The following is a 288358-nucleotide window of genomic DNA, read 5'->3' as shown; positions in this document are numbered from 1 at the left end:
TTGACTTCAATGGGGCTCGTTATTCGAGACGAGCACTCGAGCATCGGGAAAAGTTCGTCTCGAATAACGAGTACCTGAGCATTTTAGTGCTCGCTCATCTCTATTCACGATCCTATCCTGGATGAAGGTGAGTGCAAGCTCCGCGACACAATTTCCTTTTTTAAATGCGACGGTTTTTCCGAATCCGCCAGGTTTTCGTTCGGCCACGCCCCCCGATTTCCATCACGTGCATGCCGGTGCCGATGCGCCACAATCCGATCGCGTGCGCCAAAATCCCGGGGCAATTCAGGTACAATCGGCGCAAATCGGAAATATTCGGGTAACACGTCGGGAAATCGGGCCCTTAGTAAATGACCCCCAATGCTCGATTCGGACCCTTAGTGAATGATCCCCATTGATTGATTTGATATTGAGGTCCTATCCTAAGGAAAGGACTTCAGTATTGAATTCCTGGTCCAACCATAATGGATGTGATGCAGAATAATAGCAGAACCCTGACCGTGTTGTGTAAAGGGCACGCTCTGTTGTGTCTGAACACTCGTTTATGAGTCGAGTTATTTAAAATTCTCATATTTTCCACTTCTAAATTGTGACCTTTTTCAGCAGAGTTTCAGAAGAATGTGCAATTTCACCGCCTTCCGTTTTCCTGTTACTTTGTAATTTCAAGGTCACAGAAGTAATAATGTCTGAGGATTCCTCGCCAGGTTCCTGACACGTTCCTCTTGGTGTATTATAATATACATTATTATTGCATATGTGAGCATGTGGCTGCCAACTGGAGTCAGCGGGGAGGTGGAGAGAATGGAGAAGGAGCGGCAGCTTTATGGATCTATATTAAAATTCTCTGCCCTATTATAATTCTCATAAATCTGTCACAATGGATGGGGGGGGAGGGGTCTGTCCTAGGGCGCAAGTAAAAACATACATTGTGATATGTAATTGTCACATTGATTTTATAAGGTATGGAATCCGAGACCTCGAGGGTATAATGTACAGGTGGAGCGGGATTCATTGAATATTCATTGGTTGCTCAAAAATACTTCTTCAATCATTTAAAGGAAACCTTACCATTTGATTTCCTGCATTGTGAAGCAAACACACCTTAAGAAGGCTGCAGCTACACTAATAATAATAATTCTTTATTTATATGGCGCACACAGATTACGCAGCGCTGCAAAGAGCTTTCCAAATCAGTCCCTGTCCCCAATGGGGCTCAAAATCTAATCAACCTACCAGTATGATTTAGAGTGTGGGAGGAAACCGGAGGACCCGGAAAAGAAACCCATGCAAACACAGAGAGAACATACAAACTCATTGCAGATGTTGACCCTGGGACTTGAACCCAGATCCCGAGCACTGCAAGGCTGTAATGCTAACCACTAAGCCACTGTGTTGCAGAAACATATCTTGTTTGATCCATGAACCGAGTGGTTTTGCTCAAAAGACAATTATAAAATTCAGCAGCTTGGGAAAGCTGGGTGCAGGCTGGCTGCCATACATAAAATTGCTTCCTGAACTGTCCAGACAGGACTAATCAACCTGAGCTGGATGACTCATACACAGCAGCTGGGAGATGGTGCAGCGATTACTTCTGCCTGTTGGGGACAACACAGTGATGAGGTTTATTTACTAAGGGTCCGAACGCCGCACTTTCGTCAGGTTTCCCGAATATTTTTCGATTTGTGCCGAATTGCCCCGGGATTTTGGCGCACGCGATCGGATTGTGGCCCATCAACGCCGGCTTTCACAGGACAGAAGTCGGACCACCCAACGGAATCGGAAAAGCTGCAGGATTCAAATAGGGATTTGTGTCGCAAGATCAGCATTTACATGCAGCGCGAAGAAGAAAGTGAACTCCGGCGGACCTCGGCGCAGCAGCGACACCTGCTGGATATCGGACGCACGATCTTAGTGAATGCCGGCAGACCCGAAACCTCTTCGGAAAACGCACCGCGGGATCGCGCCTGGACCGAGTAAGTAAATGTACCCCATTCTCTTCTTATGCTGGGCAGGATAAGGCTGGAGCAGGGTATAGAGGGTAAGAGGAGAAGCTCCGGAGCAGCCACAGGAGTGACCGAGCCTCATTATCATAATTTTATAATTGCTTTTTTCAGCAAAACCACTCAGTTCAGGGATTAAACAAGATATGTTTCTGCATCAGTGTCGCTACAGCATTATCAAGGTATGTTTGCTTCATAATGCATCAAATCAAATGGTAGATTTTCTTTAAAGGGGTTTCCAGGGCACATACTATCAATGACCTATCAACAGAATAGGTACTTAAAGGGGTATTCCCAAGATTCCCTCCAAGATGATAATAGCTGCATGTGGGCACTTTATGCTTCCGTGAATTCCATGGAGGTAAAGTATACATATAGCCTGACACATTGGGGGGAATTCATCATTACAGTTTGTCTGTGACTTGGTTGTCTATGTTCAATTCCATTTTCGTTTTATCTGAATTCATCAAGTGAGTAGAATGTATGTTGTTGTATTTGTTTTCTGTCTCATAATATTGTTTGTTTCTGCATTTGTCGAAAAATGTTCTTTTTTTGGCGCACTTGTCCCTCTCAGGAGCATAGTATACGCATTTAGTATAGTATATGCATTGTATATAGCATAAGGAGATAGTAACTAGAGATGAGCAGACCTAAAATTAACGTTCTGCGATCGGGTCACTCTGCCTAGCCCAGACATAAGGCTGGGAGATTTACACCCCTAGCAACCAGGCATGGCTGTGATTGGCTTGATGTGTCCACCTGGTGTCTATCTGGCCAATTAAAGCCATGCCTTATTGCTACTGGCATAAAGCTGTCTTATTGTCAGCCAATTAAGTAACATGTCCCGGTTACGTGGAACGTGACACTAATCTTGACTCATCTCAAATGGGGTGAGAGGAGTCATATTTGCTTGGCTTTGATAGGATAGGTAACACTGCATGGAGTCTGTATGTTCTCCTATTAAGCACACGCAAAGAAATGAATCCCAAAATGGGCAAATCCTATAATTTTTCTCTTGAACTTGCCTAACCCTTTAAGCAGGTGCTTTAAAGGAGACCTCTAAATCATCTCTCCCTAAATGGGTAGCATTATCCTGCTGCATTACATTGTATATAAAATAGCCATACAGGTTTATTTCATGTTTAAAAGATCTCACCGCAGAGCGTTGCGCCTATAGGAGATGGAGCGCGAGTACTGCGTACTACGACGCGTCCTGACACCAGGCATCCGAGGATGGAGGAAATCGGATACAAGTTTGCAGGATGTAATGTAAGAGTCAGGCTGCGTAGCCTCACAGTTCAATGCGCTCATTAGAATTCAGCGGACGGAATCCTCGCTCGGAATCGCGAATATCAATGTGTGTGTATGATAAGCGGAACATAGACTGCGCCGTCTCATTTAGATGTGGAAGGGGTCACACGTCCCCTCCCCGCTCGCCTCCCACCGCCTCATTTTAATTCTTTAACTCACTTGTTCTGCAAAGCTCCCCAATTCTCAAGGGGCAGAGAGCATCGGCACAGAATAACCAAATTGTATCCATTAATATTTCCTACATCCCGAAGCCTCGCAGGGAAAAAAAGAAAACGCCACACGATAAAAATCACGTATCGCACTTCCCGTCCTAATCAGACTTTAAAAACCCGGGTTTAGTGTCCAGATCGTAAAAAATAATAATATCTCTTGTTGACATTTTTACAGACTAGTTTTTTCTTTTTCCGAGGTGACATCATTCGCCGGCACCAGTGTATATATTTCAGAGGATGTTGTTAAATTTTAATGAGTTGACTGCTGGTGTCGTCTGCGAGGAAGATAGAAGAAGACGGAGGGGGGGCCGGGGATGAGGCTGAGAAAACGAAGAAACTATTACATTTTTTTTTTTAATTTTTAGAAAAAAAAATATTTAATTTATTTTCGGATTTTTTTTTTTTTTTTTGTTCGGTCTTTGAAATTCTAATTATGTCATCTTCAGCATTAGAGAGCGTTACAGGCAGGGAAGTGGAAATCGTGTTTCTTAATTTGTTGGCTTTCGATAACTCTATAAATCCTAATGTTGTATTTCATTTGCAGGCCATTATGATGCCGGGAGAGCGCTCCAAAAAAAAAAAAAATTAAAAAATTGCGAAGCTGGAAATCTATGTAGAGAGAGAGGTAATTTGCAGTGTTGTAGAGGATTCGTGTCACTTCGGCTGCTCAAGTCTTTGTAATGATTGTTTTTTTTTTTTGGTAAATCGGCTTTCGGGTGTTCAATTTCGAAATTTTTGGGAGGGAAAGAAGTTACCGTCTCAGACTAAAACGCTTCAGTCGTTTTGATTTAATTCACTTCTTGCAAAGTAATTTTAACAAACAAAATCCAGCATTTAATATGGCTCCACAACGCCAAAAATCCAAACTTTGTTCCCAAATTCCCATCAAAAGTTGTGAATTGGATAAACTGCACTGGGAAATAAAAAACATGTTCTGATTTTTATATGTTAAAGAAGATCAACTCCAAGAAGCGTCTTCCTGTAAAAGGTACAACTCCATAGATTCCGACGCGCTTGGAATTTTATTTGTAGCCCGCACCGTTCCTGAGCAATCAACGCTTTGATTTGTCAGATGGGTGGATCCAGATTGTCTACTCCAACCTTCTGGTAGTAGAATTCTTACTTAGAAAACTTATTGGCATCGATTACTTTTGAACTGATGATTGGAAAAATTTCCAGCTGTGTCGGAATCATTGCTGGTGGAAGTGGCGAAAGGTCATCTTTAAACTTCATACCATAGTTGTGGCCATTATCCTGCTACACTGGATAACGGCCTCAAAAGAGGTTGTTCCCGGTGTGGTAGACACACCCTGAATCATGGACCCGTGAGCTGGATGAGTGGACGTGCAACACCCCTGCCAACGCAGTGCAAACCTAGTGTTGTGAATTCAACATCCCTCGCCATTCAATAGGGTTTTCTCTATGGTCTGATCAATGTCCTGAGATACATCCTGTGTCTGGAAATGGTATCTGCCTGAGGAGGAAGCTGTAATTGTGTGACCAATCAGATGCACTGTTATTGTAAAGAGAGTGCTGGTTGGTTAAGAAGCTTGCCACCTCACAAGAGGAGTTTATAAAACTAGGTTCCAGGTAAGAGTCAGCAGTTCAGTCGGTCTTGGAGGTCTTCTTCTCCTGAGCTTCATAGAAGAAAATGTATCTGTGGCACATTGCCCTCACACACTTGGCCTGTGTGGAGACCAGGCCCCAAGCAGACATACACCTTCAGAAGTCTGCCTCATCCTGCTGCTGAAGCAGCCAACTATCCTCTCCAGCCTGAAGCTACCTTTACCAGGCTGGGGAGCACCTCCTGTGGAACTATATCAAACCAGCCATCTAGACCCAGTTGATGTTACTCCTGTTGTGGCCACTGCCGAGTTCCAAATTTTTACATTCCCTGCCTCCAAGTGATCCATGTTTAAGGCTGTCACCAGCAAGGGCACCCCATTCCCATTCACTTCCACCAGGGATCCCTACATTTACACCAGGGTTTCCCGAGGAAGGAACCTTGTACACTGCAGATGAGTGCTGGACCACGCTCCGCCAGCCACTCAGGTACCCAGGGATCAAGCTGCCTTTAAGCCACAAATAGGCTAGTCCACGGTGGGGAATGTTGAAGAGGTACCGCAAAAGATCCCTTGGAGAGGAGAGTGGTGATGAGCGCTCACCCCTGCCTCTTCTGCACCCGGCCACCCCTTTTAAGAAAGAAAGCCAGGAGCATAAACATGAGTCCTCAGATGAGAAATACAGCTGAAGTGCAAGAACATGGACACAAAGCTAGGAGTGGAACATGGTCTAGGTTAGGAGAGGTGTTCAGGAACCAGAAGATGTAACCAAGGATAAAGGCAGCATCCTAGTTGGAAAATGTCAAATGTGCTGCAAAAAACTGAGACAACAACTTGGAAAGACTCCAAACTGACTTACAACAAGTTGGAAGGACTTCAGGATATCATTGACTGGGAACTTCTTTGTGAACCCATGATGGGTATATATAGAATATCTTGATGAACGCTTCCGAAATAGCTAGATATCAGCAAACTACCAGAATCAAATGACATCCTACCACTAGGGGTAAGATGAGCAGCAGATATTCTTAAGATAGAAGAGACACCTAAACTCATGGAAAACTCTACTATGGATATGTGTCCCATTTAATATTGATATAATCAATACAGAATTTATAGGTCAATCCATGGTCCTAAAGTTTTTTTCCCAAAAAAGAGAAGTTACTCAATTATCAGTGAATCAGTCCAGAAATTGAACTGAAAGTATCAGTTGGAACAGAAAGAACACAACAGAATTAATTGAGGGATCCAATAAAAAACGCTCTTTTTGTGGTCTTAAGATGGATCATTGAGGTCAACCTTGAAGTCCTCAAAGCATATGGTCAAAAAAGTTACTTTACAGGAATTTGTGATGAACCGAACAATACACTTCAAGTGATACTTTCCATTGTGGTTCTACCTAAAAATATTTCCCCTTTGATCCATGATACAGAACAAAAGGAAGAAGAGGAAATGAAAGGTAACCCCCTGACCCCTATAGACTCGCATTGTGGAGAGTGCCACCGTTAGGAAATTTTGCCGACAAGGGATCGGAGATGGCAGATTGCTGAGGACATCGAAAGGAAATAGGTAATGAAGTTCACCTCCTGTCAGGATTCTTCAAAGAAAGTTGAGAACTGCGAAGGACTGACAACAAAAAATTACAGATACTCAAAAATGTATGACCACAGATTATACCGAACCTTTAAGTTTTGTAATTGCTCAATTTTCATAAAGGACACAAGGTTACACTAATGTTAATAGCTCACTTTAGTAAAAAAAAAAAAAGGAGTTGCAGCACTGGAGTATAATACAGGATGTAACTCAGGATAAGTACAGGATAAGTAATGTCATGTATGTACACAGTGACTGCAGCACCAGCAGAATAGTGAGTGCAGCACTGGAGTATAATACAGGATGTAACTCGGGATCAGTACAGGATAAGTAATGTCATGTATGTACACAGTGACTGCACCAGCAGCAGAATAGTGAGTGCAGCTCTGGAGTATAATACAGGATGTAACTCAGGATCAGTACAGGATAAGTAATGTCATGTATGTACACAGTGACTGCACCAGCAGCAGAATAGTGAGTGCAGTGCTGGGGTATAATACAGGATGTAACTCAGGATCAGTACAGGATAAGTAATGTCATGTATGTACACAGTGACTGCAGCACCAGCAGAATAGTGAGTGCAGCACTGGAGTATAATACAGGATGTAACTCGGGATCAGTACAGGATAAGTAATGTCATGTATGTACACAGTGACTGCACCAGCAGCAGAATAGTGAGTGCAGCTCTGGAGTATAATACAGGATGTAACTCAGGATTAGTACAGGATAAGTAATGTCATGTATGTACACAGTGACTGCACCAGCAGCAGAATAGTGAGTGCAGCTCTGTGGTATAATACAGGATGTAACTCAGGATCAGTACAGGATAAGTAATGTCACGTATGTACACAGTGACTGCACCACCAGCAGAATAGTGAGTGCAGCTCTGGAGTATAATACAGGATGTAACTCAGGATCAGTACAGGATAAGTAATGTCATGTATGTACAGTGACTGTACCAGCAGCAGATAGTGAGTGCATCTCTGGTGTTGCTCGTCAGCTCGTTAGCTGTCTGTTGCTGTGAGAGGCTGTGTGCTGCTGCTGCTCCTGAGCTCCAGGGAAAACCACCTCCACCTGGGGCCTGCTCTCTCCTCTCCCAGGGAGGGAGTGGGTTTTCAGGCATGAGCCAGGGCAGCAAGTCCCAGGCTCCTGCTTCCCGGTCTAGGCCGGCGGGAGGCAGGGGTAGCCAGGAACCGGCCAGCGCTGCGGAAGCCTTGGGGGTAAGAAGATCTGCAAGGAACAGCAGCAATGCTGCTCCAAGTACCCCCAGGCCAGCTAAGGCTTCAAAAAGCAGCAAGACCTCAGAAAAGATGAATACCTCGGGAAAGCTGGATACCTCGGGAAAGCTGGATACCTCGGGAAAGCTGGGTACTTCGGAAAAGCTGGATACCGCAGGAAAGCTGAGTGCTCAGAGAGGTGAGGCTGACCTCAGTGAAGAGGGCTGGGGAATGCTGAGGACCCGGGAGTCTATTTCCAGCTATGCCTCCCGGGCTCTGGGCCACCTCTCTGAGTACGAAGAAGCCAGCAAGACGGTGAGGAGACTGCGGGAGGAGCTCAGGTGCGCCCATGCCAGGGAAGCTCTGCCCCAAAGAGGAAGAAGGAGCAGATTATGGCAGAGATATCCAGGCTCCAGACTGACATCCAGGCCTTGGAAGAGAGGAAGGCTTACCTGCTGGAGAGGAGCGGGCCGTTTAAAGAAAAGATCCTTAATGATGAGAGATTCCGGGAGATGGAGGAGGAAAAGCAGAGGCGGCTGATGGGGCTTCAGCCTGAGAGTCAGATGGAGGAGGAAAGTTCGGTACCGTGCAGTGGGCCCCCTGCAGGACAAGCGGCTATGTCATCTGGCTGCGGTTCTGCCGGCCCGGGTGAGGATAGTGACAGCCACCAGGGAGGGGCGCTGATGGAGGAGATCCGACGGCTCGAGTCCCCTGTGCACCTCCAGGACTTTACTTTTGGAGACGATCTGCCGGAGGATGCACCGGGGGGCAGCAAACCGCGAAAGAAGAAGACCAAATCCGTGGAAGTGGTGAGTCTAGTCTACAGCCCCCTCCCCGTAAAACCCGAGTCGGCCGCAGGGTCAGCTCACTGTGCGAGCCCCGTTACCCAGCCCAGCACGGGTCCTGCAGTGGACTCAGTGCCAGGGAGCGGGGAGATTACAGGTGTGACATCTGATGTGGCGATGGGCTCCGTCTCTGTTTGTGGTAACAGTGGGGGAGCAGGGGAGGCATCGGCCGCGAGGCCGGACAGTAAGGGCGGCTCGGCAGTGGCGATACCATCGAAATCCAGTGCTGTGGTGCGTCCCCCAGTGGGAGGGGGGGATAGCCCGGCACTGGTGGCAGCTTCCGGTGCCTCGGCACCTCTTCATGCTGTTGCCGCTGATCACTTGGTTATGGAGCGGCGGCAGCGTGGAGGGGTCGCTGAGGCTGAGGGCTCCGGACCTCCCAAACCTAAAGTCCTATTTTGTGTTGGTGTTGGAGACAGTCTGCAGAGGAGTGCTGAGGAAGGTGGGGATCAGCGGTGCCACATACCAGCCAAAGATCAGCGGCGACTCCTACCTTCCTCTAAGAAAAGTAAAATAACATCTGCTACCGATGATGTGGAGGGCACAAGTGTGACACAAGTTGGGGTTCCCTCTGGGCGATGCGCTGCGGGGGGACCCCCGTCCCTTGTGCCTGAAGATGCGGAGGTGGTCTTGTCTGCTAATGTTGTTGCTGGTCCAGCCAGTGTGAGTGGAGTCAGTGATGTTGTGGTGGATAATGTGAATGGTGTGAGTGGTGGAGAATCTTTTCCAGCTTTGGGGGTGGGTGATGGAGGGACTGGTGGTGTGAGTGGCGCGGCTGAGTGTAACATGCAGGTGGGTAGTGTTAATGTGGTGGGTGCAGGGGTTGGTCCGGTTGCTCCCCCAGTGGCGGCCCCTATTAAGAGCTATGCCAGTGTCGCTGCTGGGGGACGTAGGGTTCCATCATCCTCGTCTCTGGGCTCTGGGGACGGCTTTTTGCAACGGCGCCTCCTGCAGGCCTTACAGAAGGGAGAAAGGACGATCAATGTAGCGGGGCAGGAGGTTGATTTGTCATTTTGGATAGAGAGGCACGGCCTGTCTGCCTTCCGAGAGCAAAGAGGCAGGGAGACATCATGGTCGCTCCCGACAACCGGGCCGGGTGCTAACCGTAGGAATGTGGTCCGTCTTCGGTGGCGTGGCAGTGATGTGTGTCCCCCTCGGGCACGGGTAGTTGAGCTGCTGCTGAAGATGGACTTCAAGGCGGCTGACATCTTTGCCTTGATCCATCCCTATGGTACATCTGAGTTTGATGTCAGCTTTGTTCGGCCGGAGGGGCTTGAGCTCTTCTGGTCCAACTATGAGCTGAGATACAACGAGCCCGAGTGGCGGGACTTTGCTGTGCAAGCAGTGTCCCGCCAGAGCGAACTCAAGAAAGTGACCGTTCTTACCCGTAACGAATCACTATCTTGCTTTGACATCATGACCTGGATGAATCGTTATGGAGAGGTACTGGGAGTACCCGAGAAAAATCGTGACGAGTATGGTATCTGGTCAGGGGCCTGGACCTTCATGGTGAAGTTGAGGCGTTCAGGTAACTCAGTCGCCCACATCCCTTCATCAGCCTTCCTGGGGAGGGATCGGATCCTGATCTTCTACCGGGGGCAGCCTAAGCTGTGTCACAGGTGCGGTGACCCCACACATTTCAGCGCAAACTGCACCGTGCAGAAGTGTGCGTTGTGTGGGGGTGTCGGCCATCTCGCTGCATCCTGTACAGGGCAGATTAGGTGTAACCTGTGTGGTGATCTCGGTCACCCGTACAGTCGTTGTCCTCTTTCCTTCGCTAATGCGGGCTCAGCCTCAGCGGATGAAAGCCATGAGGCTGAATCTGCTGGGGAGGGGACTAGCAGAGGTGGAGGAATGGAGGGGCCAGGGAAGAAAGACAGGAAAAAGACGCCTGCCCAGCTAAGGCGTCTAGAGAAGCGTCAACAGGAGAGAGAGCGGGGGGAGTCTCGGGCTGCTGGGACAACCTCTGGCGCTCTCCTAGAGACCACACCTGTCGCTGAGGCCCCAGGGGAGGATGTACTGGATGAGGAGGTCAGGAGGATCGAGAGAGAGGAAGGTGCCACGTCCTCAGACTCCTCCCATTATGAGAGTATGGACGAGGATAATAGGGCGTGGCTAGAGGAAAAGCGTAAGCGTGGCGCCAAAAAGAAGAAAAAGGGTAAAAAGAAGGGAGGTGTAAGATCTTCTCCCTCCCTGACTAAGGTACCCAAGGAAGGTGCAACCGACCCCCCGCTGGTCGAACTTTCAAATCGATTCCTGGCCCTGGATGGAGCGCCTCCTGCCGATGGAGGGGCTGAGGGTGAAGGGCCAGAGGTGGCGGAGCCTGCAGGAGGTGCCGAGTCTCCCCCTGGGGAGTCAGGGTCCTCAGGAGGGGAGACTGGCCCAGAGTCTGGAGACGAGGATGAGGGGGCAGGTCCTGGATCTGCCCCTGAAGCATCAGAGGTGCGGGAGATGGACACCACAATATGTCTAAAAAGGGGGTGTTCATTTCCCGAGGGTGGTGGTAAGATGGGTAAAAAGAAAGCCGTCTAACTCAATCACTCATGATGGCGGCACCCACTCCGTTGACGCTGGCGTCCATTAATGTCGCCAGCATTAAGTCTGATGCGGCTAGATTTGCGGCCTTTGATTTTCTCGGCCGTGTTGAAGCCGACATTTTATTTTTGCAGGAGACCAGGCTGCCAGATTTGGCGGCCGTGTTTAAAGCTAAGAGGGAATGGAGACACGGGCCTTCCTATTGGTCTCTTGCGGCCGAGCCGTATAGCGGAGTGACGGTCCTTTTTACCGCACCGGTAGAATGCCGACGAGTTATTGAGTTAGAAATGGGGAGGTGCCTGATCCTGGATGTCCTCATGAAGGGACAAGAACTTCGTCTTATTAACATCTATGGTCCCCAGTCCAAGTGGGACAGGAAGTGTCTCTTTATGAGGATCAAGCCCTACCTTTTTACAAGTCGGCAGGTGGTCTTTGGAGGGGACTTCAATGCTGTCACGAGGTCCCAGGATAGGGGAGGTTCCAGAGACAAGCTGACTTATGATAGCGTCGCTCTTAATAGCATAGCTAGTGAGGCTCGCCTGGTGGATGTCCACATCCGGCACACCCCAGGCCACGCGGGGTTCACCTATTATAGGGGTAGCTGCAGGTCTAGAATAGACAGGTTTTATTTAAAGGAGGAAGCCATCTCTTCAGCAGTGTCCGTTGTTGAGGTGGAGTTCTCCAACCACTGTTTAATTTTGTTTTCTCTGAATGTTACAGAGACCCCCCGGATGGGAAGAGGCTACTGGAAGCTCAATTCGTCTCTCCTGGAGGAAGCGGAGATAAGACAATCCTTTGAGGACTTTCTTCAGAGCCAGGTACCATTGCTGGGCCTTTGTAGCAGTAAGTCAGAGTGGTGGGAGATGCTCAAGAAAAGGGTGGCGAGATTCTTCCGCCAGCTCTCGAGCCTCAGGAGCCTGGACAGGTACCGCCTGTATCAGGGCCTGAGGAGGAAACTCGAGCATCTCGTCTCGACTGGAGGTAGTCGTGAGGACATCTCCAGAGTGAAATCCTTGCTGAAGAGGTGTCAGTACGATAGACACGCATCTTTGGTTTTTGAGAGGGATTACGGGAAATACCGCTCGCCCGACCCTTACAGAAACTGCAAGATGTCAGTGAATGGTAAAGTTGTCACGGGACTGGTTGACAGTACGGGATCCCTGAAAAGGTCCAGATCAGGGATCCTGGAGGTCGTCAGATCCTTCTACTCGCACTTCTTGGGCAGGAAGGATCTAGATCGGGATGTGATGTCGGGTTTCCTGGCTGAAACTGTCCCTGAGCCAGGAGTAGACCCCTCTCTTGATGTTTTGACAGAGATGATCAGGGAAGAGGAAGTCAGCCGGGCGATTGAAGGGCTCGCCCTCAAGAAATCGCCAGGCCCGGATGGCTTAACATCTGAGTTTTATAAGACCTTTAAGGACGCCTTGGTTCCCCTCTTGACTGAGGTATTCAATGAGTGTCTTTCCTCGGGCGCTCTGCCGAAGTCAATGAGGAGGTCTGCCCTGATCATCCTGTCAAAGGGTAAGGACCGATCTCGTATTGAGAACTGGCGTCCCATAGCGCTTCTCAATACGGACAGAAAGGTTTTGGCAAAGGTGCTGTTTAATCGGCTGGTGCAGTTTGCGCCCCGGCTCCTTTCGGGGACCCAGCACTGCTCTGTTCCAGGCCGCAGTACATTTAGTGCTGTGCTTTGTGTTCGGGAGGCAGTGGAGCAGGGCAGGGCTGGTAACTGGAAGGGGTACTTGCTGTCCTTGGATCAGGCAAAAGCGTTTGATCGGGTTAACCACGAGTACCTCTGGTCTGTCCTTCTGAGGTATGGCCTGCCGGGTGGGTTTGTCAATTGGCTAAAGGTTTTGTACGCAGGGGCAGAGAGTTTCCCGCTTGTGAACGGTTGGATTGGCCGCTCTTTTGAGGTCGGGTCTGGTGTTCGCCAGGGTTGTCCTCTGAGCCCACTTTTATACGTGTTCGCGATTGACCCATTCCTTAGGAGGGTTGATCGTGGGCCGTTGGTGGGAGTCGGGATGGATCGGGCAGCACCGGAAGCCACTCTAAGGGTGGTAGCGTATGCCGATGATGTCACCGTTTTCGTGTCCTCGGGAGGGGAGGCGCAATGGGTGATGTCAGAGGTTGACCGCTACTCAGAGGTTTCTGGGTCCAAGATCAACCGGGATAAGTGTGAGAGTCTCTGGCTGGGAGAGGGGGATCCAGGCTTTGATCTCCCGGACACTCTTCCAGGGCCCCAGGACTCCGCCAAAGTTCTCGGCATCGAATTCGGCCAGGGGGATTACCCCATGCAAAACTGGGATGGCAGGCTTAAGATCGCCGCTCAGAAGGTGGACCAGTGGAAGGGTTGGTCTTTGACCCTCAGAGAAAGGGTTAATCTGATCAAAACTTACCTGCTCCCGTTACTGATTTATCTGGGCAGTGTGTGCATGTTGCCAGAACCCCTCTGGACTCAGGTCTACAGTCTGTTCTTCCAGCTTTTATGGGGGAATAGGCTGAACCTTATCAAGAGGGAGGTTACTTACCGCACGAGGAGACAAGGAGGGTTGTGTATGGTCAACCCTGTGGTGTTCCTAGTGAATACCTTTCTTAAGATCAATGTAGCAAACCTCTGGAAAGAGAGGGCTCCTCCGTGGGTATACTCCTGCAGGGGATGGTTTCGGCCTTTCTTCCAGGAATGGGAGACAGGAGGGCAAGTGAAGGATCTTCGCACACCACATGGGCATCTTCCGGCTTACGCTACCCCGGTTCTGAAGGTGATTCGCCGGTGGGGTCTGGGAATGTGGGAGATCAGGACCTTGTCGAGGAAAGTCCTTGACAAGAGGGTTCTGTTGACCCATTTCCAGAAGCCTCTGGCCCTCAGGGATTGCCCAAGTCGGGATCTGGGGGTGGGTTTGAGTTTATTGAATTCCATCAGGATCCCCTTGAAGTTTTGGGACGTGACTTGGCGCTGCTTCCATGGAAAGCTGTGTGTGAGGGACAATCTGAAGTGTAGGAGCTCTGAGGAAAGGGGTTGTCCCCGGGAGGAGTGCGGTGGCCTGCTGGAGAGCATGGACCACTTCCTGCTTCAGTGCCCCTTTAACACAGAGGTGTACAACAGGGTGGGTGCTTCCATCCATTGGCCCGGGTTGGCCGGTCTCTCCTATGCGGAGTGGGCCTATGGAGCATTCAGAGGCCTGGGTGGCCGGGACCGATGCACGTTATTCCTAGTTAGCCTAGTGGTCAGGTACCACACGTGGAACGCACGGTGTTTAGTATCGACGCAGCGTAAAATCCTCCCGGTGGATGAGGTGGTTAGGAACATTCTGGGTGACCTGGTGAAGGTGCGCTCTCTGGAGTATGAGAGGCTGGGCACGGGGAGGGCCTCTCTCCTTTGGAGGGGGTTCTCCTTTAGTGTCCCTTAGTCTGTCATCTCCTCCCCTGGTGTTGGGCTGAAGCTGACACAGTAGATTTTTGTTTTGTATCTGAGCGTGTAGTGATGTGGGGCTTGCAGGCGCCGAACCTGGGCTTCATGTGGTTTGTATTTATGTTGTTTAGACTTTATTTGTATTCTGTTTTCTTTGTTATGTTGTAAATACTGTATATAGTGTATATATTGTATATAGTGGGGTTTGGGACATAGTGTTAGGTTGGGAGGGGGGTGATGGTGGTGGGACTTATGAACTGACCTTGGGCACTGGTCTGGACTACTTAACGCAAACTTTGGACGTTAGACCAGTGTCTGGGGGGAAGGGGAGGGTGCGGGCGAGGGATCTAGTTTAGTGTAGTGTTGTGTGTATTATGTGTTTGTTGTTATATATTTATAAAAAAAAAAAAAAAAAATGGGTGTGGGGTGGTTTGTTATTAGAGGGTGTGGGGTGGGTTTATGTATATTTATAGTCATTTATGTTTATTTGTGGGTGTGGCTTGTCTTATTGTTTATTGGTTTTGTTGAGGGTGTGACAATCGGTTGGGTGGGGGTTGTAGTATTTGGTGTTTATACATTTTGGTGTATTTTAAATTATTATTTTTGCTAGGAGTGAATGTGGCTGGACCAGCAGGTAAGATATTGTATATATTTTGTATATATTATGTTTGGTTTGTATTGTTATGTTTTTTATTTTTATATAAAATAAAAGATCTACAGGATGTAACTCAGGATCAGTACAGGATAAGTAATGTCATGTATGTACACAGTGACTGCACCAGCAGCAGAATAGTGAGTGCAGCTCTGTGGTATAATACAGGATGTAACTCAGGATCAGTACAGGATAAGTAATGTCACGTATGTACACAGTGACTGCACCACCAGCAGAATAGTGAGTGCAGCTCTGGAGTATAATACAGGATGTAACTCAGGATCAGTACAGGATAAGTAATGTCATGTATGTACAGTGACTGCACCAGCAGCAGAATAGTGAGTACAGCTCTGGAGTATAATACAGGATGTAACTCAGGATTAGTACAGGATAAGTAATGTCATGTATGTACAGTGACTGCACCAGCAGCAGAATAGTGAGTGCAGCTCTGGGGTATAATACAGGATGTAACTCAGGATCAGTACAGGATAAGTAATGTCATGTATGTACAGTGACTGCACCAGCAGCAGATAGTGAGTGCATCTCTGGTGTGCCTCGTTACCTCGTTAGCTGTCTGTTGCTGTGAGAGGCTGTGTGCTGCTGCTGCTCCTGAGCTCCAGGGAAAACCACCTCCACCTGGGGCCTGCTCTCTCCTCTCCCGGGGAGGGAGTGGGTTTCCAGGCATGAGCCAGGGCAGCAAGTCCCAGGCTCCTGCTTCCCGGTCTAGGCCGGCGGGAGGCAGGGGTAGCCAGGAACCGACCAGCGCTGCGGAAGCCTTGGGGGTAAGAAGATCTGCAAGGAACAGCAGCAATGCTGCTCCAAGTACCCCCAGGCCAGCTAAGGCATCAAAAAGCACCAAAACCCTAGGAAAGCTGGATACCTCGGGAAAGCTGGGTACCAAGGAAAAGCTGGATACTGCGGGAAAGCTGAGTGCTCAGGGAGGTGAGGCTGACCTCAGTGAAGAGGGCTGGGGAATACTGAGGACCCGGGAGTCTATTTCCAGCTATGCCTCCCGGGCTCTGGGCCACCTCTCTGAGTACGAAGAAGCCAGCAAGACGGTGAGGAGGCTGCGGGAGGAGCTCAGGTGCGCCCATGCCAGGGCAAGCTCTGCCCAGAAGAGGAGGAAGGAGCAGATTCTGGCAGAGATTTCCAGGCTCCAGACTGACATCCAGGCCTTGGAGGAGAGGAAGGCTTACCTGCTAGAGAGGAGCGGTCCGTTTAAAGAAAAAATTCTTAATGATGAGCGGTTCCGGGAGATGGAGGAGGAGAAGCAGAGGCGGCTGATGGGGCTTCAGCCTGAGAGTCAGACGGAGGAGGAAAGCCCGGTGCCGTACAGTGGGCCCCCTGCAGGACAAGCGGCTATGTCATCTGGCTGCGGTTCTGCCGGCCCGGGTGAGGATAGTGACAGCCACCAGGGAGGGGCGCTGATGGAGGAGATCAGACGGCTCGAGTCCCCTGTGCACCTCGAGGACTTTACTTTTGGAGACGATCTGCCGGAGGATGCACCGGGGGGCAGCAAACCACGAAAGAAGAAGACCAAAGTGCTGAGTCTAGTCTACAGCCCCCTCCCCGTAAAACCCGAGTCGGCCGCAGGGTCAGCTCACTGTGCGAGCCCCGTTACCCAGCCCAGCACGGGTCCTGCAGTGGACTCAGTGCCAGGGAGCGGGGAGATTACAGGTGTGACATCTGATGTGGCGATGGGCTCCGTCTCTGTTTGTGGTAACAGTGGGGGAGCAGGGGAGGCATCGGCCGCAAGGCCGGACAGTAAGGGCGGCTCGGCAGTGGCGATACCATCCAAATCCAGTGCTGTGGTGCGTCCCCCGGTGGGAGGGGGGGGATAGCCCGGCACTGGTGGCAGCTACCGGTGCCTCGGCGCCTCTTCATGCTGTTGCCGCTGATCACTTGGTTATGGGGCGGCGGCAGCGTGGAGGGGTCGCTGAGGCTGAGGGCTCCGAACCTCCCAAACCTAAACCTAAAGTCCTGTTTTGTGTCGGTGTTGGAGATAGTCTGCAGACGAGTGCTGAGGAAGGTGGGGATCAGCGGCGCCTCACACCGGCCAAAGATCAGCGGCGACTCTTACCTTCCCCTAAGAAAAGTAAAATAACATCTGCTACCGATGATGCGGAGGGCACAAGTGTGACACAAGTCGGGGTCCCCTCTGGGCGATGCTCTGCGAGGGGACCCCCGTACCTTGTGCCTGAAGATGCGGAGGTGGTCATGTCCCCTAATGTTGTTGCTGGTCCAGCCAGTGTGAGTGGAGTCAGTAATGTTGTGGTGGATAATGTGAATGGTGTGAGTGGTGCTGAATCTTTTCCAGCTTTGGGTGTGAGTGATGGAGTGACTGGGGGTGTGAGTGGCGCGGCTGAGTGTAACATGCAGGTGGGTAGTGTTAATGTGGTGGGTGCAGGGGTTGGTCCAGTTGCTCCCCCAGTGGCGGCCCCTAATAAGAGCTATGCCAGTGTCGCTGCTGGGGGAAGTAGGGTTCCATCATCCTCGTCTCTGGGCTCTGGGGACGACTTTTTGCAACGGCGCCTCCTGCAGGCCTTACAGAAGGGTGAAAGGATGATCAATGTAGCTGGGCAGGAGGTTGATTTGTCGTTTTGGATAGAGAGGCACGGCCTGTCTGCCTTCCGAGAGCAAAGAGGCAGGGAGACATCATGGTCGCTCCCGACAACCGGGCCGGGTGCTAACCGTAGGAATGTGGTCCGTCTTCGGTGGCGTGGCAGTGATGTGTGTCCCCCTCGGGCACGGGTAGTTGAGTTGCTGCTGAAGATGGACTTCAAGGCGGCTGACATCTTTGCCTTGATCCATCCCTATGGTACATCTGAGTTTGATATCAGCTTTGTTCGGCCGGAGGGGCTTGAGCTCTTCTGGTCCAACTATGAGCTGAGATACAACGAGCCCGAGTGGCGGGACTTTGCTGTGCAAGCAGTGTCCCGCCAGAGCGAACTCAAGAAAGTGACCGTTCTTACCCGTAACGAATCATTATCTTGCTTTGACATCATGACCTGGATGAATCGTTATGGAGAGGTACTGGGAGTACCCGAGAAAAATCGAGACGAGTTTGGTATCTGGTCAGGGGCCTGGACCTTCATGGTAAAGTTGAGGCGTTCAGGTAACTCAGTCGCCCACATCCCTTCATCAGCCTTCCTGGGGAGGGATCGGATCCTGATCTTCTACCGGGGGCAGCCTAAGCTTTGTCACAGGTGTGGCGACCCCACACATTTCAGCGCAAACTACACCGTGCAGAAGTGTGCGTTGTGTGGGGGTGTCGGCCATCTCGCTGCATCCTGTACAGGGCAGATTAGGTGTAACCTGTGTGGTGATCTCGGTCACCCGTACAGTCGTTGTCCTCTTTCCTTCGCTAATGCGGGCTCAACCTCAGCGGATGAAAGCCATGAGGCTGAATCTGCTGGGGAGGGGACTAGCAGAGGCAGAGGAATGGAGGGGCCAGGGAAGAAAGACAGGAAAAAGACGCCTGCCCAGCTAAGGCGTCTAGAGAAGCGTCAACAGGAGAGAGAGCGAGGGGAGTCTCGGGCTGCTGGGACAACCTCTGGCGCTGTCCTGGAGACCACACCTGTCGCTGAGGCCCCAGGGGATGATGTACTGGATGAGGAGGTCAGGAGGATCGAGAGAGAGGAAGGTGCCACGTCCTCAGACTCCTCCCATTATGAGAGTATGGACGAGGATAATAGGGCGTGGCTAGAGGAAAAGCGTAAGCGTGGCACCAAAAAGAAGAAAAAGGGTAAAAAAAAGGGAGGTGTAAGATCTTCTCCCTCCCTGACTAAGGTACCCAAGGAAGGTGCAACCGCCCCCCCGCTGGTCGAAATTTCAAATCGATTCCTGGCCCTGGATGGAGCCTCTCCTGCCGATGGAGGGGCTGAGGGTGAAGGGCCAGAGGTGGCGGAGCCTGCAGGGGGTGCCGAGTCTCCCCCTGGGGAGTCAGGGTCCTCAGGAGGGGAGACTGGCCCAGAGTCTGGAGACGAGGATGAGGGGGCAGGTCCTGGATCTGCCCCTGAAGCATCAGAGGTGCGGGAGATGGACACCACAATATGTCTAAAAAGGGGGTGTTCATTTCCCGAGGGTGGTGGTAAGATGGGTAAAAAGAAAGCCGTCTAACTCAATCACTCATGATGGCGGCACCCACTCCGTTGACGCTGGCGTCCATTAATGTCGCCAGCATTAAGTCTGATGCGGCTAGATTTGCGGCCTTTGATTTTCTTGGCCGTGTTGAAGCCGACATTTTATTTTTGCAGGAGACCAGGCTGCCAGATTTGGCAGCCGTGTTTAAAGCTAAGAGGGAATGGAGACACGGGCCTTCCTATTGGTCTCTTGCGGCCGAGCCGTATAGCGGAGTGACGGTCCTTTTTACCGCACCGGTAGAATGCCGACGAGTTATTGAGTTAGAAATGGGGAGGTGCCTGATCCTGGATGTCCTCATGAAGGGACAAGAACTTCGCCTAATTAACATCTATGGTCCCCAGTCCAAGTGGGACAGGAAGTGTCTCTTTATGAGGATCAAGCCCTACCTTTTTACAAGTCGGCAGGTGGTCTTTGGAGGGGACTTCAATGCTGTCACGAGGTCCCAGGATAGGGGAGGTTCCAGAGACAAGCTGACTTATGATAGCGTCGCTCTTAATAGCATAGCTAGTGAGGCTCGCCTGGTGGATGTCCACATCCGGCAGACCCCAGGCCACGCGGGGTTCACCTATTGTAGGGGTAGCTGCAGGTCTAGAATAGACAGGTTTTATTTAAAGGAGGAAGCCATCTCTTCAGCAGTGTCCGTTGTTGAGGTGGAGTTCTCCGACCACTGTTTAATTTTGTTTTCTCTGAATGTTACAGAGACCCCCCCGGATGGGAAGAGGCTACTGGAAGCTGAATTTGTCTCTCCTGGAAGAAGCAGAGATCAGACAATCCTTTGAGGACTTTCTTCAAAGCCAGGTACCATTGCTGGGCCTTTGTAGCAGTAAGTCAGAGTGGTGGGAGATGCTCAAGAAAAGGGTGGCGAGATTCTTCCGCCAGCTCTCGAGCCTCAGGAGCCTGGACAGGTACCGCCTGTATCAGGGCCTGAGGAGGAAACTCGAGCATCTCGTCTTGACTGGGGGTAGTCGTGAGGACATCTCCAGAGTGAAATCCTTGCTGAAGAGGTGTCAGTACGATAGACACGCATCTTTGGTTTTTGAGAGGGATTACGGGAAATACCGCTCGCCCGACCCTTACAGAAACTGCAAGATGTCAGTGAATGGTAAAGTTGTCACGGGACTGGTTGACAGTACGGGATCCCTGAAAAGGTCCAGATCAGGGATCCTGGAGGTCGTCAGATCCTTCTACTCGCACCTCTTGGGCAGGAAGGATCTAGATCGGGATGTGATGTCGGGTTTCCTGGCTGAAACTGTCCCTGAGCCAGGAGTAGACCCCTCTCTTGATGTTTTGACAGAGATGATCAGGGAAGAGGAAGTCAGCCGGGCAATTGAAGGGCTCACCCTCAAGAAATCGCCAGGCCCGGATGGCTTAACATCTGAGTTTTATAAGACCTTTAAGGACGCCTTGGTTCCCCTCTTGACTGAGGTATTCAATGAGTGTCTTTCCTCGGGCGCTCTGCCGAAGTCAATGAGGAGGTCTGCCCTGATCATCCTGTCAAAGGGTAAGGACCGATCTCGTATTGAGAACTGGCGTCCCATAGCGCTTCTCAATATGGACAGAAAGGTTTTGGCAAAGGTGCTGTTTAATCGGCTGGTGCAGTTTGCGCCCCGGCTCCTTTCGGGGACCCAGCACTGCTCTGTTCCAGGCCGCAGTACATTTAGTGCTGTGCTTTGTGTCCGGGAGGCAGTGGAGCAGGGCCGGGCTGGTAACTGGAAGGGGTACTTGCTGTCCTTGGATCAGGCAAAAGCGTTTGATCGGGTTAACCACGAGTACCTCTGGTCTGTCCTTCTGAGGTATGGCCTGCCGGGGGAGTTTGTCAATTGGCTGAAAGTTTTGTATGCAGGGGCAGAGAGTTTCCCGCTTGTGAACGGTTGGATTGGCCGCTCTTTTGAGGTCGGGTCTGGTGTTCGCCAGGGTTGTCCTCTGAGCCCACTTTTATACGTGTTCGCGATTGACCCATTCCTTAGGAGGGTTGATCGTGGGCCGTTGGTGGGAGTCGGGATGGATCGGGCAGCACCGGAAGCCACTCTAAGGGTGGTAGCGTATGCTGATGATGTCACCGTTTTCGTGTCCTCGGGAGGGGAGGCGCAATGGGTGATGTCAGAGGTTGACCGCTACTCAGAGGTTTCTGGGTCCAAGATCAACCGGGATAAGTGTGAGAGTCTCTGGCTGGGAGAGGGGGATCCAGGCTTTGATCTCCCGGACACTCTTCCAGGGCCCCAGGACTCCGCCAAAGTTCTCGGCATCGAATTCGGCCAGGGGGATTACCCCATGCAAAACTGGGACGGCAGGCTTAAGATCGCCGCTCAGAAGCTGTACCAGTGGAAGGGTTGGTCTTTGACCCTCAGAGAAAGGGTTAATCTGATCAAAACTTACCTGCTCCCGTTACTGATTTATCTGGGCAGTGTGTGCATGTTGCCGGAACCCCTCTGGACTCGGGTCTACAGTCTGTTCTTCCAGCTGTTATGGGGGAATAGGCTGAACCTTATCAAGAGGGAGGTTACTTACCGCACGAGGAGACAAGGAGGGTTGTGTATGGTCAACCCTGTGGTGTTCCTAGTGAATACCTTTCTTAAGATCAATATCGCAAACCTCTGGAAAGAGAGGGCTCCTCCGTGGGTATACTCCTGTAGGGGATGGTTTCGGCCTTTCTTCCAGGAATGGGAGACAGGAGGGCAAGTGAAGGATCTTCGCACACCACATGGGCATCTTCTGGCTTACGCTACCCCGGTTCTGAAGGTGATTCGCCGGTGGGGTCTGGGAATGTGGGAGATCAGGACCTTGTCGAGGAAAATCCTTGACAAAAGGGTTCTGTTGACCCATTTCCAGAAGCCTCTGGCCCTCAGGGATTGCCCAAGTCGGGATCTGAGGATGGGTTTGAGTTTATTGAATTCCATCCGGATCCCCTTGAAGTTTTGGGACGTGACTTGGCGCTGCTTCCATGGAAAGCTGTGTGTGAGGGACAATCTGAAGTGTAGGAGCTCTGAGGAAAGGGGTTGTCCCCGGGAGGAGTGCGGTGGCCTGCTGGAGAGCATGGACCACTTCCTGCTTCAGTGCCCCTTTAACACAGAGGTGTACAACAGGGTGGGTGCTTCCATCCATTGGCCCGGGTTGGCCGGTCTCTCCTATGCGGAGTGGGCCTATGGAGCATTCAGAGGCCTGGGTGGCCGGGACCGATGCACGTTATTCCTAGTTAGCCTAGTGGTCAGGTACCACACGTGGAACGCACGGTGTTTAGTATCGACGCAGCGTAAAATCCTCCCGGTGGATGAGGTGGTTAGGAACATTCTGGGTGACCTGGTGAAGGTGCGCTCTCTGGAGTATGAGAGGCTGGGCACGGGGAGGGCCTCTCTCCTTTGGAGGGGGTTCTCCTTTAGTGTCCCTTAGTCTGTCATCTCCTCCCCTGGTGTTGGGCTGAAGCTGACACAGTAGATTTTTGTTTTGTATCTGAGCGTGTAGTGATGTGGGGCTTGCAGGCGCCGAACCTGGGCTTCATGTGGTTTGTATTTATGTTGTTTAGACTTTATTTGTATTCTGTTTTCTTTGTTATGTTGTAAATACTGTATATAGTGTATATATTGTATATAGTGGGGTTTGGGACATAGTGTTAGGTTGGGAGGGGGGTGATGGTGGTGGGACTTATGAACTGACCTTGGGCACTGGTCTGGACTACTTAACGCAAACTTTGGACGTTAGACCAGTGTCTGGGGGGAAGGGGAGGGTGCGGGCGAGGGATCTAGTTTAGTGTAGTGTTGTGTGTATTATGTGTTTGTTGTTATATATTTATAAAAAAAAAAAAAAAAAAATGGGTGTGGGGTGGTTTGTTATTAGAGGGTGTGGGGTGGGTTTATGTATATTTATAGTCATTTATGTTTATTTGTGGGTGTGGCTTGTCTTATTGTTTATTGGTTTTGTTGAGGGTGTGACAATCGGTTGGGTGGGGGTTGTAGTATTTGGTGTTTATACATTTTGGTGTATTTTAAATTATTATTTTTGCTAGGAGTGAATGTGGCTGGACCAGCAGGTAAGATATTGTATATATTTTGTATATATTATGTTTGGTTTGTATTGTTATGTTTTTTATTTTTATATAAAATAAAAGATCTACAGGATGTAACTCAGGATCAGTACAGGATAAGTAATGTCATGTATGTACACAGTGACTGCACCAGCAGCAGAATAGTGAGTGCAGCTCTGTGGTATAATACAGGATGTAACTCAGGATCAGTACAGGATAAGTAATGTCACGTATGTACACAGTGACTGCACCACCAGCAGAATAGTGAGTGCAGCTCTGGAGTATAATACAGGATGTAACTCAGGATCAGTACAGGATAAGTAATGTCATGTATGTACAGTGACTGCACCAGCAGCAGAATAGTGAGTACAGCTCTGGAGTATAATACAGGATGTAACTCAGGATTAGTACAGGATAAGTAATGTCATGTATGTACAGTGACTGCACCAGCAGCAGAATAGTGAGTGCAGCTCTGGGGTATAATACAGGATGTAACTCAGGATCAGTACAGGATAAGTAATGTCATGTATGTACAGTGACTGCACCAGCAGCAGATAGTGAGTGCATCTCTGGTGTGCCTCGTTACCTCGTTAGCTGTCTGTTGCTGTGAGAGGCTGTGTGCTGCTGCTGCTCCTGAGCTCCAGGGAAAACCACCTCCACCTGGGGCCTGCTCTCTCCTCTCCCGGGGAGGGAGTGGGTTTCCAGGCATGAGCCAGGGCAGCAAGTCCCAGGCTCCTGCTTCCCGGTCTAGGCCGGCGGGAGGCAGGGGTAGCCAGGAACCGACCAGCGCTGCGGAAGCCTTGGGGGTAAGAAGATCTGCAAGGAACAGCAGCAATGCTGCTCCAAGTACCCCCAGGCCAGCTAAGGCATCAAAAAGCACCAAAACCCTAGGAAAGCTGGATACCTCGGGAAAGCTGGGTACCAAGGAAAAGCTGGATACTGCGGGAAAGCTGAGTGCTCAGGGAGGTGAGGCTGACCTCAGTGAAGAGGGCTGGGGAATACTGAGGACCCGGGAGTCTATTTCCAGCTATGCCTCCCGGGCTCTGGGCCACCTCTCTGAGTACGAAGAAGCCAGCAAGACGGTGAGGAGGCTGCGGGAGGAGCTCAGGTGCGCCCATGCCAGGGCAAGCTCTGCCCAGAAGAGGAGGAAGGAGCAGATTCTGGCAGAGATTTCCAGGCTCCAGACTGACATCCAGGCCTTGGAGGAGAGGAAGGCTTACCTGCTAGAGAGGAGCGGTCCGTTTAAAGAAAAAATTCTTAATGATGAGCGGTTCCGGGAGATGGAGGAGGAGAAGCAGAGGCGGCTGATGGGGCTTCAGCCTGAGAGTCAGACGGAGGAGGAAAGCCCGGTGCCGTACAGTGGGCCCCCTGCAGGACAAGCGGCTATGTCATCTGGCTGCGGTTCTGCCGGCCCGGGTGAGGATAGTGACAGCCACCAGGGAGGGGCGCTGATGGAGGAGATCAGACGGCTCGAGTCCCCTGTGCACCTCGAGGACTTTACTTTTGGAGACGATCTGCCGGAGGATGCACCGGGGGGCAGCAAACCACGAAAGAAGAAGACCAAAGTGCTGAGTCTAGTCTACAGCCCCCTCCCCGTAAAACCCGAGTCGGCCGCAGGGTCAGCTCACTGTGCGAGCCCCGTTACCCAGCCCAGCACGGGTCCTGCAGTGGACTCAGTGCCAGGGAGCGGGGAGATTACAGGTGTGACATCTGATGTGGCGATGGGCTCCGTCTCTGTTTGTGGTAACAGTGGGGGAGCAGGGGAGGCATCGGCCGCAAGGCCGGACAGTAAGGGCGGCTCGGCAGTGGCGATACCATCCAAATCCAGTGCTGTGGTGCGTCCCCCGGTGGGAGGGGGGGGATAGCCCGGCACTGGTGGCAGCTACCGGTGCCTCGGCGCCTCTTCATGCTGTTGCCGCTGATCACTTGGTTATGGGGCGGCGGCAGCGTGGAGGGGTCGCTGAGGCTGAGGGCTCCGAACCTCCCAAACCTAAACCTAAAGTCCTGTTTTGTGTCGGTGTTGGAGATAGTCTGCAGACGAGTGCTGAGGAAGGTGGGGATCAGCGGCGCCTCACACCGGCCAAAGATCAGCGGCGACTCTTACCTTCCCCTAAGAAAAGTAAAATAACATCTGCTACCGATGATGCGGAGGGCACAAGTGTGACACAAGTCGGGGTCCCCTCTGGGCGATGCTCTGCGAGGGGACCCCCGTACCTTGTGCCTGAAGATGCGGAGGTGGTCATGTCCCCTAATGTTGTTGCTGGTCCAGCCAGTGTGAGTGGAGTCAGTAATGTTGTGGTGGATAATGTGAATGGTGTGAGTGGTGCTGAATCTTTTCCAGCTTTGGGTGTGAGTGATGGAGTGACTGGGGGTGTGAGTGGCGCGGCTGAGTGTAACATGCAGGTGGGTAGTGTTAATGTGGTGGGTGCAGGGGTTGGTCCAGTTGCTCCCCCAGTGGCGGCCCCTAATAAGAGCTATGCCAGTGTCGCTGCTGGGGGAAGTAGGGTTCCATCATCCTCGTCTCTGGGCTCTGGGGACGACTTTTTGCAACGGCGCCTCCTGCAGGCCTTACAGAAGGGTGAAAGGATGATCAATGTAGCTGGGCAGGAGGTTGATTTGTCGTTTTGGATAGAGAGGCACGGCCTGTCTGCCTTCCGAGAGCAAAGAGGCAGGGAGACATCATGGTCGCTCCCGACAACCGGGCCGGGTGCTAACCGTAGGAATGTGGTCCGTCTTCGGTGGCGTGGCAGTGATGTGTGTCCCCCTCGGGCACGGGTAGTTGAGTTGCTGCTGAAGATGGACTTCAAGGCGGCTGACATCTTTGCCTTGATCCATCCCTATGGTACATCTGAGTTTGATATCAGCTTTGTTCGGCCGGAGGGGCTTGAGCTCTTCTGGTCCAACTATGAGCTGAGATACAACGAGCCCGAGTGGCGGGACTTTGCTGTGCAAGCAGTGTCCCGCCAGAGCGAACTCAAGAAAGTGACCGTTCTTACCCGTAACGAATCATTATCTTGCTTTGACATCATGACCTGGATGAATCGTTATGGAGAGGTACTGGGAGTACCCGAGAAAAATCGAGACGAGTTTGGTATCTGGTCAGGGGCCTGGACCTTCATGGTAAAGTTGAGGCGTTCAGGTAACTCAGTCGCCCACATCCCTTCATCAGCCTTCCTGGGGAGGGATCGGATCCTGATCTTCTACCGGGGGCAGCCTAAGCTTTGTCACAGGTGTGGCGACCCCACACATTTCAGCGCAAACTACACCGTGCAGAAGTGTGCGTTGTGTGGGGGTGTCGGCCATCTCGCTGCATCCTGTACAGGGCAGATTAGGTGTAACCTGTGTGGTGATCTCGGTCACCCGTACAGTCGTTGTCCTCTTTCCTTCGCTAATGCGGGCTCAACCTCAGCGGATGAAAGCCATGAGGCTGAATCTGCTGGGGAGGGGACTAGCAGAGGCAGAGGAATGGAGGGGCCAGGGAAGAAAGACAGGAAAAAGACGCCTGCCCAGCTAAGGCGTCTAGAGAAGCGTCAACAGGAGAGAGAGCGAGGGGAGTCTCGGGCTGCTGGGACAACCTCTGGCGCTGTCCTGGAGACCACACCTGTCGCTGAGGCCCCAGGGGATGATGTACTGGATGAGGAGGTCAGGAGGATCGAGAGAGAGGAAGGTGCCACGTCCTCAGACTCCTCCCATTATGAGAGTATGGACGAGGATAATAGGGCGTGGCTAGAGGAAAAGCGTAAGCGTGGCACCAAAAAGAAGAAAAAGGGTAAAAAAAAGGGAGGTGTAAGATCTTCTCCCTCCCTGACTAAGGTACCCAAGGAAGGTGCAACCGCCCCCCCGCTGGTCGAAATTTCAAATCGATTCCTGGCCCTGGATGGAGCCTCTCCTGCCGATGGAGGGGCTGAGGGTGAAGGGCCAGAGGTGGCGGAGCCTGCAGGGGGTGCCGAGTCTCCCCCTGGGGAGTCAGGGTCCTCAGGAGGGGAGACTGGCCCAGAGTCTGGAGACGAGGATGAGGGGGCAGGTCCTGGATCTGCCCCTGAAGCATCAGAGGTGCGGGAGATGGACACCACAATATGTCTAAAAAGGGGGTGTTCATTTCCCGAGGGTGGTGGTAAGATGGGTAAAAAGAAAGCCGTCTAACTCAATCACTCATGATGGCGGCACCCACTCCGTTGACGCTGGCGTCCATTAATGTCGCCAGCATTAAGTCTGATGCGGCTAGATTTGCGGCCTTTGATTTTCTTGGCCGTGTTGAAGCCGACATTTTATTTTTGCAGGAGACCAGGCTGCCAGATTTGGCAGCCGTGTTTAAAGCTAAGAGGGAATGGAGACACGGGCCTTCCTATTGGTCTCTTGCGGCCGAGCCGTATAGCGGAGTGACGGTCCTTTTTACCGCACCGGTAGAATGCCGACGAGTTATTGAGTTAGAAATGGGGAGGTGCCTGATCCTGGATGTCCTCATGAAGGGACAAGAACTTCGCCTAATTAACATCTATGGTCCCCAGTCCAAGTGGGACAGGAAGTGTCTCTTTATGAGGATCAAGCCCTACCTTTTTACAAGTCGGCAGGTGGTCTTTGGAGGGGACTTCAATGCTGTCACGAGGTCCCAGGATAGGGGAGGTTCCAGAGACAAGCTGACTTATGATAGCGTCGCTCTTAATAGCATAGCTAGTGAGGCTCGCCTGGTGGATGTCCACATCCGGCAGACCCCAGGCCACGCGGGGTTCACCTATTGTAGGGGTAGCTGCAGGTCTAGAATAGACAGGTTTTATTTAAAGGAGGAAGCCATCTCTTCAGCAGTGTCCGTTGTTGAGGTGGAGTTCTCCGACCACTGTTTAATTTTGTTTTCTCTGAATGTTACAGAGACCCCCCCGGATGGGAAGAGGCTACTGGAAGCTGAATTTGTCTCTCCTGGAAGAAGCAGAGATCAGACAATCCTTTGAGGACTTTCTTCAAAGCCAGGTACCATTGCTGGGCCTTTGTAGCAGTAAGTCAGAGTGGTGGGAGATGCTCAAGAAAAGGGTGGCGAGATTCTTCCGCCAGCTCTCGAGCCTCAGGAGCCTGGACAGGTACCGCCTGTATCAGGGCCTGAGGAGGAAACTCGAGCATCTCGTCTTGACTGGGGGTAGTCGTGAGGACATCTCCAGAGTGAAATCCTTGCTGAAGAGGTGTCAGTACGATAGACACGCATCTTTGGTTTTTGAGAGGGATTACGGGAAATACCGCTCGCCCGACCCTTACAGAAACTGCAAGATGTCAGTGAATGGTAAAGTTGTCACGGGACTGGTTGACAGTACGGGATCCCTGAAAAGGTCCAGATCAGGGATCCTGGAGGTCGTCAGATCCTTCTACTCGCACCTCTTGGGCAGGAAGGATCTAGATCGGGATGTGATGTCGGGTTTCCTGGCTGAAACTGTCCCTGAGCCAGGAGTAGACCCCTCTCTTGATGTTTTGACAGAGATGATCAGGGAAGAGGAAGTCAGCCGGGCAATTGAAGGGCTCACCCTCAAGAAATCGCCAGGCCCGGATGGCTTAACATCTGAGTTTTATAAGACCTTTAAGGACGCCTTGGTTCCCCTCTTGACTGAGGTATTCAATGAGTGTCTTTCCTCGGGCGCTCTGCCGAAGTCAATGAGGAGGTCTGCCCTGATCATCCTGTCAAAGGGTAAGGACCGATCTCGTATTGAGAACTGGCGTCCCATAGCGCTTCTCAATATGGACAGAAAGGTTTTGGCAAAGGTGCTGTTTAATCGGCTGGTGCAGTTTGCGCCCCGGCTCCTTTCGGGGACCCAGCACTGCTCTGTTCCAGGCCGCAGTACATTTAGTGCTGTGCTTTGTGTCCGGGAGGCAGTGGAGCAGGGCCGGGCTGGTAACTGGAAGGGGTACTTGCTGTCCTTGGATCAGGCAAAAGCGTTTGATCGGGTTAACCACGAGTACCTCTGGTCTGTCCTTCTGAGGTATGGCCTGCCGGGGGAGTTTGTCAATTGGCTGAAAGTTTTGTATGCAGGGGCAGAGAGTTTCCCGCTTGTGAACGGTTGGATTGGCCGCTCTTTTGAGGTCGGGTCTGGTGTTCGCCAGGGTTGTCCTCTGAGCCCACTTTTATACGTGTTCGCGATTGACCCATTCCTTAGGAGGGTTGATCGTGGGCCGTTGGTGGGAGTCGGGATGGATCGGGCAGCACCGGAAGCCACTCTAAGGGTGGTAGCGTATGCTGATGATGTCACCGTTTTCGTGTCCTCGGGAGGGGAGGCGCAATGGGTGATGTCAGAGGTTGACCGCTACTCAGAGGTTTCTGGGTCCAAGATCAACCGGGATAAGTGTGAGAGTCTCTGGCTGGGAGAGGGGGATCCAGGCTTTGATCTCCCGGACACTCTTCCAGGGCCCCAGGACTCCGCCAAAGTTCTCGGCATCGAATTCGGCCAGGGGGATTACCCCATGCAAAACTGGGACGGCAGGCTTAAGATCGCCGCTCAGAAGCTGTACCAGTGGAAGGGTTGGTCTTTGACCCTCAGAGAAAGGGTTAATCTGATCAAAACTTACCTGCTCCCGTTACTGATTTATCTGGGCAGTGTGTGCATGTTGCCGGAACCCCTCTGGACTCGGGTCTACAGTCTGTTCTTCCAGCTGTTATGGGGGAATAGGCTGAACCTTATCAAGAGGGAGGTTACTTACCGCACGAGGAGACAAGGAGGGTTGTGTATGGTCAACCCTGTGGTGTTCCTAGTGAATACCTTTCTTAAGATCAATATCGCAAACCTCTGGAAAGAGAGGGCTCCTCCGTGGGTATACTCCTGTAGGGGATGGTTTCGGCCTTTCTTCCAGGAATGGGAGACAGGAGGGCAAGTGAAGGATCTTCGCACACCACATGGGCATCTTCTGGCTTACGCTACCCCGGTTCTGAAGGTGATTCGCCGGTGGGGTCTGGGAATGTGGGAGATCAGGACCTTGTCGAGGAAAATCCTTGACAAAAGGGTTCTGTTGACCCATTTCCAGAAGCCTCTGGCCCTCAGGGATTGCCCAAGTCGGGATCTGAGGATGGGTTTGAGTTTATTGAATTCCATCCGGATCCCCTTGAAGTTTTGGGACGTGACTTGGCGCTGCTTCCATGGAAAGCTGTGTGTGAGGGACAATCTGAAGTGTAGGAGCTCTGAGGAAAGGGGTTGTCCCCGGGAGGAGTGCGGTGGCCTGCTGGAGAGCATGGACCACTTCCTGCTTCAGTGCCCCTTTAACACAGAGGTGTACAACCGGGTGGGCGCTTCCATCCATTGGCCCGGGTTGGCCGGTCTCTCCTATGCGGAGTGGGCCTATGGAGCATTCAGAGGCCTGGGTGGCCGGGACCGCTGCACGTTATTCCTAGTTAGTCTACTGGTCAGGTACCACACGTGGAACGCACGGTGTTTAGTATCGACGCAGCGTAAAATCCTCCCGGTGGATGAGGTGGTTAGGAACATTTTCGGTGACCTGGTGAAGGTGCGCTCTCTGGAGTATGAGAGGCTGGGCACGGGGAGGGCCTCTCTCCTTTGGAGGGGGTTCTCCTTTAGTGTCCCTTAGTCTGTCATCTCCTCTCCTGGTGTTGGGCTGATGCTGACACTGTAGATTTTTGTTTTGTGTTCTGAGGTTATAGTGATGTAGGGGCTTGCAGGCGCCGAACCTGGGCTTTATGTGGTTTTGATTGATGTTGTTGAGATTTTATTTGTATTCTATTTTCTTTATGTTATGTTGTAATCAGTGTATATATTGTATATAGTGGGGTTTGGGACATAGTGTTAGGTTGGGAGGGGGGTGATGGTGGTGGGACTTATGAACTGACCCTGGGCACTGGTCTGGACTACTTAACGCAAACTTTGGACGTTAGACCAGTGTCTGGGGGGAAGGGGAGGGTGCGGGCGAGGGATTTAGTTTAGTGTAGTGTTGCGTGTATTTGTTATTATATATATATATATAAATAAAAAAAAGTTTGTGGGGTGGTTTGTTATTAGAGGGTGTGGGGTGGGTTTATGTATATTTATGGTCATTTATGTTTATTTGTGGGTGTGGCTTGTCATTGTTTATTGGTTTGGTTTAGGTTGTGATAATCGGTTGGGTGGGGGTTGTGGTATTTGGTGTTTAATCATTTCGGTGTATTTTAAGTTATTGTTTTTTGCTAGGTGTGAATGGGGCTGGACCAGCAGGTAAGATATAGTATGTATTGTATATTATGTTTTGTTTGTATTGTTATGTTTTTTACTTTTATATAGTAAAAGTATAGTGATGGGGCTTCAGCCTGAGAGTCAGACGGAGGAGGAAAGCCCGGTGCCGTACAGTGGGCCCCCTGCAGGACAAGCGGCTATGTCATCTGGCTGCGGTTCTGCCGGCCCGGGTGAGGATAGTGACAGCCACCAGGGAGGGGCGCTGATGGAGGAGATCAGACGGCTCGAGTCCCCTGTGCACCTCGAGGACTTTACTTTTGGAGACGATCTGCCGAAGGATGCACCGGGGGGCAGCAAACCACGAAAGAAGAAGACCAAATCCGTGGAAGTGGTGAGTCTAGTCTACAGCCCCCTCCCCGTAAAACCCGAGTCGGCCGCAGGGTCAGCTCACTGTGCGAGCCCCGTTACCCAGCCCAGCACGGGTCCTGCAGTGGACTCAGTGCCAGGGAGCGGGGAGATTACAGGTGTGACATCTGATGTGGCGATGGGCTCCGTCTCTGTTTGTGGTAACAGTGGGGGAGCAGGGGAGGCATCGGCCGCAAGGCCGGACAGTAAGGGCGGCTCGGCAGTGGCGATACCATCCAAATCCAGTGCTGTGGTGCGTCCCCCGGTGGGAGGGGGGATAGCCCGGCACTGGTGGCAGCTACCGGTGCCTCGGCGCCTCTTCATGCTGTTGCCGCTGATCACTTGGTTATGGAGCGGCGGCAGCGTGGAGGGGTCGCTGAGGCTGAGGGCTCCGAACCTCCCAAACCTAAACCTAAAGTCCTGTTTTGTGTCGGTGTTGGAGATAGTCTGCAGACGAGTGCTGAGGAAGGTGGGGATCAGCGGCGCCTCACACCGGCCAAAGATCAGCGGCGACTCTTACCTTCCCCTAAGAAAAGTAAAATAACATCTGCTACCGATGATGCGGAGGGCACAAGTGTGACACAAGTCGGGGTCCCCTCTGGGCGATGCTCTGCGAGGGGACCCCCGTCCCTTGTGCCTGAAGATGCGGAGGTGGTCATGTCCCCTAATGTTGTTGCTGGTCCAGCCAGTGTGAGTGGAGTCAGTAATGTTGTGGTGGATAATGTGAATGGTGTGAGTGGTGCTGAATCTTTTCCAGCTTTGGGGGTGATGGAGTGACTGGGGGTGTGAGTGGCGCGGCTGAGTGTAACATGCAGGTGGGTAGTGTTAATGTGGTGGGTGCAGGGGTTGGTCCGGTTGCTCCCCCAGTGGCGGCCCCTATTAAGAGCTATGCCAGTGTCGCTGCTGGGGGAAGTAGGGTTCCATCATCCTCGTCTCTGGGCTCTGGGGACGGCTTTTTGCAACGGCGCCTCCTGCAGGCCTTACAGAAGGGTGAAAGGACGATCAATGTAGCTGGGCAGGAGGTTGATTTGTCGTTTTGGATAGAGAGGCACGGCCTGTCTGCCTTCCGAGAGCAAAGAGGCAGGGAGACATCATGGTCGCTCCCGACAACCGGGCCGGGTGCTAACCGTAGGAATGTGGTCCGTCTTCGGTGGCGTGGCAGTGATGTGTGTCCCCCTCGGGCACGGGTAGTTGAGCTGCTGCTGAAGATGGACTTCAAGGCGGCTGACATCTTTGCCTTGATCCATCCCTATGGTACATCTGAGTTTGATATCAGCTTTGTTCGGCCGGAGGGGCTTGAGCTCTTCTGGTCCAACTATGAGCTGAGATACAACGAGCCCGAGTGGCGGGACTTTGCTGTGCAAGCAGTGTCCCGCCAGAGCGAACTCAAGAAAGTGACCGTTCTTACCCGTAACGAATCATTATCTTGCTTTGACATCATGACCTGGATGAATCGTTATGGAGAGGTACTGGGAGTACCCGAGAAAAATCGAGACGAGTTTGGTATCTGGTCAGGGGCCTGGACCTTCATGGTAAAGTTGAGGCGTTCAGGTAACTCAGTCGACCACATCCCTTCATCAGCCTTCCTGGGGAGGGATCGGATCCTGATCTTCTACCGGGGGCAGCCTTAGCTGTGTCACAGGTGCGGTGACCCCACACATTTCAGCGCAAACTGCACCGTGCAGAAGTGTGCGTTGTGTGGGGGTGTCGGCCATCTCGCTGCATCCTGTACAGGGCAGATTAGGTGTAACCTGTGTGGTGATCTCGGTCACCCGTACAGTCGTTGTCCTCTTTCCTTCGCTAATGCGGGCTCAACCTCAGCGGATGAAAGCCATGAGGCTGAATCTGCTGGGGAGGGGACTAGCAGAGGCAGAGGAATGGAGGGGCCAGGGAAGAAAGACAGGAAAAAGACGCCTGCCCAGCTAAGGCGTCTAGAGAAGCGTCAACAGGAGAGAGAGCGGGGGGAGTCTCGGGCTGCTGGGACAACCTCTGGCGCTGTCCTGGAGACCACACCTGTCGCTGAGGCCCCAGGGGATGATGTACTGGATGAGGAGGTCAGGAGGATCGAGAGAGAGGAAGGTGCCACGTCCTCAGACTCCTCCCATTATGAGAGTATGGACGAGGATAATAGGGCGTGGCTAGAGGAAAAGCGTAAGAGTCTGGCCCAGAGTCTGGAGACGAGGATGAGTGGGCAGGTCCTGGATCTGCCCCTGAAGCATCAGAAGTGCGGGAGATGGACACCACAATATGTCTAAAAAGGGGGTGTTCATTTCCCGAGGGTGGTGGTAAGATGGGTAAAAAGAAAGCCGTCTAACTCAATCACTCATGATGGCGACACCCACTCCGTTGACACTGGCGTCCATTAATGTCGCCAGCATTAAGTCTGATGCGGCTAGATTTGCGGCCTTTGATTTTCTTGGCCGTGTTGAAGCCGACATTTTATTTTTGCAGGAGACCAGGCTGCCAGATTTGGCAGCCGTGTTTAAAGCTAAGAGGGAATGGAGACACGGGCCTTCCTATTGGTCTCTTGCGGCCGAGCCGTATAGCGGAGTGACGGTCCTTTTTACCGCACCGGTAGAATGCCGACGAGTTATTGAGTTAGAAATGGGGAGGTGCCTGATCCAGGATGTCCTCATGAAGGGACAAGAACTTCGCCTAATTAACATCTATGGTCCCCAGTCCAAGTGGGACAGGAAGTGTCTCTTTATGAGGATCAAGCCCTACCTTTTTACAAGTCGGCAGGTGGTCTTTGGAGGGGACTTCAATGCTGTCACGAGGTCCCAGGATAGGGGAGGTTCCAGAGACAAGCTGACTTATGATAGCGTCGCTCTTAATAGCATAGCTAGTGAGGCTCGCCTGGTGGATGTCCACATCCGGCAGACCCCAGGCCACGCGGGGTTCACCTATTATAGGGGTAGCTGCAGGTCTAGAATAGACAGGTTTTATTTAAAGGAGGAAGCCATCTCTTCAGCAGTGTCCGTTGTTGAGGTGGAGTTCTCCGACCACTGTTTAATTTTGTTTTCTCTGAATGTTACTGGAAGCTCAAGGCTTCTCTGAGGCTACTGGAAGCTCAATTCGTCTCTCCTGGAAGAAGCAGAGATCAGACAATCCTTTGAGGACTTTCTTCAGAGCCAGGTACCATTGCTGGGCCTTTGTAGCAGTAAGTCAGAGTGGTGGGAGATGCTCAAGAAAAGGGTGGCGAGATTCTTCTGCCAGCTCTCGAGCCTCAGGAGCCTGGACAGGTACCGCCTGTATCAGGGCCTGAGGAGGAAACTCGAGCATCTCGTCTTGACTGGGGGTAGTCGTGAGGACATCTCCAGAGTGAAATCCTTGCTGAAGAGGTGTCAGTACGATAGACACGCATCTTTGGTTTTTGAGAGGGATTACGGGAAATACCGCTCGCCCGACCCTTACAGAAACTGCAAGATGTCAGTGAATGGTAAAGTTGTCACGGGACTGGTTGACAGTACGGGATCCCTGAAAAGGTCCAGATCAGGGATCCTGGAGGTCGTCAGATCCTTCTACTCGCACCTCTTGGGCAGGAAGGATCTAGATCGGGATGTGATGTCGGCTTTCCTGGCTGAAACTGTCCCTGAGCCAGGAGTAGACCCCTCTCTTGATGTTTTGACAGAGATGATCAGGGAAGAGGAAGTCAGCCGGGCGATTGAAGGGCTCGCCCTCAAGAAATCGCCAGGTCCGGATGGCTTAACATCCGAGTTTTATAAGACCTTTAAGGACGCCTTGGTTCCCCTCTTGACTGAGGTATTCAATGAGTGTCTTTCCTCGGGCGCTCTGCCGAAGTCAATGAGGAGGTCTGCCCTGATCATCCTGTCAAAGGGTAAGGACCGATCTCGTATTGAGAACTGGCGTCCCATAGCGCTTCTCAATGCGGACAGAAAGGTTTTGGCAAAGGTGCTGTTTAATCGGCTGGTGCAGTTTGCGCCACGGCTCCTTTCGGGGACCCAGCACTGCTCTGTTCCAGGCCGCAGTACATTTAGTGCTGTGCTTTGTGTCCGGGAGGCAGTGGAACAGGGCAGGGCTGGTAACTGGAAGGGGTACTTGCTGTCCTTGGACCAGGCAAAAGCGTTTGATCGGGTTAACCACGAGTACCTCTGGTCTGTCCTTCTGAGGTATGGCCTGCCGGGGGAGTTTGTCAATTGGCTGAAAGTTTTGTACGCAGGGGCAGAGAGTTTCCCGCTTGTGAACGGTTGGATTGGCCGCTCTTTTGAGGTTGGGTCTGGTGTTCGCCAGGGTTGTCCTCTGAGCCCACTTTTATACGTGTTCGCGATTGACCCATTCCTTAGGAGGGTTGATCGGGGGCCGTTAGTGGGAGTCGGGATGGACCGGGCAGCACCGGAAGCCACTCTAAGGGTGGTAGCGTACGCCGATGACGTCACCGTTTTTGTGTCCTCGAGAGGGGAGGCGCAATGGGTGATGTCAGAGGTTGACCGCTACTCAGAGGCTTCTGGGTCCAAGATCAACCGGGATAAGTGTGAGAGTCTCTGGCTGGGAGAGGGGGATCTAGGCTTTGATCTCCCGGACACTCTTCCAGGGCCCCAAGACTCTGCCAAAGTTCTCGGCATCGAATTCGGCCAGGGGGATTACCCCATGCAAAACTGGGACGGCAGGCTTAAGATCGCCGCTCAGAAGGTGGACCAGTGGAAGGGTTGGTCTTTGACCCTCAGAGAAAGGGTAAATCTGATCAAAACCTACCTGCTCCCGTTGCTGATATATCTGGGCAGTGTATGCATGTTGCCAGAACCCCTCTGGACTCGGGTCTACAGTCTGTTCTTCCAGCTGTTATGGGGGAATAGGCTGAACCTAATCAAGAGGGAGGTTACTTACCGCACGAGGAGACAAGGAGGGTTGTGTATGGTCAACCCTGTGGTATTCCTAGTGAATACCTTTCTTAAGATCAATATCGCCAACCTCTGGAAAGAGAGGGCTCCTCCGTGGGTATACTCCTGCAGGGGATGGTTTCGGCCTTTCTTCCAGGAATGGGAGACAGGAGGGCAAGTGAAGGATCTTCGCACACCGCATGGGCATCTTCCGGCTTACGCTACCCCGGTTCTGAAGGTGATTCGCCGGTGGGGTCTGGGAATGTGGGAGATCAGGACCATGTCGAGGAAACTCCTTGACAAAAGGGTTCTGTTGACCCATTTCCAGAAGCCTCTGGCCCTCAGGGATTGCCCAAGTCGGGATCTTGGGGTGGGTTTGAGTTTATTGAATTCCATCAGGATCCCCTTGAAGTTTTGGGACGTGACTTGGCGCTGCTTCCATGGAAAGCTGTGTGTGAGGGACAATCTGAAGTGTAGGAGCTCTGAGGAAAGGGGTTGTCCCCGGGAGGAGTGCGGTGGCCTGCTGGAGAGCATGGACCACTTCCTGCTTCAGTGCCCCTTTAACACAGAGGTGTACAACCGGGTGGGCGCTTCCATCCATTGGCCCGGGTTGGCTGGTCTCTCCTATGCGGAGTGGGCCTATGGAGCATTCAGAGGCCTGGGTGGCCGGGACCGCTGCACGTTATTCCTAGTTAGCCTAGTGGTCAGGTACCACACGTGGAACGCACGGTGTTTAGTATCGACGCAGCGTAAAATCCTCCCGGTGGATGAGGTGGTTAGGAACATTGTGGGTGACCTGGTGAAGGTGCGCTCTCTGGAGTATGAGAGGCTGGGCACGGGGAGGGCCTCTCTCCTTTGGAGGGGGTTCTCCTTTAGTGTCCCTTAGTCTGTCATCTCCTCTCCTGGTGTTGGGCTGAAGCTGACACTGTAGATTTTTGTTTTGTATCTGAGGTTATAGTGATGTAGGGGCTTGCAGGCGCCGAACCTGGGCTTTATGTGGTTTTGATATATGTTGATATGTTTAATGTGTTTGTATCTTGTGTACAGTGTGATATAGTTATATGTAGTTATAGTTAATGTGTATATAGGTTGGTTGGTTTTGGGGTGTTGGTGTTAGGGTGTTAGGTTGGGAGGGGGGTGGACGGGACTTGGACTGTACGATCCTGGGCACTGGTCTGGACTATATAACGCGAACTTTGGACGTTAGACCAGTGTCTGGGGGGGGAGGGTGATGGGCGTGGGATTTAGTTAGTTATATTTTAGGTTATTTAATGTTATTAATGTTATTTCCGTTATATTCATTGTTATTTCTGTGTTTATTTATTGTTTATTTATTTATGTGTATTTTGATATATAAAAAAAAAAAAAAAAAAAATAATAATTTAGGTGGTGGGACTGGGTGAAGGTTTTGTTTATTCTTATGCTGAGTGTGTGGTGTGTGTGTGTGGCTGGGCCAGGAGGTTTTGTAAGTTTATTTTCGTTTATATTTGTTCTTTTGTAATTCTTTTGCCAGAAGTTATGGCTTTATTTATGTTTATTATTGTTATGTTTTTCACTTTTATATAAAATAAAAGATTTACAGGATGTAACTCAGGATCAGTACAGGATAAGTAATGTCATGTATGTACACAGTGACTGCACCAGCAGCAGAATAGTGAGCGCAGCTCTGGAGTATAATACAGGATGTAACTCAGGATCAGTACAGGATAAGTAATGTCATGTATGTACACAGTGACTGCACCACCAGCAGAATAGTGAGTGCAGCTCTGGAGTATAATACAGGATGTAACTCAGGATCAGTACAGGATAAGTAATGTCATGTATGTACACAGTGACTGCACCACCAGCAGAATAGTGAGTGCAGCTCTGGGGTATAATACAGGATGTAACTCAGGATCAGTACAAGATAAGTAATGTCATGTGTGTACACAGTGACTGCACCAGCAGAATAGTGAGTGCAGCTCTGGAGTATAATACAGGATGTAACTCAGGATCAGTACAGGATAAGTAATGTCATGTATGTACACAGTGACTGCACCAGCAGCAGAATAGTGAGTGCAGCTCTGGAGTATAATACAGGATGTAACTCAGGATCAGTACAGGATAAGTAATGTCATGTATGTACACAGTGACTGCACCAGCAGCAGAATAGTTCGTGCTGGATCATCCTGCTGTGAACTGCTGACGGGTGTGGTTGTCTGTGACTGAGCTCCTGCACCACCTGGTGGAAGACCAATCCACCCAGGCCTGCTCTCTCCTCCCCAGGGAGGGAGTAGGTTTCTGGGATGAGTGAGCCAGGAAAATCCCAGGCTTCTGCCTCCCGGACCAGGCCGGCGGGGGGCAGGAGAAGCCAGTTGCCGGCCAAAGCGGAGGGGGTAAGAAGATCTGCCCGGAGCCAAGGACGCAGCGATGTGACCTCGGCTGCCACCCCCAAGACCCAGGGAAGCCGCAAGGTCAACGGTTCATAGAAGATCAAGGCAAGTAACATCAGCCTGAGTGCTCCTCCTGGAAAGCTGAGTGACTGTGCGGGAAAGCTGGGTGGTTCAGCTGAAAAGCTGGGTGCTCACGGAGGTGTGCAAAAGGCATGGGGTGATCTTAAGGCCCGGGAGTCTGCTACCATCTATGGCTCCCGGATTGCTGAGCACCTCCGTGAGTACGAGGAAGCCGGAAAAGCGCTGAGGAGGCTCCAGGAGGAGATAAGGGAGACCTTGGCCCTAGCGGGGGTGGTCACTAAGAAGAAAAAGTCTGATCTTCTTACCACCATAGACAGACTAAAAGCCGAGGTCACCGCTCTGCAGGAGAAGCGACATCTAATCCGCGAGCACAGCGGTCCGTTCCGCGAAAAGTTGGAAAACGACGACCGGTTTGAGGAAATGCGCCAGGAGCAGTTAAGAAAGCAAAAGGGGCTTGAGATCCAGGCGGATGATGGCGATGATGAGGAGGATGAGGAAGACCTGCCGTGTCCGTCTGGTGGCCTGCACCAACACCAGCAGGCCTCGCACGACAGGCTGCCTGCAGAGCAAGCGCCATTACCATCAGGCTGCGGCTCTGCCAACCTGGAGGAGGAAAGTGATGACAGCGGCCAGGGGGGGGCGCTAGTGGCTCAGATCCGTCAGCTCGAGTCCCCAGTTCACCTCCAGAACTTTTCCTTCGGCGATGATATGCCAGATGACGACCTAAAGAGAAAGAAGAGAGCCAGGAAGACCAAGGCGTCTCAGGAGCTGAATCTGGTGTTTCGTCCCCTCCCTGTTTCCTCCGGGCGGGCAGCAGTGCCAGCCTGTCGTGTAGGCCCCGTTACCCAGCCCAGCACGAATCCTGCAGTGGACTCGGTGCCAGGGTGCGGGGAGATTGCAAAGCCACGTTCTATCATGGCGCAGAGCACCAGCCTTGTTTGTAGTAGCAAGGATGGTGCAGGGAAGGCATCGGCCGAAAGGCCGGACAGTGAGGGCGATCCGGCAGGTCCTGGTACTGTGCGCTGCCCCCCAGTGGGAGGGGGGGGTGGCCCGGTGCCAGGGGCAGTGGCGGTGGCTCCTGTAGTCCCTAGCACTGTGGCTGCTGCTAGGTCCGGTGAGCAGCGGCAGTGTGATGGGGCTGCTGGGGCTTGTGGTGCGGCGCCTCCCAAGCGTCCTGTGCAGCCTGCGGGAAAGGGCGCAGGAAAGGTTTTATTTTGTATTGGCTCATCTGACCCTGGAGATGGCACAAAGAGACTGTCCGGAGTAAATAAAGACAGGAGGCCTCTTTCATCCAGCGAGCAGCGATGCTCCAACCTTATAAAAACTGCGGGACAACAAGGGGTTAATGCCAATGAGGCAGAGGGCACAAGTAAGATCGGGGTTGGAGCTGCCTCTTCTCAGGCTGAATCAGCTATGGAGGTGGCTCTACCCCCAGTGCCCAGTGACGCTGAGGCAACCCCAGGTCCTCCTGGCCCAGCTGGTGTGAGTGATGCAAGGAAGCGAGGGAAGCGAGACAGTAATGTACATAGTGTGGTGAGTGTGGGAGTGGTGGATGGTGCTGAGGGGGTTAATCATGTGGTTTGTGCTGATCCATCTGCACCCCCAGTGGTGGCCGCTCCCATAAGGAGCTATGCGAGTGTCACCGCTGGGGCAAGTGGGGTTAACTCCTTGTCTCCTGGCTCTGGGAACAGCGTTTTGCAAAGGCGTCTTCTGGAGGCTCTCAGGAGAGGGGAAAAGTCAATCAATGTAGAGGGAAGAGAGGTTGATCTGTCCTTCTGGACAGACAGGCATGGCCTGGCAGCCTTCCAAGAGAAAAGGGGGGGAGAGACTGTATGGTCTTTACCCACAACCGGGCCCGGAGCTGCCCGTAGGAATGTGGTTCGTCTTCGCTGGAGGGGCAGTGACGCATGCCCACCCAGGTCAAGGGTGGTGGAGCTCCTCCTGAAGATGAACTTCAGGGCTAGTGACATCTTTGCCCTGATACATCCTTATGGTACTCCGGAGTTCGATGTCAGCTTTGTCCGGCCGGAGGGCTTAGAGCTCTTCTGGTCGAATTATGAGCTGGCAAAGAACGAGCCCGCATGGCGAGACTTTGCTGTGCAAGCAGTGTCTCGCCAAAACGCAGTCAAGAAAGTGACCGTTTTGACCCGTAACGAGTCACTTTCTTGCATGGACATCATGACTTGGCTAAGTCGTTATGGTGAGGTTGTACAGGTACCGCAGAAAAACCGCAATGAATTTGGCATTTGGTCTGGGGCCTGGACCTTCATGATGAAGTTGAAGTGTTCAGGCGGCACAGTCGCCCACATTCCCTCTTCAGCCTTTCTTGGGCGGGACAGAATCCTGATTTTCTACCAGGGGCAGCCGAAGGTCTGTCACAGGTGCGGTGAACCCACACACTTTAGCGCCAGCTGCCAAGTGCAGAAGTGCGCTTTGTGTGGTGGGCTAGGTCATCTCGCTGCATCCTGTAAGGACATTAGGTGTAACCTGTGTGGTGAGCTCGGTCACCCTTTCAGCCGTTGTCCTCGCTCCTTTGCCAATGCGGTTGTGACCCCAGTGGAGGAGAGCCATGAGGTTGCTTCTGCTGGGGAAGGTACCAGCAGAGGTGGAGGAGCTGAGGGGCCTGTGAAGAAAAGTAAGAATAAGTCACCTTCTCAGTTGAGGCGGCTTGAAGCCAGACAAAAAGGGAGAGAACTGGGGAAGTCTCAGGTTGCTGGGGTGACCCTTGGTCCTTCCTCAGAGGCTGGTCATGCTACTGAGGCCCTGAGGGATGATGAGTTGGATGAGGAGGTCAGGAGGATGGAGCGCGAGAAAGGTGCCATGTCCTCCACGTCCTCCCATTATGAGAGTATGGATGAGGATAACAGGATTTGGCTAGAAAATAAGCGCAAGCAGAAAAAGAAAAAACGCGGCGTATCTAAGGTACCTAAGGAAGGGAAAACTTCCTCCCCTCTGGTTGAGCTTTCCAACCGGTTCCTCACCCTCGATGAGATCGCCTCCTCGGAAGGAGAGGCTGAGGGTGGGGTTCTGGAGGTGGCGGCGGAGCAGCCTGCAGGGGGCGCCGAGTCTCTATCCTCTGGGGAAGCCGGGTCCTCAGAGTGGGAGACTGACTCAGAGTCAGGAGACAAGGACGAAGGAGAGGGTGGTCCGGGTGGGTCCTTGGGGGCCAGTAATAACATGGACACCTCAATTTCGTTAAAAAGAAGTTGCCCCAATTCTGAAGGGAAAAGGGAAAAGGCATCATCTTCAGAGGAGAGTCGGGGGAAGGGAAATAGTAAGAAAAAAGCCGTCTAACTTAATCACTCATGATGGCGGCACCCACTCCGTTGACACTGGCGTCCATTAATGTCGCCAGCATTAAGTCTGATGCGGCTAGATTTGCGGCCTTTGATTTTCTCGGCCGTGTTGAAGCCGACATTTTATTTTTGCAGGAGACCAGGCTGCCAGATTTGGCAGCCGTGTTTAAAGCTAAGAGGGAATGGAGACACGGGCCTTCCTATTGGTCTCTTGCGGCCGAGCCGCATAGCGGAGTGGCGGTCCTTTTTACCGCGCCGGTAGAATGCCGACGAGTTATTGAGTTAGAAATGGGGAGGTGCCTGATCCTGGATGTCCTCATGAAGGGACAAGAACTTCGCCTAATTAACATCTATGGTCCCCAGTCCAAGTGGGACAGGAAGTGTCTCTTTATGAGGATCAAGCCCTACCTTTTTACAAGTCGGCAGGTGGTCTTTGGAGGGGACTTCAATGCTGTCACGAGGTCCCAGGATAGGGGAGGTTCCAGAGACAAGCTGACTTATGATTGCGTCGCTCTTAATAGCATAGCTAGTGAGGCTCGCCTGGTGGATGTCCACATCCGGCACACCCCAGGCCACGCAGGGTTCACCTATTATAGGGGTAGCTGCAGGTCTAGAATAGACAGGTTTTATTTAAAGGAGGAAGCCATTTCTTCAGCAGTGTCCGTTGTTGAGGTGGAGTTCTCCGACCACTGTCTAATTTTGTTTTCTCTGAATGTTACAGAGACCCCCCGGATGGGAAGAGGCTACTGGAAGCTCAATTCGTCTCTCCTGGAAGAAGCGGAGATCAGACAATCCTTTGAGGACTTTCTTCAGAGCCAGGTACCATTGCTGGGCCTTTGTAGCAGTAAGTCAGAGTGGTGGGAGATGCTCAAGAAAAGGGTGGCGAGATTCTTCCGCCAGCTCTCGAGCCTCAGGAGCCTGGACAGGTACCGCCTGTATCAGGGCCTGAGGAGGAAACTCGAGCATCTCGTCTCGACTGGAGGTAGTCGTGAGGACATCTCCAGAGTGAAATCCTTGCTGAAGAGGTGTCAGTACGATAGACACGCATCTTTGGTTTTTGAGAGGGATTACGGGAAATACCGCTCGCCCGACCCTTACAGAAACTGCAAGATGTCAGTGAATGGTAAAGTTGTCACGGGACTGGTTGACAGTACGGGATCCCTGAAAAGGTCCAGATCAGGGATTCTGGAGGTCGTCAGATCCTTCTACTCGCACCTCTTGGGCAGGAAGGATCTAGATCGGGATGTGATGTCGGCTTTCCTGGCAGAAACTATCCCTGAGCCAGGAGTAGACCCTTCTCTTGATGTTTTGACAGAGATGATCAGGGAAGAGGAAGTCAGCCTGGCGATTGAAGGGCTCGCCCTCAAGAAATCGCCAGGTCCGAATGGCTTAACATCTGAGTTCTATAAGACCTTTAAGGACGCCTTGGTTCCCCTCTTGACTGAGGTATTCAATGAGTGTCTTTCCTCGGGCGCTCTGCCGAAGTCAATGAGGAGGTCAGCCCTGATCATTCTGTCAAAGGGTAAGGACCGATCTCGTATTGAGAACTGGCGTCCCATAGTGCTTCTCAATACGGACAGAAAGGTTTTGGCAAAGGTGCTGTTTAATCGGCTGGTGCAGTTTGCGCCCCGGCTCCTTTTGGGGACCCAGCACTGCTCTGTTCCAGGCCGCAGTACATTTAGTGCTGTGCTTTGTGTTCGGGAGGCAGTGGAGCAGGGCAGGGCTGGTAACTGGAAGGGGTACTTGCTGTCCTTGGATCAGGCAAAAGCGTTTGATCGGGTTAACCACGAGTACCTCTGGTCTGTCCTTCTGAGGTATGGCCTGCCGGGGGAGTTTGTCAATTGGCTGAAAGTTTTGTATGCAGGGGCAGAGAGTTTCGCGCTTGTGAACGGTTGGATTGGCCGCTCTTTTGAGGTCGGGTCTGGTGTTCGCCAGGGTTGTCCTCTGAGCCCACTCTTATACATGTTCGCGATTGACCCATTCCTTAGGAGGGTTGATCGTGGGCCGTTGGTGGGAGTCGGGATGGACCAGGCGGCACCGGAAGCCACTCTAAGGGTGGTAGCGTACGCCGATGATGTCACCGTTTTTGTGTCCTCGAGAGGGGAGGCGCAATGGGTGATGTCAGAGGTTGACCGCTACTCAGAGGCTTCTGGGTCCAAGATCAACCGGGATAAGTGTGAGAGTCTCTGGCTGGGAGAGGGGGATCCAGGCTTTGATCTCCCGGACACTCTTCCAGGGCCCCAAGACTCTGCCAAAGTTCATCGAATTTGGCCAGGGGGATTACCCCATGCAAAACTGGGATGGCAGGCTTAAGATTGCCGCTCAGAGGGTGGACCAGTGGAAGGGTTGGTCTTTGACCCTCAGGGAAAGGGTGAACTTGATTAAAACTTACCTGCTCCCATTGCTGATATATCTGGGCAGTGTGTGCATGTTGCCAGAACCCCTCTGGACTCGGGTGTACAGTCTGTTCTTCCAGCTGTTATGGGGGAATAGGCTGAACTTAATCAAGAGGGAGGTTACTTACCGCACGAGGAGACAAGGAGGGTTGTGTATGGTCAACCCTGTGGTGTTCCTAGTGAATACCTTTCTTAAGATCAATGTAGCAAACCTCTGGAAAGAGAGGGCTCCTCCGTGGGTATACTCCTGCAGGGGATGGTTTCGGCCTTTCTTCCAGGAATGGGAGACAGGAGGACGAGTGAAGGATCTCCGTACACCACATGGGCATCTTCCGGCTTACGCTACCCCGGTTCTGAAGGTGATTCGCCGGTGGGGTCTGGGAATGTGGGAGATCAGGACCATGTCGAGGAAACTCCTTGACAAAAGGGTTCTGTTGACCCATTTCCAGAAGCCTCTGGCCCTCAGGGATTGCCCAAGTCGGGATCTGGGGGTGGGTTTAGGTCTTTTGAATTCCATCAGGATCCCCCTGAAGTTTTGGGACTTGACTTGGCGCTGCTTCCATGGAAAGCTGTGTGTGAGGGACAATCTGAAGTGTAGGAGCTCTGAGGAAAGGGGTTGTCCCCGGGAGGAGTGCGGTGGTCTGCTGGAGAGCATGGACCACTTCCTGCTTCAGTGCCCCTTTAACACAGAGGTGTACAACTGGGTGGGTGCTTCCATCCATTGGCCCGGGTTGGCCGGTCTCTCCTATGCGGAGTGGGCCTATGGAGCATTCAGAGGCCTGGGTGGCCGGGACCGCTGCACGTTATTCCTAGTCAGTCTAGTGGTCAGGTTCCACACGTGGAACGCACGGTGCTTAGTATCGACGCAGCGTAAAATCCTCCCGGTGGATGAGGTGGTTAGGAACATTCTGGGTGACCTGGTGAAGGTGCGCTCTCTGGAGTATGAGAGGCTGGGCACGGGGAGGGCCTCTCTCCTTTGGAGGGGGTTCTCCTTTAGTGTCCCTTAGTCTGTCATCTCCGCTCCTGGTGTTGGGCTGAAGCTGACACTGTAGATTTTTGTTTTGTATCTGAGGTTATAGTGATGTTGGGCTTGCACGCGCCGAACCTGGGCTTTATGTGGTTGGTTTGTTATGTTGATATGTTTAATGTGTTTGTATTTTGTGTACAGTGTGTATTTATGTAGTTATAGTTAATGTGTATATAGCTTGGTTGGTTTTGGGGTGTTGGTGTTAGGGTGTTAGGTTGGGAGGGGGGTGGACGGGACTTGGACTGTACGATCCTGGGCACTGGTCTGGACTATATAGCGCGAACTTTGGACGTTAGACCAGTGTCTGGGTGGGAGGGTGATGGGCGTGGGATTTAGTTTAGTTATATTTAATGTTTTTATTTCCTGTTTGTCTTTTTTTTTTTTTTGCTGTGTATTCTTTAGTTATTTATGGGGGAAAAAAAAAAAAAAAAAAATTGTATTAAAAAAAAAAAAAATTAGGTGGTGGGATTGGGTGAAGGTTTTGTTTTATAATGCTGATTGTGTGGTGTGTGTGTGGCTGGGCCAGGAGATTTTCGTAAGTCTCTTTTAGTTTGTATTATTGTTTTGTTTTGCCAGAAGTTATGGCTTTATTTATGTTTATTGTTGTAATGTTTTTCATTTTTATATATAAAATAAAAGATTTACAGGATGTAACTCAGGATCAGTACAGGATAAGTAATGTCATGTATGTACACAGTGACACATTCAAAAATACCATTGTGTAGTGGGGTCCTAGTACATCATGTGCTTTGGGGCTGGTGATGTTGCTCTTTTGCTTTATGCTGTAGTGTAAAATCATACATCCCCCCCCATCATGTATCCTGCACATCCGCAGTCTCCGCTATTCCCCATGTTCCAGCAGTGGATCTTTTTAATGCATAAACCTCACACTGTGTTAAACTATCTGTTGTCAGCTTTGATTCCCCGAGTCGTGATGTACCGTTACACGGGAAACGCATCCACCTGGAACAGACACTAAAATTGGAAGTTAAGAACAATTAGCCACAAGTAATAAGGTGTTAAGGGAGAAGCGTTAGTCTGATTAAAGGCAATGTATCACCATGGAGACAAGAACAGTCGATACTTTTTGCTGTGGATTAAACTTTCCTTCCAGATTATCTACAAAGCCAAACAATAAGGAGTTAAAAGTGCGACTACAGCACCGAGGGCTCCGAATTTTCGAATCCGAATCTTCCCTGTAATCTGGATAAGGGACTTGGAGCTGTGCGTCAGAGAGACTAAGGCCTCTTGCACACTAGCGTTGCGTTTCACGTGCGGGTGCAATGCGTGAAAAACTGACGTTTTTGCTGCGTTTTTGTTCCATTTTTCCTTGGAGTAATTTGCGTTTTTGCGTTTTTCACGCGCGTGTTGTTAGCGTTGTTTTTGCGTTTTCGGCGCATTTTTGACGCGCGTTTCAATGGGAGACTCGAGCAGTTTTCAAAGGGACCATGGTTTGGGATTAAAATGTGTTATTTAATTGAAAAATAATGTCTTCTGATAATTTGCAAACATCTGCGATCTATTCTTCACTGTTCCGCGCGTATATTATCTCCCGACAATTTAGCAGATGTGAAGAACAGTGAAGAATAGAATAAAATCATTGTACACAGTGAACACAGTGACCACAGGATCATTTAAGATAAAAACACAGTGCAGAACACAGTGCAGAATAGATTACAGATGTTCGGCACATCTGCTTACTTGTCGGGAGATACGCGCGGAACGCCGCGAACAAAATAGCATGTGAAGAACAATATATATGTGTGTGAAGAACACATTGCAGATGTTTAAATACATCTGCAATGTGTTCTACACACATATATATTGTTCTTCACATGCTATTTTGCTCGCGCCGTTCCGCGCGTATCTCCCGACAAGTAAGCAGATGTGCCGAACATCTGTAATCTATTCTGCACTGTGTTCTGCACTGTGTTTTTATCTTAAATGATCCTGTGGTCACTGTGTTCACTGTGTACAATGATTTTATTCTATTCTTCACTGTTCTTCACTGTGTTTTATTAATTAAATGATCGTTCGCGAGCAGGGGAAATAATGTTATTCTGGTCACCTAGCAACCCTTACGTTTAAAACGCATTGCACTCGCATTGCACTTGCAATGATTGCGAGTGCAATGCGTTCTTGATGCATCTCCATAGACTTGAATGGGGCGTGAAAAACGTGCGTGACCCGCAAAAATAGAGCATGCTGCGATTTTGACGCGCGTGCAAACGAACGCAAGCACGCGCGTTGAAAACCACGCAAATGGAGAAAGACCCATTGAATACAATGGGACAGAGTGCAATGCGAGTTCTGCGCGTCAAATGCACGCGCAGAACTCGCGCGTGAAAAACGCCAGTGTAGAAGGGGCCTTAGTTGTGTTTCCAATAAATTGAGTAAATTGTGGAACTAAGAACCGCTTGATGTTTATAGCTGAATCCGAGAAAACCCATCCAGTTATTATAGAAGAAATCTACAGAAATGCAAGTTTTGGGACATGGATCGTGTCTGTAAGAATTCCCTGCTAGGAGACGAGTTGTCAGACAGGTTTCTCTTTGAAGAATTTTGTGATATTTTTAAAATGAGAGACATGGAACTTTTTAATAAAGTAAAGGTTAGGGGATTCGTCCTTGTACCGTAACGAAAAGCTCTTTGATTTTTGTCGCTGACACAAAGATTGTGCTCCAAGCTTCCAGGATCCACCACGTGTCCCAGGGATCAGTCACAACATAAAGAGATATAACAAGTCATAAATAATCATCATAATTGATACATTGTATTATATTACAGTTCATTATCCAAATAGATTGGTAACTATTTAGTAAACACCCAGATAACCTGATGTACAGTCATGTAGAGAGCCCTGGACTTACACAATGACCCCCATATATGAGATCATAATGAGCAGTATGTGCCACATCATGTAATAATGTCACAGGTTCTTATTTGCACTGTTTTTAGGAGGTGACAAAGTTGCACCTGTTTTTTCTTAGTGCATTTTGCTTCATGCTGTTTCAACATAAATATCGCAGTAATAAAGACAACACAAACATGACCCTTTAGGCGCACATTTTTCAAAAGTGTCAGACAAAATGCAACCGCAACAATAAATATGGTAAATGTGCAAAATCAAAGGTAATGTTTTTTTAAGTGAAAACAAAATACTGGCACAGGCACAATAATATAGCTCTGCCAATATGTATATAAGTACTATAATACTGCCCCCTATGTACAAGAATATATCTACTATAATACTGCCCCCTATGTACAAGAATATAACTACTATAATACTGCCCCCTATGTACAAGAATATAACTACTATAATACTGCCCCCTATGTACAAGATTATAACTACTATAATACTGCCCCTATGTACAAGAATATAACTACTATAATACTGCCCCCTATGTATAAGAATATAACTACTATAATACTGCCCCCTATGTACAAGAATATATCTACTATAATACTGCCCCCTATGTACAAGAATATAACTACTATAATACTGCCCCCTATGTACAAGAATATAACTACTATAATACTGCCCCCTATGTACAAGATTATAACTACTATAATACTGCCCCTATGTACAAGAATATAACTACTATAATACTGCCCCCTATGTACAAGAATATAACTACTATAATACTGCCCCTATGTACAAGAATATAACTACTATAATACTGCCCCTATGTACAAGAATATAACTACTATAATACTGCCCCCTATGTACAAGAATATAACTACTATAATACTGCCCCTATGTACAGGGATATAACTACTATAATACTGCCGCCTATGTACAAGAATATAACTACTATAATACTATCCCCTATGTACAAGAATATAACTACTATAATACTGCCCCCTATGTACAAGAATATAACTACTATAATACTGCCCCTATGTACAAGAATATAACTACTATAATACTGCCCCCTATGTACAGGAATATAACTACTATAATACTGCCCCCTATGTACAGGAATATAACTACTATAATACTGCCCCCTAAGTACAAGAATATAACTACTATAATACTGCCCCTATGTACAAGAATATAACTACTATAATACTGCCCCCTATGTACAAGAATATAACTACTATAATACTGCCCCTATGTACAAGAATATATCTACTATAATACTGCCCCCTATGTACAAGAATATAACTACTATAATACTGCCTCCTATGTACAAGAATATAACTACTATAATACTGCCCCCTATGTACAAGAATATAACTACTATAATACTGCCCCCTATGTACAGGAATATAACTACTATAATACTGCCCCCTATGTACAGGAATATAACTACTATAATACTGCTCCCTATGTACAGGAATATAACTACTATAATCCTGCTCCCTATGTACAGGAATATAACTACTATAATACTGCTCCCTATGTACAGGAATATAACTACTATAATACTGCCCCCTACGTACAAGAATATAACTACTATAATACTGCCCCCTATGTACAAGAATATAAGTACTATAATACTGCCCCCTATGTACAAGAATATAACTACTATAATACTGCCTCCTATGTACAGGAATATAACTACTATAATACTGCCTCCTATGTACAAGAATATAACTACTATAATACTGCCCCCTATGTACAAGAATATAACTACTATAATACTGCCCCCTATGTACAGGAATATAACTACTATAATACTGCCTCCTATGTAGAAGAATATAACTACTATAATACTGCCCCCTATGTACAGTAGCCCCAGAGTGTTGTTTGAGAACTGTACAATGTGAATCTTGGGATGTGATTTTAGGTTTCTGACATTTAATGTATAATAAAGGGATAATAAAGCTGGATGGTGATGATAACATCTAGTTAGATGTATGTTCCCTCTGCAGTGAGATATTTCCCCTCTGGATATTCGGGTTCCTGTATCTGTGATTATGGTGATTCTCTTGTCCTGGGCTCTGATGGCTTTAGTCTTGCAGTTGCTGATAAGCTTATTCTTCCCCATCAATATTCATAGTGCGGGACCTGCCATTGTTTTCCACATGAATACAGAACCGTCCTTCTGGGAGATTGCGGCAAAATTTTGCCCCTTAGATAATTGTCATTCCGGTGCAGATGAATTTCACAAAATGTGGAATATGTGCACAACGTGCAAAGTTGTCTAATGAGAAGTTGAGTTTTGGGTTTTTGAAAATATCTATAAACAGTGGGAATGGGTTCAGCCTAGAAATTTCATCCCCTTCTGTCTCCCCACAGTGTTGACCTAGAGCAGTGGTGGCGAACCTATGGCACGGTTGCCAGAGGTGGCACTCAGAGCCCTTTCTGTGGGCACTCAAGCAATCACCCAAGGACAGAGTTCACCAAACAGGACAAAATCCACAGATTCTTCGTTCCTCCCAGGCAAATTAAGAAATGCTCCCATCAGCGCGATTTTAAAGCAACACTTCATTGACTGCGTGGAACTGCAGGAAAAATGAGAAGGTTTTGACAGAAAAACCTTGAAGGTCCTCCTGCTGGACCCACAATTCTTCCTGTACTGAGAGACCCTGGAAAGAAGCTACAATGAGGGCTGAATTTGCCCACTTTCTTTAAACTGTATTGGTGGCCTTAGGGGGCTGATACGATTGAAAGATGTTGAAGTTACTGCCAGAATGCCATGTTGGCACTTCATGGTAAATAAGTGGATTTCGGTTGTCGTTTGGGCACTCGGTCTCCAAAAGGTTCGCCATCACTGACCTAGAGGATGGAAAATAAAGCCCCTTACGGCTGATTCCAACTGGCCCAGAGTAGAGAGTAAATGACCGGATCATCCGAATAATCTTCCTCCTTGTCCGGTTGTTGCAGGTTTGAGCTGCCTGTGCAGCATCCACTGAGCTTCTGAATACCAACAGAGGTCGTTGGAGACTGGTGGATCTACCTGGACGAGTGCTACCACCTGGAGCCAGAAATTGTTCGTGATCAAGCAGGAAACATGGTTCCAGATCAGGCAGGATGAAGGGTCAAATACAGGCTCCAGTTCAGACTGGGGTTCAGGATACTGGTTCCGGGTGAATGCAGGCTTGGGAACAAGTTCAGGGTTCCTGATCAGGCAAGATACAGGGTTCCAGGCCAGGCTGAATACAGGCTCAGGTTTGGGGTTCCTGATTAGGCAGGATACAGGGTCAGATACAGGTTCCAGAAATTTAAAACAGTCAGAATTATTACAAGTCCCAAGAGAAAGCTGCCTTTATAGCTGACTGGCTCGTCCGTCCATCAATCAACCCACAGCTGAGACTAGCACTGAGCACCAAAACGAACCATCCAAAAAACAAATGCTTCAAGGCAGCTGCAAGTTTGTCTCACAAGCTCAGAAACCTGCAACAAGCACCCATTCAGAGACAATGGTATTGATGTAGCACTTTGGAGAATTCCATCTCCCATTGTTAATTGTATCAGTTAATTGTATTAGTTTTCCGCCCATGGTGGTGCAGTCTTGCCGATTCCATGTGGGTTCCCATCCTGTTATATATTAGGGAAGTCTCCAAGCCCCTCGTATGTCATCTACGACTCCCAATGTCACTGTGATATTTCCTCGGCTGCTCAGTATTCTACGGATTTTCGCCCCTTAGTTACTATGCGGCAGGATTGTTGTAAACTGGGCATGTTGACATTTCCTGATCATATCTACTTGGCGTCCCCATGGAGGTGGCCTCTAAAGTACTCCGAGTAATTATTATGATTAATTACAGCGGCATCGCTGGCCCAGGCGGCTTTGTTAAGCGACTTCATCACCGGCATTAGCATATACTTTATAGCGCGGGTAATAACACCAGGCAGGCATTAGCACAAACCTTAGAAGGATATGAGGGCAACCACAAGATGAATGGTCCCTTCTCTCCGTCACTGAAGGTCAGAGTGTTGTTCTGACATCAATAATGTTTGCGTTTTCACCAAACAACAGAAATCTGCATAAAACGAACTCAGCAAAGTTTTAGAAAAAGGTCATGGATTTATCCCTACAGGACCCATATTCCTGTACTGATCCATGTCCTTCTCAGAGTACACGATCCTCCAAAGACCCTCTAAAACGTAAGATGGACCTATTGGTGATCTTGTTACACCTAGGTCTGTAACTCTGGCCCAGGGCACCTTCTACACATAGAGGACAGGTGTATCACCATCCTCAAAGACAGGATTCTTCACGGTAAGAGCAGGGACACTGGGGGTCATTTACTAAGGGCCCGATTCACGTTTTCCCGACGTGTTACCGGAATATTTCCGATTTGCGCCGATTTCGAAAACCCGACGGATTCGGAAAAAACGCCGCATTTAAAATAAAAAATCTGTCGCGGAGCTTGCACTTACCTTCACTCTGCCCGTGCCGGTGAACTCCAGCGCGTTCCAATGCTTTTCATCGCAGCAGTGCCACCTGGTGGACGGCGGAGGAACTACCTTAATAAATCCCGGCCGGACCCGAATCCAGCGCAGAGAACGCGCCGCAGGAGAGGCTGAGATCACTTTAATGAAGGTAAAAATATAATGTTATGTGAACTAAATTTTCTTTATTAATGTTTATTAATGTGATTCCTTACTGTAAGAGCAGTGACACTATGGAACCGTCTGTCATAAAGTGCCGTGATGGCTAATACAATGATCACGTTGAAGAGGAGCTGGGATATGTTTTTAAATAATAGACACATTGGGGCAGATTTACTTACCCGGTCCTGTCGCGATCCCGTGGCGCGTTGTCCGATGAGGATTCGGGTCCAGCGTGATTCACTAAGCTCGTGCACCCGAGTTCCTGCATCTGTCGCTTCTGCCCCGAGGTCCGCCGAAGTTCACCTTCTTCTTCCCGGTGCATGTAAGTGCGTGTCTTGCGACACAATTTTAAATGTTAAATCGTGCGCATTGTCCAAATTCATCGGGTTGTCCGATGGCCCCCCCCCATTTCTGTCACGTGCAAGCCGGCGCAATTTGGTGCAAAACGGAAATCATCGGGAAACCCGCCGAAAATGCGGCCGATGGACCTTTAGTAAATGAGCCCCATTACATGTTATGAAAACTAGATTTTTCTTCCATCCTGGTAGGATTCTTTACTGTAAAATCAGTGACACTATGGAACCGTCTGTTTTAAAGTGCTGTGATGGCTAATACAATGATGAAGTTCAGTATGAGCCGGGATATGTTTATAAATAATAGACACATTACATGTTATGGAGACTAGATATTTCTTCCATCCTGGTAGGATTCTTTACTGTAAGAGCAGTGACACGAGGAGACTCTCTGCAATGGAATGTTATGGGGGTTGATACATTGTACACGTTCAAGAGGAGCTCTAATGTCTCTCCGAAGAGTAATAATTACACTTTTTATGGAATTTTTTTTCCTTGGATGGACTTGCAGATGGTAGGAATTTAGTATTGAGAATAATTTTTTCCCAACTATACCAATTGGCATCTCGTAGATTATCCGACTGTAGAATTATAGATTGGACCTTAAGTATAACCGGAACCACCACACCTTTACATAGAATGAGGGACCGAGGGACCGACTTGGATGATGAAGTCAGATTTCTCTTGACTTGTAGCCTCAGATTCTTCACTTCCGTCTCGTAGATGTAGATATAATTTTCATTGTGGTGGAAAAGAAATTGCGGGCTGCATGGAAAACCATAGACTGGGGCTCCATCGGTAGCTCCAACCAATGGCATAATTGTTTTCAATAAGCTCAACATTTGTTATGGGGATTGGTTCACAAATGTAACCAAATCTCCAGTTTTAAGTGATCTAAATATTAACATGCCCTTTGCTACCTCTAGGGGGAGCTCTCTGCACACTTAAGGTGACTGTACGTAAGACCATGAGACAAAACGCAGAGGAAATCAGATCTTTGGGCTTTAATCATCTATGACCAGTAGTCTCAATGTCTACATTTATGGTGAGAACATCATTCCAGAAACATAAATACAGATACCCCGTATATATTCGAGTATAAGCCGACCCAAGTATAAGCCGAGGCCCCTAATTTTACCACAAAAACCTGGGGAAACCTATTGACTCGAGTATAAGCCAAGGGTGGGAAATGCATTGGTCACAGGCTCCCCAGTATATAGCCTGCCGGACCCTGCCCCATAGTATATAGCCAGCATCTGCCCCCCAGTATATAGCCTGCCAGCCCATATGCCCCAGTATATAGCCTGCCAGCCCATATCCCCCAGTATATAGCCTGCCGGACCCTGCCCCATAGTATATAGCCAGCATCTGCCCCCCAGTATATAGCCTGCCAGCCCATATGCCCCAGTGTATAGCCTGCCAGCCCATATCCCCCAGTATATAGCCTGTCAGCCCCCTGCACCAGTATATAGCCTGCCAGCCCCTGCCCCAGTATATAGCCAGCCCCCTGCCCCAGTATATAGCCAGCCCCCTGCCCCAGGATGCAGCCTGCCAGCCCATATCCCCCAGTATATAGCCTGCCAGCCCCCTGCCCCAGTAGATAGCCAGCCCCCTGCCCCAGTATATAGCCAGCCCCCTGCCCCAGTAGATAGCCAGCCCTCTGCCCCAGTAGATAGCCAGCCCCCTGCCCCAGTATATAGCCAGCCCCCTGCCCCAGTAGATAGCCAGCCCTCTGCCCCAGTAGATAGCCAGCCCCCTGCCCCAGTATATAGCCAGCCCTCTGCCCCAGTATATAGCCAGCCCTCTGCCCCAGTATATAGCCAGCCCCCTGCCCCAGTATATAGCTAGCCCCCTGCCCCAGTATATATCCAGCCCCCTGTCCCAGTATGCAGCCTGCCAGCCCATATCCCCCAGTATATAGCCTGCCAGAAAGGTGAGTTTTGATATATTTTTTTTACTCGACTATAAGCCGAGTTTGGGGTTTCAGCACATTTTTTATGCTGAAAAACTAGGCTTATACTCGAGTATATATGGTAAATAGAATTTTGAACATTTTTTAGTGAAGCATCGAACATTGGGGGTCATTTACTAAGGGCCTGATTCGCGTTTTCCCGACGTGTTACCCGAATATTTCCGATTTGCGCCGATTGTACCTGAATTGGCCCGGGATTTTGGCGCACGCGATCGGATTGTGGCGCATCGGCGCCGGCATGCACGCAACGGAAATCGGGGGGCGTGGCCGAACGAAAACCCGACGTATTCGGAAAAACCGCCGCATTTAAGAACGGAAAATATGTCGCTTGGGACGCGCTTACCTGCACTCAGCCGGCCTCAGTGAATTCCGGCGCGTTCAGATGCTTTTCAGCGCAGCAGCGACATCTGGTGGACAGCGGAGGAACTACCTTATTAAATCCCGGCGGACCCGAATCCAGCGCAGAGAACGCGCCGCTGGATCGCGAATGGACCGGGTAAGTAAATCTGCCCCACTGACTCCAATCTATACATGTGACTGGTCTCCTTTTGATGTAGCAGAGCTGCTGGTGTCTGTAATTATTTGTTTTTATGTGATTATTAAAATATTAAAATAAAATACTCCAAAGACTTTACTGTAATTCACAAGATCAGCTCTGCTGCATCTGTAGTCTGTGAAGAGAGGACTATGGGGGTCATTTACTAAGGGCCCGATTCGCGTTTTCCCGACGTGTTACCAGAATATTTCCGATTTGCGCCGATTGTACCTGAATTGCCCCGGGATTGTGGCGCACGCGATCGGATTGTGGCGCATCGGCGCCGGGATGCGCGCGACGGAAATCGGGGGGCGTGGCCAAACGAAAACCCGACGTATTCGGAAAAACCGGCGCATTTAAAAACCGAAAAAGTGTCGCTTGGGGAGCGCTTACCTTCACCTGGTCCGAGGTGGTGGATTCCGGCGCGATGAGATGACTTTCAGCGCAGCAGCGCCACCTGGTGGACGGCTGAGGAACTACCTTCTTAAATCCCGGCCGGACCCGAATCCAGAGCAGAGAACGCGCCGCTGGATCGCGAATGGGCCGGGTAAGTAAATGTGCCCCTATGTGTCTATACCTCGGTATAGTTACAGGAAGAGCTGATATACATTGGAGAGAACATATTTTATTGATATTTATTTTTCTATTTCCATGGTCTGTCCCCTGACACCGCTGGATGGAGCAGAGATTTCATACTGATGTCCCTTGAGGGAAGTTTTCTCCTGTGTTCATTGCTGCCACCTGCTTAGTGATGTCCTATGTATGAGCTGTCAGCAGTGGGGACAAGAAAGACACTACAGAAGGAAAAACATTTCTTTCCTGCAGATATCACCCATTTATATCATGTATAAGCAACTTATATACTATGTATAAGAATATAACTACTATAATACTGCCCCCTATGTATAAGAATATAACTACTATAATACTGCCCCCTATGTATAAGAATATAACTACTATAATACTGCCCCCTATGTATAAGAATATAACTACTATAATACTGCCCCCTATGTACAGGAATATAACTACTATAATACTTCCCCCTATGTACAAGAATATAACTACTATAATACTGCCCCCTATGTACAAGAATATAACTACTATAGTACTGCCCCCTATGTACAAGAATATAACTACTATAATACTGCCCCCTATGTACAAGAATATAACTACTATAATACTGCCCCCTATGTACAGGAATATAACTACTATAATACTGCCCCTATGTCCAAGAATATAACTACTATAATACTGCCCCCTATGGACAAGAATATAACTACTATAATACTGCCCCCTATGTACAAGAATATAACTACTATAATACTGCCCCCTATGTACAAGAATATAACTACTATAATACTGCCCCCTATGTACAGGGATATAACTACTATAATACTGCCCCCTATGTACAGGAATATAACTACTATAATACTGCCCCCTATGTACAGGGATATAACTACTATAATACTGCCCCCTATGTACAGGAATATAACTACTATAATACTGCCCCCTATGTGCAGGAATATAACTGCTATAATACTGCCCCCTATGTGCAAGAATATAACTGCTGTAATACTGCCCCCTATGTACAGGAATATAACTACTATAATACTGCTCCCTATGTACAGGAATATAACTACTATAATACTGCCCCCTATGTACAGGGATATATCTACTATAATACTGCCCCCTATGTACAAGAATATAACTACTATAATACTGCCCCCTATGTACAAGAATATAACTACTATAATACTGCCCCCTATGTACAGGAATATAACTACTATAATAATGCCCCCTATGTACAGGAATATAACTACTATAATACTGCCCCCTATGTACAAGAATATAACTACTGTAATACTGCCCCCTATGTACAGGAATATAACTACTATAATACTGCTCCCTATGTACAGGAATATAACTACTATAATACTGCCCCCTATGTACAAGAATATAACTACTATAATACTGCCCCCTATGTACAGGAATATAACTACTATAATACTGCCTCCTATGTACAAGAATATAACTACTATAATACTGACCTCTATGTACAAGAATATAACTACTATAATACTGCCCCCTATGTACAAGAATATAACTACTATAATACTGCCCCCTATGTATAAGAATATAACTACTATAATATGCCCCCTATGTACAAGAATATAACTACTATAATATGCCCCCTATGTACAAGAATATAACTACTATAATACTGACCTCTATGTACAAGAATATAACTACTATAATACTGCCCCCTATGTACAAGAATATAACTACCTTATTCTTCCCTGTGCTTGTAAGTGCGAACACCACGAAAATGCGTTCCGCGAGCCCTTAGTAAATGAGCCCCAATGTCTTTATTTGATAATTAACGTGAATGGTCTCCCTAAGATACCTTAATGGGATTGTGTTGTGGTACCTGCCAGCACATTTACAAATCTGATGATGTTTTTGGAGAAAGCAAGCCTCAACCGTTCTAACCCTGTACAGGCGCTCTGATCTCAGCTTGGATTTTAGAACTTCTGGCTTGACCTTTGGATTTTGTGGCGCCTGTTATTCTATTCTCTACTTTGTCCCATGTCTCATTCCTAATAGTTCATTTAATTATCTGGAATTATCTGATCCTGACCACTTTTTAGGTGACCACCTAAGGTCGTGTTCCTATGTTACTAATATATCTGTCACATTTCCTATTGGCAGTACTGATCCTCTTGTGCTTTGCTCAGCTGCCTCTCAGTAATCTCATTATCCACTCATAAAGCTTTCTTGTGGCTGGATTTCTCTGCCATTCATTTTGGTTCACCCTCCCTAGCTTGTTCATTCAACCCAACCTCGATCTGAGTTGCCAGATCTTCTGCTTTGTATCTGATCATCTCTTGCCTCCGGATGTTGTCTTGGGCTGCCATCTGGTTATGGCTGCGGTTTCTATCTTTGACTTCACTCTGGTTTGTGATGACACACTCTACCTGTTTTGTCTTGGATTGCTGATTATGGTTTTGTTTCCGGTCTACACAATCCTTTAGGTTATTGGGTGTAATGAACATCTATGAGTTGGAGGCCATCAAGTAGGCACTGCACTGCAGAGTGATTAGTATCAGGGCTTACCTACCCTTAGGACCCACCTGAACGTATGAGCACTATCGGTATTAGTCTACGATTGTCCATTGGGTCAGCTCCTGTAATAAAGTTTCTGCAATTTTGTATTGGTTAAGGTGGAAAATCAGTTGATCCTAAAGTTTCAAAATCTCCGTTCTTTGCTCCTCCCATTGGTTAGATCCATGCAGGTATTGGTCATCGCAAAAATGGAGGAACATCTTAACCTGTTCTATCCATCACCCTGACCTCTATGTGTTCTTTTGTTCTTTCTTGACCTCAGCACGTGTGTTGTCTACAAAGAGCTTCATGGATTTGGTCTCCTTGGCTCTCTAGCCTCACACAAGGCTTGGATCACCAAGAGCACATGCTGGAGCCATGCCATTAGGCTTAATAACAATGGAAATGCATCCTCTGGAGACATGTATCCTGCTTAACCATCTGGAGGTCTGTAGGATGAATTTGGATTTTGCAGTACCGAGTGACTTCATTCCCAAATTTGTAGTGCCAGCTGGAAGGATACATTTAGAAGGAATAATGGCCGGGGGCTGCTGTTCATGATATGGGTCGCTAAATTGAAGGAAAGGATAAATACTACAGCGAGAATCGTAAGAACATTGAGGCAACCGTTTTAGAGAAATGGATGATATAGCTAAAGAGAGCACAGGGGTAGTAACTACACCCAGGATCTGAATATGGGGTCAGAAGGCAGAGAAATCCAGCCCCCAAAAAGATCTATAGCTTGATAATGAACTGATTGAGAAGCCAATAGGCAAAACACTCAAGGTTTTTAAGCTCACTTAACTCTCCGACCAGCACCCAAGGTTTCCCCTCATATTACACAAAGAAGGAGAAGATGGCAATCAGTCTGCATCAGTCACCGCGTAGCCTTCAATTTGCATTGAATTACAGAAAACATATAAAGCAGCATCCAGGTGGCGAGACCATTGACCAGTGAGCACATCCATCATTCCTTAGAATTGGCCAATGGTCCAAGGATAGCACATTCAATGTATATGATGTTGTATTATAGGATACCCAGGTATATGATGTGCCATGATGTGATTTCTGGTGCGATCGTTAATAAGTATTGGGACAATTAACCTCTGAAAGAATTGCCACCAGTTTAGGTTGCCCCAATGTGACTTTAGGCTGCACAGATGTTCTACCACGCAGCTGTAGGACTTCTTTCTCTATACATCAATGCAATAAGCCGACTCATATTAAGAAACCTTGTATCTCCAGTCCAGTCCTTCTGGTACCTAAGCCACTGTTTTTTGCATCGCAGGAGATGGGTTTCAGAGGGACATATCAAAGCGGGTCAGTGGGGGTCACAGAGCCCTTACACAGCTATGTTTCTTGAAATAAGATGACATACAAATGAATATTACATAAATAAGAATGTAGTTTTGCGCTTCCAAACAAATTATATAAATCCGATCACAAATCACCTCTAGAATCATATCAAGATATTGGGAATCATTTACTAAGGGTCTACGGCCCGCGATTCTGCCGGCTTTCCCGAATATTTCTATTTTGCGCTGAATTGCCTGGGTTTTTGGCACACGCGATCGGATTGTAGGCATGCACCAGAAATCGGGGGCGTGCCGTCAGGCAACCCGACGGATTCGGACAAAGCGCAGAATTTAAAAATGAAATTGTTTAGCAAGGTTAAGCACCAGGAAGAAGAAGGTGAACTCCGGCGGATCTCAGCGCGGAAGCGACACATGCAAGAAATTGGACGCATGACCTTAGTGAATAGCGGCAACTCCGAATCCTCGTTGGACAACACACCGCAGGATCGCGACAGTACCGGGTAAGTAAATCTGCCCCATTGACTTCACAGAGGGTTTACAGAGATGAATCGCAATCTTTGCAGATGATATTAAGCTCTGTAGGAAAGATAGATTGAAAGAAATAGAATATTCATAACACAATATTATCATTTGCTACAGTGTATTGATAGATTTGTTTACTTTATGTAACTTCTTAGATTGTTTTGAGTCTAAATAGATTTTTTTAGAAACTCTATGTATAGACAGTTTATTGTAATTGCTCCTCAGCAGCGAAGCCATAAGTCAGCAATTTTATCATCCAGAAGCTGCCTGGACTCCTCCATATTAAGGCTAGAATGACTTTCCTTCCATTTTTGGAAGAGAATATTGCGAGTCTTAAAACCGAATTCAAAGCTTCTACATGATGTACAATGAAGCCTGGTAAATATCATATCTAAATTATCCATTTGCATGATGCTCTTATCCGGCCCAGACACATTTCCTGGAATATTTACTTGGGAGCAGAGAGATCCCGTTACGGCGTCATGCTTGACAGGCTTATGAAGGCAATGAGAAGCCGAAGCCTTTCAGAAGATTTCTGACTATCGGATTTTCTCTTCTGGCGTCTCTATCACAAAATTAGAACATCTAAATATTACCGGGGGTAAAGAAACTGTATAAGATTTACATTCTTTTGGAATATGTGACAAAGAGGGTCAAAGTCACTGCAAGACCTAAGGTGGAAACCTGGGGGAAGAGCTTCATTTACAATGAGGGATGAATGTGCCATTTTATCCAAAATCTCTCTTCTTCTGCAGAATACGATGTCGGAGCGGCAGGGAGACAAATGCATATTATAGGGAGAATACTAAAATGACCTTAGAGGACAAGTCTTAAGGGGAAGATCAAGCTTTGAACTCCTTTTTGTTTTTGGAGAATACATAGATTCAAACTCCCTATACAACTTTATTGAAAGCAAAAGTCTTACGACACAGAAGTCCAAATCCTTTGCAAAAACCATTTTAATAGAGCGGGTGACTGCGTAGAATGGATTGGACTTGGAGCACCATCCGTTGTAACCTGGTTTATACCCTTTAACCCCCAAAGTGAAGATATGCCTATACATGACACTGAAGGAACCAGCAGAGTTGTGGTCAGCAGACAATCCGAGGTCGGGGCAGGTTGTTCAATCTGATATAGAGGTGATGGGTCAAGACAAGTGATGGGTCACAGATTGATTATCAAGACCAGGTCAAGATATGGGCAATCAAAAAACTTCACGGGAGCTAGCAATTTAGGTGCCATTGTACTTAGGCACATCGCTCAGGTGATTGCAGGTGCAAGAGATAAGCTTGGCACAGACTGCAAGGTTTATAGGTTTTTACAGGCCTGTTAAAAGGTTGGGCATTGATTTGTGTGTGTACGTTCCGTTCGAAGCTCATTATTTTGGATTGAGAACTTATTTGTGTACCTTCTTTTCTGAGAAGAGACTTTGCAATCCCCTTAGTAGACAAAGGCAACGTAGTTTCCTTTCACCAACACTAGAGAGTTGGTTGGATAGAAAAAAACACTATAGAAAAACTGTTTAAAATCAGGACAGACAGTGAATAATCATATATGTTAAGAAACTGAGCAGATGGACTTCCTGATTGTACAGCTACACCGTAACACTGGTAACTGGAGACCTTATTGCTCAGGCACATATCTGTGGAGGAAGGTAGCCCCTGTAGATCCGCCTACCCACTCAGCTTTTCCTCTTCGGGCGCGTCTCCAGCAGCAAGTGCAGTAGCTCATGTTCTTCTGCTGGTGACGCACCTGCAGGCGGGGAGCTCTGCGCAGTAGCTCCTATTTATGTTTCGGTGAAGTGCGTCGCTGAGGCTAGTCCATGCTACCAGTAGCCCCTGTGGTTAATTTGCATAAAGAAGAAATAAAGTTTATTTTAAAATAGGCTGCATACCGGAGTTAGCCAAAAACAGTATGCAGATGCTGCAGGGAGGGGGAATCTACATTGGAAAATAATTCACATTGCAGATTTCCATTTAAAGGACTCTGGTTAGGATGACGATATTGCAGGACTTAGGTCTTTTAAAAGGTAGGTACCTTGACTGCACACTGCAAATCCTGCAAATACTAGGGCTAGGAGATACATGTGTGTCTACCCAGGCTGTTACACTGTGCAGGAGCACTTCCCCCTCCACTGGGTGAGATTATAGCAGGCAGAGGGACAGGACAACAGCCTGTGAAGCTACAAGACAGAGGTCCTCTGGTAAAGCTCCCTTTATTAGCATGAATGCCACAGTCACGGTGCCTGGTTGATGAGTAAGTGTCCCTGGTTTATCAGGATGGATTTCTAAACAGAATTTGTCAATATTTTTGGGTAAAACATCTTTATATTTTGCAATGATGCATCATGAGCCTCCACTATTGTATTATCCTTTTCATGTTTTTTTCTTTTATTTCTTGAAAAATAATTAAAAAAAACTTTTTGAAATTCGGAATTATTAGGGTATATTAGATAATAGGTAAAATTAATATGCAAATTAATTCCACCAAACGTTTCATAAATCAGTAAAGTAAGTGCAACATCCCCCACCGGGGCCTAGCCCTTGAGGTGAGGCCTGGAGACAGCCGGGGCCCACGGTACCGGAGTGGCTGGTTGTTGCGGCCTAAGCACGCTATTGTCACGGTGCTTGGTACGGGGAAACCGGAAAGCTGTCCTACAGCCTGGCAGGTCTCCAGCAGGGTGGTGTTGGCAAGAAAAGATGAGGGAGAGGCTGCTATAGCGAATCTCCCTGGGGCAACCCCTTAATGTCCCGAGTGTGAGTCTCTGGGTGATGGACAGGGTGCCGGTGATGAAGGCAGTCGTATTAGCAGGGACCAGACGGAGACAGAAGTTGAAGAAAACAACTTACAGTTCTTTATTTGAACCGCAGGAACCGCAGCAACGTGCCTTTAACAGGTAGATGGAGTGCTGAGATGTGAGTTGGAGGGAGCCTCAGGAGATAGTTCACCAGCCTGGATATAGAGGGCAGGCTGGGAGGCAGCTGTGTCCTGGTAGGAAGCTTCAGCTTGTCCTGTAGGGCTTCAGGTAACACCTTTAAAGGTAAGATGATACCCCTTTTCCTCACTACACTAACTCTAGTCTTAGACTCCACTCTTCAGAGGCAGGGGCTAGGCTCTTCCTGCTCTGGTATGGGCTAGACAGAGATTTCTCACTCACTCACTAAATAGACATACTGGAATAGTCTCCAGAACATTCCTGGCCAGGGGGTTTTATTACCTCCCCTTGGTCAGGTGGTGGCTGCTCCTCCAATCACATCTCAGCTTACAAAGGGACAGGATGTAACACAGATCATTGGACAATAGCATCTTGCATCATACAAAATACTTAACTCCTGCCTTGCCAGGCAGGATTCACCACTGCAATACCTATGTCCTATCAGGACCATGTAGTTTAATGTGGTTATATGCAGGTGGGATGTATTCGCAAACACTCCCTCGCCATTGCATCGGCGAGGGTGTTGCATACCCCGGGGGCAATTGAAAGAGCCCCCCTCGGCTCGACTACAGATGGCTTGAGGGGGCAGGGGTGGATAAAGGCACTTCTGGGAAGTGCAGGCTATGTGAGGTGTAGGGACAAACCGCCCATGGTCCTGGAGACAGGCACCTGGGTTGGTGTCGGACTAAGACAAAAACATATAGCTGTATGACAGTTGGTCGCTGACGCCATTAAACCGAACTGTACAGTAGGAAAGGTGTGGTGTCATGTCCTGTAATCCATTCCTTGCACCAAGGCCTGTATATTTGTTATATCAACACTTCTTCCCTGGCGGCAATTATATAGTGTGTATATCTGCATTGCGTTAGCATATGCGACACGAGTACCTCCTGACTGGCATCCTTACCCATGTATGGGTGGCATCCAGGTGCTAACTCTGTAACACCCCCGGTCCCCTAAAGACCCGCAGTTTACGGACTACCCCCATGTGCAAACCTCGGTTTTAGGGATCAGGTAGCGGTCAGTGTTTTACACAAAAAGACGGTCCGACACAGCCACACTACAACCTGTAAAGCCTATGAAAGGGTTAATGCAGACTACTGGCATATATTCTGACAGTGTGCAAACAGGTAATAAATTCACATTGGCTTAGGAGCCCAATGGGTACACATCTTAAAACGTTACAAACGTTACAGAGGTAGTTAGGCTACTCAAGGTAGCACGATAATAAATGTCTCTTTTCCTGCAAAGAAAAGGCATAAAAAGTGCAAGCAGAATGTCCATACCTAAAAGGAAGGCATTAAGTGCAAAATAGTAGTCAATAGCTATAGCAACTTTTCCTTGGAGTATCTGACAAAAGTCTCACAGAAGGTCTCTAGTAACAAAGTCCATCTTCTGGGTACAGCCCTTGATGTGGGGGAAAAGTGCAATAGAAGAAGCAAAGGGTCTCCTCTTGGTGTAGAGGGACAGAGTCCTTTGAAGAAAGAATCTCTGCTGTGGCAGAGGAAGGGTGCTATCATAGCACATGACAGTGTATAATCTCTTGACTGAGATAAATAAGGGTAAGAGTCTCAGGACAGTTTCTGGCTCTTTAGGGAAAGGACAGAAATATACAATATGTACATAGTACCTGAAGTGGGCTACAGCCCTTCAGGGGTTACTTAGTATCTTCTTCGCTGGGTTCAGTAGGGACAGGATCCAAAGTTAGTAGGGAATCCTGTACATCCTCAGCGGGAGTAGGTGCCGGCTGGGGACACCCGGTGGCAGTAGCGGGTACTGCAGGTGCAGCAACATCCTCCGGACCTTCAGGGGGAGGAGCGCTGTCGCCCGGGGTGTCGGCTGCTCCAGCCGGGGGCTCAACTGAGCCAGGGACCACGGAGGGGTCCAGAAAGAAATAAACTGGGACCTGCGGCAGCGCCGCAGCTCCCTCCAGCTCCGGTTCTTCCGGGGCCGGGTCATCACCCCATTGGTAACTGGCAAGGGGAGATGTGGGCCTAGACGGAACCTCCGGACAAGGTTCGCTAGCCGGGATGTCTTCTCCCACAGAAGAGCCGCGGGACCTGGCAATACTCCCGGCAGGGGAAACGGTGGGGGTGGCGCCCTGGATCATGCCCGGCCCATGGATGGCAATGGGACCCGTACTCACGATTACCGTGGATGGGGCATTCACGTGGGTCACCGCCCGGGGACTCGCAGCCGAGGAAGAAGAGGTGCTCGGGATTCCGGCCACTCGTCGTCCTCATACCAGTCGTCATACGGTGGGTAGCGGTCCTCATCGGAGTCGGGGATCCGGATCACACCAGCCGCCCAGGGTCCTTTGGGCCCCTCTTGCAGGGAGAATTCAATGCACTCGCCTGGCTTCAGGTTGTGCTGGCTCTCCGGCAGATCAGGCCTCTTGACAGACCGGCGGGGAATAAATACCTCCCGTCCGGTGTAGTCCTGGGTGGCGAAGCCATAGCCACGCTGCTTATCGAAGAACCGGACCATGCCGGTGGTGCGGTTCTTTTCCACCCAGGCTCCAGCTGTAGACCGGCCGGCCATGTACCGTTGGGCCTCCTTCTCGCGGCGTCGCTGCTACGAGACAGCGTCACGGAGTCGCTGGCGGGCGGCCTCACCTCGGCCTCGAGGCTGCGGAGGTGCCGGTGCTGGGGCTCGTGGCTCCAGTGCAGGCTCGGATCTCCGTGATGGTCGGGCAGGTGCCGGAACAGGAGCGGGAGCAGCCGGAGGATCAGGAACCGTCACAGCAGGGCTAGCAGGCCGAACAGCAGGGACAGTAGGCCTCGGAGCAGGTGGCACAGCAGCCGGTGCCCAGCAAAGGGCCTCTGGACCGGCTGCGCAGAGACCACCACCATGGTCTCCAACACTTCAAAGAACTCAGGACGCTCCACAGGAGGGAAGGGCGGAGGACCCCACATGATGCTGTCCTCACTGTCCAAAATCCACTCGAGTTCTGGCGTTTCTCTGAGGCGGGGCAGGAAGTCCGCCTCTAGCCAGTGGGAGGAGTCCAAGTCCTTCCCGCCAAGAGCTGTGGCGGGCTCTAATTTTTCCTGCGCCACAGGAGGCGGGGTTCGCGCCATTCGCGCGTGGGCGGAGTTTTGTGAGTCATCTGGGTTTCCCGCCAGTGAGGGTTTTGGCGGGCTTGAATTATTTGCTGCGCCACAGTTTCTGAGGTAAAAATCTTCAGGCGCGGCAGCGCCGGATGTAGCAGAGCTGGTACAGTTCTTGCAGGGATTAACCTCTTGAGTGCTGGAGCGGCGCTCGACAGCACGTGGCAGCAGTATAACACAGTTCAGTCCAGAAACACACAAGTACTTGGGCCTAAACCCGGATGGCAGCAGGGTTAGGCAGCACAGTCTTTTCAATAAAGGAAAGTCTTTAATGCCGTAATAAGGCACAGAAGTATCAATCCTGTTCGTGACGCCACTTGCAACATCCCCCATCGGGGCCTAGCCCTTGAGGTGAGGCCTGGAGACAGCCGGGGCCCGCGGTACCGGAGTAGCTGGCGGTTGCGGCCTAAGCACGCTATGGTCACGGTGCTTGGTACGGGGAAACTGGAGGGCTGTCCTACAGCCTGGCAGGTCTCCAGCAGGGTGGTGTTGGCATGAAAAGATGAGGCTGCTATAGCGAATCTCCCTGGGGCAACCCCTTAATGTCCCGAGTGTGAGTCTCTGGGTGATGGACAGGGTGCCGGTGATGAAGGCAGCCGTATTAGCAGGGACCAGACGGAGACAGAAGTTGAAGAAAACAACTTACAGTTCTTTATTTGAACCGGCAGGAACCGGAGCAACGTGCCTTTAACAGGTAGATGGAGTGCTGAGATGTGAGTTGGAGGGAGCCTCAGGAGATAGTTCACCAGCCTGGGTGTAGAGGGCAGGCTGGGAGGCAGCTGTGTCCTGGTAGGAAGCTTCAGTTTGTCCTGTAGGGCTTTAGGTAACACCTTTAAAGGTAAGATGATACCCCTTTTCCTCACTACACTAACTCTAGTCTTAGACTCCACTCTTCAGAGGCAGGGGCTAGGCTCTTCCTGCTCTGGTATGGGCTAGACAGAGATTTCTCACTCACTCACTAAATAGACATACTGGAATAGTCTCCAGAACATTCCTGGCCAGGGGTTTTATTACCTCCCCTTGGTCAGGTGGTGGCTGCTCCTCCAATCACATCTCAGCTTACAAAGGGACAGGATGTAACACAGATCATTGGACAATAGCATCTTGCATCATACAAAATACTTAACTCCTGCCTTGCCAGGCAGGATTCACCACTGCAATACCCCTATGTCCTATCAGGACCATGTAGTTTAATGTGGTTATATGCAGGTGGGACGTATTCGCAAACACTCGCTCGCCATTGCATCGGCAAGGGTGTTGCATAAGTGACTACAGGCAGTCCCCTACTTAAGAACACCCAACTTACAGACGACCCCTAGGTACCTCTGCTAATTGGTTATTTACTGTACTTTAGTCCTAGGCTACAATAAATAGCTGTAACTTATTAAAGGAGTCAGCAAGCCTTATTGTTATTCCTGGTTCTGAAGACAACCCAACATTTTTCAAATCCAATTGTCACAGAGACCAAAAAAAAATTGGCTGATGTTACAATTATAAATTATACGGTTCCGACTTACATACAAATTCAACTTAAGAACAAACCTACAGAACCTATCTTGTACGTAACCCGGGGACTGCCTGTATAAGAAAATGCTTCTTTCTCCCCTTATCAGGTCCTTTTCCGCCTCCCCATCTTTGCTAAAGTAACAATCACTCAGAAATCTTTGCTAAAACCAGAAACTTTTAGCAGTTTTGGATCCCTATTGACCATGTCCTTACTCTTCTGGGTTTCCATTGATCGCTTAGTATCTCTGTTTTTGGAATGACTCCTCCCTGTGACTCTTTACTTCCAGGTGCAGGTGTTAGACCCAAACCTCCCAGACTTATGATATGTAATGTGTAATACTGGCGTCTTCTCATGGGTAGGAGGTCTATGGGCCCCTCCAGGTATCAGGCCCCGGGGGCAATGGCCGCCTCTACATCCTTTATACCTACTCCTCTAGGTAAACCCTATATAATGAGATATGAGTTTTCTAAGTCAATATAAAAGTTTTCAGTGTGTTTGTGTTTTACCTGTATATTTTATTTCTCTATTATTTCTCGGATTATTTCCCGTGGCTCCTCCGGGGAGCGGCGCTTCCATTGGTCATTTTTACTGTTTCCATATTAAGCCAAACATCACTTGTCAGTGATTACGGGAGACAAGACGGATGAGCACTTCCTAAAAATCCTGTCTGAAAGTTTGTACTGGAGGGAATCACAGTCTGACAACTCTAAGAGGTCACTCCAGTCACCAGAAGAGGGAAAAGCTGTGACAAGATGGAAGGATGTGCGGTGGAGGATCTGAGATAACAGCAAGACAATGGTTCTTATGGTAAGTGCACAGAACCGAGGATGAGATCAGAGTTTATAATACAGAAAATTATAGAAATATGCAGGAATCATAAAGAGCATCCTGTATTTATATGCACTGAAAACTACTACATACATATCCTGTACATATGGGCACAGCACACAGTACTACTACAATACTACTACTCCAACACAGTACTACTACTCTAATGCTGTATATATGGGCACAGCACAGTACTACTACTCCTATCCTGTATATATGGGCACTGGGCACAGTACTACTACTCTAATGCTGTATATATGGGCACAGCACAGTACTACTACTCCTATCCTGTATATATGGGCACCGCAGAGTACTACTACTCCTATCCTGTATATATGGGCACCGCACAGTAGTACTACTCTAATGCTGTATATATGGGCACAGCACAGTACTACTACTCCTATCCTGTATATATGGGCACCGCACAGTACTACTCCTCTAATGCTGTATATATGGGCACAGCACAGTACTACTACTCCTATCTTGTATATATTGGCACAGCACAGTACTACTACGCCTATCCTGTATATATGGGCACAGCACAGTACTACTACTCCTATCCTGTATATATGGGCACCGCACAGTACTACTACTCTAATGCTGTATATATGGGCACAGTACTACTACTCCTATCTTGTATATATTGGCACAGCACAGTACTACTACTCCTATTCTGTAGATATGGGCACTGCACAGTACTACTACTCCTATCCTGTATCTATGGGCACCGCACAGTACTACTACTCTAATGCTGTATATATGGGCACCGCACAGTACTACTACTCCTATCCTGTATATATGGGCACAGCACAGTACTACTACTCTAATGCTGTATATATGGGCACAGCACAGTACTACTGCTCCTATCCTGTATATATGGGCACAGCACAGTACTACTGCTCCTATCCTGTATATATGGGCACAGCACAGTACTACTACTTCTATCCTGTATATATGGGCACAGTACTACTACTCCTATCATATATATAAGGGCACAGCACAGAACTTTTCCTCCTATCCTGTATATAATGGCACAGTACTACTACTCATATCCTGTATATATGGGCACAGCACAGTACTACTACTCCTATCCTATATATATGGGCACAGCACAGTACTACTACTCCTATCCTGTATATATGAGCACAGCACAGTACTACTACTCCTATCCTGTATATATGGGCACAGCACAGTAATACTACTCCTATTCTGTATATATGGGCACAGCACAGTACTACTACTCCTATCCTGTATATATGAGCACAGCACAGTACTACTACTCCTATCCTGTATATATGGGCACAGCACAGTAATACTACTCCTATTCTGTATATATGGGCACAGCACAGTACTACTACTCATATCCTGTACATATGGGCACATCACAGTACAAATACTCCTATACTGTATATATGAGCACAGCACAGTACTACTACTCCTATCCTGTATATATGGGCACTGCACAGTACTACTACTCCTATCCTGTATCTATGGGCACCGCACAGTACTACTACTCTAATGCTGTATATATGGGCACCGCACAGTACTACTACTCCTATCCTGTATATATGGGCACAGCACAGTACTACTACTCTAATGCTGTATATATGGGCACAGCACAGTACTACTGCTCCTATCCTGTATATATGGGCACAGCACAGTACTACTGCTCCTATCCTGTATATATGGGCACAGCACAGTACTACTACTTCTATCCTGTATATATGGGCAGAGTACAGTACTTCTACTCCTATCCTGTATATATGGGCACAGTACTACTACTCATATCTTATATATAAGGGCACAGCACAGAACTTTTCCTCCTATCCTGTATATAATGGCACAGTACTACTACTCATATCCTGTATATATGGGCACAGTACTACTACTCATATCCTGTACATATGGGCACAGCACAGTACTACTACTCCTATCCTATATATATGGGCACAGCACAGTACTACTACTCCTATCCTGTATATATGAGCACAGCACAGTACTACTACTCATATCCTGTACATATGGGCACATCACAGTACAACTACTCCTATCCTGTATATATGAGCACAGCACAGTACTACTACTTCTATCCTGTATATATGGGCACAGCACAGTACTGCTACTCCTATTATATATATATGCACAGCACAGTACTACTACTCCTATCCTGTATATATGGGCACATCACAGTACTACTACTCCTATTTTGTATATATATGTACAGCACAGTACTACTACTACTATCTTGCATATATGGGCACAGCACAGTACTACTACTCCTATCCTGTATATATCGGCACAGCTCAGTACTACTACTCCTATCCGGTATATATGGTCAGAGTACAGTACTACTAATCCTATCCTGTATATATATGGGCACAGCACAGTACTACTACTCCTATCCTGTATATATGGGCAGAGTACAGTACTACTACTCTATTCCTGTATATATGGGCACAGCACAGTACTACTACTCCTATCCTGTATATATGGGCACAGTATAGTACTACTACTCCTATTCTGTGTATATGGGCAGAGAACAGTACTACTCCTCCTATCCTGTATATATGGGCACAGCACAGTACTACTACTCCTATCCTGTATATATGGGCACAGCACAGTACTACTACTCCTATCCTGTATATATGGGCACAACACAGTACTACTACTCCTATCCTGTATATATGGGCACAGCAGAGTACTACTACTCCTATCCTGTATATATGGGCACAGCACAGTACTACTACTCCTATCCTGTATATATGGGCACAACACAGTACTACTACTCCTATCCTGTATATATGGGCACAGTACAGTACTACTACTCCTATTCTGTGTATATGGGCAGAGAACAGTACTACTACTCCTATTGCGTGACGTCTGGAAGCCTATACACAATCCGGAGCCTTTATGTATGCGGGTCTCTGATCATTATGATGAACTGTGACAGTCACCGAATGAATCAGGCGTCAATGTGTATTTGCCTCCAATTGTAATTAGACTTAAGATGCGGCTAAGTAGGTCTAGCAGGTGCGCTCTCACAGGAAACCCATTATTATCCAGAACAAACAGCCCGCGAGCAGATGGCAGAACCAAACATTGTAATGAAACAGAATGGAGTGAAACGTTGCGGCTTTGCTGTAGTGAGAATTCATGGCTGCGCCGTCCATGCTCTGAATATCTTATAGTGTAAGGAGGCGGCTGATCCCGAGCAGACACGGCAGGAATATCAATATGTGACACCACCATCACACTGGAGCAGAGCCCCCCAAATACTACAGGGGACTACCACCACTGGTCACCACCCATAGGGGCTGTCATATGGACATATCAGCCAACCACGGAACAAATAGACCTCAGAAGAGGCAGGGGCTATGCAAATGTGCACCAAATCTATAGGGAAGTATCTTATAGTATCCTATGCATTGGTTTTCTGATGTTTTATATGTTTCATGTTATACTCATATACTACTCTATGTCCCGCAGTACTGCCTTATTGTACTGTTCATCCTGAGCCACCCAGTTCATGAGCACATAAATTCTCTGTTGCCTGAGGCGAACTATAGACTGTTGCTCCACTATTAACATTGGCTGTGAAGAGAAACTATTTTTAAGCGTCAGGACCTGCTAAGTAGTAGGTGACTGCACCCCTGATTCTGCCGCCCACCTTTCTGCAGGTGGTGCCGCCTGAGGCTCACCTTGACTCATGATTGGTGCACCCCTGAACCATGGAGGGGTTTAGTGTTTTGGTAAAGTGTCTTAGACAAACCTACCTTTTTTCTAAGAAATAAGTGGCTGTCGAGAAAGTTTAATTTTTAACTTTATGCAAATTAGCTTCTTGGTGCACTGGGGGCAGGCCATGCCAGCTATTGCACCAGTTTTCTTCTTTTTATGCTGCACTTCGCTACATTTTTTGTTATGACTGTGTGCAATAATTGCCGGTCTTTACTGTAGTTCTGGTATTGTGCTCAGGAAGCAGGTGACTCAGGATGAACAGAACAATAACGTAGTTCTGTGGGACAAAGCGTAGTGTATATTATGTATAAACATGAATATCATCTAGAGGCGCCGCTCCGCATACGACCCATTGGGAGCTCTTCCGATGTCGTAGAGGTGAGAGTCCTTTGTTAGGATTCTTCTTGTATACCGGAATGAAGACGATTCGCTGCGGCTTGTGTCACGTCTAGCGCGATGGTGAAGAGAGCTTAGCTGTTTTCTATCTTCTTATTATCCTTCTGCTTTGTGTAAATCATTTGCCTCAGCAACGAGCGGTGGGTGGATAAAGCCGCGGTGCGGAGGGCTTTGTCTGAAATCAATTTGGATCTAATTAACAAAGTAAACAAAACTGAAATCTGCCGGGACAAGATGTGATGAACAGAAGTGCAAACCCAAGGAGGAGAAGGAAGGGAAATATACTGGACTTTAGAACTTTATTTATGAGCAGATCTTTAGGGCTCATCTGCTTCGAAAAACCTCCACTGGATAGAAGAGTCTCATCTATTATTAGTGGATCCCTGCAGCACCTCCACAGGAGACTCCAAGTATTACACTGTGTCCATTCACATCAGTGGGCTGCCTGTTGCTCTGGAGGACCTGTCCCATCTCCTCCTCTACCTTATCAAGAAGACAATTTTTGCAACCGCTTTGTACCATGAGGTTCCCAAAAAGAGGACCTCCCACCATTAAACTCAAAATTCTCTAATAGGTTTATGACTAGAGCTCAGCAAATCAAATTGGGCAAATTTGAATTAGATCTAAATTTTATTTAGCACAAATCGAAATTCTCTGGAGATTCGTAGTAACAAAGGTACAAGATCAAAAGGACTTAGAAGCTGTGACGGCCTTCTGGAGTCTTCAGTCATGGTGGCCTGGCCGTGGATCGTCTGGGATCTGACTTGTCTGTAGGAGTAGGTTCTCCTGGTGGTGAGCCATAGCTGCAGTTCTCAGAGAGTGTCCACCAGGTGGCACCCCTCCTGGAAATCCGGTCATAGGAGGAGCCAGGACTACCGTATGGCAGCTACTTTTAGAGACACTTTCGGTCTTGGGAGAAATTCTGCCAGGGGCTAGGTGCCAGGCCATGCTAGAAGGGATTCCATGAGGTCAGATAGGCCTTCCATGACCCTCTGGTCTGGCCCCAGAATCAGCCCATTTCCCTGCGCCAAGTCCATGCGCAGGGACCCAGCACCAGACCATTCTATTTCTATGTTGGAACCAGATAAGTCAAGTTAAAAGGCTTTTCTAGGATTCTGGAAACACCTAGGATGCTGGGGCCAGAGTAGGAAATAGGGACCTATCCTACTTTCATGGTTTACACATCAATTCGGTAATTACGCCTGGATGTTTCGAGGGGAGGAAGAGGGGGGGGGGGGGAGAAAGGGGTTGCTGAACCAGCTTCAGCCAATGGGGCAGATTTACTTACCCGGTCCATTCGCAATCCAGCGGCGCCTTCTCTGCGGTGGATTCGGGTCCGGCCGGGATTCATTAAGGCAGTTTCTCCGACATCCACCAGGTGGCGGAACGCACTCAAGTTCACCGGCCTATTCCTAGTGAAGGTAAGTGCAAGCTCCGTGACACTTTTCTTTTTTTAAATGCGGCGGTTTTTCCGAATCCGTCGGGTTTTCGTACGGCCACGCCCACCGATTTCCGTTGCGTGCACACCGGCACCGATGCGATCGCGTGCGGCAAAATCCCGGGGCAATACAGGGAAAATCGCCGCAAATCGGAAATATTTGGGTAAAAAAACATCGGGAAAATGCAAATCGGGCCCTTAGTAAATGACCCCCAATAAGTGGTCTCTTCAATTTTAATGGGGCATTAGCAAATTTTGAGTTCTGGCCATACATGAATGATTAATGATGTAAGTCTTCCGGATTGGCCATATATGTCAACATGTTTCACAACACGTTATCCTATACAGTATCCGTCGTGCTAGCGAGAGTCCTGAAACAGACTCAGCAACCTCCTTAGCCCTTGGAGTTTGTGAATAGCCCTATGTCCATCCAGTTGGTGGTCCCCACAAATGGGACAACCCTTGCATAGTACAATTGGGCGTCCAAAGTGTAGGGGAAGGAGCTGTCCCATGTGAGACCCAAAGGGACACTTAGAAGAAAGAAGAGCTGTTAGCAGTCCTCGGAGTCCTACAAACCTGGTCAAAAAGAAATTTTAAAGCAAGGTGGGGATGTCTTTCAAAAGATGGACCCCCTTCTGTCCATCTGTGAGCCCCAGGCAAACAAGACATGTTCCTGGTAATATGCCAATCGGCTGGGGGTGGCCATCCCTGTCCATTGTACTGGAGCACCTGCACCAGCTCATTACGTAGGGCCACCGCTTTCCCAAAATTTTCCCAGCATTCTGTTCATCTACACATGTGATCCGACATGGAGAGGTTAGTGAAGGATAAGCGGAAGAGCAAAATTCATGTAAATGTAACCAATTCACAAGTGGCACAACAATAAGTGAAAAGTCTCCCGACCCAAGGCCAATCCCACATGGGGCCCTGTTGTAAGATGACAAGGCATGACTGGAAGTGACTAAAAAAGAAAAGTATTGTGTGACATACACTCACCGGCCACTTTATTAGTTACACCTGTCCAACTGCTCGTTAACACTTAATTTCTAATCAGCCAATCACATGGCAGCAACTCAGTGCATTTAGGCATGTAGACATGGTCAAGACAATCTCCTGCAGTTCAGACCGAGCATCAGTATGGGGAAGAAAGGTGATTTGAGGCCTTTGAACGTGGCATGGTTGTTGGTGCCAGAAGGGCTGGTCTGAGTATTTCAGAAACTGCTGATCTACTGGGATTTTCACGCACAACCATCTCTAGGGTTTACAGAGAATGGTCCGAAACAGAAAAAACATCCAGTGAGCGGCAGTTCTGTGGGCGGAAATGCCTTGTTGATGCCAGAGGTCAGAGGAGAATGGGCAGACTGGTTCGAGCTGATAGAAAGGCAACAGTGACTCATATCGCCACCCGTTACAACCAAGGTAGGCAGAAGAGCATCTCTGAACGCACAGTACGTCGAACTTTGAGGCAGATGGGCTACAGCAGCAGAAGACCACACCGGGTGCCACTCCTTTCAGCTAAGAACAGGAACCTGAGGCTACAATTTGCACAAGCTCATCGAAATTGGACAGTAGAAGATTGGAAAAACGTTGCCTGGTCTGATGAGTCTCGATTTCTGCTGCAACATTCGGATGGTAGGGTCAGAATTTGGCGTCAACAACATGAAAGCATGGATCCATCCTGCCTTGTATCACCGGGTCAGGCTGGTGCTGGTGGTGTCATGGTGTGGGGAATATTTTCTTGGCACTCTTTGGGCCCCTTGGTACAACGCCACAGCATACCTGAGTATTGTTGCTGACCATGCCCATCCCTTTATGAGCACAATGTACCCTGTAACATGTGATGGCTACTTTCAGCAGGATAATGCGCCATGTCATAAAGCTGGAATCATCTCAGACTGGTTTCTTGAACATGACAATGAGGTCACTGGACACAAATGGCTTCCACAGTCACCAGATCTCAATCCAATAGAGCATCTTTGGGATGTGGTGGAACGGGAGATTCGCATCATGGATGTGCAGCCGACAAATCTGCGGCAACTGTGTGATGCCATCATGTCAATATGGACCAAAATCTCTGAGGAGCTTCCAGCACCTTGTTGTATCTATGCCACGAAGAATTGAGGCAGTTCTGAAGACAAAAGGGGGTCCGACTCGTTACTAGCATGGTGTACCTAATAAAGTGGCCGGTGAGTGTAGAAGACACCATGATGTATAGACATAACACATGGGGGGGGGGGGGAGGGGTTATCAATAATAAGTGCATTATGGGGGGGTTATGTGTTAATTAGGCAGGTGACAAGTGCATTTGCCCCACATGTTCTTAACAATACTCTGATCAATAGTAACCGTGTCTTTAAGATGCAAGCATTATTGATTGTGAGAACCCCATCTAGTTCTGCTGCTCTTAGCTCCTGCGCGGCTCCTCTCTAATAGCACAGGTCACGCAATGATGATGACGACGATGTCCTATTTCGGTGGCCATTGGCCAGGAGAAGAAGGTGGAGGACACCGTAGGAGCATGGGAAAGGTAATTGCTTTGTGTAATTAAAAGAGTTGGTACCAGCCCTAACTCATGATTGATTATGCAGGGCACTGCATATATATTCATAAATTATTGGGGACATTGGGGAAGATTTACTTACCCGGCCCATTCGCGATCCAGCGGCGCGTTCTCTGCGGTGGATTCGGGTCAGACCGGGATTCACTAATGCAGTTCCTCCGACGTCCACCAGGTGTCGCTGTTGCGCTGAAGAGCATCGGAATGAACTGAAGTTCACCGAGTCATCGTGGGTGAAGGTAAGCACGTGTTGAGCGACACTTTTTTTTTTTTTTTTAATGTGGCGGTTTTTCCGAATCCGTTGGTGTTTTTTACGGCCACACACCCCCGATGCGCCACAATCCGATCGCATGCGCCGAAGTCCCGGGGCAATACAGGGAAAATCGGCGCAATACGGAAAAATTTGGGTAACACGTCGGGAAAACGCGAATCGGCCCCTTAGTAAATGACCCCCACTGTATATGTTAGTGACTAGGGTTAGAGAGCTTAGGTGCTTAAGGTTAGTGCATACATGCACATCTCTGATGATGTGTTTGCATTGTGCTGACGCATTGGATAAAACACATCACCAAACGCACGTGCATTGTGTAAGTGGTAACATGTATTTTGCCTTAAAACATTAGTATTAATGATTAACAATTCAGTATTATAGTAGTTATATTCTTGTACATAGGGGGCAGTATTATAGTAGTTATATTCTTGTACATAGGAGGCAGTATTATAGTAGTTATATTCTTGTACATAGGGGGCAGTATTATAGTAGTTATATTCTTGTACATAGGGGGCAGTATTATAGTAATTATATTCTTGTACATATGGGCAGTATTATAGTAGTTATATTCTTGTACATAGGGGGCAGTATTATAGTAGTTATATTCTTGTACATAGGGGGCAGTATTATAGTAGTTATATTCCTGTACATAGGGGGCAGTATTATAGTAGTTATATTCCTGTACATAGGGGGCAGTATTATAGTAGTTATATTCCTGTACATAGGGGGCAATATTATAGTAGTTATATTCTTGTACATAGGGGGCAGTATTATAGTAGTTATATTCCTGTACATAGGGGGCAGTATTATAGTAGTTATATTCTTGTACATAGGTGGCAGTATTATAGTAGTTATATTCTTGTACATAGGGGGCAGTATTATAGTAGTTATATTCTTGTACATAGGGAGCAGTATTATAGTAGTTATATTCTTGTACATAGGGGCAGTATTATAGTAGTTATATTCCTGTACATAGGGGGCAGTATTATAGTAGTTATATTCTTGTACATTGGGGGCAGTATTATAGTAGTTATATTCTTGTACATAGGAGCAGTATTATAGTATTTATATTCTTGTACATTGGGGGCAGTATTATAGTAGTTATATTCTTGTACATAGGAGCAGTATTATAGTAGTTATATTCTTGTACATTGGGGGCAGTATTATAGTAGTTATATTCTTGTACATAGGAGCAGTATTATAGTATTTATATTCTTGTACATTGGGGGCAGTATTATAGTAGTTATATTCTTGTACATAGGAGCAGTATTATAGTAGTTATATTCTTGTACATAGGGGCAGTATTATAGTAGTTATATTCTTGTACATAGGGGGCAGTATTATAGTAGTTATATTCTTGTACATAGGGGGCAGTATTATAGTAGTTATATTCCTGTACATAGGGGGCAGTATTATAGTAGTTATATTCTTGTACATAGGAGCAGTATTATAGTAGTTATATTCTTGTACATAGGGGGCAATATTATAGTAGTTATATTCCTGTACATAGGGGGCAGTATTATAGTAGTTATATTCTTGTACATAGGGGGCAGTATTATAGTAGTTATATTCTTGTACATAGGGGGCAGTATTATAGTAGTTATATTCTTGTACATAGGGGGCAGTTTTATAGTAGTCATATTCTTGTACATAGAGTGCAGTATTATAGTAGTCATATTCCTGTACATAGGGAGCAGTATTATCTTTATAAATAATGGTCTCTCTGTGGTCACACTTAGTGAGAGTTGTGCTGAGGTTGCTAGTGGAAGTACAAAGGATCACACCTGTGTCATGTTTTCCCAGAGCTGTACAATGGCAGGTGTGTTGGCCGCAGACAGTATCTATTTCCATGGAGTGCCGGCAGCAGGGCAGTAACGCTCATAATAAATGTATATTTAGGATTATACGGTATAGTGCGCTGTACAAATACTTCATTTGAAATTCAAATATAGAAACCAGCAGCAATGAGACGCTGCCCAGAATCACATCTTACTATTGATATAAGTAGCTGAGGACAAAATGAGTGACCTTGTAGGAAATACATATTGTTTTTTCGGACTATAAGGTGCACAAAAAAGCCTTTGATTTTCTCAGAAATCAAAGGTGCACCTTATATATGAACCGTACTTACAGATAACAGTTGCCTTGAACTGTGCACAGGTCTGCCACCTGCTGGTCATTCATCCTTATAATCAGGTGCGCCTTATAATCCGGTGCGCCTTATATATGAACCCAGATGTTTATTGGTGGTGCACCTTATAATCCAGTGTGCCTAATAGTCCGAAAAATACGGTACTGGTAACAATTTACATTGGTCCTTTTCACCTACTGTATTTAGAGGATTCCTGGATTTAGAGGGCATAATCACTTCTCACTTTTTCCAGCTAGTACACTTACAATATTATAGATGTATCTACCATCTATAGGGCTGTGGTGCTTTATCTAAAGTTCTATTAAATAACTTTACACCATACAAAGAGCTGAGCTGCCAAATCTTAGCCGCCATTACAGAAGTATCTACCATTCATAGGGATGAGTCGCAGTATCTAAGCTGCCATTATATAGACATCCACCTTATGTAGAGCTGAGCTGCTGTATATAAACTTCCATTATGTAGGCATCTACCTTACATAGAGCTGAGCTGCTTTATCTAAGTCAGCCGCCTTTATACTAAAAAAACTCCATTTATACTTCAAGTATAAGCCAAGTTTTTCAGCACAAAAAATGTGCTGAAAACCCAAACTCGGCTTATACACGAGTAAAAAAAATATATCAAAACTCACCTTTCCGTCTTCCTCCACTGCCGGCTATATACTAGGGCAGCGGGCTGGCTATATACTGGGGGATATGAGCTGGCAGGCTATATACTGGGGCAGGGGGCTGGCTATACACTGGGGCAGGGGGCTGGCTATATACTGGGGGATATGGGCTGGTAGGCTATATACTGGGGGGCAGGTGCTGGCTATATACTATGGGGCAGGGTCCAGCAGGCTATATAATGGGGAGGCTGTGACCAATGCAATTCCCACCATTGGCTTATACACGAGTCAATAGGTTTTCCCAATGTGGTAAAAGTAGGGGCCTCGGCTTATACTTGGGTTGGCTTATACTCGAGTATATACGGAGCTCCAAGTTAAGCCTTTGTTGTGGGGCCTGTGAGTCTTACACCCCTTGTTATTGGTCAACCCTGAACACATTGGGGCAAATTTACTTACCCAGTCCTGTCCGCTGAGGTCCGCTTGAGTTCACCAACCTATTCCCGGTACATGTGAGTGATTGATTTTGCGACACAATTCGCTTTTTAAATTCTGCCGTTTTTCCGAATCCGTCGGGTTTTCCAACGGCCACTCCCCCCCATTTCTGTCGCGTGAAAGCCAGCGTGATTGCGCCAAAATCCGATCACGTGCGGCAAAATCCTGGCGGAATTCGGTGCAAAACGGAAAAAAAATCGGGAAACCGGACGAAAGTGCGGCCGTGGAGCCCTTAGTAAATGAGCCCCTTTGGCGTAACATGAAGCTGATGGGCCCTGTTGAAAAGTCTACACCAGGCCTCCAAATATAATGTATGGTTTCTAGTACTAATCATCTTATATGGTATGATAAAGTGACACATTACGGGCCCCCTAAGCCTCTTGGGCCCGGTTATGACTGCATCCTCTGCACCGCTTGAGGTTAAGCCCATGTCCTCGGCAATCTCACCCTCTGGCTTATCACATCCAAAACTCTTCCAGGGTTATGATCACTGGCTACGTTCCTGCCTTCTTTACACCTTCCTCGGCTTTGTGACTATGAAGGTAGACTATTCTGGTGGAAATTGACCAGGAACGCCCATACAGGGGGTCGCGTTTTCCAGACGTGTTACCCGAATATTTCCGATTTGCACCAATTTTCCCTGCATTTCCCCAGGGATATTGGCGCATCGGCGCTGGCATGCACGCGACGGAAATCGGGGGGCATGGCCAAACAAAAACCCGACGGATTCGGAAAAACCGCCGCATTTAAAAAAAAAAGTGTCAAGGGACTCACGCCCGGTGAACTTCAGTGCATTCTGGCGGGCCTCGGCGGACATCAGCGCAGCAGCGCCACCTGGTGGACGTCGGAGGAACTACCTTAGTGAATCCCGGCCGGACCCGAATCCACCGCAGAGAACGCACCGCTGGATCGCGAATGGACCAGGTAAGTAAATCTGCCCCACATTGTCAAACATGTTGCAGAGAAGAGAATAATTTATGCGGTAGCAAACCCAGCCACCACAAGTCTTCAGAACAAATGCGTAAAATTAATGAACCGGTTGAACTTACCGATCCTTTTATGGTCTTCATGGCAGTATATAAACAGTGAAAACATGAGTTTATTGAAGACTGGCCTGAAGCCGTTTTATATCCTCCATTGTAACGTTATTTAGGTTCTTTATGAAAGAGGAAAGTTTTGGACAATGCACCTAATCTCTTCCCCAGCACAATATCAAAAATTGCTCATGGGAAAGTGGCGGTCTACCGTCATATATCTGCTGTTAGCGCCAAGCACCATTTACATTGCAAAATAGAGCAGAACGCTGGCTTGTTTGCATTGATGCGTGACCTCCATTGACTAAACAGGGTTGTATGTAGTCTCCGAGCTTAGGACAGCATGTGCTGTATACACGGCCCTGGCCCTTTACGTCAAGAACATTTACATTGCCCGAGTAAATCCAAGATGAACTCTGTCGCCCAGAGACCACAATGCACTCGGCTGCTTTGACTTCATCTCTCTATTAAACATCTCTTCTTGATTTAGGGCAGGAAAGAAAAAAAAAATTAAAAAATAACCTATTAGTCACATTCTGAAAATCAAACAGTGTCTTAGATCTCCAGAGACTTGGATCTTGAAGCATGAAAATGTCTTGGCGGTCTTTGATCACGAGGGGCCATCTGCTGACATGTCAGCGTCTTGCTCTAGAATCTCTCCACGTTCCATACTGAGTTCATCTCGGCTTTGATATTTTATTCGTTTTCCTAGTCCTGTGCACAAAAATGTGACCTTCCTGAAATATATCATCTTCTTTAGGTTGTAAACTTCAGAGATAAGATGTAGACAATAGGGCACATGTGTCAATCTCCAGGCCTGCCGGCCATATCCCCCTCGTGTTGTGTGGCCCATGACCAGGACCTTATCATTTTGGTGCTCTACCTGGAACTACAGTACATCAAGGAGTGATGTGCCATCTAGGCAGAGCAGAGCCTATCCCAATCTGACTGGCTTTACATTGGTAGACTGGACTCCTTCCCTCAACTTAGGACAACTATGTTGCTTGGCGGGCTACAGAGCAGCCAGTCAGTAGCTCTAGGCAGTCAAGGCATGGCTGTAATTGGCCAAGTGTGTCCACCAGGTCTCCAACTGGCCAATCAACAGCCAATCAAATGCCTAGTTGCGTATCGCTACTTGATTGGCATCAAGCAACATACAGAACTCATTTAGTAAGGGACCGAATCGCGCACTGTCGTCGGGTTTCCCCACGCCGGCTTTCATGCAACAGGAATCAGGGGGCGTGGCCGTCGGACAACCCGGATTCGGAAAAACAGCGGAATTTAAAAAAGATTTTGTGTCGAAAGATCAGCACTCACATGCACGGGGACGAAGAAGGTGAACTCAAGCGGACCTCGGCGCAGCAGCGACACCTGGTGGATATCGGGTGCATGGACTTTAGTGAATCCGGGCAGACCTGAATCCTCGTCGGAGAACGCGCCGCTGGATCACGACTGGACCAGGTAAGTAAATCTGCCCCACAGTATCTGGGTTAGGCAGAGCTGCTGAACGGAAGGACACCGACACTAAAGTTTGCATCTTCTCATCTCTACCAAAAATGTAATAAATTTAAGTCATTGAAAAATTCATGAAAACTCAACACTTAACCATCTGATTCCAGGCCGGTGACTAATCTCCTGCAAATTCTTTTATCGACATTCTGCTTAGTGATGACTTTTGTTTTGTTCCATATTTAAAGACTCATCCCATAAGGAATGGGGACGACGTATTGGCATGCGGCACATTACAATCCTCGGCCGCCACATGATAACATATACAGAAAGTTTAATCAAATTTTAATTAAAATTATTCTACAAGCCTCCCATTAGCGGTAAGACCAACTTCACATAAAAAGTAATGACTGAGTTTGTCAGGATTATGTATTCTTCTTGGAAGGAAGATACTTACTCTACAATTTAGGGAGGAAAGAACCACTAGGGATGACATAATACCTACAGTATAGAATTTTGGAGACGTACTGTATTTCCCTAAAAAATATCTGTTACAAAACAACCTGAAATGAACAGATTTAAATATTTTACAAATGCTTGACAACCATAAAATAATATAATTTACTAGGTGTCAATATACAGTATTTTTCGCACTATAAGGCGCACCGGATTATAAGGCGCACCATCAATAAATGCTTGCTAAAACGTCTGGGTTCATATATAAGGTGCACAGGATTATAAGGCGCACCTGATTATAAGGGTGAATGACCAGCTGGTGGCAGACCTGTGCACAGTTCAAGGCAGCTGTTGTCTGTAAGTACAATTCATATATAAGGCGCACTGGACTATAAGGTGCACCTTTGATTTCGGAGAAAATCAAAGGATTTTTTGTGCGCCTTATAGTCCGAAAAATACGGTACAAAGATGGGGGGGGGGGGGAATCAGACAAATTCAGGTATATTCTCTTTACACCCTCATAAATACCCTTAAAGGGTTGGTCACTTAGGAATAAATCTCTTATGTTAGACATGTCTCTGCATGTTTTATGTACCTTTGTCTTTGCCACTTGATAATCCTAACTCTTCTGCTGCAGCTCCTCCTATTCAGCAGAGCTCAGAAATGTAAACAAAGAAGCAATGAGAGTTTGCACACATCACAAAAGTAAGTAGCAGGATTGCTAAATCACTTGATGAGCATGCAGGGATTATCCACAAGGGCAACCTATGTCAAAGAGTGGCCAACCCCTTTAAAATGGGGCACTACTTGCCTCAGTATGTGTAAGTATTTGCTTGTGGTCAAAAATTATACTGCAAGTTAAACGAGTTCAGAAGAATTCTGACATATGGTAATGTGGTACAGCACACACAAATTATTTTACTTCTAAACTTTATTAATATGTATGGAATATAATAATAATAGTGATAATAAAGATGTGACAAATCATCCTGGGGTTCCGCAGAGGTGGTTCCTATATTGTGTGGAGGCGGAGTTACAAATGTCTTATCTGGACAGCCCAGAGTGTTCCTTAGACGGTGGACTGAACTAATTACAATATAGACTGTAAATCACATTACTACATTTGGATTTTGGAGCTGTTTAGGGATTACCTGCTTGTAATGCAGGTTGTTCAAGTCTCCCAACATCTCTACTCTTCAAATTGGTGGTGCTGAAATACTCTTCCCCCCTGCATACTGTCCCCATACAGTCTAGTCCCCTTCTCCTGATCCAGTGTCCACCTTTTCCACATGCTATAGGCATGCAGTAATCATCACACCTGCTAAGGTATTTTAAGGAAATCTACCACCAGGATGAAAGATTGTAAACCAAGCACACTGACATACTGGTGTGTGCTCCTCCTGGTAGGATCCGCTCTTCTTTTAGCTTCTTATGCCCTTGTTTGTACATAAAAAAGGGCTTTAAAATGTATGCAAATGAGCCTGCCATCCACATGAATCAGACACCCCCACAAGAGGTTACGACTTGCAGCAAATTCAAGTCCTAGAGGTTAAGGGTCAATACCAGAGGACCACCTAGACAAAGCTCGTAAGTCAAACATGAGTCCTACATGAGTCCATGGTGGAGAATGGTCCTCACTACAAGTGGTATTTCCTGGTGCCGCCTTCCCCTCATGTTCTATTTTCGACCTTTTTCGCAGAGCCGTTTCAGCTGAATATTTTTAGTTGGTTCTGTAAATGTAGAAGAAAAATCCTTCTTCTTCTAACCTGATTTATGCAAACTAGGGCAGCCAAGTGATCTGTGACTGCTTAACCAGCTGAATCCCAATCAATACCCCTCCAAATAGCTGCCTTATTATCCTGCGCCTCCGCCAGGGACACATATTCATGCATACAAAGCAATTTGGCTGTTTGGTTCATTAAGTTAATTGGAATTAAGACGTTGTTTTTGTGTTTCTGTGCCGTCCGTGACGTTTACGGCCATTTCAGGGTTTTTTTTACTCCCATTTAGCATTTTTTCGCTTTTACGATTTTTCTCTCTTCGTCTCTTTTTTATTGGTGATATTTTAGATCACGGGACTCTGTCCAACAACATTTACTCACCTTGATTAAAGAAGAAAATAATGATAATTATCTAAAAGCTATTGTTTATTAGATGGGAATTGGGTGACACGTCAGCGATGGGGTTCTTAAAGGGGACCTTTCACCAGGTTTGGGACCACCGGCTTGTTGTTAAGTCGGGTTAAGGGTCTAAAACTTGTCTAAAACAGATATTTCTACAGTCTTGGAAAATTGGTAAATTATCAATCAGTCCAGGACATTGGGAGCTTTTTGGGTACTTCTTCATACCATTTACATCCCAAACCACGAGTAATAAGTTCTGCTCTGATTGGGCACCAGTGTGTAAGAAGGAAATAGCTAAATTAGACTGCAGAGGACGACCAAGTTAATCAAGGTTATGGGTGGATTAGAGTTACAAGGACGGTTTATCAGACTTATAATTACCAAGGTAATAAAGGCAATGGGTGAATTAGAGTTCAAAGTCAAGTTATAAATCTTGGGATTAATCAGTGTGGAAAAAAAATATATACAATGTGTAAACAGATGGACAGTGCAGAGAGGTTCCTTAAAATCGTTGTACACCTACTGTTGGCCGGTAACTATCAACTATACATTGAGGAAAGACCCATCACCAAATACAGAATTTTTTACTATTAGACCAATGACAGCATAGTCCTCACTGTCATGAGATTATATGATGGCTGGTACATGGTGTAGGGTCAGAAAGGGGCCGGGGGTTGCTTGAAAGTAATTTATGGGATCTATAGTAGGTTCTTAGGATGGGAGGTTGACAGTGTCACAGTACCAGAAGTTCCTCAGGTGGGCCAATGCTCTAACCCAATATTAGACCAGGAGAAAACACCCCAGCTTGTAGGGTACAATGGTCTATATCCAAGGAGCTAAAGGAAGGTTGGAGAATAATTTTATGTGGAGGCCCCCAAAGAACTCCAGTCCTGGGCCTTGATCCAGGGATTCCAGGGAGTCGGAAATAATTTCGTCCATACTATGAGACAATTTTGCTTTATTTCTTTATTGGATTATTTTTATTATTATTTTCCAATGTATTGTGACACTGTGGACCTAGAATTAAGTTTTAGAATTTGATTGTCATCAATCAGATTTTTATTTTATGTGGAGCCCCTACGATTGCCATATGCCACCACCTCCTCCATGTTATGGCGGCTGCAGAGCACCGGTGTTTCCCTACTCACTGCTCCAGCTCTCGTGTTTGGATGGGTCATCAACGCCTTGTGGTCATTAACGCGCAGCGCAGGAAGCAGCGCTAAGCAATCGACCTGGTGCTTCCCAAGCCTTACTCCAGTGCTGGATTTCTTGCCGGGTGTTTTCTGGAGTCCATTCCAGAGTTTCCATTGAGTCTGCTCTACTGTGGCTTCTGCAGGACCTGCTGTGATGTAGCAGGATCCTGAATGCACCTGAGCAACCAATCTTGGTCCTCCAGCAGGTATTTATTGGATCCTGCGGGTCAAAGTACCTTGTGTCTTGTCTTAAGTGTTCTGCTGCCTCTCTTCCTGGATTCCACTACTCCTCCGGTCCTGCATTGCTGTTACCGTGATCTCCTCATCGGTGCCTGCCTGTACCACTGGCATCAGTTCTGGTGTCTCCTAGTATCCCTAGGACATTGCCCTCTTAGGAGGTGGGTCAAGTGACACAGGGGTTCACACCCTTGCACCGTGACACTCCAAAATTCATAGATTTGAACATATCCATAATGCTCTGTTACGTAGAGAGATCTTGTCACTGTTATATCACTAAAGGAAATCCTATATGTAGAATATGGGGAGAATACTGTCAGGCCGACAAACCATTCAGTGCGGTGACACATTGTGGCGCATTTATCATACGCTGGCATTAAGTGTACCTACCTACCGACACCTGCTGAAGGCTGTGGCCTTCTAATAAATCATGGATGGCAGCTGCGATGGGCTGCACCAGTGGGGCACTGCTATGCCAGGTCTAAATGGGTACAGGCATTCGGTAATACGGAGGTCCACTGCACCACCAAGCACACCCCATTCACACCCTTCCACCTACTTGGCATGGAGGTGCCGTAAGGGGCCATATGCCGGGAATTGCGCCTATTCTATGGCTTGTACACCAGAATTCTGTTGCACAAGCCCTGCTAAATGTGACCCATTGTCTAAGACTTCTCCGTAAAGGTCTATGAACCATTGCAGATTGCTTGACCTCACTCTCTATAATCATAAGTGCTCTTTCTAGTATTTTTATCCATATTGACCCTAGGACAAAGGAATAAAGATTCATTAGAATTCAGATTCGGAATAAGACGTGGTGATGTTTGATCCCTATTATTGCGCGGCTCTCATGTAATTGCCATCAGTTTCCAAAAGTAATAATTTATCTGCCATAGACACCAGGCAGACTCCAGATAACGCTATATGATCATCCTATTAATAGATAACCCACGCGGGACTCTAATTCTTACCCATCTCTCCTGTGCGGCTGGTTGCATCATCCATAAGGTTGAGAAGAGATATTCCCATACGGCATAATAATACAGCAACAACAACAAGACGTGTTCTTCAAGAGGATATTCTGCCATAGAGAGAGGCAGAGCCGGGACTATGGGTCATGTATGGGATTAGTGCGCTGGCGTGGAAACAGGGAAACAAAAATAGCAAAAGGAGATGGAAGATATTGAGCTGCATGTGAAAAACCTTCTATATATGGTACATGTATATATATATATATATATATAGGTATATGTATATGGTACAATAGCTCTAAGCACTGGAGGACTAATACATCATATCCATAGGATGAAAGGTGCAGTAAGTGACTGATCATTGGAGTCTGACTGCAATAAACTTCAGAGGTCTCCGTGCTCCCCCCAGTGATTACAGTAATGGTTAGCTCCTCTGTGGGTCCACCGAAACCCATATCTGCTAGTCCCATGGACTCCATTATGACTATTTTCACATAGGGCACTTGGGGATCTCCATGGTCTGACATATTTAAGGATGATTTGTGCGATGACCTCCCACTTTTCCACTTTACCACCAAGATTCCCAAATTGGAACCACATTTAGGCAATGTATTTGGGGTGGATTTACTCTTAACAAAACCCATACAATAGCGAGGGACACCAAAGATGTTAGACACGTAGATACTATCCTTATATTAGACCCATAGATAACTATCCTAATGTTATTCTCGTAGATACTATCCATATTTTAGACCCGTAGATAACTATCCATATATTGGACCCATAGATAACTATCTATATATTAGACCCATAGATAACTATCCTTATGTTAGACCTGTAGATACTATCCATATATTAGACCCATCTATACCTATCAATAAATGTTATCCATAGAGAACTATCCACATACAGTACTAGACCCATAGATAACTATCCTTATATTAGACCCATAATTAAATAACTATCCATATATCAAGTCCATACATAACTATCCTTATATTAGACACATACATAACAATCCATATATTAGACCCATACATAACTATCCTTATATAAGACACATAGATAACTATCCATATATTAGACACATAGATAAAAGCTTCCTCACTATAAGTACAGTCTGTATATAAACTTCCCTACGAGGAGGGTTGATATAACGTGACTGAAGCGGCGGTCCGCCATCCTTGTATCCTTGCACACTCAGTAAATCCTTGCATTGGTTTTGTCTTAGGCGTCGGCAGGGATTTGCTGAGGTTTAAGAATTGCTGTGATTAAAAAGCAATCAATGAATGAAGTGAAGCATAGATCACCCAGAACATCTCACCCAGCAGGAAAGTCACCAGACGTCAGTCACAAGTTACGTAATGCGAAGAAACTTGGAAATTTATGCCATCAATATAGGTGGACCCAGTATACGTTAGATGGCGATGCTCTTGGTCGCACACATGTCCAAGTACTGTAAATTGTGGTGAGTTGCAGAACCACATACAACCTGTAGACAAGTGGTGGGTTGTTTTTAGAAGACATTTTTCATATTTTCAAATTCTGAAAATCTTCCTTGAATCCTTGATTCTTATTACCAAAGGGGAATAGTTTCTCAGTGCAACCTCACTGTGGACCTCCAGAAACATGGGGTCAGATTTACTTACCCGGTCCATTCGCGTTTTCTGGGGAGGATTCGGGTCTTCCGGCGATTCACTAAGGTAGTTCCTCCGACTTCCAGCAGGTGGCGCTGCTGCGCTGAATGCACTGAAGTTCACCGTCCTCCACTGGGTGCAGGTAAGCGCGTGTCAAGCGGCACTTTTTTTTTTTAAATGCAGCGGTTTTTCCGAATCCGTCGGGTTTTCGTATGGCCACGCCCCCCGATTTCTGTCGCGTGCATGCCGGCACCGACACGACACAATCCGATCGCGTGCGCCAAAATCCCGGGGAAATTGGAAATTTTTGGATAACTCGTCGGAAAAACGCGATTCGGGCCATTAGTGAATAACCCCATGGAGTCCACTTGGGCATTTGAGTTTTCATAAGACCATCGATCAAAGCCAATTGATCAAAGCCAATAACTTTCAACTGGGTGGTTCTGTTTCTTCCCTTTAGCGAACGATTGATCATAGATCACGATTGCCATGTCAAAAGTTTAGGGAATCAATAGGTACCCTCTAAATGATACAACCTCTTTAATTGCATCTCGTGAAGGCACCTAGAAGCCATTTTTCCATTGGGGGGGATTTGGCTACAGACTAACAGAAGACAACTCGGTTATTGACCCAAGAAAAGTCTTCTGATCATCTTTAGATGCCTCACCTTGGCCAAAGATATAATCAAACGAGGTTAAAATAAGTCATAGGTCATAATCACTTCTTGGTCTACTGATTACTTTTGTCAACTTGTGTTTTTGTTTTTTTTTATCCAAATTCTTAGCCTACAGTTATGATCTGCGACTACTGTTCCCCTACAGTGTCTGACTTGGTCTGAGATCCACCCGTCAGCTCATGATTGCTTCAAGCTGCTGCAATCTCCTTACCCCCTTTGCTTCTACCTCCTCTGATTGGCTGTTGTTGGTAATACCAATCTATCCCAGGCTCCGATGGATAATTTCTACTGCAGTAGGACAAACTAGAGTCTTCCTGGAGAATCTTTCGAGCACTTGCCATCACCCAACATCTAGACTTGGTCAGGAGCAGATCCGGTATTCGTGGGGCCTTAACCATAGTTATATCTGGGGGCCCCTCCCATCAGACTACGTCTACGCAAGAACTAGACGTTTTCAGTGGGTTCCCACGAGGGCACGGTGTTGCCTTTACTCCATTGTGTGTAGTGTTACAGACGGCCGCCCTTGATCCTGGTAGAATCTACATCTCAGTAAGAAGTGACTGATATGAAGCTCTCCGAGATGGATGAATATACTGTATCCCACAAAGTACTGAACAAATACTAATTAATTAATAAGTGATTGATGTGACGTGCTCATGTCTCGCAGGTTTTGCAGCAGCTGGTGCATTTGCATAACATGGCCACCTGCTAGACACCATTGGCCCTGCTACAGCCGCGGAGCTCCTTGGGGGTGCGATGTCCAGATGTGGCGATGGCTTGGTGTCAGCCCCTACTTGTATTGAGTTATGTTGTGCCGTGACTCCTCGGCTTTGCTGTAATTACAGTTTACAGCAGCAGATGTTACCAGTAAATATACCGCGCTTATTGTAGTCGTGCTCCAGTGTGGGACCTCATGATGGATAAACAGCTTCCATGTTATGTCACTATTCACATGGACAGATATTTTCCATAAACATATCGTCATTGTGCAACATGTCAGGACTGATCAAGATGTATTAGAGGATAAGAAGCTTATTGGTTTATTTAGTTATAGTTATTAACTTGTAGGACTGATGTATCGTAGATTACCTCTTTTGTAGAAAATCATTCCAGTTTCTCCACCTCCTGCCTGCAAGTCTATGAATGGGTGGGGAAAGCAGGACTCACAGGCTTTCTATATGAATGGGTGGGGAAAGCAGGACTCACAGGCTTTCTCTATAAGTGGGTGGGGAATCAGGACTCACAGGCTTTCTCTATGAGTGGATGGAGGGAAGCAGGACTCACAGGCTTTCTCTATAAGTGGGTGGGGAATCAGGACTCACAGGCTTTCTCTATGAGTGGATGGAGGGAAGCAGGACTCACAGGCTTTCTCTATGAGTGGGAGGTGGAAGCAGGACTCACAAGCTTTCTCTATGAGTGGGAGGTGGAAGCAGGACTCACAGGTTTCTCTATGAGTGAGTGGGGAAGCAGGACTCACAGGCTTTTTCTATGAGTGAGTGGGGAAGCAGGACTCACAAGCTTTCTCTATGAGTGAGTGGGGAAGCAGGACTCACAGGCTTTCTTATGAGTGGGTGGGGGAAGCAGGACTCACAGGCTTTCTCTATGAGTGAGTGGGGGGAGCAGGACTCACAGGCTTTCTCTATGAGTGGGTGGGGAAGCAGGACTCACAGGCTTTCTCTATGAGTGAGTGGGGAAGCAGGACTCACAGGCTTTCTCTATGAGTGAGTGGGGAAGCAGGACTCACAGGCTTTCTCTATGAGTGGGTTGAGGGAAGCAGGACTCACAGGCTTTTTCTATGAGTGGGTGAGGGGGAGCAGGACTCACAGGCTTTCTCTACGAGAGGATGCAGGGAGGCAGGACTCACAGGCTTTCTCTATGAGTGGGAGGGAGAAGCAGGACTCACAGGCTTTCTCTGTGTGTAGGTGGGGGAAGCAGAACTTGCAGGCTTTCTCTATGAATGGGTGGGGGAAGCAGGACTCACATGCTTTCTCTATGAGTGGGTGGGAAAAAAGTAAACCACAGCAAGCTGTTCTCACAGTTAGTCTTGGTGGGACTGTGTGTTACCTCCTGCAGCCCACCTAACCCCTACCTGCATTATTACTACTTCTGCACCCAGCATGTCAGTAACCATTTCATTACCATGACTTTTCCTTGACACCCTGTCTATTCTATGTTACTCCACGGCGCTATCGCTCCCATACTCAGTATTTCCATTTATGTCAGTGGCGATCGCTGTAGCAGGGCAGAAGACTGATATATAGGAAGCAATTTTATGACCAGATATTTTTCATTTACGGGGGGGGGTAAAGGGGTGAGTTAGGGGGGGTCCTCTGTGCCAGGGATGTTTAGCTAAGATAACAGGGGTGTAATTCAGCAGCCGCAGCGCCATACGCCGGAGCCATGGCGTTCATGTCTTAGCTTGCCGGTCCCTTCTCCGTAATTAATGCGCGGCTCATCGTTCTTGCATCAGAGAGAGAGATGAACATAAACACATCTGACGAATTCATAAGGGATTAGAAAACAGAATTGGGCAATACATATGGTAATGAGGTCATTGGAGACGGGGCGCACAGGATTCTTTGAGAATGTAATTTCAGGAGTGTATAGCAATCCGGAGAAAAACTGCAGCATTAGGGAGAGTTATAGTAGAAAGGGGAACTTTTTAATGACATTTTAACATTTTCATATTAGACACTTAATAAGATTGCTGCCTGCGCGGAGGAGACGCACGCGCTCAGATAGCGCCGCTTACAAAGCCGTGATTTCCATTTAACAATTACTAATAAAGAAATGGGGGAGGGGGAGACAAACCTCCAGGAATTGACACCAATAAATTATTTTAAAAGCAAATTAAACGGGTTGATGGGGAAATGAATATAAGAAACATCAGAGAAAAATAATATCTAATGCGTGGTAATATAATAATATGTAATATAATAATATATAATAATAATATGTCATTTATATAGCGCACACAGATTCCGCAGCGCTGCACAAAGCATGACAAATCAGTCCCTGTCCCCAATGGGGCTCACAATCTAATCATCCTACCAGTATGTTTTGGAGTGTGGGAGGAAACCAGAGGACTCAGAGGAAACCCACACAAAAACAGAGAGAACATACAAACTCTGTCCAGATGTTGACCTGAGTGGGATTTGAACCCAGGACCCAAGCGGTGCAAGGCTGTAGGGCTACCCACTCAGCCACTGTGCCGCCATAGGTAAAATGTTATAGGATACAGAAAGCGCGTGGGTCATAACGAAACAATATGCATCTTGCTTTTTAGTCTATTTTTTTCCGTTATTTTCCCAATTTTATCTTTTTTTTCCAAAAAATATGTCATTTTTTTGTAGTACATATTTAAAGTGATTTTTTAGCTGTTTAAAAGGGAATCTGTCAGAAGTGTTGACATGGTAGTTCTGCAGGTAGTGTCAGGTATTGTAGTCGTATCTTTTTGTATGTTGGCAGTAGCAGCAGAACTGTGAATGGGGATTAATATTCCTGGATTGTGGCTTTTTCAAGTGCATTGGGTATGTGTCCTCACACTGTTGTGCCTTGTGCTCTCTGCAGCCGGTGATAGGTATTGTTCCTGGAGAGATATGTAATCATATCTTTGCGTATGTTGTTAGTAGCAGCAGGACTGTGAAGAGTGAAATTTTAAAGGGATCTAGATTTTAAAAAGAACCTGTCATCTGGTTTTACCACACTGAACTACTAGTCCCCTCTGGTAGGGGATGAAATTTCCTTTTTAGAACTCCCTCTTTTATGTGAAATCTCCCCCCTTAACCTATGGCAAATATGACTCCTCTCACCTAGTTTTTACATGAGATGAGTCAAGTTTAGTAACATGCTTTTTTATGTCATACTGTAGACACAACAGCACGGTAGACAGAGCTGTTTCGACGTGGTTGCGTCTCTTCAGTACAGCTTAGGGAACTGGTTTGACTGAGTGAGAGGCTTGTGACTAGGGTCAGGAATTAAGAGATATCCTTACAGAGACTTTGCCGAATAAGGCCGCCTTGTAGGCGTGTGGAAACTTATAGCCATTGATGCTCCACTGGGGGATTCTAGGAAATATGTAAATAAGTTTTCCAGGATGGGATAAGGAACCTAAGTCTGCCTTCAGCTGATTGGTGTGAGAACTATTAGTTACTTTATGTCTAGGAGGTGGCTGCTTTTTAAAGTTTTGGTAGTTATGATGGGCATAGAGTAAGATCAGGGGTAGGGGGCTTCTAGTTTGTGGCCCAGGCCGGGGCCCCTGATAGCGTTACCCCATCACTTTCCATCTACCATGTGTTATTTATGAAAGCAGTATCTTTTTACATGATAGGGGGGGGTCTTTGGGTCCAGAGTCTGGGTGTAGCGACCTCTGCCCTCCCTATAACTAAGCCCATGTGACCAATGTTTAGCAGTCAGTATCCAATGGTCGAAAGACGTGTGAAATTTAGACAATAGGTCATTGTTTTCTCTTTTTTGAGTAACAAGTGTCTGAAACATAAACATTGTGGCAGATTTAGTTACCCGGTCCGTTCGCGATCCAGCGGCACGTTCGCTGCGGTGGATTCGGGTCCAGCCGGGATTCATCAAGGTAGTTCCTCCGACGTCCACCAGGTGGCGTTGCTGCGCTGAAGAGCGTCGGAACGCACTCAAATACACCGGCCTATCCTGGATGAAGGTAAATGCAGCGGTTTTTCCGAATCCGTCGGGTTTTCGTTCGGCCATGCCCCCCCATTTCCATCGCGTGCATGCCAGCGCTGATGCCCCACAATCCGCATTTACTAAGGGCCTGATTCACGTTTTCCCGACGTGTTACCCGAATATTTCCGATTTGCGCCGTTTTCCCCTTAATTGCCCCGGGATTTTGGCGCACACGATCGGATTGTGGGGCATCGGCGCTGGCATGCACGCGACGGAAATCGGGGGGCGTGGCCGAACGAAAACCCAACGGATTCAGAAAAACCGCTGCATTTAAAACAAAAAATCTGTCGCGGAGCTTGCACTTACCTTCACTCAGCCCGGCTCGGTGTAATCCAGTGCGTTCCGATGCTTTTCAGCGCAGCAGCGCCACCTGGTGGACGGCGGAGGAACTACCTTAATAAATCCCGGCTGGACCCGAATCCAGCGCAGAGAACGCGCCGCTGGATCGCGAATGGACCGGGTAAGAAAATCTGCCCCAATGTCCTCGTCTGGTGTACGCAGCTCCATAAAGACACATTAAAGCCACTTATTACTTGTTTGCATTACTTATCCAAGGCGCCAATGTTCTCAGAGATGTACATTTAACAATATCTTGTCCTTGACATATTAAAGGAAATCCATCGACGTTGTTCCTATGTGAGACGTCTGCGGATATATCACTAACAACTTCCCATACACTAGGAAACACAATAAGGACAACTATTTTTTCTTTGTCCCTCTCCCGGCTTCCCGTGGAGCAGAATAATCGCAGTTTGTCGCTAACCTTCACTTTATACAACGTTTACATGACGGTTGCAATAGAAGGGAACATTTTACAGCTCGGAGGAGTAAGTAAACAAGGAGAAAACAAAGTCTGCAGCAGAAAAACTCTAACCAAAAACATAAAAGTCAATTAAAGGAACTGTAGACTATACCTGCTTAAAGGAAATCTACCACCAAGATGAAGGATAGTAAACCAAGCACACTTACCTTCTCGTCTGTGCCCCCTCTGACAGGTTCCGCTCTTCTTTTATCTTCTTACGTTCTCATTTTACAAAAAAAAGGCTTTAAAAATTATGGAAATTAGCCTCAGGTGCTCCAAGCTCCATAGCTGTTAATGGAACATGGAGCCCATCAGGATCATTTGCATAATTTTTAAAGCCTTTTTTTAAAAAAAATCAGAGCATAAGAAGGTAAAAGAAGAGAGGATCCTGCCAGAGGGGCACATACGGGAGGAATATGACAGTTTTGGAGGGGATTTGCTTACTATCTAAGGCTACATTCACACTGCCGTTGCCCACTGTACCGTAGCACGGCGGGCACACGACAGTGACGGGGGAGAGCGCCGCTCAACCCTGCCCCTCTCCATAGGAATGTATGGCGCACGGTGCCGTATTCCGGACAAAGATAGGACATGTCCTATCTTTCTACGGGGAATGGAGTGATACGGTGCCGCACGTGTGCAGCACCGTACCGCTCCCGTTGGGCGCCGTGAGCCCATAGCGATTTATGGGGGAGGTATATCGGCCATATATACGTCGGCTGTATATACGTCCCCCATACGGTCGTGTGAATATGGCCTAATTTGTATGGAGTGATCCTTACTCTCCAGTGGCAGAAACCTGGCAAAAGAAGGATGAAGTAGTTAGAATTTGATATGTCCAATCTCATAAAGGGGGAGCAATCAAACAAATGTACAGCCGACAACTCTACAATGTATATGGCTTCATTTACAAAGCTGCAGATAAAGGATCAGCCCGGGACCCTTCATTCTCAGCTGTCACATAACATCATTTACATAATGATTTTCATAGAGTTCTGATATGTTTTTATACTTCATGTGCGTTCACTGATCCAGTTGCTCAAGAGAATCTAGTCAAATACATACAAAGTAATACAATCCTATCACTGGAAAATGGAAATATCTAAAGCACAGGTGCTCTCAAAGGGTACATCAAGTCAATGATATTGTTGTGTCACAGATGTCACGGGTGCCCCTGCGACCCTTATCCCGGGACGCAGGCGCACCTGTGTGCCTTCCGATGCCCCTGGACACAGCCTGCAGGAGAACTCACCTCTCCTGGCTCCAGCAGCACTCTCCGCAGCTCCTGCAGTCTGGCAGGCGTCTTCTAGGGCGTGTGCGCATCGGCTCACAAAGCTTTAAAGGACCAGTACGCAGAAAATTGGCGCTGGCCGCCTTCCCTGATAAATCCCCAGCCCCTTCCTGTGTCCCCTGATGGATATTTGTGCTTCTATGCCTAAGAGAAAGCTTTGTTCCATGCCCTTTGCGATTATCCTGATTTCCCGTTGTGACCTCAATTCCGTTCCTGACTCTGATCCCGTGCTGCCTGTCCTGACCTAACGCTATGTCCCCGACTCTGATCCTGTGCTGCCTGTCTTGACCTCCTGCCCATCCCCGAGTTTGCCTGACGATTTTGTACTTCACCTTGGCTGCCACCGCGGACAAAGACACGCCTGTGGAATGACCTGGTGGCACCACGCCACAACAAGTCCAACCTGCTTTGCGGAGGACTCTGGTGAAAACCGGGTGCCACTCAGACTCTGGTCCCATGTGTCGGCTTATTTCATTGTCCGTGGTGGTCCAGTGGGTCCACAAGTTCTGGTTCCTGACAACATATTACAGCAATATAAAATGAATATGAAATAAAATTATATAGGATAAGTAGCAGGTAGATCCTATCAGCAAGTACAACATTCTGGGTGGTATGTCTCACCGTGCACCGCTGATTGATTCGGTCTTTTTAAAATCTGTCCTCCCAATCCAAAGATATGGCTCCAAATTGTTCATAATAGACAAGGGGGCAGTAACCTCTTATTTTAACACAGTACACAGAGACACACCCATGAATAAAAGGTTAATGCCCCCTTGGGTAACAACACTGGATCATATATAAAGTTCAGGGGACATTACTCTTGTCGGTGACAGGTGCCCTATAAAGGGGTTTTTAAATAAGAATTTTAAAATATTTTTCGGTTTACCCAAAAAATAGATTCAAGAGAAGAAGCCTCTCTTCTGGATCCTCCTCTCTCTAGAGGACCCCTCCTTCCCTGTATCCTGCCCTGTATTACACAACTTCTTGATAAGAAAGGACACTGTGTAAAACTTAGTTTCCCCTGTGAGGGCACTGTAGGCAAAGTGAGTATATTACATCAGATCTGGTTATGAGTTATTATGGTGGATGTCTCTGGCTCCTTCAACTGTGCAAATCAAGTATTATAAGCCAGCAATATAAGTTATTGCAAGTTCTGGATAACCCCTTAACGGAAATCTACAATCAAATCTATGAATAATAAACCAGGGACACTTACTCATAGATCCGGGCACAATGACTGTGGCAATCTTCTTACATTGGTTCCTAATTAAATCAACTTGTAAAAACTTGGCTAGTGAGACAGAAATGCGCTGGTGGGTAAGGGAAGGGGGCTTACCAAGGCCACTCTGTGCTGCAGCTTCACATGCAGTTACACTGTGCAGTAGGACTTCCCCCTCCCACTGTGTGAGATTACAGCTGGCAGAGGGAGGTGGGGGTAACAGACTGTGAAGCTACAGCACACCGAGGCTCTTGTAACACCCTCGGAGCCCTTTGGGCTTATTAACATAATTTTAAAAGTTGATTTTAGAAGGAAGGAGGCCATGGATAACAAATATAAGAAGATTATCACAGTCACACTGCTTGGCTTGGGTCTATGAGAAAGTGCCCCTGGTTTACCATGATGGATTTTAATAGTAGAATTTCTCAAAAAGGGGTATTCCCACGAAGACAAGATTCCTAAATATACTTAGGATAACAAAATAACACATTCTCTAATTCAATGATTCTTTATCAACAAAAATAGGTCATTTCACAGGTATAATTCCAGCCTATCAGTCCTGGTGTTTACAATTTGGTTGTCCCGGGATCCAACTGTAAATCTTCTGACTATGGTCAGATTCCTTTAATGAATAGCTTCTCCTGTCTGCACACTGCAATGGTCTCTGCCTCCTGCTCCTGCATTACAAGATCAGATCAGACATAGTCAATTCCTACCAGCAAGCAGCAGTGTGCAGAGACTTACTCTAGAAGCTTCAGACAAGATAAGGTCTTTATAGCATGGGAGGGAGGCAGAGATGACTGTGTTTTATTGATTAGGTGAAGGAGCAGAGCTGAGAGTGTCATTTTATTTTATATCCATCTCATGGATCTCATCATCTCTTATCTGTCTCATCTCTCTTTTTTTCTGTGTCAAATACTAGTAGAATGTTTAGAAGTTAAATGAAAGTGTAGATAAACCCTGTACCCTGATAATCTAAACACATTGTCAGCACACAGCATCTCAAAGCACAAAGGGATAATGAAGTGTCTGCTTAAAGAGTCCCTGCTCACACTAAAACTGTGTAAAATTGTAAAGTAAGGGGTTAACATTTTTTTATCGTGTAAACATCTCTAGAGGATTAAAATTTGGGAACTGTCTTTCATGGGAAAATCTCCTTAAAGAAATTTTAACAATATGTAATCAAATTTAAAAAAAATTAAGAAGAAAAAGAAAAATCTTATAGTATTTGTGGAGCCTGGTGCAGGGCGGCTTCACTGTGTGCGTCTACTTTGATTTTTCGCAATCAGTTTAGACTTTGATAACCAGATCTGGCGGTTTTCCAGTAAATCCACGGCCATAAGTTATTTGTTTATGGCGTCTGACATTTGTGCATCTAGAACTTTCTGTAGAGGTTTTGCTGCTGTTATTATTAGAGTTTCTCAGGGCCAGTAATGAGACGAGTCATGCAGAGCCCCGCAGACAGACCCCCTGCTATGCTCTGCACCGGGGGATTCACACACAGAAGATTTGTTATACAATTTCACTTTTATTTAAATGGAGCTGGCAAAACATTTCAGAAAATTTAGCGACTGACATGATGGATCTGAATATAAATTTAATACCTTAAAGGGGTTCGCCCATGAAAAAAAGTTCTCAAATTTCAATCCCCTAGTGATGTTTACACAATAAAGATAATTTTTAACCCTCTTACTTTACAATGTTACTCAGTGTTATTGCTGTTTTAGCTCCTATCACTCAGTGTAAGATTCCAGAGTGTGAGCGGGGACTCTCTAAGCAGACACTTCATGATTCCTCTGTGCTATGTGATGTTGTGTGTGGACAATGTGCTTAGATTATCAGGATGCAGGGTTTATATACATTTTGATTTAGCTTCTGAAGGTTCACTAGTATCTGACACATAGAAAACGAGAGATGAGTCAGATCAGAGATGAGAGATGATGAGATCCATATAAAACACAATGACACTCTCAGCTCTGCTATATGCTTTATATGCTTGTAGTTTGTAGAGTAAGTCTTCTTGCTGGCAGGAAGTGCCTGTGTCTCAGCTGGTTTTGTAATGCAGGGGCATGAGGCAGAGAGCACTGCAGTGTGCAGACAGGAGAAGCTATTCATGAGAAGGATCCAACCATAGTCAGAAGATTCATGGTTGTATCCCAGGACAACCAAAATTGTAAACATAGATAGAGACAGGTCTGACTTATATCTTTGAAATGCTGTATTTTTGTTAATAACAGGGAATTAGAGAATGTCCTATTTTGTTATATTGAGTATATTTGAGTATATATATTTTTTTCCTTGCACAATTTCCAACAATAACAGTTTTATTTTCTATCTGACATATGCACATCAGGGCTTGTTTTATGAAGTAAATGTAATTTTCCAATAAGTTCATTTTTGAGGGTGAATAATTGCATAATAATCATACTGATATATACTCTGCTCCTGGGAAGAGCCAATTAAAAACAGCTATTTGGCTACTAGTTTTTGAGTTAAATTTTTTATGCAGTTCAACGAACATTATGAAACACATGATAAAATTATTCTGTAGGTTAGTACGATTAGAATGATACCGAACATGTCCAAGTTTTCTTTTTTTAGAAAATTTAAAACATTTTTAAAAAAATGCATTTGATTATGCGTCGCCATATTCTAAAAGCTATATGTTTTTTATTCCTCAATGAAAATTGCATTGTTAGAATTTCTTTATCGCGGGATAACATAATGGGGCACATTTACTTACCCGGTCCATTCGCGATCCAGCGGCGCGTTCTGTGTGGAGGATTCGGGTCTTCCGGCAATTCACTAAGGTAGTTCCTCCGACGTCCACCAGGTGTCGCTGCTGCGCTGAAGTCCATCGGAATGCACTGAACTTCACCAAGCCGGGCCGGGTGCAGGTAAGCGCGTGTCCAGCGACACTTTTTTTTTTTAAATGCGGCGGTTTCTCCGAATCCGTCGGGTTTTTGTTCGGCCACGCCCCCCAATTTCCTTTGCGTGCATGCCGGCGCCGATGCGCCACAATCCGATTGCGTGCACCAAAAACCCGGGGAAATTCAGGGAAAATCGGCGCAAAACGCAAAGATTCGGGTAACGCAATGTAAAAAAGCCATTCGGGCCCTTAGTAAATGACCCCCAATGTCTAGATTGGTACAAATTTTGGGGTATATCCAACATTTTATTGAACTTTTTTGAAAAGGTTAAGAAGCATTAAAATTACAAGTTTGAACTAGTTTTTTAGTTTTATTTTTTATGCCCTTCATAGTAGCCAAGGCCCCCCTCACGAAAGCGGCCATAACTATTTTGTTGGCTTTTATTTAAATTAATTAATTATAATAATAATTCTAATTTTTGACCTTTTATATAGGTTATTACAGCGAAAATGGCAATTTTTGGGGTGTTTTTTAAATTATTTATTTATTTACTGTATATATTTATTTTCAAAAACCTTATTTGAATTATTTTTTACTGTCTTCTTAGGAGTTACCATGATTCCATAATTTCTTATACAATGCATTGCAGTACTTCTGAAAATACTAAAAGTTTGCCTATTAGTCCCAGATTTTGTTTAAAGGGGTTGTCCCAGGTATCTAAGTTTTTGCTTATCCACAGGACAGGGGATAACTAGCTGATCGGTGAGTAAAATCAGCTGGGACCCCCAGCAATCACAAGAACGGGACCCCAGCAATCCAGAGAAAGGGGATCCTGTACTCACTAATGGGTGGAGTGATGGGAGGAGCTTGTGCCCTTTGGATCAGGGGATAACGATCAAACTTGGTACAATCCCTTTAAAGGAAATCTACCATCAGAATCCATCCTGATAAACCAGGGGCACTAACTCATAGATCCAGACACTGTGAATGTGATCATCTTCTTATGTTTGATATCCATGGCTTCCTTCCTTCTAAAAATCAACTTTTAAATTATGCTAATGAGATAAAGGGGCTCTGGGGGATGTAAAAAAATCCTCTCCATGCCATAGCTTCACAGGCTGTTACACTGTGCAGATCTCCCCCCTCCCACTGTATGAGATTACAGAAGGAGAAAGTGCGAGACAGTGTAACATCCTGTGAAACTACAGCAGGGAGGGGCTCTGGAAACCCCCCATAATTTTTAAAGTTGATTTTAGAAGGTAGGAGGCCATGGATAAGAAATATAAGAAGATTACTACAGTCACACTACCTGGATCTATGAGTAATATAGCATTATCTTGATGGACGAGCCCTTTAAGAGCCGACTATGTGACATTATAGCAGCAGTTGTACAAATTTGTTGTGTTTTTATAAGAATAACAAAATTACATATTTTGGTGAGAAGATAATCAGCGCAATGTGAAGGTAACAAGTTTCATAAAGGAAGATTGAAGAAATAACAGAGATAAAGTCTAGAAGCTGGAGGCTGAGATAAGACGCGTCTCCTCCATACGGGGAGCGTTCCCGTAATCACGTATCATCCCGCGCCGCCCACAGTCATTACCACCTATTGTTGTTGTCAGGAGATGGAGCTGCTGCTGTCAATACTTCTATAGAGACCAGAACAAAGACAAGGAAAGTTGAAGGAAAGGTTTTTTTTTTCTTCTTTTACTTGAAAAAGTCCCTGTAAGGATATGAGACATGATCAGACCATTGGCTCCGGAGCTATTCTGACCGGACCGGAGGCAGTGGGACCTTCCTGGATTTTAGGTGTAGTCTAGTGTAGGACCATTTCAGCACATTAGAGAGCCCAGTGCTAAGGTTTCATGATGGGCTCCTTATATATACAGGATAGGAGTAGTAGTACTATGCTGTGTCCATATATACAGGATAGGAGTAGTAGTACTGTGCTGTGTCCCTATATACAGGATATGAGTAGTAGTACTGTGCTGTGCCCATATATACAGGATAGGAGTAGTAGTACTGTGCTGTGCCCATATATACAGGATAGGAGTAGTAGTACTGTGCTGTGTCCATATATACAGGATAAGAGTAGTAGTACTGTGCTGTGCCCATATATACAGGATAGGAGTAGTAGTACTGTGCTGTGTCCATATATACAGGATATGAGTAGTAGTACTGTGCTGTGCCATATATACAGGATAGGAGCAGTAGTACTGTGATGTGCCCATATATACAGGATAGAAGTAGTAGTACTGTGCTGTGCCCATATATACAGGATAGGAGTAGTAGTACTGTGCTGTGCCCATATGTACAGGATAGGAGTAGTAGTACTGTGCTGTGCCCATATATACAGGATAGGAGTAGTAGTACTGTGCTGTGCCCATATGTACAGGATAGGAGTAGTAGCACTCTGCTGGCTCTATATATACAGGATATGAGTAGTAGTACTGTGCTGTGCCCCTATATACAGGATAGGGGTAGTAGTACTGTGCTGTGCCCATATATACAGGATAGGAGTAGAAGTACAGTGATGTGCCCATATATACAGGATAGGAGTAGTAGTACTGTGCTGTGCCCATATATACAGGATAGAAGTAATAGTACTGTGCTGTGTCCAAATATACAGGATAGGAGTAGTAGTACTGTGCTGTGCCCATATGTACAGGATAGGAGTAGTAGCACTCTGCTGGCTCTATATATACAGGATAGGAGTAGTAGTACTGTGCTGTGCCCCTATATACAGGATAGGAGTAGTAGTACTGTGCTGTACCCATATATACAGGATAGAAGTAGTAGTACTGTGCTGTGTCCATATATACAGGATAGGAGTAGTAGTACTGTGCTGTGCCCATATATACAGGATAGGAGTAGTAGTACTGTGCTGTGTCCATGTATACAGGATAGGAGTAGTAGTATTGTGCAGTGCCCATATATACAGGATAGGAGTAGTAGTACTGTGCTGTGCCCATATATACAGGTTAGGAGTAGTAGTACTGTGCAGTGCCCATATATACAGGATAGGAGTAGTAGTACTGTGCTGTGCCCATATATACAGGATAGGAGTAGTAGTACTGTGCTGTGCCCATATATACAGGATAGGAGTAGTAGTACTGTGCTGTGTCCATATATACAGGATAGGAGTAGAAGTACTGTGCTGTGACCTTATATACAGGATAGGAGTAGTAGTACTGTGCTGTGCCCATATATACAGGATAGGAGTAGTAGTACTGTGCTGCTCCCATATATCCAGGATAGGAATAGTAGTACTGTGCTGTGCCCATATATACAGGATAGGAGTAGTAGTACTGTACTGTGCCCATATATACAGGATAGGAGTAGTAGTACTGTGCTGTGCCCATATATACAGGATAGGAGTAGTAGTACTGTACTGTGCCCATATATAGGATAAGAGTAGTAGTACAGTGCTGTACCCATATATACAGGATAGGAGTAGTAGTAGTACTGTGCCCATATATACAGGATAGGAGTAGTAGTACTGTGCCACGACCAGGCAATATTATTGGTTTGGGAGGGAGCTTTCCCCCTTTTAAGGGAACCTCTTACTATATTTTTCACAAATACAGCTAGTGACAGGTTCTCATAGAGTCATACTAACTAAATGCCACCCTTCTTTTAGCTAAAGATTGTTTTCCTCACATCCCATAAAATTCTTATCTTACTTGGCATACAGCCAGATACAGCAGTGATACAGAGGGGGGTGTCCTCCAGTCCTCGTTTATTCCTGCATGTTCCCCATGTCCCATGCCTCCTTCTCACCATTCAGCACTTCATATTATGTGACCGGGGTGATGTCATCTATGTCCTTTGCCCACTAACATTTGCAAAATCTTCCCCATGTATGTATCTGATCACATGAAATCACAGCTGCTGTGATTTCATGTGATCAGATGCATAAATGTATATATATAGATTTTGCAAATGTTAGCGATTGAAGGACCTTAGATAACATGACCCTGTTCACATGAGATGAGAGTGCTGAATGGTGAGAAGGAGGCATGGGACATGGGGAAAAGCTGCTGGACTTGGCCGAGGAGGCCACGCCCCTCTGACTCTCTTCCGGATCTGGCTGTATAAATTTTACGAGGATGTGAGGGAAACAATTTTTGATAAGAGACGGGTGGCACTTAGTTAATATTGCTCTATGGGAACCTGTTACTAGAAGAATGTGTGAAACATGTGATGACAGGTTCCCTTTAAGGAAAGGAGTTGCAGTGAGGTTGTCCGGTTTCTTTATCTTAGGAGGAAGACGATTACTGCGCAGTTACAGAGTCTCGTCTCGCTGTGTTCCTTTCCAGTAACTGCTGTTATTTCCAATAAAGGGCAGTAATGAACCCGATCGGGGGAGAATATCAGTGGAATTACCTGATTTCTCTCGTTTTCTGCTTCCAACAAATAGATGTAATGTAATCCCATTATACTGCGGCCTCTGGGGACATGGTCTGCAGCCACAGTCTACAGCGTGGAGTTAAGTCTATGATACAGGGGAACAGAGGGGACCTGTATATAGTGGCCCAAAGTGGCTTCCTGTCCCTATGACTTCTCCCTTATTGTGGATCAAAATGACAATCACCATCGATGGCTGGATCCTTCCAGACTAAGGCTATATTCACACTGCCGTTGCCCGCCCGTACCATACTGTAGCGGGCAACGGCAGTGCACGGGGAGAGGAGGAGGAGGTGAGCGCAGCTCACACCCGCCCCTCTCCATAGCAACCTATGGCGCACGGCCCCGTATTACGGGAAAAGATAGGACAGGTCCTATCTTTTTCCGGGTACGGAGCGGTACGGTGCCGCACATGTGCTGCACTGTACCGCTCCCGTAGGGCGCCATGCGCCCATTGACGTCTATGGAGGACGTATATCGGCTGTTAGTGTGAATGTATCCTTATAGCGGGAAATACTGACTAATTCTATAAAATGGTTCCTTTCCAGAGAGGCGCTGCCTCTCCCCCCGGACCGCCCCACCCACTCCATAGGCCGGCGGTGACTGTCGAGCATCATGCAGCAGTCACCGTCCCTAATCCCGCGCCCTCATAAATATGCCATACCGCTTTGTCTCTACATAGTCTAGTACTCACAGCACTAATGCAGACGTGATCACAGGGTGAGCTTATGGCTGCAGTAGAGAGGGGGAGAGAGGAGGAAGAAGATCTTGCAGAGCAGAGAACAGATAATGGTGATGATTGTAGCCGCCGCCAGCATTTAAAAGACAGTAGTGCGTGGGTGCCTTCATCTTTGTTGAGATTGCCGCTCGCTGTGATGTCATCAGAGGGAGCGTCAATCGGCTGTTTGGCTTATGCAGATTTGTTATAATGTGTCTTTGGCACCTTGTAATCAATCCTATGTAAAAATGCTAGATTTTTCGATACTCTAGTATTGCAGTATATGGAAGGATCAATCAGACCATCTACGGTTAAAGTACCCTAGAGGGTGTAAAAAATAGTGAAAAAATAAATTAAAAAAATATAAAAATATATTTATATATACATATGTAATTTAAAAAAAACTAAAAAATTCTAATCACCCCCCCCCCTTTCCCTAGAACTGATATAAATAAACAGTAAAAATCACAAAGATGTTAGGTATCGCCACGTCCCAAAAAAGCCTGATGTAGAAAAACGTTTTTTCCCGGTGGTGAACCCCATAACGGAGAATAGCACCCACATGAAAAAAAAAAACAAAATTTTTACACCATTGTTCATCACATAAAAAATGTAATAAAAGTAATCAAAGGTTGCACCTCAAAATAGTAGCAATGAAAACGGCAGCTCATCTCGCAAAAAATGACACCACCCACAGCTCCGTACACCGAAGTATGAAAAAGTTATTAGGGTCAGAAGATGGCGAAACAAAGTTTTTCAGGTAGACATTGTTTTAATTTTAGAAAATGTATTAAAACATAAAACCTATATAAATATCAGCATGATCATACCGAACCAAAGAATAAAGTAGACGTATCATTTGGAGCGCACAGTGAAAGTCGAAAAAACCTAGCACCCCCATGAAAATAACGCAAATGCGTTTTTTCGCCCGTTTCACCACATTTGGAATTTTTTTCCAGCTTCCCAGTACACAGCATGGAATAATAAATAGAGTCACGGAGAAGTAAAATTTGTTACGCAGAAAACAAGCCCTCGCACAGCTCTGTACACGGAAAAATGAAAAGTTATAGAAGGTGGAGAGCGAAAAATAAACAAAAAAAATGAAACAAGAGAGTCGTGGCACTCACCAATGCAATCTTCAAGCTTTATTCACATATAAGCAGGTGGTACAGGACGCCGACAAGCGGCAAGGCGACGGGCCGTTTCGCGCTCAGTAGCGCTTTCTCTAGCCTCTGACGTCGTCCTTCCGGGGCGTGAGCCTTATAAGCGCAAGCCCCGGGAGGTTGTCATAGATACATGGCAACAATACAATACAGGTGAGTACATACAAACTTTAACCATCGTCTATGGCATACAGTGTATTTAAAAACAATGACAATTAAGAAAGTACAGAGGAAAAGCACATTATTCTTATATGGAAGTCAATAAGTTTTTTTGCGAAACCCAGCGTTATTATTTGGAAAGTCATAGAAAGACGCTTAAGTCGTTACGGTCGTTCAGACCGAGTGGGCCCATGGCTCTGCATTTCAATATCCACCTAGCTTCGCGGCGCAGGAGGTCTTTTTGGCGATCGCCACCTCTGGGATTGATTTCTACTTTTTCTATGCCTGCGAAGCGGAGTGGATTGGGTTCATTAGAATGATGCAGCCTCATGTGCTCAATCAGTCTGGGACAACCGTTACCTGTGGATACCGAATGTAGGTGTTCCCTAAATCTTGTAAACATATTCCGAATGGTTTTTCCGATATAGAATTTGTTACATGTACATATGAGGGCGTACACCACATAAGTGGTTCTGCAGGTAATGAAATGTTTCACATCGATTTTAACACCCCCTAGATTTAAAGTTTTAGCTTGCAAATTGTGTGTACAAAAATTGCAGTGTCCACACTTGTAGTTGCCTTTAGGAGCCCCTTGACTGAGCCAATTTTGTCTAGGGACGGAGTATCTACTCCGGACAAGCTCAGTACCTACTGTGGGGCTACGTCTAAAGGTCACAAGGGGCCTGCAAGCTGTAATTTCTGCCAAATTCGGTTCCTGGCGGAGCACATTCCAGTGCCTATTTATAGCATCGCGAATGGCACCTACATGGGGGCTGAAATCAAAAGAAAAAGCAAATCTCGTGCCACCCTGGTTGCCACGTTTCTTTTTACTGGAAAATAAGCTCCGTCGAGGAATTGCGTTGGCTTTATTAAATGCAGTGAGGATGTCTTCTTTTGGGTAACCCCGTTGTATGAAGCGCAATGCCAGATCCTGTGCTTGTTGTTCAAAGCGTGAACTGTCACTATTGAGTCTCTTAAGGCGTAAGAACTGACTAAAGGGTACACTGTTTTTGACATGTGAGGGGTGAAAGCTACTATGGTGTAAAAGTGCATTAGTCGCTGTAGGTTTTCTGAAGCCCTCAGTACACAGTATTCCATCGGTCACTTTCACCTTCACGTCAAGGAAGTCGAGCGAGTCACCTCCGAATACAGCTGTAAACTTCATGTTCATGTCGTTGGCACTATTAAGGTAGTCAACAAACGATCGGAACTCGTCCTGTGAACCATCCCAAACCATAAAGATATCATCCACATACCTAAGGTATGTGCGTATATGCTTGGCGAAAGGATTGCGCAGAGAGTGGACATAGCGGGATTCAAGAACCGCCAGAAATATATTGGCCAAAGTACAGGCAACAGGAGTGCCCATGGCCGTGCCCACTCTCTGCGCATACCATCGATCTCCAAACATAAACGCGTTATGGGATAATACGAATTCTAATGCGTCACCCACAAAGTCAACATAATCAGTGTCCTTATCCGCACCTCGCGCATGCTGCGTCCTTAAGGGGTTAATAAAAATAGTTTGGGAATTGGTATTAATAAGTCTATGGGAACCTGTCTGTAGGTGAAGAATGTGTGATGGCTGATGACAGGTTCCCTTTAAATATCACAGGGCATTTGGGGTACTTGGGGCACTCAAAATTTTGTGTACAAGAGAACTTATAATACTACAAGCACCACACCTAGTACCAACCCGAAATAGAAAAACTGATGTGATTGGTTTTCATGTGCAATTCAGTTGTTTGGGGTTCAGCTCAAAATGATACCTAATACCCATCGTATAGGATAGGATATAAGATTAGGACACTCCGGAACCCCACCAACAATCTGACCATATTCATTATAGCTGGATGAACAGCTCCATTCTAAGTGTAGTGGCCAGACCCAGTAACTACAGCTTCCATTAAAGTCAATGGGAACTGAGCTGTAGTAACACAGCTCGGCCACAATGCAAGTAATGGAGCTGTTCATCCTGCACTCTTGTCTCTACTGATTTGGACAGTGAAAATAAGGCCCAAGGGGCATAATGGGATCCCTCTGAGCTAAAAGTGGAGTAGCCCTTTAAGTCTATAGAGTTTGTACAAATCCCATATGGTTCCTCTCAAGGGTTAACATCAATTTCTGCCAAAATCTCCCAGAATTTTTTGCTGTCTTGAGAGATTGAGCCGGCTGTCGCATCCTATAACAACAACAACTGTCTTTTACTGCAGTCTGGAAAGAGAGCGGAAATATTGCAGATGATAAAATATTTATACCCCAAAACATACAGATTTGCAGACTTTGTCTTTCTTTTGTGAAAATATGAGTGAAAATGGACAGTAATGGCTGAGATTCTTTAAAAAAAAACCTTTACAAGCGGCAGTAAAATCTGTGGATCGGTATCGAGAAATTTTAAGAAGTGCGGCGAGCCGGAGATCAGGAGATGAGCTTGTCGTACTGTCATGTCAGGACAATGATGCTTCAGTACTAGATAAATAGCAGTAGTTGGTAGTTTTAGAAATATGTAGAGAAACAGCACCTCACCTGTTCACAGGATGTTTCTGGTACTGCAGCTTAACTCCATGGAAGTTAATAAAACTGAGGCTGCAATACCACACACAACCTGAGGATAGGGAGGGCGCTGTTTTGGGTAGCAAGCAGTTTCTCTTATTCATTAATACCTGAATGTAGTGGCTGATCGAGGGATTCCTAGTAATGTCCCCATATATCCCTGCACCTCTTTATGAAATCTGGATAAGACCTCAAGTCCCTCTAGAGAGCCAAGTCCTAAAGGATCCAGAAAGGAAGGAATAAGATTTGTGACTTTTGTCCTGAATTTTCTGTGACTATTTGGCCAAATTCTGCATATCCCAGCATGAAAACAAACAGGGATTTGGAAAATGTTGCACAAAAGTGGACAGTCCAGTCACGGATGGGCTTGGAGTGAAAAAAAGGGGCTTTGATTCCTAGATTTTTACATATATCTGTGACTGCAACCTCTCCTTCTATAGTCGTACTCTCTGTCTTTTCCCGTATCTCGACTCCCACTATACCCCTCAATTTGGACCCATGAGGACCAACTAACGTAACTCAGCTCATCGCTTCCCACTTCTGGTCCAGATCAATAACTATTCCTCAGGCAAAGTGGCAAATTTGTTCACAAAACCATTTTTCATGTAAAACACCTCCTGGCACTGGTGACAATTGCACCCTTAGCTGTCTACATGAGACCTCACAGTGTATGTCAGAGCACATGAGAATCATGAGGTCTAAGGAACTGCCCAAGGAGCTCAGAGACAGAATTGTGCCAAAGCACAGATCTGGCCAAGGTTACATAAGAATTTCGGCAGCACTCAAGTATCGTAAGAGCACAGTGGCCTCCATAATCCTGAAATGGAAGAAGTTTTGGACGACTACTGTACAACTCTTTTTTTTCTCGACCTGGCTGTCCAGTCTGTCAACTAAGAAATCGTTGGAGAAGAGCCTTGGTGAAAGAGATAAATAAGAACCCCAAAATCTCTGTGGCTGAGCTTCCGAGATGCAGAAGGGAGATGGGAGAACGTTTTACAAAGTCACCTATCACTGCAGGTGACATATGAAAGCCGCATACAGGGGCAGATTTACTTACCCGGTCCGTTCGCGATCCAGCGGCGCATTCTCTGTGGTGGATTCGGGTACAGTCGGGATTCACTAAGTGGGTTCCTCCGACGTCCACCAGGTGGCGCTGCTGCGCTGAAGTTCCCTGGAGGCGCGCTGGAATGCCCTGAAATTCACCGGCCTATACCTGGTGAAGGTAAGTGTAATTTTCGCGACACATTTTTTGTTTTAAATGCGGCGGTTTTTCCGAATCCGTCGGGTTTTCGTTCGGCCACACCCCCCGATTTCCGTCGAGTGCATGCCAGCGCCAATGCACCAAAATCCGATCGCGTGCGCCAAAATCCCGGGGCAATTCAGGGGAAATCGGCGCAAATCGGAAATATTCGGGTAACATGTCTGGAAAACGCGAATCGGGCCCTTAGTAAATGACCCCCACAGTGTTCAAAACACACAATCCCCCACGATCCGTGCCAGAACTGATTGCAGGTGTTAACAGTGGGGGGTGAGCTGAACACCGCGTCGAAACTGCAATGTCCGGCACAGACCCCAACATTGTGAGTTCGGGTCTGCTCATCACTAGTGAGGAGAAATTAAAATCGCAATAGGCCGCAGCAGCAGTGGAGGTAGTATCACACTCAACATTGAGACACCTTTACAGTCTTCCATTTGGTTAGGCTTGCAGTGACAGGTTCCATCTCCTGAATTTTTCCAGAATTTTTAAATCTGATATTTACCAAAAAGAGTTTGCAATGGTGAATAGGGTCACATTTTAGTTTTATTAAAGGGGCAAAGTCTACAGGGGGAGGGGTTTGAATATATATAAAAGTTCATGCTTCCTTCAAAGTCTCAAATCTCCCTAAGTCTTAATGGGCACAGACGCTGACATCTAGCTTGGGTTTTCCACCAACCACGGAGCGTAACGGAACGGCGCAGTGTCCTTCTCCGAGGTGTCAGCACTAATATCTCCTGCGTCCCGCTAACTTAGATATACTGTTATCACCGCGTAGCAAGTTATTGGAGCTTTTAAAAGCTTTGGAAGACTTGACAGCCATCACTAGGTTACTGTACATCAGGATCATAAACATTACAGGATCATAAAACATCGGGAGACAAGTCCTCCTAAATAATTCATCACAACTTCTCAGTTTGTCAACATCTCGACGGAAGGCTGTAAACATGAAAAATGATTACAATAAAGCTGGGTGAAAAACAGCCCGGCGCGCTGGAACAAAGAATTAATGTGATTAGTACTTTGCAGGAATAAAGATTTTTCTTAAAATAAATTTTTAAAAAAATGCTGCGTCTTCTGTAGCCCATTATCTTGCTGCGGCGGCGGTGGTGGGAGCAGACGGGTCGCGCTAGATCTTCAGATTATACGGAAAGTATAATTAGAAGTGTGTGGATTATTGGAGGGTCTTATGGTAATCCTGGAGTATCCACAGGAAAAAACAGTGGCGCTACAGTTGGGTGCGCTTGTAACCCAGAAATTATGTTTACCAACACACGGTTTGGTAGAAAGGTAAATTGGTATTTATTAAAAATATTTTTTTAAAAATTGGATATCAAACATTGGTTACGCGTTTCGGGAGTGTCCCTTCATCAGACCAATAATAGTACAGCAAACCGGAGGTGTGTGGATGCTGCAGAAGAATTAATGATTAATTCTTCTGCAGCATCCACACACCTCCGGTTTGCTGTACTATTATTGGTCTGATGAAGGGACACTCCCGAAACGCGTAACCAATGTTTGATATCCAATTTTTAAAAAAATATTTTTAATAAATACCAATTTACCTTTCTACCAAACCGTGTGTTGGTAAACATAATTTCTGGGTTACAAGCGCACCCAACTGTAGCGCCACTGTTTTTTCCTGTGGATACTCCTTTTCCTGACGGTTCCTCTGGATACCGGTTCTAGTGTGCGCATGGAAAGCTGCTGAGGTAACCCCACCAAGGACTCATCTCCAAGGGTAACCAAGACCCTCATATCTATATCTGCTATTGGCCAAGTGGCCACCAGGTGAGCACCTCCAATTATCTACCTGCATACAAACCTCCCAAACGTTATCACACGAGGCGCCGTCCTCTTTGGTTGTCCTTTTTCGCTTTTTCTCTCTCATCTTATGGTAATCCTCACTGTGACCTGATAATTAGGATACTCGACTCGTCCTCAATTAGCCTGGAAGGTTCGTCATAGATGGAGCTTATCCTATAAATGGAGCGGTACAGACTGGGTCTCCGTAGTTGTAGACCACATCAATTGGAGGTCTACAAGAACTGATCGTAGAGTAGATCGGTCAACCCAAGAATTATTGAAATGCTGCTCCATCTGAAAGATACAAAATTGAAAAAGTCAACATTGGTTCCAAGGAAGACTGACCCTTGTGGGTTTAGATCCTTGTTTTATAGTCCCCATCGAGAATTCAATAGCTTTAGAATGAAATGGAACTTTTCTGTAGCAGGAAGCATGGTGGTTACAATACACAGCATAATGCTTATGCAACATCCCCACTGGGGCCGACAGCATGTGGGTGCAATAGGAACTAGAACCCGGAGAGGCTGGCTATAATGGTGGCTAGGCCGCAGGTGTCACTAAAGCCTTGGGTCAGCAAGGTTAAGCAAGTAGAGTGACAGGCTGTGTGTATAGAGCAGGCCTGGGTAGGACAGAGGGGTCTTAGGATCACCATCAGGGCCTGGATAGGACAGAAGGGTCTTAGGACCATCATCAGGGCCTGGATAGTACAGAAGGATCTTAGGACCATCATCAGGTCCTGGATAGAACAGAAGGATCTTAGGACCATCATCAGGGCCTGGATAGAACAGAAGGGTCTTAGGACCATCATCAGGGCCTGGATAGGACAGAAGGGTCTTAGGACCATCATCAGGGCCTGGATAGGACAGAAGGGTATTAGGACCATCATCGGAGCCTGGATAGGACCGAAGGGTCTTAGGACGATCATCAGAGCCTAGATAGGACAGAAGGATCTTAGGATCATCATCAGGGCCTGGATAGAACAGAAGGGTCTTAGGACCATCATCAGGGCCTGGATAGGACAGAAGGGTCTTAGGATCATCATCAGGGCCTAGATAGGACAGAAGGGTATTAGGACCATCATCAGAGCCTGGATAGAACAGAAGGGTCTTAGGACAATCATCAGAGCCTGGATAGAACAGAAGGGTCTTAGGACCATCATCAGGGCCTGGATAGAACAGAAGGGTCTTAGGACCATCATAAGGGCCTGGATATGACAGAAGGGTATTAGGACCATCATCGGAGCCTGGATAGGACTGAAGGGTCTTAGGACGATCATCAGAGCCTGGATAGGACAGAAGTGTCTTTGGACGATCTTCAGAGCCTGGATAGGACAGAAGGGTCTTAGGACCCTCATCAGGGCCTGGATAGTACATAAGGGTCTTAGGACCATCATCAGGGCCTGGATAGGACAGAAGGGTATTAGGACCCTCATCAGGGCCTGGATAGTACAGGAGGGTGTTAGGAGCATCATCAGGGCCTGGATAGTACATAAGGGTCTTAGGACCATTAGCAGAGCCTGGAAAGGACAGAAGGGTCTTAGGACCATCATCAGGGCCTGGATAGGACAAATGGGTCTTAGGATCAGCATCAGGGCCTGATATGACAGAAGGGTCTTAGGATCATCATCAGGACATGGATAGTACAGGAGGGTCTTAGGACCATCATAAGGGTCTGATAGGACAGAAGGGTCTTAGGACCATCATCAGGACCTGGATAGGACAGAAAGGTCTTAGGACCACCATCAGGGCTTGGATAGGATAGAAGGGTCTTAGAACCATCATCAGGACCTGGATAGGACAGAAAGGTCTTAGGACCATCATCAGAGCCTGGATAGGACAGAAGGGTCTTAGGTGCATCATCAGGGCCTGGATAGTACAGAAGGGTCTTAGGACCATTATCAGGGCCTGGAAGGACAGGAGGGTCTTAGGACCATTATCGGGGTCTGGAAAGGACAGAAGGGTCTTAGGACCATCATCGGGGCCTGGAAAGAACAGAAGGGTCTTAGGATCATTATCAGGGCCTGATATGACAGAAGGGTCTTAGGATCATCATCAGGACATGGATAGTACAGGAGGGTCTTAGGACCATCATCAGAGCCTGGATAGGACAGAAAGGTCTTAGGACCACCATCAGGGCATGGATAGGATAGAAGGGTCTTAGGACCATAATCAGGACCTGGATAGGACAGAAGGGTCTTAGGACCATCATCAGGACCTGGATAGGACAGAAGGGTCTTAGGTCCATCATCAGAGCCTGGATAGGACAGAAGGGTCTTAGGTGCATCATCAGGGCCTGGATAGTACAGAAGGGTCTTAGGACCATTATCAGGGCCTGGAAAGGACAGGAGGGTCTTAGGACCATTATCGGGGTCTGGAAAGGACAGAAGGGTCTTAGGACCATCATCGGGGCCTGGAAAGAACAGAAGGGTCTTAGGATCATTATCAGGGCCTGATATGACAGAAGGGTCTTAGGATCATCATCAGGACATGGATAGTACAGGAGGGTCTTCGGACCATCATCAGAGCCTGGATAGGACAGAAAGGTCTTAGGACCACCATCAGGGCATGGATAGGATAGAAGGGTCTTAGGACCATAATCAGGACCTGGATAGGACAGAAGGGTCTTAGGACCATCATCAGGACCTGGATAGGACAGAAGGGTCTTAGGTCCATCATCAGAGCCTGGATAGGACAGAAGGGTCTTAGGACCACCATTAGTTCCTGTGTATGGCAGAAGTGTGCACATAGTTTAACACCTTTTTGCATCTGATTGGTGAGCACCTCTGTAGGACAGAAGGCAGGTCTGTTAGTGTGTGCAGACTAGGAAACTATCTGATGTGGTGCCAACTCATACTGACGTAAGTAAACTCTGAACAGGATGTTAGTCATTACATAAGTGGTAAAAGAAAATCTCTCCACCAATATTTATACAACAAGAAAGACTCCTGACAAATCTTTCTGTAATACAAGTCAGACACGGAGAACCCCGACTACCTGCCGGCTCCATAAACTGTCTGCAGGGGCGGCTCTGGTTATCCGAAGGTGTGAAGAGAAAAACAGAGAAGGAGAAGCAAACTACTACTTGCCTACTTATATGAGGGAACAATTGTACTTTGATCCATTAACATTTACACCTAATGCAATTACTCAGCACATTAAGAGATAAAGGTTATCATTGAGTGGCACTCATACTCAAGGACACTCATCATAAACACTTATATACAGATAAAGGACTTTCACATTTCTATTAACATCACCCTGCAGTGTAACACAACTACATCTTACCCTGTCCTTCTATGTACAAGAATATAACTACTATAATACTGCCCCCTATGTACAGGAATATAACTACTATAATACTGCCCCCTATGTACAAGAATATAACTACGATAATACTGCCCCCTATGTACAAGAATATAACTACGATAATACTGCCCCCTATGTACAAGAATATTACTACTATAATACTGCCTCCTATGTACAGGAATATAACTACTATAATACAGCCCCTTATGTACAAGAATATAACTACTATAATACTGCCCCTATTTACAAGAATATAACTACTATAATACTGCCCCCTATGTACAAGAATATAACTACTATAACACTGCTCCCTATGTACAAGAATATAACTACTATAATACAGCCCCCTACGTACAAGAATATAACTACTATAATACTGCCCCCTATGTACAAGAATATAACTACTATAATACTGCCCCCTATGTACAAGAATATAACTACTATAATACTGCCCCTATGTACAAGAATATAACTACTATAATCCTGCCCCCTATGTACAAGAATATAACTACTATAATACTGCCCCATATGTACAAGAATATAACTACTATAATACTGCCCCCTATGTACAAGGATATAACTACTATAATACTGCCCCCTATGTACAGGAATATAACTACTATAATACTGCCCCCAATGTACAGGAATATAACTACTATAATACTGCCCCCTATGTATAAGAATATAACTACTATAGTACTGCCCCCTATGTTAACAGAATATAACTACTATAATACTGCCCCCTATGTTAACAGAATATAACTACTATAATACTGCCCCCTATGTACAATAATATAACTACTATAATACTGCCCCCTATGTACAATAATATAACTACTATAATTCTGCCCCTATGTACAGGAATATAACTACTATAATACTGCCCCCTACGTACAAGAATATAACTACTATAATACTGCCTCCTATGTACAAGAATATAACTACTATAATACTGTCCCCTGTGTACAGGAATATAACTACTATAATACTGCCTCCTATATACAGGAATATAACTACTATAATACTGCCCCCTATGTACAAGAATATAACTACTATAATACTGCCCCCTATGTACAAGAATATAACTACTATAATACTGCCCCCTATGTACAAGAATATAACTACTATAATACTGCCCCCTATGTACAAGAATATAACTACTTTAATACCGCCCCCTATGTACAAGAATATACCTACTATAATACTGCCCCCTATGTACAAGAATATAACTACTATATTACTGCCCCCTATGTACAAGAATATAACTACTATAATACTGCCCCATATGTACAGGAATATAACTACTATAATACTGCCCCCTATGTACAAGAATATAACTACTATAATACTGCCCCCTATGTACAGAAATATAACTACTATAATACTGCTCCCTATGTACAGGAATATAACTACTATAATACTGCCCCCTATGTACAAGAATATAACTACTATAATACTGCTCCCTATGTACAAGAATATAACTACTATAATACTGCCCCCTATGTACAGGAATATAACTACTATAATACTGCCCCCTATGTACAAGAATATAACTACTATAATACTGCTCCCGATATACAAGAATATAACTACTATAATACTGCCCCCTATGTACAAGAATATAACTACTATAATACTGCCCCCTATGCACAAGAATATAGCTACTATAATACTGCCCCCTATGTACAGGAATATAACTACTATAATACTGCCCCCTATGTACAAGAATATAACTACTATAATACTGCCTCCTGTGTACAGGAATATAACTACTATAATACTGTCCCCTATGTACAAGAATATAACTACTATAATACTGCCCCCTATGTACAAGAATATAACTACTATAATACTGCTCCCTATGTACCAGAATATAACTACTATAATACTGCCCCCTATGTACAAGAATATAACTACTATAATACTGCTCCCTATGTACAAGAATATAACTACTATAATACTGCCCCCTATGTACAAGAATATAACTACTATTATACTGCCCCCTATGTACAGGAATATAACGATAACACTTCCACATATGCACATAACTTGACTAAACTTAGTTTTAGGGTCAATATTATGTAACCCAAATTGTGAAGTCTCTGAACATGGGGGAATCCAGATGAAACTGATGTGAACACACAAACTCTTTCCCTGGTACAATCTGAGCTGGGGGCGTCTGTGCTTCCCAGATCCCAAACCTGTCATTATGTGTTGTGCGCAGTCACAGATGTGAGAAGTGTCGTTCTCTATTGATCTGTTTTGTGTGCAGTAAATAATTCTCAAATCACTTTCTGTTTTCATGTTTTATATGAAGACATTTGCTGTTGCCAGTGTCTCTGGTATCTGTTGGTATCACTGGTCCCGATCAATAAGGGGTCAGACTTTATTGGCATCTTTGGCTCTAAATGTTGACAAGAGATGACTGACTTGGTGGTTACAGAGGTTAACAAGAGGCAATTAGCTTGGGGGTTACATATGTTAACAAGAGATGATTGGCTTAGTGGTTACAAATGTTGACAAGAGATAAGCGGCTTGGTGGTTACAGATGTTAGTAAAAGTTGATTGGTTTGGTGGTTACAGAAGCCAACAAAAGGCGATTGGCTTGGGGGTTACATATGTTAACAAGAGACTTGGCTTGGTGGTTACAGAGGCTAACAAAAGGCAACTGGATGGTTACAGAAGCTAAAAACAAACAATTGTCTTGGGGGTTACATATGTTAACAAGAAACAATTGGCTTGGAGGTTATGGAATAGTCTCTAAATTTAAACATAACTTTCTGTCCACAGCAAATATAATAATCCACAGGACAGGCGCTCCCAGCAGCATAGGCTCTCCCCTTTACTCTCCTTTAGCACCAGGGTTGCAGGTGGTGTCACAGTCCAGCAGCGCTTTTGGCTTGGTCACACTAAAAGTGCAGATCTAAAATTATTTTGGGTGGACCTCAGGAATACTGGGTATAATATAGAGCTGGCTTAAAGGGGTCATCTGGGATTAGTATAGACGGTGACAAGTGACCTCCGCAGTCTGTTACTGGCATCAGCCGCCTTATGCTTTGGATAATGTGATCTCAGATCCGGCCAAATCAGGAAAATGCGTACGTGTCACATCATACATTCTACATGCGACAGCGATGATAATAGTTGACAGGTAAATATTTAGTATCATTATCGTTATTAGTGTCATCACTTACTAGCTGTGGGCAGAGCTCGTGGCTGCCATTCGGGACTGGGGATAAGGTGCCCTGTGGTATCACACATTACATGGGTCACATTACAAGTGGCATGTGGGCTGCTATGTCCCCTGGTCATAGGTGCAGGTGCTGAGACCTCCTAGACCAGTGATGGCTAACCTATGGCACGGGTGCCAGAGGTGGCACTCGGAGCCCTTTCTGTGGGCACTCAGGCCATCACCAGAGATGACTCCAGGTATCTTCCTGCAGTCCCAGACAGCCCAGGACTTGCTGTGCACAGAGCTATATTAAAGTGACAGGACTACCTGGGACTATTTTCTGCGTTATTGGTGTCCTCAGGTGCTGGTATCAATGAAAACTGTGACAGAGAAGGGAGTATAAATCACAAATTACATTTCTGTGTTGGCACTTTGCGATAAATAAGCGGGTCTTTGTTGTAGTTTGGGCACTCGGCCTCTAAAAGGTTTGCCATCACTGGTCTAGACTATACCTATAACTGGTATATACTGTATAGGAGGTAGATGTGACGAGATACAACACAGATCTGTCAGTAAAGTTGGATGAGGCTTCACACTAAGATACTGAGATCCTGCCTGAGAACATTTGAGTCACCTGGACCTTGTACTCCAATGTGTCCTTGCTTTGAAACATTTGGGAAGTGTGGAAACCCCTTGAAAGTCCCTGGACAAATTGTAAAGGGTTCTGGACAATTTCCTGGAAATAACTTTTTAGCTTACAAATAAGGATGAATCAAAATTGTGTTCGTCCTACGGCAAGCTATAGAACAGCGCCCGCCTCCACCTCATCCAGAAGTAATATTTTGGATTATTTTATTAGTAATTGGGTTCCCCATAGACTGACGTAGAGTGTGAGGTGACCACTATCACTGTGTGCCTATCCGAGTCTGTAACGTCCAAGGCTGGTGATGATAACCACCAAGCCTTGTAACATTTGTGACTGCTATACCTCACACCCTTAGGCTACATTCACACAACGGTTGCACGACCATTGTGGGACGTATAAATAGCCCCCTGTATATCCGTCCCCCATAGGCCGCCAATAGGTGCATGGAGTGGCACACGTGCATTACTGCTCCAGACATGTCCTATCTTTCCCCGTATTATGGTGCCATGTATCTCTATGGAGAAGGCGGGCACACATTTGTATGAATGCAGCCTTACCCTGTAAACCTTTCACACATTTGTGACTATAATTGTCGTACATTGGGGCTTATTTACTAAGGGTCACACGCTGCACTATGGTCGGACTTTGTGCCGTTTTGGATTTTGCACAGATTTAACAGGTATTTAACAGGTGCCTGTGCTGGGATGCGATCAGTGCATGCGATTGGTTTTAGGCGCAGCTGCACTGCTTCCATGCGACAGAAATCGGGGGCGGGTTGTTGGACGATCCGACTAATTTGGACTGAGTGCGGATTTAACTTTCAAATTGTGTCGCAAGACAATGCACTTACATGCACCAGGAAGAAGAAGGTGAACTCCGGTGGACCTGAGCGGGGAAGCAACACATGCAGGATATCGGGCGCACGATCTTAGTGAATCGCTTCACAGGGTATTATACAATTATACAATGCACTTACATGCACCAGGAAGAAGAAGGTGAACTCCGGGGACCTGAGCAGGGAAGCGACACATGCAGGATATCGGGCGCACGATCTTAGTGAATCGCTTCACAGGGTATTATACAATTATACAATGCACTTACATGCACCAGGAAGAAGAAGGTGAACTCCGGGGACCTGAGCAGGGAAGCGACACATGCAGGATATCGGGCGCACGATCTTAGTGAATCGCTTCACAGGGCAATGCTCTTTCTGTGAACTCCTTGGACCGGGTAAGTAAATGAGCCCCATTGTATCTATTTGTAACTGTAACTGCTAAGCCTTGTATCTATCTGTGGTTGAAATTCATTTTAAACAAAGTGCCTTCTACTGCAACCATCAAGCATTAGGTTCCCTGTATTAATATTAATGTCAAATGGCCGTTACATAACTTAGTATTGGTTGCTTTACATGATATAATACTTGGCACTGCTATGGCTTATATAAAAGTTACCTTTCTGTATCTCAGATTTTTTCCAAATCTGAAGGAATAACATATTGAATATTAGACTACATTACCTTCCATTAGCAGACATTACAGCCCATACGATCCCACACATAATCTCCGCTCCGCACAGGACCTTCAGCTTCACTCTATTACTATCCAGAACTTCTCCCGTGCTTCCCCTATACTCTGGAACTCTCTACCAAAATGTGTCAGACTGTCCCCCACCTTCCAAACCTTCATAAATGACCTGAAAACCCACCTGTTCACCTACAACACACAATAACTGCTCTGCTCCCTCACCTCGTGTCTCCATCCACCCTCCCATACAGATTGTGAGCCCTCTGGGGCAGGGTCCTCCTCCCACTTGTCTCCTGATTTCTGTAGTTTTGCGTTTGTTCTTGTCTTAATGTAATGTATGAGAACCCCTTATCAATGGTACAGCATCATTGAATTAATGGTGCTCTATAAATAATAATAATAATAAGGGATTGTCTCATCACAGGCTGTTTGATCGTCTCTGATTTTTTAGGTAGACCCCACTCGTTTCAGTGGTCACTACACCCGCTACACGGAGGTCATTCTGATATAAGGTCTCCATGGACTGATGTGGCTTCCTACTGTGGCTCATAGCGCAGCCCCCCTATGACTTTATGAATCCCCCCAATATGGATAGAGCCAGTAATGAGCTCAGTAGGATTGTTTCTCTATTGTATCCGGACGGCTTATAATATATAATATACAGAAGCAGACAGGGGCTCACAGGCCGCTCTTAACGCATTAAGCCCTAAATCACGATTAGTTATAGGAACTGAGCCGCCGGCTTCATCAACACAAATGGAGAAAAGCTTTTAACGTATAGACGGCGTCTGCTCCGAAAGTCGGGCTAAATGATAAAGAACATCTACATTCACATTATTTAATGGGAGATCTTCAAATTCGCATTTAGAGTCACGTAAGCATTAAGTGTCACATTTATTTTAATGGAAATGACTTAAAAGCTTCCATGTGGAGTGAAAAGTGGAGGTCTGGGAGCAGAGACCCCCCATGATCACTGGGGCAGAAACTGTCGAAACAGAAGAAACTTCAAGCTGTTACAGGTTGTGTGAACACTTCCAGAGAGAAGTAAAGATGTGCTACTATCCTTCCTCTCATGATCTAGTGCAGTGATGGGGAACCTTTTAGCGACTGAGTTCCCAAACTGCAACCAAAACCCCCCTTATTTATCGTGAGGTGCCAACCAAAAATTAAAGCAGTAACTTATAGCTCTCTGTTCCTTCAACAACTTTCAATCATATTTGCAGCACAGTAGAAAGGAGGGAAAATTTGCATCATTTTAGCTTCTAGCTAGTGTCCCTCTATACACAGAGAATTGTGGGGCCGGCAGGAGGTCCTCCAATGATAATTTGGCCCTGTCTACTCATTCTCCCGCTTCCTACAGTTCTAAGTAGAGAAGCAAGTATCAAAATATGTCTGAAAGCAGCATCTTTTAAGTTGCTTGGAACTGCAGGAAGATTCTTTGAGTCCTGTCTGGTGTGCTGGGTGATGGCCCGGGTGCCCACAGAAAGAGCTCCGAGTGCCGCCTCTGGCACCCGTGCCATAGGTTCGCCACCACTGATCTAGTGGGTTGTTGGTGGTAGTGGTCTTCTAATAACTGAGATGGTAGATGAAGGTGCCCCTGATGTACTAAATTGACCACGAGATGCAAGAGAGGGGGTCACATAGGTCTCACTTGTTCCCACAAACCACTTAACACAGTACATATAGGTCGAGATGAAGAGACCCCCATAAAAACTAGGACAGAAGCTTAGTTGGGCAGTGTGGCTTTTGGCTATGATTAGCATAATTATGAGATGGGTTTTAGCTTTATACGGGTCATATACAATAGATTCTGTGATTGCTTACAGTTCTGTGCTCTCCAAGAGGAAGAAAAGAAGTGCTAGTCTTTGTCTACTCATCTTTGTCTCTTTGTCTACTCAGCAGCCCCTTGTTGGTGGTAGTGGTCTACCAGTAGCTTGAGATGGTAAATCCAGGTGCCTTTGATGATCCCAAAATTACCTGGAGATGCAAGAACAGGTGGCCTCATGGCTCAGTAAACTTGGCAAACAGTACACACTGGACCTGAACCATCAAACTCATCACACTACTCACCAGTGGGTAATTATGAGCCTATTCTGACTCTGACTTTACATCTGCAAAAAGCCCTAAAAATAGCCAGGGTTTTACCTGGTGGCTCATGGGGCTGAAATCTAACTGGCGACCAGTTGTTTACCTGTGTAGGTAGCAGAGATGTTCCTCCTATTTCACTTTCTCTAAGCTAAACTCCAGTAGACCGGTAGAAGTTGTGTAGCAATATTCATTCTTGGATGTCCATCGTCATAGAGGTCCATCACCTTCCCTTGGAAGCCATGGAAACTTCACATGGAATTTTTAGACATTCTAATACACTTCCTGACATGTCCCTTTAAATATAAGTTTTATAATAATTCCGATGCTTCCGATAAATGTAATCATCTTGAATCTTACAATATCTTACAGATATCATCTCATAAGATGAACTGAGCGCCTTTGTCTATCATCATAGCGATACTTGAGATTCTTCACCACTGTCAATGATCTAGAAGAAACAAAGGACGTTAATCCGGCTTCTTTCATCTCGTATAATTACCTTCACCGTACCCGACGTAGTGTAATATGGAAGATAAAAGTCCGTACTCAGATGTGCACGTGGGATAAGGAAATATTCTGTATCTGAGGCTCATTACAGTAATAAGAGGGAGAATTGTTATCGAGTCCTGACCGTGACCTGCTGAGTCTACTTCTACTGGGCAACCATTAGCCATGTACTTGAATCCCTCCATATCATAGTTTGGCTTCTCCCTGTGCAAGAACGGGTTCAGATAGTTATGCTGGAATATTATAGATAGCAAATTATTATATAAGATAAAGTTCTGCCTGATGACAACAACCACCTAAGCATAACCCATACACGGGAAGTGTCCTAATATAACCCCTCAACTCTGGACTGCAAAAGCCCCCTCCCAACACAAGAGCAACGACAAAGACCAATATACTGTACCATAATCATGTGTATGTATATATAAGAATATCCCTATATTGTTCCTCCTCATGCCTGTAAAGTTCCACAGTCCTTTCGTAAGCTTAACTTCCAACTCAGTCATGCCTCAAGCTTATAAATTGACAAGGGGCATGCCTTCTCTTCAGTCTTGAAGCGTTTCTGCTATCACCAGAGAGAGTGAGAGTGATGCTAGCTGTGTGTGTCTCGCTGAAGAGAATTTCTGAGGGAGGGGGGAAGGAGGTAGCTGAGCTGAGTCAGACAATCGGCTGCAGAGAAAGCACCTTCATCAGGAAGCTGGAGGCTGAATATGCTGGACTCGGCTCAAAGAAAAAACTATGATCGGACTCGTATGAGGTGATAAAGATAGCAAGTTAACTTTACTAAAGCCTGGGGAACTTTACACACATGGGAAGGAACAATATTGGGATAGTTGTACTGCTGTATAATAGCTGGATGTAGCAGAGCTGTGTGGGAGTTAATGGATGTAGCAGGGCTGTGTGTGAGTTAATGGGTGTAGCAGGGCTGTGTGGGAGTTGATGTAGCAGGGCTGTGTGTGAGTTAATGGATTTAGCAGAGCTGTGTGGGAGTTAATGGGTGTAGCAGAGCTGTGTGGGAGTTAATGGATGTAGCAGAGATGTGTGTGAGTTTATGGATGTAGCAGAGCTGTGTGGGAGTTGATGTAGCAGGGCTGTGTGTGAGTTAATGGATGTAGCAGTGCTGTGTGGGAGTTAATGGATGTAGCAGAGTTGTGTGGGAGTTAATGGATGTAGCAGGGCTGTGTGGGAGTGAATGGATGTAGCAGGGCTGTGTGTGAGTTGATGGATGTAGCAGGATGTACCATCAGAGGGAGCCAGACGTCCCATAGTCAAATAATTTCTTTCGTAAGTAACAAAGTGACTGTTCTTTATAAAGAATGGAAGGGATCAGAGTGGGTTCTCCCTTCTGATCGGACTGCAGCAGCAGAACTTTGTGATGTGTCAGTAACTTTGTGACAAAATCATTTCTATATTTTATGTAACTTCTGTTATGGGTTTGGACCTCACTAATGACAAACGCTCTAATCTATTTACCAAACAATTTCCTATGTCATTGGTCCTGAGGTTCGGATATGGTTTAATAACTTATTCCAAGTTCACTGCTGTAAGTCCTTCAGGAGGATATTTTGTCTTCGCATTCTGTGTATAGGCAGTCCCCTACTTAAGAACACCTGACTTACAGGCGACCCCTAGTTACAAACGGACCTCTGGATGTTGGTAATTTAATGTACTTTAGCCTTAGACTACAATGATCAGCTGTAACAGTTATCACAGGTGTCTGTAATGAAGATTTATTGTTACTCCTGGTTCTTATGAAAACCCAACCTACAGACAGTTCCGACTTGCATACAAATTCAAGTTAAGAACAAACCTACAGAACCCATCTTGTACATAATCCGGGGACTGACTGTATTACTTCTCAGTGTTCTTCTTTAGTTAACATCCTGCAATCTAAATAATACTCTGCACCCTGGGTCCTTAGCAGCAGAGGGACCCTCTAGTCAGGGGCTTAGATTGTAGGTTGTGCCTTCTGTGAGGCCCCCCCAATCCTTATAATATGTCTATTCATTATGTCATTATACATTTTACTCACCAATTTCCATCCGTCACGTACACTGACAGTCGCTCGGCTCCATCTTTCCCATAAATAATCTCGTGTTTTTGGTCTTGTGATTGCATCCGTCTGGATTTGCTGCCATTTCACATTTTTATGTTTATATATAGACGACATTTTCATAAGTTCAGAAATAATTTCCGCTTCCAAATTGTCAGAATATTCTCACCGGGTCCCGGGTCCCCTGGTGAATCGCTAACGGAGGGTTTTAATCAATTTGCAGACATCAAAGAGAATGATTGTAAGTGAGAGCCCTACGAAATCTCACCCCGTCCCCCCTACATTATACAAATACCTACTTTGGGTTTAATTAAGTTTTATTTGAGGCGTTTCCATGCATCATTAACGCATTTTGTGACATTTTAGGCCAAAAAGTTTGAATATATTAAAGTTTTTATTTGATTTTTAGTTACTTATATCTAATTCCTTGTGTTTCACATTGAGACATGTGGATTTTATTTTTGGGTCACCTCATGTAACAATGAAGTTAATTAACTTTCATATGACCTGTGTATCATTGGTACCATATGGTCGCTGTATACTATAGTGCAGTATTATATGTCACCATACAGTATAGTGCAGTATTATATATCCCCATATAGTATAGTGCAGTATTATATATCACCATATAGTATAGTGCAGTATTATGTCACAGTACAGTAAAGTGCAGTATTATATATCACCATATAGTATAGTGCAGCATTATTTGTCACCACACAGTATAGTGCAGTATTATTTACCACCACACAGTATAGTGCAGTATTATTTATCACCATACAGTATAGTGCAGTGTTATTTGTCACCATACAGTATAGTGCAGTATTATTTGCCACCATACAGTATAGTGCAGTATTATTTATCACCACACAGTATAGTGCAGTATTATTTATCACCACACAGTATAGTGCAGTATTATTTGTCACCATATGGTATAGTGCAGTATTATTTATCACCACACAGTATAGTGTAGTATTATTTATCACCATACAGTATAGTGCAGTATTATTTATCACCATATAGTATAGTGCAGTGTTATTTGTCCCCATACAGTATAGTGCAGTATTATTTATCACCATACAGTATAGTGCAGTATTATTTATCACCATATAGTATAGTGCAGTATTATTTATCACCATACAGTATAGTGCAGTATTATTTGTCACCACACAGTATAGTGCAGTATTATTTATCACCATACAGTATAGTGCAGTATTATTTATCACCATACAGTATAGTGCAGTATTATTTGTCACCATATAGTATAGTGCAGTATTAGTTATCACCACACAGTATAGTGCAGTATTATTTGTCACCATATAGTATAGTGCAGTATTATTTATCACCATACAGTATAGTGCAGTATTATTTGTCACCACACAGTATAGTGCAGTATTATTTATCACCATACAGTATAGTGCAGTATTATTTATCACCATACAGTATAGTGCAGTATTATTTGTCACCATATAGTATAGTGCAGTATTATTTATCACCACACAGTATAGTGCAGTTTTATAGCAATAAGTGATGAGCGGACCCAAATCCACAATGATTCCAAGTGAGAGCCCTACGAAATCTCACCACGTCCCTCCTACATTATACAAATACCTACTTTGGGTTTAATTAAGTTTTATTTGAGGCGTTTCCATGCATCATTAACGCATTTTGTGCCATTTTAGGCCAAAAAGTTTGAATATATTAAAGTTTTTATTTTATTTTTAGTTACTTATATCTAATTCCTTGTGTTTCACATTGAAACATGTGGATTTTATTTTTGGGTCACCTCATGTAACAATGAAGTTAATTAACTTTCATATGACCTGTGTATCATTGGTACCATATGGTCGCTGTATACTATAGTGCAGTATTATATGTCTCCATACAGTATAGTGCAGTATTATATATCCCCATATAGTATAGTGCAGTATTATATATCACCATACAGTATAGTGCAGTATTATATGTCTCCATACAGTATAGTGCAGTATTATATATCACCATACAGTATATTTCAGTATTATATGTCACCATACAGTACACTCACCGGCCACTTTATTAGGTACACCATGCTAGTAACGGGTTGGACCCCCTTTTGCCTTCAGAACTGCCTCAATTCTTCGTGGCATAGATACAACAAGGTGCTGGAAGCTCCTCAGAGATTTTGCTCCATATTGACATGATGGCATCACACAGTTGCCGCAGATTTGTCGGCTGCACATCCATGATGCGAATCTCCCGTTCCACCACATCCCAAAGATGCTCTATTGGATTGAGATCTGGTGACTGTGGAGGCCATTTGAGTCCAGTGACCTCATTGTCATGTTCAAGAAACCAGTCTGAGATGATTCCAGCTTTATGACATGGCGCATTATCCTGCTGAAAGTAGCCGTCAGATGTTACAGGGTACATTGTGCTCATAAAGGGATGGACATGGTCAGCAACAATACTCAGGTAGGCTGTGGCGTTGTACCAAGGGGCCCAAAGAGTGCCAAGAAAATATTCCCCACACCATGACACCACCACCACCAGCCTGAGCCGCTGATACAAGGCAGGATGGATCCATGCTTTCATGTTGTTGACGCCAAATTCTGACCCTACCATCCGAATGTCGCAGCAGAAATCGAGACTCATCAGACCAGGCAACGTTTTTCCAATCTTCTACTGTCCAATTTCGATGAGCTTGTGCAAATTGTAGCCTCAGTTTCCTGTTCTTAGCTGAAAGGAGTGGCACCCGGTGTGGTCTTCTGCTGCTGTAGCCCATCTGCCTCAAAGTTGGACGTACTGTGCGTTCAGAGATGCTCTTCTGCCTACCTTGGTTGTAACGGGTGGTGAATTGAGTCACTGTTGCCTTTCTATCAGCTCGAACCAGTCTGCCCATTCTCCTCTGACCTCTGGCATAAACAAGGCATTTCCGCCCACAGAACTGCCGCTCACTGGATGTTTTTTCCTTTTTCGGACCATTCTCTGTAAACCCTAGAGATGGTTGTGCGCGAAAATCCCAGTAGATCAGCAGTTTCTGAAATACTCAGACCAGCCCTTCTGGCACCAACAACCATGCCACGTTCACAGGCCACAAATCACCTTTCTTCCCCATACTGATGCTCGGTTTGAACTGCAGGAGATTGTCTTGACCAGGTCTACATGCCTAAATGCACTGAGTTGCCGCCATGTTATTGGCTGATTAGAAATTAAGTGTTAACGAGCAGTTGGACAGGTGTACCTAATAAAGTGGCCGGTGAGTGTATATTTCAGTATTATTTGTCACCATATAGTATAGTGCAGTATTATTTATCACCATACAGTATAGTGCAGTATTGTTTGTCCCCATACAGTATAGTGCAGCATTATATATCACCATACAGTATAGTGCAGTATTATTTGTCACCATACAGTATAGTGCAGTATTATTTGTCACCATACAGTATAGTGCAGTGTTATTTGTCACCGTACTGTATAGTGCAGTATTATTTGTCACCATACAGTATATCGCAGTATTATTTGTCTCCATACAGTATAGTGCAGTATTATTTGCCACCATACAGTATAGTGCAGTATTATTTGTCACCATATAGTATAGTGCAGTATTATTTACCACCATACAGTATAGTGCAGTATTATTTGTCACCATACAGTATAGTGCAGTATTATTTGCCACCATACAGTATAGTGAAGTATTATTTATCACCACACAGTATAGTGCAGTATTATTTATCACCATACAGTATAGTGCAGTATTATTTGTCACCGTACTGTATAGTGCAGTATTATTTGTCACCATACAGTATATCGCAGTATTATTTGTCTCCATACAGTATAGTGCAGTATTATTTGCCACCATACAGTATAGTGCAGTATTATTTGTCACCATATAGTATAGTGCAGTATTATTTACCACCATACAGTATAGTGCAGTATTATTTGTCACCATATAGTATAGTGCAGTATTTTTTGTCACCATACAGTATAGTGCAGTATTACTTGCCACCATACAGTATAGTGCAGTATTATTTATCACCATACAGTATAGTGCAGTATTATTTGTCACCGCACAGTATAGTGCAGTATTATTTATCACCACACAGTATAGTGCAGTATTATTTATCACCATACAGTATAGTGCAGTATTATTTGTCACCACACAGTATAGTGCAGTATTATTTATCACCACACAGTATAGTGCAGTATTATTAGCTACCAAACAGTATAGGGCGGTATTATTTATCACCAAACAGTATAGGGCGGTATTATTTGTCACCATATAGTATAGTGCAATATTATTTACCACCATACAGTATAGTGCAGTATTATTTGTCACCACACAGTATAGTGCAGTATTATTTACCACCATACAGTATAGTGCAGTGTTATTTGTCCCCATACAGTATAGTGCAGTATTATTTGCCACCATACAGTATAGTGCAGTATTATTTGTCACCATATAGTATATTGCAGTATTATTTATCACCATACAGTATAGTGTAGTATTATTTATCACCATACAGTATAGTACAGTATTATTTGTCACCATACAGTATAGTGCAGTATTATTTATCACCATACAGTATAGTGCAGTATTATTTATCACCGCACAGTATAATGCAGTATTATTTGTCACCATATAGTATATTGCAGTATTATTTATCACCATACAGTATAGTACAGTATTATTTGTCACCATACAGTATAGTGCAGTGTTATTTATCACCACACAGTATAGTGCAGTATTATTTATCACCATACAGTATAGTGCAGTATTATTTGTCACCATACAGTATAGTGCAGTATTATTTATTACCATACAGTATAGTGCAGTATTATTTATCACCACACAGTATAGTGCAGTATTATTTATCACCATACAGTATAGTACAGTATTATTTGTCACCATACAGTATAGTGCAGTATTATTTATCACCATACAGTATAGTGAAGTATTATTTATCACCACACAGTATAGTGCAGTATTATTTGTCACCATACAGTATAGTGCAGTATTATTTATCACCACACAGTTTAGTGCAGTATTATTTATCACCATACAGTATAGTACAGTATACTTGTCACCATACAGTATAGTGCAGTATTATTTATCACCATACAGTATAGTGCAGTATTATTTATCACCACACAGTATAGTGCAGTATTATTTATCACCACACAGTATAGTGCAGTATTATTTGTCACCATATAGTATAGTGCAGTATTATTTATCACCACACAGTATAGTGCAGTATTATTTGTCACCATATAGTATAGTGCAGTATTATTTATCACCACACAGTATAGTGCAGTATTATTTATCACCACACAGTTTAGTGCAGTATTATTTATCACCATACAGTGTAGTACAGTATAATTGTCACCATACAGTATAGTGCAGTATTATTTATCACCATACAGTATAGTGCAGTATTATTTATCACCACACAGTATAGTGCAGTATTATTTGTCACCATACAGTATAGTGCAGTATTATTTATCACCACACAGTATAGTGCAGTATTATTTATCACCACACAGTATAGTGCAGTATTATTTGTCACCATATAGTATAGTGCAGTATTATTTATCACCACACAGTATAGTGCAGTATAATTTGTCACCATATAGTATAGTGCAGTATTATTTATCACCACACAGTATAGTGCATTATTATTTGTCACCATACAGTATAGTGCAGTATTATTTATCACCATACAGTATAGTGCAGTATTATTTATCACCACACATTATAGTGCAGTATTATTTGTCACCATACAGTATAGTGCAGTATTAGTTATCACCACACAGTATAGTGCAGTATTATTTATCACCACACAGTATAGTGCAGTATTATTTGTCACCATACAGTATAGTGCAGTATTATTTATCACCACACAGTATATTGCAGTATTATTTATCACCATACAGTATAGTGCAGTATTATTTATCACCACACAGTATATTGCAGTATTATTTATCACCACACAGTATAGTGCAGTATTATTTGTCACCATACAGTATAGTGCAGTATTATTTATCACCATACAGTATAGTGCAGTATTATTTATCACCACACAGTATATTGCAGTATTATTTATCACCATATAGTATAGTGCAGTATTATTTATCACCATATAGTATAGTGCAGTGTTATTTGTCCCCATACAGTATAGTGCAGTATTATTTATCACCATACAGTATAGTGCAGTATTATTTATCACCATATAGTATAGTGCAGTATTATTTATCACCATACAGTATAGTGCAGTATTATTTATCACCACACAGTATAGTGCAGTATTATTTATCACCATACAGTATAGTGCAGTATTATTTGTCACCATATAGTATAGTGCAGTATTATTTATCACCACACAGTATAGTGCAGTTTTATAGCAATAAGTGATGAGCGGACCGAAATCCACAATGATTCCAAGTGAGAGCCCTACGAAATCTCACCACGTCCCCCCTACATTATACAAATACCTACTTTGGGTTTAATTAAGTTTTATTTGAGGCGTTTCCATGCATCATTAACGCATTTTGTGCCATTTTAGGCCAAAAAGTTTGAATATATTAAAGTTTTTATTTGATTTTTAGTTACTTATATCTAATTCCTTGTGTTTCACATTGAGACATGTGGATTTTATTTTTGGGTCACCTAATGTAACAGTGAAGATAATTAACTTTCATATGACCTGTGTATCATTGGTACCATATGGTCGCTGTATACTATAGGGCAGTATTATATGTCTCCATACAGTATAGTGCAGTATTATATATCACCATATAGTATAGTGCAGTATTATATATCACCATACAGTATAGTGCAGTATTATATGTCTCCATACAGTATAGTGCAGTATTATATATCACCATATAGTATAGTGCAGTATTATGTCACAGTACAGTAAAGTGCAGTATTATATATCACCATATAGTATAGTGCAGTATTATTTGTCACCACACAGTATAGTGCAGTATTATTTACCACCATACAGTATAGTCAGGCTCGGACTGGCCCGCCGGAGCACCGGTGAATCCTCCGGTGGGCCCCGGTACCTCTGCTACAACAGAGGCCTCCATCCCCATCGGAGGCCCCTGCCAGTGACAGAATTGGTACTCGATGCGGCCATAAGCGGCCGCTCGAGTCCAATTGCTGCTGTTACACAGCGGTCTGCCATTGACCCTGTGCGTGCGACGCGGCCGGGAACTTTCCCCAGTGCGCGTCGCACTGTGACCCCTGATGCGCGGCAGCGTGATGATGCAGTCGCGCTGCCGCGCGTCTTGTTCAGTGTACAGTCCAAGCGGAGCGGGGAGAAGAGAGACAGAGGACGCGAGAGCGCTGCTATAGGTAAGTGAGTTTTATTATTTTTTTAACTAGTCACAGTCCGGAACAAAAATAAATATTATGGGGCTTTTCAAAATGTGCCAATATGTGGGGCCTTTATATGATAAATAAAAATTACAAGAGGGGCGCTACTAAACTAAATATATGATAAGGATGGCAGGACTGTATATATACTAGTAAAGGGTCAGAAGAAGACTATATGAAATGAGGGGGGTCGTTACAGGGCGATATATACTAAGGGGGGCACTACAGTACTATAAATTTTAAGGGGAACCATTGCAGGATTGTTTATATTAAGGAGGAATATATATATAATAGTCCATATATAAAGGATAGCAGTAGTAGTGCTGTGCCCATATCTACAGGATAGGAGTAGTAGTACTGTGCTGTGCCCATATATACAGGATAGGAGTAGTAGTACTGTGCTGTGCCCATATATACAGGATAGGAGTAGTAGTACTGTGCTGTGCCCATATATACAGGATAGGAGTAGTAGTACTGTGCTGTGCCCATATCTACAGGATAGGAGTAGTAGTACTGAGCTGTGCCCATATATACAGGATAGGAGTAGTAGTACTGTGCTGTGCCCATATCTACAGGATAGGAGTAGTAGTACTGTGCTGTGCCCATATCTACAGGATAGGAGTAGTAGTACTGTGCTGTGCCCATATCTACAGGATAGGAGTAGTAGTACTGAGCTGTGCCCATATCTACAGGATAGGAGTAGTAGTACTGAGCTGTGCCCATATATACAGGATAGGAGTAGTAGTACTGTGCTGTGTCCATATATACAGGATAGGAGTAGTAGTACTGTGCTGTGCCCATATATACAGGATAGGAGTAGTAGTACTGTGCTGTGTCCATATATACAGGATAGGAGTAGTAGTACTGAGCTGTGCCCATATATATATAGAATAGGAGTAGTAGTACTGTGCTGTGTCCATATATACAGGATAGGAGTAGTAGTACAGTGCTGTGCCCATATATACAGGATAGGAGTAGTAGTACTGAGCTGTGCCCATATATATAGAATAGGAGTAGTAGTACTGTGCTGTGCTCATATATACAGGATAGGAGCAGTAGTACTGTGCTGTACCCATATATACAGGATAGGAGTAGTAGTACTGTGCTCATATATACAGGATAGGGGTAGTAGTACTGTGCTGTGTCCATATATACAGGATAGGAGTAGTAGTACTGTGCTGTGCCTATATATACAGGATAGGAGTAGTAGTACTGTGCTGTGTCAATATTTACTGAATAGGAGTAGTAGTACTGTGCTGTGTCCATATATACAGGATAGGAGTAGTAGTACTGTGCTGTGTCCATATATACAGGATAGGAGTAGTAGTACTGTGCTTTGTCCATATATACAGGATAGGAGTAGTAGTACAGTGCTGTGTCCATACAAACAAGATAGGAGTAGTAGTACTGTGATGTGTCCATATATACAGGATAGGGGTGGTAGTTCTGTGCTGTATCCATATATACAGGATAGGAGTAGTAGTACTGTGCTGTGTCCATATATACAGGATAGGAGTAGTAGTACTGTGCTGTGCCCATATATGCAGGATAGGAGTAGTAGTACTGTGCTGTGTCCATATATACAGGATAGGAGTAGTAATACTGTGCTGTGCCCATACCTATAGGATAGGAGTAGTCGTACTGTGATGTGTCCATATATACAGGATAGGGGTGGTAGTTCTGTGCTGTATCCATACATACAGGATAAGAGTAGTAGTACTGTGCTGTGCCCATACCAATAGGATTGGAGTAGTAGTACTGTGCTGTGCTCATATATACAGGATAGGAGTAGTAGTACTGTGCTGTGCCCATATGTACAGGATAGTAGTAGTAGTTCTGTGCTGTGCCCATATATACAGGATAGGAGTAGTAGTACTGTGCCCATATATACAGGATAGGAGTAGTAGTACTGTGTTGTGTCCATATATACAGGATAGGAGTAGTAGTACTGTGCTGCTCCCATATATACAGGATAGGAGTAGTAGTACTGTGCTGTGCCCATATGTACAGGATAGGAGTAGCAGTATGTACTGTACCAATATATACAGCATAGGATTAGTAGTAGTGTACTGTACCGATATTAACAGGATAGGAGTAGTAGTATTGTGTTGATCTCATATATACAGGATAGGAGTAGTAGTACTGTGCTGGTCTCATATATACAGTATAGGAGCAGTAGTACTGTGCTGGTCTCATATATACAGGATAGGAGTAGTAGTACTGTGCTGGTCTCATATATACAGGATAGGAGTAGTAGTAGTACTGTGCCGATATGTGCAGGATAGGAGTAGTAGTACTGTGCCCATATATACAGGATAGTAGTAGTAGTAGTACTGTGCCCATATGTACAGGATAGGAATAGTAGTATGTATAATATATACAGGCTAGGAGTAGTAGTATTGTACTGTACCGATATTAACAGGATAGGAGTAGTAGTACTGTGCTGGTCTCATATATACAGGATAGGAGTAGTAGTAGTCTACTATAATGATATATACAGGATAGGTGCAGTAGTACTGTGCTGGTCCCATATATATAGAATAGGAGTAGTAGTACTGTGCTGTTCCCATATATACAGGATAGGAGTAGTAGTATTGTACTGTACCGATATTAACAGGATAGGAGTAGTAGTACTGTGCTGGTCTCATATATACAGTATAGGAGCAGTAGTACTGTGCTGGTCTCATATATACAGGATAGGAGTAGTAGTACTGTGCTGGTCTCATATATACAGGATAGGAGTAGTAGTAGTACTGTGCCCATATGTGCAGGATAGGAGTAGTAGTACTGTGCCCATATATACAGGATAGTAGTAGTAGTAGTACTGTGCCCATATGTACAGGATAGGAATAGTAGTATGTATAATATATACAGGCTAGGAGTAGTAGTATTGTACTGTACCGATATTAACAGGATAGGAGTAGTAGTACTGTGCTGGTCTCATATATACAGGATAGGAGTAGTAGTAGTCTACTATAATGATATATACAGGATAGGTGCAGTAGTACTGTGCTGGTCCCATATATATAGAATAGGAGTAGTAGTACTGTGCTGTTCCCATATATACAGGATAGGAGTAGTAGTATTGTACTGTACCGATATTAACAGGATAGGAGTAGTAGTACTGTGCTGGTCTCATATATACAGGATAGGAGTAGTAGTACTGTGCTGGTCTCATATATACAGGATAGGAGTAGTAGTAGTCTACTATAATGATATATACAGGATAGGGGCAGTAGTACTGTGCTGGTCCCATATATACAGAATAGGAGTATTACAATTATTGAAATATTTCAAGAAGAACACAATAGAAGAAGAATAACTAAGGAGGGCATTATATTAAACATAATAAGTAGGAGCCCTATAAGACTGTATAAATGATTAATTGGAAATGATATATTATGTCATTATTTATGGGAGTGATGTCCAATTTAATTTATTAGGTGTACAGTATTATTTACTCAAGGGCTATAGTGTGTATTGTAATATACTGAGAAGTTGCAATGTAATATTTGATTTATAGAGAGGGGGCAGTATGGTTTTGTTATGGGGGTATATTTGATATTTGTGGTGGGCACCAAGTGGTCAGTTGTGTTGTGATGGGTAAATATCATTTAGGAGCACAGTTGTTATTCAGGTGACTTTATATTGTAGTGACTGTGATACTTTTAGTTGCACAGTGTGGAGATGTACCATACGGAGCTAAAGATATCTGAAGATAAGTAAAAAAAGGGAGAAGTTGTCCTGCAGTTCAGTACCCAAAGAAGATGTGTGACATGTGAGGTACTGAATCCCACTTCTTAGTCTAATGACTGTAATTACTGACTATCTAGACTATTTCCTTAGTGTCAGTGCCTATCCTTCTTTATGTGGTGCAGCGAGGATACGGGAAAGATGAAGGGTTATTCTTATTGGTAAGTTAGTGCTGAGCACTGACGATTACATCCCTAATATTTATGCCTTGGCCACTGTTAACTCCTGTGAAATATGGAATATTTCCAGGTAGCAGTATGGCGGGCCCTCAGGATAAATTTCTCTGGTGGGCCCCAGGCACCCCAGTCCGACCCTGAGTATAGTGCAGTGTTATTTGTCCCCATGCAGTATAGTGCAGTATTATTTGCCACCATACATTATAGTGCAGTATTATATATCACTATACTGTGTGGTTATTTGTCACCATATAGTATAGTGCAGTATTATTTACCACCATACAGTATAGTGCAGTATTATTTGTCACCATATAGTATAGTGCAGTATTATTTGCCACTATACAGTATAGTTCAGTATTATTTATCACCATACAGTATAGTTCAGTATTATTCGTCACCGCACAGTATAGTGCAGTATTATTTATCACCAGACAGTATAGTGCAGTATTATTTGTCACTTTACAGTATAGTGCAGTATTATTTGCCACCATACAGTATAGGGCAGTATTATTTGTCACGATATAGTATAGTGCAGTATTATTTACCACCATACAGTATAGTGCAGTATGATTTGTCACCACACAGTATAGTGCAGTATTATTTGTCACCACACAGTATAGTGCAGTATTATTTGCCACCATACAGTATAGTGCAGTATTATTTGTCACCATATAGTATATTGCAGTATTATTTATCACCATACAGTATAGTGTAGTATTATTTATCACCATACAGTATAGTGCAGTATTATTTGTCACCATACAGTATAGTGCAGTATTATCACCATACAGTATAGTGCAGTATTATTTATCACCACACAGTATAGTGCAATATTATTTGTCACCATATAGTATATTGCAGTATTATTTATCACCATACAGTATAGTACAGTATTATTTGTCACCATACAGTATAGTGCAGTATTATTTATCACCACACAGTATAGTGCAGTATTATCACCATACAGTATAGTGCAGTATTATTTATCACCACACAGTATAGTGCAGTATTATTTGTCACCATATAGTATATTGCAGTATTATTTATCACCATACAGTATAGTACAGTATTATTTGTCACCATACAGTATAGTGCAGTATTATTTATCACCACACAGTATAGTGCAGTATTATTTATTACCATACAGTATAGTGCAGTATTATTTGTCACCATACAGTATAGTGCAGTATTATATGTCACCATACAGTATAGTGCAGTATTATTTATCACCACACAGTATAGTGCAGTATTATTTATCACCATACAGTATAGTACAGTATTATTTGTCACCATACAGTATAGTGCAGTATTATTTATCACCATACAGTATAGTGCAGTATTATTTATCACCACACAGTATAGTGCAGTATTATTTATCACCACACAGTTTAGTGCAGTATTATTTATCACCATACAGTATAGTACAGTATTATTTGTCACCATACAGTATAGTGCAGTATTATTTATCACCATACAGTATAGTGCAGTATTATTTATCACCACACAGTATAGTGCAGTATTATTTATCACCATATAGTATAGTGCAGTATTATTTATCACCACACAGTATAGTGCAGTATTATTTGTCACCATATAGTATAGTGCAGTATTATTTATCACCACACAGTATAGTGCAGTATTATTTGTCACCATACAGTATAGTGCAGTATTATTTATCACCACACAGTATAGTGCAGTATTATTTGTCACCATACAGTATAGTGCAGTATTATTTATCACCACACAGTATAGTGCAGTATTATTTATCACCATACAGTATAGTACAGTATTATTTGTCACCATACAGTATAGTGCAGTATTATTTATCACCATACAGTATAGTGCAGTATTATTTATCACCACACAGTATAGTGCAGTATTATTTGTCACCATACAGTATAGTGCAGTATTATTTATCACCATATAGTATAGTGCAGTATTATTTATCACCACACAGTATAGTGCAGTATTATTTATCACCACACAGTATAGTGCAGTATTATTTGTCACCATATAGTATAGTGCAGTATTATTTATCACCACACAGTATAGTGCAGTATTATTTATCACCACACAGTATAGTGCAGTATTATTTGTCACCAAATAGTATAGTGCAGTATTATTTATCACCACACAGTATAGTGCAGTATTATTTGTCACCATACAGTATAGTGCAGTATTATCTATCACCACACAGTATAGTGCAGTATTATTTATCACCACACAGTATAGTGCAGTATTATTTGTCACCATATAGTATAGTGCAGTATTATTTATCACCACACAGTATAGTGCAGTATTATTTATCACCACACAGTATAGTGCAGTATTATTTGTCACCATATAGTATAGTGCAGTATTATTTATCACCACACAGTATAGTGCAGTATTATTTGTCACCATACAGTATAGTGCAGTATTATCTATCACCACACAGTATAGTGCAGTATTATTTGTCACCATACAGTATAGTGCAGTATTATTTATCACCACACAGTATAGTGCAGTATTATTTATCACCATACAGTATAGTACAGTATTATTTGTCACCATACAGTATAGTGCAGTATTATTTATCACCATACAGTATAGTGCAGTATTATTTATCACCACACAGTATAGTGCAGTATTATTTGTCACCATACAGTATAGTGCAGTATTATTTATCACCATATAGTATAGTGCAGTATTATTTATCACCACACAGTATAGTGCAGTATTATTTATCACCATATAGTATAGTGCAGTATTATTTATCACCACACAGTATAGTGCAGTATTATTTGTCACCATACAGTATAGTGCAGTATTATTTATCACCATATAGTATAGTGCAGTATTATTTATCACCACACAGTATAGTGCAGTATTATTTGTCACCATATAGTATAGTGCAGTATTATTTATCACCACACAGTATAGTGCAGTATTATTTGTCACCATACAGTATAGTGCAGTATTATTTGTCACCATATAGTATAGTGCAGTATTATTTATCACCACACAGTATAGTGCAGTATTATTTATCACCATACAGTATAGTGCAGTATTATTTATTACCATACAGTATAGTGCAGTATTATTTATCACCATACAGTATAGTGCAGTATTATTTATTACCATACAGTATAGTGCAGTATTATTTATCACCATAGAGTATAGTGCAGTATTATTTGTCACCATACAGTATAGTGCAGTATTATTTATTACCACACAGTATAGTGCAGTATTATTTATCACCACACAGTATAGTGCAGTATTATTTATTACCATACAGTATAGTGTAGTATTATTTGTCACCATATAGTATAGTGCAGTATTATTTATCACCACACAGTATAGTGCAGTATTATTTATCACCACACAGTATAGTGCAGTTTTATAGCAATAAGTGATGAGCGGACCCAAATCCACAATGTTCTGTTCCTATCATCGCGGGTTTGGGTCCCTGATCCTTCAGCTAGAGGTTCAGCGTTCGGTTTTATCACTGGTATAACATTTGGGTTCTGGTTTGGCCAAATCTGAACCTTAAAGGGTCCGCACATCCCTAATAGGAATCCTTCAATTCGGTACCATATGGCAGTGTTAGATGATAACATTCTGGTTTGGGCATATTGGGGCAGATTTACTTACCCAGTCCCGTCACGATCCCAAGGTGCGTTGTCCAACGAGGATTCGGGTTCGGCGAGATTCACTAACATTGTGCGTTCGAGTTCCTGCATCCGTCGCTTCTGCCCCGAGGTCCACCGGCGTTCACCTTCTTCTTCCTGGTGCTTGTAAGTGCGTGTCGTGCGACACAAATCCTTTTTTAGATTCCACGGTTTGTCCAAATCTGCCGGGTTGTCCGACGGCCACGCCTCCCCATTTCAAGCTGGCGCAGATGCAGCAAAATCCGATCGCGTGCTCCAAAATCCCGGGGCAATTCGGCGCAAAAAGGAAGTATTCGGGAAACCCGAAGAAAGTGCGGCGTTCGGACCCTTAGTAAATAAGCCCCATTGCGTCATTGTATTTTGTCTCAATATGGCAGTAGAATTTAGCTGCTATCTGCATTGTATATCTGTGCAGTATTAGGTTTTGTCACATTCATGTTCATGTCGAGCTAAGAAACCTCCAACTGGTTTTGGTGGGAAAGTTTCCTGCCTTTTCAGGAGGCTGTGGCAGTAAGTCTTCCCTAGTAATAACATTGATGGGTCCTGGAAGTGACCAATCATGAACTGATGCTGGAGGAAAATCTTCCCTGTTCCCCACTAACAGCAGGTCATGGGGGTGGCTGGGGTGGGTGTAGTTTGGTAAAATATTAGATGCTCAGAAAAGACTGGAGGTGAATAGGAGATGTCGGAGGACTGGAGATAGAAACAGGTAAGTATTAGTATTATTATGTGTCTGAAGTGGAAAGAGCTAAGAAGGTTTTCAAATGCATTGCTCACTACAGGAAAAAGAGCAGAAAAAAAGGAAAAAAACAAGCTGCTTTACTTAAATGTTACTAAAGGTTTTAGTTACTCTATTATAGAACTACAGACGGTCCCCTACTTAAAAACACCCAACTTACAGACGACCCCTAGTTACAAACGGACCTCTGGATATTGGTAAGTTACTGTACTTTAGTCCTAGGCTACAATAATCAGCTATAACAGTTATCACAGGTGTCTGTAATGAAGCTTTATTGTTACTCCTGATTCTTATGACAATCCAGCATTTTAAAATCCAATTGTGGCAGAGACAAAAAAAATTTTTGGCTGGTGTTACAATTATAAAATATACAGTTCCGACTTACATACAAATTCAACTTAAGGACAAACCTACAGAACCTATCTTGCACGTAACCCGGGGACTGCCTGTAGTTATAGTGCCGGACGTGTTCTATGATCCTATTACACAGAGTTATAATATGCTCATAATCAGACATCTACATCCATGCAAATCCTGTGCTATAGATATTAGGATTTCCATATCTTTTTGTGTTTTTGTATTTTTATTGTCTGAGAAGATGTTGATTACCAGACACAATTGAAGATAGTAAAATCAATAGTCGGTGCCGCCTGATGCCAGCTGCAGCGCCCATGGGCAGTCCACACTGTATAAACAAGAAGCCTGATATTGTCATCAGGAACAATTATTGGATTCCTAATGAGTTTATTCTGCAATGTCTGTTTGCACATAAACCTAATGATTTATAGCTTTCTGTGAATGAAAGGGTTAAATGAACTGTATTAATAAAGCTCAGTGTAGCCTTACGTTCAATTGATAATAGTTAATGATCACCCAATGTTTCTCAGGTGATGATTCTGCACATCTACCTAATACCTGCTTCTTATATCCATCCAATCATTTGTCTATTATCTGTCTATTTCATCTATATCAATTCAAAAAGAGTCATATATTGTATATAGTCAAGTATAAGCAAAGAGTTTAAGCACATTTTGTGCACTGAAAAGCCAGACTTGGCTTATACTCAAGGTAAGTACTGAGTTTATTTTTTTATATAATGAGGGGCCCTGAGTGAAGGGAGGCTTATGGGCATTTTATTAGTGGGGGAGGCAGCTGGACATTTTATTAGTGAGGGGAGGCTGCTGGGCATTTAAATACTAGAGAAGGCTGTTGGACATTTCATTATTGAGTTGAGGCAGCTGGGCATTTCATTAGTGAGGGGAGGCAGCTGGGCATTTCATTAGTGAGGGGAGACTGCTGGGCATTTCATTATTGAGGGGAGGCAGCTGGGCATTTCATTAGTGGGGGAGGCTGCTGGGCATTTCATTAGTGAGGGGAGGCAGCTGGGCATTTCATTAGTGAGGGGAGGCAGCTGGGCATTTCATTAGTGAGGGCAGGCAGCTGGGCATTTCATCAGTGGGGGAGGCTCCTGGGCATTTCATTAGTGAAGGGAGGCAGCTGGGCATTTCATTAGTGAGAGGAAGCAGCTGGGAATTTCATTAGTGGGGGAGGCTGCTGGGCATTTCATTAGTGAGGGGAGGCAGCTGGGCATTTTATTAGTGGGGGAGGCTGCTGGGCATTTCATTAGTGAGAGGAAGCAGCTGGGAATTTCATTAGTAGGGGAGGCTGCTGGGCATTTCATTAGTGAGGCGAGGCTGCTAGTCATTTCATTAGTGAGGGGAGACTGCTGGGAATTTCATTAGTGAGGGGAGGCAGCTGGGCATTTCAATAGTGGGGGAGGCTGCTGGTCATTTCATTAGTGAGGGGAGGAAGCTGGGCATTTCATTAGTGAGGGGAGGCAGCTGGGTATTTCATTAGTGGGGGAGGCTGCTGGTCATTTTATTAGTGAGGGGAGGAAGCTGGGCATTTCATTAGTGAGAGGAAGCAGCTGGGAATTTCATTAGTGGGGGAGGCTGCTAGTCATTTCATTAGTGAGGGGAGGCAGCTGGGCATTACATTAGTGGGGGAGGCTGCTGGGCATTTCATTAGTAAGAGGAAGCAGCTGGGAATTTCATTAGTGGGGGAGGCTGCTGGGCATTTCATTAGTGAGGCGAGGCTGCTAGTCATTTCATTAGTGAGGGGAGACTGCTGGGCATTTCATTAGTGAGGGGAGGCAGCTGGGCATTTCACTAGTGGGGGAGGCTGCTGGTCATTTCATTAGTGAGGGGAGGAAGCTGGGCATTTCATTAGTGAGGGGAGGCTGCTAGTCATTTCCTTAGTGAGGGGAGACTGCTGGGCATTTCATTAGTGAGGGGAGGCAGCTGGGCATTTCATTAGTGAGGGGAGACTGCTGGGCATTTCATTAGTGAGGGGAGGCAGCTGGGCATTTCATTAGTGGTGGAGGCTGCTGGTCATTTTATTAGTGAGGGGAGGAAGCTGGGCATTTCATTAGTGGTGGGAGGTTGCTGGGCATTTAAATATTAGAGGAGGTTGCTGGGCATTTCATAAGTGAGGGGAGGCTGCTGGGCATTTTATTGATTGAGTGGAAGCCATCAGTTCCCCCTTACTCGACCACTCAGAAGAGATCTGCAAGGTCTCTGTCTCCTTTTGGTTATATCCTTGATACCACATTCCCTTGCACTCACAGGCTCCGATGGGTCTTGCATTAAATGTAATCAACCCTGAATAGTAAAATGACTTCTCTTGAACATAACAAAAAAAAAATAAATAGATTTTCAAAACGGCATCGGCATGTACTGTATATAATCCTTCTCCCTGCAGAGCGTCGCACCACACGGTATAAACCTGAATAAAAATACTTATGTAAAACTTTGGCCTCCGGCTAAGAGATAGGACGCCTGCCAGTCTCATCTGATTCCTGTCCATGAACTGATAACACGCTCGTCTTCATAGGACAGATGTAGCAGAGCTGATTTCTGCACGATTTCTTATCACAAGTCTCAAGACGACTGGAGGGTTAGTGGCCTGCTGGGCCAGGGGGCGCTCATGTTTAGGCTTCCCAGGTGTCCAGGATTTTGTGAGCATCGTCATTGGCTACCAGGTGAGTCGGGCTCCGGGTTGTGACGTCTCGGCTGGTTGTGGTTACTGTGATGACTACTAAGGGGGGCTCTGTTACCTGCATCAGTGCATGGACCTATATACAGTGTTGCCCACAAAACATAGAGCTTTTATAGGGGTTGTCTAATACTAAAGAAAATATGCCAGCATTTTTAGGGACAAAAACTGTTTATTTAACCCCTTGAAGATGCAGCCCATTTTGGCTTTTAAAGAGGTTTCCAGGATTCCTCAGGATGGGGGAGGAGTGACAGCTAACCCAGAATTTTGGGGGTCACAAGAGCTGTTTTGACCAATCAGTGGAAATCTACCATCAAAAATCCATCCTGATAAACCAGGGACATTACTCATAGATCCAGGCACCGGGACTGTGGTAAACTTCTTATATGTGTTATCCAAGACCTCCTTCTTTCTAAAATCAACTTTTACAATTATGCTAATGAGCCTGGAGTAGTGTTACCAGAGCCCCTCAGTGCTGCAGATTCACAGGCTGTTACACTGTGCAGGAGTGAGCAGGGGGGAGAGGAGACATAGCCAATGTTGCTGATGACATTCCATGGCGATTTTGTCGCGTGTCGCCCACTTAAGATCCCCTAGTCTAGTTTATATCATTCATTTCATATAACAGGTTGTGGAGTAATGCAGCAATTGGCCCGGTCCTTCAAAAATTTATGTAAAAAAAAAAAATCTTAATTATATGAGCTGAACAGTTTTTTGTCTTAAATTGTCAAGTATTAGTTGACTTGGTTTGTGCAAATTTACTAATTTAATCTGTCAAATTTTTATACTGTCCGAAAGTTAGACATAACCAGTGATTGCGTCACATAGTATTTTTATTTATTTTAAAGGTTTTCAATATTTTTTTTTTTAGTTTTACCTACTCAAAATATTTATATGAGATTTATATATGATTTGAACACCTAAATATTATGACCTAACATGGACTTACATAGAACATGCCCAGGGGGCGTTGTCGGGCCTATTTCCTGCACATGTGACCGATGTTCATAGCTAATGCACAGCGACCTCAGCCTCATTTTGAGGGACAATCAACCCCAAGACCGCAGAGGAAAAACAGGTAGAATAGAAAAAAAAATTGGGGCCTAAACCCCAGCTCTATCCTTGTAGATTAGAGGCCACAAACCTACTAACAGTTTCCCTTTAAAGGAAATACTGTAAGAATGCTGTAGCGACACTGATGCAGAAACATATCTTGTTTAATCCCTGTGCGGAGTGGTTTTACTGAAAAAACAATTATAAAATTATGATAAGGCTCTGTGGCTCCTGTGGCTTTCCTGGGGCTTCTCCTCTTACCCAGCATAAGTTGAGAATATGTCCTCACTGTGTTGTCCCCGACAGGCAGAAGTAATCAATTGCTGCACCATCCCCCAGCTGCTGTGTATGAGTCATCCAGCTCAGGTTGATTAGTCCTGTCTGGACAGAGCAGTCAGCTCCTGTAATGTGTTTATCAATAGTAGGGTGAAGCGATCCAGCTTCCCCAAGGTCCTGAATGTTATAATAGTTTTTTCAGCAAAACCACTCAGCACAGGGATTAAACAAGCTATGTTTCTGCATCAGTGCAGCTACAGCATTCTCAAGGTATGTTTACTTCATAATGCATAAAAACAAATGGTAGATTTTCTTGAAGTAAATAAGTTGCAATACCAGAAACAGCCTCTGAACCACAAGTGGTGCATTTTCTAAGAAAAAACAAAAACAGAAAATCTTATTCTTGGAAACACTTGTAGTGGATATTATTAATAATTTTGCAATGTCGTTATTACTTCTGTGAATTCCAAGAAGTTGTAATCACAGAAGAAAAAGCTGGCATGGCTCAAGGGAACTTTTGGGTGTGTGTAACCCAATGGTAACAGTGTTATGGTTATGGATAGAGATAAGCGAGTATACTCGCCCGAGCTTGATGCTCGTTCCAGTTTTAGCGTACTCGAAACGGTTCGTTGCTCGGACGAATATCTCACCGACTGGAGATCGAGTATTACTTAACGAAACACAGTGAAGAACAGTGAAGAATACAATTAAAACAGTGAACACAGGATCATTTAAGTGAAGAACACATTGTAGATGTATGGAAACATCTGCAATGTGTTCTTCACACATATTGTTCTTCATATACTATTGTGAAGAACACCGTTCGGCGCGCGTGTCTTCCGATAAGTTAGTAGATGTACAGAACATCTGCAATGTGTTCTTCACTGTGTTCTTTCAATGTGTTCTTTCAGTGAAAACATCTGCAAACATCTGCAATGTGTTCTTCTTCAGTGTTCTTCTTTCAATGTGTTCTTTCAGTGAAAAATGCTCGAGTCTCCCATTTACTTCAATGGGGTTTCTTATTCGAAACGAGCACTCGAGCATTGGGAAAAGTTCGACCCGAGTAACAAGCATTTTAGTGCTCGCTCATCTCTAGTTAGGGAATGTTTTCTCGGTATATACTGGGGTCACTGGGGGGGGGAACTCTGAACCAATGAATGTATCTTTGCCCCCTTGAAAGTCAGGTTCATCCACCTGTGAGAAATGTCCTGCCTGGGGACGATGGGGCCGTCTAATAGGTCAATGACACTTGTCCTACTATCAAAAATCTTCACAAGACCAAGACCTAAAGCTATGTCCACCGATCTTAACCCGATTGAGCACATTTGGGACCACCTTGACCAACATGGCAGACCACTGACACCACCACCATGCACTACAGGTGGCATGGCTCCATGTACCTCCAGCTACCACCAGGAGCCTCAATCATTTATGTCTGTTCTGCTCCGAATGGAAGGGCAGGGGCTCTACCATAGCTTTATACTGTATTTTGTTCCTGTAGAAGACAGTTCCTAAAATGCAAGGAGAATGTGATACGCTTCCACCCTGGGAGTATTGGCTGCAGCCCTTTACTGTGTGGGGGCCCCAAGCAATTGCTCCAGGGGTAAATCCACCCCAGCAGAAGGTCATACTAAGACATCCATAGAGGGGTCTCCATAGCCCCCCAGAGCAAGATAATACACCGAGCCCCTGGAAGCTTAGACAGCAGAGCTGTGAGCAGTCAGCACTGGCAGAACATCTTCATTACACCAAAGTGTTACATAAAAACTCTTCTAGGAATCATAAAAACCTATGAACGTGACTAAAGTTCAAGCAAGGTTGAAACTTCCTGCTCAGAAAAAAAGATTATTGAATTTAAGATATCACCCACTGGAAAATAAAAACCTGAAACATTTGTTAACCCCTTCAGGACACAGACAGTTGTGGTCTTGAGGGCGAGTAATTTTCTCATTGTTGCATTTTAAACTTTGTAACGTTTTAATCTATGTGTGAAATCTTGTTTTTTTGCAATACAAATAGTATTTTATGTGTCATCTTGGGTCCTTGTGAGCAGAAAAAGAAAAAAAAAGGACTAATTGTGGCATGTTAAGGTGGCCGTGGCGCCATATGGTTTAAATTCCCGGGGTCTGTACTTTTTCAGTAATACCCAAAGGGGCAGATTTACTTACCCGGCCCATTCGCGATCCAGCGGCGCGTTTTCTGCGCTGTATTCGGGTCCGGCCAGGATTCATTAAGGTAGTTCCTCCGCTGTCCACCAGGTGGAGCTGCTGCGCTGAAGAGCATCGGAACGCACTGGAATACACCGAGCCGGGCTGAGTGAAGGTAAGTGCAAGCTACGCAACACATTTTTTTTTTTTAAATGCGGCGGGTTTTCCGAATCCGTCAAGTTTTTGTTCGGCCACGCCCCCCCGATTTCCGTCGCGTGCATGCCAGCGCCGATGCGCCACAATCAGATCGCGTGCGCCAAAATCCCGGGGCAATTCAGGGGAAATCGGCGCAAATCGGAAATATTCGGGTAACACGTCGGGAAAATGCGAATCGGTCCCTTAGTAAATGACCCCCAATATGTACAGTTTATTCATGTCCTACTAATGGGATACAATAAACAAAAATTACTTTTTTGTGTCATCTTCTAAAAGTCATAGTTTTTTTCCATCATAAAGCTAGTTAGGGCTTGGTTTTTGCAGGACAAGCTGTTTTTTGGTATATGGAATGCTCCTGGAACTCATTACTTTTGAACACTTTATAATAACAAAAAGAGTAGAAGGATAAATAGTATTTTAGACTTAGGCCTCATGCAAGTGGCTGTTTGTTCGCCTGGAATGGATCCCGACTTAGGACACGGCTTAACACCTCTCTCCGTAGAAAGCCAAACTACATGACCTATATCTTGCGCCAGGACCGCCCTGCTTGGTCACCGTGCGGTGAGACATTGGGGCTTATTTACAAAGGATCCCGCGGCCGCATTTTCATCGCAATCATTTTGTGTTGCAATCGCGACGGCTTTCACGCAACACAAATCGGGGGGCGGGCCGATGGACAATTGACGGATTCGGACTAGGCGCGGGATTTAACAATTCAAATTGTGTCACAAGACATACACTTACATGCACCAGGAAGTAGAAGGTGAACTCCGGTGAACCTGACTGGGGAAGCGACACATGCAGGATATAGAATGCACAATCTTGTTTAATTGCAGCAGACTTCATCCTCGTCGGACAACACACCTCGGGGATCGTACAGGGACCGGATAAGTAAATGTGACCCATTGTATGCTGAGCACTCCTTGACCAGGTGTCATAGACCTAGATCTAGCAGAATTCAGAGGGGATGTGTCCTAATCGGCCAAGTCCAATAGCTCTTCCCCATGCCACATCCCTCCTTCTCACCATTCAGCCATGTGACCAAGGTGATGTCATCTATGGCTCTTTACCCACTAAAATTTGAAAATTCCACCCCATGTATGTATCTGATCACATGAAATTACAGAAGCCTCCATGGATTTCTACTCCTCTACATCCTCCATGGAGGCTTCTGTGATTTCATGTGATTAGATACATATATGGGGTAGATTTTGCAAATGTTAGTGGGTAAAGGACCTTAGATGACCACATCCTGGTCACATGATATGACGTGCTGAATGGTGAGAAGGAGGCATGTGGAGGAGTAGTAGTGATTGAGGACACCCCCCCCCCCCCCCCTTCTGACTTGCTACTCTATCTGGCTGTATGCCAAGTAAGAGAAGAAACTTGGTTTATGAGGATGCGTGGGAAACAATTTTTAGCTAAAAGAAGGGTGACCGTTCGTTAATAGGACTCCCTTTAAATATTGGATTTCGGCTACATTATTTTATTTGTAATTATTTTCTCTAGTAAGATGTGATTATGATGCAGGACAATTCGCCTACAAGACATTTGCTTATTCTATACGTCACCCTGGAACGGGCAGTTTCCCTTTAAAAGTTGAAGATTCACATTAAGGAACATGGAAAGTGTTACCAAGTGATGAAATATCTTCCGTATCATTTACATGGATAGTGAGAATAATGACTAAGAAGTGAAGAAGAAATTCTAGCCGGACAGGTACAACCTTCATGTGAGGAAATCCAGAATAATCAGCCGGCTTTGTAGCGATGATGTCACATGACTCAGACTTGTCACATGATGGAATGCAGAGCGGTCCGACCAGGTAACCGGAGACGGCGTTCAGTTTACACCAGAAACTTGGGATGACGAAAACAGAAATATTTACCGGAAGAAATAGTAAATATGGAAAGTTCGGAAGAAGATGGAGCCGGAGGAATCCAGTCTGCGAATCAGTTTCCGGCTCGAAGGCCATTAGCAGGTTCTAACAAATTGTTTTTGTGAATTACAGAAGCGATCAGATGTCTATGGGCGGATGAATCGGATATAAGAGGTTCTCCCTTTGCATGAATCAAAAAATAAAATAATTCCGTATCTTCAAGGTGTAAATAAATTACTGGGGTTGAACCTAAACTTTCTACGGCATGAGGCGAGTTATAGAATGGCGCCCCTTCCATTCGGTGTGAAGAATTCGCAGTTTTCCCGACGCGTTACCCAAATAATTCCGATTTGCGACGATTTTCCCTGCATTGCCCCGGGATTTTGGCGCATTCGATCGGATTGTGGCGCATCGGCGCCGGCATGCGCGTGATGGAAATCGGGGGGCGTGGCCGAACGAAAACCCGACGGATTCGGAAAAACCGCTGCATTTAAAAAACAAAAAGTGTTGCGGGACTTGCACTTACCTTCACTAGGAATAGGCCGGTGAACTTGAGTGCATTCCAGCGTGCATCGGGGAACTTTAGCACAGCAGCGCCACCTGGTGGACGTCGGAGGAACTACCTTAGTGAATCCCGGTCGGACCCGTTTCCACCGCAGAGAACGCGAATGGACCGGGTAAGTAAATCTGCCCTAGGTTGTAGCAGGTGACTCCATTACTGATGCTGCCCTCCCCCCAATCTTGCTGCCTGAGGCAAGAAGCTCAACTCACCTCGAGCTGTATATTAATATTGCATGAGTAATAATTACAACTGATCAAATGCATTTGATAGGAAACAAAAGATGATGGAGCACGCCATCATGGAGTAGCACAGTCTGTGAAAAACAAAGAGGATTTCATGGATCAAATACAGTTCAGAGGCCTGGGCATAGTCATATATGATGCCTTAGTCCCTTCTACTTCATAAAACAGGTGCTGATTCCCCAGGGAAGCAGGGATTCCTTGCATCATGTATCACTGTGATGCCTGGAGTCCCATCCTCTTCTATAAAATCGAACCAGTGCATGGTCCGTTTTTCAAGGACCGACCACAGCGGTGTGGAGCCTGTTTAAGGGGCCAGAAACATAAATTAGGTATGGCTATGCCTGGTCCCTATTGCACTGGACTTCATCCATCTCTTTGTTGCGTTACAGGAGGTCTCCCCTTGACACCCAGGAAGTCCAATGCAACCTGTCACCAGATTTTTTTTTTCCCATTAAACAATCAGCCCCTTCTGGTAGGGGGATGACATTCCCTCTAGAATTCCCTTCTTTATATGAAATCTTATCCATTCATATATACCGTATATACTAGAGTATAAGCCGACCCAAGTATAAGCCGAGGCCCCTAATTCTACCACAAAAACCTGGAAAAACCTATATTTTGGGTTTTAGTTTGGGTTTTCAGCACATTTTTTGTGCTGAAAAACTAGGCTTATACTCGAGTATATATGGGGTTGTATATACACCTCCATTTTTTGCATAGTCATGTGACAATGAGCAAGATGAGTCAGTTTTATTGGCTGTGGGGGGAAGTGTCATTTCAACCGCCCCTATCTTTGGTTTTATAGTAGCTAGAAACATATTACTAGTGTCATATTGAAAATAAAAATGTCCTCTTTCAGATATTATTGTGGCTCAGTAAGCTAAAGAACGGGAGATACAGGCAGTTGTCTTTAATACAAATCCAAAAGCAGGTTTCTATGTGTTATAGAACCAAAGTTAGGTGTGTCTGTGGTGACCCTTCCCCTGCAGCCTCTATACTTGACTCATCTCAGGGATGACTCTTCTCTGCTCATTGTCACATGAGCTTGGAGCAAATAAATGGGTGGAATTCCACATGATTTTACCTTTTTTTACCATACATGAGGGGGCAGTAGTTTAATGGGGTTAAATTGGGTTACTGGTTCACTCACTCCCAATAATATAAAGACGTACATAGGACATGAATTGGTGCCCAGGAAACATCTATTAGTCATATTCTTATTCTAAAATTATTCGGCATGTGAAACATTTTTGGACCATACATAGTCCACACATTAAAGGTAAATGCTCCTTTCCTGCTGACCTTGGATATTTACTTTTTGAGAAGGTTAAACTTTAGCCTATAAATATGTGCAGTCACAGACCTGGCGGATCACGCAACGTCAAACGTTCAGGCTGGAATCACACATGTAATTGTGCATGCAAGCCAGGCTTAGATTACAAATAGTAAGTGGAAATATACAATTTTGGTTTAAAGGGATTGTCCAGGACTAAGAAAAAAAAAACTTGCCTGGTTGTAGATTGTGTGTAGTTTTACACTTTTGCTCCTTTACATATAAAGATAATAATAATTCTTTATTTAGCGCACACAGATTACGCAGCGCTGCACAAAGCAAGACAAATTGGTCCCTGTCCAAAACTCTAAACAACCTACCAATATGTATTGGAGTGCGGGAGGAAACCAGAGGGAAACACAGAGAGAACATACAAACTCTTTGCAGATGTTGACCCTGGGACTTGAACCCAGGACCGCAGCGCTGCAAGGCAGAAGTGCTACCCACTAAGCCATGAGCTGAGCTACAATACCATAAAACGCCCCATGCAGACATTTTAAAATAAGAAGTTGTCTGGAATCAAGAATTGGACAGCACCCCTAGGCGACTGCCTAGGGGTGGTCCACACGCTCAGGTTTTCAGATGCAGTTTTTGGAGTCAAAGTCATGTGTGGATAACAATCAGAAATCATTGAGTGGTGCTATTCCTCCTCTAATTTTCACTGCACTCCTGGTTTGGACATCAAAAACTGCATCAGAAACCTGAATGTGTGAATGGGACCTAATACTGGTTGCAGTTGAAGTGTGTAAAGGGTGCCACGGGTTCCAGGCTGTCAAAAACCGGAATTGGCAACATGTGTATAGAGAGCAGGAACAGATGTACGAGGATTTCCAGGGTGAAGGTCCTTCTCAGCATAAAATTTAGTGGGTGGTTTGGGTGGCCATGAGCACACTAAAAGGCTTGGGGGATGGGCTATCGCTCAAACCGCATTTACTCGAGTGTAAGCCAAGGCCCCTAATTTTACCACAAAAAAACTGTTAAAACCTATTGACCCAAGTATAAGCCTTGGGAAATACATTGGTCACAGCCTCCCCAGTATATAGCCTGCCAGCCCCCTGTACCAGTGTATATAGCCTGCCAGCCCCCTGTACCAGTGTATATAGCCTGCCAGCCCCCTGTACCAGTGTATATAGCCTGCCAGCCCCCTGTACCAGTGTATATAGCCTGCCAGCCCCCTGCCCCAGTATGCAGCCAGCCCCCTGTACCAGTGTATATAGCCTGCCAGCCCCCTGCCCCAGTATACAGCCGGCCTCCTCGTCTCGTCGTGCAGCCAGTTGATTTAAAAAAAAAAAAAAAAAAAACCTCACCTTTCCGGCGGCCTCCACGGGTCTTCAGTGCGATCCGTTCACCAGCTGCAGGTACACGGACCTGCCGCCACTGCCGGACGGATCGCACAGAAGACCTGGAAAGGTGAGTTTTGATTTTTTTTGGACTTGAGTATAAGCCGAATTTGGGTTTTTCAGCACATTTTTTTTTGTGCAGAAAAACTCGGCTTATACTCGGGTATATACGGCATTATAATCCACTCCTGCATGCACTGGTAAGCTCTTTTTTGGGAAGTAAAATAACACAACATACATTACATTTTGACCCCCAAATTTCTCAACCAACCCCTTACAGCTGGTAAAATCACAAGATACATAATGTATCATTTACAGAATCCAATCGTTGTAAGGGGCTTCCATACTCTTCTCTTTTGGCAAATATTTTCCAGTGGCTTAGGCCAAGTTCACACTTGTATTCGTCAGGTTCCATAAACATTACATTATTATAGCGGCACAAAAATAACTGAAAAGAAGGATAATGGGAGGTCACCTTCCTGAGGAACAGTAGACCTCCTGTGCACCTTCCACTTTCTGTTTCCATTACCCTCTTCTGGATCAGAGTAACATAACACCCCCCTCCGTCCCCACGATGACTCCCTTCTTCCATTCCGGCCACACGCACTCCTTGGCAGACTTCGCTTATGTAATCATTTAAAGTGTCCATTAACCAAACATGGAAATCAATGAATAGACGCAGACATTGTGATATATATTAATTTACTTTATAAACTGCAAAATTTAATGACTTTTTTCAGCATCTTTCAAAAATATCAGTAAGAAAATATTTATATTTAAATAGAGAAAAAACAATAGGATTTCTACAAAAACATAATTTGCAATATCTACACGAGTGTCCCACTTTAGGTTTTTTTGGAGACTTACATTCCAGGATATGAGGGCACACTGGGTCTCAATCTATTGTTTTGGAGAAAGGGGGGGGGAGGGCTTAAACATGGAGAAGGAAAGGGGACTGGGTGATATAGTTTGATGCAAACTTTACACCAATACAATTTTGAAAGTGAACCAGCAAAAACATTTAAGCCACACCCCATCAGATATTGAGCAGCCCACTATAAGGCGGGGTCTGCACAATCCCCACCCCTTTTAGGACAATCTTACATAAATGGTCACAGAAACGTACAACTTCCACAGTAACTTATTACAGTTGTCGATTATCCCCATCACCAGAAGACATGTATCAAGGCATCCAGCAGATCTCCCGTTTTACCATTGGGTCCTGGAAGTAGTAAAGACATGGACCCAGGGTCAAATATAATAGAACTGGCCCAATAATAACACTTTAAGACCCACTCTTCTCTGATGGTAGCAGCAGAGGCAGAGCAGGTCCATAACATACGAGTTAATAAAGCCCCGATTGTTTTGTCATAAATCTCCCCGAGATGTAATTATAGTCAGTAGAGAATCGGCAAAACTAGCAGCGAAAATTGTGAAATAAATTTCAATGACTGGGCTCATTACTTTATGCAGATTGAAAAGTGACAGAAAAAATAAAGTAATAAAATCTCTTGTTACAGTCATCTTACTTATCCTGTACTGATCCTGAGTTACATCCTGTATTATACTCCAGAGCTGCACTCACTATTCTGCTGCTGGTGCAGTCACTGTGTACATACATGACATTACTTATCCTGTACTGATCCTGAGTTACATCCTGTATTATACCCCAGAGCTGCACTCACTATTCTGCTGCTGGTGCAGTCACTGTGTACATACATGACATTACTTATCCTGTACTGATCCTGAGTTACATCCTGTATTATACTCCAGAGCTGCAATCACTATTCTGCTGCAGGTGCAGTCACTGTGTACATACATGACATTACTTACCCTGTACTGATCCTGAGTTACATCCTGTATTATACCCCAGAGCTGCACTCACTATTCTGCTGCTGGTGCAGTCACTGTGTACATACATGACATTACTTATCCTGTACTGATCCTGAGTTACATCCTGTATTATACTCCAGAGCTGCACTCACTATTCTGCTAGTGGAGTCACTATGTACAAACATTACATTGCCCTAAAAATAAAAGGGATGTAGCACTTGCTTTAAGTGTAGTAGATTATTCCAGGAACATTTGCTTCCTGGAATAAACTCTTAACACCGCTGCACTTACGTCACACACCATCACCCTTATTCCTTTTTTTTTTTTTGGAGAAGTTTGAAGCGGTGTGCAGTAAACTGGTAAATGCAGGTTTAGTCCCTGTTCATTACCATAAGACAATTTGTTTTATACTCCGGAGCTGTATTCAGAATTCTTCTGGCTGCTATTGTAACCAGTCCTAAACATTCCTGTAACTTTTTCCTAAAAATCCACATAGTGAGATTCACACAGACACTGAACAAGGAGGAAATGCAGGAAGATTTCAGCTCTGGACAACAATACAGCCTATAACGGAGGATAAGCATTTGCAAAAGTTTAATATATACATGGAATAGCCGCCTCTCCTGACTTTTCAGTTGTAGTAAATACCTTATTATATGGTTATACATGTAGTTCCTTAAACCATTCCTCTGCTATTACTCCTGGAAATGTATAAATGAGTTGACAGACATTGTCACCTATTGACCAAAGCCACCACATACTTTATACATTTTCAGGAAAAATACTAAAGAAATAACACAACACATTGGGACATTGTCAGAAATATGCCCCCAAGAAACCAATCAGAACACAGCTCTCATTTTCTATAGGTCTCTTGAAAAATATAAGCCGTGTTGTGAGTGGTTGCTATGAGTTATTTTTCCCCTTTCACACCATCAGAATAAAAGACTTGGCAGTTTCAGTAATATAACAACTCTAATATCTACTAATCCTGACATGTTAGGAGAGGTGGAAGATTCCTTTAAGATGTGGGAACTAGATTTATAAGGGAGACCTACAAAACCCCTGATTGTAAACAATGTTTTATAGGAACCAGTCACAGCGCAGCTTTCATTTTACCAGAGCTGTTCAATAAATAAAAGCTGTGCTGTGATTGGTTGCTATGGACAACAGTTGTGAAAAGTGAGGCCTAGAGGTCTGGAATAACATAAAACCTATAACTTATATATTTTAATAGAATTCTGGTAAAATTGTATTGTCTGCCACTACGGGGGAGATTTATCATATGTTTCTGCTCTCAGACACTTTTGATAAATTTTCCCCAGTATCAGACTTGCACACTAGAATACCAGAGGATTCCCTGGTGAGGGCCCAGGCTTTTACACAATAATAGGCCCCAGTGGACCAGCAGAAAATAACCCGATTTAAAGTCCATTTCCCAGGGGGGGGGGGGGGGGGGGGGGGGAATTAACAGAGTGAGGGCTGCTAGGATCATATGTGTATGGCAGGGTAAAGGAACCCAAATCTGACACAGGGCGGACAAACCATAGAGGTCACGCAGCTGCTATTAGCAATGGGGTGAAGACTGGAGTTTTGACAAAATCTTTTGAATCCTTTCTACACCAAGAAAATGTAGAACATTCCTTTACATCTAAAACTGAGTAAAAAGGACCTTAGAGCAGCCCATTATGCCAAAAAATTTTTTTTAAACAAAATACCATTTTGGTGGATTTTTGGGTGGAAATGCATCAGAATCGGGCATACAAAAGCGGTGTAAGTGGTGAGTGACCCCCACAGGTCACACACTGCTACAGTCAGAGCTGTAAATAGGAGAAAAGTTTCCGTAACCCAAAAAGCAAAGACACGAAGTTAGGTGTGTAGCCCACAAGCAGGTTCAATTAGAAAAATTGAACCCTACGTGCTGCCGGAACTGGACCAAACCAAGGAAGTCAGTTCAGCTCAGTCCGGTGGTTTAAGGTTTGGTCCGATCCTGGACTGCAATGCAAAAGGTGTACCAGGCATCTGTCATCTATAGTATTTGTCTTCTCATATGGGGAAGAGACACCTTATGGGCCCCCTATGGCTTCTAGGCCCCTCCACCACCAGTGCATGTGTATAACAGTATGGAGGACAGGCCATGGCTATATAATAGATTGCAGGTCCAATTCGGATAAGTGACTAAAACTTTACATTACCCATAAGAGGTTTTTATCGATGCCCCTACTGTGTGAACTTACTTGACCCTATAAATTATCTTTATAACCAGTGCTATGAGATATGGATCGGATACCATCCAACACTAAGGACACTAATTAGGTCAAAGTCCTCTGTATGTAAAGTTTCTCCATTAGGCATCATTCAGAATAAGCAGGTCATTATAGGGCACATCCAGACAGGACACATATGCAGAGGTTATATGTGGAATTGCGACTTAAATATCAACAACACTTGGATACTTACAGAATCATAGATCCCTATACGCACAGGGACATAAAATTTTAATTTATTGCAATAAAATGCTGCAATTTTTCAGAAATTTGGGAGTTTTGCTGCAATTTTAAAGTAAGCTGGACTACAACTTGTGGCTACACACAAATGTGTTTATACAGTGAAATATGGACCATATTAGGTCATATATAATCATCACTGGGATCATAGATGAGCATTGTGGTCACTGCCTTCCCCTATGGTCCAGTACTGTATGTATAAGGTTCACAGTACTGGGCAGCAATCCAGCAGCAGGTAGTCACATCATCCCAGCTCTGGGAGCCGGCTCCCTGCCCAGTGTCAGGTCCAGGACATAAAGCCACTATACAATCCATATTTCACAGATCAAAAAGAAAAAAAAAAAAAAAAAAAAAAAAACCACACACAAATGAATTTTTCATGCTTGTTCTCGAATTCAGACTGGAAATTTTTTCGCTCTATTTTTCTCCAAAAAAAATTTCATATTGAAGACAGCCCCTCAGGGAGATAGGACACTAGGGGATATGACATCAAACACTGGGGGGAATTCTCATGCCTTGATACACGTCTTCCCCCTAACCAGCCAATAACACCCTCATTGTGACCATTTCACTTGACAAGCCATTGAGCCCAGTGCAACCCCACCACACACAAAGGGTTAAATTTCCTCACAGCATCAGCGTGGCAAGAAAAACTGCAGCCACATCTCCATTAAAATTACGGCGTCTTCCCCATGTTTACTAGATTTCAGATGAGAACCAATGATTTACCTCTCCCCCCCCCCTTCCCCCAAAGCCCAGTAGTCCATCTCCCAAAATTAAAGTGTACAAATCATTTTTATCGAGCATGAAATGTGACCATTATGCAAATTCCAAGCTAAGAGAAGACATTTTAGGTTATGAAAAACTTCACAGCTCCATCGAGCTGTTCACCGTGTTAGAACAGAATTAAAAAATATATATATACAAAAAGTTTCTGTGCTAATATTTGGTTTTTAGGAATGCAAAGTAAGTGCAAATCAGAAGATATTAGAAAAAAAATGATTAGTATAGAGATCAATCATATTCATGGGATTAGATGGGGGTTGATATAAAGACGCAGGGTGAATAGCGCCTGCGGACAAATAATTTACGACATGGTCTCCGAATCTATGAAATAAGAAAAGCTGGGTGGCTGCAGTAAACCTGGGAAAGGGTTAACGTCAGAGCAGAACTAATCAGCTTTTCCTTTCACAAGCCATTTGAATAAAACTGCAGTGAATTAGCCCAAAGGGGCTTATAACATCTCAATTTCGCAGCCTTCACTTTTAATCCATCAGTTGGCATTGTGATCAGTCCTGACCTCATCGTCAGCATGGAGGTGGTTGGAGAGTTCCTGGAGAACAGCCGCCTTCCCGATCTGATCGTTCCTCCTCCGTTCCATGATCAGATCCTCCAGGCTTTGAAATTCCAACGTGTGGCTTTTCTTTTCCGACAGCTGGATCTTTAACCTGTAGGGTTGTTTGCCTATCCTGATCTCACCGCCGATCTTGAACTCTCTTTTGCCATATCTACACCAAGCGGCAAAGCACTCAGAGTTCCTCCAGCTCAGCTCCTGGTCTTTGGCCCCGACCTGCTCCATGGCGTTCTGTACCACCATCTCAGGGCTCAGAGGTTTGAACTTATATTGGTCATTGACAATCCTGCCCCTCCGGCCTTGGCTGGCATCGGTCATAAAGCTATTGGTGATCTCCAGTCTGTATAAATGTACAACTTGAAAGTCGCCCACGTACACCACCCAGTGGGGATACTGGTTCTTGGCCACAAACTCCACCAGATCCCCAGGCTTACATTTATTCAATAGGTTCTCCGGGGAATAAGTGCTCATCTGGTCCCCGGCCCCAAACCCCTTTTCATAAATACATTCATCCCTATAATAAACCGAACACTCCACCTCATTGCAGTGATCGTACTGCAGATCCTCTTGGATCTTGGATCCTTGCTTGTCCGGGTCATGTCCAGGTTCCTCCAAGTCATCATCATCAGCTGAGAAGATGTAAGAGACTCCGATCCTAGGTCCGTCATCCTTATCCACACCTGTAGGATCTGCCGTTGGGACTTCTTTGTAACTTAGATGAGTCAGTTTCTCCACCTGGTTGCCCATTTCCCTGTAAGAGAAGAAGTAGCCATGAGAATTCACGTTCCACCTGTTGGATGCAGGTTGTAGGTGCTTTGAAACCTGAGTCGTGCTAGGAAAGCATACACCCCAGGGGAGAGGAAGCAGTGCTTTCATTTTCAGCAAGTGGTTTTAACCACTTCTGCGCCGGATCAGCTTCCAAAAAAAAAAAAAAAGCGAAGGTCTATTACAGTGCAAATTGTCTCCATGGTTTACGAAGCAGAAGAACGAAGAAGTTTCCAACTTACCAGGCAGCAATGCAAGGCACAACCTCCTCTCCCACCTCCTCGAGCCAAGGTGTCTGCAGATACTAGCTCAGGAGGCACCATGGATGGAGCATGTTGTCCGCCTTGCCCTGGTGTCTCCACAGTGGGCTGTGCCAGAGTGAAGCAGCCTCACCAAGGGCTGAGCCACCAGCTACTGATCAGTGAGCTCCAGATCCGGCTGAGCTCTACAAGCGCACAGCCCTCAGCATTTAAAGCAGCAGTGCACCTTATTGTTTGCTTCCTGAACACACACATACAGAATGACTCTATCCAACCCTGCCCCCTCCCATGGCTTCTCAGTGCAGCCCATGACAGGTTAACTCCTTCGTGACTGCACGCCCTAGTACACATGGAAATTTTAAAATTTGCAAGATGTGTAAAGATTTCACCCAATATATGGGAAATGTAAGAGATATTTAATAGGTTTTGTCACTTAAATTTTTTTTTCAAAACATTCTTTGGTTTTTAACTTGTAACAAGTTGAACAAAATTCGAAACTATGAAAACATCTGTAACTAAAAAAAATGAGAATCCAATAACTTCTCTTTCAATGACATCAGGAGGTGGCACTCAGCTTTCCCTGGATCCTTAGCAGTCTATTAGGAAAAGTTTACACCGGTGTCCGGACCTCTGTCATAATCTTCTGTCGCTGAAACAATAATCCGCTGAGGGCGCGTTCACACGTTGCGCTTTGTTTGCGTTTTCATTGCGTTTTAAAACGCATTACAACAGCTGAGATGAGGTGATTTGCCTAATTACATTACAGTTAACGTTCCGTTTACAAAATGCATTGTAAACGCAATGTTAACGCATGTGTTAACGATGCATTAATGCATGTGTTTTGTTAATGCATGCGTTAACATTGTGTTAACAAATGTAAACAGTAATGTAATTAGGCAAATCACCTCTCCTCAGCTGTTGTAATACGTTTCAAACGCAATGAAAACGCAGGACAAAACGCAATGTGTGAACACGCCCTGAGGATGATGGCACAAGTGGCGTTTTGAACGTGTTTTTGGCCCGTTTTTAAGAAGGGCGTCAAAAACGCAGTTTGAATTAAGAACATTGGTCAAACCTGTCAAAAACTGATGCGTTTTTTAATGCATGCAGTTTTTAACTGACTGCTTAAAAACGGCCCAAAAACGAGTTCAAAATGCCACGTGTGCCATAACCCAAATGCCTCTTTCACACTTGCATTGCAGATCATGTCAATGTGTGAAAAAAACTGACGGTTTTTGCCTGCATATTTACTCAGTTTTTGATAGGAGTCATTTGCGATTTTGCGTTTTTTACATGCTTTTTTGATGTTTTCGATGCATTTTCACGAGTAGACAACACACGTGAAAAAGAGTCATGACCGTGTTCTAACTCTTCTATGGCAATTGATCAGTTCAAAATGCATTGCACTTGGATGGTTAATGTCTTCTCTTAGGCCGCGGTCACAGGTTGCGTTTTGATTGCGTTTTTAAGATGCGATCCAAGGGCTTCGCCTGTGATCACACGTGGAGGTAAAATCGCCACTTGTGAAAGCAGCCTCAGTGTCCTTTTGGTGCAAACAAATCTTATTATAATATCAGAGGTCTGTCCATAAGTGTGAACTGGGCCTTAGCCTAGTCAGCCCATGTTTTGGGTTATGACAATTTGTTCCCCCTCCCACTAAACCAAAGCCTCAAAAAGTGAAGATTGAGGCGGGAAAAATTACATTACAAATGCAACTTTTAAAAATTGGATTGTTAGATTGTGTGATTTTTGTGGATAAGGTTCCCCGGCGGATCTGGACTGACGCGCTGAGCTCTGTTCCGGTTGCTGAGCGTAGGGGCCGGACATTCCAGTTTCAATACCCTGTATGCTAATTAGGCTCTCTACTGACATTCTGGCTCCTCCCATCTGACAGTAGAGGTCCAAAAATAGTTGCTCAGAATCACTGGGAGCTAGAGGGGAACTTCCATCTATGCTGAAATCAGTGGAGCACCATATTTTGAAGGATGAAAGTTTAGAGGAAGGCAAATCGACCATTGCTGTCACCCCGTCCAATCACGAGATTCCCAGAAATCTGGAGAAGTAGGGTCCCGTTTTTACCAGTGGGTGGAGGATACAGCTCCACCCATTGATGAGAGCAGGACCTTGGTTTTTTGGATTCCTTAAAGGGAACCTGTCACCAGGGACCTCATTTTCACTAAAGACAGATTGTAAAAGCCCATGACACCTGCAGTGCAAATCTGCCTTTTCTAAGTATTTGCATTACAATATAATTGTCTGTTATATCTTACTCTTGCACGCTGACAAAACCCTGGGGTAGTCACAGGGGCGGGACTTTGGTTTGCATGCATTTCAAAAAACAACATGTGACCTGTTTGAGCTGCAGGCTGTCCTCCATGTTTGTGCTCCTGTACATCTTGTCCCTCCCCCACTGATTTCAGGTTGACCAGGCGGTGACCTCTGAGAAGGAGCAGGAGGAGGAGCTGTACAGGAGCACAAAGGTGGGGGCCAAACTCTGAGGAGTGGGTAACAGACAAGTCACATGTTGTTTTTTGAAATGCATCCAAACCAAACTCCAGCCCCTGTGACTACCCCAGGATTTTGTCAGGGTGCAAAGTAAGTTATAACGCACAATTATATTGTAATGCAAATGCTTAGAAAAGGCAGAAAGGCATATTTGCACTGCAGGTGTAATGGGCTTCTGCAACCTGTCTTTAGTGAAAATGAGGTCCCTGGTGACAGGTTCCCTTTAAGATCCCTGTGAATAGGGGACAACCTCTAAAGACTGACTGGTAGAGAGAGCACTGCAAGGGAGATACAGCAAAGTCTGTACAGTAAAGCCACAATGTTAAAGATATGTTCTCTGTATTTTTGCTGCACTATACATTGGTTTGTAACTTACTGTGATATTAGAGGACCATTGAATATATTTCCCCTTTAATGAATATGTGGGAAAGTGCATAAGTCGTGTTTACTGGGATTTGTATTATTTGTCTACTGCCTTTGGCTAACAGCTGCCGAGGCGGGGGTGGGGCGGATATGTTACCTGTGCAGGTGCTACAATTACAGTGCGGCGGCATATAATGACATAGCAACTGAAATAGGGAAGTGCAGGGCTGTGACCTTGTACGGTCAGGATCACGCAGACACAATCACCGTGATTCATACTAACCACAAAGTCACTAAAACAATTTGTCTATAAAAAAAAAAAAGGATAAAAATGTGGAAAATCATCGTCTCCCTGAAATTATGTATCATGTACTGAGAAGGGTCATCTGTGGGCACCTGCAAAACAGTCATTTATGTATACACCAGCAATAGTATATGTAACAGAGGGGACCCACCGACAGCAACAAGCACCCTCAGCTATAGCGCCCCCTTGTGGGATAACGCTATATCTGCCTTTTTGAGAACTGATATCTAAAATATGCAAATGTGCAAATATGAGAACAAAAAGTGAAACACCAAACCCCCCCAAAAAAATATAGACCCCCCCCCCCATCTGCATTAATACAGATATCAAACTAGACTCCTAAGAATAAAACTTCCTTACGGTCACACCCAAGACCAATGCACTCCATTTATTGCCCCATGTAGAGATCCACAAAATACAGATCCCAAACCATATTACTCCATATTGAGACTCTTAACCATACTGCCACATATAGAGACCTCAGACCATAGTTCTCCATGTAAAAACCCAAGAACCACATTATACAGATCCCAGACCATATTGATGCATATAGAGACCCTAAAACTGGAGTTTCTGTATAGGGCAGTATGGTCTGGATCTGTATATTGTGGGTCTAGGGTCTCAAAATGAAGTAATATGGTCTGAGGTCCCTATATGGATCAATATGGTCTGGAATCTGTATAATGTGGTTCTAGGGTATCTAGAGTGGAGTCTGGAGTCTCTGTATGCGGCAGTATGGTCTAGGCTCCCAATATGGATCAATATGTTCTGGGATCTGTATGATATTGTTGTAGGGTCTCTATATGGATCAATATGCTCTGGGATCTGTATGATATTGTTGTAGGGTCTCTATATGGATCAATATGCTCTGGGATCTGTATGATATTGACCATATTTCTCTATATACTGTAGATACCCTTCAAACACATTACAGACCCCAGGCTTTAATATATTGAGACCCTAGATCCACAGTATACAGACCCCAGACCATATTACTTTATTATGAGACCATAGACATAGAATATAAAGATCTTCGACCAAACTGCCCCATATAGAAACTCCAGACCATATTTCTCCATATAGATACCTAGAACCACATTATACGGACCACAGGCCATAATGCACCATATACAGACTCTTGACCTAGAATATATAAACCCCAGACTGTATTGCTCCATATTAAGACCCTAGACCCACAATATACAGACCCCAGACCAAACTGCCGCATATTAAAACCCCCGGACCATATTGCTCCATATTGTGACCCTAGACCCACAGTATACATAGTATACAGACGCTTGACTGTATCGCTCCAAAAGGACCTACAAAGACCCTTCTTCTGCTTTGGAGGACTAATAAAGAGGACAGCAAATTGATACGAATAGCCATGATGTAATTCTTCATCTGTCCTGTGGTGGCGCTGCAGTAGAATAATCTCCCTCTATTACATTCTTTTGTCCATTGTAGATGATTACGATTGGTCAATGAGGATATTTATTAAAAAAAACCCCAAAATGTCAGAAGGTCATTGCAGGAAGACTTAGGGGAACACAACAGGTTTTGAATGTGATCTATTGTTCTCTGCTATCAGCCATTTCTGTACATTTCGCATAGTGGTCCTCCATTGGTGCTTCTGGGCCTGCACCTGTTTCTATACACAAGGCCATAACCCTGTGCAGCTGCCTGTTATCGCAGATTGAGTAATATGCCGTAGGCTGCGCCATGATATGATCTCCGCCGCTCTGCACACAAATATTCCTGGAATGTACATATTTATTAGGAAACATCGGGCCGGAATCACTGCTTACAACAAGAACACGGGTAAAAGACAGAGCCGGCGCTTATCGGGAATGACAGATTTATGGAAATGCGCCTCCATTGGTGTAGAATGCCATTTCTTATTCTACATCTCTGCTTGCTGTCATAGAATAAGACCTCAGGCTGGTTTTTCGGGTGGAGGTCTCCCTAACAACAATTTTTAACTTTAAAGTTGAAGGGAGTCTATAGCGGCTCCCACTTCTTATCAGCTGCTGGCACTACCAGATACAGCCCCGCACAGGGAATCCTAACATACTTTATAATCATCCATGTTTGTCCAGATATTCTGAAGAGCGGTTGTATATAATGTGGAAATGCACTCCTAGTGCACCCAGGGCATTGCCTTCCTTCGCACAGCACCACTATGACACCCCTCATCCATTACCAGGCTCCTCTGTGCTGTAGCTTCATAGGCTGTTACACTGTGCAGGAGCACTTCCTGCTCTTAAAGTGTGAGATTACAGAAGGCAGAGACAGTGGGAAGTGCTGAGGGTGCAGGGGGAGTGGGAGACTGTGTAGGCAGAGCACAAGTAGCCCTTCTTGCTCATCAGCATAATTTTAAAAGTTGATTTTAGAAGGAAGGAGGCCATGGATAACACATATAAGAAGATACCACAGTCCTGGTGCCTGGATCTATGAGTAATGTCCCTGCTCTATCAGGATGGATTTCGATTGTAGATTTCCTTTAAATCAATGAAATATGCAGTATTTATCCCCAAAAAGAGCTATTAAAAATTACAACCTATAAAGTAAAGTCCTCATAAAGCCAAAGACACTGGAAAAAAGATGGATTTGTGGATGTGTCTGATTGGTTAATATAAAATCATATTTTACAATCCTCCTGCTACTAACAGTATACAGAATGGTATGATTACAAATCTCTCCTGGGACAATACATAACATTGGGTGGACAGAGCACAGGGCAGAGCAGTGTATGGACACTGCCCTAGTGCACTTGGAGAAGCTATAATGTTGAAATATAAATCCATATCACAGTCCTGCTGCTACTAACAACACACACAAAGATATGATTACACATCTCTCCAGGGACAATACCTAACACTGGCTGCAGAGAGCTAAGAGTACAGCAGTGTGAGGGTACAGCCCTAGTGCACTTGGAGATGCTACAGTCCTGGAAAATAAATCCATATTTCACAATCCTGCTGCTACTAACAACAAACACAAATGTATAATTACACATCTCTCCAGGGACAATACATAACAATAGCTGTGAGCACAACAGTGTACACAACCTCACTGAAGTTGGAGAAGCTACAAGCCTGGAATATAAATCCATATTTCACAGTCCTGCTGCTACTAAAATCATAAACAAAGGAATTATCACACATTTCTCTAGGGACTATACCTAACACTGCCTGCAGAGAGCACAGAGCACAGCAGTGTCAGGACACACCCCCAGTGAAGTTGGAGAAGCTACAATCCTGGAAATAAAATCCATACTCCACAGTCCTGCTGCATGAACAAAGGAATGATCACACATCTCTCCAGGGACAATACATAACACTGACTGTTTTGGTGATGACTTCTAACAGATTAATCAAATATTGCAGTTTTTGAACAATAATCATGGGTGGCTTAGTGGTTAGCATTACAGCCTTGCAGCGCTGGGGCCCTGGGTTCAAATCCCGTCCAGGGTCAACATCTGCAAAGAGTTTGTATGTTCTTTCTGTGTTTGTGTGGGTTTCCTCCGGGTCCTCCAGTTTCCTCCCACACTCCAAAACATACTGGTAGGTTGATTAGATTGTGAACCCCATTAGGGACAGGGACTGATTTGGGAAGTTCTGTGCAGCGCTGTCATCTGTGTGCGCTATATAAATAAAGAATTATTATTAATAATGCTACAAAAATTGTAATATGCTGACTCACAAGTCTCATAAATTCTTTCTTCTAATAATGCTTTGTAGCTGCACATAACTACATGAACTGATTTCTCCCTCCTGCTTGTAGCTGATGTGATAAGTGTCGGTGTTATCGGGTCACAGCACTTGCACGCGCAGTCACATGATGCCGCGATCCGATAGCGTTATCTCACTATTTCATAACCAGCACAGCCTGGCACACCAGGGGTTACTACACCATAGAAGTAAATAGAACACTGCCACCTAGTGGTGGATACACGTGTTACCATGTACTGCTAGGATAGACTTGGGTCACAATAACATCTGTTGTTGAGTTTCACATGAAAAGTAACTTTTTTTTTTTGCCAAAACTAGAGCAATTTTTAAGGATTGTCCTTCCAACCTCTAGGATTGTATCACCTGTGTATATAGGAGGAGAGATACTAAGACTGTAAATAGTCCGAAAACGCTTCAGTGGCTGCTGCTGTATGATAAAGGGGGTTGGACTGGAAGTCTGATTCACTGGACTCTGAGGCCGCTGAGGCCAATGATTTGGATCACAGGAATCTCATCGGATCAGCTCCTGGATCGGCACAAATGGAACTGGGCTCATTAATAGTAATAATCTTTATTTATATAAATATCTGTAACGCTATGAAGATTCTGGGAAACAAATAAAATAAGACATTACAGTAATAACAGTCATAGGAAACAATAGGAATGAGGCCCTATTCAGGGTATGGGACCTCCATTCTTGTGATCAGTAGGGGTCTAAGCGCTCGGCCTTCCAGTGATCAGCCCTAATGTCTCTAGGTGGCTTGTGTGTAAACTTGCAGTAGGGATGGGGCCATGGATTAGTTCAATAAAGAGAGAGCACAGAGCACAGCAGTGTGAGGACATGTCCCCTGTGCACTTGCTGGAATATAACTCTATATATATATATATATATATATATTTAAATCACAGTCCTGCTGCTACTAACAACATGCACAAAGGTAGGATTAGACATCTCTCCAGATTCCAGAAACAATAGGTAACACTGGCTGCAGAGAGCGCAGAGCACAGCAGAGTTATACACAGCGCACAGGGCACAGCAGTGTAAGGAAACGCCCAGCAGGGCTCTTGGGGAAGTTACAATCCTGGAATATAAATCCATATTTCACAGTCCTGCTGCTGCTAACAACATACACAAAGGTAGAATTACACAAATCTCCAGGGACAATAAGCTGCAGAGAGCACAGAGCACAGCAGTGTGAGGACACATCCCCAGTGCACATGGAAAAGCTACAATCCTGGAATATAAATCCATATTTCACAGTCCTGCTGCTACTAACAACATACACAAAGGTCTGATTACCCAGATCTGGCTGCAGTACTATATGGTCACAATTGCTGTTTCCCTTTGACTAATAGATAGACCTTCCATTCATTGACAGGTTGCAGGAAGACATGATAAGTACCCAGGAGTCTTCACCACCTCATAGTCCCATCCAATCCTTCTCTTCTAAGCTCTACAATTCCCAGCATGTCCTGGATGATCGGAGGTGATAAAAGGAGCTTCCGTCTCCTCCCAGGTGCTCCTCCAGTACAGAAGGAGCTGTAGACACATTCCTCCGCTGCCGTCTTCAGATCTTCGCACTTGAACTTTGTAAAAGTGAATCTCAGAGGAAATTCCTGTCTGAATGGATCATCTCTTATGTAGCAAACCCAGAGATTGTCAGGGAACAAAGTGTCGCTGTGACTCCGGATAATCATCTACGTGGTAAACCATGAAGGTGGATGTGGCTCATCTATAGTGATGGGGGGAAGGAATGAGACCCCCCAACTATGTGATCCTAACCGCCTGGCCTGGGAATAGGTTGTTATCATTCTAGACGCCCCCCCATACTCTAATGACGTGATACACCATTGCAATGCCCGGTTGGGGGGGGGGGGGTCCCTACACTATGCTGGGTCCCCCCCCGGGCACTGTGTCACAACTTGTTGCTGCTCTCCGGAAGGGATGGTAAGGTGTGGTGCACCCCAATGGGGAACAAAGTCCAGAGAGTCGGGATCTGTTCTTTACTAAGGAAATTCAGGTACGAAGCAATACAAGCAAATCACAGGGATAATGTCTCCAATCTCCTCCCCGGCAGAAGAAGGGTTAATGCTGAAGGCCTGGGCTAGCTGTGCCTACCAAAGGGCTGGTACCCGGGTCACAGGCTGGGAGCTCAGGTCTATGGAAGAATATCCCTGCCTTAGCGTCTTCTTCAGGTTGCTCAGGTAGACCGGCAGTCTTCTCCTCTAACTGCAGACACTAAGGACTGGGACTATTCTCCTTATACACCTTCTACCACGGGAGGAGGGGATTTTGCACAAACACAATGACAAAGTGTTCTCCCATAGACTTACATTAACTCCCCATAATATCCTATGGCAGCAAAACTCTAAAATAGTAAACAATTTTCCAGACAGCACCTGTCAATCTAAAGCTCGAGCTGTCTGATGTCTTCTGCAAAACAACTTCTGCTATAGCTGGAAAATGACTGACTTCTCCGACAGATAGAGATACACAGTCAGAAATGTCTTTCAATGTTCATTAACCCTTTCTACTAGTCTATATGGACACAGTAATAACAAACAGAATGTATATAACTAAACATTATAGACTAATGCAATTAGTCGACCCTCAATGTAAAATAAAGTAAGAATGCTGAGTTTGCATAGGGGAAATATTCATATGTCCACAAATGTTCAATGATCCAGGGCACTACACCAACACTTAAGTTAAAGGAAACCTACCACTTGTAGTGGCAGGTTTCCGATGGAAATACCGGGCACCAGCTCAGGGTGAGCTGGTGCCGGAGCTTATTTTAGTTAGTGTTTTAAACCGCGGTATCGCGGTTTAAAACACTTTTTAAACGTTATAGCCGGCGCAGGCAGGTACGCGCTCGGCGCTTACCATGCGCGCGGCTCTCATTCACTTCCTATGTAGCCGCGCGCACGGTAAGCGCCGAGCGCGTACCTGCCTGCGCCGGCTATAAAGTTTAAAAAGTGTTTTAAACCGCGATACCGCGGTTTAAAACACTAACGAAAATAAGCTCCGGCACCAGCTCACCCTGAGCTGGTGCCCGGTATTTCCATCGGAAACCTGCCACTACAAGTGGTAGGTTTCCTTTAAAGCATTTTTTCGGGCACTAAATGGACATCTTTCTTTATGGCAGAGATTAAGTAGGCATCATTCTGTGTGTGGAACACTATGGGGGCAACTATGCCACATGTAAGGCACAAAAGCCATCGTACTGTATTGAGGGACAAAGGGTGTAAATGTGTAGAGGGCAGTAATAGGTCCATATTCTGTGTGGCGCTCTAAGGAGCAGCAACTGTGGGTGGGGGGCTTAATGGAAATATCATACTGTGGATGGGGGGTCTAACAGGGTATCTTGCTGTGGATGGGGGGGTCCAACTGGTTGTCATACTAGGATGAGGGCTATAATGGGGTATCATACTGTGGATTAGAGTGTAAAGAGGTATTATATTGTGGATGAGGGGTATAATGGGGTGTCATACTGTGGATGAGGGGCTAGTGTGTTATCATTATGTGAATGAGGGGTCTAAAGGGGGATCATACTGTGTATGAGGGGTCTAATGAGGTGGCATATTGTGTGGGTCTTATACTATAGGGCTAAAGAGACAACCAATTGCTCTGAGGGGGCACATTGTGTGTATAAAACTTAAAGGCATCACAATATATCTATAAGGGGGGAACAAAGCAGGCCAGAGAAATTCCAAATCTTTCCAGACCCCGGCGCCTCCATAGCTCTCTCTCCATCGTCTCACTTGCCGCTCGGTGCATAGGAATTCTGGGTAATAGGATACGAAACTCCTGGCGACTGAATTAATGCTCATTTTTTACCCTTCCCGCTGTAACCAGCTTGAAAGCTGCAATTAAAGTCAGATGAAGAATTGGGGCCCCAAAAAATTAATTCTCTGCACAAGTGATCTGAAAATGAATGAATTAGGAGATGAATTATTGAGGAGCCCCTGCATTATTTATACCAGGGGGGTCTCTACACTCCGCGCAGATGACAATTATAACCCGTTTACAAGGATTGTTTACTCGTGTCTGGTCCTGGGGAAGCAGGTGACAACCACATCACACAAGGATTATAACCCAGCTTTTCCAGGCTCCTCTTTATTCAGCCTTGTACTGCATCAATTTCCGAATGTCAGATCGCCACCAATCTCATAGTCATGGTCCATTCTATGAAGACGCCATCCAAAATCACTATGCTGGAAAACCCCTTTAAAGGAAACCTACCACCACGGATCTACCTATCATGGTAGATTCGGTGGTAGGTGCATCCAACGTATGTAAGGATAGTCCTTTTTAGGGCTAATCCTTTTCTCCCCTCTATCTTTTCTAATCTTTAATCATGGTAATATGAAAATTTTCGAAAGAGGCTACTTGGGGGTGGAGTAGCTGGAGCTGAGGCTACACGGTGCGGCTACTCCACGATGCCAAGTGGCTATTCCACGATGCGCGCAGCTCCTTGTAACTGCGCAGTGAAGATGTCTGAGTAGGAGGATCAAAGAGGATAGTGGGGAGTGGAGTAACCATGCCATGTAGCCTTAGCTCTGGCTACTCCACACCCCAGTAGCCTCTTTTGAAAATTTGCATATTACCCTGATTAAAGATTAGAAAAGATAGAGGGGAATAAAGGATTAGTCCTAAAAAGGACTATCCTTACATACGTTAGATGCACCTACCACCGCATCCACCTTAATAGGTAGATCCGTAGTGGAAGGTTTCCTTTAAGGACACTAAGTAAGTTGAGTAACAATCCATATGAGTGCTGTTATAGTAGCTATGGCTAACCTGCTTATAGGGTCACTACATTTTCACTATGAGGCACATTTACTTACAAATTCGGACAGTTCACAGAAAGTGCGTTGTCTGTCTATAATGCTGCGATGCACTAGGATCGTGCGCCAAAATCATGAATGTGTCGCTTCCCCACTCACGTTCGACAGAGTTTTTGGCCAGAATGGGTCCTGAGCATTGCTGGAACTGGGAACAGGAAACGGTTGACTCTTCCGTAACCCTCCCGTGGTTCCTTAGGGATTTTCCAAAATCCTTGAAAACTCTTTTTATCTGACATGTACTAAAAGGGCAGAGGGGCCTCAGACAGCACCGGGACCCCCTTGAAGTTGCTATCTCCACAAAGTAACGCGCCAGCATCGGGAATGTTATTTTCAGGTCTATCTGGATAACAATACTCTCCACTGCACCCGGCTGCTGCGTCTCCTTACTTCCATAAAAAGCGCACGGACCGAAATATAATGATCCCAATGATCTTGTTAGGGCTGGATTGTGACAGCTGTTATCGGGTCAGCCTTCAGCGCGTCCCATTTTACTTCCCGTAAATTGCATACGAATAAGAGAAACGGCTACAGACAATGAAGAAATTCTCCAAGATTAATGTGTATATTATTTTTGGCGCGGCTGCTAGACTGTCTGACACTCCACTTCCCCGAGCTGCAGGGAGGCCCCGAGCCATCGCGGATCCGTCTTTTTAAAACCTGTCTAGGCAAGAGGGAAAGAAAGGTTTAACAATGCGTTTCCTAAAATGTGGATTATTAACATGAAAATCAAGCAATTTCTGGATTCGACTTGACGTTTTGTGGCTCTTTTATTCTCATTTATGTCATTGGACAATGTGAGAAAATAATATTCAGTGTTATGAAGATAATGGATTGTAAACAGGGAGCTCTGCTCTTACTGACTGATATATGTTAGAATTTTGGCAATGTGAAGTCACCACTAGGTGGTGCTAAGTATAGTTGGATATCAATATTAAAGTGAATGGGAGTTGCCTGACTCCTGCGGCATCAGCACAGTTTAACCCCTCATCTGCTGCGGTCATTAGTGACCATGGCAGCTAAGGAGTCAGACAGTGGTACAATGTGGCTGATCATAGTCTCCAGATCTGCCATGCCAAGGGCAGACAGGCAGTGTAAAATTGACTGTTAACACAATATACAGGCAGTCCCCTACTTAAGGACACCGACTTACAGACAACCCCTAGTTACAGATGGACCCTTCTGCCCCCTGTGACCTCTGGTGAAGCTCTCTGGATGCTCTTCTTTAGTCCCAGACTGTAATGTTCAGCAGGAAGTTGATTGTAATGAAGCTTTATTGATAATCATTAGTCCCATTACAGCAAAAAATGTTGAAAATGTAATTGTCACTGGGACAAAAAACATTTTGTCTGGAGCTACAATTATAAAATATACAGTTCCGACTTACATACAAATTCAACTTAAGTACAAACCCATGGAACCTATCTTGTACGTAACCCGGGACTGCCTGTATATAAAAAATTATTAAATAATGTTTAATATGATTACAATAAAATGTTAAAATAAAAGTAAATATGAAAAGTAACCATAAAAAACACCTCTTTTCCATATAATTTTTAAATACTGTTTCAGTACAAATACATAGAATGATCTGTTGGATAAAAGACCTTACACCAGTTTCATTTACAAGATTTACAATTTTTTTTTCCATATATTTACTGTGTAATATAAGTTAATTAATAAAACACACAAAGGGAAGGAAAATTCTAAATAAAACATGCCAAGATTGTCAATTTTGTTTTTCCTGCCCATCAAGACACATGAAACAAAAAGTAATGTCACGCCACAGTATGAATTGAAATTGTCTTTTGCTGCAAAAAAATAAAATAAAAGCCTTAATAATGTCCTTTTGATGGAAAATTTTTAAAAGCTATTGTTCTCAGATAAGACAATTTGCACATATTTGGTGTTTCCTCAATTGTATAAACCAACAGAATAATTCCAACATGAATTCCAACAGAATTTTTAATTAACAAGTTTCAAATATTTTTTAATTCCATCCCCCCTCCCCAAGAAAGAAGAAATACGTGTATATCTTTGTGTTATTTTACCCTAAAAATTAAGCCATTGTAAAGTGCATCCCTTACTGCAAAAAACAAGTCCTGATGAATGCCAGCAGTAAAATAAAGAAAAATATCTTGTGTGGAAGATGAGAATGGAAAAACAAATAAATAGACTAGGTCCGGTAAGCCACCAGGTCCTGATGAAATGTGTCTTGATTCCTTTTTAAATGGCTAGTGGGTGTGTCCTACAATCAGCCAATCACAATAGGTCCAAGGTTACTTCAAGAACATCTACCACCAGGATGAAGGATTGTAAACCAAGCGCACTGACATACTGGTGTGTGAACTCTCTGGCAGGATCTGCTCTTCTTTTATCTTATTTTACCCTGTTTTTTTTTTTTTTTAAGTCTTTTAAGATTATGCAAATGAGCCTGAGGGGCTCCAGGCTCCATAGGTGGTAATGGGGCATGGCACCTCAGGCTAATTTGCATAATTTGTTTTTTGTAATTTAAAACAAAGGCATATGAAGCTTAAAGAAGAGCAGATCCTGCCAGAGGGGGCACACACCATTATGTCAGTGTGCTTGGTTTACAGTCCTCCATCCTGGTGGTAGATGTCCTTTAAGGCACCTTTCTCCATAGGAAGGTACTAATATCACAGCATCACTAAGCAAGTCTTATGTGGTGCAACTACATCCTGGACTAGCTATGATTGCTCTTCTAGGTGTGTTCTGATCCGATCAGTTGTTGCCTAATCAAGCCCCGCCTTTTGAATCAATCACTAATTCAATGTAGAACTGCAGCCGCTTCCCCCTCCTCTCCTTCTCCAGGGGAAGTTATTTACAAACTCCTGCTGGAAGATGAGCAAGTTTGTATACATTGTAGAATATCTATATATCATAGGTTACAAAGTGTCACATAGGATTGATGAAAAAATAACAAAAACTGTACTCTGATGGCAAGATGGCTCAAAGATCAACAAAATGGGCCAGAATTACTTACCTGGTCCAGTCGCGGATTCACTAAGGTAGTGCGCCGGATGTCCACTGGGTGTCGCTGCTGCGCTGAAGTCCTCTGGAGTTCACTGGAATTCACCTTCTATTTCTATCGCATGCGCCACAAACCCAGGGCAATTCAGGGAAAAACGGCGAAATCAGTAATTTTCGGGAAACCCGACAAAAAATAGCGATTCGGCCCTTAGTAAATGACCCCCAATGTCTAATATGAGATCTGATATAAGATCTCCATCCAGGTCTGGGGAGGGCAGAATCCTGTAGAACGTTCTTGTACGGGAAATCTGATGTTCTTTCTAGATGGGGAAAATCAGATTTCGGAGTCAGGTGCACAGCGTGGAGACAGCAGCAAAGTACAAGGAAAGGTCATTGTGAAATACAAGAAGCTTAGAAAGAACAACAAAAGCTCATCGAGATCACCAATACCGGAGGCTTTGATGTTTTATAGACCCGTACAGACAAAAAACATTGCGGGTCGAAGGGATTTGATTCCTCACTACAACAATTCCTATCCGTATGCACCAGGGGGTCCGGCTCAGGCAAACAAACCCTGAGCACATCCTACAACTAAAACCCGCTGCACAAGGTGACCTACACCGGGTATCTTAAAGGGGTCCATCAGCTCCCAAATCACCCTACAAGTAACACCAGCACTGTGTGCAGCACTTTATACTCTTTACAGACTTTACCTTTTATGTTTCCAAGTGAATTTTTCTTTTTAGAGTAAATTCCGTTTTTAGCTTTATGTAAATTAGATTCGAGGTGCACCAGGGGCGGGGCTATGTTTACTATGTTTACCCTATGTTTCTACCCTGCTTTACACTTTCCAGCACAACCTATTTACTATTTACACTGATAAAGAATGAAGAGAGGAGGCTTAAAAATCTAAAATAAAAACCCACCCAAAGGTGCACCATAAGGAGAGCTCCACCCATCTTGCACTGAGTTAGCTGATTTGTATAAATGTGAAGATTTTGGCATAGCTGCTTTTAGGAAAACACACTGCCTCCCCATATGACACCCTATATGATCTAGCTTATAGGTCATATGGACATAGGGGTGGGACAAGATATGTTAATGTCCAAGCGCCCATCAAATGTTCTTCTGGGTCCTTGTCCCTGTGCTTACCGAATGGAGAAGAGCTGATTGGATCAAGGCCAGGGTGTTGGCCCCGACCGATCCAAAGAATAGGTCATCTATAGTGATAAAAGGACCCGTTAAAACTTGGGTTTGGAAAATTTTGGGTACTGTCTGGTCTGAATTTTAAAAACCCCAACCAGTTTTGATAACTAGTGTTGAGTCCGCAGTTCCGGATTTGGCTCAATAACCCCCCTGCTGTTAACATCTTCGATCGGTACTGGCACCAATCATGGGTTTTAACTGTCCAAATGCCGCTGGAGCTAGGCTCCTCCTAGGGTGGTGAGGGTCGTCTCTCCCGATGTTGTTTCGGGTGCGGGAGGGAAGGGGGTTTGCGGTTTCAGCCAAACCTGGGAACTTTATGGTTTGAGTCCTCGGGTCTACTCAACACTAGTCACCAATACTAAGTCCTGGCCAATCCCTTTGGCACCTTTTAGCCCTCCTGTTGTCCCAATTTTTTTTAATGCTTCATTCTGTATTGCCCCCTGTAGCCATCCCCAGTTTCCAAGAAAATCAAAGCTTTACACTGGGAGATCAAGGACAACATAAGTCCAAACCTTTACCCAACCAGGGGGTAATATAGAGGGGTGCACAGGGTGCAATCACATCAAGGCCCCGGAGTCATAGGGAACCCATAAGTTGTCTCTTCCATATTCAAAGAGACCATTACTACAAATAATATAGTTGGAGGCTTGGTATAGATTTTGGAAGTTTGAGTTATACCTCTGCCTGGGGGTCCCTGCAGAATCTTAAATCCAAACTCCTAAAATAGGAACAAGAGGCCAGTGTCAGAAATAATCAGGTCACGCTAATCCCCTGATGCAAGACATCGGTATTTTAAATCCAGAACTTGTATATTACAGTCTTATGTAAATGAGATGTAATCGCTTCATAACCCTAAGCGTTTTATAATGAAAACTTATGTAACTTTCTAATATACTTACATATCACAATATCCAGGGTCCGTGCTGGGGCAATGAGGTGCGCGCTATCCCGCTCACACTATACCATTGTCAAAACTGATACATTTTTGCACATTTACTTACTTCACAGAAAGTGCATTGTCCAACGATCATGTCATGTGCGGGGAGTCACTAAGATTGTGTGCCCGATATCCTGCATGTGTCGCTTCCCCGCTCAGGTCCGCAGGAGTTCACCTTCTTCTTCCTGGGGCATGTAAGTGCATTGTCTTGCGACACAATTTGAAAGTTAAATCTGCACTCAGTCCGAATCAGTCGGATCGTCCGACGGCCGCCCCCCAATTTCACAGAGACACACCCCCAGAGAAGAGAAAAGGTTAGAGCAGTATAACCATAAATAAGGGAACGGCACAGCAAAAAGTAAATACGTACTGAGTCCAGATGCATCCAAATAAATCCTATAAGTATACACAAGAAAGAAAGTGATGCAAATATATGGCACATACAAAATATATTTTATTAGAAAAAATTATTAATCACAGATTATGAGACTCATAGAAGATAAAATCAATTAAAATGTGCCACAATTCAGCACAAAGTCTCCCAATGGGAAAGGGAACCAGGTCCCATACCCAAGTGAACCCACAGTACTTCCTTAAAATCCCTGTAGTCACCCCCAATTTCCACAAAAAAAATTTACTAAATAGTCCTGAAAATTAATACTGTATATACTCGAGTATAAGCCGACCCAAGTATAAGCCGTGGCCCCTAATTTTACCACAAAAACCTGGTAAAACCGTTATTTTTTTTTACTCGAGTATAAGCCGAGTTTGAGGTTTCAGCACATTTTTTTTGTGCTGAAAAACTAGGCTTATACTTGAGTATATATATATACAATACCTCAAAATAAAGAACGTATATAAAAAACCAAGTGATCCAATGAAAAAAGCAGTATAGATGAGGCAGATCCGGCCGGGAGAGGGAGAGAGAGTAGGATGTGAGTGAGGGACGCCACAAGTTAAGTCACGCCACCGTGACTTCCTCAGGGGTGGTCACAGAGACACACCCCCCCAGAGAAGAGACAAGGTTAGAGCAAATTCACATGGAAACTTCCAGGGCCCATATCTTTTGAACGGGTGGACGGATTTTTACAAAACAAACACCAAATTGATGAGATGTGCAGCGGAAATTAAATCAGCTGTTTTATTTAGTATTTTGCTCTTGGTGCCTGGTCCCCTTTAAGCACAGGTAGGCCTAAATCCTGTTAGGGGTCTGAGGAAATCTCCATCACCTTGACCTTGATGGACTAAAGCAGTGATGGAGAACCTTTTAGATACAGAGTGCCCAAAGTACAACCAAAAGCCACTTATATATTGCAAAGTGCCAACATGACAATGTAAGCAGTAACTTATTGATCCCTGCTGTATCACAGGTTTCAATCGTGTTGGTGTCCTGAGTTCACCAATACAATAGATGGATGATGGAGAACTTGGATTCAGGGTCCCCTAAAGAGGAACAATCAGGGTTCCCAGAGCAGGCGCTCCAACAATAATCTCTGTCTACACCTTCTTGTTCCTCCTGTGGCCCTGGCAGCCAAGGATGTTGGTTTAAAATAGCGCTGAACATGGCACATCTTGGGTTGTATTGGCCCACAGGAGGAAGCCCTGAGTCATGTCTGGCAAACTCTGTGTTGGGGTGCAGGCCTGGGTGCCCACAGAAAGGGCTCCGAGTGCCACTTCTGGCACCCGTGCCATAGGTTCGCCACCACTGGACTAAAGCATCAGAATTTTTATTCCTATAGTCATCCGAGACTTTTCTGTTTGCTTATCATTCTAACTTAACTTCCACTTTTTCTATAAACTACATCTTTTCAGAATCACAAAAACCTTTTTGTTTAGGAAGAACTTTGTAAAACGACGTCCTCACAGCTGTAGATTCCTGCGCATTAGATCCATAGCACAGTAGACAACACATTAAGGGGCCTTGGCCACCACCCACCTGGCATTGAGAGCAGTGTTGGAGAACACTTAAAGCACTTGAGAAGATGTTCCAAGGGGCTGATGTCCTATCTTATGTTTCAGTAAGGCAAGTCCTTACACCACATCAAGAAAGGCAACACTACTGCTGCGCCTCGCCACCTCCACCTCGTAGACTCGCTCCCTTTCTCCTTGGACAATGAGCCCTTTCAAAAAGCTATTTCTGAAGCTTCAGCTCAAGAAGTAAAAAGCTGTTTAGTGAAATTGCTGAATCTTGTTGCTAAGATTAGGGCTTTCTTGGTCTTGGCGGTGCAGGGAGGCGCGCTGACGCCTCTTGTACTGAATATTTAGTGCTGTTTAGGCGCCATGTGCTAGGGATAAAATACTTGAGCTTTCAGTGTTCATCACAGTAGGAAACTGGTAGAAGAAAAACAAAGGCATAAAAGTGGTTATATTTAGCCATGTTCGCTCACGGTTATATGTAACCTAGTACAGCGGGGGGCTGCATGTGGCTGGCTCCAGATTTCATCATTAGCAATGGCTTTTACTAGTGAAATGTTGAGAAAAATTCGGAAGAAAAGAGAAGTTCTGTATATCAGGCGCCATCCAGTTGTGTTGGGTATGAAGCCTTTAGTGCGGGAGTGTCTCGAGGCGGCTGGCGGGGTACCGATAACCATCAACACCAAAGGTATTTACATTAAAACCTCGGACAGCCATGTTTCAGACATTGACTTGGTGCACTGCTACTGTAGACTTTGGTTTGTTCACCAGTGGTCATAATATTTGACCATCCATTGGCCAACCATCAACCTTGTGCTAAAACACAGACTCATGGTTTGGATTGAGTTGGCCACTTCACAACTCCAAGACGTTCTATGGAAAATTAGACCCTAATTCAATTCAATTCCCACCCCATGAATACCCCAAACCCACTCAAGAATGGACACCAAGATGTTTTATGAATTAGACATATACATCATATACAGCCCTTAGTCCATGGCTTCCAAGGCATTATAGACCAATCATAGATGACTGTTTAAGGTCCACCCACTCCTCTGGTACCACCTAAGAGGATCCCAAATAAGCAAGTCCAATAGTTTGGGGAAAACTAATGGGGCACATTTACTAAGGGTCCGTCGGACACATTTCTGTCGGGTTTCCCGAATTTTTTCGTTTTGCGCTGAATTGCCGTGGGTTTTTGGCGCACACGGTCTTTCATGCGATACAAATCGGGGAGCGTGGCCATTGGACAACCCGACTGATTCGGACAAACTGCGGAGTTTAAAAAGCATATTGGGGCTCATTTACTTACCTGTCCAGTCACGATCCCGCGGCGCGTTGTCCGACGAGGATTCGGGTTTTCCTGGGATTCACTAAGGTCGTCCGCCCAATATCCTGCAGGTGTAGCTGCTGCGCCGAGGTCCGCCGGAGTTCACCTTCTTCGTCCTGGTGCATGTAAGTGGCGACACAAAACGTTTTTTAAATTCCACATTTTTTCCGAATCCGTCGAGCTGTCCGACGGCCACCCCCTCCCGATTTCTGTTGCGTGAAATCCGGTGCGATTGCGCCAAAATCCCAGTGGAATTCGTTGCAAAACGGAAAAATTCGGGAAACCCGACGGAAATGCGTCCGCGGAGCCCTTAGTAAATGTGCCCTATTATCTCGCAAGATCAGCACCCACATAGACCATGAAGAAGGTGAACTCCGGCAGACCTCAGCGGGGAAGTGACGGATGCAGGAAAACGGGTGCACGAGCTACGTGAATCAAGGAAGATCCGAATCCTCATCGCACATTCCGGATCGCCCGCGTCAATGGGATGGGTAAGTAAATGCACCCCAATGTCTACGAGTCCTAACTCCAAGGACCAAACTACTATTATAAAGCAAACACTTCCTCTCCATAACCCACCCAAACCTTCACCTACAAAGGAAGAATAAGCTTTCCACCATCTCATGAATAGCCCAAGATAGAGATGACAGGACAATGCTAAAACCTGCACCAAAATTGAGACCTGGTGGTTTCACCTCCATTGCTTCTGTTACCTACCCTCCCCTTCCCCCCTCCATAGAGGAAAGGTCCTGGTATCCTTCACCTAGTCTTGGTCTAGGCTCAGCTATTCTAAGCCATTGCAACTTGTGCAGGGTTGACTGACAGAGGGAAATTGGAAACTGAACCCAGGAACAGCACCACTGCTCTGGCCACTAGGGGCGCCCTTTACATATTGATTAATACAGTTTAATGCGTACTGTACATAGCTATATGCATGAATTTCCCACCACTTACCTTAACTCACAAACATTTCATTTTTTTGGGCCCTAAAACTACAAATAAACCTTCTTGGACAATGTGTATCCTACTTGCAGACAGTGCTGGGATGATTTACCTACAGCTGCTCTTTAGGGTTATAAATTTTGCCAAGAGCAAAAACATAAGAAGAGAAGAAATAATATGTAAAAATGCAGGAGCTGTTTTTCCGTTTGCCGATAGATCGCTCCCGCGAGGGTCTGAGCGCTACATAAAAGCGCCATCAGTCTCTGCTATGTAAATGCTTTTGTCTTGTGTAGCTTCTTCTGGCAGACACTTACGGGTAAATGACCGTGTTTCTTCTCTTCTGTGATAAACTCTTTTTTAGTTACGAGAACAAAGAATTTGCTTCCCAAAGGCGGTGGTGGATATATACATCAGACCTGCATGCTAAGAGCTCATTATACTGGCTCAAAGGATTCTGGGGAAGGGGGCATAGGAGCTCCCGACCTCTATGTAGACCCGAAACTTCTAGTAAACTTTCAGTATACTTCAGTGATTATTTTATGCTAGGAGGAGGATGTGAGGAGGAGAGAACTGCCTGTAGAGCTCAGTGACAAGAAGAATAAAGAACTGCCTGTAGAGCTCAGAATTTTGAGAAATGTCTGTACAGCCTGGATAAAGGAAGGGAGAGCATCCTGTAGAGCTGTAGACTTAAAGAAAGAACTTCCTGTATAGGAAAGAGATATTAGAATGAAAGAATTGCCTGTAGAGCTCAGAGACAAGAGAAGGAGAATTGTCTTTAAAGCTCTGAGATATGAAGAGGAGAGAAATTTCTGTAGAACTCAGAAACATGAGAAAGCGAGAACTGCCTGTAGTGTTCAGAAATATGAGGAGAGAACTGCCTGAAGAGCTCAGAAATGTGAGGAGGAGAAAACTGCCTATAGAGCTCAGTGACAAGAATAGTAGAATACTGCTAGTAGAGCACAGAGATTTGAGGAGAAAAGAAATACCTTTACAGCTCAGAGAGAGGTGAAGAGATTTGCCTGTAGAGCTCAGAGACTTGAGGAAGAGAATTTTCTGTTGCACTTAGGGACATGAAGAAGAGAGAACTGTCGGTAAAGCTCTGAGACATGAGGAGGAGAGAACTGTCTGTAGAGTTCAGTGATGGATTTACTGTTACTACCAGGTCGGTCTACAGGCACAACTTTGCCCGTGGTGGTGGCCAAGTTGTGGTACAAAGTCGTGAGGCAGAATCATGTTCAGGGACAGGCAAGAGGTCGAGACAGGCAGCACGGGATCGATGTCAGGGATAAAGCAGGAGGTCAGAACAGGCAGGAACGGATCTGGGGTCACAACGGGAAATCAGGCACTAGGCAACGAAACAAGCTTTTTCTGAGGCATATAGCACAAAGATCCGCCGGGCAATGCTGGGAGAGACCGGCTTTTATTCAATTCCTGGAAATGGGCGTCATCAATCAGCGTTGCTCTGGCCTTTTAAATCTTTGAGCCCGGCCCGGGCTGCGAGTAGCGGAGCAGGAACGTGGACAGGTAAGACAGCAGTGCGGGGAGCTGGGAGCCGGAGAAGGGCCGTGGGGTGCGGGAGCACCCGTTACAGTGGTTAACCCCTTACCGACATGTGACGTAGTACTACGTCACATGTCGGGTCCCGATACATGGAGAGGGCTCGCGGGCCGAGCCCTCTCCATAGCCGGTAAGTCTTTGCTGCATATTGCAGCAAAGGCTTACCGGTAACACCCGCGATCGTAGCCGGCACCGATCGCGGGTGTTTTACCGCTGATCGCCGCCGGCAAAGGTGCCGCCATCTTTCTGTGGATCGTCGCTCCCCGTGACGTCATCGGGGAGCGGCGATCCATCGCCATGGTAGCTTCAGGTTAACCCGTTCATTACCATGTGCTGTCAGCACATGGTAATGTATGAGTAGTAAAATCCCCATATACTGCCATACTGTAGTATGGCAGTATATGATAGAATCGTACAGACACCCTAGGGTTAAAGTACCCTAGGGAGTCTGAAAAATAGTAAAAATAAAAATTTTAAAAAAGTTAAAATAAAAAAATTATAATAAAAAAACCTAAAAATTCAAATCACCCCCCTTTCCCTGGGATTGATATAAATATAAATAAACAGTAAAAATCATAAACACATTAGGTATTGCCGTGTCCGAAAATGCCCGATCTATCAAAATCTGATAACGGTTTTTCACTGCGTTTAACCCAGTAACGGAAAATCGCGCCCAAAGTCGAAAATGGCACTTTTTTGCCATTTAAAATTTTTTTTAAAATTCTATAAAAAGTGATCAAAAGGTCGTACAGTCCTAAAAATGATAACATTGTAAACGTAATCAAAATGCACAAAAAACGACACCACCCACAGCTCTGTACACCAAAGTATGAAAAAGTTATTAGCCCCAGAAAATGGCAAAATCCCCCCAAAAATTTTGTACAGGAGGTTTTAATTTTTTTAAATGTATGAAAACATTATAAAACCTATACAAATTTGGTATCCCCGTAATCATACCGACCCAAAGAATAAAGTAGACATGTCATTTGGGGTGCACAGTGAAATCCGTAAAATCCAAGCCCACAAGAATACGGCACAAATGCGTTTTTTTACCAATTTCACTGCATTTGGAATTTTTTTCCCGCTTCCCGGTACACGGCATGAAATATTAAATACCCCCATTTTGAAGTGTAATTTGTTACGCAGAAAATAAGCCATCACACAGCTCTGTACATGGAAAAATAAAAAAAGTTACAGATTTTTGAATGTGGGGAGTGAAAAATGAAAACGCAAAATCGAAAAAGGGCCGCGGCGGGAAGGGGTTAAGGGACTACTCTGGGGATGTTCTCAAGTGTCCTGGCCCGAACCCAATCTAACAACTCCTGAAAGACTTGTGCAAGACTCCTGAAAATTGTGATAAAGTGAAATGGTCTGAAGACTTTGTGAACGTGTTGTAGATTTTCGGTAACAATAAGAAGACTCCTCCAGGAGACACTTGTTGTCTACTTAGCAGAATAACTTTGGTCGATGACTTCTAATCACACGGACACATTCTCTGCCTGGAGACGTGAGGTGCAGTGTGAGGGGCCACCATGGAGGAGGTCTCGTCTCACATCCTGAAGTGCCGCATTAACCCTGGATACCGAGGAGGACATCTTCTCCTGTCTCATAGGTCACCCCCTGCCTTCTGTCTAACTTCAGATGAAGAGAGTCTAATGAGGCAGCGTTGTGTGGCGGCACGCACGCCCCATTATGTTAGATGTAATCCGCCGTACACCTTGTCTTTTATAAATTTATCTTTTATTGTTTTCCACCTCCTGAAATAGAAAAGAATAAATCAGAATATTTAACGCTGAGTTATGCAAATTTGTGGAAATCAAACGGCAAACTCCAAACCGTAGGATTGAATCTCCTATGCATTTGGAAGACATGATTAGGGATGAGCGGACACATTAAGGTTCGGGTTCAGCCGAGATCAACCAAACCAGAACGCAAATGGCCAACTCTTCTATTAAAGGAAACCTAATGTGAGGAATGTACCATCTGAAGTTGATCGAATGGTAGATTCCACCTGCCTGACTCACCCTTAATCTGTAATTTGATGCTGTTGATGTTCTGGGTGTCTCTATATATGGACCGTTACATCACTAGAGCACACCTACAGTGTACGTTCAGCGGAGGCCAGTATGGAGGCCATTCGGTGGTTGATTTTGGCTTACACTGAATGTATTCTTTTTTTTCAGAAGGACGGGTGAAAAGTGCTATCTACTACTGCATGGCGAGTATAAACCAAGTTTTTCAGTACCGAAAAATTCCCAAAGTGCAGTTTGACTGTGTATAGTGCAGAGCGCATCAGATTCATGAAAAGTGGTGTATGGTCAAACTGGCGCCCCCTGCACTGCTCCGGGAAAGTTAACCAACTTTTTTTGCTGCAACTTTAAGATAGAGCGTGCAACTAATTCGTTTGACTCACAGTAATACCGTAGATGTAGTGTGCGGTCAGACTCTGCACCGGAACGCCACTTTATGTGCAGTATTTCGTGGCGCGGCAGAGACATAACAACCGCAACACAAAACTGGTGCCGACACTTTACAAATACATGTACAAGCAGTTTGCACGTTCTTTTAGTGCAAAGTCAGACGGAAAAGTGGTGCAAACACTTTATTAAATGTGGGCAAATAAGTGAGTAAGTGGCAGTTACCCACATCTTCTCCACGGTCAGTGTCTTCACCTCTGGTGGTAGCTCTCTCTGTGTCCTCCAGAGTCGGCAGCCACCCGGCTTGTCCAGACCCTTATGAGCCACCAGGGAAACCTTGAACTTCTCCATAGCCCCTCACTCAGATTTGAGTGACTTCTATAGCAGATGGGCAGGGTTATGTGTGAGTTAAATTTAGAGAAGTAAGAACACAACAGTGTGAGGACCCCCCCCCCCCCCAATGCACTAAGAGAACCCATCCAAACACAAAGGTACAGTGACAGCTCTTAAGGGCCAATATCTAAACCAGCCTTGATACTGGTAAGCAGTAAGCTATGATTTGTTCCAATGTCTCCAGTGATGTGACTAAATGCCGGTGACTCATTCCTTCTTCCTATCTCACAATCTTTCGAGAAAGAAAATAATAACAATCTGAACGTTTGTTTCGGCTCAATATGAAGATCTCTTTTATGTAGAGCCCGGCTTCCTCTACGTGACGCAGATAGTCCGCTGTGGCTTCCTGTCTCCACCAGTACATAAACTTATAATATAATGTAGAATTTCACTGCTTTATTTCACATCAATTATCATACGCAGGGAGGAGGGTGTGCGGCTTCTTTGGTTGTACAAGTGTCTGATCCAAAATCTGAGAATACTTCGAGGATCTGTTTTGCATGGAGTAACATCCTTGCCAGGGTCTAACAGGAAATTGGGACTAAAAATCCAGGAGGAGAGTGGTCTTGATGCTGAGTTGTAGCTGGGTGGTCCCGGTGGCCCCCTCCTGGCTGATGGCAATCCTCTCACACCTGTTGGGGCTGAAGGGGACTCTGTAAGAAGGGGGCACACAGTTGTAGGCATCCCGGCTGATGATGATGAAGGGGAGGCTGATAGTAAACCAGCAAATCCAGGGACACGAATGGAGACAGTAGATTCCAACTCACAGTTCTTTATTCCACAAACTGGAATTCAAAAGCAGCAACAGCATTATTGCAGGATCTGTCTGGGGGCAGGCTGGTCTCAGGGATTATCCGCTGCTTGACAGCCATGGTTTAGGATGGTTTCCTTGGACTTGAGGTGGTAGCCCACAAAATATCCCCTTGACTCTCGAACTGGATTGGGTTTCTACAATGAAGGTCTGCAGGTTACCGCTCTGCAGTCTCCACTAACATTCTCTGCATTACTCTTCACTGAATCAATCCACCAAATCTCCAACCTCTTACTAACTAACCACACCTGACCTATGGAGGAATTCCTTATATTAACTTTAGGTTCTCTTGTCTAGAAGGTTCTGGGTAGCCAGCCAATTAGGATGCCTGCTTGCTACCATGTGGCAGGATTACAACAATAAACAAGAATAAACATACAAAAAATGACCAGTAGGTGACAGTTATACACAACCTTGCCCAATCAGGTAGGGCTTGAGTTAAGAATACACTTACAGTTAATGGCAGGAGTGGGACAAGACCAGAATAAATGAGTGAATAGATAACCATTCTGGGTTACTAGAATTTTAGTTCTCATTGGAGGTGGGGTTGGTATCTGAAGTTATTACAGGCTTTGGTCTGTGGTCTGAATATATTTTAAGGTCTGGTCTGGGGTCTGAATATATTCTAGGGTTTAATAAAGGGCTGAATTTATTCCAGAGCTGAGGTCACATTATGAATCCAAGGCTTTGCTCTAGGGTATGATTAGGGTCTGAGCTAGTATTGAATATATTACAGGGTCTGGTCTGGGGTCTGAATTTATTATAGGGCCCAGTATATGGTATGAATTTATTGTAAGGTTTTAGCTTAGATCTTTAGTCTTAAGTAGAGATGAGCGGACCCAATGTTTGCGTTTGGTCTTACAACCCAAACTAATTGCTAGATTGGCGGCCAGATGACCAATCCGGCAAATTGATGCCCCTAGCAGCTATCCATGGCTATAATTGGCAGGGGGGGGGGGGGCTGCTCGGCTATCAACCCCACAATATGTTTTAGTTGTGTGGCCAAACCCAAAACGCAAACGTCAGGTCTACTCATCTCTAGTCTTAAGGTTTGCACGGTTGACATGTGGACCCTATTCCATATTTTTATATTGGGCCCTTTAACCACTTCTTATTTTTACAGATCATATTGAGTCGCGTCTACATGAGTACACCGTATGTCTGATGAATTGCTCAGCTTCATATTGACGTGGATCCTCCGCTCGCAGCTGTGAGTGTGAATGAGGTTAACTGTTCTTTAATTTGGGCTTCTTAATTCTGTTTTGATCTCCAGGTAATGTTCCTTCTTTAGTGCGATCCGCGCTATGTCTATTGCCTGCAGGTAAGCGTCTGAATAATATGTCTGCTCTCCCCGATCCTGCGCATCCATCACCATCATTATCTGTCATACTTTGCTTTCCTGCTACAGTAAACATCTCCGCAGGTTCGGCTCTGCATGACAATGAGCAAACTTTATCATCTCTGAATTCATGTTCACTTTTGTTAGGTGGCTTTGGTGTGGCCGATAGTTCCGGGCAACATGGCGGCCTGTACCCAAGGCTGAATAATAATGAAATACTTTGTACATCTTACCAGTGTCCCCACCATAGATGGCCCAGTGTCAACAACCATCAGACGGATGGACACAGACTGAGGCTGCTGTAGCTAATAATAAGTTTCTATCTCACCCCAAGTGATTTACTACGTCAAAACTAGTTGGTAATGCTCTATCAAGTCCAAAACGATCCAATTTCTTTTTTTTTGGTGAGGGAGGAGAGACATGGGCACAGACAGATGCTTCTGCAGCTAAATAGTAAGGGTGTTATCCAACACCACGGAAGGGGGATAAATTAAGACTGGCACCTAGTTTAGAAGTATTAATAACGCCTGTGCATCGTTCAGCGTTCTCCGTCAGTGACATAGAGATGAATGGGGCACCTCGGAACCTGTTGGACCCCTATTCTCGCGATCTGTTGGAGTCTCATCACTGAGACCCCCACCAATCAGCAAGTTAAGCCCTAGGATTAAAGGTTCTGTCTGCCAGAACTGAAACTTATGCCAGGTTCGGCCTGGCATAGATTTCATATATTACCTGCACCAGTGTTCTGGCACATATTATAGTAAATTTTGCTGGGCAGGGCACCTCCATCCTGGCCTACCTTGTTCTCCAATGTGCCCAAAAGTGGCACACAGAGAGTAAAAGGGCCAAAAAGTTGCAAATTCCATGGCATGGGTCAAAGATTGCAGCCTTTTTGTGCCTTGAACACCAAAAAAACTGGTGCACAAGGCCTGATTGGCACCCAAGTGTTTGATTCCCATCAGTACAGGTCATTACAAGTGTTGAGTGGACTTAACCTGCAAAGTACAGGTTCGTACAGGCCCCGGCCTTTGCTTGGCTCAACATCTGTTAATCTGCTGGCACCGATCCTGGGCATTAACTCTTTAAATGCTGCTGGCAAAGTCGGCATGCGGACAGAGCAAGGTACTGCCATTATGGGGAGGATCATTGCTCCCTGATGACGTTATCGGGAGCGACGGTTCACCCAATACATGCAGCGCCAGCCACATGTTACTGCCGTTCCAGGTGTGGCCACAATAGTTTAAATGCCACTGGCAACTTTGCCCACATCGACCTTGGGTATAACTGGTGGGGGGTTTGGGTCTGCATTCAGTACGGGAGATGGACCAGATTTATAACATTTGGGTCCGGCCCAGTTTTAATGGGTCCGTTCATCACTAGTCATTACTTTCCTGTAATATCCTATAAAATACCCTACTGATACTTCTGAGCATGTGCAAGTAGAGAGTCTTTTGGGGCAGATTCTCCTCCTCCTTCTATGTGCAGTGTATGGGGGACATGATAGAAGATGGTCTCCAGCCTCCAGCTCTGAGACAACTAACAATTACGGATAGTATTTAAAAAGTCGAAAAAAAAAAGTTGGCCCATCAAGTCCTACGTATAAGATAAAGCCTGCGGATGGGAAGCCACATGATGGGGTTACTCCTCAAGTTTGTTTTAGCCACAGTCCTTTGGTTGGAAATGAGGAATAGTTGTGGTTGAGTCCCCGGTGATCCCACATAAATAGAAGCTTCTGGCCAGAGTCCCCCTGTAATAAATCCTACAATGGATAACACACACCCTACATCTCACCGCCCCTTTAACATATCTGTACCGTTCCCAAATAATCTGATATTTACCCAGAAATGTTCTTCTATTATGACGAACTGTGATTAATGTTACAGCATTTAATTGTAATGGATGCAAACTTTGGCAAAAAAACAACAAAAAAAAAACCCCGTCCTATCTTCTTTAGAGATCCAATTTATTTTAATGATATGAACAATGTTTTAATTTGCATTTCAAACAGTTTTGATTTTGGGATTAATGCAGAGTTTTGCTGTATATTTATATCATTTAACACGGGCGGGGGGGGGGGGGGGCTGAAACCACCCAGCGCCCGTCCTCTTTTCGGCGTTACATAATGTTCTCTAATGACACGAGAGGCTGCGAGTTTTGCATAATTAGGCAGATTAAATGAAATAGCCGAGCAATTTAATGGACTCAAGAAATGAAATGTCCACAGCAATGTTTTTTTTTTCTTGGAGTGCTAAGTGCTGGAAGTTTGTTACAATTATTAAGCTTTGATAGCGGCCGGATACATATTAAAATTCATTAGTCTTCGGGAGACCGGAATACATCAGCCGCTAATATATTTTGCTGTAAAATGCTAATGGTGGATAAATATATACTCAGAGAAGAAAGGGGGCGCCGCAGATGGACCTGGACTTGAAATGGTCTTTCCATGACCCATGGGCCAAATATCTACCATCTGGAGTCCTGGACCTTGCTACCCATTTGGAACCACTGGGAGGATTCGGGTTCTTCCGGCAATTCACTAAGGCAGTTCCTCCGCCGTCCACCAGGTGTCGCTGCTGCGCTGAAGTTCCTCGGAATGCACTGAACTTCACCAAGCTGGGCCGAGTGCAGGTAAGCGCGTGTCCAGCGACACTTTTTTTTTAAAATGCGGCGGTTTCTCCGAATCCGTTGGGTTTTTGTTCGGGCATGCCCACCGATTTCCTTTGCGTGCACGCCAGCGCCGATGCGCCACAATCCGATGGCGTGCGCCAAAAAACCGGGGCAAGTCATGAAAAATCGCTGCAAAATGGAAAAATTTGGGTAACCCGCCGTAAAAACGCAATTCGGCCCCTTAGTAAATGACCCCCAATGTGTCTCCCACATACCATTGTAGTAGGGAGCACCTCCTGCTATACTCATAGTCAGGATCCCCATTGAAATAGAAGAATGAAGTGGGCACTAGCATGCCAGGGGTGTCGGTGGGCAGTGCTTACCCACTACTGTGCGCAGGAGTTTCTGCTTTATTCAGTATTGTAAATGTAAAAATAAAGCTGGTCCAACAAAAAACAAGCATTCAACTAACTCCAACAATAAAAAAATCTGTGCATAGAAAATCTTGCTGCATTCAGTGCCCACATCAAAGCACTTGTAGAATTCCTGGAAAACCCCTATTATAGTAATTCCTGGAATTTTACAGTAATGGTGATGGCTACTACTTTTTTTGGTCCCAAGTATGCCAACAATTAAGTAGTATGATACAAAATAATACAGCTTGTCCCACAAAAAAATAGCTCTTAACTAACTCCATTGACGAACAAATCTGTGCACAGAGGTTTTTTCTGCATTTAGTGCCAACATCGGAGCACTTGTAGAATTCCTGGAAAACCGGGGCAAGTCATGTTTGTATCTGATCACATGAAATCACAGCAGCCACATGGATCACTACTTCTCCCCATCCTCCATGGAGGCTGCTGTGATTTCATGTGATCAGACACATATATGGGGTAGACATTGCACATGTAACAGGGCCTTAGATGACATCACCCTGGTCAAGAAAAGAAGAGATTCAGTTTGTAAAAAGAGCTCTATGGGAATCAGTCAATTGCTGTATTTGTAAAAATTATGTCCCCTTCCCCTTTAAACTATTTTTTGCTGGCAGGGGAAGGGAACAGAGAACAAATTGTGCCTAAGACTGGGTAATAAGAAGAGCTGTGTGTGTGTGTGCGTGTGTGAATGTTTGTAGCAGAACTGTCTTTGAGAGTGTGGATGCAGCAGAGCTGTGTGTGAGAGTGTGGATGCAGCAGAGCTGTGTGTGAGAGTGTGGATGCAGCAGAGCTGTGTGTGAGAGTGTGGATGCAGCAGAGCTGTGTGTGAGAGTGTGGATGCAGCAGAGCTGTGTGCTATGATAGTGTGGATGCAGCAGAGCTGTGTGTGCGTGTGTGAATGTTTGTAGCAGAACTGTCTTTGAGAGTGTGGATGCAGCAGAGCTGTGTGTGATAGTGTGGATGCAGCAGAGCTGTGTGTGAGAGTGTGGATGCAGCAGAGCTGTGTGTGAGAGTGTGGATGCAGCAGAGCTGTGTGTGAGAGTGTGGATGCAGCAGAGCTGTGTGTGAGAGTGTGGATGCAGCAGAGCTGTGTGCTATGATAGTGTGGATGCAGCAGAGCTGTGTGTGCGTGTGTGGATGCAGCAGAGCTGTGTGTGATAGTGTGGATGCAGCAGAGCTGTGTGTGAGAGTGTGGATGCAGCAGAGCTGTGTGTGAGAGTGTGGATGCAGCAGAGCTGTGTGTGAGAGTGTGGATGCAGTAGAGCTGTGTGTGAGAGTGTGGATGCAGTAGAGCTGTGTGTGAGAGTGTGGATGCAGTAGAGCTGTGTGTGAGAGTGTGGATGCAGCAGAGCTGTGTGTGAGAGTGTGGATGCAGCAGAGCTGTGTGTGAGAGTGTGGATGCAGCAGAGCTAGTGTGTGAAAAATATTAATAATTAATTAATTTTTTTGGATGACTAAATCTAGGGTGTATATTATTGTAAGGTGCGTCTCATAGTCCGAAAACTATGTTAGGTAGGTCAGGTGAGGTCCAGGAAAGGTCGGCATCAGCCTTTGCCAGATTTAACTTCTGTAATGACAGAAAACTAGTCAAATCTGTATCATGACTGGCAGGACTTGATACCTTGCCCCCCAGTAAGTTATAGGTGTCCCAAAATAGTGTCATAAAAATACGACTCATCTCAACAAAAACAAGCTCTCACACAGCTACAATAATGGAATGCAACAGTGGAAAAATGAAGCAATTGTTTCATTCAAAAGGAGACACTGGCATTGCCTTTAAGGGTTGAACATTCCCTTCTCTCCGTTCTTCTCTTTGATTCCATGTTATCCATGGATTTATATTCAGAGCCATGAGGAGGTGTCCGCCTGCAGCCCTCATTACCATGAAATAATCTCACAACCGATAAATGAAGATGTTATAGGAATTGGACTGGGACTTGATCCTCGGTGCGCTGGTGCTGGGAACAATTTCATCCTTAAATAAGTCAGACTGTGATAGTGATAAATGAGATTCCTGCAGCATGGAGGGGGTTAATGTGAGTGACCACTAGGGAGGCGCATTGCCTGCATGAGAATGAATAATCTACTGTCAATGTATCTGAGGAACGAGGCATAAAGCTCCTCTATACTGTGAATTATGAGAATATGCATGTTGGGCATAAGGAATATAGAGCGGATACAGAAAGGAAAGACACAATTAGGGGAAAAAAAACAAACTTTGGAAAACCCCTGTATCAAGAAACTGAAGATTTTCTGATATAATTGAAAGAAAAACTGCATCAAAAACTGCATAAGTGTGCCCACAGCTTTACTGGAACAGGTACAGAATAGGGACATGAAGGCAGTACTATCTGTACCTACATTATACATAGGGACATGAAGGCAGTAATATCTGTACCAAAATAATACATAGATACATGAAGGCAGTACTATCTGTACCTTCATTATACATAGGGACATGAAGGCAGTAATATCTGTACCAAAATAATACATAGATACATGAAGGCAGTACTATCTGTACCTACATTATACATAGGGACATGAAGGCAGTAATATCTGTACCAAAATAATACATAGATACATGAAGGCAGTACTATCAGTACCCAAATTCTTAAAAATTTGGAAGGTTGTGGATGCCCTTTTCAACCTTCTGGAACCCTTACCAGCATGACTTGGTTTCTTGGCCAAATGTCTGCTAAAATATATTGGAGTCCTCCTGTAGTCCTGACTGGGGTAAGCAGGTCCTCCCGGTTGTGGTAAACCAGAGCTGCGGTTCCCAGCGTGCGCCATTCCTGGAGGTTGGTAGCTGTAGGACCCGTCTCCATCCCCCCCACCAGGCTGATTCAGTGCAATCACAGGGCAGATACTTCTTGAGAGACTCCCAGATTTTGCAGAAATTTTGGTAGGGGCTCCAGGAGGTCAAAATGGGCTTTCAAAATCTCCTGGTCTCAACACAGAGCCACAAACTTGTCCCATTTCTCTAGTCCATGCTCAGGCTGTAAGGTCATTCTTTAGGTACAAACAATTTTACAGAGTTTCCCTTTAAAAGATAAAACTGTGATGCTGCTAAAATGTATCATCCTCCTCCATTGTCTGAATATTATGGAAGGAGTTTTACAGAGGAAATGCAGGAAAGAATGAAAAGGTTAATGACTGAGCAGAGATGTGATCCTGAGGAGATGACAGCACAAAGAGAGATGCCTCAGGGGCTCCGGTCCTGGTCTTATGTCTCTGCCTATTGTCAGCCCTATTAGATGCTGCACACAATAGGGTTAAAATCCCAGTGATCACTCCAACGTCATTGGTGGAGCATTAATGATACAGATAAATACATTGTTATAAGATAAAGATGTGCAGATCTATTATAGTGTCATGTATAGGTATCCTGTGCCCCAGAGAGGTAAGTTATATCAGACCAATGGACAGGTTATATAGGCCAGAGGACACCCCTAATAACATGACCTATTTCTGCTATTCATCAGCTTTACTGTACAGATTGGGACAGTTGAGTAGAGTCGTCTCATCATCGTTACAGGATGAAGGAGTCGGAGAGCGGGAACAGAGGCATGAATGTACCAGCTTCCCATATTACTTTATATTACATTATTACTATCTTAGATTATTATAGATTATCATAAATCAGAATATTACAACTAAATTATTACTGGAAACCTGCAAAGTCTATAGCTGAAATCTTTGCCAGGTCACATCTGGTCTAAACAGGTCCAACCTGGCGGAGATGCCTTCTGGATCTACTATGAGGACGGAGCCTCATAGTTGATCCGGAATTTTTTTTCTCTGGCAAGGGGACTACAAAAAAAATTCCCCCCAATATCTTCAAATTTGTTCTGTTTCTATAGCTTTGCCATATATACTGGGGTAGATGAGCAAGAAAGGCCGCCAAAGGTAAAATTAAAGGGGTTGTCCACTTCATCGATATTTTTGTGTAACAAAAGCTATACAATTTTTTAATATTCTTTCTGTTTCAGTTCCTCAGAGTTTTCTAGATCTCTGCTTGCTGTCATTCTATAGGAAGCTTCATTGTTTACTTCCATTGTTTTAAGGAAATCTACCATTTGCTTTTATGCATTATGAACCAAACATACTTTGAGAATGCTGTAGCTACACTGATGCAGAAACATCTCTTGTTCATTCCCTGAGCTGAGTGGTTTTGCTGAAAAAACAATTATAATATTATGATAATGAGGCTATGTTGCTCCTGTGCTCTCCTCACCCTAATTATGCACTGCTCCAACCTCGTCCTGCCCATCATAAGCCAAGAACACATCATCACTGTGTTCTACCTGACAGGCAGAAGTAAGCAATCACTGCACCATCCCCCAGCCTCTGTGTATGAGTCATCCACAGGTTGATTAGCCCTGTCTGGACAGTTCAGTAATCTCCGTGTCGGTCTGCACCCAGCTTTCCCAAGCTGTTGAATTTTATAATTGTTTTTTGAGCAAAACTACTTGGATCAGGGATTAAACATGATATGTTTCTGCATCAGTGTAGCTACAGCATTCTAAAGGTATGTTTGCTTCATAATGCATAAAAACAAAGTTCCTTTAAGCATTACACAGATTCACTTTAATGGGTTGTCCGTATAATAAAGACAGGACAAGTTTTCGTGATCCAGGAGGACCTCCTCTAGTAACTGCAGTAATTGCGTCTGTGGCAAATGGGTTTTCTAAGCTGGACATCCCCTTTAAGAAAAAAAAGTTTTTCATAACTAATTTTTATTGTATCTTTATCAAAATAAAAAAAAAGTTTCATAAGAACAACCCGGAACTCAGCGAAGGTCTCGTACGTTCCTGCTGTTATTATAATTCAATCAGTGCAATTAAGCGCGGAGTTACTGCGCTCCGGCACATCAGCGGGAAATTGTATATTACGGGAAGCGAATTGCCTGATGACTTAGGGATTTATCGTCTATCTCACCTTTCAGTTTCAGATTAACATTTCCAATCCGGTATTATAGCGGCGAGATGAATATCCAGGGTCGTCCTTCTATAGGACCCCCGCGCACATTGCTTCTGCTATATAATCACCCAGACAATGTGCGGCGCCGGGGAATGGGGATATGTAAATAAAGGCAATGAATATTAATGTGCGCCTTTTAGTCCTAGTCTCTTTTTGGAGACGTGAGAATCTTCTATTCGGAATTCACTTTCATCTTCCCTCTCAATGTAGAAACGTATTTAATTGTAAGTGGAGAAAAAGGAGTAAAAGACGATTTCACCGGAGACTAAATACGGCAAAGGTAGATTAAACGATAAAAGCCAAGTTGGTAATTAAGAAAGTTTTCATCTTAAAGTTTGGTGGAGATAAGATTAAGAAAGATTCACTAATAACTGTGTTTTCTTCCTGGGATCTCCAGCGATCATCTGTGATCTATGGGAGTAAGTGTTCAGTTTCCCTACAGCTCCCCTATAGGACAAACTAAGAATTACACTGTACCTATTCACTGTGTTTTCTGTGTTATCCGAAGTGAGAGTTGACCTTTGTAACCGTTCTCCACTCTGGTCATAAGCTCGGCTGTACATAGTTTTTTCCGATCAGGAAGACCTCACTACACTAGGGCTGTATTCACAGGACAAGGTCTGTAACATAATTATTTCCATATGCAGCCAGTAAGAACATATTTATTTTAAAACCAAAAAAAAAGTTTGAAAAGATAGATAAACCATACATACCAACTTTTGCCTTGGTCAGATTAAGGGAAATTAGGCAGGGACAAACCTAAACTCTCTGCTACCTGAGGCAAGTTATAGAACGGCAACACCTCCGCCCAATCCTGTAGTCATTTATAAGGCTATTTTTTTAATAAGATGCAGTATCTCACACCCATGATGACATCAAGTGTGAAGAGACCATCATTTTTAGCTGTCAGGTCCTGGTTTATAGCAGGTGACTGCGCCCTGGATGCTGCCGCCCCCCTATCTTGCTGTGGGTGGTGCCGCCTGAGGCTCAACTTGCATCATGGATTGTACACCCCTGAACATTTGGTCCATAATCTCACTGGAATCACAAATATTTGGGTACAGTTTTCACAAATCCCATTCCATTTCATGGCAGCGAAGGCAAAATTTTGTGGAATTAAGAAAATCCAGAATTAGGAAAATCAATGCAAATCCAAGACATACAGTAGGGTACGGGAAAGAGTAGGGTTTAAAAAAAGACCACTCCAGATGTATAAACTGATAACATAGACATACATAAAAGGAGAACCTTAGCACATATTGACACAATGGTGGAAGAAGTGGTTACAGGTAAAACATAAGTCTTGGGAATAGGGTTACTTTTTTTTACTTTAAAGGGAACTTGTAACCAGTGGGACGCCTGTTAAACCCCTAAACATACCTTATGGGCTGCATTAATGTCCATGCATGACCTTATAATGATGGTGTGCCGGACGCATGCTGAAATAACAACTTATATACACGGGCACCTACCAGTCAGGGGGGTGGGCTTCGGGGTCCAACAGTCAAGCGTTCGCCAAGCCTCCGGCCAGCTGCGTCTTCAAATCTCCTCCAAGTTCTCTTTTCAGCCGATTCCTGTCCTGCCTTCTCTCGTTCGAAATCTTGGACATACGGATAAACACACATGGGCGCGGCTCGGACAGGCGGCGGCGTGGGAGACTGGTAGCAATGGAGAAGGTAAGTATGTTAATTTTTTTACAGCCCCCCCCTAATCCACCTCTAGGTTTTATTATTAATGTTGGACAACCCCTTTAATATATAATTTCTAGGCTGAAGTCAGAGCGACCTAAGTAGAAATACAATAAGATAAAATGTAATAAAATGGAGAGATGTGAACAGAACTTTTAAACCTTTCATTGTCATTCTGCGCGGCTGCAGAGTCAGATGCATAAATTCATTACATTACTGAAATCTGAGCTGATACCTACCTAGAATCCTAAGGTGATCGATAGACACGACAGGGGGGGATCGCTGCTGCTCCGGGGAATATTATAATAGAAAGAAAAGATGTTTAGATTGGAATCTCTGAAGACTCGGAGCCGGAGACGCGGGAATGTCTTAGGGTTTTTTACTGGAGTTTACTGGATAATGGAACAGCTGGATCTCCCAGAGACCCCGGATTTCGAAATGTCCTAGAGGTGTAACTAACTCCCTATTCCAATTTTATCTTCTTTTTTTTATGCTTTTCTTGCTTTCTTTTATTTTATTGTTGGCTAGACACAGCAAACCTTCTGGCCACAGCTCACAATGATGTGCCATCCTGGATGAGCTGCACTACCTGAGCCACTTGTGCACTACCTGAGCCACTTGTGTGGGTTGTAGAGTCCATCGTATGTTACCACGAGTGTGAAAACACTACCAACATTCCAAATTGACCAAAATATCAGCCAGAAAGCATTTGTACTGAGACGTGGTCTGTGGTCCCCACCTGCAGAACCGCTCCTTTCCTGAGTGTGTCTCGCTAGTTGCTTGTGAAATTGATTGTCAATCAGTATTGCTTCCTAAGTGGACACTGTCATTCCACAGAAGTTTGATTTACTTGTGTTGTTTAAGTGTTCCCTTTATTTTTTTGAGCAGTGTAGTTATATTCATTAAAAAAGGAGTATAAAAAACCCTGACCGGAGCTCCCAATGATTCCAATACGGCTGTTGTTCAAAATTCCTTCAAAGATCTTCAATTATATTCTACCGATGAGGAAAGTTTGGCAACAAGATGTAGGTCACTATTCAGAACGTCCTTAAGGTGCAGTTTTCTCCTTAAACTCACTCAACCGTGTGGTAGCAAAAAAAGAGTATGTTTAAAATGCGCATAAAACAGTATACAAAATGGGACGCCAGCTCCACTCGCTCGCCCGACCCTGGGTTTCGCCGTTCTCAGCTTCTTCCAGGGCGTGAAAAGTGGTCCCCGGAAGAAGCCCCGGAAGAAGCTGAGAACGGCGAAACCCAGGGTCGGGCGAGCGAGTGGAGCTGGCGTCCCATTTTGTATACTGTTTTATGCGCATTTTAAACATACTCTTTTTTTGCTACCACACGGTTGAGTGAGTTTAAGGAGAAAACTGCACCTTAAGGACGTTCTGAATAGTGACCTACATCTTGTTGCCAAACTTTCCTCATCGGTAGAATATAATTGAAGATCTTTGAAGGAATTTTGAACAACAGCCATATTGGAATCATTGGGAGCTCCGGTCAGGGTTTTTTATACTCCTTTTTTATTGTTTAAAGTGGGACTTGTTGGATCGGTCTCGGACTGTGGAGTTAGCTCCTGTGGTATGGAAGTGTGCTGCACTGTGTTTTTATAATTTTAGTTATATTCATGATGTTTTATAGGCAGTATGTTGGAGGGATTTTGTTTCCGACTTAGGCGTGTCGGTCAGGTAGCCCCAGGAGATCTACAATACTCCAGTTAGCTCTTATTTCCTTCTTTTTTCTTCTTTTCCTTTCTGTTTACTGTTTTCTTATTCCTTTCATTTCTGCCTTCTTCTACTTTTTTTCTTCTCTTTCTTCTTAATTTTTTTTCCTTATCTATTCTTCTCCATTTACATCGGTTCTTTCTTTAATCTTTTCTTTCTTTTGTCATTAGATGGGTCACTTGTGGGCCCCCATTCTTATGATACTTGGGGACCTCAGTGGTTGTACCCCAAGCAGTCAGATACTTTCCCTTAGGGCTCATTCACATTGTCTTTATGGGGGCTGTGATCTGGCGGCATGATTTGTGATCAGATCACGGCCCCCATAGACTTCTATGTATCAAGGTGACAGTGGAGTGAGCACTAGAGATGTCACCCCCCCCCCCCCCGCTGCTCTTCTTCCTGTGGAGAGAGGAAGGGTAAAGAGCGCTCACCCTTCCCCCACCTCCTCTCGGCCCTGTGCTCACCTGGGATCTGGTCTGGGTGAACACATAGCCATGTGAATAAACCCTTAAGATATGCTATTCTTTAAACATAAATATGGAGCCAGATGTATCACTGTTGCTGCGTTCAAGTCTCGTTGTTGCACCAAAATTATCACAAGCTACAACGATCTGTGATTAGTTGAGATCCTGCTGCTTATTAATCACTTTACTTTAGGTGCAATGTTAGATTCAGGCTCTTACATGTGATCCTCCTACAAGCTCCTCTCTGCTTCTCTCCAGCACCCCAGCATGAGAATGACCCCCACAGCAGCACCCAGGTGTGTGACACCCAGCACCCAGTGACCTCCTCAGCAGTGGCTTCTCCTGGAGGGGATCCCCCAGTGCTGGTCTCCTGCTGCACCCCTGTAATTCTGGCCAGTATCCTCCTCAGACACCAGTGTGGTCCAAGGTCCACCATCCTGCTACACGGGGGACACTTCTCTTTCCTGTCTCTCCACCACTCACCTCTCTACTATCCTGCACTAAGCTGCTGCTTTTGTAGATTATTTGTAAATAGAAGGCCATGAACTGTAAACAAAAACAGGGATACACTGCTCTGCTGCTGTACTATACAGGGGATACACTGCTCTGCTGCTGTACTATACAGGGGGATACACTGCTCTGCTGCTGTACTATACAGGGGATACACTGCTCTGCTGCTGTACTATACAGGGGATACAGTGCTCTGCTGCTGTACTATACAGGGGATACATTGCTCTGCTGCTGTACTATACAGGGGATACAGTGCTCTGCTGCTGTACTATACAGGGGATACACTGCTCTGCTGCTGTACTATACAGGGGATACACTGCTCTGCTGCTGTACTATACAGGGGATACATTACTCTGCTGCGGTACTATACAGGGGATACACTGCTCTGCTGCTGTACTATACAGGGGATACACTGCTCTGCTGCTGTACTATACAGGGGATACACTGCTCTGCTGCTGTACTATACAGGGGATACACTGATCTGCTGCTGTACTATACAGGGGATACACTGCTCTGCTGCTGTACTATACAGGGGATACACTGCTCTGCTGCTGTACTATACAGGGAATACACTGCTCTGCTGCTGCACTATACAGGGGATACACTGCTCTGCTGCTGCACTATACAGGGGATACACTGCTCTGCTGCTGTACTATACAGGGGATACACTGCTCTGCTGCTGTACTATACAGGGGATACACTGCTCCGCTGCTGTACTATACAGGGGATACACTGCTCTGCTGCTGTACTATACAGGGGATACACTGCACTGCTGCTGTACTATACAGGGGGTACACTGCTCTGCTGCTGTACTATACAGGGGATACACTGCACTGCTGCTGTACTATACAGGGGATACACTGCTCTGCTGCTGTACTATACAGGGGATACACTGCACTGCTGCTGTACTATACAGGGGATACACTGCACTGCTGCTGTACTATACAGGGGATACACTGCACTGCTGCTGTACTATACAGGGGATACACTGCTCCACTGCTGTACTATACAGGGGACACACTGCTCTGCTGCTGTACTATACAGGGGATACACTGCTCTGCTGCTGTAGTATACAGGGGATACACTGCTCTGCTGCTGTACTATACAGGGGATACACTGCTCCGCTGCTGTACTATACAGGGAACACACTGCTCTGCTGCTGTACTATACAAGGGCCGGGACGCACCTGCCTTGACCAGCGAGGGGGCGGCACCACTTTTCAGTGCTCTGTCTGGCACCTTGCTCCCGGCCGACAATGTGCTGCCGCCCCCCGCTCCCTGCATACTTTCGCTCTCGCCCATACCTCCGCTCGGGGCTCTCCCTCCACTGCTGTCTCAACCTCGCTTTGCTCACCTCTCCCCCCCCCCCCCTTCAGGATCTCTCTGCTCACGGCTCCCCCTCCACTCCCGTTTCAACCCCGCTCCACTAACGTCTCCAGGCTCTCGGCTCCCTGCTCCCCCTGCCCCCACTCAAGCTTCAGGCTCCCTTCCCACTCCCTATATATATATATATATATATATATATATATATATATATATACCACATGGCGGTGTATACTGTATATGGCTGTATGCATTTTTTTTATTACATGGCGGTATGCTGTATGCATTTTATACTACATGGCGGTATGCTGTATGCATTTTGTACTACATGGCGGTACGCTGTATGCATTTTATACTACATGGCGATATTCTGTATGCATTTTATACTACATGGTGGCACGCTGTATGCATTTTATGCTACATGGTGGCATGCTGTATGCATTTTATACTACATGGCGGTACGCTGCATGCATTTTGTACTACATGGCGGTACGCTGTATGCATTTTATATTACATGGCGGTGCTCTGTATGCCTTTTTTACTACATGGGGTTATGCTGTATGGATTTTATACTACATGGCGGTACGCTGCATGCATTTTGTACTACATGGCGGTACGCTGTATGCATTTTATACTACATGGCGGTGCTCTGTATGCATTTTATACTACATGGCGGTATGCTGTATGCATTTTATACTAGATGGCGGTATGCTGTATGCATTTTATACTACATGGCGGTATGCTGTATGCATTTTGTACTACATGGCGGTACGCTGTATGCATTTTATACTACATGGCGATATTCTGTATGCATTTTATACTACATGGTGGCACGCTGTATGCATTTTATACTACATGGCGGTACGCTGCATGCATTTTGTACTACATGGCGGTACGCTGTATGCATTTTATACTACATGGCGATACGCTGTATGCATTTTATACTACATGGTGGCACGCTGTATGCATTTTATACTACATGGCGGTACGCTGCATGCATTTTGTACTACATGGCGGTACGCTGTATGCATTTTATACTACATGGCGGTGCTCTGTATGCATTTTATACTACATGGCGGTATGCTGTATGCATTTTATACTACATGGCGGTACGCTGTATGCATTTTATACTACATGGCGGTACGCTGTATGCATTTTATACTACATGGCGATATGCTGTATGCATTTTATACTACATGGCGGTACGCTGTATGCATTTTATACTACATGGCGATATGCTGTATGCATTTTGCATTGCTTTATTTTTACACCAAACCAATATAATGAATCTGGTCCGGACACTCCCTGATATATTACATGTATGGGGGGGTGGGAGTTGTCTCTCTATGGCTCACCTCAGGCAGCAGACAGGCTTGGTTCACCCCTGTACAGGGGATACACTGCTCTTCTGCTGTTCTATACAGATAAATAGATATAGATAGATAGATGATACTTCTCTCTTGTACACTTTGTGCAGCTTTCCTGTGACATAGTTTCCCTCTGTCCTGGACCATTGCGATTATTCATCTAGAACGTTCCGTGCGGACCTAATGATCCGATGTTTGTAGTCTTCACAGCTCGCCATTTATTTCCATGCACTTCCATGCCCCCCTCTCCTGTGCAGGGGGGGGGGGCTGCTTTGGATGCAATTTCTGTAATACTATGAGGCATCTTCTAAATAAGAGACAAGTTGAGACAAATAGATCAATATCGAGGTGGAATAAACACCCAAAAAGCGAGAAGGACGGGAAACGTGAAAAAATTGACAAGCACAGAACAAATCATATACAAAACGTTAGCATCCAAAATGTAACATGATGGGGGCTGTGCCAGAGGGAGAGAAGGGCGATTATCATGAACAATGGTCTGAATCTGACACGGGCAGTAGTCGGTATACGGTGCTCACCTTCATTTTTCATATAGAGCAAATTGCACATTTTCATTAGTAAATATGTCCTGTAGTGTAAAACCATAAGTCAACATTAGGGGGAGCTCAGGAGCTGACTATACAGTATGCACTAAGTCCTTCAGCTCCCTCTAGTGGTGACTGCAGGAAAACAGAAAATTATCATTTGAAGTGATTTGTCATCATTGAGGGAGAAAACATTGGGGGACATTAACCCCTTAACGCTCTGCGCCGTAGCTCTACGGCGCAGAGGTATAAGGGATGTATGAAGAGGGCTCACGGGCTGAGTCCTCTTCATACAGAGGTGGGGTTTTTTGCATTTTGCACAAAACCCCCACCTCTAATAACCGCTAACAACCGCGGCTATTAACCCTCTCAACGCCACCGGCGCCATCTTTTTTCCGATCGCCACGCCCCTGAATGTCATCGGGGGGCGGCGATCGGTTACCATGGTAGCCTCGGGTCTTCTTTTGACACGAGGCTACATGGCTTATGCAGATTCGTTACAATGAGCCAGTGGCTCATTGTAATGTATGACCTGCAAAAATGCCATATATTGCAATACAGAAGTATTGCAGTATATGGTAGGAGCGATCTGACCATCTAGGGTTAATGTACCCTAGATGGTCTAAAAAATAGTGGGAAAAAAAGAAAAAAAAAAGTTTAAAAAATAAAAAAAATTAATAAAATATTAAAAGTTCAAATCACCCCCCTTTCCCTAGAACGGATATAAAACATAATAAACAGTAAAAATCACAAACATATTAGGTATCGCCGCGTCCCAAATGCCCGATCTATCAAAATATAAAAACGGTTACGGCCGGCGGTGACCTCCGAGGCGGGAAATGGCGCCCAAATGTCCGAAATGCGACTTTTACACCTTTTTACATAACATAAAAAATGAAATAAAAAATTATCAAAATGTCGCACAGAACTCAAAATGGTAACAATGAAAACGTCGCCTCATTTCGCAAAAAATGACCCCTCAAACATTTCCGTGCGCCAAAGTATGAAAAAGTTATTAGCGTCAGAAGATGGCAAAAATTTTTTTTTCTTTTTTGTACACATTCGTTTAATTTTTGAAAATGTATTAAAACACAATAAAACCTGTATAAATCTGGTATCACCGCGATCGCACCGAACCAAAGAATAAAGTAGGCATGTTATTTGGAGCGAAGAGTGAAAGTCGTAAAAACTGAGCCCACAAGAACGTGATGTTTTTTTTCAATTTTTCCACATTTGGAATTTTTTTTCAGCTTCGCAGTACACGGCATGTTATAATAAATAACATCACGGGAAAGTAAAATTTGTTACGCACAAAATAAGCCCTCACACAGGTCTGTACACGTAAAAATGAAAAAGTTATGGATTTTTGAAGTTGGAGAGCGAGAAATCAGCCGAAAAACCCTGCGTCCTTAAGGGGTTAATCATAGTTTTTTAGACTGTTTTTGGCCTTTTTTGCGCAAAATAGGCAAACCTGAGACCCACTATGATTAATGTCCCCCAAAAAGTTAAAGATACTACATTTACCACTCTCAAGGTGCATCAGCTAATTCCTGCTCCATGCAGCTGCTGAGACGTCAGTGTTAACCGAGCACAGCGCCATACATAGTATAGTGGCTGCCCTTCGTATTGCAGTTTGGTATTGAATGGGAATAGGTTGCAACAGTAGCCCAGACATCACAGGAACAAGACTGACGGCTTCAGCTGATCATTGATGGGGGTGACGGTAGTCATGCGCCATAATCTGACATCGGTGCCCAATGTTAGGATTATTTAATTGGTGGAAAACCCCTTAAATTCTTTTGTTGATTCTGAGAATTTGGAGCTCTGACAACTATAACGATATATTAGCTAATTAATCCGCACAGTTTACACGGTGTTAATTAGCGGAGATTCACTTTAAGTCAATGTGTAACGCAGCCCAGGCAGAACCTCCCGGTAATGAGCGATGGCCATACAGCGCTAATAGCAGAACGGAGCCGGCAGCCGCAAGACAATTGTCACAATGTAATTCCTTTATTTAGTATCAGTGGCAAATTCTTTGTGTTCATGTGAAAGGCGAAATATCCTCAGTTAACCTTCTGAGCAGAACGACTCCGCATCCGCATCTTACCGGGAGCAATTACAGGAGAAGGATTGAGGGGGGAGATATTCTAGAAGATCTACGGTCTGTGATCCATCGCTATTACTGCCGGACTGTAAAGGGATGGTCCCCAGATTGAAACTGATCCACTACATGGGTGTTACGTGTGTGATAAGTGGTCCACTACATGGGTGTTACGTGTGTGATTAGTGGGGGGCTGACTGCCGGGAGGGTGGGAGGGGTTAGTCGAGTGCCGTGTAATATCCTATGGAGAAGAGTGGAGAATTCCTAACCACTGCGCCAATGAAATGGGAAGCCACCGGACCACCCGTACTTCTGATCCGTCAACCCCACATCAACCAGAGGCTGTGAGTAGGTATCACTGTATCATTGTAGATGTGATTGAAAGAAGACGTTGGTTTATCAAAGTCAACCTATAAACTATGGCGTTGATCTAGATGAAGGCCAATTGGCTAATGGTAGGGTGGAATTCCATCCCAAACTGGATGTTGAGAAGCCCCTTTAAGGAGTTCTCCAGACATAGCAAATTAGGCCCTATATGCAGTCTCAGTGATGAGACCCCTATGGATCTTGAAAACAGGGATCTGTTGTACCCCCGTTGAGTCGAGATATAGAGGTTGATGCACCGGCTGATCTATTCATCCGACCCCCATTCATGAGATCTAACAGAGATCTCCACCGATCAGCAAGTTATGTCTTATCCTGTGGGTCTAACTTGCTATGGCTGGAGAACCCCTTTAAGCACTGTCGAACTGGGGACCCACCCTCAAACCCTAGTACATAGACCCTAGCAGTTTCCAAATTGGGTTCTCTTCTGCTGGACTTCTGGGGTTCAGTATTGGGTCAAAGCATGGGCCCGTTGGAGGATCCTATGGGCCACTCTCACACCCAACCCCTGCAGAGGTTATTTTTGGGGGGCTGGGGTTCTGGTATTCTTCACTACATGTAGAAAATGATAGACAGCAATGGTGACCAAACCAACGTATTGATACATGGGGGGCTTTGGGCTTCCATTCAGCTGACTCAACAAAAATTTCCTCCATGCAGGAGTTTTTTTGTCTGGGATTTTCGACAAAATCTGTAATAAAGACTCCTAACAAGCCACCAGTGCAGATATGAAGCACCAAAAGTAGCCTAAAAGGTGACTGTGCCCTATATCAAGACACCAGAACTATAAATAAGGCAGGGTAGGTGAAGATATAAATTTGGGGATTTTTTCTGCACTATTGGCCAATAATCATCAACCTGTTTTTATTGTCTTTTTCTGGATCAACACTATGGGGTAATATAATGGACTTGTGTCTTCTATCTTATCCACTTCTCATACAATAAACTCAAACAATAAGTGAGCCACCGGCGAGCCGGCTCGCGACGTTCACAAACAAGAGCCGACTTTTTGTGCCGGCTGGTTTGTGAACGACCCATCACTACCAAGTACAGACCGTACAGGAAGGAGGCGTCTTCAATATGGCTGCCTTCATGGAATGAGTATAAATACAGCGTTTATAGCAATATTTACGGGAAAAAATACATGAGTTACATCTAATGAATGTCTAGAAGTTCCATGAGCGATTCGTGGGAAACGTATCAGTCATTATCCCGACGCTTCCCCGATTTCTCGTTGATAGAGATCATTAGTCGGTGGGGAGCAGCTAATGATGAGCTCTGTTACTTTCTATCTCTAGTCCCGGATTGATGTGCTGTTGTATTAGTAGGCAGCCGGCGCTGGTAATTGTCAGGCCATGTCCCCGGGGTGACGGCGTCTCTGTAATCAATATCGCCCTCATAGCTGACGCTATGAGTGACGGATTATTATGACAGCTTCCATCCAGCATCTCCCGACATCGCTGATCTGAATGCAAACAAGACCAGGAGGAAGAATATGGAATTATATGGCAACAGTCCTGCATCCACCCTGAAAGGATCGAGCCCCTGAAGGGTCACTCCGGGCAGGGCCGGTTGTAGAGAAAGTGGGGCCCTGGGCAAAACTAAAAGTGGGGCCCCGAAATGTAACTATTTTATAAACAGTCACATTCACTTAACTCTGCACAATAATAACACCTAGTAGTTACACACAGTAGTAGGTAAGTATCTGCAATATGGGGCTGTAGGGGAATGTTATAGCAGATGGATGATAGAAGATAAATATGAAAGATGTTATAGACTTCTAGATAGATGATAGATGCAGAAATATAAAGTAGATTATATATAGATAGATGATAGAGGATGCATAGATCTGATATAGATGATAGAAGATGGATAGATCTGAGAGATAGATACAGTAGAAGAGAGATAGAAGATTGATTGATAGATGATAGATTATAGATAGGAGATAGATGATAAGAATCTTCACCCGGACAATCAACCAAGGGGTAATAAAGGAGCAATACATCATCTGCCCACTAAAGTCCATATGCAGGGGGCCCCTTTAGACATGGGGCCCTGGGCAAATGCCCAGTTTGCCGCTCCCTAACGCCGGCCCTGACACCTGGTGAGAAGGGTTTAAGTTACTTTAGGCTTGAAGTTCCTTGGCCTCAATGCAAAGTCGGTGACAGTCAAGGGGGGTTGTAGGCATGTGGGAGATGGGGGGCATTTAATGTGTCAGAGACGTCTTCTTAGGCATCAACTGCTAACTCTATACTCTGTATAGCCTCTGCACTGCAAGGTGAGTAGAACTTTAGTTGAGCACCCCTTTACCCCATCTAATAGTTATATAGCACTTTATGTTTTAAGAGTTCTCCATGTCGCGTATCACACCCATGCTGACAATTGCCTCCTATGTTGCTGCTGGTGGTGCTGCCTGAGGCAAGAGGCTCATAGCTGGTGCACCTCTGGCTCTAGGTAATGGCAGACATAGCTGTGGCCCCTGTGCATGAATGTGTATGGGTCTCCTTCTCCCAGGATATATGAAAATTACATTATTGCATATTGACAAAGGATTATTTTTATCTGAAAATTTTTTTTAATTAATGACATACAGTGAGTAGGTAGAAAAGGTTATTGCTGGTGATATCCCGTGTGGTCTAGGGTAGAGAAGGGGGTTTTCCTGTAACATCCGTGTTGGTCCATGGCTGTGAAGGGGTTGTATGTAATATCACTTGTTATCTAGGTCCCTTGTGATGTAGGATAGTGAAGCAGTTATTCATTATATCACTTTGAAGGGGTTTACAGTAATATCTAAGTGGGTCCAGGGCTGCGATGGTGTTATTTGTTATCACTTTTCCAGAGTGTTAAAGGGGTTAATATCCCTCGTGATGTAGGATAATGAAGTGGTTATTAGTAATAAAGTACTGAAAGGGTTACAAGTAATGACCCTCGTGATCTGCATTCTTTTTGGAATTACCCAATGTGATGACGTGTAGTAAAGGGGTCCAAGTGCTCTAGGGTAGTGGACAGGCTATTGGTATTATCCCCCGTGGTCTTGGGTTCTGAGGGGTCTATTGTCCCAGTCGTCCAGGGTTCTGAGGGGTCTATTGTCCCAGTCGTCCGGGGTTCTGAGGGGTTTATTGTCCCAGTCGTCCTGGGTTCTGAGGGGTCTATTGTCCCAGTCGTCCGAGGTTCTGAGGGGTTTATTGTCCCAGTCGTCCTGGGTTCCGAGGGGTCTATTGTTCCAGTGGTCCTGGGTTCTGAGGGGTCTATTGTCCCAGTGGTCCTGGGTTGTGGGGGGTCGGTTGGTAATATCCCCAGTGGTCCTGGGTTCTCAGGGGTCTGTTGGTTATATCCCCAGTGGTCCTGGGTTGTGAGGGGTCTGTTGGTTATATTGCCAGTGGTCCTGGGTTCTCAGGGGTCTGTTGGTTATATTGCCAGTGGTCCTGGGTTCTCAGGGGTCTGTTGGTTATATTGCCAGTGGTCCTGGGTTGTGAGGGGTCTGTTGGTTATATTGCCAGTGGTCCTGGGTTGTGAGGGGGCTATTGGTAATATCACTTGTTATCTAGAGTATTGAAGGGAATGTTTGTTATCTCCTTTGTGATTATATCAAATGGGTTATTGTCATCAATCAAACTGGTTATTGGTGATGTCCGTTGTATTATAGCAGTGATGGTGAACCTTTTGAGGACAGAGGGACTCATTTACTAAGGGCTCTGTGGCCGCACTTACCGTTTTGTGCCAAATTCCGACGGGATTTTGGCACTGCGTTCAGATTTTGCTGTCAGAAATCGGGGGGCATGGGCATCGGAAAACCTGACGGATTCGGAAAACTGCGTAATTTAAAAAACAAAGTGACGCAAAATCAAGCACTTACATGCACCGGGGAGAAGATAGTGAACTCCGGCTGACCTCGGCGCAGCAGCGACACCTGGTGGACATCGGGCGCACTACCTCAGTGAATCGCCGGAAGACCCGAATCCTCGTCGGAGAATGTGCCGCTGGATCTCGACAAGATCGGGTAAGTAAATCTGCCCCAGAGTGCCCAAACTACAACCAAAACCTGCATATATGTCGCAAAGTGCCAACATGACACTTTAAGCAGTAACTTATTGATCCCTGCTGTATCACAGGTCTTAATCATATTGGCGTCCTGAGTTCACCAATACAATACAAAGATGATGGAGAAATTTGGATTGTAGCTTCCCTCCAGGGTCCCCTGAAGAGGAAGAATCAGGGGACCCAGAGCAGGAGCTCCAAAAACAATCCATCTATATGAATGTCGGTTTAAAATAGCGCTGAGCATGGCACGTTCTTGGCTGTATTGGACCACACAAGAAAGAGTCCAAACTCTGTGTTGGGGTGAAGGCTTGGGTGCTCTGAGTGCCACCTCTGGCACCCGTGCCATAGGTTCGCCACCACTGTATTATAGGGTCATCGTTGGTAATATCCCTTGTGATCTCGGGTCGTGAAGGGGTTCAGCACCAGATCCTTAGAGCAGGATAGATATTTCAGGTAGAGGCAAAAAAAATTCTAACAAAAATCATCACAAAAACCTATGTTACAACGTTTTGTACAGCCGGATCCTGTGAGGCAGAGCTCGGTGCCTCCCCCCCTGCACCTCACCTCCTGCCGCTTGGCTCATAGTCGTCCTATTATCGCCATTGGTGTGAAATATAACTTCACGGCGACTTACAGATTCGGAAGTTGTCCCTGTAATGATCGGTCTTTCTTCTAGATCCATTTCATGCTTTTCCAGTAAATGTAGCGAGACTTTATGTCCCACGAGCTGCTGCTGGGGAAATCGACATCTTCCCGCTGCTCCGGGGAAAATTACGACAGACGCAGCGAATTTTCATTCTCCAACATCATTTCCCGTGGTCATTTTCCACAATCAATTCCTGGTCATGTGTGACTTGTACAGTGGAAGGTCCTATATATCACAGCGACTCTGCGGCAGGTGATGCCTGGCAGGACCCTCAGCTTTACCGCCGCAATGGCCTGGAACTGGACGCCAAGTTACTGCACAACATTTACTGGTAATCACTGAGAAGGAGAACAACTTACATCCCAAAAATATCATACAACTACATGTATATTATGTGAGAGCGGAGAAAGTAACAAATGCTTATTTTATTATTTGTATCAATATTATTATTTGTATTATTATTCTTGTTATTATTATCATTATTATTATTATTATTATCAATATAATTTTTTTGTATTATTATTATTATTATTGTTATTATTATTACTATCAATGTTACTATTTTTTCTATCATTATTGTTGTTATTATTAGTATCATTATTATTGTTGTAATTATTATTACTATATCTGTGTTCTTCTTACTTATTATTGTTGTTGGAAACAATATTATTGGTAATCTTACAGCACATTTATTTTTATTTATTTTTTTACAATTATCATTATTACTTTTATTTTCATATTTTTTATTATTGTTGAAAAAATTCGATGTATTTTAGGAATAACTTTATATTACAATGATGACTAATATTTTTATTAGTACTAATAATTAATAGCGGGGTGTGGGGGTGTGTTTGCTTTTGACTTCTGAATATAAACCCATGCTTATGTTTAATGTAATTCTGTAGGAAATCTGGAGAGGCCAAGTGGCTGCACACACCTTCTATCACAACTTCATGAACCATTTTACACTATCATACATCTTCACACACCCTCATACAACCAAAGACATTGGGGCACATTTACTAAGCACAATGCAGTGTGTACTATGTGTAGTGTGTACTATGTGCAGTGTCCTGTGTACTATGTGCAGTGTCCTGTGTATTATGTGCAGTGTGTACTATGTGCAGTGTCCTGTGTACTATGTGCAGTGTCCTGTGTACTATGTGCAGTGTGTTCTATGTGCAGTGTGTACTATGTGCAGTGTGTACTATGTGCAGTGTCCTGTGTAGTATGTGCAGTGTACTATGTGCAGTGTCCTGTGTACTATGTGTAGTGTACTATGTGCAGTGTGTACTATGTGCAGTGTCCTGTGTACTATGTGCAGGGTGTACTATGTGCAGTGTGTACTATGTGTAGTGTGTACTATGTACAGTGTGTACTATGTGCAGTGTCCTGTGTACTAGGTGCAGTGTGTACTTTGTGCAGTGTCCTGTGTACTAGGTGCAGTGTGTACTATGTGTAGTGTCCTGTGTACTATGTGCAGTGTGTACTATGTGTAGTGTGTACTATGTACAGTGTGTACTTTGTGCAGTGTCCTGTGTACTAGGTGCAGTGTGTACTTTGTGCAGTGTCCTGTGTACTAGGTGCAGTGTGTACTATGTGTAGTGTCCTGTGTACTATGTGCAGTGTGTACTATGTGCAGTGTCCTGTGCACTATGTGCATTGTGTACTATGTGCAGGGGGTGTACTATGTGCAGTGTCTTGTGTACTATGTGCAGTGTTTACTATGTGCAGTGTCCTGTGTACTATGTGCAGTGTGTACTATGTGCAGTGTCCTGTGTACTATGTGCAGTGTGTACTATGTGCAGGGGGTGTACTATGTGTAGTTTCCTGTGTACTATGTGCAGTGTGTACTATGTGCAGTGTCCTGTGTACTATGTGCAGTGTGTACTATGTGAGGTGTCTTGTGTACTATGTGCAGTGTGTATTATGTGCAGTGTCTTGTGTACTATGTGCAGTGTGTATTATGTGCAGTGTCTTGTGTACTATGTGCAGTGTGTACTGTGTGAAGTGTCCTGTGTACTATGTACAGTGTCTTGTGTACTATGTGCAGTGTGTACTATGTGCAGTGTCCTGTGTACTATGTGCAGTGTGTACTATGTGCAGTGTCCTGTGTGCTATGTGCAGTGTGTACTATGTGCAGTGTGTACTATGTGCTATGTGCAGTGTCCTGTGTAGTGTGCAGGGGGCGTCAGATTCAGGATTTCTGGCGCATGTTCTTCATGAATCTGGTTCCCTCTGCACTGCTCTGACAGAGGGCACCACATTTTTTTGGTGCACCTTTAACATGGACTGTGCATGATCAATCTGGCGCATGGACCGACTGAGCACCGGAACACCACTTCAGTACAGAAATTTCACTGACCCTATACCCTCACACAACCTCACATACCCTCATACACTCTCCTATACCCTCCTTCATACCCCTCGAACACTTACAAATATACCGTCAACCAAAATCATACATCCTTCATACATTCTTACACACGGTTATATATACCCTCTCACACCTACATACACTACACACTCTCACATACCTTCACACAGTTTCATAGTCCCGCAAGAAGGGCCGGTTCTAGACAAAGTGGGGCCCTGGGCAAAATTAAAAGTGGGGCCCCAAAATAAAACTATTTTATGACCAGTCACAATCAGCAAGAGGCTCCCTTTAGTATGATGAAACATACTGTAATTTTGGAGAATTTTACAGGAGATACATCATAGGAAGATTGATGGGCAGCATGGTGGCTCAGTGGTTAGCACTACAGCCGTGCAGCGCTGGTCAACATCTGCAAAGATTTTGTATGTTCTCTCTGTGTCTGTGTGAGTTTACTCGGGGTCCTCCGGTTACTCCAAAAAATGACTGGTAGGTTGATTAAACTGTGAGGCCCATTGGGGAGAGGGACAGATATTTCCTGAAAGCAGACACTTGCCCCATTTTCAAAATTGCATCAAAGAGTTTATAGACATAGGCGCCTTCATGCAATTTTGATTCAAACTGAAACATTTTTATAAAAAATACTTCAAATTTGACTGATGGCAAAAAATTTGATCCAAACATAAAATATTTACCTTCACATCTCCTAAATGTAATAGATGGACATGTGTAGAGTTCACAAATGTCCCGTATTCATATGTTCACATAAATAAATCCACATAATATCACTAAAACTGTAATAACTAGATATCTGCTTTTCAGCTAGAAATTTTTAGACAGTCACAACCTGTAAAATATAGCAATAAAACAGAATAAAAAGTAAAGGGACCATAAAACCTATAGAATAGAAAGCAGACAACCAGGCGATGCATTTGGCAATTAACATTCAAAATTTCCTCTAAAATCTGTACAAATCCAGACACTTATATAAAGAAAATCTACTTCCCTAAACCAGTAAGATGTGAGGAGATTATACAGACCCCACACCAATATATTCACCAAAATATGCAGCAAATGGAACTGCAGAAAATTCACACTGATGTATCATTGTCTGCTCCTTACACAATGGTAACCCAAATAAATAACTATATATCCATAAACCAAGCTAATGAGATAATAAAGTCACGTTTAGATGTCGCCATTGTATTATCCGCACAATAACAGAACCCTCCGCGCTTCATAAGAATAAGAGTGAGAACGTCATAACATGGGTGTAAGTAATGGAGGATGGGGGGAAATAAAAACTTTATTCCAGAACATGTGAGTGTTTTTGGTGTTACATATAACTTTATGGATATGTTCTGGGTCGCAGTGTTAATATATAATAGCGACATTAGGCGAAGAGGATCGAATGTTCATCGTATCAGTCAATTTTCCCAACAAAAAAAAAACTATCACGAAATAAAAGGGAATAAGAGAAAAAGTGTGTTCTTAGATAGTTCTGCATAGAGAAGGGTTAATAACATGAACATTAGTTGATATTATTCCTTCTCAGAATGTAGTAACATATAAAGTGAATATTTCCATTATCTGTGAGGTGCAGCAGCATCTGTGTGCAGCAAATTCTCCCTGCAGCCTGCTGCTAAGAATCTGGAGGGGGGGACACTTCAGAGGGCTGTATCTCTGGCTCTGTGACACATAGAACCTCACTTCTTTTTTCCTATGAAAGAAGAGAGTCTCCTCTTTTATATAAATCTAAATATGTGTTTCTAAGTTTTAGGAAAACGGAGATATTAACTGTTAAACGGCCGCCGGGAGTGATTTTTATATATAAAATGGCACCTGATATTCTCACTTTAAACCTGAATATCTCTGGATCCATAGCACCTAGAGACACAATTCAAGATTCATTTGAAAGAAGAGATTCTCCCCTTTCAGGGGGCCCTGCCACCTTTGCCTACCCATAGCGCCGGCCCTGCCTGCACACAGTACACCCTGCACATAGTACACAGGACCCTGCACATAGCACACAGCACCCTGCACATAGTACACCCTGCACATAGCACACAGGACACTGCACATAGTACACAGGACCCCTCACATAGTACACAGGACCCTGCACATAGTACACAGGACCCTGCACATAGTACACAGGACCCAGCACATAGTACACAGGACCCCTCACATAGTACACAGGACCCTGCACATAGTACACAGGACCCAGCACATAGTACACACTGCACATAGCACACAGGACACTCTGCACATAGTACACAGGACCCTGCACATAGTACACAGGACCCCTGCACATAGCACACAGGACCCCTGCACATAGTACACAGGACCCAGCACATAGTACACACTGCACATAGCACACAGGACACTCTGCACATAGTACACGGGACCCCTGCACATAGTACACAGGACCCCTGCACATAGCACACAGGACCCCTGCACATAGTACACAGGACCCCTGCACATAGTACACAGGACCCCTGCACATAGTACACAGGACCCCTGCACATAGTACACAGGACCCCTGCACATAGCACACAGGACCCCTGCACATAGTACACAGGACCCCTGCACATAGCACACAGGACCCTGCACATAGTACACAGGACCCCTCACATAGTACACAGGACCCTGCACATAGTACACAGGACCCCTCACATAGTACACAGGACCCTGCACATAGTACACAGGACCCAGCACATAGTACACAGGACCCCTGCACATAGTACACACTGCACATAGTACACAGGACACTGCACATAGTACACAGGACCCCTGCACATAGCACACAGGACCCCTGCATATAGTACACAGGACACTGCACATAGTACACAGGACCCTGCACATAGCACACAGGACACTACACATAGTACACAGGACACTGCACATAGTACACCCTGCAAATAGTACACAGGACACTGCACATAGTACACAGGACCCCTCACATAGTACACAGGACCCTGCACATAGAACACAGCACCCTGCACATAGTACACCCTGCACATAGCACACAGGACACTACACATAGTACACAGGACACTGCACATAGTACACCCTGCAAATAGTACACAGGACACTGCACATAGTACACAGGACCCCTCACATAGTACACAGGACCCTGCACATAGAACACAGCACCCTGCACATAGTACACCCTGCACATAGCACACAGGACACTGCACATAGTACACAGGACCCCTGCACTTACATAAGCTTGCAGCCACCTTGAAGGTATTTGAGGATGCATGATGGTGTATGATGCTGTATCCACATACACCTCCAAACACTTTTGTACACCCTCACCCACCTTCACAAACTCTCACGCACCAATTCATACACTCACACAGCCCCGCACATATCATCACACTCCTCTTACACCTTCACACACTTCTAATATCATATACAATCACCCTCCCTCTAGCAGCTTCATACATCCATACACTCACATTCATTGTAGTAGTAACATTTCCTATACTTAAGTCCCTGGAGCAGAGCTTTCCTCCCTCCCTCCTCCGTGTGGCATTTCTCATCCCTCTCCGTGTGGCGTTTCTCATCCCTCTCCATGTGGCGTTTCTCATCCCTCTCCGTGTGGCGTTTCTCATCCCTCTCCGTGTGGCATTCCTCATCCCTCATTCCTCTCCGTGTGGCATTTCTCATCCCTCTCCATGTGGCGTTTCTCATCCCTCTCCGTGTGGCATTTCTCATCCCTCTCCATGTGACGTTTCTCATCCCTCTCCGTGTGGCGTTTCTCATCCCTCTCCGTGTGGCATTCCTCATCCCTCATTCCTCTCCGTGTGGCATTCCTCATCCCTCATTCCTCTCCGTGTGGCATTTCTCATCCCTCTCCGTGTGGCATTTCTCATCCCTCTCCATGTGACGTTTCTCATCCCTCTCCGTGTGGCATTTCTCATCCCTCATTCCTCTCCGTGTGGCATTTCTCATCCCTCTCCATGTGGTGTTTCTCATCCCTCTCCATGTGGCGTTTCTCATCCCTCTCCGTGTGGTGTTTCTCATCCCTTTCCATGTGGCGTTTCTGATCCCTCTCCGTGTGGCATTCCTCATCCCTCTCCGTGTGGCATTTCCCATCCCTCTCCGTGTGGCATTTCTCATCCCTCTCCGTGTGGCATTCCTCATTCCTCTCCGTGTGGCATTCCTCATCCCTCTCCGTGTGGCATTTCTCATCCCTCTCCATGTGGCATTTCTCATCCCTCTCCATGTGGCATTCCTCATCACTCTCCGTGTGGCATTTCTCATCCCTCTCCGTGTGGGATTCCTCATCCCTCATTCCTCTCCGTGTGGCATTCCTCATCCCTCATTCCTCTCCGTGTGGCATTTCTCATCCCTCTCCGTGTGGCATTTCTCATCCCTCTCCATGTGACGTTTCTCATCCCTCTCCGTGTGGCATTCCTCATCCCTCATTCCTCTCCGTGTGGCATTTCTCATCCCTCTCCATGTGGTGTTTCTCATCCCTCTCCATGTGGTATTTCTCATCCCTCTCCGTGTGGCTTTCCTCATCCCTCTCCGTGTGGCATTCCTCATCCCTCTCCTTGTGGCATTTCTCATCCCTCTCCGTGTGGTATTTCTCATCCCTCTCCGTGTGGTATTTCTCATCCCTCTCCGTGTGGTGTTTCTCATCCCTTTCCATGTGGCGTTTCTCATCCCTCTCCGTGTGGCATTCCTCATCCCTCTCCGTGTGGCATTTCCCATCCCTCTCCGTGTGGCATTCCTCATCCCTCTCCGTGTGGCATTCCTCATCCCTCTCCGTGTGGCATTTCTCATCCCTCTCCGTGTGGCATTTCTCATCCCTCTCCGTGTGGCATTTCTCATCCCTCTCCTTGTGGCATTCCTCATCCCTCTCCGTGTGGCATTTCTCATCCCTCTCCTTGTGGCATTTCTCATCCCTCTCCGTGTGGCATTTCTCATCCCTCTCCTTGTGGCATTCCTCATCCCTCTCCGTGTGGTATTTCTCATCCCTCTCCGTGTGGCATTCCTCATCTCTCTCCGTGTGGCATTCCTCATCCCTCTCCGTGTGGCATTTCTCATCCCTCTTCTTGTGGCATTCCTCATCCCTCTCCGTGTGGCATTTCTCATCCCTCTCCGTGTGGCATTTCTCATCCCTCTCCGTGTGGCATTTCTCATCCCTCTCCTTGTGGCATTCCTCATCCCTCTCCGTGTGGCATTCCTCATCCCTCTCCGTGTGGCATTTCTCATCCCTCTCCGTGTGGCATTTCTCATCCCTCTCCTTGTGGCATTTCTCATCCCTCTCCGTGTGGCATTTCTCATCCCTCTCCGTGTGGCATTTCTCATCCCTCTCCGTGTGGCATTTCTCATCCCTCTCCTTGTGGCATTCCTCATCCCTCTCCGTGTGGTATTTCTCATCCCTCTCCGTGTGGCATTCCTCATCTCTCTCCGTGTGGCATTCCTCATCCCTCTCCGTGTGGCATTTCTCATCCCTCTTCTTGTGGCATTCCTCATCCCTTTCCGTGTGGCATTTCTCATCCCTCTCCTTGTGGCATTCCTCATCCCTCTCCGTGTGGCATTCCTCATCCCTCTCCATGTGGCATTCCTCATCCCTCTCCGTGTGGCATTCCTCATCCCTCTCCGTGTGGCATTTCTCATCCCTCTCCGTGTGGCATTTCTCATCCCTCTCCTTGTGGCATTTCTCATCCCTCTCCGTGTGGTATTTCTCATCCCTCTCCTTGTGGCATTTCTCATCCCTCTCCGTGTGGCATTCCTCATCCCTCTCCGTGTGGCAGCTCTCATCCCTCTCCGTGTGGCAGTTCTCATCCCTCTCCGTGTGGCATTTCTCATCCCTCTCCGTGTGGCATTTCTCATCCCTCTCCGTGTGGCATTTCTCATGCCTCTCCGTGTGGCAGTTCTCATCCCTCTCCGTGTGGCATTTCTCATCCCTCTCCGTGTGGCATTTCTCATCCCTCTCCGTGTGGCATTTCTCATGCCTCTCCGTGTGGCATTCCTCATCCCTCTCTGTGTGGCATTTCTCATCCCTCTCCGTGTGGCATTTCTCATCCCTCTCCGTGTGGCATTTCTCATCCCTCTCCGTGTGGCATTCCTCATCCCTCTCCGTGTGGCATTCCTCATCCCTCTCCGTGTGGCATTCCTCATCCCTCTCCGTGTGGCAGTTCTCATCCCTCTCCGTGTGGCGTTTCTCATCCCTCTCCGTGTGGCATTTCTCATCCCTCTCCGTGTGGCATTTCTCATCCCTCTCCGTGTGGCATTTCTCATCCCTCTCCGTGTGGCATTTCTCATCCCTCTCCGTGTGGCATTCCTCATCCCTCTCCGTGTGGCATTCCTCATCCCTCTCCGTGTGGCATTCCTCATCCCTCTCCGTGTGGCATTTCTCATCCCTCTCCGTGTGGCATTCCTCATCCCTCTCCGTGTGGCAGTTCTCATCCCTCTCCCTGTGGCAGTTCTCATCCCTCTCCGTGTGGCATTTCTCATCCCTCTCCGTGTGGCATTCCTCATCCCTCTCCGTGTGGCATTCCTCATCCCTCTCCGTGTGGCATTTCTCATCCCTCTCCGTGTGGCATTTCTCATCCCTCTCCGTGTGGCATTTCTCATCCCTCTCCGTGTGGCATTTCTCATGCCTCTCCGTGTGGCATTCCTCATCCCTCTCTGTGTGGCATTTCTCATCCCTCTCCGTGTGGCATTCCTCATCCCTCTCCGTGTGGCAGTTCTCATCCCTCTCCGTGTGGCAGTTCTCATCCCTCTCCGTGTGGCATTTCTCATCCCTCTCCGTGTGGCATTCCTCATCCCTCTCCGTGTGGCATTCCTCATCCCTCTCTGTGTGGCATTCCTCATCCCTCTCCGTGTGGCATTTCTCATCCCTCTCCGTGTGGCATTCCTCATCCCTCTCCGTGTGGCATTCCTCATCCCTCTCCGTGTGGCATTCCTCATCCCTCTCCGTGTGGCAGTTCTCATCCCTCTCCGTGTGGCATTCCTCATCCCTCTCCGTGTGGCATTCCTCATCCCTCTCTGTGTGGCATTCCTCATCCCTCTCCGTGTGGCATTCCTCATCCCTCTCCGTGTGGCATCCCTCATCCCTCTCCGTGTGGCATTTCTCATCCCTCTCCGTGTGGCATTCCTCATCCCTCTCCGTGTGGCATTCCTCATCCCTCTCCGTGTGGCATTCCTCATCCCTCTCCGTGTGGCATTTCTCATCCCTCTCCGTGTGGCATTTCTCATCCCTCTCCGTGTGGCATTTCTCATCCCTCTCCGTGTGGCATTCCTCATCCCTCTCCGTGTGACATTTCTCATCCCTCTCCGTGTGGCATTTCTCATCCCTCTCCGTGTGGCATTTCTCATCCCTCTCCGTGTGGCATTTCTCATCCCTCTCCGGCCTTTCTGTGTAATTACTTTCACCTAAACCTGACTCCAGTCTCTGGGAGATGTCCGCTCTTTTATTATTGCCTTTAATAGTTTTATTCTTCTTTTATTGCGTTCTCCCACCTCTTGCTCTGACAATACGGCGTTTCCTATTAATACAACCTACAGTTCAGTCCCCGATGGCCCCTGTATCCCTGGGCCCCCGGGGATCGTCTGGTTGCTTGGTTACTGGCTGAGAAAATCATAGACTTTCAATAAATTGATGAACAGCAAGGAGAAGTTTCACGAAAACAAAGACTTTTTAATTTCATGAAAAATTATCTTAACTGAACTTTCTTTATATGATTCATCCTGAGACGGAAACTTAAAGGGAACCTCGGAGGTGAGATAGTTGACTATTTGTGGTCATAGTATGGTATAGCAAAGTGAGATATATGAGGGAAGGTCTCAGCACATATGTATCCTGACGGTCCATCCACAAACATCCAGGACAACTAAGCTCCTCCAACCAGGAGAGAATTTAAAGGAAATTTCCCATCAGAATCCATCCTGATAAACCAGGGACATTACTCATAGATCCAGGCACCGGGACTGTGGTAATTTTCTTATATTTCTTATCCATGGCCTCCTTCCTTCTAATATCAACTTTTAAAATTAGGCTAATAAGTCTGAAAGGCTCTGGGGAGTGTTACCAGAGCCCCTCTGTGCTGTAGCTTCACAGGTTGTTACACTGTTCTATCTATCTATCTATCTATCTATCTATCTATCATCTATCTATCTATCTATCTATCTATCTATCTATCTATCTCATATCTATCTATCTATCTCATATCTATCTATCTATCTCATATCTATCTCCTATCTATCTATCTATCTATCTATCTATCTATCTATCTATCTATCTATCTATCTATCTATCTATCTCATATCTTCTATCTATCTATCTATCTATCTATCTCATATCTATCTATCTATCTATCTCATATCTATCTATCTATCTATCTCATATCTATCTATCTATCTATCTATCTATCTATCTATCTATCACATATCCATCTATCTATCTATCTATCTATCTATCTATCACATATCTATCTATCTATCTCATATCTATCTATCTATCTATCATCTATCTATCTATCTATCTATCTATCTATCTCATATCTATCTATCTATCTCATATCTATCTATCTATCTCATATCTATCTCCTATCTATCTATCTATCTATCTATCTATCTATCTCATATCTTCTATCTATCTATCTATCTATCTATCTATCTATCTCATATCTATCTATCTATCTATCTATCTCATATCTATCTATCTATCTATCTCATATCTATCTATCTATCTATCTATCTATCTATCTATCTATCACATATCCATCTATCTATCTATCTATCTATCTATCTATCTATCACATATCTATCTATCTATCTCATATCTATCTATCTATCTATCTATCTATCTATCTATCTATCTATCTATCTATCTATCTATCTATCTATCTCATATCTATCTATCTATCTATCTATCTCATATCTATCTATCTATCTATCTCATATCTATCTATCTATCTATCTATCTATCTATCTATCACATATCCATCTATCTATCTATCTATCTATCTATCACATATCTATCTATCTATCTCATATCTATCTATCTATCTATCTATCTATCTATCTATCTCATATCTATCTATCTATCTATCTATCTCATATCTATCTATCTATCTATCTCTTATCTATCTATCTCCTATCTATCTATCTATCTATCTATCTATCTATCTATCTATCTCCTATCTATCTATCTATCTATCTATCTATCTATCTCATATCTATCTATCTATCTATCTATCTCATATCTATCTATCTATCTATCTATCTCATATCTATCTATCTATCTATCTATCTATAGTTCCACAAATAGGCAGCACTCCTGATTAGTGTTCAAAAGCGGTGGGGTATCTTTATTCCATGTGCAACGTTTCAGCTCACATAGAGCCTTTATCAAGCATGCTTGATAAAGGCTCTATGTGAGCTGAAACGTTGCACATGGAATAAAGATACCCCACCGCTTTTGAACACTAATCAGGAGTGCTGCCTATTTGTGGAACTATATACTTAGGACGCTTCAGCCAGAGTGTCAAGGACTTTGCACCCGACCTAGTTGCTGTGCTGCTCTGGACTTTCCAATACTTATCTATCTATCTATCTATCTATCTATCTATCTATCTATCTATCTCATATCTATCTATCTATCTATCTATCTATCTATCTATCTATCTCATATCTATCTATCTATCTCATATCTATCTATCTATCTATCTATCTATCTATCTATCTATCTCATATCTATCTATCTATCTATCTATCTATCTATCTATCTATCTATCATCTATCTATCTCATATCTATCTATCTCATATCTATCTATCTATCTATCTATCTATCATCTATCTATCTCATATCTATCTATCTATCTCATATCTATCTATCTCATATCTATCTATCTATCTATCTACGTGGTAGATAATAAGCAGCACTCCCAGACTTGTTGTACGAGGTGAAAAAAAGTGTTGGTCTTTATTCCATGTTTTTGAGGTACAAAAAATCGTACATAAGCAACGTTTCGGATAATACTATCCGAAAAAATGACATCAATGTTTAGTGTGACAAGATTCTGTCTGCAGCACAGCTGGAAAACCAGGGGCACTTACTTATAGATCCCCCCACACATCACTTTTTTTTAGGACAACCCCTTTAATTATCTGACAAACCCCATGTAACTGGCACCTGTCTGGTTTTCACTGAAAATGTTGTGCTGTTCCAAAGTGACTGAAACCCTCCGGCAGCAGGTTGTCCAAATGAAGGCCAAAAGGGGTGACCCCCATCAGCCATAACAAGAGAAGTTGTTCCAAGTCTGTGATTTCTAGAACATTGCATCTTTACAACATCACAAACTCATTCAAGTTTCAACACATAAAAATTTACATAAAAAGTGATCAAAAAGTCGTACAGTCTCCACAATGGATTCAATGAGAATTTCAGGTTGTCCCACAAAAAACGACACCTCACACAGCTCCATGCACTGATAGATAGATAGATAGATAGATAGATAGGAGATAGATAGATAGATAGATAGATAGATAGATAGATATGAAATAGATAGATAGATAGATAGATAGATATGAAATAGATAGATAGATAGATAGATAGATAGATAGATAGATAGATAGGAGATAGATAGATAGATAGATAGATAGGAGATAGATAGATAGATAGAAACTTGAAAGTTCAGAGCAGCACCGCAATGCTGGTGGGTGCAAAGTCCAGATGCTCTCTGGCCCGAGAGCTTCAATAGTAAATTTTCAAAAAACTGGCAGCACTCCAAGGTAGTCTCAAAAAGTGACTATCTATAGATAGAGAGATAGATAGATAGATAGATAGATAGATACTCAAAGAAAGTTCAAAACAGCACACCTGTGAGGCAACTGAGAATAATTCGGGTGCAGGCTTAATAAGATCGGGCTTCAGATCCTCCAAATACGTGGTAGATAATAAGCAGCACTCCCAGACTTGTTGTACGAGGTGAAAAAAAGTGTTGGTCTTTATTCCATGTTTTTGAGGTACAAAAAATCGTACATAAGCAACGTTTCGGCTAATACTAGCCTTTGTCAAGCCTAGTGACAAGGGTGAGCGACTTCCTTATAAGGTGCATGAAAGTGATCACATGATCCAGATAAGCCCACCCCCTCGAATTAACATATTACATCCAAATGCAAGTATATACAAAATATAACAATCAGATATGTGGATATCGTGCCATATATACATGGGTATAAAGTGCTAGTGCATTAACTTGAATTTACATAGTGTTATACAAATGCTATATAACTCATCAAAGTGACAAGTGTACAAAGTGTAAACGGTACAAGATAAAGATATGCTAAAGTTAAAAAACTGATGACTGTAGTCTCACCACCTTGATCCATCCATGTCGCCGAGAGAGACAAGCAGAGGCAGCTACCATTGACCGATCGCGGTGTGAACCGCAGGTGGAACGCAAACGAAGCGACAGAATACTGCGCATGTCAGAGGCGGAACTTCGAAACCATGGCAACAGTAGCGTCCTGGGAGCAAGGATCGCAACTTCAGGAGCATGATGACGTGTGCCAGGTAAAAAACGTAACTCCTAGAAGGACAATGACAGCGTCTGGGCAATCAATGGCACAACGGAGGGTCTAAGATAAGCATATAAACATGCAAAGAGAAATAGCCCGGGATGCCAGAGAAAGATGTAGTATAAACCCCTGTATGTGCGGGGAAAAAGAAAGCAAATAAAGTAGACATTTATATCCCTATGGCCGCAAGGGTCAGTGCAGGATTGATGAACATATACTCTGGTCCCTGAAATGAGAGCAACGTGTACATAAAGACCACCCCATATTGGCACATAATATGATCGTCCATAATGCATGTAAAAGCTGTGGTCAGATGCCAGGAAGCGTATGGTGAAAGTAGGTATACAAAAAAGTATTTGTATAACACTATGTAAATTCAAGTTAATGCACTAGCACTTTATACCCATGTATATATGGCACGATATCCACATATCTGATTGTTATATTTTGTATACACTTGCATTTGGATGTAATATGTTAATTCGAGGGGGTGGGCTTATCTGGATCATGTGATCACTTTCATGCACCTTATAAGGAAGTCGCTCACCCTTGTCACTAGGCTTGACAAAGGCTAGTATTAGCCGAAACGTTGCTTATGTACGATTTTTTGTACCTCAAAAACATGGAATAAAGACCAACACTTTTTTTTCACCTCGTACAACAAGTCTGGGAGTGCTGCTTATTATCTACCACGTATTTGGAGGATCTGAAGCCCGATCTTATTAAGCCTGCACCCGAATTATTCTCAGTTGCCTCACAGGTGTGCTGTTTTGAACTTTCTTTGAGTATTTTTTGGCCTCAGCGTGCACACCCCCTTCCTTCCCCCCTTTTTTTACTTAGCTGTTTTTTTGTATATGCTTACATTGGTTTTCCAACATGGCGGCCTCCTCACAAATGGATCCTACCCATGTTTTTGCCTATTCCTCTGAAGATGGAGAGAGAATCCTACATGACCTGGATATCGACGTCACTTTCCTTACCACCCCAGCTGTATCTGAACTTAAACGCAAATCTGAACACGACTCTGAAAGAATTATGACCCTTCAACTCCACTTGGGGACTCTGTGTGAGTACTACAAATCGCATATGATACCTAGGGGTATGCGATCAAGAATTGCACCTACATTTTTTCTGCAGGACTCTGAGTTTTGTGCGAAATTTGCACAGATCTCTAATAAATATTCGATGGACCTCATACTCCTTAATATAGAGTTTCTGAAAAAAGAGATCAGCCTACTCAAATCCACAATTGTGACCACAGATTCTACATTGAGAACCACATTATCTGAGGAGGAACTTTCCAAGCACCTGGATTTGGTGCAAATTAGAACCAATCAACTCAAACAGGAACAAGAGGAAACCAAACGAAAAAAATGGAACCGTGATCTGGACGATTACAAAACAGGCCAAATATATGGTTGGCAAGATAATTTTTCTCCGTTCCATCCACGGGACACTCAGAAACGCAAGGGTTGTCAACAACAAATAAAGAAAAGTGGCTCTAAGGATAACATCAAGAGAAACACATCAAACTCTGATACTACTGCTTTTTTAGGATCACAGAAATCCACAGTACCGGCACCCGACCGAGGACTCGACGAGGAGGACGTAAACATCACCGTTCAAGGAAACACCCCGCATTCCAAACCGAAACCAGTCATCCCTCCCATGGCCCTCAGAAAGAGGAACCCCAATCAGTGGTAAATATATCTTCCAAATCATTAACCGAGCATCAATTGTCTGTTTTGTCTAAAGGACTTTCTTTTTGCACTACCTCTAAACCGGACTGGTTTCAGATTGAAATAGACTTGCAAAATTTCTTTAGGTCGATAAAGCTCAAACATTATTTTAATAATCTGTCTGTTGGTACTAAGCCTGATGCAACATCTAATACAGAATTGTCACTTAAACAATTGCAATTGCGCAATACTAGTTCATTCACTCCTGACACAGATGCTCCACACATCGTTTCCTTCATGTCAGCAGTGAAACATGATGTACAACTGTTATGCAATTCTTTTACCTCCAATGATCTTCTCCATCCCAACACCACACGGGAGGAGATCTCCGCATTGGATGAGCTGGCCCATGACGGCGACATCACCATCAAGCCCGCGGACAAAGGCGGAGCTGTCGTCGTCATGGATACCAGCTCATACCTTGCGGAGATACGTGGACAATTATCTGACGATAACGTCTATCGCAAAATTGCATTTGATCCCAAATTTGACATCGCCAGAAAAATTAAAAGCATCTTAGATGCAGCCAAGTTTGTCAACATTATCGACAATGATATGTACAAATACCTTACCATTCAGCACCCCATCACACCTGTATTATACACTTTACCGAAAATACACAAGAATCTCACTTCTCCTCCAGGCCGCCCGATAGTCTCGGGAAGTGGCTCCATATTTTGTAACATCACCACTCTTTTGGACAAATTACTCCGTGACCTTTCAATTTCCGGACAGTCTTACATACAGGATACCACAGATTTTCTTAACAAATTACATGACGCTGGGCCTGACATTACTGCGGATACCCTCTTAGTATCATTTGACGTTGTATCTTTATATACATCGATTGATCACCAGCGGGGACTTATGGCTGTCAAGAAAAAACTGGCCACTACACGATATTCCCCCAAAACACAACAATTCATTATGGATCTTTTAGAATTGGTGCTAAAAAACAATTATTTTTTGTTTGGGGACGATTTTTATTTTCAGCTAATGGGAGTGGCAATGGGCGCCAATATGGCGCCTACGTATGCCAACATTGTGATGAGGATGCTGGAGGAGGACGCCATCTATGTTTCCAGCCACTTCAGGCACTGCCTGCGGTGGTGGCGTTACATAGATGACGTCTTCCTGCTATGGACAGGCACCGAGTCAGAACTTTCTGACTTCCACTCTTATCTTAACACCATTGATGCCTCCATTAAATTCACTGTTGTACATTCCAGGGACAGGATTCAATTTTTGGACACACAAATCATTCTCAACGCAGGTACCATTACTACGGACCTGTATGTAAAACCCACAGATAGGAATACTTTATTAAGATATGAGAGCCATCATCCCAGAGCTATGACCAAGACTCTTCCATACAGTCAATTTCTTAGAGTTAAAAGGATCACAAGTGACCCGAATATGATGAATGTAAATTTAAACACTATGGCAAAAAAATTTTCAAAACGCGGTTATCCACATAGGGTAATACATAATAATCTAGAGAAAGCACACCAGATGGAAAGATCTACTTTGTTATCCTCTACAAGTAGACAGACTGGCAGCAATAGGATTCCATTTGTATCTACGTACAACATACACAGCAATACGATCTCCAGCATTATTCGTAAACACTGGAACAAATTATCGGGTTTTCCACACTCTGTTCCTGAATTTCAACACCCTCCCCTTTTCGCATATCGCAAATCCCAATCTATCAGGGACCGTCTGGTCAGGTCAGACGTAGGCTCACAACGCACGAACCGACAGACAGCCATTTTTGGCCAGCTAAACAAGGGTTCATACCCCTGCCGCAGTTGTATTAACTGCAGACAAATGAACACGGGTTCATTTTTCATGCATAACGATGTACAGTACCATGTACGACACTATCTTAATTGTGATACCCGATTTGTAATTTACATGCTAACTTGTCCTTGCGGACTTGTATATATTGGGGAAACTACTTTACAATTCAAAGTCCGTTTCAACCAACATCGTTACACGATTCGTAGCGGGAGACGAGATCTGCCCGTCTCTAAGCATTTCGTGGAAACTGGTCATCAGGAAAGGGACTTGCGTTTCCAACTGATTGACCATGTTCCCCCGTTACGCAGAGGCGGGGACAGAGAACGTATTCTTAAGCGCAAAGAATTATGGTGGATCTATACCCTTGGTACCCTCAGACCCAAGGGACTTAATGTTGATTTTAAATTACATAATATATGAAATGATGTGATATTCTACTGTGATTGTCGATTCTCTTTCCCTCTTTCCGAGTCATAGGTTCATAGTGACATCTTCTGTTTTAACACATCCTATGATTATTTCACTAACTTCTGTTTCTATTTTTATAGATCTCAAAATATTATCTAAAGCCGAACTTGGACTGCTCTCACCATCTGTCCACCTACTTCCGGGTCTTTACAGCTTTGCAGAATTCCTTGACCAAATTTTTTGAACGCCATCATACTTTTTTGTATACCTACTTTCACCATACGCTTCCTGGCATCTGACCACAGCTTTTACATGCATTATGGACGATCATATTATGTGCCAATATGGGGTGGTCTTTATGTACACGTTGCTCTCATTTCAGGGACCAGAGTATATGTTCATCAATCCTGCACTGACCCTTGCGGCCATAGGGATATAAATGTCTACTTTATTTGCTTTCTTTTTCCCCGCACATACAGGGGTTTATACTACATCTTTCTCTGGCATCCCGGGCTATTTCTCTTTGCATGTTTATATGCTTATCTTAGACCCTCCGTTGTGCCATTGATTGCCCAGACGCTGTCATTGTCCTTCTAGGAGTTACGTTTTTTACCTGGCACACGTCATCATGCTCCTGAAGTTGCGATCCTTGCTCCCAGGACGCTACTGTTGCCATGGTTTCGAAGTTCCGCCTCTGACATGTGCAGTATTCTGTCGCTTCGTTTGCGTTCCACCTGCGGTTCACACCGCGATCGGTCAATGGTAGCTGCCTCTGCTTGTCTCTCTCGGCGACATGGATGGATCAAGGTGGTGAGACTACAGTCATCAGTTTTTTAACTTTAGCATATCTTTATCTTGTACCGTTTACACTTTGTACACTTGTCACTTTGATGAGTTATATAGCATTTGTATAACACTATGTAAATTCAAGTTAATGCACTAGCACTTTATACCCATGTATATATGGCACGATATCCACATATCTGATTGTTATATTTTGTATATACTTGCATTTGGATGTAATATGTTAATTCGAGGGGGTGGGCTTATCTGGATCATGTGATCACTTTCATGCACCTTATAAGGAAGTCGCTCACCCTTGTCACTAGGCTTGACAAAGGCTAGTATTAGCCGAAACGTTGCTTATGTACGATTTTTTGTACCTCAAAAACATGGAATAAAGACCAACACTTTTTTTCACCTCGTACAACAAGTCTGGGAGTGCTGCTTATTATCTACCACGTATTTGGAGGATCTGAAGCCCGATCTTATTAAGCCTGCACCCGAATTATTCTCAGTTGCCTCACAGGTGTGCTGTTTTGAACTTTCTTTGAGTATCTATCTATCTATCTATCTATCTATCTATCTCTCTATCTATAGATAGTCACTTTTTGAGACTACCTTGGAGTGCTGCCAGTTTTTTGAAAATTTACTATTGAAGCTCTCGGGCCAGAGAGCATCTGGACTTTGCACCCACCAGCATTGCGGTGCTGCTCTGAACTTTCAAGTTTCTATCTATCTATCTATCTCCTATCTATCTATCTATCTATCTATCTCCTATCTATCTATCTATCTATCTATCTATCAGTGCATGGAGCTGTGTGAGGTGTCGTTTTTTGTGGGACAACCTGAAATTCTCATTGAATCCATTTTGGAGACTGTACGACTTTTTGATCACTTTTTATGTAAATTTTTATGTGTTGAAACTTGAATGAGTTTGTGATGTTGTAAAGATGCAATGTTCTAGAAATCACAGACTTGGAACAACTTCTCTTGTTATGGCTGATGGGGGTCACCCCTTTTGGCCTTCATTTGGACAACCTGCTGCCGGAGGGTTTCAGTCACTTTGGAACAGCACAACATTTTCAGTGAAAACCAGACAGGTGCCAGTTACATGGGGTTTGTCAGATAATTAAAGGGGTTGTCCTAAAAAAAAGTGATGTGTGGGGGGATCTATAAGTAAGTGCCCCTGGTTTTCCAGCTGTGCTGCAGACAGAATCTTGTCACACTAAACATTGATGTCATTTTAATTTTTTCTTTTGTTCATGGATAGAAAATGAACTGTGAAAACTTCTACTGATTAAAGCTCCAAATATTTTCTACACCTGCCTAAAACTTTTGCACTGCCCATGGTGTTAGAGAAGATATTGCCGCTCTCTGCCTCCCGTGTTAAGGTTAATATTACGGCTTAACTTTGGTGAACAGTCCATTGATTTTCTGCCATGTAGTAAAAATATTATCGAGCCGCCGGGAGTCTGAACATCGCAGAAAGTAAAATACAGTTTTCTGGTCCATGCGGCGCGGCCGCTGCTGTCAGCCGTAGTGAGAAATGTCATTATCTGCCGGGAGAGAGACCTCTATATGATGGGGAAGGTGTAAGAGAGAACTGTCTGCACAAGCCTCCACCACAGCAGGACGGATGCATTGTCCATATGACTTGTGTGAACACCGTGCAACAAGCGCATTACTTTTCCATAAGACTGACTGTAACCACAAAGCGCATTACTTTTCCATAAGACTGACTGTAACCATAAAGCGCATTACTTTTCCATAAGACTGACTGTAACCATCAAGCAAATTAGTTTTCCATAGGACTGACTGTAACCATCAAGTGCATAACTTTTCCATAAGTCTGACTGTAACCACAAAGCGCATTCCTTTTCCATAAGATTGACTGTAACCTCTCCTGCTACATGAGGGACACTTCTCTGTACTGTCAGCAGCTCCTGCACACGTCCCTTCTATCCTGCTACACGGGACACTTCTCTGTACTATCTGCAGCTCCCACTCACTTTTCTTCTATCCTGCCACATGGGGACACTTCTCTGTGCTGTCTGCAGCCCCCAATCACTTCTCTTCTATTCTGCTACACGGGGCACTTCTCTGTCCTGTCTTCAGCTCCTGCACATTTCTCTTCTATCCTGCTACATGGGACACTTCTCTGTACTGTCTGCAGCCCCCACTCACTTCTCTTCTATCATACTACAGGGGGACACTTTTCTGTCCTGTCTGCAGCCCGCACTCACTTCTCTTCTATCCTTCTACACAGGGACACTTCTCTGTACTATCTGCAGCTCCCACTAGCTTTTCTTCTATCCTGCCACATGGGGACACTTCTCTGTCCTGTCTTCAGCTCCCACTCACTTCTCCTCTATCCTGCTATATGGGACACTTCTCTGTACTGTCTGCAGCCCCCACTCACTTCTCTTCTATCATACTACAGGGGGACACTTCTCTGTCCTGTCTGCAGCCCGCACTCACTTCTCTTCTATCCTGCTACATGGGGCACTTCTCTATCCTGTCTTCAGCTCCTGCGCACTTCTTTTCTATCCTGCTACATGGGACACTTCTCTGTACTGTCTGCAGCCCCCACTCACTTCTCTTCTATCATACTACAGGGGGACACTTTTCTGTCCTGTCTGCAGCCCGCACTCACTTCTCTTCTATCCTTCTACACTGGGACACTTCTCTGTACTATCTGCAGCTCCCACTAGCTTTTCTTCTATCCTGCCACATGGGGACACTTCTCTGTCCTGTCTTCAGCTCCCACTCACTTCTCCTCTATCCTGCTATATGGGACACTTCTCTGTACTGTCTGCAGCCCCCACTCACTTCTCTTCTATCATACTACAGGGGGACAATTCTCTGTCCTGTCTGCAGCCCGCACTCACTTCTCTTCTTTCCTGCTACATGGGGCACTTCTCTATCCTGTCTTCAGCTCCTGCACACTTCTTTTCTATCCTTTAAGCAAAAACGGGTCTATGAAAAAATAGCTGGGCAAAAGGAGCCCAGACATGTAAACATCCCAAATAAAGATAATACACAACAAAAGCGAGACAGGATGTATATCAATGGTACAACAATCTTTATTAAATCCAAAATACAATAAATTTAAAAACAATTAAAAAGCACTCAATGTGCCAAAGTCCAGCGACCAACCCTGGGCACAATGCAAACAAAGTCATAAGTGAGGTATATATGCCAGGACATAGGAACCTGGTTTGGCTTAAAAGCTACCAACAAAAATCAAAATACAATCATATAAGTCACAATGAAGTTATAAGTAGCTTGGCCATTAAAGCAATGATGACAACAAATAATTACCTAAAGTGCATAGTGCAGTCAGGGAAGGGGCTGGAGAAGAAGTTCCCCACGCGTATCGCCTGTACTAGCAGGCTTCCTCAGGGGTAATGTCAGTGATATATGCAGCAAGTATATAAAGGCTAAAAAGACCCACCTCCAAGTGCAGCTGCCCATACAGAACACTTCCCGAGTCAGTCGCTGACGTATCAGGAACCGGGGATAGTGTTCCGAGAACCGGAAGTGACGTTTCGGGAAACCGGAAATGACACTGCCCGCCGGCGGTGATTACCAGGTGCGCATGTGCAGTGCCTGATGTGTTTTTATGAATGAAAACAAAATAAGATAGTACAATGTCAATGGCGCATGCGCAAAGAGGCAATGCAGAAACGCCGACGTAGAACAGAAGTAAGTATCATTTAGACAGATAATCGTCAGGCAACGAAATAAAACGAATATGTTGAAACAGTAAATATAGAGGTAGTCATCGGTCATAAAAAGATATTGGTATTACACATACAGTAGTGGGTCCTCATAACTTTGATTGCGGCACACGATTGCCGACTTACAGAAATAGATTCTTATTCGACGCAAAAAAGGAGCCAAAAATGTGAAAGCTAGTATACAACAATAAAAACTAAAGAATATATATACAGAAGTAGAGATCGATCGTATACGGTATGGAGCCAAGGGTACAAGTATAAAGGCCTAACCCCCCGTGTAAGTAGAAGCCTGCTATGGTCAAATTCAAGTGAATGTATATATACAGGCAAAGGGATAATCCTCATGACGACGATCGCGGCATAAAAGTTGCCGACTTACAAGGGAGGTACCACGCAAAAAGACAAGTGAAAAACATGCTAATTAATTAAAGTATTGTGAAGAGACCAGAACAGGAGGCCCCAAGAAATGGGGAATTTTTTCTCCATAATGATAGCTATGCACAAAGGGAACAACGTGCTGGCTTGTAATAAAAGTCAATATCAGCCTAAAGAAGTAACATTAAATATGAAGACTTTAGATAGGCCAGGATTTGGTCCAGACTAAAGGTAAGTGAAAAAATATTATAGTGCATGGAATTGTGACAAAGGTGGTGCAAAGTGAAAAAACCACAAAAAATGTGTCTTCAACTTGCTATACATAAGAATTTGCGAGACGAGAACCTGGGAAAAGAAATTTATGTGTAGATGACCGATTAAGGGATGACATATGAAATGATACAGGACCTGGCCTGTACTAGGGCCAGGTGATGTAATAAATGCAAAAAGATGAACCTGGGGTGGGGGCTGCACTGGAGATGGGTCAAGCCAAAAGTAACACAGCTAGGTGAACATAAAGAGGAAATAAACATTAATAGATGGTCACTTTGAGAAAATATATATGTAATTTAATAGCTAAATAACCTAAGATACCATACTTATCAGAGTGAAATAAGCTTGTTAGAACATAACAGGTGTGGAGACACCAGGAGAGCCAGGCGAAGCAGGTCACATGAGATGAACAACTCAGTTGGTCAAGGAGGTGAGTAACAGACGAGTCCTTGCATCAGATGAGCGTTAACGGATACGTAGTATCGGCGGTTATTTTTGATGATCTCGATCCAAGATAGGAGGCAGAGTCCAGTATTGTCGATAATAGCATATGATGATCTCAAACACTGATAGAATCACTGTGAAAATATATGTGACAAATGTGAATAAACCAAATCTAAGGAAGAGGTCCAAGAACAGATAAAAGACTCTTAAGAGGACCAAATGCATGTGCGTCAAAGGTGAAAAATGGGGACATGAGATGGTAATAAGGGGGGGGGGGGGGGGGGGGAAGAGAAGGGAGAAGTCGTGAGTGGGGAAAGAGTGAAAAGTGAATGGGAATGAAGAATGGGTGTAATGAATGGATAAGGGAGTGATGTAATGGAGGGAAGGATGGAGGGTGTGCATTGAAATGATGTGTAGGGGACTAAATATTAGTGGAGTATATAGTGAGTGGGGATGAAGGGTGGGTGTGATGAATGGATAAGGGAGTGATGTGATTGAGGGAAGGATAAAGAGTGAAGGGTGGGATGGTGTATGAGGGACGAAATGTAGGTGAAGTGTGTTGTAAGGGGAGATTGTGAATAAAAATGTGCAGGTGTGAATGGGGGTGTACTGAGTGGGCAGAGTGAAGTAATAAAAAGTGAGTGTAGAGTGAGAATTGAAGATAAAGGAAAAAATTAGAGACAGTTAGATCAATATGAATATAAATATAAACCTAGTCCTTATAGAAGCCAGTGAAAAGTAAATCTTCATTAAGACCTTTGGGTGCTAGTGTGTCCAGTTGGAATATCCACTTGGACTCAGCCCTAAGTAGTCGTTTGTTGGAACCGCCACCTCGGATGTTACGGTGAATCCTCTCCAACCCACAGACTTTCAGGCCCGTATTCCTCCCCTGGTGGAAATGGAGAAAATGTGAGGCTACTGTGGTTAGGGTCTTACCATTGGTTTGGTCTCTTGCTGCTGTAGTTATCGTCGACAGATGCTGTTGAACCCGTCTACGGAGTTCCTGGCCAGTTTGGCCAACGTATATTTTTGAGCAGGGACAGACCAAGGCATAGATCACATCTCTTGATTTACAGTTGATGTAGCTTTTTAATCTATGGGAAGAATGGTTATTAGGGTGTACAAAAGTCTCATTGAGAACCAAGATGCGATCGCAGATCGAGCAGCCCCCACATGGAAACGAACCCTTCAATCGTTGTCCCCTCCCTAGGGGTGTTGTCTGACGCTGAAAGTGACTAGATGTCAGGATGTCCTTCAGGTTTCTTGCTCGGCGGGCCACCATCTGTGGTTTATCTGAGATATGTGTGTGTAGCCGACTGTCACTCAGTAGAATGCCCCAATTGTTGTCCAAGATCTTGTAGACATCAGACCACTGGTTGTGGAAGGTGCTGATCAGTCGAATTTTGTTATTAGGTAAGCGCACACGGGGCGTAAGAAGTGTGTGTCTCTCACTATTTTTTGCTCGAATAAAAGCTCTTGAGATGACCTTCTTGGGATAGTGACGTGTTTTAAACCTAGTTGTCAGGTCTTTTGCGTTCACCTTGAAGTCGTCTGGATTTGTGCAGTTGCGTTTAATCCGCAGAAACTGTCCCACTGGGATCCCCTCTCTCAGATGCCTCGGATGGAAGCTTGTAAATGAGAGCAAGCTGTTTGTTGCGGTTTCTTTTCTGTAAAGAGTGGTTGTGAGAGTACAGTCAGATAATTTGATGTTCAAGTCTAAAAATTCAACAGAGCGTTCAGAAATCTTAGAGGTTAATCGAATGTTCCAGGGGTTCTCGTTCAATAAATCAATAAAAAGTTGATACTCCTCCCTGGTGCCCGTCCAGATAAGCAAGATGTCATCAATGTAGCGGTACCAGCCCGCCACATTGTTTTAAAATACGGCCAGTGGGTACACGACCCGCTCCTCCCACCAACCCAAAAATAGGTTGGCATAGGAAGGAGCGCATCGCGCACCCATGGCCGTACCTGACACCTGCTTGTAAAACACCCTGTCGAACACAAAATAATTCTGGTGCAACACCAGCGACAAGAAATCCAGAATTAAGGAGTCATGCCGACGGTCAAGTGAGTTTTCTTTATCCAAAAAGAAGGCCACGGCTTCGATACCCACCTGGTGTCCTATGATGGTGTATAGTGATTCGACATCTAGAGTCGCCAATAAAGAGTTTGTTGGAGGTGTCAAAGTTTCCAGACGTTGAATAAGGTGAGTGGTGTCTCGTGTGTACGAGGGAAGTCTTGAGACAAGGGGCTGTAGGAAAAAATCAATATAGGTACAGAGTTTTTCATTTAAGCCACCGATACCAGAGACAATGGGCCTACCTGGGGGTTCTTGGAGTGATTTGTGAATCTTCGGTAACATATAAAAAGTTGGAATGATAGGTTCATCCACTGTCAAGTATTTCACTTCCTTCTTTGTCAAAATGCCGCATGATAAGGCGCGAGATAGTATTCGGTCTATCTTGCCCTTGAAGATCTGGGTGGGGTCAGAGGGTAAAATGGCATAAAACATTCTATTGTTTAATTGTCTCAGTGCCTCCTTAATGTACAGATCAATAGGCCACAACACAATATTTCCCCCCTTGTCGGCTTCTTTAATCAGAAACTGCTCATTATTACTTAATTTGGTCAGTGCCTGTCTTTCCTGTCTAGACAGATTTTCTTTTTGATTTTTGTCTAGCTTAAGTTTCTGGATCTCTGACAGAACACAATTAAAGAAAATTTGTACAGCCGGAAACAATCTGAAATTTGGTGTCTTTTGTGAGACCGCCCTACCGGGAAAGGGCCGCCTACCTGTTGGTGAATTGTCGTTTTCATCAAGGAGGTCCAAAAGATCCCTGAGGACCTGTCTGTCATTATCCGGTAAGGCATCGATGAGAGAGGGGTGATGGTACAACAATTTGAAGGTCAGCTGCCTGCAAAACAAGTAGACGTCCTTAATTACCTCAAATTTATTTAGTGTGTTCATTGGTGAAAAGGAAAGCCCTTTTTGTAACACTTGTGTTTCAATATCATTTAACTGATAAGAGGACAGATTGACAATTTGGAGGTCACCTGTAGTGTCTTTTTTGTTGAGTCGAGCGGGTCTGTCTCTTTTGTATGATGGCGACCAATCCCGGTGTCGCGGGCCTCTTTTCTTGTTTGTTGGTTGTGTCTGTTCATCTTGGGACGTCTCTTGTTCGCTAGTATCAGATGATAGGGGGTCACTTGTCGAGTGTTCAGTCTGAGCTCTAGTATTCTGATTATGTGGACGGAAATGTCTCTTATTTCCCTTGTGATTCCATTTATAAATTCTCCCTCGGTCATAGTCTGTCTTGTCTCTGGAGAATTTACTCTTCTTACCTTTAATGATCTCCTTCTCAAATAAATCAATGGAACACTTCTCTGTACTGTCAGCAGCTCCTGCACACGTCTCTTCTATCCTGCTATATGGGACACTTCTCTGTACTGTCTGCAGCCCCCACTCACTTCTCTTCTATCATACTACAGGGGGACACTTCTCTGTGCTGTCTGCAGCCCGCACTCACTTCTCTTCTATCCTGCTACATGGGGCACTTCTCTGTCCTGTCTTCAGCTCCTGCACACTTCTCTTCTATCCTGCTACATGGGACACTTCTCTGTACTGTCTGCAGCCCCCACTCACTTCTCTTCTATCATACTACAGGGGGACACTTTTCTGTCCTGTCTGCAGCCTGCACTCACTTCTCTGCTATCCTGCTACACAGGGACACTTCTCTGTCCTGTCTGCAGCCCGCACTCACTTCTCTTCTATCCTGCTACATGGGGCACTTCTCTATCCTGTCTTCAGCTCCTGCACACTTCTTTTCTATCCTGCTACATGGGACACTTCTCTGTACTGTCTGCAGCCCCCACTCACTTCTCTTCTATCATACTACAGGGGGACACTTTTCTGTCCTGTCTGCAGCCCGCACTCACTTCTCTTCTATCCTGCTACACGGGGACACTTCTCTGTACTATCTGCAGCTCCCACTAGCTTTTCTTCTATCCTGCCACATGGGGACACTTCTCTGTCCTGTCTTCAGCTCCCACTCACTTCTCCTCTATCCTGCTATATGGGACACTTCTCTGTACTGTCTGCAGCCCCCACTCACTTCTCTTCTATCATACTACAGGGGGACACTTCTCTGTCCTGTCTTCAGCCCGCACTCACTTCTCTTCTATCCTGCTACATGGGGCACTTCTCTGTCCTGTCTTCAGCTCCCACTCACTTCTCCTCTATCCTGGTATATGGGACACTTCTCTGTACTGTCTGCAGCCCCCACTCACTTCTCTTCTATCATACTACAGGGGGACACTTCTCAGTGCTGTCTGCAGCCCGCACTCACTTCTCTTCTATCCTGCTACATGGGGCACTTCTCTGTCCTGTCATCAGCTCCTGCACACTTCTCTTCTATCCTGCTACACGGGGACACTTTTCTGTCCTGTCTGCAGCTCCTACAAACTTCTCTTCTATCCTGCTATATGGGACACTTCTCTGTACTGTCAGCAGCTCCTGCACACGTCTCTTCTATCCTGCTATATGGGACACTTCTCTGTACTGTCTGCAGCCCCCACTCACTTCTCTTCTATCATACTACAGGGGGGCACTTCTCTGTGCTGTCTGCAGCCCGCACTCACTTCTCTTCTATCCTGCTACATGGGGCACTTCTCTGTCCTGTCTTCAGCTCCTGCACACTTCTCTTCTATCCTGCTACATGGGACACTTCTCTGTACTGTCTGCAGCCCCCACTCACTTCTCTTCTATCATACTACAGGGGGACACTTTTCTGTCCTGTCTGCAGCCTGCACTCACTTCTCTGCTATCCTGCTACACAGGGACACTTCTCTGTCCTGTCTGCAGCCCGCACTCACTTCTCTTCTATCCTGCTACATGGGGCACTTCTCTATCCTGTCTTCAGCTCCTGCACACTTCTTTTCTATCCTGCTACATGGGACACTTCTCTGTACTGTCTGCAGCCCCCACTCACTTCTCTTCTATCATACTACAGGGGGACACTTTTCTGTCCTGTCTGCAGCCCCCACTCACTTCTCTTCTATCATACTACAGGGGGACACTTCTCTGTCCTGTCTTCAGCCCGCACTCACTTCTCTTCTATCCTGCTACATGGGGCACTTCTCTATCCTGTCTACAGCTCCCACTCACTTCTCCTCTATCCTGCTATATGGGACACTTCTCTGTACTGTCTGCAGCCCCCACTCACTTCTCTTCTATCATACTACAGGGGGACACTTCTCTGTCCTGTCTGCAGCCCGCACTCACTTCTCTTCTATCCTGCTACCTGGGGCACTTCTCTATCCTGTCTTCAGCTCCTGCACATTTCTCTTCTATCCTGCTACATGGGACACTTCTCTGTACTGTCTGCAGCCCCCACTCACTTCTCTTCTATCATACTACAGGGCGACACTTTTCTGTCCTGTCTGCAGCCCGAACTCACTTCTCTTCTATCCTTCTACACAGGGACACTTCTCTGTACTATCTGCAGCTCCCACTAGCTTTTCTTCTATCCTGCCACATGGGGACACTTCTCTGTCCTGTCTTCAGCTCCCACTCACTTCTCCTCTATCCTGCTATATGGGACACTTCTCTGTACTGTCTGCAGCCCCCACTCACTTCTCTTCTATCATACTACAGGGGGACACTTCTCTGTCCTGTCTTCAGCCCGCACTCACTTCTCTTCTATCCTGCTACATGGGGCACTTCTCTATCCTGTCTTCAGCTCCTGCACACTTCTTTTCTATCCTGCTACATGGGACACTTCTCTGTACTGTCTGCAGCCCCCACTCACTTCTCTTCTATCATACTACAGGGGGACACTTTTCTGTCCTGTCTGCAGCCCGCACTCACTTCTCTTCTATCCTTCTACACTGGGACACTTCTCTGTACTATCTGCAGCTCCCACTAGCTTTTCTTCTATCCTGCCACATGGGGACACTTCTCTGTCCTGTCTTCAGCTCCCACTCACTTCTCCTCTATCCTGCTATATGGGACACTTCTCTGTACTGTCTGCAGCCCCCACTCACTTCTCTTCTATCATACTACAGGGGGACACTTCTCTGTGCTGTCTGCAGCCCGCACTCACTTCTCTTCTATCCTGCTACATGGGGCACTTCTCTGTCCTGTCTTCAGCTCCTGCACACTTCTCTTCTATCCTGCTACATGGGACACTTCTCTGTACTGTCTGCAGCCCCCACTCACTTCTCTTCTATCATACTACAGGGGGACACTTTTCTGTCCTGTCTGCAGCCTGCACTCACTTCTCTGCTATCCTGCTACACAGGGACACTTCTCTGTCCTGTCTGCAGCCCGCACTCACTTCTCTTCTATCCTGCTACATGGGGCACTTCTCTATCCTGTCTTCAGCTCCTGCACACTTCTTTTCTATCCTGCTACATGGGACACTTCTCTGTACTGTCTGCAGCCCCCACTCACTTCTCTTCTATCATACTACAGGGGGACACTTTTCTGTCCTGTCTGCAGCCCCCACTCACTTCTCTTCTATCATACTACAGGGGGACACTTCTCTGTCCTGTCTTCAGCCCGCACTCACTTCTCTTCTATCCTGCTACATGGGGCACTTCTCTATCCTGTCTTCAGCTCCCACTCACTTCTCCTCTATCCTGCTATATGGGACACTTCTCTGTACTGTCTGCAGCCCCCACTCACTTCTCTTCTATCATACTACAGGGGGACACTTCTCTGTCCTGTCTGCAGCCCGCACTCACTTCTCTTCTATCCTGCTACCTGGGGCACTTCTCTATCCTGTCTTCAGCTCCTGCACATTTCTCTTCTATCCTGCTACATGGGACACTTCTCTGTACTGTCTGCAGCCCCCACTCACTTCTCTTCTATCATACTACAGGGGGACACTTTTCTGTCCTGTCTGCAGCCCGCACTCACTTCTCTTCTATCCTTCTACACAGGGACACTTCTCTGTACTATCTGCAGCTCCCACTAGCTTTTCTTCTATCCTGCCACATGGGGACACTTCTCTGTCCTGTCTTCAGCTCCCACTCACTTCTCCTCTATCCTGCTATATGGGACACTTCTCTGTACTGTCTGCAGCCCCCACTCACTTCTCTTCTATCATACTACAGGGGGACACTTCTCTGTCCTGTCTGCAGCCCGCACTCACTTCTCTTCTATCCTGCTACATGGGGCACTTCTCTATCCTGTCTTCAGCTCCTGCGCACTTCTTTTCTATCCTGCTACATGGGACACTTCTCTGTACTGTCTGCAGCCCCCACTCACTTCTCTTCTATCATACTACAGGGGGACACTTTTCTGTCCTGTCTGCAGCCCGCACTCACTTCTCTTCTATCCTTCTACACTGGAACACTTCTCTGTACTATCTGCAGCTCCCACTAGCTTTTCTTCTATCCTGCCACATGGGGACACTTCTCTGTCCTGTCTTCACCTCCCACTCACTTCTCCTCTATCCTGCTATATGGGACACTTCTCTGTACTGTCTGCAGCCCCCACTCACTTCTCTTCTATCATACTACAGGGGGACAATTCTCTGTCCTGTCTGCAGCCCGCACTCACTTCTCTTCTATCCTGCTACATGGGGCACTTCTCTATCCTGTCTTCAGCTCCTGCACACTTCTTTTCTATCCTGCTACATGGGACACTTCTCTGTACTGTCTGCAGCCCCCACTCACTTCTCTTCTATCATACTACAGGGGGACACTTTTCTGTCCTGTCTGCAGCCCGCACTCACTTCTCTTCTATCCTGCTACACGGGGACACTTCTCTGTACTATCTGCAGCTCCCACTAGCTTTTCTTCTATCCTGCCACATGGGGACACTTCTCTGTCTTGTCTTCAGCTCCCACTCACTTCTCCTCTATCCTGCTATATGGGACACTTCTCTGTACTGTCTGCAGCCCCCACTCACTTCTCTTCTATCATACTACAGGGGGACACTTCTCTGTCCTGTCTTCAGCCCGCACTCACTTCTCTTCTATCCTGCTACATGGGGCACTTCTCTGTCCTGTCTTCAGCTCCCACTCACTTCTCCTCTATCCTGCTATATGGGACACTTCTCTGTACTGTCTGCAGCCCCCACTCACTTCTCTTCTATCATACTACAGGGGGACACTTCTCTGTCCTGTCTGCAGCCCGCACTCACTTCTCTTCTATCCTGCTACATGGGGCACTTCTCTGTCCTGTCTTCAGCTCCCACTCACTTCTCCTCTATCCTGCTATATGGGACACTTCTCTGTACTGTCTGCAGCCCCCACTCACTTCTCTTCTATCATACTACAGGGGGACACTTCTCAGTGCTGTCTGCAGCCCGCACTCACTTCTCTTCTATCCTGCTACATGGGGCACTTCTCTGTCCTGTCATCAGCTCCTGCACACTTCTCTTCTATCCTGCTACATGGGGACACTTCTCTGTCCTGTCTGCAGCTCCTACAAACTTCTCTTCTATCCTGCTATATGGGACACTTCTCTGTACTGTCAGCAGCTCCTGCACACGTCTCTTCTATCCTGCTATATGGGACACTTCTCTGTACTGTCTGCAGCCCCCACTCACTTCTCTTCTATCATACTACAGGGGGACACTTCTCTGTGCTGTCTGCAGCCCGCACTCACTTCTCTTCTATCCTGCTACATGGGGCACTTCTCTGTCCTGTCATCAGCTTCTGCACACTTCTCTTCTATCCTGCTACACGGGGACACTTCTCTGTCCTGTCTGCAGCTCCTACAAACTTCTCTTCTATCCTGCTATATGGGACACTTCTCTGTACTGTCAGCAGCTCCTGCACACGTCTCTTCTATCCTGCTATATGGGACACTTCTCTGTACTGTCTGCAGCCCCCACTCACTTCTCTTCTATCATACTACAGGGGGACACTTCTCTGTGCTGTCTGCAGCCCGCACTCACTTCTCTTCTATCCTGCTACATGGGGCACTTCTCTGTCCTGTCTTCAGCTCCTGCACACTTCTCTTCTATCCTGCTACATGGGACACTTCTCTGTACTGTCTGCAGCCCCCACTCACTTCTCTTCTATCATACTACAGGGGGACACTTTTCTGTCCTGTCTGCAGCCTGCACTCACTTCTCTGCTATCCTGCTACACAGGGACACTTCTCTGTCCTGTCTGCAGCCCGCACTCACTTCTCTTCTATCCTGCTACATGGGGCACTTCTCTATCCTGTCTTCAGCTCCTGCACACTTCTTTTCTATCCTGCTACATGGGACACTTCTCTGTACTGTCTGCAGCCCCCACTCACTTCTCTTCTATCATACTACAGGGGGACACTTTTCTGTCCTGTCTGCAGCCCGCACTCACTTCTCTTCTATCCTGCTACACGGGGACACTTCTCTGTACTATCTGCAGCTCCCACTAGCTTTTCTTCTATCCTGCCACATGGGGACACTTCTCTGTCCTGTCTTCAGCTCCCACTCACTTCTCCTCTATCCTGCTATATGGGACACTTCTCTGTACTGTCTGCAGCCCCCACTCACTTCTCTTCTATCATACTACAGGGGGACACTTCTCTGTCCTGTCTTCAGCCCGCACTCACTTCTCTTCTATCCTGCTACATGGGGCACTTCTCTGTCCTGTCTTCAGCTCCCACTCACTTCTCCTCTATCCTGCTATATGGGACACTTCTCTGTACTGTCTGCAGCCCCCACTCACTTCTCTTCTATCATACTACAGGGGGACACTTCTCAGTGCTGTCTGCAGCCCGCACTCACTTCTCTTCTATCCTGCTACATGGGGCACTTCTCTGTCCTGTCATCAGCTCCTGCACACTTCTCTTCTATCCTGCTACACGGGGACACTTCTCTGTCCTGTCTGCAGCTCCTACAAACTTCTCTTCTATCCTGCTATATGGGACACTTCTCTGTACTGTCAGCAGCTCCTGCACACGTCTCTTCTATCCTGCTATATGGGACACTTCTCTGTACTGTCTGCAGCCCCCACTCACTTCTCTTCTATCATACTACAGGGGGACACTTCTCTGTGCTGTCTGCAGCCCGCACTCACTTCTCTTCTATCCTGCTACATGGGGCACTTCTCTGTCCTGTCTTCAGCTCCTGCACACTTCTCTTCTATCCTGCTACATGGGACACTTCTATGTACTGTCTGCAGCCCCCACTCACTTCTCTTCTATCATACTACAGGGGGACACTTTTCTGTCCTGTCTGCAGCCTGCACTCACTTCTCTGCTATCCTGCTACACAGGGACACTTCTCTGTCCTGTCTGCAGCCCGCACTCACTTCTCTTCTATCCTGCTACATGGGACACTTCTCTATCCTGTCTTCAGCTCCTGCACACTTCTTTTCTATCCTGCTACATGGGACACTTCTCTGTACTGTCTGCAGCCCCCACTCACTTCTCTTCTATCATACTACAGGGGGACACTTTTCTGTCCTGTCTGCAGCCCGCACTCACTTCTCTTCTATCCTGCTACACGGGGACACTTCTCTGTACTATCTGCAGCTCCCACTAGCTTTTCTTCTATCCTGCCACATGGGGACACTTCTCTGTCCTGTCTTCAGCTCCCACTCACTTCTCCTCTATCCTGCTATATGGGACACTTCTCTGTACTGTCTGCAGCCCCCACTCACTTCTCTTCTATCATACTACAGGGGGACACTTCTCTGTCCTGTCTTCAGCCCGCACTCACTTCTCTTCTATCCTGCTACATGGGGCACTTCTCTGTCCTGTCTTCAGCTCCCACTCACTTCTCCTCTATCCTGCTATATGGGACACTTCTCTGTACTGTCTGCAGCCCCCACTCACTTCTCTTCTATCATACTACAGGGGGACACTTCTCAGTGCTGTCTGCAGCCCGCACTCACTTCTCTTCTATCCTGCTACATGGGGCACTTCTCTGTCCTGTCATCAGCTCCTGCACACTTCTCTTCTATCCTGCTACATGGGGACACTTCTCTGTCCTGTCTGCAGCTCCTACAAACTTCTCTTCTATCCTGCTATATGGGACACTTCTCTGTACTGTCAGCAGCTCCTGCACACGTCTCTTCTATCCTGCTATATGGGACACTTCTCTGTACTGTCTGCAGCCCCCACTCACTTCTCTTCTATCATACTACAGGGGGACACTTCTCTGTGCTGTCTGCAGCCCGCACTCACTTCTCTTCTATCCTGCTACATGGGGCACTTCTCTGTCCTGTCTTCAGCTCCTGCACACTTCTCTTCTATCCTGCTACATGGGACACTTCTCTGTACTGTCTGCAGCCCCCACTCACTTCTCTTCTATCATACTACAGGGGGACACTTTTCTGTCCTGTCTGCAGCCTGCACTCACTTCTCTGCTATCCTGCTACACAGGGACACTTCTCTGTCCTGTCTGCAGCTCACACACACTTCTCTTCTGTCCTGCTACATGGGACACTTCTCAGTACTACCGGGAGTGGGCAGACGCGGGGCGACTTTTCATATGTATGCTGCTGCGAAAATGCAGCGGCGGGGCTATTATACGCCGTGGGGCAAATTTATCAGGATCTCTGCGCAGAGGCCCTGAAATAATCACAAATGCTAGCTTATTGCTAGCTTTTGCGATTATTTGCCCCGATCCGCCACCTTCACGCCAGTGGGGCATGAAGGGGGGCGGGGCTGGCTGAGCGGAGGACGCGGCCGGACTTTTCATACGTGAATAGTCGCCGGCCACAGGAGCGCCAGCGTATGATAAATATCCCCCCGTATGTCTATGTATTTCTATTTTTGGAGCTCTGCTGCCCATCGGATTCATTAAAGTGGCTTTGGCCCTTTAATAAATGTTATTATGGTCTATTTTCTATAAGGGATTTTTTTTCAAAAAGTCTCAAAAAAGTCTCAAAGTGCATAAAAAGTCCCAGCACATAGTCCAGCAGGGACTGGAGGGACTATGAGACTTTTTATGAGACATTTTCATGGTGTTGCACTAGCAGTAGTTCCATGTTTAGGACAGATTAATGAAGATGTGTATATAGTCCTGTGAGACTTTTTAGCAGTGAAGTCTCAAAAAACCTTAATGAGACTTTTTTTACGCCAAAAAAGCCCAGGAAAACCAATGATAAATAACCCCCCAAAAATGGTAACATTGAATAAATGTTCATCCATTTCAGGATGATATCTATTATGTATATATAATGAGTGACATGTATAGGATATATATGTGTCTGTGTGATTATCCAGGGACCAGCCTCGGAAGAAGCCTCATGGGGTCACCCAGGGTCGGGCAGGGATCTGCTGGCTTTGGAATTTGGGCTTTTAACTCATATGTTGTGAGTATAATGAATATGTTACACTCTACCTGTTACTGTACTGCACCAGTGACATCTATCGCCCTCACTTGTCACATCCCAGATATTTGATTGTGGATAGTGCAGCGTTTCTATATGAGATGGTGTGAACACGGATCAACAGGATAAAGAGGAGACGGGTTGAAATTAGCTCTTTATTGTTTTTTTTATTTTGAAGCACTTAAATATGAGATCGACTCACCGGTGGCATCTCCGATTTTGAGTTAGAAGCTTGACTTTTTTTTCTTGACTGTAATAATAATAATTCTTTATTTTATATAGCGCCTACAGATTACGCAGCGCTGCACAAAGCATGACAAATTGCTCCCTGTCCCCAATGGAGCTCAAAATCTAACAGTATGTTTTGGAGTGTGGGAGGAAACCGGAGGAAACCCACGAAAACACAGAGAGAACATACAAATTCTTTGCAGATGTTGACCTGGATGGCATTCGAAACCAGGACTCCAGCGCTGCAAGGCAGAAGTGCTACTCACTCAGCCACCGTGCTGTAACCACTATAGTGCCCTGGATCAGAATTGAACTTTGGATTAACTTTAAGGGTTAAGGGTGAACTTGCATTAATCTGTAGTTATGTGTTTTATGCTTTCTGTTTATTAGTACTGTATCTGTATAGACCGGTAGAAAGGGTAAGTGAGCGCTGAAAGACACTTGTGACTGAGTGGGGCACATTTACTTACCCGGCCCATTCGCGATCCAGCGGCGCGTTCTCTGCACAGGATTCGGGTCCGGCTGGGATTTAAGATGGTAGTTCCTCCGCCGTCCACCAGGTGGCGCTGCAGCGCCGAAAATAATCTTAACGCCCCGGAATGCACCATCCCATAGAAGGTGAAGGTGAGCGCTCCCCAAGCGACACATTTTCGGTTTTTAAATGCGGCGGTTTTTCCGAATCCGTCGGGTTTTCGTTCGGCCACGCCCCCCGATTTCTGTCGCGCGCATGCCGGCCCCGATGCGCCACAATACGATCGCGTGCGCCAAAAACCCGGGGCAATTCATGTACAAGCGGCGCAAATCGGAAATATTCGAGTAACACGTCGGGAAAACGCGAATCGGGCCCTTAGTAAATGACCCCCAGTATCTCTAACTAAAGAGAAGTCAGTAATGTTCTACAGCTGAAGTAGAAATTGTTTTGCGGAGGAAAAACAGACTTGTCTACCAGAAAAGCAAACAATGGGGGTCATTAATCATAGTCTGTTAAGACTGTTTTGAGCGTCTTTTAGCGCAAAAATCTGGCGCATATCGTTAATTATGCGCCATTTTCTGGCGCACTGCAAAGTTCGCACTTAGTGGTTTTGAGTCCCTGTGCCTTATCTGACATAGTGGGGGTCATTTACTAAGGGCCCGATTCGCGTTTTCCCAACGTGTTACCCGAATATTTCTGATTTGCGCCGATTGTACCTGAATTGCCCCGGGATTTTGGCGCATGCTATCGGATTGTAGCACATCGGCGCCGGCATGCACGCGACGGAAATCGGGGGGGGCGTGGCCGAACGAAAACCCGACGGATTCGGAAAAACCGCCGCATTTAAGACAAAAAATGTGTAGCGAAAATTACACTTACCTTCGCCAGGTATAGGCCGGTGAATTTCAGGGCATTCCAGTGCGCCTCCGGGAACTTCAGCGCAGCAGCGCCACCTGGTGGACGGCGGAGGAACTACCTTAGTGAATCCCGGCCGGACCCGAATCCACCGCAGAGAACGCGCCGCTGGATCGCGAACGGACCGGGTAAGTAAATCTGCCCCAGTGAGTGCTTCCTATACAGATGTTTGCACGGGATCTATCACAAAAGTGCGCCTAAAAAGGCACAAAATAGGAGCAGAAAATGCATCTACTCTGAGCAGGTGCACTTCCAAAAAACTTCCCTTTTCATTACTAAAAACATAAATTTTAGGTTCCCAAATGAAGAATTGCCTCTATGCAGCATGGAAAATACTTCGGAGCAGTTTTAAAATGTAAAGTTTCTCCAGTAACGACTTCATCATTGTCTATGGGATCATCTCTGGGAGTGATTATTGTCTATGGGATCATCTCTGGGAGTGATTATTGTCTATGGGATCATCTCTGGGAGTGATTATTGTCTATGGGATCATCTCTGGGAGTGATTATTGTCTATGGGATCATCTCTGGGAGTGATTATTGTCTTATTGTACAGATCGGAGAATATTATCAGTCTCCATTTACTGTAAATTATAATAAAAAAGACTCATTTCAGCAAGAATTTTTTATTTTTTCCCATCTCTGTCACTTTTAGTCCCTGCAGTTACATCACAATGATAGGTTTTGAGCCCTGAACGTTCTGTCACATTTTCTCCGTCTCCTTTCATTATTGCTCACAAATGAGATCTAACAATTTGAGACAAATTTAGGCGCAAATGAATGGGACATGCGACAATTCCAAAGTGCATTTACTAAGCCAGAACTAGATCCATCATAGATCAGGAGCCAAAAAGAAGAGCAAACCAGGCGCAAAAACAGGCGAAGCTGAGACCCCCTATGATTAATGTCCCCCAATATGTCCTTTAGAATGACAGGCAATGTCTGGAAAGTTGTTTACCACTTTAGAACATTTCTGCCATAGAATATTATGAGGACTCAGTATAAGTCTATTGGAGATTGCTTTTGTCATTGTTTGGTCTATATATCCGCCGCCCCCCACCCAATAGAAGGTAAATAATGAGAGCAGTCCCAGTCCTTAGTGTACTGCAGAGATCAGATATGGGAGGAGGACACTCTGCCAAACGGTGTCCAGAATCTGAGACAGGGATGCTCTGCCATAGACCTTGGGCTTCTAGCCAATGACCATGGTACTAGCCTTCTGAAAAAGAGAGGGACATCTAGCCCAGGCCCTACCTCAGCATTAACCCTTCTTCTGCCGGGGAGGAGATTGGAGATGCCCTGTGATTTGCTTGTGTTGCTTTGTACCTGAATTTCCTCAGTAAAGAAGTAAACTTCACTGCAGTCCCTGACTCTCTGGACTTATTTCCCATTAGGGAGCATCAATCCTTACTATCCCTTCCATAGAGCAGCACCACATGGTGACACCTCGATGGTGCCTGGTGGACTCAGCATAGCGTTGGGGCCACCCCTCACCCAGGTATGGCACCGCTGAGCTGATTGCTTCTGTATAAGACTGTATGTAAGCACCAAGCTCATGACTTTTCCATAAGACTGTCTTCTCTATGACCACAAAGTTGTATATAGGAACAGACAATGGGGGTCATTTATCTTATCTCTGTTTGTTTTGGCTTTTTTCCATCTGCTACTTTGGTAATTTATCCATCTCACGTTTTATTTTTTTTGGTTTTAAATTTTTTTTTTTTTAATCTCTTTTGCGACATTTGTTACAAATGTCTCAAAAATGTCACACAAATGTCTCAAAGCACTTCTTTGCATTTTCTAAGTCTTCCTTAAGTACGGTTTCGTCTGGAGTATTTGTGTGGCAAAAAAACGTCGCAAATTTTAGACAATTGACGATAAACTAATGTCCGTCCGACTTCAGTGCACATGTCAAAAAGTCACCAAAAAGAGACAAAAATTGTAATGCGCCATAAAAAGTCTCAAAAAAGACAGAAAAAGAGGAAGATATAAAGATAAATGACCCCCAATGACAGTGCCGTTGGAGAGCGGCTGAAGGATTATTGGTTATGTCTTTGGACAGTCAAAAGAACATTTAAAGGAAATCAAAATCCATCCTGATAAACCAGGGACATTACTCATAGATCCCGGCACCGGGACTGTGGTATCTTCTTATATGTGTTATCCATGGCCTCCTTCCTTCTAATATTAACTTTATAAATTATGCTAATGAGCCCGAGGAGCAACTGTTACACTGACCTCACCCTCCTGCTCCCTCAGCACTTGCAGTGAGCAATTCCTTGTTTTTTTTTAAGTTACTGTATTTTTTAAAGCCCCCTAGGTTTTTTGAACCACAGGGGATCTGATCACTCATATATACTATACTGAAATGCAACAGTTACAATTGTATTGCAGTAATATTGTGAATTTGCTGCATCTGAATTAGACCCTTCCTCTGGTAGTATCTAATTCGGATCTCTCCATGACAGGCCTGGGAGTCTCGGTGAGACCCCATGGGGGAGACATGCAGAGCCAGTGTTACAGCTTTGCCTGCAGCACTTAAACAATTAGTGCCAGGTACTTACCTTCCCCTTCCTCCTCAGTGCCCTGACAGCTGGACCAGAAGAGGTCACATGATCGCTCTGGCCAATCATTGTGCCCTATTGGTACAGCACAGGTATAGTCCAATCCCACTGAGCAGCATAATCCCTTCTGCTTGTTAAAGGGTCATTACATTATTGCTGATTCATCAAGCCACTACACTAAATGATGACAAATGTTTCCTCCGCCGCTCGTGTTTCCTCCTATTAACGCTGTAAACACTCTACAAAACCAACTGCTGCTCGGCGGCTGGAGCCATAAGAGCCGCCGATTACTATGATTAAGTGTTGTTTGAGCTCATTTATCTCCCCATATGTTCCCTGACACATTATGGAAGCCGAATCCTACTCGTATGCGGCTGCAGAAAAAATGTAAAGATTAAAATAACAAGATTTTCTCCTCGGTGAACATTTGGTGATATTTACAAAATTTTGGAGTGGGCGCCACTGACATCTTGTGGCCACATTCTATATTGCATCGACGTAGAAAAATTACAAAAATTTGGACTACAATGTTTTGCTAAATCTCCGGAGGGGCTTGTCTTTTATAATAATAATAATTCCTTTATTTATATAGCGCACACAGATTACGCAGCGCTGCACAGAACTTGCCAAATCGGTCCCTGTCCCCATGGAGCTCACAATCTAATAAACCTACCAGTATGTTTTGGAGTGTGGGAGGAAACCAGAGGACCCGGAGGAAACCCACGCAAACACAAAGAGAATATACAAACTCTTTGCAGATGTTGACCTGGGTGGGACTTGAACCCAGGACCTCAGCGCTGCAAGGCTGTAGTGCTAACCACTGAGCCACTGTGCTGCCCTCAAATAGAATCATAGGACCCCTTTAAGCCCCATATTAATGAGGTTTATCCCCCAAAAATCCAAAATCCTCTGCTCATTGCTTATTTCTGTGAGCTTTGATTATCCTCTCTGAAGATAAGGGCAGTGTAGACATGATGAAATGATGTGTGTCAGGAGTTTCCACTAGAGGGAGCTCAGGAGCTTACATTATACTGATATGTATCAAACTGTATGTAGTCCCACCAGTGGTGGATAATGGAAGATTCACAATCCTCCTCTCTGCTTTGAGTTAAATCTGTACAAGGCTTCTGGATGGATTCTACAAAGAGTCGCTCAGAGAGGATAATGCAGAGAGAGAAGAGCAAAGAAGTGTGAGGACACCCCCCCCAGTGCACTTGGAGAAGCTATAATCCTGGAATATAAATCCATATATCACAGTCCTGCTGTTACTAACAACATACACAAAGGTCTGATTACACATCTTTCCAGGGACAATACCTAACAATGGCTGCAGAGAGCACAGCAGTGTTAGGACATGTCCCCCATTGCACTTGAAGAAGCAACAATACTGGAACATAAATCCATTCTTCACAGTCTTGCTGCTACAAATAACATACACAAAGGTTTGATCAGTCTTCTCTCCAGGGACAATACATAAAACTGTCTGCAGAGAGCACAGCAGTGTGAGGACTCCACCCCAGAGAACTCTGAGAAGCTACAATCCTGTTATATGAATCCATATATCACAGTCCTGCTGCTACTAACAACACACACAAAAGTCTGATTACACATCTCTCCAGGGACAATGCATAACACTGGCTGCAGCGCTACATGATCTCACTTGCTGATAGATCACATTAAAGAAGTTGTTCAGAAACAGCGCCCCACCTGTACATGAGCGGTATCTGTTATTGTAGATCAATTTCAATCATTAAAATACAGTAGTAGTAAAGGAATTCATGCTGCAGTTAGCAAAAATGGTCACCAGAGGGCAGTGGTGATCTCTGTATCTCTGTTCCACTGAATATCGCATAGGAATAATATATCAGTGATAGACAAACAGCCACAGGGGACAGACTGTGCCAAAGGGGCGACCAGGGGGTCCCTGAGAGAGAAGGACCACCGCCTGCTGTAATGTCCCAGATACCTGCACCTTTCTGACCCTATGGAGGTAAAGAGGAAGAACGAAATTCTTATGCAAATGAAACACCGTTGAAAAAAGCTGCAGAAAACATGAAAATGCATCATAGTCTTACATGTACAGTTCACGTTGGTGTCACAGGACAGGGATAGTACACACAGTGATGTCACAGTACAGAGATAATACACACAGTGATGTCACAGTACAGGGATAGTACACACAGTGATGTCACAGTACAGGGATAATACACACAGTGATGTCACAGTACAGGGATAATACACACAGTGATGTCACAGTACAGAGATAATACACACGGTGATGTCACAGTACAGAGATAATACATACAGTGATGTCACAGTACAGGGATAATACACACAGTGATGTCACAGTACAGAGATATTACACACGGTGATGTCACAGTACAGAGATAATACACACAGTGATGTCACAGTACAGGGATAATACACACAGTGATGTCACAGTACAGAGATATTACACACAGTGATGTCACAGTACAGAGATAATACACACAGTGATGTCACAGTACAGGGATAATACACACAGTGATGTCACAGTACAGAGATAATACACACGGTGATGTCACAGTACAGAGATAATACATACAGTGATGTCACAGTACAGGGATAATACACACAGTGATGTCACAGTACAGAGATATTACACACAGTGATGTCACAGTACAGAGATAATACACACAGTGATGTCACAGTACAGGGATAATACACACAGTGATGTCACAGTACAGAGATAATACACACGGTGATGTCACAGTACAGAGATAATACATACAGTGATGTCACAGTACAGGGATAATACACACAGTGATGTCACAGTACAGAGATATTACACACAGTGATGTCACAGTACAGAGATAATACACACAGTGATGTCACAGTACAGGGATAATACACACAGTGATGTCACAGTACAGAGATAATACACACAGTGATGTCACAGTACAGAGATAATACATACAGTGATGTCACAGTACAGGGATAATACACACAGTGATGTCACAGTACAGAGATATTACACACAGTGATGTCACAGTACAGAGATAATACACACAGTGATGTCACAGTACAGGGATAATACACACAGTGATGTCACAGTACAGGGATACTACACACAGTGATGTCACAGTACAGAGATAATACACACAGTGATGTCCCAGTACAGGGATAATACACACAGTGATGTCACAGTACAGGGATAATACACACAGTGATGTCACAGTACAGGGATAATACACACAGTGATGTCACAGTACAGGGATAATACACACAGTGATGTCACAGTACAGGGATAATACACACAGTGATGTCACAGTACAGAATAACACACACAGTTATGTCACAGTACAGGGATAATACACACAGTGATGTCACAGTACAGGGATAATACACACAGTGATGTCACAGAACAGGGATAATACACACAGTGATGTCACAGAACAGGGATAATACAGACAGTGATGTCACAGTACAGGAATAATACACACAGTGATGTCACAGTACAGGGATAATACACACAGTGATGTCACAGTACAGGGATAATACACACAGTGATGTCACAGTACAGGGATAATACACACAGTGATGTCACAGTACAGAATAACACACACAGTTATGTCACAGTACAGGGATAATACACACAGTGATGTCACAGTACAGGGATAATACACACAGTAATGTCACAGAACAGGGATAATACACACAGCGATGTCACAGTACAGGGATAATACACACAGTGATGTCACAGTACAGAATAACACACACAGTTATGTCACAGTACAGGGATAATACACACAGTGATGTCACAGTACAGGGATAATACACACAGTAATGTCACAGAACAGGGATAATACACACAGTGATGTCACAGAACATGGATAATACAGACAGTGATGTCACAGTACAGGAATAATACACACAGTGATGTCACAGTACAGGGATAATACACACAGTGATGTCACAGTACAGGGATAATACACACAGTGATGTCACAGTACAGGGATAATACACACAGTGATGTCACAGTACAGAGATAATACACACAGTGATGTCACAGTACAGGGATAATACACAGTGATGTCACAGTACAGGGATAATACACACAGTGATGTCACAGTACAGGGTTAATACACACAGTAATGTCACAGTACAGGGATAATACACACAGTGATGTCACAGAACAGAGATAATACACACAGGGATGTCATAGTACTGAGATAATACACACAGTAATGTCACAGTACAGGGATAATACACACAGTGATGTCACAGTACAGGGATACTACACACAGTGATGTCACAGTACAGAGATAATACACACAGTGATGTCACAGTACAGAGATAATACACACAGTGATGTCCCAGTACAGGGATAATACACACAGTGATGTCACAGTACAGGGATAATACACACAGTGATGGCACAGTACAGGGATAATACACACAGTGATGTCACAGTACAGGGATAATACACACAGTGATGTCACAGTACAGAATAACACACACAGTTATGTCACAGTACAGGGATAATACACACAGTGATGTCACAGTACAGGGATAATACACACAGTAATGTCACAGAACAGGGATAATACACACAGTGATGTCACAGAACAGGGATAATACAGACAGTGATGTCACAGTACAGGAATAATACACACAGTGATGTCACAGTACAGGGATAATACACACAGTGATGTCACAGTACAGGGATAATACACACAGTGATGTCCCAGTACAGGGATAATACACACAGTGATGTCACAGTACAGAGATAATACACACAGTGATGTCACAGAACATGGATAATACAGACAGTGATGTCACAGTACAGGAATAATACACACAGTGATGTCACAGTACAGGGATAATACACACAGTGATGTCACAGTACAGGGATAATACACACAGTGATGTCACAGTACAGGGATAATACACACAGTGATGTCACAGTACAGAGATAATACACACAGTGATGTCACAGTACAGGGATAATACACAGTGATGTCACAGTACAGGGATAATACACACAGTGATGTCACAGTACAGGGATAATACACACAGTGATGTCACAGTACAGGGATAATACACACAGTGATGTCACAGAACAGAGATAATACACACAGTGATGTAATAGTACTGAGATAATACACACAGTGATGTCACAGTACAGGGAAAATACACACAGTGATGTCACAGTACAGAGATAATACACACAGTGATGTCATAGTACAGAGATAATACACACAGTGATGTCACAGTACAGGGATAATACACACAGTGATGTCACAGTACAGAGATAATACACACAGTGATGTCACAGTACAGGGATAATACACACAGTGATGTCCCAGTACAGGGATAATACACACAGTTATGTCACAGTACAGGGGTAATACACACAGTGATGTCACAGAACAGGGATAATACCGACAGTGATGTCACAGTACAGGAATAATACACACAGTGATGTCACAGTACAGGGATAATACACACAGTGATGTCACAGTACAGGGATAATACACACAGTGATGTCACAGTACAGAGATAATACACACAGTGATGTCACAGTACAGGGATAATAAACACAGTGATGTCACAGTACAGGGATAATACACACAGTGATGTCACAGTGCAGGGATAATACACACAGTGATGTCACAGTACAGGGATAATGTACACAGTGATGTCACCGTACAGGCGATAATACACACAGTGATGTCACAGTACAGGGATAATATACACAGTGATGTCACAGTACAGGGATAATACACACAGCGATGTCACAGTACCGGGATAATACACACAGTGATGTCACAGTACAGGGATAATACACACAGTTATGTCACAGTACAGGGATAATACACACACTGATGTCACAGTACAGGGATAATACACACAGTGATGTCACAGTACAGAGATTATACACACAGTGATGTCAAAGTACAGGGGATGATACACACAGTGATGTCACAGTACCGGGATAATACACACAGTGATGTCACAGTACAGGGATAATACACACAGTTATGTCACAGTACAGGGATAATACACACAGTGATGTCACAGTACAGAGATAATACACACAGTGATGTCACAGTACAGGGACAATACACACAGTGATGTCACAGTACAGGGATAATACACACAGTGATGTCACAGTACAGAGATGATACACACAGTGATGTCAAAGTACAGGATAATACACACAGTGATGTCACAGTACAGGGATAATACACACATTGATGTGACAGTACAGGGAATGATACACACAGGGATGTCACAGTACAGAGATAATACACACAGTGATGTCACAGTACAGGGATAATACACACAGTGATGTCCCAGTAGAAGGGATAATACACACAGTGATGTCACAGTACAGGGATAATACACATAGTGATGTCACAGTACAGGGATAATACACACAGTGATGTCACAATGCAGGGATAATACACACAGTGATGTCACAGTACAGGGATAATACACACAGTGATGTCACAGTACAGAGATAATACACACGGTGATGTCACAGTACAGGGATAATACACACAGTGATGTCACTGTACAGGGATAATACACACAGTGATGTCATAGTACAGAGATAATACACACAGTGATGTCACAGTACAGGGATAATACACACAGTGATGTCACAGTACAGAGATAATACACACAGTGATGTCACAGTACAGGGATAATACACACAGTGATGTCCCAGTACAGGGATAATACACACAGTTATTTCACAGTACAGGGATAATACACACATTGATGTCACAGTACAGAATAATACACACAGTTATGTCACAGTACAGGGATAATACACACAGTGATGTCACAGAACAGGGATAATACACACAGTGATGTCACAGAACAGGGATAATACCGACAGTGATGTCACAGTACAGGAATAATACACACAGTGATGTCACAGTACAGGGATAATACACACAGTGATGTCACAGTACAGGGATAATACACACAGTGATGTCACAGTACAGGGATAATACACACAGTGATGTCACAGTACAGAGATAATACACACAGTGATGTCACAGTACAGGGATTATACACACAGTGATGTCACAGTACAGGGATAATACACACAGTGATGTCACAGTGCAGGGATAATACACACAGTGATGTCACAGTACAGGGATAATGTACACAGTGATGTCACCGTACAGGGGATAATACACACAGTGATGTCACAGTACAGGGATAATACACACAGTGATGTCACAGTACAGGGATAATACACACAGCGATGTCACAGTACCGGGATAATACACACAGTGATGTCACAGTACAGGGATAATACACACAGTTATGTCACAGTACAGGGATAATACACACAGTGATGTCACAGTACATGGATAATACACACAGTGATGTCACAGTACAGAGATTATACACACAGTGATGTCAAAGTACAGGGGATGATTCACACAGGGATGTCACAGTACAGAGATAATACACACAGTGATGTCACAGTACAGGGACAATACACACAGTGATGTCACAGTACAGGGATAATACACACAGTGATGTCACAGTACAGAGATGATACACACAGTGATGTCAAAGTACAGGATAATACACACAGTGATGTCACAGTACAGGGATAATACACACATTGATGTGACAGTACAGGGGATGATACACACAGGGATGTCACAGTACAGAGATAATACACACAGTGATGTCACAGTACAGGGATAATACACACAGTGATGTCCCAGTACAGGGATAATACACACAGTGATGTCACAGTACAGGGATAATACACATAGTGATGTCACAGTACAGGGATAATACACACAGTGATGTCACAATGCAGGGATAATACACACAGTGATGTCACAGTACAGGGATAATACAGACAGTGATGTCACAGTACAGGGAGAATACACCCAGTGATGTCACAGTACAGGGATAATACACACAGTGATGTCACAGTACAGGGATAATACACACAGTGATGTCACAGTACAGAGATAATACACACAGTGATGTCACAGTACAGGGATAATACACACAGTGATGTGACAGTACAGACATAATACACACAGTAATGTCACAGTACAGGGATAATACACACAGTGATGTCACAGTACAGGGATAATACACACAGTGATGTCACAGTACAGGAATAATACACACAGTGATGTCACAGTACAGGGATAATACACACAGTGATGTCACAGTACAGGGATAATACAGACAGTGATGTCACAGAACAGGGATAATACAGACAATGATGTCACAGTACAGGGAGAATACACCCAGTGATGTCACAGTACAGGGATAATACACACAGTGATGTCACAGTACAGGGATAATACACACAGCGATGTCACAGTACAGGGATAATACACACAATGATGTCACAGTACAGGGATAATACACACAGTGATGTCACAGTACAGGGATAATACACACAGTGATGTCACAATACAGAGATAATACACACAGTGATGTCACAGTACAGGGATAATACACACAGTGATGTCACAGTACAGGGATAATACACACAATGATGTCACAGTACAGGGATAATACACACAGTGATGTCACAGTACAGGGATAATACACACAGTGATGTCACAGTACAGGGATAATACACACAGTGATGTCACAGTACAGGGATAATACACACAGTGATGTCATCTTTCTATCTCATATCTATCTATCTATCTCATATCTATCTATCTATCTATCTATCTATCTATCTATCTATCTCCTATCTATCTATCTATCTCCTATCTATCTATCTATCTATCTCATATCTATCTATATCATATCTCTCTCATATCTATCTATCTATCTATCTATCATCCATCTCCCATGATGCTTTTCTCTCCCCAGTATCTGCGGGTTTGGGACCTTGTTGCTGGATTCTCCGGTCTCTAGGGATTGGGATGTGACTATTATTCTTTTCCTGCTGCTGGATACATTTGTACTCGGAGATGTTGGCGCGCTGTGACCCCCCGAGAGCCGGAGCTGTACATTGTCTGTGTGATCTATGGCAGAGGGAAAGTGCTGACGCCCCTGGCACGCTCGCTGTTGTGGGCATGCGGTGAATAAAACATTGTTGCTATGGTAATTATCCTGCATTCTGCCAACGCAACAATTTCCACTTTGTCAATGAAAGCTGAAATCTCCGGAGCGCTGTATACCTGGATACACACCACGAGTATACAGGGACTGATGGTCCATACAAGGGAGAATATTCTAACCCTAATCAAAACACAAACGCCAGATGTACACAGAAACCATTATTGAAAAAAGCATATCGCAAAATGTATTAATCAATTAAATACCATAAAAACATACACAATCAAAGGTATGAAACAAACGTTTTTAGGGAGGATAGCAATCAATGCTGGACAGGTTACAAAAAACATCGAGGTGGCATAGTGACATGGAGTTGTCAGTACACAGGGGCATATACTCTATCTCCTGGGCCTACGGGGAGACTGTGATACAACACAGACACAGACATGATAACTAAATCTGATATGGTAAGGAACACAGTGTAAATAACAAAATTAATGTTTACCTAGGTACCGGGATGCAGATAGCCACCAGGATGCACAAGTACCCCGAAGCGCGTTTCGGCACGCTGCCTTCGTCAAGGGGCACTGAGGTCTTTACTCCCCCCTCCCCCTTTATGTGATCACATTTCCTAAATGGAATATTACAACAGGTAGCAGGGTGCAGAGCTGGGGCATGTCCTCACACTGCTGTGCTCTTAACTTTCCGCACTAAACTATTCAGTAGCCCCTCCTCTCTACTGTTTGTCATAGTAGACAACCACAAGCTGGCTTTTACTCAGAAGAGAAGGCGGGCTACAGCTTTTACTCAGAAGAGAAGGCGGGCTACAGCTTTTACTGAGAAGAGAAGGCAGGCTACGGCTTTTACTGAGAAGAGAAGGCGGGCTACAGCTTTTATTTAGAAGAGAAGGTGGGCTACAGCTTTTACTCAGAAGAGAAGGTGGGCTTCAGCTTTTACTCAGAAGAGAAGGCGGGCTACGGCTTTTACTCAGTCGAGAAGGCGGGCCACAGCTTTTACTCAGAAGAGAAGGTGGGCTACAGCTTTTACTCAGAAGAGAAGGCGTGCTTCAGCTTTTACTCAGAAGAGAAGGCGGGCTACGGCTTTTACTCAGACGAGAAGGCGGGCTACAGCTTTTACTCAGAAGAGAAGGTGGGCTACGGCTTTTACTCAGACGAGAAGGCGCGCTACAGCTTTTACTCAGAAGAGAAGGCGGGCTTCAGCTTTTACTCAGAAGAGAAGGCGGGCTACGGCTTTTACTCAGACGAGAAGGCGGGCTACAGCTTTTACTCAGAAGAGAAGGCAGGCTACAGCTTTTACTCAGAAGAGAAGGCGGGCCATGGCTTTTACTCAGAAGAGAAGGCGGGCTACAGCTTTTACTCAGAAGAGAAGGGCGGGCTACGGCTTTTACTCAGACGAGAAGGCGGGCTACAGCTTTTACTCAGAAGAGAAGGTGGGCTACAGCTTTTACTCAGAAGAGAAGGTGGGCTCCAGCTTTTACTCAGAAGAGAAGGCGGGCTACGGCTTTTACTCAGACGAGAAGGCGGGCTACGGCTTTTACTCAGAAGAGAAGGTGGGCTGTAGCTTTTACTCAGAAGAGAAGGCGGGCTATGGCTTTTACTCAGAAGAGAAAGCGGGCTATAGCTTTTACTCAGAAGAGAAGGCAGGCTACGGCTTTTGCTCAGAAGAGAAGGCAAGCTACAGCTTTTACTCAGAAGAGAAGGCGGGCTACGGCTTTTACTCAGAAGAGAAGGCGGGCTACGGCTTTTACTCAGAAGAAAAGGCGGGCTACGGCTTCTGCTCAGAAGAGAAGGCGGGCTACAGCTTTTACTCAGAAGAGAAGACGGGATACAGCTTTTACTCAGAAGAGAAGGCGGGCTACAGCTTTTACTCAGAAGAGAAGGCGGGCTACGGCTTTTACTCAGAAGAGAAGGCGGGCTGCAGCTTTTACTCAGAGGAGAAGGCGGGCTATGGCTTTTACTCAGAAGAGAAGGCAGGCTACAGCTTTTACTCAGAAAGAAGGTGGGCTATGGCTTTTACTCAGAAAAAAAGGCGGGCTACAGATTTTACTCAGAAGAAAAGGCGGGCTACAGCTTTTACTCAGAAGAGAAGGCGGGCTACAGCTTTTACTCAGAAGAGAAGGTGGGCTATGGCTTTTACTCAGAAAAAAAGGTGGGCTATGGCTTTTACTCAGAAAAGAAGGCGGGCTACAGCTTTTACTCAGAAGAGAAGGCGGGCTCCAGCTTTTACTCAGAAGAGAAGGCGGGCTCCAGCTTTTACTCAGAAGAGAAGGCAGGCTATGGCTTTTACTCAGAAGAGAAGGCAGGCTACGGCTTTTACTCAGAAGAGAAGGTGGGCTATGGCTTTTACTCAGAAAAGAAGGCGGGCTACAGCTTTTACTCAGAAGAGAAGGTGGGCTATGGCTTTTACTCAGAAAAGAAGGCGGGCTACAGCTTTTACTCAGAAGAGAAGGCGGGCTACAGCTTTTACTCAAAAGAGAAGGCGGGCTATGGCTTTTGCTTAGAAGAGAAGGCGGGCTACAGCTTTTACTCAGAAGAGAAGGTGGGCTACAGCTTTTACTCAGAAGAGAAGGTGGGCTACAGCTTTTACTCAGAAGAGAAGGCGGGCTTCAGCTTTTACTCAGAAGGGAAGCCGGGCTACGGCTTTTACTCAGAGGAGAAGGCGGGCTACAGCTTTTACTCAGAAGAGAAGGCAGGCTACGGATTTTACTCAGAAGAGAAGGCAGGCTACGGATTTTACTCAGAAGAGAAGGCAGGCTACGGCTTTTACTCAGAAGAAAAGGCGGGCTACAGCTTTTACTCAGAAGAGAAGGCGGGCTACGGCTTTTACTCAGAAGAGAAGGTGGGCTATGGCTTTTACTCAGAAAAGAAGGCGGGCTACAGCTTTTACTCAGAAGAGAAGGCGGGCTACAGCTTTTACTCAAAAGAGAAGGCGGGCTATGGCTTTTGCTTAGAAGAGAAGGCGGGCTACAGCTTTTACTCAGAAGAGAAGGTGGGCTACAGCTTTTACTCAGAAGAGAAGGTGGGCTACAGCTTTTACTCAGAAGAGAAGGCGGGCTTCAGCTTTTACTCAGAAGAGAAGTCGGGCTACGGCTTTTACTCAGAGGAGAAGGCGGGCTACAGCTTTTACTCAGAAGAGAAGGCAGGCTACGGATTTTACTCAGAAGAGAAGGCAGGCTACGGATTTTACTCAGAAGAGAAGGCGGGCTACAGCTTTTACTCAGAAGAGAAGGCGGGCTTCAGCTTTTACTCAGAAGAGAAGCCGGGCTACGGCTTTTACTCAGAGCAGAAGGCGGGCTACAGCTTTTACTCAGAAGAGAAGGCAGGCTATGGCTTTTACTCAGAAGAGAAGGCAGGCTACGGCTTTTACTCAGAAGAGAAGGTGGGCTATGGCTTTTACTCAGAAAAGAAGGCGGGCTACAGCTTTTACTCAGAAGAGAAGGTGGGCTATGGCTTTTACTCAGAAAAGAAGGCGGGCTACAGCTTTTACTCAGAAGAGAAGGCGGGCTACAGCTTTTACTCAAAAGAGAAGGCGGGCTATGGCTTTTGCTTAGAAGAGAAGGCGGGCTACAGCTTTTACTCAGAAGAGAAGGTGGGCTACAGCTTTTACTCAGAAGAGAAGGTGGGCTACAGCTTTTACTCAGAAGAGAAGGCGGGCTTCAGCTTTTACTCAGAAGGGAAGCCGGGCTACGGCTTTTACTCAGAGGAGAAGGCGGGCTACAGCTTTTACTCAGAAGAGAAGGCAGGCTACGGATTTTACTCAGAAGAGAAGGCAGGCTACGGATTTTACTCAGAAGAGAAGGCAGGCTACGGCTTTTACTCAGAAGAAAAGGCGGGCTACAGCTTTTACTCAGAAGAGAAGGCGGGCTACGGCTTTTACTCAGAAGAGAAGGCGGGTTGCAGCTTTTACTCAGAAGAGAAAGCGGGCTATGGCTTTTGCTCAGAAGAGAAGGCGGGCTACAGCTTTTTCTCAGAAGAGAAGGTGGGCTACAGCTTTTACTCAGAAGAGAAAGCAGGATACCGCTTTTACTCAGAAAAGAAGGCGGGCTACAGCTTTTACTCAGAAGAGAAGGCGGGCTACAGCTTTTACTCAAAAGAGAAGGCGGGCTATGGCTTTTGCTTAGAAGAGAAGGCGGGCTACAGCTTTTACTCAGAAGAGAAGGTGGGCTACAGCTTTTACTCAGAAGAGAAGGTGGGCTACAGCTTTTACTCAGAAGAGAAGGCGGGCTACGACTTTTACTCAGAGGAGAAGGGGGGCTACAGCTTTTACTCAGAAGAGAAGGTAGGCTACGGATTTTACTCAGAAGAGAATGCAGGCTACGGCTTTTACTCAGAAGAGAAGGCGGGCTATGGCTTTTGCTCAGAAGAGAAGGCGGGCTACAGCTTTTTCTCAGAAGAGAAGGTGGGCTACAGCTTTTACTCAGAAGAGAAGGCAGGATACCGCTTTTACTCAGAAGAGAAGGTGGGCTACAGCTTTTACTCAGAAGAGAAGGCGGGCTACAGCTTTTACTCAGAAGAGAAGGTCGGCTACGGCTTTTACTCAGAAGAGAAGGCGAGCTACAGCTTTTATTTAGAAGAGAAGGCGGGCTACTGCTTTTACTCAGAAGAGAAGGGGGCTACAGCTTTTACTCAGAAGAGAAGGTGGGCTATGGCTTTTACTCAGAAGAGAAGGCGGGCTACAGCTTTTACTCAGAAGAGAAGGCAGGCTACAGCTTTTACTCAGAAGAGAAGGCGGGCTACAGCTTTTACTCAGAAGAGAAGGCGGGCTACAGCTTTTACTCAGAAGAGAAGGCGGGCTATGGCTTTTGCTTAGAAGAGAAGGTGGGCTACAGCTTTTACTCAGAAGAGAAGGCTTATGCACTGAATCTAGAGAACAGCAGTGTGAGGACAGCAGTAGAAGAAGCTACAATCTACTATTTTTCATGATCCTGTATATTTAACGTTGTGATTAAACAGCCCCTCAGGGTTGCTATGCCTAACACTGGCTGTAGGGAGCACAGGGCACAGCAGTGTGAGGACATGCTTCCAGTGCACTTGGAGAAGCTACAATCCTGAAATATAGATACATATTTCCCAGTCCATTAACAACACACAAAGGAATGATTCCACATCTCTCTAGAGACAATACACATTATTGGCTGCAGAGATCACAGTACACAGCAGTGTAAGGACACCCAACCCACAACAATCCTAGAATATAAATCCATACTTCACAGTCCTGCTGCTACTAACAACATGCACAAAGGTCTGATTCCACATCTCTCCAGGGACAATACTTAACACTGGGTGGGGTTTTGCAGGTTCCTTTTATAGGGTTACATTATATGAGGTGATATGGTTCTCCGACGGCCACGCCCCGATTTCTTTAGCGTGAATGCCGGCGCAGATGCGACACAATCCGATCGCGTGCACCAAAATCACAGGGAAAATACGGGAAACCCGACGAGAATGCGGCCGCGGAGCCCTTAGTAAATGACCCCCAAAATGTCCGTCATTACAGGTCCAACATTTCTACCATTTACTCAACTTTCCACGATTCTTCAAATAAACCAAATGATCATATTGTGCAGCGATACGTCCCCTCCGATGTACCATTCATTCAGGGATGTGAGAAAGCTGGGTCGCATGTAATATGGATGTTTTCTGCTTTTTCCATATTACTGTAAAGCAACTGGTTGCATAGTTGTACATCTTCTTTTATGTCATTGAACATTCAAGACTTCGAGTCAAGTCTTCTGGAGAGCCATAGAGACACTGTCCTGAAGAGTCATGCATTCTAAAGAGTCATTGAGGTGGAGTCACTGACCTGAAAAGTAATGAATTCTAAAGAGTCATTGAGGTTGAGTCACAGACTTAAAGAGTCATGCATTTTGGAGAATTATTAAGGCAGAGCCACTAACCTGAAAAGTCATGTCTTCTGGAGAGCCATAGGGACAGAGTCATTGGGGCACATTTACTTACTAGCTCTGTCGCAATCCCAGAAAGTCCGAATCAGTCGATGGCGCGTCCCCTGATTTCTGTTGCATGAAAGCCAGCATGATAGCACCATACCTGTCACAGCGGCGCAAATCCTGAAAACCTCGTAAAACCCGATGAAAGTGTGATCCGCTGACCCCTAGTAAATAAGTCCCATTGAGGTGGATCCTAAAGAATCATGTATTCTCTAGCATTGTGGATGTGGATTAACTGTCCTGAAGAGTCACGTATTGTTTAGAGTCATGAAGGTGGAGCCACTATCCAACTATTCCGAAGAGCCATGTATTCTTATAGGTTATAAAAACAGCTACTATCCTGAAGAGTTATGTCCTAAGAGACAAGGAGGAAGATCCACAGTCCTGAAGAGTCATGTATTTATGTGGGTTAGGGAGGCAGAACCCCTGTTCTGAAGAGTCATGTTTTTCAAAGATTCATTTAGGTGGAGTCACTTTGCTGAAGAGAGTCATGTCTTCTGGGGATCCATAGAGGCAGAGCCACTGTCCTGAAGAGTCGTACATTCTAAAGAGTCAATGGGGCTCATTTACTAAGGGTCCGAACACAGAACTTTCGTCAGGTTTCCCGAATATTTCCATTTTGCATCAAATTGCCACCGGGATTTTGGCACACGCGATCGGATTTTGGCGCATCGGCACCAGCTTGCACGCGACAGAAATCAGGGGCCTGGCCATCGGAATTTAAAAAAGGATTTGTGTCGCAAGATCAAGCACTCACATGCACCAGGAAGAAGCAGGTGACCTCGGCGCAGAAGAGACACATGCAGGAACTCGGGCGCACAATGTTAGTGAATCGCGCCGGACCCGAATGCTAGTCGGACAACGCACCGCGGGATCAAGATGGGACCGGGTAAATAAATCTGCCCCAATGAGTTGAAACCAAAAGCATTGTGTATTCCATAGTCTCATGGAGGTGGAGTTACTGTCCATAAGAGTCATGTCTTCTGGAGAGTCATAGAGGTAAAGCCAATGTCCTGTAGAGTCATAACTTCTAAAGTGTAATTTATGTAGATTCATGGAGTCACGGAGGTGGAGTAACGAAGGGGACACAAGGAGCTCCTCTATGTTTGCACTTTCTAATATTGGACTGCATGACTATTCAGGCTAGTGTGGCTCCACCTCCATGACTCTTCATCAGTGATTAACCTACAGAGCACTCAACATGATGTTGTTTTTGAAGCCTCAAATCAAGTGACAGGTTCCCTTTAAGAACTTTAGGGCAACTGAGGCCAAGACATAAATTGAGTGCATTTGGCGCCCCTCCTCGTACTTGCACCTGAATTATCAGCTCCGCGTGCGGCTCCACATAAGCTTCTCCTTTGATCGTAGCAAAAAAAAAATCTAATCTTTTCTTAGGAAACTTTTGGCTCCGATCCCAAATCCGTTGTTAAACAAAATGTATTTGAGAGAAAACCTGATCTCCTCCATTATAACCGCGACATAGAAGAATATGTCACTCCACAAACACAAGAGACCCCTGATGGTACCGGAGATAAGCGGCCGCCCAGACACCGGAGCCTATCCCTGTCACATCTGTATTTACTGATAATATGAGATAATCCGGGGGAACTCCGACTTCTATTACACCACAGGATTACCCGAGGGGATACAGCTATAGGACGGCTGCAGAAATGTAAATATTCAACATTGTATAAGATAGAAATATGTTCACATAATGGGGCTCATTTACTAAGGGCTCCACGGCCGCACTTTCGTCGGGTTTCCCGGCGATTTCTGTTTTGGGTGAAATTCGGAGGACGGATTCGGACAATGCGCCGGATTTAACATTTTGAATTGTGTCGCAAGACACGCACTTACAAGCACCGGGAAGAAGCAGGTGAACTCCAGCGGATCTCAGGGGGGAACCGACGGATGCAGGAAAGCGGGCGCACGAGCTACGTGAATTGCAGAAGACCCGAATCCTTGTCGAACAACACACCGCGGGACCGCGACTGGACCGGGAAAGTAAATCTGCCCAAATATGTTCCAACTCTGGGGCCCCTTAATAGAGATGAGGGCCCATCATCCTTTGCCCCTGCAGACAGGACAGGGTCTGTCACTAAAAATCTATAATATATCAAATCTGCACAGCCAAACTTTCCCATCACAAAAAATCTATTGCAAATTTTTGGCAGCACATTGCCACCACTAGGAGGAGCTCTTTCTATTGCTGTATATTGTTTCCTCCAATCAGTTACACAGAACTTGCAAACAATTGATAGATAAATAGGAGACCATTTATATTTGTAGGTATTGCAGAGAAAAAGTACAGCAAAGGGTTCATATATACTGGTCAGAGGCTTGTATGTTGGGTGAAGGATCCAGACTAAAGAAGGAGGACAATTACTTAATTTGAATATAAAGATCTTACACCAGACATATTAACATATACAGACCTCAGACCAGACATGATAAAATGCAGAATGCAGACCAGAAAGTTAAAGAAATACAGACCCCAGACCTGTGAACTTATACAGACCCCAGACCAGAGAGGTAAAGAAACATAGACCCCAGACCAGACATGTAATCAAATACAGACCCCAGACCTGTGAACTTATACAGACCCCAGACTAGAGAGGTAAAGAAACATAGACCCCAGACCAGACATGTAATCAAATACAGACCCCAGACCTGTGAACTTATACAGACCCCAGACCAGAGAGGTAAAGAAACATAGACCCCAGACCAGACATGTAATCAAATACAGACCCCTGACCTGTGAACTTATACAGACCCCAGACCAGAGAGGTAAAGAAACATAGACCCCAGACCAGACATGTAATCAAATACAGACCCCAGACCTGTGAACTTATATAGACCCCAGACCAGAGAGGTAAAGAAACATAGACCCCAGACCAGACATGTAATCAAATACAGACCCCAGACCTGTGAACTTATACAGACCCCAGACCAGAGAGGTAAAGAAAAACAGACACCAGACCAGACATGTAATCAAATAAAGACCCCAGACCTGTGAACTTATATAGACCCCAGACCAGAGAGGTAAAGAAATACCTGTATTCTGGGCCCGGCTGCATCCAGGCCCCAAGAAAAGGCCAGGCCCCAGTGCGGGATGCTGCAGATGTAATTTAATACAAACCCCAGACATGTAAACGTATACAGACCCTAGACCAGACATGTAAACATTCACAGGCTCTCGACTGAACTTGTAAACAAATAAAGATCCCAGATCAATCATGTAAACAAGTAAACATATACAGACCCAGGAATGGGCCTTGATTCAAATCCAGACCCCAGAAAACATCTGTAAACAAACAAGACCCTATAAAGAAATACACAACACAAGACCAAACCCCTGAACCAGTACAGATCCCCAACTCCCTAATGAATTAGACCATCTGGTCCTTTTATCTCTTATTAGGGGGTACAGGATGTATCTGGGGTGGGGATATTCTGGCCGGCTACATCCACCGGGATGAATTTTTCTCTAGTCCCCTCCATTCCCAAACAATCAACGTTATAAGTTTCAGTATCTAGTGTTAATTAGGCTCCCTACTGACAAGTGGGTGGTCCTGGGCGGAGCAGAAAGACTGGGAACATCCTACCTGACTATAAAAAGGCTATTGGGGCGTGTTGGTCTATTAGAGGAGTTGCTCGAGGATTTAATGGTCACTCCTGTCCTGCCCCTGCAGATTGTGGGGTTCCTACTGCTAAACCCTTCAAGGATTATAGGATTGGGGTTCCCCCAGCAGACTGAGCACCGGGACAGTCACTGGGGGTCATTTACTAAGGGCGTTTTCCTGACGAGTTACCCGAATATTTCCGATTTGTGACGATTTTCTCTGAATTGCCCCGGGTTTTTGCCGCATGCGATCGGATTGTGGCGCATCGGCGCTGGCATGCACGTGACGGAAATCGCGGGGGGGTCGAACGAAAACCCGACGGATTCGGAAAAACCGCTGCATTTTATAAAAAAAATTGCTCGCACGCGCCATACTTACCTGCACCAGGAAGAGATCAGTGAACTCGGCGGACCTCGGTGCAGCAGCGACACCTGGTGGACATCGGGCGCAGGACCTTCATGAATCGCCGGAAGACCCGAACGCTCGTCCGAGAAGCCGCCGCTGGAACGTGAATGGACCGGGTAAGTAAATGTGCCTCACTGCGTTCACTTACATTTATTTACGAGTTCACCGAAAGTGCATTATCCGACCATAATACCCTACGCCGCGATTCACTAAGATCCTACGCCCGATATCCTGCATGTGTTGCTTCCCCACAGCTGCGGCAAAAATCGATGGCGTGCGCCAAACTCCTAGCGCAGACACCTGCTAATTACCTGTCCAAGCTGTGCAAACCCCAAAAAAGGGGCACAGTCCAACAAAAATGCAGCCCCACTGTGTGAGAGATACAGAAGCTGAACCCAACCTGCAGCTCCATTTATTCCCGGGAAATGTGACCTTGATCCATGGTGGTCCCAGCATGTATCCCCCTGGCTCAAGGCTACATGGTAAGATTGTGCGGTTACATTGTAGCATCCAGAGTTGCCATGGTTACTACAGTACAAGCAGAACTGGCACAACAGTAACAAAACACAAATCCCAGCAACTCAGAAACACCAGACATAACATGATTACTGTATCATTATCCTTACTTACCTAGGACTGATCTGGCAAGCTCTGCGCAATCTGTGTGCGGAGTATAAATAAAGGAATTATTATTATTATTCATTATTATAAAGCTGAGCGCTACCTTTCGTTTTCCTATAAGTTATTCTATCCAAGTCCTGATGATGGCAGCAGTTACCTGCTTGACTATGGTTTCCATAGTATATCTAACTATCATCTATCACCACCATAGGATCAACACAATGGGGGACATAGTTTTTTTAGACTGTTTTTGGCATTTTTTTGCGCAAAAAGGTGGTGTAGTTTGTTAATTTGGCGCATGTTTGCAACTTTTTCTGGCGCACGGCAACGTCCGGCACTTTTGGTTTTGAGTCCCTGCGCCTCATCTGACATAATGAGCGGCTGCTATACAGATGTTTGCTCAACATCTATCACAATTTTGCGCTTAAAAAGTCTCAAAAATGCACCAACTTCACATTTCATTACTAAAAACAAAGGTTTTCTCTTCCCAAATGAAAAAATTCCCTCTATGCAACATAAAAAATCCTTCAGAGAAGTTTTAAAATGTAAAATTTCTCCAGTACTGACTTCATCATTGTCTATGGGATCATCTCTGGGAGTGATTATTGTCTATGGGATCATCTCTGGGAGTGATTATTGTCTATGGGATCATCTCTGGGAGTGATTATTGTCTTATTGTACAGATCGGAGAATATTATCAGTCTCCATTTACTGTACATTATAATAAAAAAGGCAAAGACTCATTGGAGCAAGAATTTTTTTTATTTTTTTTCCATCTCTGTAACTTTTAGCCCCTGCAGTTACATGACAATGTGCTCCGGACATTGTACAAGCTGAGACATTGGGGCTCATTTACTTACCCTGTCCATTCGCGATCCAGCGGCGTGTTCTCCGACGAGGATTCGGGTTCTGCCGGGATTCACTAAGGTTGTGCGCCTGATGTCCACCAGGTGTCGCTGCTGCGCTGAGGTCCTCCGGAGTTCACCTGGTTCTTCTCCTTGGTGCATGTAAGTGCTGACCTTTTATTTTTTTTAAATACCCCTGGTTTTTCCGAATCCGTCAGGTTTTCCAACGGCCACGGCATCCGATTTCCTTCGCATTCAAGCCGGTGCCGATGTGACACAATCCGATCGCGTGCGCCAAAAACCCGAGGCAATTCAGGGACAAACAGCGCAAAACGGTAATATTCGGGAAACACTGCAATTCGGCCCCTTAGTAAATGAGCCCCATTATGTGCAGAGATGAAGCCCTGAACCTTCTGTCACTTTTTCTCTCCTTTCATTATTAGTCACAAATAAGATTTACTTTTTAGGCTAAAATTATAGACAAATTTGGCGCAAATTAATCGGCACATGCAACTATTCAAAAACACATTTACTAAGGCAAAACTAGATCCATCATAGATCACAAGGCAAAAAAAAGAACAAACCAGGCGAACCTGAGACCCCACTATGATAAAGGTTCCCCGTTGTGTTAAAACGTTGCACACAATTAGAAAACTATATTGGGGCTTATTTACTGAGGGTCACGGATCGCACTTTCATTGGACGGTTCACAGATTTTGGGATTTGCACAGCTTTGACAGGTATGTAACAGGGGTTTCCGCTGGGATTGTGCTGCACACGATCGGATTGTGGCGCAGCTTTGCTGCTATCGTGTGACACAAATGGGGGGGGCTACCGTCGGACAATCTGACTGATTCAGACTAAGCGTGGGATTTAAGATACAAATTGTGTCGCAAGATCAAGCACCTACATGCACCAGGAAGAAGAAGGTGAACTCCGGGGACCTGAGCGGGGAAGCGACACATGCAGGATATCGGGCGCACGATCTTAGTGAATCGCGGCACAGGGCATTATACACGGACAATGCACTTTCGTGAACTCCGCAGGACAGGTAAGTAAATGTGCCCCATCTTTTTTCTTCCGAAAACAGTGCCACACCTGTCCACAAGTTGTGTCTGGTAACTGCATTGATGAAATAGGGCTGTGTGGTAAAACCACATGCCACCAGTGGAGAGTGGGGGCGCTGTGGAGAGCAGTCACATATCTCCATTATTATGAGTGAGATTTTTATAGAGAAGGCGACTTATGGACTTAGCAGAGCCGGGTCCGTATCTTCCACGAGGAGGTGACTCTTCTGTATGCGGCTGATAACTTTTATTGCAATTAAAATCCAATCTTATCTGCAGCCCACACACGTTCCACAACAGAAGGTTTTATAACTTTATTAGTCAGTAAATGACATGTCATTATGTAATGAGAGAAGAATGGAAAGTCTCAAGGACGCGGCGGCAGAATATTTGACAATTGTATAAACCGGATCTGGAGTTCACACGCAACAAAAGAATCAGTACAAGAGCTCATTAATATTCACATTATTATGCTCCCAGAATTCCATGCTCTGTCCTACCAGGACCCTAGAGCAGTGGGGACACAAAATACTCAATATACAGTAAATAATACCGCACATCTAAAATATTGCCATATGGTCCTTATTATAGTTAGCATTCTGGGGCACATTTACTTACCGGGTCCTGTCGCGATCCCGCGGTGCGTTGTCAGACGAGGATTCGGGTCTGCCGCGATTCACTAAGGTCGTGCGCCCGATATCTTGCAGGTGTCTCTGCTGCGCCGAGGTCCACCGGAGTTCACCTTCTTCTTCGTCCCGGTGCATGTGAGTGCTGATCTTGCGACACAATTAGTTTTTTAAATTCCGTGTTTTTTCCGAATCCGTCGGGTTGTCCAACGGCAACGCCCACCAATCTCTGTTGCGTGCAAGCCCGCGCGATGCACCACAATCCGATCGCTTGCGACAAATACAGGAGCAATTCGGAAATATTCTGGAAACCCAACGAAAGTGTGGCATTCGGACCCTTACAAAATGAGCCCCACTATGTCCAAATTAAGAAAAAAATAGTGCACATGCAGTACTAATAGCGTTATACAGTGACCATGCAGTATCCACCCATTAGGGCCTCACCGGCTCGGTCATGAGAAAGAGCAAAATATAGAGCAGGTCCTCCAGGGAGCCAATCGCTCACTTAACTCCACCCATAATTGACTCACCACGCCCCCTTTAACCCAATAAAATCGGGTTAAAAGTTGAGTGAAGTGGGATAACTGATTGGCCTGAGGCTCCCTATTATACTGTACATTTAATAAGGAGCCATTCAGATGCCAGAGTAGCGGGCTCTTCTTAGTGAGCGAAGCCTAACGAGCCAGATCACTAAGAAGAGCCGGACTTCCCATCACTACTTCTGACCCAGAGCCTTGCAAGGAGCTTATACTCACTGAAGAGTACATGCTGAGTTTACTAACCAATGGGCACCTGGGGATTCTGCAGGAATGTTGCAATACAAATGTTGCAATATAATCAATACTACATTGTAACCCTCTAGTGACAGGCATATAATACTGCAGGTGATAGATGATATTCTGATACTAGGTAACAGCAAAGGATAAAACTGTTAGGGAATTTCCAGAGATGTAGAATTCCTAATGGTAGCTTAATACAGTCTACCAGCTAGCCAGGAGGATAACTAGAGCTAACTTTTAGTAATGACCCGTCCAGCGGGCCATTGCACTCATATAAAAATTACTAAACTGTACACTATGAATAGCGTCAAACAGTGCCCATACGGTACAAATAGTGTCATACAGTGCCCATATAAATGCTGTTATCATATTATAGCCATAGAAATAGTGTAATGCAGTGCTTAGTACCAAGCAGGGTACTATGGGGCCAGATTTATTAGGGCTGTACGTCATAAATCTGGACCACGGCCAGGAATTTCCCTGTGTCTGCACACAAGCTTATAGCCGGTGCCCATTCAGGTGCAAGTTATAGCGCAACCCTATGCCAGGCCAGACACAGCATAGCCGGAGCCCCCTGATAAATAGGGTGTTAGGGGTGCTTGGGGGGGGTCATCATGTGCTGGTGCACAGTTCACTTATGGTATGAGCGCGTCTATAGAAATATTGTTAATATACAGTTTACATCTGAACATATTGGGGATCATTTACTAAGGCTTGCGGATCGCACTTTTGTCGGACTGTGCACCGTTTTCGGGGATTACACGGCTGTGACAGGTATTTAACAGGTGCCTGTGCTGGGATTGTGTCACACGCTGTGGCTTTCATGCGTCACAGGTTAGGGGGCGGGCCGTCGGACGATCTGACTGATTCGGACTTATTGTGGGATTTAACTTTCAAATTGTCGCAATTCAATGCACTTACATGCACCAGGAAGAAGAAGGTGAACTCCAGGGACCTGAGCGGGGAAGCGACACATGCAGGATATCTGGCGCACGATCTTGGTGAATCACCGCACATTATAGATGCACAATACAGTATACTCTAAAAATAATGTTATTTTTTTAATATATTGCTGTTCCTTTGATTTGTCCCCCCCCCTCGGGTATGAGGGCAGCACCCGGTACTGTCACTCCGCTCACATGTGTGACTCCTCATCAGCTGTTACGGTAATCGTCCTCACTGATGTGTATTGTGCTTCATTCCTAGTAGAAGAGTCATTGCTCTGTGTAACCACAATGAGCGTTACTAATGACACCGCCATCAGCGTCCGAGGACCGGGGGCTCAGTGTGGACGGATCGGCCACAGATGGTTTATTCCAGATGATATCATGTAAATACCCTGACATGACGGCTCCATGAATCACTGCCTCTTCCAGATCAGGAAGTAAATGGACACATGAGGGACATCATCTAACAACAAGACTCCACCAGAAGATGACTTGACTTATCGAATAAACCTTAGAGGGGCTTCCAGAAACTACTTTACGATCAGTCTCCTGGCCATAGTCATAAAACATCAAATGGAGTCCAATCTTCACTGGCCTCAGGAAGGAGAATGTCTGGCTCTAAGTCTTAACCGAGAGGTGGCCACCTGTACTATAACATCTGTGTCCTTCAAAGGAACGTGGCTGAACCTTGGGTCATTGCTTCTCAACTCAATCTGACTATTCCCAATAATCTAGAGAACCTTGATTGTTGCTTTGTTCAGGCTCATATATAGATGGGGATTAGAATTGAAGGTACTTATCAACCACGTGTGGGTCTGAGGAAGACACTGGCCCAACTGTACAGAACTTGGTACAGATGTTGTGAAGCTTCAAGTTTGGCATGTGGTTGCTGAGGGTGTCTCATTGCAACATCGTTGATGTTTGCTTTGTTGCCATCTTCCTTCTAGGAATCTTGAGTTAAATTCTCTGGATGGTTTGGTAACCTCATAGGACTTCTCGAGACAGAACCTCCATACAGGTTCTCACCACCTATTAAAGGTCTCAGGAATGAGAGTGTCTTGCCCCAAGTCTTGGTGTACAGGTGGCCATCTGTCTTCTGACTAGGAAACTCGATCTCTGGTTATTGCTTCAGAACTAGAGTTCAGTGACATCTATAAAATAGTAACAGATGGGTCAGGGTCATATACAAGAGGAAGACTTTAGGAGATCCAGAGTTATTTGTAATCTTTTGGTCCAACAATCAAGAATCTGCTAAGAAGACACAAACCCAACAGTAAGGTTCTTGATAAGCATTGAGGACTTTAAAGGGAACCTGTCACCAGGAGACCCATTTTTAGCACTCCCCCAGTCCCCACAGAGCATAGTACATACACTGCCAAAGTGTTTTTGTATAAAAAATAAGTTTTACAGAAAAAAAGATATGTTATATTGTACCTTTCATTAGCATCTGCTGTGTGACTAGGGAGTGGCCTAATGGGAGGGGCTGGAAAGGAGCAGTTCCCCCCCCCCCACCCTTGGGAAACATTTGGCCTTTTCAAATATATGAATAACTCCCCACACTCGGGATTGGCTGCAGAGGAGCAGGGGGCGTCGCTAAGCCAAGTGATGGGTGTTTTCATATATTTGAAAAGGTCACATGGAGTAGCTGTTCCCCAAAGGTGGGGGGGAACTGCTCCTTTCCAGCCCCTCCCAGTGGGCAACTGCCTAGTCACACAGCAGATGCTAATGAAAGGTACAATATAACATATCTTTTTTTCTGTAAAACCTATTTTTAATACAAAAACACTTTGGCAGCGTATCTACTATGCTCTGTGGGGACTGGGGGAGTGCTAAAAATGGGTCTCCTGGTGACAGGTTTCCTTTAAGCTTTAGATTTGGCATTGGCTATTGAATAAGCCTGATCGCAGTGATTGCCATGCTCCAGGTGACATCTGATGGTGGGAATTGTTTTCCCCTTTATTTTGTCCACAATTTCATTCACTGAGATTATAGGACCTCTGGGAGGAGAATCTTCATGAAGATCATCACCACCCATTAAAGTGATGGATGAAGCCACTGTGGAACGGACCTCCTCTCTCCTAGGCCCTACAGTAGCTTAATGGGCTACCTCTGTGTTGCATATGTCAAAAATTCCTTTGGTCACATTTGCCCTTGCACTAGGATTATATGTGACGAGGTGGACCTGAGTCAAAGGTAAATACAGGAAGATCTTCCCCATCCTGGAATGATAGGACTTGTTATCTTCCTTTTCTAGAAGCTTGTATGTCTGTAGCCTCTTGCTCTGTTTTGCAGTTCTCTCTGTGTGCTGCTTGGAGAAGACCTAGCCGCTGTGACTCATTCATCCCCCTCCCCTCTCCATAGACTCTTATTTAAGATGACATTTTAGTAAGCAAGAGGGAAATTTGTGAATTATTCATATTGAAAATGAAATTAGGAATGAAAAAGGTAGAATGATAAAAGACAAAGAAAACATTTTTTGATTTATGTGGCCAGTTGATTCTCTTGTCTCAGGCGGCACCACCAGCAGCAAGGTGGGGGGGAGGGGTGGAGTCACCTGTTACAAAGCCGGTCCTGACACTTAAAAATTGTGTCTCTTAACACCCAATGTCAATAGGGGTATAAGACTGCATGGAGAGCCCACCTACTGGGTTATATATTTCTACTGCAGGGGGCGCCATTCTAGAGCCTCTTATAGTTACTTTAACTTTATGCAAAGTTTTTTGATGTTAGAGACAATTTCAATATATTATAAATTCCTTGACATCATATACGAGACTCTTTTTGCATTTTGTTTTATCTTTTTTTTGTTTGTTTTAGCAGTGATGAATCTGATGAGTAAGGTAAGGAATTGTATGTTCAATTAAACAAGAGGAAGGTAAATAATTGATGGCGCTGACCTGACGACTCCTGCTGAGTTTTTAAATAATATATTAGATTTTCACAAAGTCGGAGATTTAATATTCTCTGCACATTCATTTAGTCGAGCAAAGTATTACCGACTGACGGATCATTTTATCCGGCAAACCCCGGAACGGTGCGGAACATCATCGTCGGTCGTGTCATTGTCGGGACATATGGAGATCTTAGAAACCCATTTAACAAGAATTCAATTCTGCAATCGGTGACAATATATAGACTGATGGCACCAGGTCCAGAGGCTTGGGCTACAGGGTAACTTTCAGCTACATGAAAATTTTGGTAAATTTTGGTAAACTCTTTATTAATTTTTCATGTTTCTCCTTGCCCCAACCTTCGTTATTCTGAAGGTCAACCAAACTATTTTGATAGGACTGGTGAACTATCTAAAGGGTACAGTGTTTGTCTAGTGTTCATGGGCATGAAAAGGATTGGGCATGTTGAGTTTCCATGTACCCAAATCTACAGAAAGAAGATACCAAAGATGTTAGGCAACCTGCTCTTCCTATTGAAAAAAAATTTGACTTTTGGTGGGGACCAATAGCTACAACTAGAGATGTATCGACAACCTTAGAACTTTGCCACCCAAGAGTAGATTCACTTCTTAAGGATTCCTATTCGTGAGATCCATGAGCACCTTTAAAATTAGAGGCACACACAGTACAAGAAGAGTAAAAAATAGCGCTACTCTCCACCTCAATCTAATTGGTTCCTCAAAAAATTGGTTCCTCAAAACTTGGGTTCTATGGAACGTTGAGAGCCATTGGGCTTACCTGGTCCATTTGTGATCCCGCGGTGCGTTGTTCGACGTGGATTCAGGTTCTGCCAGGATTCACTAAGGTCCATGCGCCCCCGATATCCAGTAGGTGTTGCTGCTGCGCCGAGGTCCGCCGGAGTTCACCTGCTTCTTCCCGGTGCATGTAAGTGCTTGATCTTGCGACACATTTTGTTTTATTAATCCCGTGTTTTTTTCGCATCCGTTGGGTTGTCCGACGGCCCACGCCCCCCCATTTCTGTTGCGTGAAAGCTGGCGCGATTGCGCCAAAATCCAATCACGTGCGCCAAAATCCCAGCAGAATTCAGCACAAAACGGAAAAATTCAGGAAACTTGACGAAAATGCGGCCGCGGAGCCCATAGTAAATTGGCCCCATTGAGTCCGTGAGACCCGAATGATTTCTGCCATTGTGTTATTCTGTTTTTGTGCTTCATGATAAGGTTGGCACCTTCTATACAACCACATTCTGTGATACTATACAGGGCTCAAATTATAGGACACCATCATCAGGTATAGAAGCTAGAACTTGTTCATCCATCACACCAATAAAAAGGAAAGACTGGGAGAAAACCCCAGACCTTGGAATTTGACCTTGTGGAGGAACCCCATTATTAAGTCTTAGTGTAGTCTGAAGATCGATGGAGAAGGATTTAGCTAGAAGAACCTCAAAAACATCTCCCTGCATCCTAGTAAGAATGACATTGAAAGTAGTCAAATATTACAGTTAGGTAAGGTCACCGCCACATTTTTCAAGTTTGGTAGATTTGTCCTTTGGATTCTCCAAAATTCTGGAAACTTTTGTTTTGTATTCACCAAGACAAACAAGATAATTGGAAAAGGAAGGAAGGGCCGCATTGTATAGCGAGACAATAAGCCGCGTAATGAGCGCGTGTTGTTTCAGATGAATGAAGATGATGGACCTTCAGCTACAGGAAAATTTGGGAGCAGATAGAGGAAACGTAATGACACAGCGTTGTATAAGGGTCAATGTAAGATGGATGTGGTGTTAATGGACATCAGAGAAGAGCAGACACAACATTGTACACGCTCGGCCTTATCATCATCACATCTGAAAGCAAGTCTACAAGGAGGACCTTCCATTTAGTTTTTTGCCTTTTTGGTTATAATGCGTTTAGTTTACACCGGAGTTAATATGGGTTGTACCTTAGACTAATACTCAGCCCTATTCAAATGAATGAAGCATGGAGGAAGGAATGGTCAGAGTGGTCAAGTATCCACCAACAAGGGAACTTTCCACTAATACTGATGGCATATTGCTAAATTGTGCCATCAGTCCCGGGTTGGGAATGGCGGGAAGCGTTGTACATTCCCGGCAATCCATAAAATTATTTACAATGGGAGACCTTTGATAATTTTTCTTCTTGTAGTAACTGGGTGGACCTGGAGGTGCTACAACACATCCCCATCCAAGTGATCCCATTATTCCATTGATTCCTAAGCTAAATGGAGTTTATTAGATTCTTGGGATTTATTCATTTGTCAGATGTTGAGGAGGGTATGAGGAGGGGTCTCCTGGGCTCCCTATATATATATCAGTGCACGTTTCACACTGATGCTTCGTCAGGAGGTGACGACCTCCTGACGAAGCATCAGTGCGAAACGCGCGTCGGGGTGTACCTGTTGGCCTCCCTTTGATTGCCCAGCGTCAGTTTTTTCATCATGTTTGCGGGTAAGTGTGCAATAGTAAAATGAATTTTTAGATACTGGAAGGTACCTCCGGTCTATTCTTTATTCTTTCTTACTGCACTACTGCCACTTTACCCCCTCTGGTCTTATCCTTGACTGATTATTGTAAATATTGCTAATATACTATTAGGACCCTGGGCTAATAGGGGTGTCCACTGGTCTTCTGTGCTGCCCTATTTTCATCTGGGGCTACTTGTGTCCCCCATATACTGTATCTGGATTTTCCCTTTTGAGGGATATATATGTATAGTGGGGGTCATTTACTAAGGGCTGATTCGCGTTTTCCCGACGTGTTACCCGAATATTTCCGATTTGCGCCGATTTTCCCTGTATTGCCCCGGGATTTTGGCGCACGCGATCGGATTGTGGCACATCGGCGCCGGCATGCATGCGACGGAAATCGGGGGCGTGGCCAAACGAAAACCCGACAGATTCGGAAAACCGCCGCATTTTTAAAAAAAATGTGTCGCGGAGCTTGCACTTACCTTCACTCAGCCCGAGCCGTGTATTCCAGTGCGTTCTGGGGAACTTCAGCGCAGCAGCGCCACCTGGTGGACGTCGGAGGGACTGCCTTAATGAATCCCGGCCGGACCCAAATCCACCGCAGAGAACGCGCCGCTGGATCGCGAATGGACCGGGTAAGTAAATCTAATGTTTAATTACTTTCAATAAAGAATATAAATTTTATATAGAAAAAGTGTTTCTGCAGCTCTGGTTCTTTTTGTTTGTTTCATATTAAGGTAACAGAGGGCAGTGTCACAGTGATATCACCGGACCAGGAAATCCACAATGTGCAGTAAATTTTGGCTTCTTTCAAGGTCATAGGAATTTCTATCCAATCTGCGCTATTTTTGATGACTTTGGACTCGCTTGTCAGATACAAATGTCATCTGTCATCCGGTTTCATGTCAGCGTTTAATGACTTTTACTCATCTTCGGGAGGTGCAACACTTAGAGCCACCAACAAGAAGCTAGAACCATGTAATGATGTCAATTCATTTCAGAAGATCCGTGGGGCTAGAGATGTTGTGGCCAGAACGTGGATGCTACACGACTTGTCCTCATTAGTGGTGGAAATTTGTAGCTGGGATGAATTTGCCAGTGGATTTTGCTTCTATATTGGTGCATTCTATATACCTAACTTCTCTGAAGCCCTAGGATAACCTTTAGCCAACACGTCATGTTATAACTATCCAAAACCTAACTTACTACTGATCTCTGTAACCTAGGGTCTGGGGACATTTTTTCATGGACAACTAATACATCTACAATAAACTTCTAATGTAGTTACAACTACTATGGGCTAAAGCTGCATGTGGCTCTTTACAAGGGACCGTAATGGGGTAGTACACAACCTCTACTGTAAGGTCTCTTGGAAGCTGCTCTACCTGCTAGGGTATATTTATTTACAATCCATATAACAAACTATGGGGACTCCTTGATTATTGCCGGAGTTCAGTACATGTTTCTGTCGAAAATTAGATTGTCTTAAGGTACTTCATCTATAATAGTCCTTTTTATGGGGAATATAATGTGACTATGTGCACTGGAAAAACACTTTAGAACCTGCTAATTCTAATAGGCAGTAATTATTTCCAGATTATACAACATACTGGGGCAGATTTACTTACCCGGTCCATTCGCGATCCAGCGGCGCGTTCTCTGCGATGGATTCGGGTCCGGCCGGGATTTATTAAGGTATTGGAACGTGCTGGAGTTCACGGGCTGAGTGAAGGTAAGTGCAAGCTCCGCGACACATTTTTTGTTTTAAATGACCCCCACTGTGTGTATACTTGCAGACTACTGAAGGAGTGGAAAGTAATACAAGCCTTATTAGAGCTCAGAAGAGGGTTAGGTCTGGTTCTCGTATTTGAGAGAGACTCTATGTAATGAGGATTGGAAGCTTTTATCAGGCTTTCTTCCTAAACATCACAACAATCTGTGGTTACTCCGACATTATAATTTTTTTGAGTATATTACCTTTAAGACCTCAGATGGATCGGGTTATATTATTCAGGAGACCAGTTGGTTATTTTATTCATGAGGCACTGTAATGGGGTAGCATACCACCTCTTCCTTAAAGGGGTTGTACGACCATAGAAAGTAAAAAAAAAACTTCTAGCTATCATAATTACATGCTTTATTTTTATAATACTAATAATTTTTCTGAAATTTGCTGTGGGTAATTAATTTTTAAAAAGTTATGACCTTTTTTTTCCCCCTGCTTGTCCTGGAAAAGATGGCTGCAACGCTCTGCCTAAGGACTTCACGTCCCAAGATACTTCACTCCCAAGGAGTCTGTCAACAGAATGGACAGCGCAGCTATTGGCTGAATGCTTGTAAACCTGAATGTGCAAGCCTGTAGTGCATATACCCTCCATTGAGCCAGCCTGCCCCTATCAAGTCTTCAGCACGCAGATGTGAACACAGCAGGCTGGAGACTACGGACTGCCACGCATGCGCGACTGGAGCTGAAGCAAGTCTCCTAGTCATTACTGTGGAAATCTGTAAGTAAAACCAAGTTTGATCCCTGTGACTACTGAATTCGTTATCTACAAAAAACCCAGGAATCACTAATAACACTAAATTAGTTTATGTTCACACTTTAGTTTATATACAAACGTGAAGTACAATGTCTATGGCTATACAACCCCTTTAAGGCTCTTCAGAAGCTGCTAGGTCCATGCAGCAGCTATGTAACAGTGGGTACAACCTGATAATTACCGCATGTATTCATAGACATTATACAAGGGTCCAGAGATGGGTTTACAGAACTGATCCCATAGTTCCCATCCCATCCGGCTCTGTAGTGTGGGAGTACACCACCTCTGCTGGAAGCCCCCTGACCACTGCTTTTCCTCGTAATCAGTAATTCTTCCCAGACATAACATAATAATAATAATTCTATATTTATATAGTGCACACAGATTATACAGCACTGCACAAAGCTTCCCAAATCAGTCCCTGCCACCAATGGGGCTCACAATCTAATCAACCTACCAGTATGTTTTGGAGTGTGGGAGGAAACCAGAGGACCTGAAGGAAACCCACGCAATCACAGAGAGAACATACAAACTCCTTGCAGAAGTTGACCTTGGTGGGAATCAAACCCAGGACCCCAGCGCTGCAAGGCAGAAGCGCTACCCACTCAGCCACAGTGCCGCCCTATAACATGCTATGGATACTGGATACTGAAGGAGCATAAAGTAATGCAGAAATTTCGTTGACCTCATTCGGCATTTAATGGTCAATTTTTAAGGACCTCGTAGCAGTTTGGATCTTTTTTTTATGAGGGACTTAATGGGATGATATTCCACCTCTACAGCATTGAAACATTATATACATTATATACATTATATACATTATATACATGGCACCAATATCCTGATTATGGAAAGTGCGCAGCATTTATGACTGTAAATGTGCCCGATAGCACTTAATACACTTATTACAGTTCTATTCTCTTATTCTTGAGGGACCGTAATGGGGTCATGTCCCACCCCTGCTAATTTACCTACTAGGCCGTAACCTGATTTGCGGAATTTAAAGCCACTATATAAAGATTATTATTATTATAACCCTACCATAATGGGGGTCATTTACGTTATCTACATTTACTAAGGGCCCGATTCGCGTTTTCCTGACGTGTTACCCGAATATTTCCGATTTGCGCCGATTTCCCCTGAATTGCCTCGGGATTTTGGTGCACGCGATCGGATTGTGGCGCATCAGCGCTGGCATGCACGCGACGGAAATGGGGGGGGGGTTGTGTGGCCGAACGAAAACCCGACGGATACGGAAAAACCGCCGCATTTAAAAAAAAATAAAATGTGTCGCGAAAATTGCACTTACCTTCACTCAGCCCGGCTTGGTGTATTCCAGTGCGTTCCGATACTCTTCAGCGCAGCAGCGCCACCTGGTGGACAGCGGAAGAACTACCTTAGTGAATCCCGGCCGGACCCGAATCCACCGCAGAGAACGCGCCGCTGGATCGCGAATGGACCGGGTAAGTAAATCTGCCCCAATGTGTGCAAACTCCCTTATTGTAGAACCATTCAACCCGCTCGGAGCAATAACCTCATAAACTGTTATCACGTTTAGTAACAATTCCCGTCACTGTGTTTGTAGCTGCTCCTTCAAACCTCCAAAAATGCAATGTGGTCTTTAGTAAGAAAAACTTGCATTTTTCTCACTGTATCTAGAAAAGATGGTCTTAACATTGGTGACTGATGAGGCAAATATTTCTAGATCCAAGACATGGGATTGCCCTGAGAATCTGTGTAGGAAGTAGTTTGGAATTGCAGAGCGTGGGATGACTATCTCGTACAATATCTGGGTAGTTTGCATACCTGACAACACCTTCCTTTCACAAATTCTGACAGCTACATGTTTGATAAGTTGGTGAGAGTTTAGCGGCACTTGACAAGAGCAGCTTTATGAATGAAGTTAAGCCGTGGGAGTGATAGGAATTCACATGGTGCCCCCCCCCCCTTTATGTAAACAAAGATTGTAACAACTATTGTGCAATCTATAAGACAGAAACAATTCTTCAAAAGATACTGAGGACTGTAAAATAATTACAGATATATATGGACAGTATGGCTCCGCCCACATGGCAAAGTACAGTATGTACAAGACAGATCTACTCAGTGTGTGTATTTCTTACATAGATAAGTACTACGATCTTAAAATATAAAACAAATGACTATGTACATTGGAGGGGTCACTAATAATTGATCAGTAGGGGGGGCAATAGCAGCTACAGGGCGGATGGAGTCAGAAACTTCCATATCCAGACGGCCTCACGATCTAAGTCCGCAGTTCTGCTGTCCCACCAATATCCTACAGATGGAGCTGTCTGTTTCCTAGTGTAGGGTGCACCAGTACTACTACATGCGGTTGCTAGAGGGGTGTACCACTTGTTGTACCCCCACTGATGCCCCAGAAAACCCCTTTAAATAAATTTCCAATCATTGACTTAGAGGGAACCTGTCATCAGTTTTTACCCTACTAAACTACTAGCCCCCTCAGGTGGGGTATGAAATTTTCGTTCTAGAATTCCCTCTTGTATCTGAAATCTCACCCATTTCAATATAAATATCTCACCCAAAGTCAGGCAAATATGACTCGTCTCATCCCATTTCCAATGAGATGAGTTAAGTTTAGTGGCCCGAATCTTCGGTTCTGTAACACCCCACATACTGTTTGTTTCCTATTAAAGATAAGAATTTAATCGGGTCTTCCGGCGATTCACTAAGGTCGTGTGCCTGATGTCCACCAGGTGTCGCTGCTGCACCGAGGTCCACCGGAGTTCACCATCCTATTCCTGGTGCATGTAAGTGCTTGTCAAGCGACACATTTAAAAAAAAAAAATACTGCGGTTTTTCCGATTCCGTCAGGTTTTCCGACGGCCACGCCCCCTGATTTCTGTCGCATGAAATCCTGCGCCAAAATCCGATCGTGTGCACCAAAATCCCAGTGGAATTCGGCGCAAAACGGAAAAAGTTGGGAAACCCGACCAAAGTGCGGCCGTGGAGCCCTTAGTAAATGAGCCCCATTGTGTCATTTCTTGTCATTCATCCCTAAAGATCAACAGACCTGCAAATGGCCGGATGATGAATGAGCTGCTGAGGATTTAACCCATTGTATCTCGTTATTTTCACACCTCCTAAAACAACAAGAAATAAAAGTTGAAAAAACTTCTAGGGGTATTCTGGGAATAAGCTTATGGAACAATCAAAAGGGTCGTTAGATTCTAACCTAATGAGTAATTAGTTGTTATTTAAAATTTCATTCCCTGTAGCAGAAAAATGCTGTGGACATAAACTATGATGGAGAATGAAACCGCTGGTGCCCCTCCAATCCCTCCTGTGATTTCTCTCATTTATATCACACTGAACATGGAAGGAAAAGTATCAGGGCAGGTGCGCCAGGAAGTGCAACTATTTCAGGGCTTGTATGGCAGGAAACGGGTGCACAAACCCTGATAAACCCCTTCCCTTTGGGGGTGAAGGGTCGTGAAGAGGCTTATCTGCAGGTAGCATGTTATAGAGCAGGAGGTGCTGAGCAGATCGTACATAGTGTCCTATCTGCAGGCAGCATGTTATAGAGCAGGAGGAGCTGAGTAGATTGTACATAGTGTCCTATCTGCCGGCAGCATGTTATAGAGCAGGAGGAGCTGAGCTGATTGTATATAGTGTCCTATCAGCAGGCAGCATGTTATAGAGCAGGAGGAGCTGAGCTGATTGTATATAGTGTCCTATCTGCAGGCAGCATGTTATAAAGCAGGAGGAGCTGAGCAGATTGTACATAGTGTCCTATCTGCAGGCAGCATGTTATAGAGCAGGAGGAGCTGAGGAGATTGTACATAGTGTCCTATCTGCAGGCAGCATGTTATAGAGCAGGAGGAGCTGAGGAGATTGTACATAGTGTCCTATCTGCAGGCAGCATGTTATAGAGCAGGAGGAGCTGAGCAGATTGTACACAGTGTCCTATCTGCAGGCAGCATATTATAGAGCAGGAGGAGCTAATAGAGATCCATTCGCTCAGGTGACTCTTGTGGTCCTCGCTGTGGTCCTTAGATTTAGTCCCCATGAAGTGACAGCCTGGCCATATGAGACCTCTGCTCCTTCTGGTTATAACACTTTTCCTTTGTGCTCGGTTGTTGGAAATACGACACCTGGTTTTTCCGGTTTTTATTCATTTTTTATGTTTTATGTTTAATGAGAAAATAAAAAGTTCAACGGTCTCTTTATGGAGAATTTCCATGACGAGGTAACGGATTGTGTCAGGCCAGTC

The 288358-nt window shown here is 45.0% G+C and overlaps 1 protein-coding gene across 1 annotated transcript; it reads right to left on the bottom strand.

Moving 5' to 3' along the window:
* Positions 1-155855: 155855 nt before the first annotated feature.
* LRATD2 (LRAT domain containing 2) lies at positions 155856-162096 on the bottom strand. The gene is made up of 2 exons (XM_072151199.1): positions 161866-162096; positions 155856-161609 (listed from the first exon to the last, which is right to left on the bottom strand). Exon 2 carries the CDS (start codon positions 161603-161605, stop codon positions 160778-160780), a length of 828 nt encoding a protein of 275 aa, XP_072007300.1. The 5' UTR covers positions 161606-161609; positions 161866-162096; the 3' UTR covers positions 155856-160777.
* Positions 162097-288358: the final 126262 nt, after the last annotated feature.

The sequence above is a fragment of the Engystomops pustulosus genome, chromosome 5, assembly GCF_040894005.1.
Source record: "Engystomops pustulosus chromosome 5, aEngPut4.maternal, whole genome shotgun sequence".
Classification (NCBI taxonomy): domain Eukaryota; kingdom Metazoa; phylum Chordata; class Amphibia; order Anura; family Leptodactylidae; genus Engystomops; species Engystomops pustulosus.
The sequence above is the reverse complement of the archived record's forward strand: the minus strand, read 5'-3'. Positions and strand labels throughout refer to the sequence as shown.

What these genes read in the sequence shown, in the direction of transcription:
- LRATD2 (XM_072151199.1), bottom strand. Translation starts at nt 161,605, where the DNA reads ATGGGCAACCAGGTGGAGAAACTGACTCATCTAAGTTACAAAGAAGTC.